General features: G+C 41.4%; 2 protein-coding genes across 3 annotated transcripts in view; both read right to left on the reverse strand.

Annotated features, from left to right (window-relative positions):
* Nucleotides 1–34992: 34992 nt before the first annotated feature.
* Nucleotides 34993–219915, reverse strand: Sh3gl2 (SH3 domain containing GRB2 like 2, endophilin A1). The gene is made up of 9 exons (XM_040757204.1): nucleotides 219751–219915; nucleotides 86619–86687; nucleotides 75868–75940; nucleotides 46721–46864; nucleotides 45733–45866; nucleotides 44073–44231; nucleotides 41966–42069; nucleotides 39730–39860; nucleotides 34993–36810 (listed from the first exon to the last, which is right to left on the reverse strand). Exons 1-9 carry the CDS (start codon nucleotides 219793–219795, stop codon nucleotides 36611–36613), a joined length of 1059 nt encoding a protein of 352 aa, XP_040613138.1. The 5' UTR covers nucleotides 219796–219915; the 3' UTR covers nucleotides 34993–36610.
* A 57611-nt stretch (nucleotides 219916–277526) lies between these two features.
* The window catches only part of Cntln (centlein), a 258420-nt gene continuing 247588 nt past the window's right edge, over nucleotides 277527–288358 (reverse strand). For both annotated transcript variants that reach the window (XM_040757206.1, XM_040757205.1), the window contains one exon: nucleotides 277527–278711. In XM_040757206.1, the coding sequence (XP_040613140.1) occupies nucleotides 278610–278711 (102 nt within the window). In that variant the 3' untranslated portion in view covers nucleotides 277527–278609. The remainder of the gene's footprint in view (nucleotides 278712–288358) is intronic.

Raw genomic sequence — 288358 nt, forward strand, 5'->3', positions numbered from 1 at the left:
TTTCTGGGGTTCTTTATCATCCCTTTCTGTTTACTTAGCATATCCTTTAGAGTTCAATTTAATCTTTCTATAACTGCCTGTCCTGTGGGATTGTATAGTATACCTGTAATATTTTTTATATTATAATAAGCAAAAAAAACCTTTCATTTTCTTAAAGACATGTGCTGGAGCATTGTCTATCTTTATTTGTAAAGGTATACCAATAATGGCCATAACTTCTAGCAAATGTGTAATCAGCCTTTTCTAAACTCAAAGAAGTTGCCCTCTGAAAACATGAATAGGTATCAGTGGTATGGTGTACATATTTTAATTTTTGAAATTCTACAAAATGGAACATATGCATCTGTCAGATTTCATTCCTTTGGGTTACTTCCTGTAGGTAGTGGAGCCTAGTTTTATAAAGAACAGGTAGGACATTTACTTATAATACCCTTGGCTTGTTGCCATGTGATGGAAACATCTCTTTTTAAACCTTTGCTATTGGCAGACTGAAAGAATATCTCTGCAATAAGGACAACTAAACCAGGATCTCATAAGCTGGTAGTAAATACTACCAATGTTGGTTTGAGACAGGGTCTTCTGTAGCCAAGACTGATCCTGAGCTCCTGATCTACCTTCTTCTAAATCCTGAATGCTGAGTTTCAGGTATGCTTCACCATAGTGGTAACAAACAATTTTAATGAACCTGGCACTTAAGATCTGTTTCAAAAGGAGACATGTAAATGTCTAATTCATTTATGAAACGTGATCACCAACATTAGTAATCAAAAAAGTTCAATTTTAAACTCCTGTAAAATATTTGGTAATTTGAAGGACTAAAATTTCAAAGAATGACAGCATCAAATACTGACAAGATATGAAGCAATTCAAACTTTGATGTTGGCTGCCTGGAAGTGAAAAATAGTGCAAACGCATTGAAAACTGACTTGCTAAACCTTAAGGAAAGCAAGCATACAAGTTCACACATTCCAAGCAGATCGTGTGAACAAAACAAAAAGGAATGGGGTGATGTCTTGGTCAATAACATGCTGATCTTGCAAGAAGGAAGGTCTAAGTCTGATACTCCCAAACCACATACAAAAGTCACCTGTGGTAGTGTACACCTATAATCCTGGCACTGAGGAGGTAGAGGTAGGTGGGTCCTTCACACTCACTGATCAAAGAGTCCACCCAGAGAACTCATAGTTAGTGAGAGAGATGACACCCAGTGTCCTCTGGCTTCCAAATACATATGCATATGTGTGAAGGCACACACGGGCCCACTCACAAATGTATGTATATACTCAAAACACAGAGAAGAGCACACTCTGTTTTATTACATTGATACAAAGCCTAGAGGAAATTGTAAAAGGTAAAGTAGTCAAATTTACTTTGAGTTTATAGGGCCAATTTTAAAAAAAGAAAAATACAGTAAAATATGAACCAGGAGATAGTATTCCTAAAAGTCGTTTTGTTGTTGTTGTTGTTTTTTTTTTTTCGCCTCCATATGTGTGCTTTGGAAAGCTCTCCTTCCAAATAAATAAATGTACTAAGATGTTTTAGTGTAAAGGAGAAAATCGTCTCCACATAAACTCACCACTTTCTTTCCCCTCAGAAGTCTAAGGAAGAGCAGACAATGTTTTGTGAATTCCCTGACACAGACACACCATCATTCCTCTCAGGACCCTGCTTGCAGGCAAGTGAACTGCCCTCCTGCGGTGGAAGGACTGAGTGACCCACCGAGAGATAACGATCATAAGTGTAGTTACATTATACCTCATGTGATTGTTCTATTAAGTATTAGTAAACGTCCTTTCATTCTTTAGAATGTAAGGAATACTAATTGCTTCCTGTTGTGCTCTAAGGGGGGGTCATCTTGTGCACACTCTAGATGTGAGTCCACCAGCTTGGAGAATACTCATTGTAGACCTTTACACCAGGGTTTTCTGCCACCCGTGGTGAAAAATATCTTCACAGATAAAGCCTGGCATTGAGGAAGGGGGCGGATCATGAAGATAACTCTAGTCCATGCTAAAACAATAAATAAGCTTTTATGCTGTCTTTTAGGCTCTTAAGCTGAGAGGTCCATAACACTTCTCAGGAAAGTAAGAGAACTAGCAACATCCTTGTGTGGAGACTAGAGATGTGAGATCATTGGGAAGTCTGGGAGAAACCATGGCCTGAATTAAGATAGGGGTACCAGAGTGAAGGGAAGATGGACTCCAGAGGCAAGCAAGAGGCAGAATCCAAATCTTCTCAGGCAAAAGACTCCAGCCTTGATGGTGAATGGGATCTGGGAAGTGATGTAATCACAACCATCCCAGGTTTCTTCTCAGGCCGCTGGATATGTGCTAGTACAAGGAGGAAGTCTGGAGGTGAATTCAACTTTGGGCCATTACAGGCTGGAGGTGCAGAAGGTGTCTTTCTGGTGGGCAGGTGGGAATACAGCATTGGTGCACAGCACTGAATCTCAGCTTGCCTGGTGCTTAGAATAAGCCCATGTTTAGAATGAGCTGGTTGCAAGGAGAAGGCCAGCCTCTTCTCCCAGATATCGCTGATGCCTTCCACCTGGTCACAAGGCTTGAGGAAGACTGAAAAGAGTGCCAGTCTTCTCCTCTTGGTGGTTCTCCATCAAGGTCTGAGGCTTCCCTCTTCTAGGAGGAGGACCCTATCTACCCTTCAGCCTAATATTCCTGGTGGTTTACACTACAGTTTCTTCATCACAAATATGGAACTGTGTTCATCTGACACTTATTAAGCCTTTATCTTACATCAGATTCTGAGCTAGAACCAGATATTCAACATGCATACACATGACCTGTGCCTTTGAGCTCATAGTGAAAATACATATGAACACAATTGTAACATGATGGAGTCACGAGAGTCCCAAAGGTATAGCTGAATTTCACTGGGATTTGGAGGGTCAGCCCAAACCACCCCAAAATGGGGCAAATATAAGAGAAGAGGTAACTTTACACCTGACAGTGAAGAAAGTGTAAGAATCAGCTAGTCAAACAAGACACAGAAGATGAGACACGTCTGAAGAGAAGACCATGTAAAGACTTGTGGTGTGAGAGAGCCTGCCTGTTAATAGTACGCGCTTGCAGACCACTTGCTATGGCTGGACTGTAGTGTACAAGGACAGGAGTGTGTGAGGTAAGTCTGGAGGGAGAATAAGTGGTTTGTTTACAGAGCAGGTGCTAAGCCTTGCATGGGGTTTAATGTTCCACAGGCAAGAACAGCCCTCCTCTCGTTTGTTCTTTTCCCACTAGAAGTGCATTAACCACTTGGAAATGGAGAGGCAGTGATCCCAGCAGCATGAGGAGTAGTCAGGAAGGGACTCTCGCTGGCTGGTGATGATGTTTGCAACTGGAGTAAACAAAGCTGTGTCGTCAAGGGCTGGAATTCCAGGGACAGCCCAGCCAACTGTCGCTGATATTACCCTCAAGTTCCAGTATCACTCGGGTGCAGCAGTGATGGGGTCTGACACAGAACATTTCCATGACTCAGGATGACATGAAAATTGATAGGGACCGGACCCTGGGCACTGGTCTAACTACAGTTCTTGCTTGAAAAAGATAATTCACTCTCATGGGTAAAACAAGTTAATTCTTTAGGACATTGACATAACTAGGTTCCTAGAGAAAAGAGCCAACACAGCAAGAGCCACAGGGACCACCAGGACTCAAAGGTACATAGAAACCTCAGACCCAGAGGGACACAGATGAAAGAGCAAGGGTGTGACATCAATTATGGACATAGCTGCCCTAACACACACACACACACACACACACACACACACACACGCACGCACACACACACAAGCACACACACACACACACTGGACATGACATGAATTCCTGCAGGGACATACTGGACTTCTAGGTTCATTTATAGACTCTGTCAGACCTATTTTAGGACAATCAATTTTTGACTTTCACCACTTTGTGAAGGAAGGAACCTTTACACTATTCTCAAACCTCCCATTAAAGCTACCAAATTTCATAGCATCTAAAAGGATACATAGGGTTATTATCACTTTACATACTATTATGATAACATACCCCTAATCCTAAGAGTTAGGCAACTATTAGACACTGAATTGGCATTAGTCATGTTGACAAGAGTTTTCCTATGCTCCCTTCATACTAGGCACTTGCTAAAGAGTACTTCCTAACCCCATTATGGTTTATTACAGTCGTGTGACTAATCGGATTAATGAAAATGACCAACTAATCACTTATAAGTTTGAGGAGGCACCCCCTTTCTAGTTCATGCAGCTACCATATGGGCTGGCAGCAACAGTGGAAACAGTATGCAAGACACGGGACTTGCTGGCCTGGCAGGACTGTCAAATCCTGTGGCAGCTCTGATAAGCCTTCTTTGCGCTCCTGCGAGTGGCTGAGACTAGAGAACAAGTCGTGACTACATGTGCAAACTTGTAAACAGTGGACTTTACTGACATTAGTCTCATTTCTCCCTTTCTGCACCCATATTTTAAAAAGGAGACAGTGTTTAGTTCTGGCTGGTATGTATATTTTTAAGAGATACCTTGATTTCATATACTTTAGTCTACACTACCTCCAAGTATATTCAAGGAAGTGCCATGCTTAATCTTCATTGTTGACTAGACTGGATTTGTAATCACCATGGAAATAAACCTCTGGGTAGGAGGCAGGATAGAGAGGCAGAGGGAAGTTGGGAGACCTAAGGATGGAGAGAAGACGCTAACCCGGGGATGCAGTTGAAACCCCTTATGAGCAGACAAGCAAGACTTCCAGGTAATTAGCAACTGCATTGGCCCTTTTCCTTTCTCAGCTGTAAGCCTATGATTTTCTAGGAAAAGCCCATACCCAGGCTCTCAGGTGTGTGTATATTCACTTTTTGAATACTTCACTCTCTCCACCCTTGTGCATAAGCCTATATTAAAATATCTTTAGTACAATCTCCAGCTATGCCTCATTATGATGGCTTCTTCTGAAACTCTATTCAGCAGTAAAGTTAAAAATCCCAGTCTGCCCCCGTTGAAGGTCGTAAAGGCTGAGGGGACTGCCTCACCTCATGAGGCCGACAGCTGTGTCTCTCCTCACTGCTGACATGTATGTCCATGTGCCCAGAAAGGATTCACTGAGGAAGGGAAGACAAGAATGTGGGTGACACAACCACATGGCATAGAGTCTGGGACTGGATAAAAACTAGGTGAACTGAGTACCAGAATCCATCTGTCTCTGCTTCCGGAAGGTGGACACAAAGTAATCAGTTGTCTCCCATTGCTGTCACCATGCCTCCTCAGCCATGACGGAATGTGCCCTTGAACTGTGAGCCAAAACAAACACTTCCTTCCTTAAGCTGCCTTTGTCAGCAACGACTGATTAATATCGGAGTTCACGGGTTATAATCTCCCTGTTTGGATTTTAATCCCTGGTTGCTATAGGCACTGCTACAAAGAAAGACTGTGGAAAGCTAGCACGTGTATTTGAAACCACTGGGAAGAGATGACACTACAGGGTGGGTAAACGGATGGAAAGACAGGAGGAAACACATGGGACTGATCAGAGGCTGGGAAGTTGATGCTGCAGCCTAGTTTACAGAAAGGCTCAGAAAGTTACCTTGAAATGAAATTTACAGGGCAGAGCTTCTAACCAGTACATGTGGGGATTTTTAATACAAACAAAACCCTAGCACCCACATTATGGATTTAAAGCATTATTCTCCCCTAAAGGAAATCGGGGTGCTTACAAGAGCTGTCTGATACTAGCAGTAGAGCTGGAAAAGTACAGGATGAGCCTGGAAAATTTTGCTGGGCCAGAAGGTAGACACTTGCTAACAGAATGTAGGGACCTGCTGAAGAGACATGTATCAGCTTTAAGCAGCTCAACCTGGGACAACTTGGGCCTCAAACAAAGTTTGCACCCTATGACTATAACTCTTCGAATTTAACTAGAATCTATTGGTCTACACCTAAATACTTACATAAACAAGTGACAAAGAAATCTAACTAACATATAGAAGTAAGCCAGGCAAGCATAGAGAAATATACTAAAGAAAAAAAATCACCTTTCACCAAGTACAGAAATAACCATTTTAGGCAAGAATCTCTAATCAATACAGAACTAAGATGGAAAGTCTGATGACAGACAGGGTTACTGGAAAGTCCGGAAGTGTCTTCCACAAGAAGAGATAAAATTAGTTGCATCCTGCTACGCTGGACTGGAGTCTATAACAGAAAATGATTTAGAGCTCATTCATGTGACATTTGGCAAGATCTGAACATAATAACAACTGTTTGAACACTAATGTCTTGGTTTTGATAATAGTGTAATCGTTATAGAAAGTCATGCCCTCATTTTATGAAATATGTGCTGAAGGACTTAGGTATAAAAAAGTCCTACTGCAGATGTAGTTGCCAGTGAGTGGGGGAGGCAAGGAATGTTAGCATCTTGGGAATCTCATTTAAAAGCATATAGGAATTGAGATTGGGTAGGGGACTGGGGGACCTGGTGGGAGGGAGGGGGAAGAGGGGAAGGAGAGGGAGCTGGGATTGACATGTGAAACAAGATTGTTTCTAACCTAAATAAAAAAGCATATAGGAATTTTTAAATATTTTTGAAACCTCCATATACATTTGAAAGTATTTCAAAATATGTTTTTAAAAATTAAAAATGGGAATTTCTCAGGGGATATCCACTTGAAAAAAGACAGGGTGGACTGGAGGAACACTATAGGTAGGAGGTTTTGATTTTTCTACTTATACTCACTATGGGTCCAGGGTATCCTTCCTAATGTATGCGTACTATAATTACTTTTCCTAGTATAATTTCATAAGGCCTGTAGCCAGAAAATGATGGTTCTGTGCATATGCCCACACGAGTACTCAGATATCGAATGGCTGTGACACGCCAGGATAATCTCAGAGCATCTCCTCAGGTCATATCGCCCAAAGGACAAAAAACTCGCCAGCTGCCCCCAGTAAGGACTCTGACTATGCTGCTGAGTGTGTCCCCTCTCTAGCTTTTCCTGACTGCTAATAAGTTACCTGGTTTCACAAGGTTTCAGCTAGGTCATTTTAAACTCTGGCTTTCAATCAGGTTTGTCTTCATGTTTGGCCAGTATCTATCTAATAGAAAAGAAACTTACAGTAATATAATACATGCATTCTAGTGGGAAAAGGCACTGACTAGCTGTGTGAGTTCAAGCAACTCACGTAATTCTCATTCATAAAATCAGGAATTCAAACACAATCTTCTTGAGGACAGTAATAATGGTTCCCACTACCTTCAAATATCATTATCATTAAAGGTAACACCCTTCTTACCCCAGGCAAGTTGGTTATTCATGAAAATGAACTTTTTCTGCTAAGTAAAATCATCAGATATTTCCCTTGATTCCCAAGGTTGACCTTTGTTTGAGCTCATAGCATTGACACTGGGGTAGCCAAGGGAAAAGGATTACAAGTAAGAGGCAGCATTCCCACACCCAAGTTCTATTTTATAGCTACGCCTGCCAGCTTTGCTATGTTTAGCTTAAACTATTTCTGGATGTGTAACAGTTAATCACCTCTTCCAGTGAAAAGTTAAAGGAGAAGAAATACCAGTAAATAAAATAAGACAATTTAAAAGGCCTTTAATCACTCCTTGATGCCCCCTGAAATCTCCTGGACCCCATCTCTCTCTGCTGTCACTGCAACATGAGGTTTACACACTGTTTCTCTGTCTGGAGGCTCAGGAGCCCGTTTCTCTCAATCCTGGCATGGCTTCAACAACTCCACGTTGTCAAGTTGTTGGGAGAGCTGTGTCCATTTTTGTATGAAAGGCAGGCTTTGGGCATATACATGTTAGAATCATTTTCCAGGCTCCTCCTTTCCCCTTGGGCTATTCATCTATGCTAGTCTTTGGCTCTTTCCCCCTATGCCCAAATGTCTAACACATCATCCTTTTCCTTCCTGACTATTAAGCAAAACTCTATTTACTCTTTACAGATTATTCTTTGATATCATTGTTATTTTTCTTCAAAGGAAAAAAATCTAAGCAAGAAATGTATGCTTGGTTTCCCTCATGAGGCCAGAGAAGGGCATACAATGGGAGTCTCATATCTCAGAGGAATGCAAGGAATCCCAAAGATGGCCACAGGTGCCTATGAATGCTGTCTATAACAGAAAACAAAAACAGTGAAAGTGGGCTATGTCCATTGATATAAGAGATAATGGACCCCGACTCCTAGCAGATTCCAAAAGTCTTGAAGTTTCTATGAAAGAAACCAAATATTCTCATCCCTCTGTTAGATGTTAGAAATGCACTCTAATGTGTTAGAGTACAACACATTATTTTTTAAAATCATAACCGTAACAATATGAAAATAACAAGCATACAAAATGAGAATGTAATGAAACCCACAGCATTCTGCCCTATTTGCTTTCTTATATTTTCCCATCTCTTGCCTATCTGCTGTGCATGCTGCTGTGCAAGTTTGCATTTGTGCACATGTGCGTGTATGTGTTTGTGTGTGCACCTATGAGTGAATGACTTCAACATTGACCTGTTTCCTGATGAAGCCATTTATCTCACTGTTTTCTTTACTCAGGAGATTGTATCACGAGGCTTGAGAACCATATTTAAGACTTGTGTAAGATTCTTCATATATAATTCTGTGTGTCCCAGGTTGAAACACATGGGGAGGCACATGATACCAGGTTTTACCATCAGGAAAGCAATTTTTGTTGAAAAACACTTTTTCATACAATGTATTCTTATCGTATTTTTCTACCCTCCTCCCATCTCCCTATCTCTCTCTCTCTCTCTCTCTCTCTCTCTCTCTCTCTCTCTCTCTCTCTCTCTCTCTCTCTCTCTCTCTCTCTCCCTCTCCCTCTGTGTGCATGTGTCTACAAGCAAACAGGAAAAGAGAAGGAATAAACACAAGAAACTCTCTTTGTATCATGCACACACACAAAAAAAATTGGAAAACAATCAATAAAACAAAACAAAATAAAATCCCAAACAAAAAATATGAGACAGAAAGGTTACAAAAACACCATCGAGTTTGTTTTGTCTTGGCCATCTACTGTTGGGCATGGGACCCATCCATAAGTGAGACTGCATTGGAAAAAATTTGATGTTTTTCCTTTGCAAGTCTATATCAATTGCAGATAACTTCTGGGCTAGGGATGAGAGCCCACGTTCACATCACCCTCGCAGGAGGGTGACCCTGTGCAGTGCTGTGCATGCTGCCACAGCCTCTGTAATCCACATGTGTCAGTCCTGCTGTATCTGGAAGACAGTCTTTCCTTGGAGTCATCCATTGCCTCTGAATCATACTAAATATTTTTGCTTCCTCTTCCACATGGACCCCTGAGCTCTGAAGGGAGAGATTTGATGGAAACATCCCATTTAAGAGTAAATGTTCCAAAGTCTCTCGCTCTCTGCACACTGACCAGTTGTGGGTCTCTGTATTTGTTCCCATGACTGCAAGAGGAAATTTCCCAGATGAGGCTGAGCCAGATACTGATCTATGGATACACCAGAATGTCATCAAAGGCAATTTTATAATAAAACAGAACCTGCTTCCTGCTAGTTGTCAGTGTAGGCCAACTGGGCATCCTAGATGTTATGCCCCACCTGAAAGCAACCAACGTTTCCTTCCCATCCCACTGGAGCAGTGTCAAGAAGCCTGCACAATAAGTTTCAGAATTTTATAAAATAATAGCCAAAATGTTCAGGTTTCGAATGAAAATTGTTTGTCACATCAACAGCCAGGAAAATCTTGACTTGAGTGTGAAAGACTAAGAGCAGCTGCCAACATCAAGATGGCATCGATGGTAGAATTAATGCTTCAGCAGTTTTAAAAATGCTTTTAGAAAAAAAGTTATCAACACAATGGAAAAAATGCAAAGAGCAAAGCAGAAAGCTTCAGCAAGTAAATATAATCTGTGCCAGAACTTTACAGCTGAAAATGCAACCACTGAAATTTAAAATGCAGTGAGTGGACACGCCAGGAGAATGGAAAGGAAAGGAAAAAAGGAATAATTTAGAGTTGGAAGACTCTTACCGACAGAGCAAACAGCCTGGGAGAGAAGAAAAGAGCCTTGGGGTTGGTGGCACTATAATAAAAGAGTTGCGTCCGTGTCATCAAAGTCTCAGAAAGAGAGGAGAAAGAAGTCAGGATAAGAAAGTGTTTAGACAACAGCAAATTCTGCCAGAGTGGGCGGAAGACCCACAACTGCAAATCCCAAAAACTGAGTCTCGAATACAGTATTCCCACAGAATCCCACGTCAGTGCACATCACTAGCCGGAGTCTATAAGCTATGGACAAAGAAAATGTCTTGAAAACGGGACAAGAAAAGCCCTGCCTGCCCCCTGCACAAAATTGTAGGACGAGAAATAAAAGATCCAGAGACAGATATTTGGGTTCAGCCTGAAGATCAGGGAAGCAAAGCAGCCAAGCTATCAGAGAATTCTTACCTCTAAAAGACCTGGGATGTTCCTATTCTCAACATAGCTGGAGAATGAATCCCTCCTGTCCTCAATGTGGCTGGAGAATGAATGCCTGATCCTGACCACTGAAGACCCTGCTCCTATTTTTACCCCTCTAGTGCTGGGATTAAAGGCCTGTGATCCCAGATGCTGAGATCATCTTTGTGGATCAATCTTGTGTAGATCTGGATGACCTTGAACTCACAGAGATCCATCTACCTCTTAATCCTGAGTCCTAAGACTACATTTGTGTACCACCACCTCCTAGCTTCTGGCTGCTGGAATTAAAGGTGTGTACCTGGTTCCTATGGCTTGTAGCTGACTTTGCTTTCTGAAACCTCAGTCAAGCTTTAATAAATAATAAACAATATATCATCACACAAGATTAGTTCAATGGTACATGTTTCCAGTCTAAACGGTGTAAGCCAGAGGGAAGAGATCCAAGGTTTCCTACTGTTGAAAGTCATTGTTAGTCAATATTGTATCCAGAAAGAAAATATCTTCCAGGAATGAAGAAAAAAGTACAGACACGGTAGGTTGAAGGGCAAAGTAAGACATAACCTAAAAGAATGGCTGGAAGAAATTCTTTAAATAGACAACAATAGTAAAAGAAGAATAACTGAGACAGAGTAAGGGACAGTTGAAAGAATGGGTATGAATAAAGGATGACTTGCTTTCTTCTTCAATTTTCCAAGTCATGTTTGATAATTGAAGGAAAATTATAATTTCTCTGACACAGTTCTCAGTGTATGTAGGTTGTTGGAATTCTACTATTTGTCTATGAAAACTCATTTTGGAGGATGATTGTGGCATGAGCAGTAGATGATGAACAGTTAATGGTTATTTTCTTTAGCAACAGATATGCTCCAAAGTAGGACCAAAGTTAATTATTTAACATAGAATAGCTTAGGTTTAGAATCTGACTTCTAGGGTGTTTTGTTTTAAAGAAGCAAATGTATAAGACACAAAGTTAAAGAACCATGTTCTGGTGGTTTGAATGTAAATCCTCCCCATAGGCTCTTAGGAAGTGGCACTATTATGAGATGTGATCCACACTTTGAAAATCAGTATGACAGTGTCTTAGAAAATTGGGAATCAGTCTAACTTAAGACCCAGCTATACCAATTTTAGGCACATACCCAAAGGATACACACTCACACACTTGCTCAATTATGTTCATAGCAGCATTACTCATAATAGTCAGAACCTGGAAACAATCTAGATGCCCCTCAGCTGAAGAATGGATAAGGAAAATGTGGTATATTACCACAATGGACTACTACTCAGCTGTAAAAGAAAATGATGACCTCATTAAATTTGCAGGCAAATAGATGGAACTAGAAAAAATCATTCTGAGTGAGGTAACCCAGACCCAGAAAGGCAAACTGGTATGTACTCATTCATAAGTGGTTATTAGGACTAAAGTATAGCATAACCAACCTACAATGCACAGCCCCAGACAGCCTAGATAACAAGGAGGGACCAAAGAGAGATGCATGGATTTCTCTGGGAAAGGGGAAGTAGAAAAGATCTCTTGGGTAAACTAGGGATGGGAGCTGGGGGGATAGAGGGATAGGAACTAGAGGGAGTGGGTTGGGTAGGCTGGGTGCTGGAGGTTAGAGGTAGGGTGGAGGCAGGAGAGTAACAAAAGATAGGAGGCATTTCGGGGTTAGGGAGAAACCTGGTACCAGGGAAATCTCCAGGAACCCACAAAGATGACCCCAACTAAGACTCCTAGCAATGGTGGAGAGGGTGCCTGAATTCACCATCTACTGTAAGCAGATTGGTGGCTTCCCTAATTGCCATCAGAGAAACTTTATCCAGTAACTAATGGAAGCAGATGCAGAGATCCACAGACAAGCACTATACTGAGCTCTAAGAGTCTTTCGGAAGAAAAGGAAGAGGAACTGTACCAGCAAGGGGGGGGGGTGTCACGATGGGGAAACCTGTCGAGACAGCTGACCTGAGCTCATGGGAGTTCATGGACCCTAGACCAACAATCAGGGAGCTTGCATGGGACCAGCCTAGGCTCTCTGCATGTGTGTGACAATCATATAGTTTGGTCTCTTAGTAAGGCTTCTAACAGTGAAAGCAGGACCTCTCCCTGGAGCTTAGTTGGCGTAACCTGTTCCCCATGCTTGATTACCTGGCCCCGCCTGACATATGGGTCCTGCCTCAATTTGATGCTCTATGCATGGAAGGCCTTCCCTTTTCTGAATGGAGATTGAGGAGGAGTGAATGGGGAAGAGGTTAGATAGGAAAGGGGAGGAGACAGGAGAAGAGGAGGGAAGGGAAACTGGTTGGTATGCAAAATAAATAAAAAAGGTGTTATTTAAATAAAAAAACGTTTCAGTCTTGTTGGAATAGGTGTGGCATTATTGGAGAAAGTGTGTCATTGGTAATGGGCTTTGAAGTTTCCGATGATCAAGCCCGGCCCAGTCTCTCTCAATTAAATGTTTCCCTTTATAAAAGTGGCCACAGTCTTGGTGTCTCTTCACAGCAACAGGAACCCTAAGGCAAATATATAGAGAGAAGGAGATCTAAAGGCAAGAATGAGAGAATAATAAGGGAGTGAGAGACAGACATTGCACATTTTCTTTCATAGGTGGGATATGACACACGCACGCATGCACACACATGCGTGCCCACCCACATGCACACCATGAAAGCAGAAGGAGAATTATGGGGAAGCAAAAGAACTGTGGGAACAGAGTAAGCAACAAAAGTGAGAATATGTTCGAAAATACCATAATAAAACTCATTATTTTTCTTGTATATTAACTAAAAGATTTAAAAACCATTTTTTAAAAGACACAACTAGAGACCAAGCAACTGTTTGTGAGGACATTGAGCCCTTGAAGACATAAGGAATGTATTCTCAAAAGATGCCTAGGAATGAGAGATCTGCCCCCTCTGTGAGAGAGCGCATGTACCTGTATTCATGTGGAGGTCAGCAATCCATGTTGAATGTCTTCCTCAAGCCTCTCTCATCCTTACTTCTTGAGTCAGAGTCCCTTATTGAACCCTGAGCTCACCAGCAAGCTTTGGCTATCTTCCAATCCCTGTTTCCCCAGCACAGAGGTTCTAAATGTGCTCCACCTTGCCTGGCTTTTGGGTGGGGACTGGCGATCAAGATTCAGGTCCTTTACTTTACTATAAGTCACCTTCCCAGCCAAAGAAATGGATGCTTTCAAGGCTTAGAGAGAGAGAACACTTTGTTTTAGCAGATGTTCAGGGGCTTCACCCGATGTGAAGACATGAAATGGGCCCAAAGCCTAGTTAGACCTAAGACAGCATGAGGAACATGAACACAGAGCCTCCTTGGTCAAGAAACCTGGCATAAGACAGTTCTAAACCAGCTGTGAATGGTCCTGGCATCTGAGGAGAGTGCTCCATAGGGATTTCCAGTGACTACCCAGGTTCAGGTAGCCACAGAACCCACCATGTTTAGCACAGAGTTACTGCATCAATAACTGTGCAAGATCATTTTGCAACCTCCATATTTTATGTCCTTAGCCTTAAGCTGAAAATGTCCTTGGACTCGATCTGGCTAGAAGCCAGAAATGCCACAAGTGTTTGTGCACTCTGATCCCTGTCCTGGATCCTGAGTGATTTTAAGGTTACTCATGGGGGCGGGGCATAGAGATTGGTACAGTAGCTATAGACCTATAAGGGAAAACTGTTGCCTCTGGGCCAGAAGAATGGGATCTACCTCTGGGTGGAGACATGCCTCCCTTAAGAGTTAATCTAGCCAGGCTAGTCAAACACCTAGCCAAGGAACTATGCCCTGCCCAGCCCAGGTGGGTTCACCATAAGCCAGCTAAAGAGATAGAAGTAATAATTAACCCTTTAAGGAGAGACAACCTACTTTTCCAACCCCTAGCACAGTCTTTGTGAACCACCACAGAGAGGTTTGGTTGATCAAGACTCAGAAGGGTTTATCTTTCTTGTCTTTTCCTTTCAATTGCTGGCTGGATCTGAGTTGGCTTTTTCTGTCACTTTGACCTTTCTTACTCTTGCCCTTACCATGTGACTGCTTGTCCATCAGTGGTTGACTCTGCTGGTTTAACTCAAAGGACTTGTTTTATCCTCTTCTCTGTCTCCCTCCTCCAGGCAGCTGCTGAGATTTACCAAGTATCTGCTTTGAAGTTTTTTCTTTAAACAGTAATAAAATTGTCCTTGAACATAATTAGTACTTTTATTAGTTTATTACTGTAAAAGTGTATTTACTCAAAAACTAAATTGTCTTATGAACATAGCACTTCCATGGAAATAATTGGTTAGGTGATATGGGTTATTTCCTCCAGTTATATAAATACCATGTTTAAGAAAAGTCTCGTACAAGGAACAGTGCATGCTGGTTTGGGTTACAGCCTTTCCTTCCTGTTTTGCCTCCATTAGGCTCTGCTGCTCTGACAGTCCTGGGGGTCTCCTGGGTTGCAGCCTGACTCACTAGGCTTCTTCACATGAACCAGGATCTTGGGCCTGAAAGCTTCCTCAGTTCATTTGGGGCCATCTTCTCAAAATACTTGTCTTAGAACCTCTACCACCTTTAAGGATAAGCTTCCAATGCCAAGATTGAGGGTGCCCCTAGGAAGAGACCCCAAGAAAGTCTCCATTTGTGTGGAGCAGGACCTGAGGCCCAGTCTAGAGCTGGCCAAGCTTGATAGCCAACACAACACATCACAGGCCCTGCTCTGGTTTTCTGGCCCTGTTCTGTTCTTCTAAGCCTGGGCCAGGATGGAGTCTATAGTGTGTAGCCATGTGAACACCTCGAAACTTCTCTCTGCTGGCTCAAGGTCTACAGCATCTTAAAGCAGCTTGGATCTTGAAGACTTGCAGACCTCCCAGAAACCTTAATGAGCACAATTAAAGCATTTAAATCCAGTTATTTTTAAAGCAGTTCAGCATACTGGGGCAATTGTGAAGTGCTGAGAAACAGCCATGCAGCAAAACAATTCCACCCTAACACATGCTAAAACAGCTGCAGCATGGTGATATGTTCTCATCATTCGGGAATCAGAAAAGGTTGTCAACTAGTTTCTAATTATCCTAGAAATGAGAGTGGGGTTTCTTTTCCTGTTGGTTTTTGCAATCAGTGGTCCTATGCAGAAGTTCTCCACAGCTTACCAGTAAGGACCAATAAATCTCCAAGATGCTCAGGAGCAGCAACACTTGCTGTTCATTATGAAGATGCCATTCAAACTCTCTCCTTCGTTTTCATCCACGGGAATGAACACTGAGGCTGACCATGTGACTTAATGCCAACATTCCAATTCTGAATGCACACTTTCTGCACTTGTGCCTGTCTCACGACTGTTTCATTGACGGTGATGTGGACTGAGGAACTTACAATAAAACAAAGCGAAGTAAGAACAACGACCAAAGCACAGGTGACTTAATCTATACCTAACATCATATGGACAAACATAGTTGCACTCAAGGCATGCCCAGCTCTTCATACTCCTTAAGGCATACCTATTTCCGGAGCCGGAGAACACATAAACTGTGAGGCTGGAAAGTTGAATTTGAGGTGTACAGAAGAACAAACATGAACTCCATATAGTTCACAGTCTGACCAGGAAGGCAAGTACATAAACAGCAAAGCTCACCATAGCCCGGTAAAGATGATAAGAGACATTTCTGCTACTTTTCCCCAATGCAGCACACACCAGCCAGGGCGGCACCCTGCAAGGATGCTTTTCCTGTTTTGTTTTTCTGTGTTTCCTATGCTTCCTTAACCCTCAAATAGGAAGTCAAGCTTCAACTTTCCTGGAACACTCAAATGAGTACCTCAACTGGCCCAGCTCTCTTCACCCCTACTGAGCCCACTTTTATTTCCACACAGTTGCCCCCAAGGCACCTTTGGTACCCTTGATGCTATGCTTTGCTTGCCCACTGGGAAGCCCCTTTGAGACCTGCTGCAGACTCACACTGTTCCCATGCTGAAGTGCAGGGAAAGGCTTCCTTTCCTATGAGTGTGTGATGCGCCTTACTAGGTTCCAAAGCAGGAGTATGTCCCTCCTTGTCTTTTAGTTTCCTCACTTGAAGAATTAAGGTCCATGTTCCATGGGGTTTGTTTGGAAGACACCGGAATGGTACCACCTAGTTTTAGGTTAAGAATTGCCTCGCCCTGATCCTGCCCCTCACCCTGGTTCCCAGCAGGATGTGTCTGCCCATTTGGAGTGTGCAGTCGAGAGATGAGCATTGTTCTGGGTCTCTTGACACCATTTGTGTGGCAATCCAGGAATCGGCGTGTAAATGCTTCCTCCTCTGAGATATGTAAAATCTATCTCCCTGCTCGCTTCTTTACTCTGCCATTCTGTTGTGACAAGAGTATTGATTGACCCTCAGCTCTCCCCAGTAGCACTTAGGGTTAGTCACTTTCTCCTGAAGATACAGGACCACGCAGGTGTCTGCAGACATGCCATCCTTCTGAGAGCCCACCAGGAGTGAGCAGAAAACCAGATCCACACAATTCCCTGCGGTTGTGATGTTCCTCACTGCAACAGTGGACAGAAACTCCAGGAACCCTCCAAACAGCTCAGAGCAAGAGCGAAACGTTCCTCATGCTCTGCTTTTATGCCGGAACTAGTAAACTATTTTAAATTGCACAAGGGAGACAAGGAAGGGAAGATAATAACTGAGCTATTTATTTAGCACATATGTAAGTAAAACTTTATAGCATGTTGGTAATTTAATTATGTTTCTTCTTGCTATCCAAAACATGTTAAACCAACAGTTAATGCCAGGAAGTCAAATCTTATGCCCTTGATGGGAGATGGGTGATTTGGTTTACCATCTGGGGAAAATTGCAGCAATAGTCCAGGGTTTGTAAAATGGAGCATTCCTTAAAACCTCATCCAGTTGTTTCTTCTTGGAATTCTTACAGAAACTCTCACAGAACCTTACAGTTTCCCTCTCGTTCTCCCTAGTGCCAGCACAGCCAAAATTATAGGATAGAAATAAAAATGAACCCTTAAGCAGTTATGCATAGTATTGTACGCATAATTTATGCATATTATATGCACAGTGTTTGAGATATGTGCATAACTTATTCTTATTGTTTTTCGTTTATACTTTCTGTATATTGTTAGATATGGAAAAGGCTTACAAGAGTCATCAACACACAGTCCCTTAACCAACAGCACCCTGGTTCCTGGTGTCTGTGCCATACAGAGACACAGGAGGCTTGAACTGAATGGTTCTGTGGTGTCATTGGGAGGGACTAGCATGGATATAAGCTTTAGAAACATGTGCTGAGCCCGGCGGGAAAGGAAAGAACACTCCAGGCCAAAGGGCAGCACAGAGAAAGGAAAAGCTGCATCCTTGCTAAAGCAACCCACACATATCCAGGCTGAAGCAACCCACACATATCCACACATTCGGAACACAGGCTGAAATGTGGGGCTGCGGGGCAGACGATACCGATGCAAAAGCAAGCCCGGCCAAGGTTCCCCACCACACTGAAGTGCAGGCTTTATTCTATGAACAAAGGGGCGAATACATTTGAAGGGGAGAATGATAAAAGCTATGACTTAGAAAGATCACTGAGGGACGGACGGTGGAAGAGAAGGACAGGGAAAGAGGGAAAAGGCGGGCCTGAGATAAGAATGATCTCGTACAAATGGAGTCAGGAGGAGGAGGGCCCAAAGCAGGAAATTACTGAGCAGCAGAGGCGACTCAGTAGAGAAACAGGCTTGTTCATGATGAATCCTTCTGCAAACATCCTTCCTCAGTTGTTAGGTATAACTACTAGAAGAGGTTCCTGTCTGGAAATGGCAAGAAGCCTTGGGCTCCTATTGAGCCTGCAAACGCCTCGCCTCAGATTCAGGTGTGTGGGCACCACTTGGTGGCCACTTTTGGAATTGCAAATGTGGGACAGAATTATTAAGGCCATGATCAGGAAGGGCAGGGGTGTTGTTAACTTGTCTTAAAGTGACAAATGCCACCCTGGGGGTTTGTTGCCTTTTTCAGAGGAGAGAGAGTGTTGTTGTTTTCTTAGGTTATACAAACAGCTATTTTAAAGAGGCCTGCCTCTGCTAACATAATAAAACTGCTATTCCTGTTGAAACAGTCAGGGGTGGAACCAGCATGTCCCTCCCCCTGGTGTTTGTACAGGGCCTTGTAGATCACCCAAACCTGACAGTGCTGTCAATCACAGGATGATGCAAGAAGCTCCCACTGTGTAGTTATTCACTGTTCTTGAAAATCAGAGACTCTGGTGTTGACAACAGTTGTTTTGAGCTCATAGGCATCGGGTACAATACAGGGTTAAGGTTGATGAGTAGTTCAACCTCTGCTTAGATTTTACTCTCCAAATAGGAAACAAACAACCCGCCCTGGAGGCACACCCCTGTGACTGCTGCACTAGAGAGATGCAGATATGGGGATGAGAAGTTAAAGGCCATCCACCCACGTTACACAGTGAGTTCCTGGCCGGCCTGCCTACATAAAATTATCTCAGAAGACAAAGGACAGAAAGGAGGAAGGGGAGAGGGAGGAGCAGAGAAAGAGAGGATGAAGAGGAAGGAAATAACAAAGAAACAGGACTCTGGATTTAGCAACTCCCTTTCTCTCTTAGGAGAGCCATCCATCATACATCATATCCATTGCTCTTTGAAACCTCCCAACTGTGGACTTGTGCCACCCCAACTGCCACTGTGGTCGCCCACTTGGTACCACTCATGGGAGTTCAGAAATGGCCCCCTAGACAGTGTGGGCTTACACTGCTTACCACACCCCTCTAGAGAGTCAGCTTTTGAAAGTAAACTAGATATGGTCACTTCCCTGATGAAAGGGTTCTGGAACTCTTAGGCAAAAATCTTATTGCTTGTCTGACCAGTTAGCCCTGCCTTACTGCCTGCTTTGGCTCCTGTTGCCTCATTATAGCCCTTTGAATATGCCGGCGCTCTTTGTATTTGCAAGTCTAGAATGTTCTACAATTTATGGGACATAGCATGAATCCAAAACAACAAATTTCACCATAATATTTTTCCCATAATATTTTTCCTGATTTTATGTGGTATACGTCTGTTGATTTGCATGTCAAGGATATATATCCCATGAAGGCAAGGATTGAATGTGGTCTATTTAACCACTACTCTCAGCTCCTAGAACAATGCCAGGCACATACTACGCTGGTGAATACTAATCAAAGAATGGATACACTATCTTCATTTCCTAACCGAGACCTATGGGCATACCACATCCCAGCACCCCTATTAACCTGGGCTATCCTATAACACCCCACAGAATGAACAAATGGAGCAGGCTCTGAAGCATGTAATAAGCTGGGACATTTTCAGTCTGCCACCTTTTCCTCCTTAGACCACTTGAGTTGCTCTCAGCAAAGGCTGTACCTTTCTGCCTATGGAAGGGAATTTGGTGTTGGTCATTTAGCAGTAAATCGTTAGTGCAAGCTGGGTCTGCATGACATCCATACAGCTCATGATGCACTAATCTGGAAAAATCTAGCTTCGAATAAACAATGCATGATTCCAAATGCCAGGTTAAGAAACTCAGGATCACTTCTTTCATGGAAAACAAACTATCTCTGCAGGACACTCCGCCAAAGACCACAGTGCCCTCTGCTGGCCAAGGTACATAACAAATTCAGGGAGGGGCAGTGATGGATCACAAAGAAAACCTTTTCTTTAAATGACTCATGAAATTGTTGTAAAGCATTTCTATTAGTATTAGTTGGAGCTCTCCAGAGGAACAAAGCTGATAGGATGAGTATATAAAAGAATTTACTAAATTAACTTACTTTAGAATAGCCACAGCTGAATCCTACCTGAGAGGCTGAGAACCATGAGCTCCTGCCTTGACTTCCTTTTTTTTTTTTTTTTAATCATTTTTTATTTTAATTTTAAATAGCTTGTTTTACATGTCAATCCCAGTTCCCTCTCCCTCCCCTCCTCCCGCACTCCCCTTCCCCCCCTCCCTCCCACCCTATTGCCAAATCCTTCCACAAAGGGGATATCTAGAGTCTGTCATTTTACTCTTGGTAGGGTCAAGGCACTCCCCTAAGAGTCCAGGCTGAGAGAGCATCTCTCTTTGTGCTATAGGCACACGAAGACTGTTTGTATATCAGGGATAGACACTGATCCACAGCTCAGGGCCCCATAGGTTGCCCAGGCCTTCTCACTGACACTCACATTTGGGGGTCCAGATCAGTCCCATGCTGGCCTCCCCACTGTCGGTCTGGGGTCCAAGAGCACTCCCCTGTTCAGATCAGCTGTCTCTGCTGGTTTTGCCAGCCCATTCTTTGCCAATTTGCTCATCACTCCTCTCTCTCTGTCACTGGGTTCCTTGGGTTCAGTTCAGTGCTTAGTTGTGTGTTTGCCTCTGCTTCCATCTGTCACAGGATGAAGGCTCCCGGATGGTTATAGACATCAAGTTCATTATCAGGAATGGGCATTCGAGGTGGTCCCTCCACTATTGCTTAGCTTGCCAATTGATGTTATACCTTTAGATCACTCGAGGTCACTCTGGTGCCTGATCTGTCTTCGATCCTATGATTCCCTCTTCCCCCTATTCTACCCCTACCCCTCAACTTCCTGTTCCCCCATGACCAACTCCCTTCCTCTTTACCCCCTCTATTCTTCCCAGGTCCCACTCCCCCCAACCCCTCGCCGTGTTCCCCATCCATTCAGAGGATCTTGTCTCCATCCTCTTCTCTTGGGTACTATGCATATATGCATATCTTTTAGGTTCTTTCCTGTTTCCCAGACTCTCTGTCTGTGGAAGTGCAGACTGGCACTATCCTGATCCATATCTAAAATCCATATATGAGTGAGTACATACCATGTTTGTCTTTTTGCGACTGGGTTACCTCACTCAGGATGGTTTCTTCCAGTGCTATCCATTTCCCTGCGAATTTCAAGATTCCATTGTTTTTTTCTGCTGAGTAATACTCCATTGTGTAAATGTACCACATTTTCTCTATCCACTCTTCAGTTGAGGGGCATCTAGGTTGCTTCCAGGTTCTGGCTATTACAAACAATGCTGCTATGAACATAGTGGAGCAGATGCCCTTGTTGTATGAACCTGCCTCATTTGGATAAATGCCTAAGAGTGGAATTGCTGGGTCTAGTGGTAGATTAATTCCCATTTTCCTGAGGAATCTCCATACTGATTTCCAAAGAGGCTGTATGAGTCGGCATTCCCACCAGCAGTGGAGGAGTGTTCCTCTCTCTCCACATCCTCTCCAGCATAAATTGTCTTCGGTGTTTTTGATTCTAGCCATTCTGACAGGAGTAAGATGGTATCTCAGAGTTGTTTTGATTTGCATTTCCCTGATGGCTAAGGATGTTGAGCACTTTCTTAAGTATCTCTTGGCCATTTTAGCCTCCTCTACTGAGAATTCTCTATTTAGCTCTGTACCCCACCTTTCAAGTGGATCCTTTGGTGTTTTGGAGACTTGTTTCTTGAGTTCTTTGTAAATTTTGGAGATTAGCCCTCTGTCAGATGTAGGGTTAGTGAATATCTTTTCCCATTCTGTGGCCTGCCTTTTTGTCTTTTTGACTGTGTCCTTTGCCTTACAGAAGCTTTTTAGTTTCAGAAGGTCCCATTTGTTAATTGTCGATCTCAGTGCCTGTGCCACTGGTGTTATGTTTAGGAAGTGGTCTCCTGTACCAACTCGTTGAAGAGTATCTCCCACTTTCTCTTCTAAAAGTTTCAGTGTGGCTGGATGTATGTTGAGATCTTTGATCCATTTGGACTTAAGTTTTGTACAAGGCGATAAACATGGATCTATCTGCAGTCTTCTGCATACCAGTACCCAGTTATGCCAGCACCATTTGTTGAAGATGCTTTCTTTTTTCCACTGTACAGTTTTAGCTTCTTTGTTAAAAATCAAGTGTTCATAGGTGTGTGGGTTAAAATTAGGGCTTTCGATTCGGTTCCATTGGTCTACCTGCCTATTTTTGTGCCAATACCAAGCTGTTTTCAGGACTATAGCTCTATAATAGAGCTTGAAGTCAGGTATGGTGATGCCTCCTGAAGTTCCTTTATTGTATAGGGATGTTTTGGCTATCCTGGGCCTTTTGTTTTTCCATATAAAGTTGATTAATGTTCTTTCCAGGTCCTTGAAGAATTGTGATGGAATTTTGATAGGGATTGCATTGAATCTATAGACTGCTTTTGGTAAGATTGCCATTTTTATTATGTTGATCCTACCAATCCAAGAGCATGGGAGATCTTTCCATTTTCTGGTATCTTCTTTGATTTCTTTCTTCAAAGACACAAAGTTCTTGATATACAGGTCTTTCACTTCCTTGGTTAACATTATCCCCAGATATTTGATGCTGTTTTTGGCTATTGTAAAAGGTGATGTTTCTCTGATTTCTTTCTCAGTCACTTCATCATCTGTATATAATAGGGCCACTAATTTTTTTGAGTTTACCTTGTATCCTGCCACATTGCTGAAGGTGTTTATCAGCTCTAGGAGTAACCTCGAGGAGTTTTTTGGGTCACTTATGTAAACTATCATATCATCTGCAAATAATGAAAGTTTGACTTCTTCTTTTCCTATTTGTATCCCCTTTATCTCCTTTTGTTGTCTTATTGCTGTAGCTAGAACTTCAAGTACAATATTGAAGAGATATGGAGAGAGTGGACAGCCTTGTCTTGTTCCTGATTTTAGAGGAATTGCTTTGAGTTTCTCTCCATTTAGTTTGATGTTAGCTGTTGGTTTACTGTATATTGCTTTTATTATATTCAGGTACGTTCCTGTTATCCCTGATCTCTCTAGGACCTTTATCATGAAGGGGTGCTGGATTTTGTCAAAGGCTTTTTCAGCATCTAGCGAGATGATCATGTGGTTTTTCTTTCGCAGATTGTTAATATGGTGGATTACATTGATAGATTTTCTAATGTTGAACCATCCCTGCATTCCTGGAATGAAGCCTACTTGATCATGGTGGATGATTTTTCTGATGTGTTCTTGAATCCGGTTTGCAAGTATTTTATTGAATATTTTTGCATCAATGTTCATGAGGGAAATTGGTCTATAGTTCTCTTTCTTAGTTGTGTCTTTGTGTGGCTTGGGTATCAAGGTAATTGTAGCCTCGTAGAAAGAGTTTGGCAGTGAGCCTCCTGCTTCTATAGTGTGGAATACTTTGACGAGTATTGGAATGAGCTCTTCTTTGAATTTCTGGTAGAATTCTGCACTGAAGCCATCTGGGCCTGGGCTTTTTTTGTTTGGGAGACTTTTGATGACTGCTTCTATTTCATTAGGGGTTATAGGTCTGTTTAGATTATTTATCTGTTCTTGATTTAGTTTTGGCAAGTGATATCTATCCAGGAAATTGTCCATTTCCTTTAAATTTTCAAATTTTGTGGAGTACAGATTTTCAAAGTATGCCCTGATGATTCTCTTGATTTCCTCAGAGTCCGTTGTTATGTCCCCTTTTTCATCCCTGATTTTGTTAATTAGCATGTTCTCTCTCTGTCTTTTGGTTAGTTTGGACAGAGGTTTGTCTATTTTGTTGATTTTCTCAAAGAACCAACTCTTTGTTTCATTGATTCTTCTCAGTGTTTTCCTGGTTTCTACTTGATTGATTTCAGCCCTCAATTTGATTATTTCCTGGCATCTGCTCCTCCTGGGGAGTTTGCTTCTTTTTGTTCTAGAACATTCAGCTGTGCTATTAATTCTCTAGTATGACTGTTCTCCAGTTTTTTCATGTGGGCACTTAGTGCTATAAACTTTCCTCTCAGCACTGCTTTCAAAGTGTCCCATAAGTTTGTGTATGTTGTGTCTTCATTCTCATTGAAATCGAGGAAGTCTTTAATTTCTTTTTTTATTTGTTCCTTTACCCAGGGATGGTGCAATTGTGCATTGTTCAATCTCCATGAGTTTGTAGGGTTTCTGCGATTTGTGTTATTGTTGAATTCTAATGTTAATGCATGGTGGTCTGATAAGATGCAGGGGGTTATTCCAATTTTTTTGTATCTGTGGAGATTTGCTATGTTTCCTATTATGTGGTCAATTTTAGAGAAGGTTCCATGTGGTGCCGAGAAGAAGGTATATCCCTTTGTATTTGGGTGGAATGTTCTATAGATGTCTGTTAAACCCAGTTGGGTCATAACTTCTATTAATTCTTTTGTTTCTTTGTTAAGTTTCTGTCTGGAGGTCCTGTCTAGCGGTGAGAGCGGAGTGTTGAAGTCTCCTACTATTAGTGTGTGAGATTTTATGTGCATTTTGAGCTTTAGTAATGTTTCTTTCACGAATGTAGGTGCCTTTGTATTTGGGGCGTAGATGTTTAAAATCGAGACTTCGTCTTGATGTATTTTTCCTTTGATGAATATGAAGTGCCCTTCTTCATCTCTTTTGATTGATTTTAATTTGAAGTCTAATTTGTTAGATATTAGGATTGCTACACCCGCTTGTTTCTTGGGGCTGTTTGATTGGAAGATCTTTTCCCAGCCCTTTACTCTGAGATAACATCTGTCTTTGGTGTTGAGATGTGTTTCTTGTATGCAGCAGAAGGAAGGGTTCTGTCTTCGTATCCATTCTGCTAGTCTGTGTCTTTTTATAGGCAAGTTGAGGCCGTTGACATTGAGGGATATTAATGACCATTGATTGGTGATCCTTGTTTGCGCTTGATTTATTGTTAGTGAAGTTATTTTGTGTAGTTTCTCCTCCCTTTTTCTTTTAGTGTTTTGTAAAGTATGATTATATATTGCCTGTGTCTTTGTGAATGTAGTTATCTTCCTTGGCTCTAGGTTTTCCTTCTAGCATTTTCTGTAGAGCTGGATTCATGGATACGTATTGTTTAAATCTGGCTTTGTCATGGAATATTTTGTTTTCTCCATCTATGGTAATTGAGAGCTTTGCTGGATATAGTAGTCTGGGCTGGCATCCTTGTTCCCTTAGCGTTTGTAGGACATCTGACCAGGATCTTCTGGCTTTCATCGTTTCCATTGAGAAGTCAGGTGTAATTCGGATAGGTCTGCCTTTGTATGTTACTTGGCCTTTTTCTTTAGCTGCTCTTAATATTTTCTCTTTGCTCTGTAGGTTTGATGTTTTGATTATTATATGGCGAGGTGACTTCTTTTTCTGGTCAAGCCTATTTGGTGTTCTGTAAGATTCTTGTACTTTCATAGGCATATCTTTCTTTAGGTTAGGGAAGTTTTCTTCTATGATTTTGTTGAATATGTTTTCTGTACCTTTAAGTTGAAGTTCTTCACCTTCTTCTATACCTATTATTCTCAGGTTTGGCTTCTTCACGGTGTCCCATATTTCCTGGATATTTTGTGTTAAGGATTTGTTGGTTTTGAGATTTTCTTTGGTTGACGACTCTATATCCTCTAATGAGTCTTCAACACCTGAGATTCTCTCTTCTATCTCTTGTATTCTATTGGTGATACTTGCATCTGTAGTTCCAGACCGTTTACCGAGCTTTTCTATTTCCAGCATCCCTTCATTCTGTGTTTTCTTTATCGTTTCTATTTCAGCTTTCAATCCTTCAACTGTTTGAGCTGTTTCCTTAATTTTCTTGGTTGTTTTTTCTTGGTGCTCTTTAGATTCTTTGAGAGATTTGTTTATTTCTTGAATTTTTCCCCCATTTCATGGATTTTTTGTTTGTTTTTTCTTCTATTTCTTTAAGGGATTTCCTCGTTTCTTCTTTGAGGCTCTCCATCATCTTCATGAAATAATTTTTAAGGTCTGTCTCCTCTTCTTCATCTATGTAGTGCTTTTCGGGTCTTGCTGGTGTTGGATCCCTGGATTCTGGTGGGGTCATGTTGGTGTTTCTATTGCTGAGTGATCTCTTATTCTGTCTTCTTCCCATCTCTTCTTCCAGTGGGTGCTGGTGGGGTCTTTCCGTCTCCACTGGTCTCCTTCCTTACTGCAGCTGAAGCTGGGGATGCTGAAGCTGGACTCGCTGGGGTTGGGGTCTTGGAGGGGCTGATCTCTTTCCTGAAGCTGGACTCCCTGGGGTTGGGGTTTTGGAGGGGCTGATGTCTTTCCTGTGTGGGCGGCTCTTCTGGAAGCCGGGAGTGGCCCCGAAGATGGAGGGGGATGGGTGATGGGCGGGCGGTCCCCCCTGGAGACCCAATCTCACCTGAAGCTGGGCTCCCTGGGGTTGGAGTCTTGGAGGGGCTGATCTCTTTCCTGTCCTGCCTTGACTTCCTTCAGTGATGACTTTTAGCTCAGAGATGAAAGACAACCTTTTCCTTCAAAATTGCTTTTGATCGGTGTTTTATCACAGCAACAGAGAAGCAAACTAGGACAGATGGCCTGGGGAGCCAGTGGACAGTTTTTAGCAAAACTATCAAACACACACACACACACACACACACACACACACACACACACACACACACTTAGCATTTCAGTAATGTTCAGTTTTCAAGTAAACAGAGAACAATTTGAAAGAGACCAAAACAATCAGGTTATTTGCAGGTGTAAGTAGATATAGTGGAAAAGGCAGAAATTTGAGTCTGTCCTCTTAACTACTAAGAATGAAATGGGTGGACATATTTACATATACACTCTTATAAAAATTAGAAAGCAAAATACATTGCTCATCCACAGAGGAAGTCTGTAAATGAAATGAAGTGAGACATCAGAAATGAATCTCTAATTGGGGTTTTGGTAACGAGGTAAGTTGATGCACCATTTCTTGATAAAGGTTTTAAGAGAACTAAATCAAAGGTGGAAAGGAAATTACAGTTCCGGTTGGGGCACACTGGGTATGTGGTTGCCAAGATGTGATGTCTATCTGGAGCTCAGATTGACCTAAGACAATTCAAATGTACTCACACGTACCAGGGAATCGAAGCCAAGAAGGACGTTTGTAGGAAGCACATGTGTAGAAAGAAGATAAGAAAAGAGGGTCAGAGAAGAGTCCCCTGATGGCCATCCCTCCCAGATAGATGAGAAGAAGAGCACAGAGATGAAACATCAAGGGAAGAGAATTGTCTGCAAAGGCAAAACGAAGCTTCCAGAAGGGAAACAAACAAACAAATGAAAAACTGGCTTCTTATATCAGAAGAGGTGGACAAACAATAAGAAAAGGACACCGTGGTGACCTTTGCCATTGTCATTCTATGGTTGCTGAATGCTCACACTGGGTACAGAAGTTGGAATTAAGCCAAAGGGAGGAAATGGATATGACTTAACTTTTCTGTCATGAAGATGCCTAGGAAAGGAAGGAGAAAGACTGATAGACAATTAGGGAAATCAGAGGTGGGTTTTTTTCAAACTTTGTGAAATATAATCTTATTTACATACCAAAGAAAAAGAATTAGCAGAAAGGATAATGGCAGACATAAGAGAGGATGTCCATTGAGGTCCCTGAGTGTTCTCTGGATTATCTGTGGAGTATAGACACTAACATTGCAAACAAATTCAAAACCACAGCTCCTTCTAAAGGAACAGAAATCAAAATATCTGATGGAAATTTAATTCCAGTCAGTATTGGAGCCCATGACTTCTAGTGGGTTATGTGAGGATTCTACCACAGTGTCAAAATATCTTCAGGACATGCCAGATGTCAACTACAGAGTTACCACAGAGCTCCTCTCAATGAAAAACTGGGAGCCTTTGGCCTGGGAAGTTGGCATCAGTGTCTGTATCACACACAGTATGGGGGGAATTTTCTTGCTCTGTTCACCATCACCCTCCCCTTAATACTCAGAAAATCATTCCTCTATACATATGGTGGCCAAATTGTATCAGTTTGATCCAAACAGCTCTCTTTTCTACATGACTAAAGGTGAAAGTTACATTTTCCTGTGTTTTTTCATACGTAAATGTTCATAAACCATCTCCAGTGAAAATGTAGGAGCATGCTTTCTCATGATTATGCTAGTAGCCGGAGAGATTTTAAAACATGACCTTGGCACTTGAGATCTGTATTGCTTTTACATTAGCTGGCTATAATTCCGTGCTATATAATCCCAGGACCCAATCATCATTTGGATTGCTTATTCCATATTCATGATCTCCTCTGATGATCATCCCAAAATGCATTTGTCCTTTGTCGTTCTCACCAAGCAGTCAAGTAGCTCTGCAAATCAGGTGTCCATTCTCAAGATTCACTGCACCCTTCAAGAAGAAAATACTCAGCCTTGGCAGTTAATGATATTTAGATGTGTGGGCAGTGGCCAGTACTGAAAGCAAGGCTTAGACATCTCCCAAATGAAGATTCCTGTGCTGTTTAGTTGATCTACACTCCAAAACAGAGTATGTTCAAGAAAAGGTGGCTAGGTTAAGCCATCTTGAAAAGGAAGAGTAGTCTCTCAGAATAACCAGGGAAGAACTTGAGAGTATAACAGAGCATGCCAGACCTGGAAGAGCTGAAAATAATTCCATCAGGGACTCTGAGCACAGTGGAGCTGAACATTGCGATTAACAACCAGCTGAAATCAGGTCAAACACGCTGAGACTAAAGTGGAGGCTTCTGCACAGCTCACCTATGAAGAAATCACAGCGATTGGACGACGGGGTCTTTTTGGCTTATGTGATATGCCTCCCAACCAACTGTCATCCCACATTGCTTGAGTGAATGCTTAACCATCGTTAAATAAATGAATCCTTGCCCTTCATCCTCCTGAGGCCCATTACAAGTATCTGTCCATGTGAGAAACAGCTTGTTCCCACATGTCCATGCCTGAAATCTCAGCTTTAGGTTTGAAAGCACAGCTTGATTTTGCTGTTCACTAGCATAGCTCATGAGTTCAATACACCCACAGGCCTTTCATCAGAACTCAGCCTCAGAGCCTCTGGAGCACAAGAGACTGGATCTGTGAGAAGTCCTCAGGGACCTCCAAAGATAATAGGGACATAGCACAAACAACTTAAGCATGAATGCATTATCAAATGTGGGGCCAGTCTGATGCTAAGAAGGGGTCAAAGAATTCCTAAAGACACTTGATTTTCTTCTCATCCTGAGAGTGGCAAGGTTTCGGCTGCCCCACCCCTCATCTTGCCCAGGCAGATGCCAACAGTTAGGCTTCCCCAGAACAACATACTTCTCCAAAGAGGAACTGGTTGTTGTTTATCTGACCACCAAAACATCCCAGGTTAGACCTTTTATGATCTTATAGGGTTCCTTCCTCTTGTCCCTACTGCTCCCCGGTATGCAAATGAAGCATCCTTGATGTTCTTGCCCCAATCAATGACATAACACCACATGAATCCAACTGGCCCAGCCATTCCTCCTAGGGTATAAATGTTCCTTGCCCCCTCTGAATAAATGAGCTGCTCACTAACACGGCCTCCTGGATGTATTTTTCCCATCATACTTGCTGCCATTCAGATCCATCTTTTGGCTCCACCCATGCTGCCATTCAGATCTGCCTTCTGGCTCCACCCATGCTGCAGTTCAGATCTGCCTTTTGGTTCCTCCCATGCTCAGCCCTGTTTTCCCTCCCCGGGTCAGGCTAGTCTAACATGCACCATCGAAGCAGGGCTCAAGCCTGGCAGACTTAAAAATTTCCAAAAATCTGTAATGTTTTTCTATAGAATTACTAATAGAGTTTGTAAGCTATATATAGACTAAATTGAATAATTTTAGCATTTTTAATTTATAAAATAGATCACACCCCTAGCATCTCGTCTAAGGCCTTAGGATTCTATGAAGAAATATTTAGAAACATTAGTTCATAATCATTTTAGAAGGCATTTTGATCACCATGTGTAAGGACTAATAAATAACTATTTTGAAGATGGGCAAATAGAAGCATGTCAGGATGGGAAAGTAAGACAAAGGGGGTGTTGGGAGAGGGATAGCTAGTAGCATTATGGGTATTTATTTTTTCTGCTGTAAAAATTTTTTGTAAATTTTAGAAACACTTTTATTTGCATATCCATCCCCCCATTCCCTTGCCCTCCCATCATGCCATGCTTCTCACCGAACCCCCAACCCAAACCCCCCTCTCCCCAGGGAGAGTGAGACCCTTCACAGGAGATCATCAAAGTCCATCACATCATTTGGGGAGGGCCCAGGCCCTCCTTTGTTTATCTGGGCTGCAACAGTATCCCTCCATAGGGAAAGGGCTCCCAAAGTCCATTTGTGACCTAGGAATAAACCCCGGCTCCACTGTTAGAGGTTCTATAGACTGCCTTGGCCTCCTAGCTGGAGCCCACATTCAGAGGGCTTGGTTTGGTCCAATGCTGGTTCCCCCCACTTTATGACTAGGGTCTGTGTGCTCTCATTAGGTCAGTTCGACTGTTTCTGCGGGTATCTCCAGTTCCATCTTGGTTCATTTGCTCATCTCTCCTCACTCTCTGCAATTGGATTCCGGGAGTTTGGCTTAGTATTAGCTGTGGGTGCCTGTTTCTGCTTCAATCAGCTGCTGGGTGAAGGATCTAGGAATGGTAACCATGGTAGTCATCAATCCCATAGAGGAAGGGCATCAAAGGCAGCCTCTCCACCGCTGCCTATATTCTTAGTTGGGGTTATCCCTGTGGATCCCTGACAATTTCCTCTGTGCCAGACCTCTTTCCAAGCCTGTACTGGCTCCCTTTATCAAGGCATCTCCTTTCTTGCCCTCCTCTATTCCTCCCCTGTCTCAGTTCTCTGTTCGCCTCCCCCCACTTCTCCCCTTCTTCCCTTTCCATATCCATCCCCCGTCCCAATTTGTTCAGGGGTTCTTGTCCCCCTCCATTATGGGGTATTTTTTAAAAAGTCACTACACAGGGGGAAAAAACCTACCACATAAGGGATAATACTCTTACAACACACATAGGTTTCCAAGTAAAAAGCCCAGTGCTAGGTGTGATTATCTCTCCTTGAGTTTTTGCTTAGGAGTGTCCCAGTTAGCAGGACATTTAGGGGGAAAGCATCATAATTATTAACTTATCCGGTGGGGTTAGGGTTAGGTGGGGTTAGGGTTAGGTGGGGTTAGGGTTAGGTGTAAAGAGAAGGGGTACAGTTAGGCACAGTTATAAGGATTGTGGCATTGACTACTTTAAGTAAAGATTTGAACCTCCTGAAAACAGAAAATTATACTCCAGGTCAGCATACCATGAACTGTGAAAACAGGGAGCCTCTAGGGAAGTCTTTAAGAGCCTCAGAATCTGCCAAAGAGACAAAGTTGTAAAATAAATCGAGTTCTCATATGTCAAAGCACAGGAAAGTATGAAGGAGCTGGCTAGACGGACAAGCCCCAGAAGTTTGCAGTCTTGGAATCTTCTGAATTAGTTCACCCAGTAAGGGCAAATTCTTCCCCAACTGCTCTGGAAGAAGCCAGCCTCTCCTTGGATGAAGACACTGGTCAGCAGATGGACCTCTTTCTGCCTCCAGGGCGATGACATGCTGCGTATTAGTACAGCCAGAGCAGAGAGAGAAAACGACTGCTCTGGGAGAATGTCTTCACATTGAAGGAAGAGTTTGGTAACACTGGCAGAAACTGGGGGAAAACGAATGTAAGTGGGCCTCAAAAGCATTGAACTGAAGCGGGGTGTGAGAATACCAGTGTGAACTGGAAATACTCATGAACATGTGGAGGGCTGTCTTGTGACTTACCTTTGAGAACCTGGAGAGTTTCCTATATTCAACCTGACTCCTCTGCAGTGGGCAAGGGAAGGATGCTGGAGCTATGCTATACAGAGTTCATAGGGAAGGCATGAGGATCGTGGAAGGGAGCGTGGGGTAGGGTATTTCTCCAGATGGAGGGCTGGTTGTGCCAGTATCGTTTATCCATTTAACTAAAAGGCCTCACATTTTGTACTTTAAAGTATTGCTCACTTCAAGTATCCTGAAGATGGAGGCAGCAGGAAGGGCTGACTGTGCATGCACACAAATTCATTGTACATAAATTACACCTCAGTGAAACGGCTTTTCAATGACTCCTTCTATGAACACTGCTTTTGCTGTGTTTGTTTGAATGAGAATGGCCCCGTAGGTTCAAATGTTTGAACACCTGGTTCCCAGTTGGTGAAACTGTTTGGAAAGGAACAGGTGTGACATTGGAGGAGATGATCACTGGGGATTTGGATTTCAAATGTCCATGCCATTTTCTAGTTAGTTCTCTTTGCCTCCTGTCTGCAGATCAGGATGTAAACTCTCAGCTACTGCTCCAGCACATGCCTACCTGCCTGCCACCATGGTCTCCACCATGATGGTCATAGACTCAGCCTCTGGAACTGTAAGTTACTATACATTCTTTCTTCTAGAAGTTACTTTGATCATGCTGTTTTGTCACAGAAGTAGAAAACTAACTAAAACATAAACGGAATGTAACTTTTATGATTGTCCATGAAGACAGAATATCTTGAAGGTTCAAGATTAAACACTTTTTATCTGAGATCCACAAAACAAAGAGCATAGATGATTAGCCAGTTTGGAGTATGGTAGTTCTAGCGTATTCAAATTGCAGTCACTATGAATGGCTCAACAATTATATAACGATGGTGATTCTTTATTACAAGAACAGACACAAGATTTTCTTCCTGAGGATTACATATTTCACTGGGTATCAGCTTGACACTAAGAACTACTAAAAAGAATCAATTAAAGGAGTGGCATCTTGAGCAGTACACCAAGGACGAGGGAGATTTTAAGGTCTGCTACTACAGCAAAACCATACAATTATTACAGGTAATTGTAAAGCCTTTTAATTGATTAATTAGTATGTGTACTTTGACCACCAGAGGGCAATGTAGGCCCCAGGAAAATGAACGAAAAAGGGTATGGGAAGGATGTAAAGGCTGAACAGTGGCCGGGCAACACTGCAGCTTTGGTGCCTGTGTATAGTCCATCCATCTACATAGGTTTTTATCAAATTCATAATCTGATAATTTTCTCCTCCTCTTGCTGGTTCTTATATAACTTCAGCTCTCTGATATTCCTACAAGAAACAAGGCTGTCACTTCTGGTGTCAAGAACTGACCTGTGCATTCTCCAATATTTCTTGTCTCTGTCATTCCATAGGAAACACTTGCATGACAGAGTGAGATGAAACAGGTTCCTTCTCCCTCCCCCTTGGTTGCCAGTGTTCCAACTTTTCTTCTATTACCAATCAATTTCCCAGAATGAACCAGATTTACTTAGACTATAGTCTTGTTGACCACTGGCATATGAGTACAGGATTGGACAGGATGTTTGTAATAACATGCAGCTCCTAGCCCACCTCTAGGTGAGAGTCAGAATCTCCGTCGTCAGGATGCAAGATGAGGAAGAGCTTAAGAGTTCTGATTGCATACCGGCAGCATGTTCTCTTGGGATATTAATATGAATTGTATGATGCATCAGTCCAAATGAGAAAACCAAGTGTTCTGACAGGAGCCCCATATGGGAATTGTGGCCCTGCTGTACATTGCTTTCTCTGGTTGCATCACAAGACAGAGTGACCAGGAAAGCACTGACAAATGATTGCAAGTTGGGAAATCCAGATAGGAGGATACTCAGCACACATCTGTCACAAGCGTGTCTTGGGTTTGTGGTATCCTTCTGTGTGAAGGTGGAAATACACCTGTAAAATCATATAGAATCAACCCATAGATATAACTGCTTTGAGAAGTCAAAGGAAAATGGTAAAAAAAAAAAGTCAGTATGTCAGTGAATAGCACCCTGCTAATTTAAAAATATTTACATATAGCCTAGTGCTTCCCAAACTTGCCAGAATCTGGGAGTCTCTGGGGAAAGGAGTACAATGTTTGTCTTAGTTGGGGTTTCTGCTGCTATGAGAACACAGCACAACCAAAATCGACTTCCTCTTACAGCCTGTTGTTCATCAGCCAGGGAAATCAGGGCAGGGACTCAAGGCAAGGCAAGGGCCTAGAACTGATGCCGAGGCCATGGGGGAGTGCTGTTTACTGGCTGCCTCAGCTCTCTCTGTTATGTACCCCAAGACCACCTGCTAGGGGAGACACCACCTACACTAGGCTGGGCCCTCCTGCACCTATCACTGATTAAGAAAATGCCCCACAGGCTGGCTTACAGGCCAATCTTATGGAAGCATTTTCTTAATTGATTTTTTTTCTTCCCAAATGACTGTAGCCTGTAGATAGTGGTAGATACTGCTGGGAAAGGAAGAATCCTTCTTTTTTGAAGTTTTGGTAACCAGTGGTTTCCTAAGCTTCATGCATGGTCCCATACCCACACACATGCCCAACACTAACTGGATTAAAAGACTTGAAGTTGGTCAAAAGGTGTATTGGGGGGGGGACACTTGAGGAGTTGAAGAAGGAAATAAGAGGTAGAAATTAGATAGATAGTTAGATAGATTAAAATAAAGGAGTATTAAAAACAAAAAAAGCCAAAAGTCTGGCCAACATATTTTATTTCTTCTTTTTAACACTGTGTTCTCCTGTTGACATCACCATTTGTTTATTAAACCGTGCAACATTCTTCTCTTACTTACCCTCTCCCCCAGGTTTTTCTCCTTCCTGGAATTACTGCTGCCAGTGCCTAAACTAGCTCACATTTTGTTTCTGGAACTTCTTCCTCCTGTACACAACAAGCTGGAGATGAGGTTGGGATCAGGTCTGGACTGGCTGCATTCAAAGGCAATGGAGATCAAAGGAGTCCCAGTCCACCCACTGTCAGACCAAGGAACTGACAAGTAAGGAAGAGGCAGAGCCCTCTGTTTCGTCTTCAGCAATATTTATTGGAAACAGCAACGCTTCCCATGGTGAGTTTATACATTAAGCAGGAAGATTTGCCTTTCACTCCACGTGATCCACTACTGCAAGTGGCATTCCGGAAGCAGCACATTAAACCTCTGAAATAGCCTGTACAGCTAGATAAATATAACTCTGGGTGCCTAACAGGACTTCCATGACTGAAAGGGAAAAGAGCCAGAGAAAACAAAACAAAAAAACAACACTGATCAGCTTGCACAGCACTGTACACACAAAATGAAGATGTGATAGAAGGGTTAAAGTAATGACTGTAAGTTAGAAAGGGTTTATGTGCAGCCACATACTTAAACTGCTAAGCACAAAAATCATCTTTATTTGGTCCTCATTGAGGGCAGAATATACACAAATGATGTTCAAGGAACACAAACAAGATAAAAGTGGGAGGGAGCAGGAGCGACGGTCACTATGTCTTGTTCTATGGAGATGTGGGGAATGCTTACTAGTGTTTCTCTCCTATGTCTTTGTGGCAAAGGGACTCAGGAAATGGACTGATTCCTGGGTAAATAAACAGAGAAGGGAAGACAGCTGTTCCCCCTTTCTGTATCCTTCAGAAATGGGCTACGTATATACACAGCTTCTATACAGCAAGGAATCTGAGCTTGGAGATTAGATTCTTCCCAATTCATCCTGGAGAATTTTCTCTTTTCAGACAATACACAGAATGCTCACCAACTCACTCAGAAATAAATGGGAACCCTGCCTCCCTAGTGCTTTAATAGCAGGGAGGGAAGAAAACTGGCATGTCTCAGAAGTAGAAGATATATGATAGATAGATAGATAGATAGATAGATAGATAGATAGATAGATAGACGGTAGACAGACAGAAGATAGATCCCTAGTGCTTTAACAGCAGGGAGGGAAGAAAACTAGCATGTCTCAGAGGTAGGAGATAAATGATAGATGGATAGATAGATGATAGAAGATAGATGGATGAAGAGATAGCTAGATGGATGAATGGATAGATAGATGATAGATAGATAGATAGATAGATAGATAGATAGATAGATAGATAGATAGATGAGAACAAAAGTAAGTGCTTTGGGCAATTAATACTTCTGCTGCCGGCATCAAATGCCCAGGTTGCTTAGGCCAGCAGACGATTTGCTGGTGGGGGATGCTTCACATCAATTCTGTGACTCACACATTTAGGAAGGGAAAGTGCAACAGAAAGGACTTTCTCCTCTGTACATGGAGAACTCGAGACCTTGAGATGGCCCCTGGGTGAGAGACAATATCTTCAATGAGGAGAGTTTTTCTGTGATGTGGCTCACAGATACATTTTCAGAAAACACACCCTCCTGAGAACTGTGTGAAGAGCAGTTCTGTGACCGCTGGCTAGTCTCAGATGAAGTTTTAAAGCATGTGCCAGGCCACTGGCCTTGGAAGATACCGTCTATCACCGGGTCAACTGTAGGAGCACACAGGTCAACCCAGGACATGTGTGGGCTTGATGACTCATCCACTGCGGCCTGCATTCATGATGTGTTGGAAGCAGCATTACCAAAGCAGTGGTTAAACTTAACTATCTGAGTCAGAAGGAGGTGAGCCAGCCAGCATAAGATCCTAATGGGGCAGAGCAACCAGAATTTCTACATAGTTGATGGGGAAAAAGCCAGACTGGCCATGAAGCATCCCCTCATACCAGTTCTCATCAATTTGATTAGTGAGTGTGATGATATCACCCTCTTTAAAACCCAGTTCCCCTTCATTTTCAGGTTCAAAGTCATACAGGGCACGGCAGCAGGGCTGGTCCATTTGGGCACCTGAGAATCAGAGGCAGAGAGAACACAAAAAAAATCACACGGTATTTAACCAGCAGCACTTACTGCCTGCCCCACCCACCAGCTTTCTGTTCCCCTCTCCCAGTCACTCATTTCCCCTCTGATCTTCATCTTTCTTCAGCATCCACTACAAGGCACCCACCAGTCTCCCTATGCTCCAGTATCCACTACAAGGCACCCACCAGTCTCCCTATGCTGCAGCATCCACTACAAGGCACCCACCAGTCTCCCTATGCTCCAGCATCCACTACAAGGCACCCACCAGTCTCCCTATGCTCCAGCATCCACTACAAGGCACCCACCAGTCTCCCTATGCTCCAGCATCCACTACAAGGCACCCACCAGTCTCCCTATGCTGCAGCATCCACTACAAGGCACCCACCAGTCTCCCTATGCTCCAGTATCCACTACAAGGCACCCACCAGTCTCCCTATGCTCCAGTATCCACTACAAGGCACCCACCAGTCTCCCTATGCTGCAGCATCCACTACAAGGCACCCACCAGTCTCCCTATGCTCCAGCATCCACTACAAGGCACCCACCAGTCTCCCTATGCTCCAGCATCCACTACAAGGCACCCACCAGTCTCCCTATGCTGCAGCATCCACTACAAGGCACCCACCAGTCTCCCTATGCTCCAGCATCCACTACAAGGCACCCACCAGTCTCCCTATGCTCCAGCATCCACTACAAGGCACCCACCAGTCTCCCTATGCTGCAGCATCCACTACAAGGCACCCACCAGTCTCCCTATGCTGCAGCATCCACTACAAGGCACCCACCAGTCTCCCTATGCTCCAGCATCCACTACAAGGCACCCACCAGTCTCCCTATGCTCCAGTATCCACTACAAGGCACCCACCAGTCTCCCTATGCTGCAGCATCCACTACAAGGCACCCACCAGTCTCCCTATGCTCCAGCATCCACTACAAGGCACCCACCAGTCTCTCTATGCTCCAGCATCCACTACAAGGCACCCACCAGTCTCCCTATGCTGCAGCATCCACTACAAGGCACCCACCAGTCTCCCTATGCTCCAGTATCCACTACAAGGCATCTTTGTCTATACCAGTCTCCCTACGTTCCATTAGAGCTTTAGGAGTCGTTGAACACTCTTGGTTAATACTTCCAGTATGAAAAATGGTTACTTGTATGTTTGTGGTAATTATAACAGAGTTCATTAAGTTCATCTTCCTGACAATGTGGAGAGATGTGGAAGCAAGGGCTTTGGAGTTAATAATTAAATTAAAGTTAATCACAGATATGGCCAAATCCATTCATCTTAGTGCTTTTAAGGCAGTCTAATTAGTTACACAGACAATATTCTAAAACCTCAGAATCATGGGTCAGCTCTCACTCTTTGACAACTGCAGATCCTTGAGAACTGCTATAGCAACATAAAGTACTAGGTCCAGGAATTTTCTCTGTGTGACCTGGCTCAGGCATTCTATTTACTTCTTCATCCAAAATTATAGTTAACAGAATTTGCTTTAAATTATTGTGCCATCAAATGATAAACATTCTAAAAATCACAGCCTGTATTTGGTGAACTGGTATGTAATATACACACGTGAGTACTGGGTAAAAAACACAGCCTACAGTAATAATATAATGCATATTGCATAAATTAATAAAAATGGACTCTATCATAAAAGAGATCCATTTTAAATGAGTAAACATATTAATACAGCATACACATAAATACAAATATCAAAGTGCCTATGGGCCCCACACTAGCTATCTTAAAAGGGATACAATATAATTTATTTTTTTATTTAGAGAAAATTAAATGTATGTCTTTTTCTGGGCAAGGAGAAGTGCAGTCATAGATAATTTACTCAATGAAGTTTAGGTCCACTGCTGTTTGGGCCCCACACTGGGTAACACTGGGCACTCCGAGCTTGGACAGAGGCTCAGACTTCACCCTCTTCCTCATGTCGTAACAGCGTGGTATGAAAAGTTCTCTAACACAGTGAATCAGGAGAATGGGATAAAGCTGTGGATCTTTAACATCTGCATCCCATGTAAGATGGACCCCCCCTTCTTTAACCGAGACAGTTTCGCAGCTGGAAATGCCTGAAGAGAAAACCTGGGTCTGATTTGTATGTAGGTAGCTGAGAATGATCATGGCAATGGAGAGACTGAATTAGTGGGTACAATCATTTTTCCTGGGGGGGAAAAATGTAGCTGTCATCATGCTGACCACAGTTCATGAAATGATGGACTGGTCTACAGTACAGAGTAAAAAGAAAACAGAGCAGGTGTTGAGGCTTGTAATCTCTCCATCTGCAGATATAAGCAAACACATGCTTCCTGGAGCTGCCGTCTGTGGGTGAGAGGGGATGTATGTGCGCGCACACCGTCCAGGGGCATATAGTCCCTCCTCAGCAGACTCACGGCAGAAGGAAAAGGCAGGAGAAGTTATGGTATGATATACAACTACAGAGGAGGGTGAAAAACAACTGAGTGTTTGCGAGGCGGCGGTGTCACAAGCCTTTAATCCCAGCACTCAGGAGGCAGAGGCAGATGGGTCTCTGTTGGCCAGCATGAACTCTAAGGTGAGTTCCAGGAGAGTCATGGCTACAGAGAGAAACCTTGTCTCTAAAAACCATATAAAAAATAGGAAGATCAATTAGGTGTGGTGGGAAGCCCTTGTGAACCAGAGCATGAGAGAAAACAGGAAGCAGAGAAAGTTCCAGAGAGAAGGAAAAGAAAGTGGGATGGTGTGGCAAGGGCAGAAACGTCCATGAACAGAGTTCCTGCCTGACAACCCTCTCGTGAGGAGCAGATTGCTGTGCAGTTCTTGAGCAGGGGAAACGGAATGCTCTCAATGTTTTCACCATGGTCTACGGGTGAACCCAAGTCCCAGGAAAAGGGATTTGTAGCCTTCAGCTGCTTACCTCCAGGCTTGGGTGTGCCTGTGTGGGAGAGACCCCCGTTGGGCTGAGTACTGTCTCCAGTGGCAAACTCTAGGCTCATTCGTGGTTTTGGCTGATATTCCCTTCTTGGCTGAGATGAAGCTTGTCTTATTCTGTATCACAAAGAAAAGGGGAGATGGAGAATTATATAGCCCATTAGAAAGTGACTAGAAAGGCAGTAAGATCCAGGAACTGTTTGGCTCACTTAGAAAACTGCTATGACATAGTGGAAAGGGTACTAAGAAGCCCTGGTCTGGTCTTCCACAGGCATGCAACGTGTTCTTGGGGAAGCTTCTCTTTCATCTTGTCCTCACTGTCTTCGCCCTTTCTCTCCGTCTCCCTCTCCTGCACTCAGAGTAATCTAAGCTCATAGGCACCATGACAGGGGCCAGGAGCACAAAAGTGCACAAGACACAGTTGTTGCTCCAAAGCAGCTTGCGCTGTAGAGGTGAGAGCAGGCACCCCTGACCACTATAGACAGTAGTGTCACACAGATTTCCACAAAGAGATCAAGTACATGGGGCAGAGGTTAGAGGCATGGAGAGTTCACTTATCCATAAAGAAGCTGGAGAATGGTTTAAGGAAGGAGATCACAGGTCTACAAGAGAACATGCGAAAGAAAGCTATTTTGTGCAGATCCTGAGAAGATTTGCAGGTAGGGTAAGAGGAGTGGTCATGAGCAAATGAGAATGAACAGATGGAGATCAGAGTGGGGAAGGAATGAAGAAAACAGGAAAAGGGAGGGCCTGTCAGTGGATTCTGCCCATATTTTCCAGTTTTAGGGATTCATTAAGGCAATTATATTTTATTTTAAGGAGAGAAAGATTAGGGGTATGGCAATTCTAGAATTATACTTATTTCAAACATGTTTGTGATATAAAAAAGAGCACATTTCCTTTGTTTTCAACAGATGTGAGATGCGTTGGTTTTAAGCCTTTCCATCATAGATACTTCAGTATTAGACACACTTCCACAAGAGTGCATCAAAGATTTATGCAAAAAATACCAACTGAAGAAGGTTCTGAGGCAAAGCGAAGACCAACTAGAGAAAAACAATGGAAAACAGGTGACATCTCCAGGATGCAGCATGTGACCAGAGCCTTCACTGGACATTCTGCCCCTGATCACCAAGGAGAGTTTACTGTGGACATAATCTTAACCACAATGGTTGCCATGAAACTCTTTGATATGGTTATTTATCAAAGCAACCCTCCTTTATCTAGCTAAATAAAGCAAGAATAGTAAAGTCCCTGGTTAATAATAAGGTCACCTGGCTTAATAAGTGTAGTCAATATGGCCCCTGCCTTACAATGATTCACTTCAATATTCCTTTGACATTATAGTGATGCAAAAAGGATTCCAAAGCAATAGAAACCACATTCCAAACTCTGATATTTTCTTAGGCTAGCTGTAGCATAATGTCCTCTCCCAGGGCTAGGCACCACAAGCATAATCAGCCATGTAATCACAGCACACACCACAATCTTCAGTACACTCAATGTTAAGCTATGCTGTTCTGGAGGTGAGGGCGATTATACCCCTTTCCTTTATGAGAATATACTTCAATCTGAGGTTGGTAAAGGCACACCTGTATTATAGCACAGGGTCACAGCATACACTCATTCAGGCTGTACTTCACAACGCAGAGCCTTGCTCACATAGAGAATCACTACAGCTTGCTGGGAGGCAGATTTAAGGAGACTTAACAGGCACATAGAAGCAGTCCTCTCTGGAAGCAGACTTCTGTATTATCATTCAAGAAAACACAAGACTGAAAAGACACAGGCTTCCAAACAGGTTAGGCTCGACTGTGTGCACCACCTGCACCACTGTGTGAGACCCTTGGTCATTGCGTCACCTCTCTGAGCCTCTCAGTGTTGCTCATCTGTTTGGTCCACAGAGCTCTTTCAAAGTGCTTATATGCATGGGAGCCATACAGAATACTTCTCAGCAAATCAGTTACCGTCACCAACAGAATTCAGGTGTACCAACCCATGGCAGCAAATATACAATATCAGCATCTCATAAACACAGGATTAGAGTCAAAAGAAAGTAAGACAAGGCACAGTGCAATTAAAATCAAGCAGTCAGTCCACAAGGTGCCTGTGCTGGATTAGCTGGGGCCTGGGCAGAAGCTCATCTCCAAATGGAGTCTTCTATTTCTGTTTCTTTGCACATCATTTTCTAGCAGGTAACAAACCCAGGGAGTATAACTTACCTTTCCTCCAGCCTGACAGTGACTTGCTGCAGGATCTGCACTGCCTGTTTGTGGTATTCCAGTTGGGCTTGCACAAGTGCAGAGAGCTGGCTCACCTGTTCAATCTGTAGAAGGATGGGGAGACTACCCTTCAGTTACAAGGTTACTGTCTTGAAGCAGTGTACAGCATACAGCCCAGATACTGGGGATGCCAATGACTGTGCAGCCTGCCATGAGCACACCCATGGTTCTACAGGTTCTAAGTTGACTTTGGATATGAGACCATTCATATGTCTAGGACCCTGTATGCAGTACATCAGGAGAAGCGACAAGTATGCTTGAGAAGGTCTCCTTGCTTTCATTAAACAGTTTTGTGCTTAACTATAAACTTTCTGGATAGGATGTAGCTTCTTTTACTGAAGCCCAATAAAAGAAAGATTTCAGCTTCTTGCCTCCAGCAGCCAATGTAAAATCCAAGCATCATTTTACATTGTAATAACTGCTGGTAATGAAAAACAGGAAAATTGATTTCTCACTCCAGATACTGTAGGATGGAATAAACCTTTTGACCTCTTAGCCTGATCCAAGTAGGATTTAAAGTTAATTGCCTACTTTTCTAAGCAGCCTTACTTTTGGGTGTCTTGTGCCTTGAATAAGCTAGTAGTAGCCTCCAACTTAAGAAGGGCAATGAATGCTGTCCCTATGAGTTGAAAGATGGAGGAGGAGGGCCCAGGGTACAAGGAGACACACTGATGGAGTTTCTTACAGTATTACACTTGAGTGGTCAGAAGGACAAAAGGCGTCTGTAGACAGACCCACACTGTCTCTGGATGATGAGGACTACACATGTCCCACATGCCTTCCCTGCCTCTTAGGAGGTAAGCCGACTAGGTAATGTGGTGAATAATTTTGGATGACAACCTGGCTAATTTAAAGGATTCTCAAAAAGCTAACAAAGCATGCTCCTTGGCCAAGTCTGCCATAGATGCTTCCCAGACGAGACTTGCATTTGAAGCAGAAGACTGACCAAGGATGAGCTGTGCATATCTAACATAGTAGACACTGCCCAGTCCATTGAGGGTTCAAATAAAGCAAATGGCAAAAGAAAGAGATTCAATCTCCTCTCTCCTGGGGCCAGAGATTCTGCTTCTCTTGCCTTTGAACAGCAGAACTTCCAGGTCTCCATCCGTGGGGCTTGCTCTCCTCTTCTGGTAAGCTCTCTAGCCTCTGGCTACAGAATGAATTAGCCCATCATCACCATCCATTCTTAGTCTTTTAGAATTGGCCTGAGGCATGTTTCCAGCTTCTCTGGTCCCCCAAATTTCAGGAGGTATATGTGGGACATCTGTGCCTCAATCATCTCCCTAATGGATAATTTCCCTTTCCTATTGATCTCCAGCTAAGCATACTGCACCTACACCACCTGTGTATATATATCCTTCCGGCTTTCTCTGAAGATTCCTTGCCAATGAAAGTGATGACTAAGTAAAATCCTGCAAACATTGCAGCTGCATTGATGGACTTGAAAGGTGGATATGAACCACGACAGGAAAGCTGGCTTTTCAGATCTCTACATGTGCGAAATAAGGATGAAAGGACTGTTCAGGTGGCTTTGCAGCTGAAAGAACTCAACGGAATTTAATGTCCAAAGCCAGGAGTGATAATTTAACACTCTGGAGATGCAGAAACAATTCTAAAACATCCCAACAATGCCCTGAACATAGTCCCTATGCTATAATAATTAATTTCATTTTGTATATTTTTTCAGTGAAAATATCAACTCCTCATATTGACCATCCTATAATTTTGAATACGAAATTCTGAATGTACTTTAGTTTAGATCAATATGCTCTATATTTAAACTGTAGTTTGTAAGATGATGGATCTATTCCTGGGTTATCACAGGCATTCTTTATCTCTGCACTATTGGTAACAGTTTAAAATTCATTAATATACAAAGTTCTATGTCTAGTTTATGACAAATTATTCAAAAGAAGCAGTCATCTATGTGTTCTCATCACTTAGAGTAACCAGACAGGAGCATGTTACACGATGTATCATCTTTCAACACATCGGTGCTGTGCCTTCATGGTAAAATTAAATGAAAACCCAGAGGAGAGTAGCTTACATCCATCTCCAAGAGATTGAACATGCTCGACTCTGCGATTTCTTTAGATTCATCGAATTTCTCCAGTGCTTGGCGAAGTTCTTCATCTGGAATCTTGCCTTGTCGTTTCTTCTTATAATCAAAGTCCAAGCGCCGGCCTTCCAGCTTTTTCAGGTGATGCTGAAAAAGTTAAGGGCAAGAGTATGCTTCAAAAGGGCATATTATGGAAAAGGCCTGCTTGTATCTCTTTCCCCTTACGTTCCCAGGAGCCTCCAAAATGAGACTGGCTGTGTCTGAAATGGTTTGTCACTGGAGAAATAGGCATTTGCATCAGCAAAGATAGTGTTTCAAAGGGCTAACTGTGTAGTGACACTTTTAAAAATAATTCAGAATGAGAAGCAAATCATGGAAAGATTTGATTTGGCATCTGAAGCCAAAGTCACATTAAAGTATGCCTATTCTATCAAATGACAAGAAGGAAATGTGAATATGCAACCTTCACACACCCCTCCTCAAGAGAGGGTACACACTGAGCCCACGAGTCCTTTTCCTCAAGAGAATCTCAAAGAAAGCAAAGGACAGCCCCTTTCTCTGAATTCAAGGTAGAAGTAATGAAATTCTTCTTTTTTGACTGATCTAGTTTACCAGAAGCACCTAATGCAGATCCCTGCCTACCTGAGTCACAATAACCAGGGCTGAGCCTAGTAATCTATGTCTCATCAAGTGCCCCATTTGACAGAGGAGGCTTTTAGGGGGCAGATGACTTATCTTAAAGCCTCTCCATGGACAGATGACACATCTCAGTCACAAAGCAAACTGCAAGGGATCTTGGAAGATATTTCATCAAATGCCCCTCAAACCCCTTTCGATCCCTTCTGGCATTATCTGCAACAAGGTTTCCAATCTCCCTAGGGACCAGGTTAAGGAGGGTTTGTTTTGTCTTGTCTTTCCTTAACAATCAATAGCATCCCCCCACTTCCCGGGCCCTAACAACTGTAGTATTCCATGACTAATAGGGAAGAGAAAAGAGTGATTTCCCCCTTGTTCTTCAGTGTGTATTAACGAGGGAGGAAGAAAACACAGTCAGGAGTAGTAAGGGCCTGGGAAGGGAGGGTACGCCAATGTTCTAGAGCCTCCTCCCCTGGCAACATTTCCTACCTTCAACTCATACTCTTATCCTAAGTGCGTGTGTTTCCTTTGGGCAGGAGGGTTCTTAAAAAGCATTTGAACTCAGTCAGAAAGAGGCAAAGCCAGTTGAATTTATCAGCAATAGCACAACTGTTCTCCGTGTTTTAGAAGGAGTGGTCATTTCTTCTCAATTCCAACAACAATCATGAAAATATAAGAATGTGCTTTAAGTGACACAGTAGCTACTTATTTTTAGCTAAAGAAAAGTACAACTAGTATGTAAGGGTCACATCAGCCTGACCCATCATTCATATTAACAAATGTACAGATTCCCAGATAAAGGACATCCTTTTGGAGAAAAAAGAAAATGGTGTCAAGACTATTCAACCGAGCTTGAGCTGTGGCAGTGGACTGAAGAGCCTTCGGTGTCTGGTTCCTTTTGCCTTGTGGGGCTGTTGAGAAGCCATGTGTGTGCGTACTGCTGGGTAACCCAGTAAGCGCTGTCTGAGGAAAGGAAACTCTGCACGTGTTTGGGAAGAGGAACTTCGCAGACCTGGATCTCCCTCAGATCCTTGTCATGAAGATTCTGGAGGGGGTCGATGAAGTTCTGCTTCACTTCCATGTCCAAGGAGTCCTTCACCTCTGAGAGCTCCCTCATGGCTTCTCCTACCTCACCAAGAGCTGGACCTGAGGGGGGAAATGAAGATGTCACTCCACGATGAACAAAGACCGGGTGGCTTTGCAATGACAACCTTCAAGATGGCAATGTAGGGATTGCCCCTGCCCTATGAAGACAGCAGAGACAAAGAGGGAGCCCGTGGTGCTCTCAAGACAACAACAGTAGCTTTCCTCTTTACCAAAGACCATTCTGAAAGCCAGGCTCCATAGTCCTTTATAGGGAGGAATAGTCCTCCTTATGAAGAATGTAACACTTTACTCTGAGAAGAAGTTTGGAAGGTTCTCGGTCCTCTGTGATAAATGCTAGTGTTCAGGTAAGTTGCAGCACAATGCTTTTAGCAGGAGCAGATACCAAGAATGGAGAACTAGGGTCCAGAAAGGTCAGGTATCAAAGAGGAGGGGTAAAGGCAGAAGGTGTTTAGGGTCCCGGGAGCCAGAGGATAAAAGAGATGGAATAAATGCTATTTTGTCTGGGGATGTAGAATCAGGGGGACCATATACAAATGAGCAGCAGATTAATCAGAGAAAGCCCAGGTGGCAGGGTGGCAAATCATGCTGATTGTGACTGCTCACTCTGTCTCTAAACCCAACTCCTGCCAGATACACCTGGTACAGTGCCAAGGCATCTGGGTATGTCTGCCAAAACTGTTGTCAAGGCTGGGGTCCCATTAGAGAAAAAGGACAAAAGCCCTTAGACAAATCACTTTATGCATTAGCAACCCTAAAATCACATTTTAGGCACCATGTCTAACATCTACGACTGAGAGCTGAAATATAAAATAGTTGACTAGTGATGTCTAGAGTTGCATTTTACCAGCATTGTGACCTCCATGGAGAGTCACAGTGTGACAAAGGCTATTTACCAAAGTTGCAATCATCGCCCAGCTCCCTGCCGAACTTGAGCATGGCCTCTGCCAACAGTGCTTCTGCCTGAGGGTAGCCTGGCCCCTTCTCCTGGCCACGGATTTTTGACATTGTGTTGATCATGCTGAGCTTCGCTCTGGACGCTGGAGACAAAGAAAGAACAGCCTTTAGAAGCAAACACTACATCACGAGAACAGAGAGGACTAGAGAACCCAGGATCAAACCAGCCTACACACACTCACTCAGCTCCTAAAGCTGTACCTTCATTGGGTTCACAGACTTCACATACAATATGTGGGCAACCAAATATACATCAGCTCTAATCTTTCCCTTAAGATCCAAGTAGAATTCCACAGCAAGGCAAAACTTAGGTCTTGATGAGGCAGCACCATGGGCTCGGGATGCTGTCCCCACATTTTTCCATTCTCCTTGCTATAGTGACTCTGGGGGCATGGTTGGCTATAAACAGCATTCTTGAAATAGCTGGACTATCTGCTCATCTCCAAGTTATATTCCTGTTTCATGTCTTAGCTCTAGGATTCTGTGGATTAAGATACGGGTTGATGGTGAACTCAAGAAGTGTGGGCCTAGGCTTCATTTTGATTATAACATGTATAAAATAAAGCCATTTTCAAAGTGATTTCTCAACTAAGAATAAAATACTACATTCATTAAAATATCTAATTACTTCTCTTAAACATGTCACCTCAAGATTGGTTTTGCTTCTCAACGATTACCTCCCTATCCCTTTTCTGTTTTTGTTTTCATAGGAAGGTGCCTAGAAAGTAGCCCCAGTGTTAGTGGAGGGAGTCATGTTAGTAACTTACTAATCAAGACTATGCTTTGACTGACTCTGGGTGTTGCACTCATTATCAGAGTTGATTACAAATTAAGTAGGATTGAGTCCACAATGATAGCTGCATGAAAACCCTTGAGGAAAACACAGCTGAAAGTGAAAGTGCTTTTAGCATTCAGGGACCATCATTTGACCCAAAACGTACAGTTCAAATAGGCTTATATTGACCTTTGGGCTTTCAAGGCATAGAGTGGAAATGAGAGAAGTTATCCATATTTGCAAAGTGTATAATGAATTGAAGTCAAAGTCAGTTATATGAACAATTAGAGTCAAATGAAATGCCGGAATGGGAGACTATAGTGAGACACAGAAACAAGGCCCACAAGGTTGGGCACTGCAAAGGCAAATGTCCATGGGAAAGCATCATTGAGCTTTGAACTACATAAGTTACGCAGTGGCAAGCAGCACTAATATCACATGCAAAGCTGGCAGTGACCACAAAAAAAATCCACAAATTTTTCCTTTTATTCACCTCAAGCTTTTATTAAAAAGTCTACAATACATGTTACATTTGAGGAAGTGGGAATGCTCTGTAATCATCTATTCATTGGAGTAGACCTGCACAGCCTTGTCTACAGGCAGCCAGGGCTGAGATGCTGGAGATAGCACCTGCTGCAAAGTTCTCACTGCAGAGCATGGAGTCAGTGAGACGGTTAGAACTGGAAAGTACGATGTCACTGCTAGGACCGGACCCTAGACCGCGGGACTTAGAGAAGGACCAGCAACAACATTCACAAAGGGAAACAGCAGACCCCAGAAAATAAGGACAGGGTGACAGAAAGAGAGAAGGGAAGTGGGCACCACAGAACCATGCTAATGATATCCTAAGAGGCAGCCACACCCCTTCAATCATGCTTCATCCACAATGAACATCTTTTATGAATACTGGTTATTGATTTATGACTGTTTTGATTTTACTAAGTTCTGCTTTTCAAAAGTAATGTTAAACAGTTTGATATAGTATTTCTGAGTTTCAAATTCTTTTTAAATGTTGTTAAATTATGCAGAAACCTATTGTTTTACTAATTACTTAAGAACATATTGATACAGTCTATGTCTTCAGGAAAAGAAAGTCATAAGATTTTATTTCTTCAAATACTCTTAAAAACTTCTACATCTACATGTTTGAAGAGACTGTCTTTCCTATTCATTTGTGCACTCACAGCTTTTTTAAGAACCTTGGATGGATAAAACGCCTGTGCCCTTGAAAAATATCATCATACTGCTAAACTACCATTAGCATAGTTTCAAAATGCTCTTCTAAAATAATGATTTAAAAAAACTGACAAAGAACCTAGGGAACAGGAATAGAAGACATTGAAAGTCCTATAATGTTATCTTTGCCTGGTTGCTGCACCAAATTATGTATGAGTCTGGAGCACTAAATCCTTTCTCTCCTAAGCAGACCTGACTCCTCTTCTTCACACTTTTCGCCCCCTCTTAACTCTGCCCTCATCCTCCTCCTAGTTCACTTGCTTAATGAGTAAACAGCCTCCTAACACCATTCTCTCTCATGATCTATGAAAGTGAGGCCTGCGACAGTGGGCATGTGTCTGACAGCAAAGGCCAACATAAAGCAGTGTGTGCAGGGTTAACATGTCTGCTGCAGGCATGACACGAGGGACAGTCATCTGGGAGAGGAAGCATGGCTCACGCGTTCTGGTTTCTATGAGGAAGAAGCTTTCTAAGATGTAACAGAAAATGGAAACTAGAGCCTTGTTTCTCTAGACGGAAGAGAAAAGGCATGGGGGTCCAGGAGGTTTCTTTTAAGAAAAGAATAGCTGACCATGCTGAAGGTAGGATTCCATAGCACTCACCATGTGTACTAAACAACTAGTAAGGTTTGAATATGGATTGTATCCCCCAAAAGTTAAGAGTTTGGCCCCCAAGATGGCACTATTGCTCTCATTCAATCTCTCTTCTTGTCTAGCTTGACATGGCCATTTGTTCCAATACTACACGATCCTAGCATGATGTGCTGCCATTATCTGCTGTCTTCACAGGCCAACTAATGGAACCCATGTGTTCATCGACTCTGAGCTAAACAAACCTCTATTTGCCTTACAGGTGCCCAGTATCCAGTACATCATTATAATCATGCAAAGCTGGCTAATACACCAGCCTGTGTCCTCTATTTTTCACCAAAGAACCTGACAGCCAGGATGTAACCTCTGAAGGGAGATGTGTGTGGATGTGTCTCCAGAATAAAAAGACCACTGGAAACCAGTACAATGACTGAGGCCCACACAAGTGTCACGAGAGGGAACTGTAGGATTCTGACTTTGGACAGGCAAAGATGGGCTACACACCATATGAGAAAAGAGACATTAGAAAAATATGGCGCAATTAATTGAGATTTATTTCATAAAATAACCTATAAGGGTACCTTCCGTTATCAATGAGATAAAAAGGTCCAATAGTGATGTTTTCAAATGACACTATTAAGGTTACAATTCTTTTGTTCTTCCCTAAGCTCACTAAAGAGCCATTCCACTAAAGGAAAGCATAAATCAGGGAGAGGGGTAGGAATGAAAACTAGGAAATAGGAATGCAATACAAGGAAACAAACAAAACATGATAGCAGCAAGGAGATCTCCAGGAGGCCCTGTGTCAAGAACCCAGGTGTGCAGCTCCAGCTCAGCACAGGTAAATGCTGAAGTGGACATGGCTCTCTGTGCTCCCCAGTGAGATCTAACAAACAGCATGACATAAACATACTGAGGTTATAGGCACAGACACGACAATGGGAGCGCAGGCGAGGAGCAGAGAGACCATCTTCATCTTCGGAAGTGAGGGAGAAGGGAGCAGTATCATTGCAGGAGTGTTGATCCTTCGTAGGGAGAGTTCTACATCCTGAAACCGGTATGGGACTACATCGCTCTACACAACTCCAGACTAATTAACTGATATGATGCACCTTCTACGACCTGGCCAGAGCTTCAGACAAGAGCTTCAATCAACATTAGAACTTTGGTCAAGAACTTTTATCAAGGACCTCCCATCAAACAGAGACTGTGTACAAATGTTGTGGCTGGTCCACTCGGGACTTCCACTACACTAACATTTTCTTCCTACAGGATCCCATGAGGTTTTCATTGTCCCATTTCAGCAGGAAGTAATTCTGAGAATACTACGCCCCCTTTCCCTACTGTTGACATTACACCTGTTAGTTAGTTTGTAATTATTTAGGGTTGGGATTGGAAGGAGATATTCAGACTTGGACATCTCTTTCAGGTAAGTTTAGGGTTTAGATGGGTAGATATGCTTAGGATAGGACACAGATAGATTATAATTTATCATCTTCTATGTATATATGCTTTATATATGTTTGAGACATTTTGTATATTGACAAAACTTTAAGTCTAAATTTTTTCTTTAGACTAAAAGGGGAATTGTAGGGAGAGATCTACATATCCGTAGCGCAGACCACGTCCGTTTGGGTGTGGTCACAGGTACGAAGAACGTACAGGGGATAAAAGAGCTAGGGAAAGAAGACTCTTTCTCTTTGGGTTCTGGATGCAGCCCGGAGAACAGTGTGGGACCTTTGGTTCTCGACTTTCTTGGCTTCTCACGTAAGTGATTTCTCCCTCGATAAAGTATTACAGGACATCCCTATTTTGTGTAGCTTAATATTTCTGCATTAATTCATGACTGGAGGTAAAAAACAAAACAAAAGAAAAAAATGAAAAAAGAAACAGTCAAGAGTCTTAAAATATTGCTTTTCAGGAGCACAAATGGAGGAAGGGATTTCAACCCTTGGGGAAGCTGGAGGTTTATTTGTATCGTTCTTTGTAAGTAAGGTAACTTTAAATAATATGTTCATGAACTATTTCCATTATGAAAGAAATTAATTAAAACTACTTTCCAGCCCCGACCTCACCCCAAAGGAAAAGAATTTAGCTATTATCTAGTGGCTATCTATGGTGGACAAATAGAGACCCGACAGGCTAGCCATGTGTATAGTCTTAAGGGCCTTCCGACCGAAAAGCATGACTATAGCATGTGTTCACTAGCTTAAAAGGCAATTGGCCAAGGAGAGAGAACTTAAAGAGGACTGACATGTAAAATGGGATCAGGAAAAGGCTTGGTGAATCTATGTGAGGCAATTATCTGGGAAGACATCTTTTGGGTAAACTGCAAGAGCAGAACATGAAGTTAGGATGACCACAAAAGGTTGACTCAACCCCCAAAGGGCTCTGCTGCTGTGTCCCAGCACAGAGAACAGCTTCTTTCCTAACTCAAGATCTCTCTACCTTTTAAAGAATACAAACCTGGGTGGAGTCTGGCTTGTTACCAGCTCCCAGGGTGAGCTCTATGCAGCCTCTAGCCTCCTGCTGAGCTTTTAATTCTGGCCACAGCTGAAGGGAAACCCAGGCTCAGCACTGAGCAAAGCAGCAGCAGGCTGGCTCTGGTCAAAAGCAATGTCCCTGTGAGTCACTGCTCAGCCATCCTAAGGCTGCCTGTCTTCTGAAGCAGAAACTATGGGGGAATGCTCAAGAGTCACACTTCTGTAGTCTTATATTTAAATTTTTATTTCTTACTCCAAACAAGCAAACAGGAAGTCAAGTCATTATCAGGTCTCGCCTTCTTTCATGGGAAGTAGCACATCAGCTTTGAGTTCCTGCAGACATAGGTAAAAGCCAGGCTGTACATCTTTCTAGCTGTGTATCCTGAAGAAGATGTTATTCAGGAGGTTGCTATCAACATTCAAGGATAAACAGCAAAAAGTCTAAGCACAGTCACAGCCTGTATTAGATGCCAGAGGCCTTCCTCCTTTGCTCCCCAGCCAGGCTCTGACGTGACAGTGCTTCGATGCTCTCAGGTCACACCATGGTCCTGCAGTCCTGCAGGGAACTATATTTCATAGAGTCCCCTTCCCTGAACATTTCCACATGCCAAGTGAGGCCTGGTCCAAAGCAAGGACTTACAAAGTTTGAAAGGTGAAGACAAGTGTCAACAGGACACAAGGAAAGCATCACTGGTTGGAGGAGTGAGAGGCAGGGACAAAGGCATCCTCTTCTGCTGTGGGTTAAACCTTTTCACTTAAAGGTTTTAAAAGTTCCCTTTAGAAAAGGCTTCATTTTCTAGTGCACTCTAGCTCCCCTCTGTGATCTGGAATGGAGCACCAGGATGGTAGACTCCACTCCCTGCAGTGCTTGGTCTGATGGGCAGCTGGCTGGAGATCAGGAGCACTGTGGGTGGCCTGGCTGGCATTTCCTTCAAGCACATTAGGGTCTACAATTGCCAGGCCTCACAGTCTTCGGACTTCCTTCCTAACCACAGTAGGATAGAATCCCACCTCCTTCCTGCTTAGTCCACAAGGCAGGCAGTAACTCCATACTTCCCCTAGGAAGTACCGTTTTTTGAGCCATGCTATAAAACCAGCTTAATGACAAAAATGGGGCAATATTTGTGAATCAGCAAACAAATTTCCATTTCCCCTAACAAAGAGCAGTCCCCAAGCTGAATTATGAGTCCTAGATCAATAGAACCAAAATCACAAATGAATTTAAAGTGGTAGCTCAGTATTTGGACATGCAATGGTAGTTGTTCTCAACCTGTGACCCCATGATAAACAAAGATATTTACATTATGACTCATAACAATAGCAAAATTACGGTTGTGAAATAGCAACCAAAATAATTTTATGGCTGGAAGCTACCACAAAATGAGAATTTTATTAGGATAGCAGCATTAGGAAGGTTGAGAACCACTGCCCTAGAGGGTGAACCATGTGGGCTGGGTGAATAGGAGATCAGCTGACTACACAGAGATGTAGGGCAGTCTGGGCACAGAGCAGCATCTTATTGCATACACACAAAATTAGTGTCAATCATTCATTGCAGAGGTCACACTGGAAAGATTTATGTATCTCTTACACAGTAAAGTTTGGAATGTCATTGCTGGATTCCCCTGTAATGATAAATGACACAGTATTTGTTGAGGACCTACTCTGTGAGGCAACTGTGCTAGTGAGGCCTGCTCTCAAGAAACTCATCTACACCACAGACAGCCCCTCACTGCCATGAGGCAGGAAGTGGTCCACTCTATAGGGTATTTATACCACAGAGAAGAGCACACACCCTAAATTAGCGAGGCTGGGAGGCTCACAAAGCACTGGTACCTGAACCGGGTTTCTGGAAATAGACGTAAAGGTAGAGCGTGAAAATCCATTCTGAGGATCTGCAGAAAACAGCTAAGCCCATGAAACAGATGTCCCAGGAACTCAGGGTGAGCAAGCAGAACTCTCAGGCGCTGATCTTGTGGAAGGGCAAATTTAGATACTAATATAGCAATATTTGCTATGTCTGAACACAGGTCTATGACTCCACCTCTTTGTACATTTTCCCTAGAAATGTGTCAGTGGACAACACAGATGTACACAGATGTGCCAGCCAGTTTTGCTGAAGAGCCACTGCAGAAATCAAAAACATTTAAAATGGAACGACTACTCAACCCAGCTGTTTCACTCCTGCACAAAGAACTCCCCATCCTACTACAGAGGTACTTGCATCCCATCATTTTTGCTGCCTTATGCACTATAGCTAGGAAATGGAAACAACCTAGATGTCCATCAACAAATGAATGGAAAATGAAAACTTAGCACAGATGTAAAGTAGAATATGATTTAGTTCTAAAGAAAAGTGAAGTCACAAAACTTTCAGAAAAATGGATGTATTTAGAATGTATAATACAAGTTGTGGTCACCAAACTTTTTGAGGGGGAAGCATGTTGTCCCTGCTATGTAGCTTCTAGTATATAATATATACATATACATAACTAAAGACTTATATGTGTGTATATAGTAGAATATTTAGAAAGGAGATCAAGAAAGAATTAAGAAGATAAAAATACCTACAAGTACAATCATATATGGAGTGTACTTTGTCTAGGTCTTTTGAACTCTCCCTCAAAGGACAATACGTTCTCAATGCAAAACTGGGCAGTGTCCACCTGTGATTCCATGGGGGCTGCTTCCTACCAGGAGATTCAATGTGAATTCTTATTGAATATTCATATAGGATTCAGTTTAAGTACTACTAAACAGATATTTATTCTTAAAACAGATATTAATTTATATAATATGAATATTGTTAGAAGTATGTTTAAAATACCTCTACTGTGAAAACTCTGAGAATGCTTTGCAATAAGGATATATTGTCCTCAAATCTAAAAGAGCAGCATGCTGGGAATAAACACACTTTTTAAAATGAAAACACAATAACAACATATTTAAAAGTTATAGCCAGGTTTACACTTGTTCTCAAGATCGACTTCCTTTTATCCACTGTGACACCAAGTAAAAACACATTGACAAGGGATCTGCCACAGCAAGGATGAAGAGCCCTTGCCCTGGTTCATGTTTATGAGCATCAGAGATACTCTAGGGCAGAACAGGTGACCACATCATTTCCCTAGACACATATTCATGTTCTCATTGCTAGGAGAATCACAATAGACTTAGCCATCCATCAGGGAAGAAGGAGGATGTAGAACATATTTTCTAGAAGTTTCTCTAGCTTGTGGGGACTCATTTCGTCTCCAGCTCTCCCTAAGAAAAGCCAGGCTGATAGACGGTAGGGCTATTCATCAATGCTACCACCTGGAAATACAGATGCAGAAAGATCTTGAAAGTCTCTTTTAAAAGCTGAATATCAGAAACACATTTCATTCTGTGACTGTCATTTGGAAGTACCTACTATACACAGTTCACACATGGAATCTTTTTAATCCTAGCAGTAGCCCATCAGACAGGTTTTCTCTCTCTTATAGAGAAGCAGAGAACATGATTGTCTCATGAAGACTTCACCTTTAAAGAACTGACAACAATTCATCAGAAATTGCTCTTAATTCATGTCATGAGAATACAGACAAACACATGAATGCTACAGATCACTATTCCTCATGAAATCTAATATAAAATTATCAACAAAACTCTTAAAGGCCTAGACCAGCAGCTATCCAAAGGAGAATACATAGGAACCAAATGAACTCTACCCCTAGAACAGAAACCTTTTCTATCTCCTGCGGAATATTATCCAACCTCAAAACGGCAGAGAATTTTATATATGTTATAACATGAATAAGCCTTGAAGATATCCTAAGCAAAATGAGCTAATAACAAACAATACAAAACTACATGAGTTCAGTCACATGAGATATTAAGAGTACATGAAGTTCCAGCACCAGAATGTAGAATTATGGTTGTCAGAGAATAGGGAATTATTATTCAATGGGAATATTTTAATTTTCACAAATGAAAGGGGCTATGGGGGTAGACCATGGTGATGACTGTACTGAAATGTGTACTTAAATGTAGTTAAGACGATGAATTTTAGGTCATCTGTATTTTACCACAACAAAATACTTAACTTGATATTATTTAGAGCTTTATTCACTTTTGTGATTATGTGTAAAGCATTTTACATGTACTGAGTCTATGCACCACATGTGTGCCTTTGGTTGCCAGAAGAGGGCATCTGGTACCCTGAACTGTAGTTACACATTCGTGAGCCACCACTTGGTTGCTGAGAACTGGACTTACGTCTTCCGTAGCGGCAGCATGCACTCTTTTACCCATTGGTCCATCTCTCCAGCCCCTTAATTGTGAATTATTTTAATTAAATTTGTAAAGCCTAGTACAAGGATCACAGTGGAAACACCAGTATAAATCTGCAAATTACACAATTACATCTGAGTTTCATACCATGAATGGCAGGTTTTGCACATGTTTCATGCTAGCAATATGCAATAGCTATATGGCAGGCAGAAATGCCCCCAGAACTGTGTACATGGTGCCCCCCCTCAGTTTGCACACTAATGATGACTGAATACCACCAAGATGCAGACAACAATGAAGGCTTAGGTAAAGCTCCTCTAGTTAAATACTGTAAAGTACTGAGGAGAGAGAAGAAGGTCTGCTTGCATCTTGTATAAGCAGGCAACTCAAGTACTGGAACATGCTACTTTCAACCCAATAACTCTATTTATGTAACACCACTCTCTGAGGTGACAGCTAGCCCTGAGTGGGAAACAGCAGAGCGGTATTTTAAGACACTGTCCTGTGGCACACTCAGCAGCTGTAAGAACTTGTGACATAGACACCAAATATTTCCCACCTCAGGATGGGATGCTGCAAGGAGCCAATAAAAATCTCACAGCATGGCCTGAGAAAGCAAGCAATTGCACCCCAGGAGCATAAAATAGATCATACAATTTGAAAAATATACAATTATCACTTTACTAACATTAGGAGTCTTTGCTTCTGTGGGTTTGTAGAGAGAAGAGTGGCATTTGGTGTTACGACATTAATGGGGTCTGCCTCAGGTCAAGTGGGGTTATGCACATGAGATGTTCTCTTGAAGAACTGCGGGGCCCTGGGGAAGCATGGTGAGCAACATGTCTTGAACACCTACGAAGTGATAGGCATGCTAATAAGTATCTTTCACAACTATCTTTCCAAACACAGAAAAACCCCCAGCACAGGATAGCAGTCTTTTATCTTGTAGTGTTAAGGACACATCATCATAAGCTAAAAGCAGTATGGGTACTTCCAATCTACCTTCGCTGTATTGTACTATAGGGTAACTGGGAGCTAAAATCAATAGTAGCGAATGGTCCCACAATCCACAAGAGTCTGGTTGGGTAACTTCATGCAGGACACACTTAACTACATCAAAGTTTCGGTAATAGAATCCCAAAACTTGTCTAAGTGATGTTTGGTATCTGGGTCAGTTAGAGTTAGCAAAAATGATGGCTAGACAATTTTCAATAATTTCCCCAAAGATTTGGTAAAATTAATAAAATCCTCTAGACTCTTCAATAAATATGATATACTGTCCATCTCCAGCCATGTTTTCTTCTTTACTGTATTTATTCTCAAAAGAACTATCCCTCTGAAATTAAACATTTCCTCTTAATTGTATAGGGGAATCTGATGGGGGATGTCCTTCTATATGCTATGAATATATGTTTCTCTTATTGGTTGATAAATAAAACTGTTTCAACCAATGGGCAGGCGGGATGTAGCCAGACAGGAAGTATAGGCAGGGCTACCAGACTATGAGAATTCTGGGAAGTGGGACACAGAGAGTGAGTTGCAAGGAAGATGCCATGTAGCTACCAAGGAAGGAAGAGACCTGGATATCACTGGTAAGCCAAGACCATGTGGAGATACACAAATTAGTAGAAATGAGTTAATAATTAAGAGAGAGCTAGTCAATAAGAAGCCTGAGCCATAGGCCAAACAGTTTATATGGGACTAAACAGCTGTGGGACCAGTCAGAACAGAAATTTCTATGTATAAATCAAAGTTTCTATAAGAGAATTCCCAAACTTTTAATGGTGTTTTTGGTATCTGGGTAGGTTGGGGTCAGTTAGAGTTAGCAGAAATGATAACTAGACAACTAGGGACCTATTAACTTTCAATAATTTTCCCAAAGATTTGGTAAAATTAAGAAAGCCCTCTAGACTTTTCAGTAAGTATGATACACTGTCTATCACCAGACATGTTTTCTTCTTTATTGTATTTATTATCAAAAGATCTATCCCTCTGAAATTCAACATTTCCTCATAATTGTATGGGGGAATCTATCCATTTTATGTTTTCGATCACTTCTCAGTGTCAAGATACGGAAAAGTAAAATCTCTGTCTATAAGTAAATGTGCATCCCTTACTCATTAAGTGACAGCTGGATATTGTATATTCCCTCATTCTCATATGTGACCAAACAGAGGGCAAAAATGTGCTGGGATCAATCCTAAGGGCCCGGAAAGACACGTGAAGACAAAGGATCAGGCCCTCCTGCCAAACAGGAAATAAACGTGTTGTCCAACCAAGCATTTGTTTAAATGGATACCAAATGACATATAATGAATGTTCAGCTCCACTACCAACAAATAGCTGATTACCATCCTACGATTCATCTTTGGAAGGAGATGACTAAAAGAACAGCCCATGGGAAGAAATACAATTTTAATATAAAATTATCCCAGGGACTAATGAGGCATTTAAAAATTAATGCAGCATGCTTTTACTTCTACAGGCAATATTCCATAAGTGAGAAATGAAATTATTAAAAAAAACTCTCAACAGAAATCCAATACCCCCAATTTAGTACCTCGGATTTCAAGCATAAGCAGCACACAGGCATCAGGGAAGGCTCTCTGCAGAAAGGCAAGTGCCTGCTATGCATAATAATTCCCATATGTGAACTGCGGCTTCCCCCAAGTCTCTTGGAATTTATTATTGTATTATAACATTCAGTCAGAGCAATTGCTCCGTGAAAACTGAAAAAGCCTCTGGCACAGAAAGCATGACAAGCCTAGAAAGACCCCACACTGTAATGTGGCCAGAGCTATCCACCTAACAGAGGGGAAACCTCCACTATATCAGTAAGAAATAGAATAAATAAATAAAATAATTAAAGCTGTCTTGATGGGAATCTAACCATTCATTTCTTTACTGAAAGTAAAGAAAACCCTGCGATAGACAAGCCAAAGAGCTACATATCAAATCCTTATCAAACTTTTGCTTTGCCCACACATGTTCTAGAACTGATGTTTACACAAAGGGGAAATGCGTATGATAACATCCTGCATGCATCTGAGGGCTGATAGTCCAAGGAAAATGAAGGCTTCTCCCACCTGCTCTTTGTGGAGCGCCTGTAATGCATCAGCCAGCCATGCTTCATAACTCACGCCACCATTGGCAAGAGCTGACTGGCTGGCTGTGCCTGAGAAGAGCCCAGGGGATGCAGCAGGAGTGAGATGGTGACAGGACCTGAAAGCTGTCAGCTGGGCATGATGGAGGGAATGGGCAGTTCAGCCAGGCAGGGAGGCCTTATAAGCCACGTTAAGCCTAAAAGCACGAAAACCAATTGAATGTTTTATATAGCATAATATGATCAGATTAGCCATTTTAAAATGCCCCTCTGGAGGAGATCAGGGATGAAGATGGACCTTCATAAGGCATGTTCTCGAAGTCCCGAAATCAAACAAACTCTCCTTCATAGCCTTTTAGATAAGAACTCAGTTTAAAGAATATAAGAGTCTGGAGGGTCTCAAACTCTAAGATGTGAAACCAGCACCTAGGCTGGTGTTCTGACAGGGGTACTCTTTAAATACCCTGGATGTGTCACTTCTCACGATTCCGTAAGAATCTGTTGATTGTCCCAGTCATGGTTCTCACCTAACTCAAGCCAGATCTTGTACATTCAGCACCCATGTTCAGCCTCCAAACGGGTTAATCCAGGTTTAGTTCCTGGGATGCAGAGGAGGGAGCAGATGTAGATAAGTCTGGGGATTCCTTCTGTTTGGCTACGCCAAAGCACTGAGGACTCTGGGTATTGGTTAAACCCCTGTGTCTCCTTCCAAGGACCACCAGCTGGTTTTGAATAAACAGCAAAATGACAATTTGCCACCTTCTAGGAACTCCATGTGATGCCTATTTCAAGGACAAGAAATTCAGAGTGAAAGTAAACCCTATATGTCATAAATTATCAATATGAAATGTTTACATTATCTAGAATTATTATATGGAATTTTGTTTGGTTCTAATTTCTTTGGTGTGACATTTATTTGCATTTTTATGTGACCTACCCATAAATAACTGCTTTTCTGGAGAAAATGTGAATTTGCCTGATGATAACTTTAAGGTTTTTTGTAGGTAGCAATGGTCCATTCAGTTCTCAGAGTCATAAAATAACTACAATGACAAGTAATCAACACAGTTAGTACTCTGTTATGATGCATCCCTTCTAAAATTTTCTATTTGCTCCAAATACCTCTTTTGATCTGCCATCTAAACAACAAGACCTCAGCCCACAATCTACTTCTTTTCTGAATTTCCATGGTACATACACTGAAAGCAAATGCCCCAAATGAAGTCAGCATCCTGCTCAGAGACAACAACAGCATGAACGCCCGTGGGCTTGGGAGGCAATCAGACCTGGGTTCCCTTTCTGGATTTATCCTTCCTAGGTATGTAACCTGGTATGGTGGTTTGAATAAGAATGGAACCTACAGGCTCACACATTTGGATGTTCTCCATTACTAGGAGGTAGCACTGCTTGAGAAAGACTAGAAGGATTAGGAGGTGTGACCTTATTGGAGGAAGTTATCAGAAATAGGCTCTGAGGTTTCAAAAGCTACAAGCCAGTCCCAGTCTCTCTGTCTCTCTGACTCTCTGACTCTCTCTCTGTCTCTGTCTCTCTCTCTCCCTCTTCTGTTCCAGTGCTTTGCCTGTTTGCTTCCTGCCATCATGATCACAGACTAACCCTCTAAAACTATAAGCAAGCTCCCAATTAAATGCTATCTTTTATAAGAGTCTCCTTGGTCCACTTCAGACTTGTCTTTTTGGAGCAACAGTATAGTAACTAAGATACCTGGTCATTTCTTAAACATGGTGGCCTAGTCTTTGTTTTGTTGTTCTGGAGGAAAACAAGCCTACCTAGCAATATCCTTTTATGGTGCTACTATTTCAATTTACCACAAAATTGACTGACTTCAAACAGTGTGATTTACTCTCTCACAACAGGATGCAGAGATCTGAACTCAAACTGTTGAGAGGTTGCTTCCCTGTGGGAGCTATATGGGAGACCCTTGCTCCGTCTGCATAGTATGGCTCCTGGCACTCTCTGGCTTATGACAGCACAATTCCGATGTCTGTTTATTCTTCACTTGGTCATGTCCCTGTGTTTTCCCAATGCCGTCTTCTTTTCTGTTAAGGTGACTGGTGTTGGGTTCAAGGCCCACTCCTAAATTTAGGGTGAATTCATCTGAAAACATCTCCAAAAACAGTATTTCCAAGTAAGTTCAACATTATAAAGTCTGGGTAGCTGTGAATTTGTGCAGAGATAAGGTTCAACTCAGCATACCTACTTGCAACATAGCATAATTTCATTAAAATTAGGAAAAATCATTAGTGATGGTCTTTACTAAGCATCTGCATTACTGTCTCTCTCTCTCTCTCTCTCTCTCTCTCTCTCTCTCTCTCTCTCTCTCTCTCTGTGTGTGTGTGTGTGTGTGTGTGTGTGTGTGTGTGTGTGTGTGTGTGTGTGTGTGTGTGTGTGTGTCCTAGTTAGGGTTTCTATTGTAAAGAGACACCATGATCATGGTAACTCTTACAAAGGAAAACGTTTCATCTTGGTGGCTTGTTTACAGTTCAGTGATTTAGTCCATTACTGTCATGGCAGAAAGCAAGGTAGTATGCAGGAAGATGGGGTGCTAAAGTTCAGAGTCCTTACTTCTTGATCTAAAGGCAACAGGAAGTGAACTGAGACACAGGGTAATTATCTTGAGCACATATGAGCATATCTCAAAGCCCACCTCCACAGTGACACATTTCCTCCAACAAGGCCATCGCTACTCCAACAAAGCCACACCTCCTAGTAGTGCTGCTCCCTGTGGAGGCCATTTTGTTTCAAACTACCACAATGTGTGATGTGTGTGTTCTTTGTGAGTATATGAGTACAGGCACAGGTGTTCTATAGCATATATGTGGAGGGCAGAGGACAACCTTAGGTATGTGTCTGTCCATGTTTTTAAGCTTATTTGAGATTTGAAACAGGGTTTCTCTTACTTGCTTCTTCATATACCAGACAATGTGACTCTCAAGTTTGTGAGAATTTCTCTGTCTCTGCTTCCCAGCCTGATAAGAGAATGCTGTAATTCTAGGTGTGCGATACTGCATCTGGACTTATATCTATTCAGGAGATTCTAAACCAGACTATCAGGCTTGCATGGCGATCACTTAAGCAAAGAGCCATCTTAGCAGCCCCACAATATGTTTTATAATTTTATACTATGAACTGATTTCATTTTATTTCTATATTAGAAAAATCTCTGTAAAATAAAAAAATACTACAGATACCAATGAAATTCATAAAGTTATTAGAACAGACCTTAAAACATGTATTTCATGAGCTTAGCAGCTGAAAGAAATGAATTTCTAGACACACATGACCTACCAAAGTTTAATCAAGATGAGATAAATAATTTCAACACATCTACTAGTATAACAAACAAGAAAGAAGTAGAATAAAAAAAATCCATCCCAAAAAGGTCTAAGCCTAGATGGATACAATGGTGAACTTAACCAGACCTTCAGAAGAAAACTACCGCAATACTTTTCAAATTATTCCATGAAATAGAAAAAGAAACAACACTATATGTCTTTCTTTCTTTCTTCCTTTCTTTCTTCCTTCCTTTCTTTCTTTTACAAAGCCAATATAAAGTCAACATTATCCTGATATTTCAACTAGATAAACACACACACACACACACACACACACACACACACACAGGTAGTGTGGGTAATAAATGTAATATTTGAAAATCAATAACTGAATTCAAGAATACACAAAAATATTCACTGTGATAAATTTGTCACATAAAAATTAACAAATGTAATAAATTATATAAACAGACTTAAGGATAGAAATCACATGATCAGAAGAGGCTTTTGACAAGATCCAATATTCCTTTATAATAAAGTTACAAAGAAACTGGGAACAGAGGGGACCTATCTGTATACAATAAAGGCAATATATGAAAAAAATTATATTACATAAAGAAAAACTCAAAACATTTCCACTAAAATAAGGAATAATACAAAGTGGTTCACTTTGTCTACATTCATTCAATACAGTACTGGAAGCCTTTTGCAAGTGCAATAAGACAAGAGAAGCAATTTAAAAGAAGACATCATATAGGCAGGAAGAAGAAAAGAGTCCTTATTTGTAAGTCAATACATCAAATCCTAAAGACTCTACTAGAAAACTCTTAGAATTGGGCAACACTTTCAGCTTACTGGCAGGGTATAAAATTAACATTTAAAAATCAGTAGCCTTTCCATATACCAATATCAAATATGCTGAGGAAGAAGTTGGGGAAACCATCTGATTGATAAACACAAAAATAGAATGACCTTAACCAAAGAAGAGAAAGACCTCTCAAACATTAAAACACTGGAAAGAAATTGAAGGAATAGAGACCCTTGAATGTGTAAATATATCCCAGGCTTATACTGGAAGAATCAACATTATAAAAATAGCTGTCTTTCCAAACACAACCTATTTATTCAACATAATCCCCATCAAAATTCTAATGCCATTCCTCACAGAAATAGGAAAAAATAATTAAAATTCATCTGGAAGCACAGACATCCAAAGTAATCTTGAAGGGGAAAAAAACCAGTAAGGCTAGAGGTTTCATTATAGCTCATATCAGTTTATATTACAGAGCCATGGATGAAAAACAGTGGGTTACTGTTGCAAACCACATCAATAGAATACAACAAAACATTCAACTATGAACCTGAGCAACTCTAGCTACTTGATTTTTTTTACAAAGGCACCAAAAATACTCATTGGTATCTTTAACAAATGGTGCTGGGAAATGTAGAAAAATTATCTAGATCTTATCTTTCACTTCTCTAAGAATCAACCCCAAACAGAAGGAAGACCTTAAGGTAATAAAGAAATGCCAGAAACTGCTAGAGGTCAAAATAGGGAAAACATGTCATCATCACGCTGGTATAAGTAAAGTCTTGGAGTAGGACCTAAATGTTCAGGAAATAAGGCCAACAGCTGATAAACAGTACCTCATGAAGTTAGGAAACAGTTATGAAGAGACAGCCTACTGGATGGAACACGGTCTTTGACAGCTATACATGTAAAAGAGGATTAATATTCAGATTGCAAAGAACTAAAAAAAAAACCCACAAGAAAACAAATATTCCAATTAAAAACACAGCTATGAAACTAAACAGAGAGCTCTCAGAAGTTACAAATGGCAAATAAATATTTTTAAAAAGTGTTAGTCAGCAGAGAAATGCAAAAATAAAACTCCTTTGAGATTCCATCTCACTCCAGTCAGAACAGCCATTATCATGATAAAATAAATAACAACGCATGCTGGACAGAATGTGGAGAATGGAATGGGAGCCCTATTCATTCACAGTAGGAGCATAAACTAGTGCAAACACTATGGAAATAAGAGAGAGTTCTCAAAATCGGGAAAATAGAACTTCCATATGATCCAGCAGTAACACTCCTGGGCATAAATGCAAAAATTCTACCATAAACTTACCTGCCATCATGTTTACTGATGTTCTATTCACAGGAGTAAGGAAAAAGAATAAACTTAGGCATGCCTCAAATGAAAATGTGATACCCTGTGAGGAGCCGCCCTCGCTATCGCTATTGCCGTTAGAAGATGGCGCTGACATCCACTGTCAGTTGGAGTTAACTGTCGCTGTCAGTTGGAGTTAACTGTCGCTGTCAGTTGGAGTTAACTGTCGCTGTCAGTTGGAGTTAACTGTCGCTGTCAGTTGGAGTTAACTGTCGCTGTCAGTTGGAGTTAACTGTCGCTGTCAGTTGGAGTTAACTGTCGCTGTCAGTTGGAGTTAACCGTTTAAACTGTGCCTCTCCCGTGACGTCATCTGGGGTGATGTGCAAACCACCAATCCCGGCTCTACACATCTCACTCGGAGCTCCTAGGCTTATATAAGGGGCTGGGTTTCTTAGCTTGGGGTCTCCCTCTAAGAAGCTGATCATCTATCTCTCAAGATGCATTAAAGCTTTACTGCAGAAGGATCCGAGTGTTCTGCGTCGTTCTTGCTGGCGAGACGGTAGCGCGGGACATCTGGTGCCGAAACCCGGGAACTCTTCAACATCGCCGGCGCCGCGGAGACCCCTCGGAAAACGGGGCGGATTCAGAACTGCAGGGACGTAGGTTCAGAGAGGTATGCTTTATCCTGAACAACCCTTTTCTCGACTTTGGCCTTAGTTTGTCATCACCGTGGGACGGGTCAGTGGAGGCTTTGGTGCTAGTCCTGTTTGTCCTTCTCCTTCATCGTGGCTGGTGCTGACAGAACGGCGCTGTCCGTCTGGCGCTGTCCGTCTGGCGCTGTCCATCTGGCGCTGTCCGTCTGGCGCTGTCCGTCTGGCGCTGTCCATCTGGCGCTGTCCATCTGGCGCTGTCAGTCTGGTGCTGTCAGTCTGGTGCTGTCAGTCTGGTGCTGTCAGTCTGGTAACGGAGTTGAGCGCGTTTTTAGATAAGCTGTCAGCGCGATGGGGTCGTCACAGTCAGTGGTTACAGCCTTACAGACTGTGCTAAAACAAAGAGATCTTAAAATTGCACCACGAACACTTCAAAATTTTGTGAAGGAGGTAGATAGAGTGGCACCATGGTATGCTTGTTCCGGGTCCCTCACTGTGGCCTCATGGAACAAGCTAGGTAAAGAACTAGACAGGAAGCATGCAGAAGGAGATCTCTGCTTAGGTACCAAAGCCATTTGGAAGCTAGTTAAAAACTGCTTGGAGGATGAGGCCTGTCACCCTGCTATAATAGAAAGTCAGGGAACCTTAGAGGAAGTTCAGGATAGCATGTCAGAAACTGAACGGAGTGAGAGAATGGGAGCTCGCAAAAGAAAAGACATGTCTAAGAAAAAAGGCCCTCCCCAGGAAGTTAAGAAAGGGGAGAGAAAGAAGGGAGTTATCATTCACCCCTTAACAAATCTAAGAAAAAGAAAAAGCCAGAATCTAGTCTATACCCTGCAGTAGAGCTAGAAGCCTTGGAGCTAGATAATTCTGATTCTGACACTCTGGATTCTAGCGAAGAAGGTGGTCTAGAGGAGGAGGTGGCACGGTATGAGGAAAAAAGATATCACCCTGATAGACACCGGCCACTGAAAACAAAAATGAATGTGAGGCCACCGCCTATAAATCCGGCGGGCTCACGCCCCTCAGCGCCTCCGCCATATGAGCTTCGGCTGAATACTGGTACTGACTCCTTTTTACCTTTAGAGGAACGGAGAAAAATACAAATGGCTTTTCCAGTATTCGAGAATGTGGAAGGCGGAAGAGTACATACCCCGTAGATTACAATCAAATTAAAGAATTGGCCGAATCCGTTCGTAATTATGGGGTCAATGCTAACTTTACCACATTACAGGTGGAAAGGCTTGCTAATTTTGCCATGACTCCCACTGACTGGCAAACGACAGTGAAAGCAGTGCTTCCCAACATGGGACAATACATGGAATGGAAGGCTCTCTGGTATGATGCAGCCCAGGCACAAGCTAGAGTTAATGCCACGGCTGAAGATGAGAATCAGAGGCAGTGGACATTTGAAATGCTGACAGGTCAGGGTCAACATGCCCTTAATCAAACCAACTACATCTGGGGCGTCTATGGTCAGGTGTCGGCCGCCGCTATTAAAGCATGGAAGGCCCTCACAAAAGGGGAGAGTCCAGTGGACACCTTACAAAGATTGTCCAAGGACCCCAAGAGCCATTTTCAGACTTTGTGGCCAGAATGACAGAGGCCGCCAGTCGCATCTTTGGTGATTCAGAACAAGCTATGCCCCTGATTGAGCAACTTGTCTATGAACAAGCAACCCAGGAATGTCGAGCGGCTATCGCCCTCGCAAAAGCAAAGGTTTACAAGATTGGCTCAGAGTGTGCAGGGAGCTGGGGGACCCCTAACCAATGCAGGACTAGCTGCCGCCATTTTACAAACGCACAGGTATAGAGATTTATCTAATCGAAAAGCTTGTTTTAATTGTGGGAGAATGGGGCACCTTAAGAAAGATTGTCAAGCCCCTGAAAGAACAAGAGAATCGAAGCTTTGCTATCGTTGTGGTAAAGGTTATCATAGGGCTAGCGAATGCAGGTCAGTCCGGGATGTAAAGGGAGGCTTCTGCCCCCTATTGAAGAATCCAAGGTACCCCAATCAAAAAACGGGTCACGGGGCCCATGGTCCCAGGGCCCTCAGAAATATGGGAACCAATTTCAGAAAAGCAATCAAGAGGAAGTAGAGGTTTCCGAGGAACCTCCGGAATGGACTTGCGTGCCGCCTCCGACTTCTTACTCATGCCCCAAATGAATGTTCAACCGGTCCCAGTCCATTCCCCTGGACCTTTGCCCCCTGCCACCATTGGGCTTATTCTGGGCCGTGGCTCCTTAACTTTACAGGGACTCATTATATATCCTGGGATTGTTGACCCATATCATAAAGAGGAGATTCAAGTTCTCTGTTCTAGCCCTCGGGGTGTATTTTCTATAAAGCAGGGAGATAGAATTGCACAACTGGTGTTGCTGCCCTCCCTCGGGGATGGAGAAACCTACACTTTACAAAAAGGGCTATGGGATCTTCTGGAAGTGATTCAGCCTATCTGGCTATACCCCTAAATGAGAGACCTACAATAAAATTGTTAATTAATGGAAAAGAATTTGAAGGGATAATGGATTCGGGAGCAGACAAAAGCATTATTTCACTCCATTGGTGGCGAAGTCTTGGCCCACTGTTGTTTCATCTCATTCTCTACAAGGTCTTGGATACCAGTCCTCTCCTGCCATCAGTGCCTCAGCCTTAACCTGGCGGGATGCTGAAGGCAAACAGGGATGTTTTACCCCCTATGTGTTGCCACTCCCTGTAAATTTATGGGGACGAGATGTGTTACAAGCCATGGGCATGACCCTAACTAATGAATACTCCCCCAGGCATCAGCCATTATGGCAAAGATGGGGTATACAAATGGTAGAGGCTTGGGTAGGCAAGAACAAGGCAGAATAAAACCCATTACACAACACGGAAATCGGGGTAGAAAAGGACTGGGTTTTATTTAGGGGCCGTTGAGGCTTCACGACCCATACCATGGAAAACAGAGGAGCCGTTATGGGTCTCTCAATGGCCTCTATCCTCTGAAAAATTAGAGGCTGTCACAAGATTAGTGCAAGAACAGGAACGGCTGGGGCATCTAGAGCCTTCTACCTCCCCATGGAATACACCAATTTTTGTTATTAAGAAGAAATCTGGGAAGTGGAGATTACTCCACGACCTGCGGGCCATTAACAATCAGATGCATCTTTTTGGCCCTGTTCAAAGAGGCCTTCCTTTGCTTTCTGCACTTCCTCAAGATTGGAAGCTTATTATTATAGATATTAAGGATTGTTTCTTCTCTATTCCACTTTACCCACGGGATAGACCAAGGTTTGCCTTCACTATCCCTTCTCTTAATCATATGGAACCAGACAAGAGATTTCAGTGGAAGGTACTGCCGCAAGGCATGGCCAATAGCCCAACAATATGTCAGCTATATGTGCAGGAGGCTTTGGAGCCAATTAGGAAGCAATTTACATCTTTAATCGTTATCCATTATATGGACGATATTCTTATTTGTCACAAAGAGTTAGATGTTTTACAAAAGGCTTTTCCCATGCTGGTGGCTGAATTAAAACAGTGGGGATTAGAGATTGCCTCAGAAAAGGTTCAAATTGCAGATACAGGGCTCTTTTTGGGCTCAAAGATTACTCCCAAAAATATAGTTCCTCAGAAAATAGAAATTCGCAAAGACCACTTACAAACATTAAATGATTTTCAGAAACTTCTGGGAGATATAAATTGGTTGAGGCCCTTTTTAAAAATTCCATCTGCTGATCTAAAACCCCTCTTCGATCTCCTGGAGGGTGAGCCTCATATCTCCTCACCCAGAAAATTTACCCCTGCCGCCCACCGAGCCTTACAGATGGTGGAAGAGGCCTTACAGGAAGCACAATTACAACGAATTGAGGAGTCACTACCTTTTAATCTGTGTGTTTTTAAGACAGCTCAATTGCCAACTGCAGTCCTGTGGCAACATGGACCATTACTTTGGATTCATCCAAATGCTTCCCCTGCTAAGATTATTGACTGGTACCCTGATGCTGTTGCACAGCTCGCGCTTCGCGGAATAAAAGCAGCTGTTACACATTTTGGCAGGGATCCTGATTCCTTGATTGTGCCTTATACTGCTGCACAAGTTCAGACCTTGGCAGCCACATCTAGTGATTGGGCAGTTTTAGTTACTTCCTTTTCAGGACAAATTGATAATCATTTTCCAAAGCATCCAATTTTACAGTTTGCCCTAAACCAGGCTATAGTGTTTCCACAAGTGACAGCTAAAGACCCACTCCCAGATGGGACTGTGGTGTACACTGATGGATCAAAAACTGGTATGGGAGCTTATGTGGTCAAGGATAGGGTTATATCTAAACAATATAATGAAACTTCACCTCAAGTTGTAGAATGTCTGATAGTACTGGAGGTTCTTGAGGCTTTTCCAGGACCCCTCAATATTGTATCAGATTCCTCTTATGTGGTTAATGCAGTTAATCTCCTTGAGATAGCTGGAATAATAAGATCCTCCAGCAGAGTTGCTAACATCTTTCAGAAGATACAAGCTGCCTTGTCTACCCATGCACAAGCAGCAAAAGAATTCCATAAGCGCTTTCATGTGACGGCTGAGACCTTGCGCCGTCGTTTTGCTCTATCCAGGAAAGAGGCTAGGGAAATTGTTACTCAATGCCAGAATTGCTGCGAATTCTTACCTACTCCCCACATGGGAATAAACCCACGTGGCATTAGACCATTGCAGATGTGGCAGATGGATGTTACTCATATTCCCTCTTTTGGAAGGCTTCAATATGTTCATGTTTCTGTTGACACCTGTTCTGGCGTAATGTTCGCCACACCCCTAACAGGGGAAAAGGCCTCATATGTGATTCAACATTGCCTTGAGGCCTGGAGTGCTTGGGGAAAACCCAGAATTTTAAAAACAGACAATGGACCAGCATATACCTCTCAAAAATTCCGACAGTTTTGTCGGCAAATGGATGTTACCCATCTAACTGGCCTACCTTATAACCCTCAAGGACAGGGCATTGTGGAACGTGCCCATCGTACACTCAAATCATATCTGATTAAACAAAAGGGGAGTATTGAGGATGTTCTACCCTCGGTACCAAGAGTTGCTGTATCCATGGCACTTTTTACCCTTAATTTCTTGAACTGTGATGCCCAAGGCCACACTGCGGCTGATCGCCACAGTTTAGAGCCTGATAGGCCAAAAGAAATGGTAAAATGGAAAGATGTCTTGACTGATCTCTGGAAAGGCCCGGATCCTATTCTTATAAGATCCAGGGGAGCTGTGTGTGTTTTTCCACAGGAGGAAGAAAACCCCCTGTGGATCCCTGAAAGACTCACTCGAAGAGCTCCTTCACAACTCCAGAATAAGAAGGATGGAGGCCAAGTGGGTGATGAAGACTCTCCTACTCGGGATGATGGTTCCTAGTATGATGGGAGAGTTACGGTGGGCCATCATGTCTACCTTCCCCCTACCGATGCCAGTGATGCAGAATGCCCAGGTGTTCCCTAGATTTTTCACAAATAATAGAGAGTTGGGGCTTGCCTTTTTGCCTTTAGATCCTCAGATACAGAGTTTTCAGGATGAGAGAACCTTGTCATTAGTAGGAAGCTTGTGCTTTACTGTGATTTCTTCATTAAAGGATAATTTTATTCATATGGATCCAGAAAGATCTAATGCTAATCCTTTTGAATTAATGGAAGCTGTACTGATCTTTCTCCTATGATAGTGAGAAGGGACAGATTACTTTTGATTGGAAAGGGGCATTAGGCAACAGTCTGAGTGAGGGACAGAGCTATGGATCATCTGATTGGTCCTCCTCCAATGTTAAGTATACCCCTTTTAAGAGAACTAATTATTCAGCTGCCCTTTATTTGGGTTGTGAGTAATGATACCTTAGGTAAGAATCAGAAAGAAATAAATTGTTCTGCTTAGAATTGTTTTTATGCATTATGCTGGGATGCTATTAAGCACCCTTTTGCTTTGGTAATGCGCATGCCTCGATTTATTCCAGCTCCTGTTGAGGCGCCAAGTAATTTGAGTTTGTTTAGGGAAAAGCGAGATTTTTGGGATCTCTGCTATTATTGTGGGCCTGATAGCCACCGCCGCGGTTACTGCTTCGGTTACCGCCTCGGCCCTTGCACTTTCTGCCACTGTGCAGACAACTCAAACCATTAATGAACTATAGGCCACTGTGACCATGGTCCTAGATAAACAGGCCACTGCCAATTCTCAGATACAAGGAGGCCTGATGTTGGTAAACCAACAGATTAATTTGGTTCAGGAACAATTGGATATATTGTGGCAGATGGCCAAATTGGGATGTGAACAAAGTTGCCTGGCCTTTGTGTCACTTAGTACAATATGAGAATTTTACAAGAGCAGCTAACCTGTCAAAAGCTCTGTCTCAACATTTATTACAGAATTGGACTTTTGAGTTTGAGCAGACACTCCGTGAGTTGAGAATGGCGATCCTGCAAGTGAATTCGACGCATCTGGATCTTTCTCTGATGGAAGACCTCTCCCCTGGATTTCATCTGCATTTTCTTATTTTAAGGAATGGGTGGGGGTAGGATCATTTAGCCTAGTTCTCTGCTGTGGAATAGTGTTGATGCTTTGGATGGTGTGTACGCTCAGAGCCCAAACAAAAGGAGAAAGTGGTGGTGGCACAAGCACTTGCTGCCTTAGAACACGGAGCATCCCCTGACATTTGGTTAACCATGTTAAAGCAATAGGTCGCTGGCCTCCCAGCTCTTGCACCCCACGAGGCTAGTCTCATTGCACGGGATAGAGTGGGTAGGCTTCAGCAGCCCAAGGAGTTGCAAGGCTAAGCACTGCACAGGAGAGGTCTGCGGTATAACGACTTTCTCCTGGGAGATAAGTCATCTTGCATGAAGGTTCTATGTCATGATCTCCTTCCCCCAGAAAAAAGACATCGGACTGGTCAGGACTTCCTCTGGGGATAAGACCCTGGAGAGGAGCTTTGTACATGTTCCGAATTTGCACATGGGGATTTGACCTCTATCTCCACTCCAAAGTTGTGGGTGTCCTATTGCTTCAAAAATAAATGAATAGGGGAGATGTGAGGAGCCGCCCTCGCTATCGCTATTGCCGTTAGAAGATGGCGCTGACATCCACTGTCAGTTGGAGTTAACTGTCGCTGTCAGTTGGAGTTAACTGTCGCTGTCAGTTGGAGTTAACTGTCGCTGTCAGTTGGAGTTAACTGTCGCTGTCAGTTGGAGTTAACTGTCGCTGTCAGTTGGAGTTAACTGTCGCTGTCAGTTGGAGTTAACCGTTTAAACTGTGCCTCTCCCGTGACGTCATCTGGGGTGATGTGCAAACCACCAATCCCGGCTCTACACATCTCACTCGGAGCTCCTAGGCTTATATAAGGGGCTGGGTTTCTTAGCTTGGGGTCTCCCTCTAAGAAGCTGATCATCTATCTCTCAAGATGCATTAAAGCTTTACTGCAGAAGGATCCGAGTGTTCTGCGTCGTTCTTGCTGGCGAGACGGTAGCGCGGGACAATACCCAATGAATTTTACCCAGGTGTGAAACAAGGGAATTGTCTAATTTATAGAATAACGGTTAGAACTAAAAACAAACATACAAAAAACAGATTAAGTGTGGAAACTCAGATTCAGAAAGATGAACTATGTGTGTTGTCCCTCATACTAGAGTCTTAGCTTTGAATTTTATATGTGTACTTATGAGGGAGTGAGTTTCCGTACAGGCCAGGAAGCAGGAAACGGGCTATAAGAGGGGTGAAAATGAGATTTTTGCAGATGTTAGTTAGTAGAATAAGGTAATATGAAAGTAAGGGAGGAAATAGTAAGGGTAAGAAACACTTAAGCAGAGATGGGGCAGGGAGATCTGAGAGGAGGGGGTGAGAGGGTAAAAAGTAAGGATGTATAAGAAAGCCGTAAGGCAACTTCCTACTGTGTAAGCTAATTAAAAATTTAATTCAAAAACAGAAAACAAGGAAGTGTGAAAGCACTGCCCTGTCCTGGTGGATACAGCTGTTCCCAGGCATCACAGGTGATTAAACAATAATCCTAGTATCAGAGGTCCGATATCTCCCTGAGTTGTTGGTCATGAAGGCTCCCAAAGCATCCCTCAATAATATAGACAATTGTCACTGCTGTTGGTTGCGCACTTGTAAAACCATTTTGTTGAGGATACTGCACTCTCAAACAGAAAGACACTGAGAAATGGAACTGAGCTAGAAGCTTCCTCCCTGCTAGCTAGCCCTTATATTATTAGCAGGTTCTTTTCAGGCTGCTAGAGGAAAACTGTTAACTGTCTTACTCAGCTGTGACCCTGCATGCTACATTAGCAACAGCCAAACCAGATATGTTTCTTGGTGCAACAGTAGCATGTCTCTTATTGGGGCAACCAACCCCTTCCAGACTAAATTTGAGGCTTACTTCATGGGAGAAAATGCATGCCTACTCCCAATTTAGTTTACAAAGCCCATTCTATGAAGGACACAGGCCTTAGGTGGTAACCTAAGTCAATAACATTGTTAAACGGACATGTTCTCCCTCAAAAAATTTTCTGAGTATTTCATTTCTGCCCACCGATTAATGATACCATCAGCTTTGATCAGAAATGTTTCTTTTGTAATAGATATTAGGTATTGCAGACATCTATAACTGGTGATATTGAGTGTTCAGCACAAAATGAGATGTCTACTCATAGCCTGCAACAGGTAGGGAACAGTGTGGTAGAGAAAGGAGAAAGAATATCAGGATCGGAGAAAGAGAGGAGCACTGTGGAATAGTGTTCAAAGTGTGATGTAGCGTTCACTCAACTCACAGGAGGTGTGACTGTCTAAACAAGATTATGCCTGTCCACACTCCATCACGGACGGAGGGAACTCATCAGACCCCACCTCTCCCTGAGGATTCAGAGGCAGCTTATGGCTTCTGAGACAGAAGGAGTCATAGTTCATGGTGTAGGCCACTCACCAATTGCCCATGATGCTACAAATAACCCCCTCCCATGTTTGTAAACAACTCTAATGACACTCACTGGATCACGCACATACAAAGACTTGGTAGTAGGAGAGGGACTGGCTGGAAAGTAGGAAAGCATCGGTGGGAGGAGGGAACAACGAGAGAGACTATGTTCAAAATACCATATATATATTTCTAAGATTGTCAAATAAAATTAGCTATGTTTTAAAGATGAGAATGTTACTAGTACTGTATTGAAGCTATGGTAGACCTCGACAAATACTATGTATTTCCTCTCATTCCTGACACTAGGCCCTTCAGCATTTAGTTACCAATATAATTCATGCATGACTATGAAGGAATCATGGGGCACTTTAAGAGTCTTTGCAAATATAATAGGAACATGTTTTGCTTCTATGAAACCATCACTGTGGTAAAGCATGGTGAGGTGAGCTGTTCTCTTTTCAAGCCTTGACCTAGTACAGTTGTTTGAAAAAATGTGCTCATCTATGAAATCTTTATAACTCCATGAAAAATAAACATTAGGAAGAAATTAGGCAATAGCACAAGACTTAGCTTCTTTCTGGTCATTACACAGCTTACAAATCAGCTTAAAAATGTACCTGGTCTATCTCCAGTTAAACTCGCTTCTGTACCCTATCATATATTCTTCCATATTTCCCCCATCACATCATCTCATCTCTTAATACGGCTTAAGACAAAACAGAGAGAATATCATTTCTATATCACTGACTCACTTTGAAATAGCAGCTGAGCTGCCACTCTAAATAAAGATGGAAAAAAAGCTGTAGTCAGCAGCCAAGAGTCAGGAGACAGCCTGCAGCCTCATCACCATGATGCTTGTCTGTTTCTCTCTTGTTACACTTTGTAACTTAGACCTTGCATCTGAACCCATTGAGACTGAAATCATTGCCTGTATCTCAAGAACTCCCAGAGACCTAGCATTCTAAGTGAAATTCCCAAAGAAACTGGACTCAAGGGCCACCAGATTTCCAAATGGTCATATTTCACCCAAGTAGCACATTCAGTCTTGCTTCAAGTTGTAGCTGTGGTCAGGAATGGAAGCCCATACAATGTCAGAAGGCCTATGATGGAGGCTGGTATGTTCTACTCAACCTAGAACAAACAGAGACAGCAGCAGCCATACCTGGTTCTCTTTTCTAGACATACTCCATGATCTCTACTACAGTTCTGTCTCAGATCTAGTGCAAGAGGTTATCAGGAACTAATGCTGGCCTATGATGTGCCTGGAGAAGAAGGGACAGCCTCCAGGCTGTATGAGCATAAAGCATTTGCTTGTCACAAAAAATCTGGGTTCCTCTTTTTCTTATCTTTTGGAAGTCATAAGAACCCGTCTCAAAATCATCATGTTCATTCATACCACTTCTTGAAAAATTAAACATCAGATGAAAAGATCTTGTAGCTACCCTGACATGATGTGTCATCAAAGCTGCACACACTGACTGGTAAAGACATTACAGTTGGATAAAATACCACATGCTTTGCAGGCATTTCAATGTGAGCTTTAAAATGACCCCTCCCTCACAGGAAGGAGAAACCTACCAATCTGTCAGTCAGTGAGAGGCTAACCTGAGGGAACTCCAACTGTACAAGACAAAACTTACCAGGATTGGGTTGAAGATATTCAATTGTTTTAGTCATTATTTCCATCACAGCCCTGCTGGTGACATCCACTTTCTGAAATGATAAAAAAAAATGTGATAGATGGCACAATCATTTGCTTTAGAGACTGAAGTTTCTTTCTGAAACCTATATGGGACACCAGTATGGCAATCAAGCAGTGACAAGCTCTGTAGGAACAGGTGAGACACTGTGAGGAGCAGCTACAGGGAAAGATGACTTCGTGTTGAGCACTGTCTGTTGAAAAGTCTATCCACCCAAGAAGGAAACTGGTAATTTCCCCAAATTTGCTTCAATGTAAACTTCATTGCCTTTCAGCAAAATTAATAGAGTTTGTCAGTAACATTTTGTCTTCACCCTGTTACTAGATGCCATGAATGGGCCAGGCTTGGCAACAGGTTTCTTTTCCAATAGGAGTAATGCTGGGCTACCCAGGTGACTCAACAGATAGAGCTTAGCAGCCAGCCTGGAGACCTGAGATTAAGTCCTGGAGTCTACATAAATGTAGACGGGGAGAAGTAACTCCTCACAAAGCTGGCTTCTGACCTCCATACTCATACGACGGCATACATGCTTCCACGTGTGTGCCATGCGCACGGTGGGGGATAAGAAGTAAGATAACAACAACAAGAATACTTTAAAAAGAGTGTATCTTCAATTCTGCGTCTACTGTCTATGTACATTCTGACATCTTCAGAATAGAAAAGCCCTCAGTAAATGCATCTAGTTGGTCCTGAACCTTTAAATAATTATAAATGCCAATTTCTGACACTAAAAATCCTGTCTCAGAACAGTGCAGATGGTCAGCATGTCCCCTAGCAGTCCATCCCACCCTCTCCACAAAGCCAGGGTAGAGCTGCTTTCTTTTCTCCATGAAAATCTTTTCTTGTTAGGCTGTAAAGGGTATTAATTCATACCACAGCTGACTAACGGGTATAAACCAGTTCCCCCTGCCATTGATAACATTTTGATTTATCACAAATGTTACTAACCAATATCCACAAATAACTGTGTTTGGTGAAATCTGCTTTGTATACAGTAAACCTCCTTCTCTTCTATATTATATCTTTTAAAATAACTTATCTTATTTGTCTTTTCAATATTTAATAACTTCTTATCCCACCGAAGTCATAATACAGCAGGAAGTTGTGATTACATGGATAAGCAAAAACACATTATTTTTCTTGTAACACTGTAATGACAGTGGTGTAAAACAACTTTTACAAGTATTCTCTTTAGGATGCACTAGCCTGCTGATGAACTCTATACAAACCACTGTCCTTTTGACTGACTCACAATTTTACGATACTTGAGGCTTGGATGAAAAGTGCTAAAGGAATGGCAACTCCCTGGAGCAGAGCCCTTTGAAAGGAGGTCATGGCAGATTCATAAAAGTGCCAGGAAACCTTATGCACTCAAGTCATAGAATGCTTGATGCCAGTAGAAAGAGCTCAAGGCTGTATACAGAATAAACATGCTGAAAGTGTAGAGAACATGAGAGGACAAACAAAGATCTATTGTTGACTATAAGACAGACTGGGATTGAGGAATGAGATGCCAAATGTATCCAGTGTCCTCTGGAGCCATGGCAGGAAGCAATGGAGTCCAAAGGTCAAGGTTTCTAAGAAAGAAAGCATCGGAAGCCTTGATATTTGAACCACCTGATGTCCATTTGATATTGTGGTGCCATCTTCTGCTAGGTGGATGACATGCTTATAACTTTTCCCATCTTTCTCTATAATAAAAGAATTTTAAAGCATCATTAAATGAAGAAGAAAACAGATATAGGGAGATTTAGAAGCTTGCTACATACTGCTCTGCTTTTCCTGAAAATGAAAGGTCCTGTAACACAAATAACAAAAAACCCAGAGACAGATACTGGTGTGGGTGCCACCACTTCCCTGCTTCTTTGGCTATGGCTAGATCTGCATTCTTATCCCAAGGAAAGCCTTATTAAATAATAAATACTATATCACCACAAGTTCCCCACAAGAAGAAATGAGGTTATGCTTCTCTCCAATCCCAGAAGGTACCACACCAGGTCTGGAAGGCACTTTGTACTATTCCTAATTGGGGTTAGGAACCTGAGAGGAGTAATCAAACAGGGTCAGGAACAAAGAACTGTCACCCTAACCTCTGGTTGGTTATGAAAGTTTATGGTGATATCCTGCTTGTACACATAAAGGCTGTTGAAGATCATAAAATGGAGCTTGCCACTAGTTAACTATATAGGTCTGGAGGTCTGTACAGACAGACAGGAAGTGAGATGTCTGGGCAGAAATAGGAAGTGAGATGGCTGGGCACAGAGAGGAAGTGGGATGACTGCGAAGAGAGAGGATATAAGAAACAGGAACACGTTCTCTTGTCTATTGAGACAGGGTAAGGTGTGGCTGTGGCTTGCTCCTTCTCTCTGATCTCTCATCATTTTCCTTTATATCTGACTCTGGTTCACATTATTTAGAGCAATTAAGAACTCCATTTTGCAAAAGTCCTCAATACTTATGGGACTTTCAACTGCAGTAAATATCTGGACCTGACCCCACAGAAGTGACACTGCCATACTGACTTGCTGGGCCATTTATCCCCAACTCTTCTGCCTTCTCAACAGAGGCTGCAGCAACAATGACTGAGGTACATTGTCCATAAGTAGGTTAGCAAGAAAGATATGGGTAGAAGTTCACAGGGATCAAGTCAGTTGTCCCAGATCTCCAGGGACCTTAGTGACAAACTGTTAATAATATTATGTTTGGTCCCCAGAGTAGAATTCAATATTAAAATGGAATGGAGACAAAAATATCTCAGAGTTCCCAATGGTCTTACCAAAGTCTTTGAAGAAGTTAACACATTTTTTTAACTCTACTTACTAATGCAGACACCTCCAGTACTTGTTATCAATATAAGACAAGTTCCATCAGAACTAATTGATAGCTGTATACTAAAATCTTCACTTGAAATTCACTTTCTTTAGTTTTATAAACTTTATTATAAAAATTGGCATAAAACATCACACACCAAAATTAACCAAACCCAATGTCTATACAACTCAACAAACTGCTATACAGTTAGAACAGGCATTTGGAACAGAAGCTGTGTAGGTTCACATTAAACTTTACACTTTCAGCACAGAATATATTTTAGGCACTTATCACTTTAGAAAAGATCTTCATCCAATGTGGTTATTTCTGTGGTTCCTTTTAAGGACAGAGGCATGACATGGAATAGCCATTAGCAAATTCTTCCATTGGCTCTTTACTTTTATTGGGTTCTGCTGGGCTATTGCCTGATAGAGATAATGGACAGGAGAACAAGAAATCAGTAGCCCAATCCCTGACCTTTAAAATGTACAACTCAAAGACTCAGAGAGGGGAAATGAACTTCCCAAGCTCACATAACTAGTGACAGGATTATGAAAGGAAAGTCCTCCCAAGGCCATAGATGGAAGTCAATGGTCTAATGACTATTCGCTATCCTAAAGACATCTTCCAGGACTAATCTCTGCCTTCCATTTCTTAACCTTAGGACTCTGGCTAAACAGACTGTATCAGACAATGACAAACCAAGAGCACCAGTGGTGACAATCCTTAATACATCTTGGTAGGTTCCTGCTAGGGAAGCCATTCATATACTTAAATGAGCAATATCCAGTCATATATTCTCTTAATGCTAAATCTGGTAACGTGAGCATAAAGATTTATCATTTATTAAAACAAACAAGAGCTTAATTACATGTAAGAACAGCACACTTTACTTTGAGCTTCTGATGTATACCTGCTTGTTTTTACATTGTCCAAATCTCCTAATCTGAAAATGACGTTTGATATATTCTTTTTTTTTTTCTTTTTGTTCTTTTTTTTTTTTTTTGGTTTTACCAGACAGGGTTTCTTTGTATTGTTTTGGAGGCTGTCGGTCCAGCCCGACCTCGAACTCACAGAGATCCACCTGCCTCTGCCTCCTGAGTGATGGGATTAAAGGCGTGCGCCACCACAGCCCAGCTGACTTTTGATATATTCTTAAATACAACATCTTCTAATTTGGAGAGTTCCCAAGCCTCAGTTTTTAGTTAACCTTACTTTGACTGGGGAAGTACAGAATATCGTTCTGGATATGAAGCATCTCCCCAGAATGTTCATGTACTGAAGACTTGGGGAGCCACTTAGTGCAAGGTGGCTGAGTCATGAAGGCTCTGCTATGACTGATGGGGTTAACTCACTAATGGGCTCACAACTATTGCAAACTGGTGAAAACTATGGAAGTTGGGGCCGGCTTTGAAAAGTGGAATTGCTAATGGTATGCTTTTGACGGTTGTACTCATCCCAGCCCCTCCTCTTCTCATCTCTGCATCCCAAGCATCCCGCATTGCACAGCCACCTTAAACCATGTGCTGCTGTTGCCATGACGCTTTGCAGCACATTAAGCCAAAAGCAATGAACCAATCAGCTAACCTTGGAATGAAACTTCAGAAAAACTGCGAATCAAAGGAATTAACTTGTTGCTCTCAAGTATTTGTTACAGCAATGGATTTTGTTTGTTTGTTTGTTTGTTTCAGTTTCTACCACGGAATGGGGGGGCCACTGGGGAAGATTGTTGAAAGAAAATGGACTGTGAATGTATACAACATAGGCTGGTATTTAAGGACTGTAAGCCCATGTGTAAAGTACGGCCTTCTTTATAAGGCAGACTCATAGGCACACATTCTTCACAGATTCTGGTCTGCTTGCTTCCATCTTCTTAATGCCAAGGTTTTAGTAACTCTCAGTACTTTAGACTCTTTTTCCATTGACCAGTCTTGAAATGTATAACTGTGAGTCCAGAGAACAAACAAACAAGCACATGGCTCTCTTGGGATGGGCCAATAGCTCAGTGGTAAAGTGTTTGGCACGTAAGTCCAAAGGCCTGAGATGGAACTACACAACACACCAGATGCACTAGCACAACCTCTTGATCCAATGTGTCCTACTGGGAGATGGAAGTTAAGACAGGAGCCTTAGGTTCACAGACCAGCTAGCCTGACACACAGCTGTAAATAGGAGACACTGTCTCAAACAACATAGAAGCTGAGGCCATACACTCGAGCTCATTCCTTGAGCTCCACATGTATGCTATGGCTTTGGAATGCTTGTTTCTGTGCTACACGCACGCGCACGCGCGCGCGCACACACACACACACACACACACACACACACACACACACACACAGGGAACAGCATTTTGAAGTTAAAGAAGGGGTTTCAGAATGGTGTCCAGTGGTCAAATCTAGGCTAATAAGCCACCAGGCAGGGTGAGCTTCAAAGACTTCTTTCTGTGTAGCCTGAGAGTTAACAGCCTGTCTCCAAACTGCCTTGCTTGAAAAGCAGTTATCATGTACTCAGAAAGTTAGACTGATAATTTGAAAAATGAGGAAGGAATTAGGCTCTGATTACTGATGAAATCTATTTTAATTTTCCTAATCTTAAGTATCCCTTTATTGTGTATAGGTTTGGATATAAGCCCTAAGCATACCTGCACACCTTAAAGGATTAAAAAGAACTTAATATTTCTAATTTATTGTACATCATAATCATAACAAATTCTAATTTCAGTGTCCTCTAAATTTTGTTTTGTTTCTTTTAATATAGCTGTGTACTCATTGACATAGGCAATGCCAATGGATCCTTTACATACCCTTTACATACGTAAACAGCCCTAGAGAGGAATTACAACACAGAGGGCAAAGACCATGCAGCCTGAAAGTTTCAAAGATTTACTAAAACAATGTGCTGATCCCTGAACTAAGGTGTGAGCTCTGAGCATGTTATGATTCATCTGTGCATGAGGTGGCTGTTTCCAGTATTGGGATATCAGGAACCAGAACACTAAAAGGCAGTGAGCTGGCATAATGGGATTATCATTTCATACACAGATGCATTAATGTAACAATGTTCTCCTCTGTAGAAAATAAACCAGCATTCTGTGAACTCAAAAAAACCCTTAAAACTATGGAATCATTCACAGAGCAATGGAAGGATGAAAGACATTATTTCTTATTGTCAAATGGCAGAAGCAGAACACCTTGTATGTGGCTCAGGGAGTCTGTGAGTTTGGCAATCAATAATAATGACATGGATTAAAAGCCCACTTAGATAAGGTGGTTTGGTCAAAGAATTTAAAACGACATATAGAACACCAACATATTTTCTTATTTTGGTTTTATGAGACAGGGTTTCTCTGTATTGTTTTGGAGGCTGTCGGTCCAGCCTAGCCTCAAATTCACAGAGATCCGCCTGCCTCTGCCTCCCTAGTGCTTGGGATTAAAGGCGTGTGCCACCACCGCCTGGCACACCAACATATTTTCAAGTTTTTAATTTTACTATTGCTGTAGTTGGGTATATACACCCACTCACTTGAAGCACTGAAAGAGAACAGCTAAATAGATAAGTCCCAGGAACAAGATGAAAGCAGCATCCTGGGAAAGCCTGTCTAGCAGAAAGACAGCTGATCCAAGAGTGGCATTTGTAATAGCTCCCTACTGACTCTGGGAGCAAGTGAATACTGTCTTAGGCCAGTGACCCATGTCTCCTTCACTTCTGTTCCGTGAAGGAAACCACTGGTAGTATGGTGGACCCCACATCTACTCAAAGAAGACATTCTGTGAATACTGGCCACAATGTTGTTCCTCTCTTCTCTCCCATTTGAAACATATCACTTTTAAAAGTGCATAATTAGTAGAAAATTACTTGCTACAAAACTCAAGCAATGACTAGCATGCCTCCCATGACAGCTGGGAACTGTAGGCTTAGCCTGTGTTTCACTGTGAGCAGGTAGGGAATTTGGTGATTTCTGTGGCTTCTTCAAAGCAAACTTTGGTGAACAGAAATGCTCCCTGAAAGTGAGGCAGGTGGTTTCTGTTCATGAATCCTGTTCTCTCACTAGGGATTGGATGAGACTAAGCCTCTCTCCCTGCAGTAACTAAGGTCTGAGGGCAATGACCACGGACACGCTCTACCAGCTCCCTTCACATTGCATACTTCCATCGGCATTCACCCTCTCACATTCAACTGGAATGGCAGCTTTTCATTTCTCTCTCAAGATCTGCCTTTCTTAAAACTTGAGCCTCTCCTTTAGGAGTTCTAGTTTTATTTAAAGGGTTTATTTCCATGTTTCTAGCCCAGAGCCTTTTGTAGTTTAAACAAAGAATTTCCCAAGATGGTTTCCAAGTTGCAGAAAGACTCTATACCCCTTGACTGGGAGTCTTTCATGATACTCATATGCAGTACAGAGAAGATTTGAAGATTCAGTTCAGCCATCTCTCTTCTAGAAGTTTCCACTGTTCCAAGACACCTGTGTTTGGCCTCTCTCTGGTGTCTTTAATAGAAATCCTTCCAGGGCACTAAGCACTATATTTACTTAGTATCTATTTATATTCCCTTTTTTACTACCCAAATTGAAAGCTCCTTCAGTGACTGGGCCTCATGTACCTCCATGTTTCTAGTTCTCAGCACAATGTCTGGGACATGAAGGCATTTACATATTTTCCAAGTTAAATAATGAATACAACAGCCCCCCACCCCCACACACAGACACATACACATTCAGTGTTACTGTAGCAACTGATAGAAATTTGAGAAGGAACCTTCTATTTTTTTAAATTTATCTATTTATTACGAATACAACACCCTGCCTCCATGTACACATCAGAAGAGGGCACCAGATCTCATTACAGATGGTTGTGAGCCACCATGTGGTTGCTGGGAATCGAACTCATGACCTCTGAAAGAGCAGTCAGTGCTCTTAACCTATAAGCCGTCTCTCCAGCCCCCAGAGTATTCTATTAACAACCATCAAGAACAAAAATCTGCAGCTTTATAAAGGAGAAATTTTCAAATGTCTGGATCACAGAAAGGAATTTGGCCTATATTTAATGAAAGCGATAAGCAATGAAAACATTTACAGTTAAAATGAAAGCAACTCCGTGCAAGGTACTTAAGAGAAAGAGAACAATGATTAAGGGCAAGGCTCCTGTGGAGACAACACAGCCAGAGACCTCAGGCACCAGGCTGCAGTGGCCCTGCATCTTAGCAGCAGAGCTGATTAGGTTGAGATTAGAGAGAACTTCTAGGAACAGCCACCTGTCTCCCTGGAGTACTGCTCGCTTCAGACCTCTAATTTATTTCATATTGTTGACTAATTGCGCCTCTGAGAGTACAACTAAATAAAGCTTTCTCCACCTCAAACATTTGCTGAGCAGAAACCCAACTGTGAAAGGTCAGACGGTGATGATGCTTTTGTAGGCTTGGAGACACTGAGTTAAAAGATTTTTGTGAGTACCTAACTTATTAAGATTCGAAGTCCACAGCAAGTGTTCTTCAATAATCTACCTCCCAATACATTCGGTACAAGTAGAGTATGAACTTTAGGAAAATTACAGATAAGACACAGGATGTGTGCAATAAAATCAAATTAAACTATCTCTACATGGTACTGAAATCCAAATATCTGAGTTTACTTAGAGAAAAACCCAACTGCAGGAACAGAGGTAGGTTCTTCAATCAGAAGTTTGCTTTATTATTACAGGAGTATCTAGATTTGAAACAAACACCCCAGAGACTTTTGATGAAATAGGGAACATAAATCTTACACTTCATCTTCAGACTCTGAGGGAAGTCTGTGGATATTTGCCTAAAGTAAAATGCCTGGCAAGATCCTCTCATTTTAATTAGTTTGTAAGACTGGCATGGATTTCAGAGCAAAATAAATCTCCAAAGGTCTAATTAGCTGCTCAGTGATTAAACTCCATCTTCCACATTCCCTTTGCTTTTTAATTTTATTTAAAACACAAAGAGCTGGCTTGTCTTAGCTTTGTAGTCAGACACCTAGTCTATCAGCTTTAGTCAGGGCAGATGTGCAGTGCAGGAGTAACTCTTGACACCTGCACACTTCCAATTCCTAACTATTTGCCTAAGCTTCCATAATGGCATGGTATTTAGCTATGCAGCGTGCTGTAAGTGCTCTCAAGAGGAGTGAAAGGCGAGATAGCTGAGCAAGTGCTCAGAGGCTGGTGCACGTCAACAATCTGTGGGTTCCTCGGGAAGAAGCGAAGCTGCCATCCCGAGGATGTGTGTCTATCTAGAGGCATGGAGTCGACACAGGATGGCTAAGCTACTATTTCTACCAGTCAAGTGTTTATCAGCCTTGGGTGAAGATCAAGAGGAGATGGGAAATAGGGACAGACTTTGACTTTAGTTGGACAAAGTAGCTGCCAGGTACTGGGTATGAGAGCTAAATTCTCAGGCTTTGGGGCAAGACTCAGAACACTGGTATGGGATATCAGCCATGGGCAGCCACTGGCAAAGCCAAGGTAAGGAACAGATGCAGGATGGCTGGCCAGGCTGGAACTGCCCAGTTGTACTTCATACGAGCTGGCATTTTGTCCTCATCTTTTCAGGAGCTCCACTGTTCTCTCCTGCTTGTTTCAGTGTTCCTTCCTTTACTTGAAACACACTTAGTTCTGACCTCCTGTTCAGGCTCCACCAGAAGGTCACCAAAGTCTCCAGCCAGAGCTTAGTTGGCTATATCACAGTGTCATTACATATCTCTTCCGTCCTCACTTCTAGACTGTGAATGCCACATATTCGGGAATATCTACGTTGTGTGCACAGACGCTAGAAGTAAGCAATTTTTAGTTTATCTATGAACCCATTAGGAGGAAAACTGAAAAGATGGGAAGCATCAAGGAACATTATGTTTTCCTCATCAGAAATGTAGCAAAGCAGCCCACTGGAAATGAGATAGACTAATAAAAAAATACAAAAAACTAAACAAAACAAAAAATTAGGCCCATAAAAATCTTCTGAGAAAGCCAAACTATAATATAAAGAAAAATATTTGTTACAATAGTGTGCAGAGGCAAAACATTAACAATGCTTAAATGTGCTCTCTGGGTACCACGGGCTCACAACACCCTCTTTCAGCACAGGGACTTGGCCTTCACTTCCCAGGCACAGTATTCGTTGAACATTTCAACACGTACTCATCCCCTTAAGTCTAAACATCTCTTGCTACGGACAACCTCAAAGTGGAAGAGAAAGGACATGGAATATCCCAAGAGAAAAAGAGATTTAATTCACAAACCCCAGCCTCACTTGTTGGGGACCTATGTTTCAGACAGAGTGCTAAATAATTTACTTGTCTTTAGTCAACCAGAAACATTCCTAAGTGGGCATCAGTATTCGCATGTACTGCCATATGAAAATAGAAACTCAGAGAAAAAACTGGACTTTTCCAATCGTGGTGAAAGCAGAGTCTAGGCCAGGTCCACTGGACTCCCAAACTGCTCTCTCCTCACTATTCTGACTTGCCTCTGGTGGGAACCATCCTCATAGGAAAGTGCACTGAAATCGGAGAGAGACTCAAAGTCCCTTACGAGATTTGAGACATCATTCTCCATTTTATTACCTTTTCTTTCACCAAAATGTAAGCACAGCTCTACATACATCACCATGACTAGGGCAAGTGATGACAAAATCTCTCAGGGAAAGCACACCGCGCCATTCATCTTCAGTGTTTCTGTTCTCTGGATGGACACAGGGAAGACAGGCTGCGTTCCAGTTTGTACTTCTAAGCATGCAGTGAAAGGAGCGTGTTTTTGCTTGTTTGTTTTTAAACAGAACACTTGGAGACTAGTTCTAGGCAGCTTCAGACTCCCCTCTTCCAGTGGACAAACCCCATGCCAAGGGAAGGCTAAGAAGTGAAGACTCACCCGTTCCATTTCCTTGAAGTCATCATCTAGCTTGGTGCCTTCAGCTCCTCCAACCTTCTCACTCACTTTCTGCAGAAGGTAACAACAAAAAGGAAACATTAGAAATTGTTTCTTTCCTTTACAAAACCCTGTTAAAAGTTTCGAGCACTTTCAGAAGCAGCACCTACGTAACCTTGGAACCACTCTCCGACTGTGGTAGGCCGCTCCGTTCTCGTGGCAGCATAGTGTTAGCTTATAGTGGCTAAGCAACAGCCTACAGGTTATGCATCTGGTGGGTACTGGAGCTGGACTTCAAAGCTGCATCTTCTGATTTCAACCCCGTGCTCTTTCTATTACACAAATTACTTTACAACTACCTAATTGCTAACATTTTCCTTTGTAACTCTTAAGGAACACCAGCATCACACGATAATCATTTTCCTCTGATAAAGGATCTAAACTGCTCCTAGGTAGAAAATTGCTACTTGTTCAACCTGCTCCTCAATGGGCTATTGAACAGATAATCACAGCCATCCATTTAACTATTAAGAAATGAGCCCTATGATTCCAGATAAAAGGACTTGCTTTCTACTCTCCCTGTTTATATCGACGCAAGCAGGTGCTGAGCTATATCAAACTATGTTCAGGCATTTCCTTGCTACTCAATCATATCCCATTACTAGACATCTCATATTTATCAGTTATCATAGTTCACATATAATATTCATGTTAATAAAAGTGGATATACTAGTCTTTTCTGAAATAATGATTCAAATTAAGGACAATAAAAATACGACAAGATCACAGAAAAAGATTTCATCAAAGACAGGATTATTGAATTTTTCCAAATACCCTAACTGTAAAGGCAGATACATGTTTTTGCCCAAAACATGACTGAATTACACAAAGTTCACACAAACAGATAGTGAAGTTCTAACATCCTTCAAGAGTTGCTTGGCTGAGAGTGTGCACTGTGGTCTGCCTGCAGCAAACTTCATAGTGATTCAGATTTTCTCAGTGAGCTTGGCTCATGGTTCTTGTAGGGGTTTCTGGAGACCTAGCTCCAACTCCTGGATCTAAAAGTACTGGCAAGCTCTTGGTGGTCCCTGAGATGACTTTCTTACCCTTTCTTTCTTTCTGCCTTTTTCTGTCTTCTGCCAAGAGGAAAATATTCAGAAGAGACTACCATTACTGCCCTAAGATGCCACTGTTTATTGCACCAGCATGGGATAGAATATTCACAGATGAGGTACATGGAGGTGTCATGAAAATTATGTGTATAAGAACCTAAATTTGAACCAGAGATTTATACAACAAACTCTACTCCCTAGGAAGGTGTATACCTGCTTCTCAGCAGTTTGTTTAATTTTCATTCTACACTTTGAGAAGCCAAAATTTTCTTTAATGTAATCATAGATAAAGGTTCAATGTTTCAAATGGAAAGATTAATGAAAATAATAGCAATAAATTTATATCTATGTCACTTTGCTTAGTTACAGTAATTTAGCTACTATTTCAGTCCTTCTTCTGCTTATGCTCAAAATATATAGTTGACCATTGTTTTGGGGCAAGCAAACTCTAATCTACTGTGACTATAAATTGACATCTCTGTTCAATACAACTGTTTCTAATGTTGGAAAAACTCACCATGTCCAAATTCTCTTATCAGGTGATCATTATAGTGAGACCCCTCATGTGACCTGTAATTGTGGTCACAGTTCTTCAATTACTTCCAAATAGATACCAAAAGCATGTGTTGTGTGAGGGTTATTTGTCCTGCATGTCCCCTGCTATTCTACCCCCAAATAAACACACATACACTATTATTAACCCATTTCTATTAACCTATGTATTTCCGCATGGTCTTGGGTTTACTGAAGAATGCCTGGACCTGTTTCTCCTTTTGGCAGCTACATGGCATCTGTCTCTGGTGGGCTCTTCTGCCTACTTTACCCAGAATTTTCCTCTTCTTATTGGCCAAACAGTGTTTTATTCATCAATCAATAAGAGAAACATATATACAGAAGGACATCCCCCATCGAGCATGTAGCTAAGAAATGCCTCTATGTGTATTAAAATGAGATAATTCTGATACTGAGGAGATAATCCAGTTTTTATCAACTCTTAAAAACTACATGACTTTCATGCAAATCACAAAAATTCATAACACATTTTCAATAATATGGTGCAACTAAGAACTGGTTTTATTTCCCTTTTTTCTATACCCCTCGATCAATAAGCACCACAGTAGCTGACTCTAGATATCAATGGGACACTAGGGTCATGCTAGTGATTTGTAACTCGTACTAATTACTCTACTGGCTTCAGCTATTTTGTTTACAGAGCATGACCAAAAATGGGTGGAGAAGAAAAGAGAACACAACTAGACTAGGGCAAGAACAATTATTTCTTTTTTTTCTGCCAAAGGTGACATTTAAACTTCTTTGAAATGGTAAACCACACAGAATGAATGAAGCCGGCATGTATGTTCATACTGATGATATATTAATTGACTGGTTGATATGCAACTTTCAAGTTATATTCCTGAAAGAGAACCAGTACTCAAAAATAACTTCCACCTATTACCTTTGATATTTTCCACATATATATACACATATATATACATATATATATTGGCACAGAGATAAATATTGGGCTACTTAAAATAAGTTGACTTATTCTGTAGGAGTATAGCAAATATCTCTTTTTGTTTGAATAATTGCCACTAAAACTTAACTTCTCATGAGTAATACTTAAAGTAAGGGAAATGGGTCTCTTGAGCCTGCATATCCAATGATGATGGCTTCTGGCATTATTATCAGGTATCTGTTTATTTTGTGCTATCATTTTCCACAGAAGTGGATCCTAAAACTAAGATATCATAATAGTTAATATATTGAGTATTTCTGATACCATTGAATATTCTAGTCCTTTGCAAATTTGCTCACTTACTTAAACTAAGTAAAAGCTATTGATTTAAACAGAAAAGTACAGAACAGGCACTCTTTCTATTCATAACAGAGACAAACCTAAAACAACACCTAAATACTGAAGGAATCAGCCCCCAGCTTTGACAGCCATGACAGACTGCAGAAAAGACTCAGTAACTTGTGCTGAGCTTCTGACCTTCCCTACTTACTGGGAATAAACCGCCAGATCCCCTTCACGTGGCAAAGAACCAATCAGAGGTTAGATGGCGTGTTCTGGATGTGCTTTATGGTAACAGTGGAGTGCTGGAGTGCAGAGCACAGCAACCACCCTGGGAGGGCCTCCAGGCATAGCAACATTCCTGCAGCTGTAGTTGACCAATCAACGCAGGACAGGCCGCCCAAGCCTGAAGATGCATCTTCCTGAGACTGTTGCTATGCAACTAGCAGACCCCCCCCCCCAGACACTCTGCTTGCTCTACTCCAATATAATCCCTGTCTCACTGCTGTTCCAAGTCCCCTGCCTGGATCAGCCTGCTTCATTCGCTGTGTTGGATGGACTGGGGAATGGAGTTAACTTGTAAAATTAAAAACTCTTTGCTTTTGTATTGAATCATGTTTCTTGGCGATTTGAGGGTTCAGAGTTTGGGTACAACAAATAAAACTCCCCAATGTCATCTAAAAATCTATAACATTAACGGTTCAAGATGGCCGATGGCACCTCTTTAGTATAAAAGGGAGGTTGTACTTCTATTTGTCTCTGTCACTATTCTTATGTACTGTGTTTTAATCTAACCAATAATCTTTCAAATTAAAAAATCTAAACCGATGACTGTACCCGCCTTTATCCTACTCTTGATTATATTCCCTAAGAAGAATTGGGTAAAGATTAGCCAAAGTGAACTGAGAGGGGCAAATAAGACTGATCACTCTAGGCAGTCTTTCAGAAACTACAGCTTTCCAATAACAACAGCAATCAGGTCTAGTTTACATCCAATGCTTAGTTCTGATTCTGCACACTCTCAGGCTGTTGTCTGTCTGCTAAATAAACATGATGCAAAGGAGAATCTGCAACAAGAGACATCTCCAACAAATAACTACTGTCCCTGGTCCAGAGAACGCTGACCTGCTTGGCAACAGTGACTAATCAGCCCTCCAGCCACCTGTCACCTCCGGCTCCATCTTCTCTATGCAGCTCTGATCCTGGGCAGCACTACATTTCATTTACCAAATATGTTAGAGCCAGGTCTCCTCACCATAAAAGGATTACGTTAGTCTATGGACTCTTTCACCTCTTATTTAGGTCCTAACTTCTCTGTTTACCTCTGTTTTTGATCCACTTTATCTCCTGGTGCTGCACGATATTTGATCACACTGTGACCCCTGAGATTGTGTTATTTCCTGGAAAAACCTGTTTCTAGTTGGGGTGTGGCTCAGGCCTAACAAATACCTTGACTCTAAGAGCAGTCTACTAGAGTATTGTAAACAAGATTAAATAAAGTCAATTGTAGGTTAAGAGGCAGAGCAAGCCACCAGTTGGCAGGAAATGGCCATAGAGAGTAAGATGGAGTCAGTAAGGTGGACAGAGAGAGGCACAGGACTTACAAGGGAGGGACATTCAGTTTGAAGAGTTTTGTTTGAGGCAGAGTAAGAGAAAGCTCGCTTTCTAGAATGTTGACAGAGAGGAGGGTAAGCTGGGTGCTTTCTCCACCTCTCTGAGCTAGCAGGTTTTCACACCAGCATCTGGCTCCTGGGTTTTATTGGTAAAATTGAACAATTGCGATTTAGTCAGAAACAACATTCCACTGTCTCTCATACAAAGCCAAGTTTCTTTGCTATACACCAAACATGCCGTTTTTATTTCTTATGCTTTACCTATCCCCTTTTCTGTTCTTCAAATCCTATATATTGTTTAAAATGTACACCGAAGTTCTCCATCATCAGTGATTGCTCAACCTAGCAGAACACTTTCAGACTTCTTCATGACTCTTTTTTTCTCAATATATTTTTATTTAAATTAGAAACATGCATGCTTTACATGTTGATCCCAGCTCCCTCTCCCACCCCTCCTCCCTTGCCCATCTACAAGCTCCCCCAACCCCTCACCCAATCCCCACACCATTCCCCATGGAGGGTAAGGCTCTTCATGGGGGAAGACTTCTTCACGAATCTTAACGAGACTCATCAACCATCAGAGTACTTGGAGCTATTTCACTAGCAAAATTACAAAGGACTTTTGCCCAGTTGAACTCTAATGTGGAAAATGGAGAACTCTTACTGTATGTGTTTGACTTAAAAATGTCTGACAGTAATGAACATAATGATCAGAGGCAAGAGAAAGAGTACCCTGATGAGAATAACTAATGGAAGACCTTGTGAATCAGCATTGGCTCTGAACCTCTATGAATTAGAGATACCAGCTAAATATATTTTGTCTCGGTAAGGAATAGGATTAAAAAAAAACCCAGAAAATTCAAACAACTAATATGTATGGTAGGTATTTTTGATGGACACAGGTTGTATTTATTTTATATTTTTAATTAATATAATTGCAGCGTCTTTCACTTCTCTTTCCTTCTCCAGACACTTGAGGCATACATTTCAGTACTTACAAGGTGATCTCTCACTTGTAAAGAGGAAAATGCATAATACTTCTGTCTTAATTTCTTTCTTCACCTGAGAAGTGGGACCAACATCACTCAGCACTAGATCACTTTACAATTTTAAACCAGATGATGTGTGGAAGAGAATGCTGCAAATTTTCAAAAGTAATTCTTAAAATAATAAGTCTTCTTTAGGCAGGATTTGCTAGAGAAGCTACCCTCCCTCAGACTTGCATCCATGTTTAAGAGTTATTATGACTTAACAAAAAACATGTCTCACACACACAGGGTAGAACTTTCAGCTTTTATTTACATTTTGATAAAATGAAGTTTCAAGCCCTTCACACAGAAGCTGTCTAAGCTATCCCTTAGCATGCTAGTCTGTTTTCTCTTTCTGTAGTCTGTCATCCCAGAGACTGGAAGCACACCAATTAGTCCTTATTAATGTCTTTAGTGACACTCATTTCAACAAGTAGAAACTCTGAATGCAACGGTTGACAGTATGGCAGAAAGGTTCATCTTAGCAGCACTTTCATAACTCCGGGTTTCTGTGTGCAGAGCTAGACTATTCCAGATGGTGCCACTCCCATGGGTGGAAGACAGGGTAGATTCCCTTTATGGAATATGAGTCTCACACCAGCTTTTTTCAGTGGTTAAACTGGAATGCTTAAATGGCACGATGTTTCAGAAAATGGATTTCAAAAAAATATACATTGATCTTTGCCATCCAGACATTTAAAATTTTCATATTTATAAGTAAAGGTATTTTTATGGATCGTCTAGTTTGAACAAATTCTGACTATTTCTGAGACTAAGTAGTAGAACACTGGAACTCTTTCATAGAAGGCAGAATTTTTGTTAGCTAAAAAGATTCAACAGAATAAAGACTGATTTCCTCTGACTATCTACAGCGAAAACCCTTGAAAGAAACTTGGGTGAGGCTAACTAGTTGGTCTTTCTTCAGGGCCTGCCCTATCCTCGTCAAATACTATGCAGAAAATGTAGGCATCAATCTTTATCAGTGGTTCTCAACCTTCCTAATGCTGTGATCCTTTAATACAGCTCCTTTTGGGGTGACACAACCATAAAATTATTTCCATTGCTATTTTGTAACTCTAATCTTGCTACTGTTATGAATAATAATGTAAATATATGTGTTTTCCAATGGTCTTAGGCGAATTCTGTCAAAAGGTCTTTTGACCCAAAGGGGTCTCCACCCGCAGGTTGAGAACTTCTGAGAGCACTTTCTGCTTGGTTCACTGGGGTGAAAAGTAATCACCATCTAATCTCCATTGCTTCAAAGCAAAAGCGTCCGTTAGATGACAGGCCTAATTACTTCCAGATACACTTCTAAGGAAGCTGGCAAGCTTACCTCTTGTGCTTTGTGGAGAGCAAGCCCCTCCCTAGGAAGGCACATTGTAAATATTACTTCTACAGTTTCATTAGCAAATAACCTTATTTTTGCCTCACAGAAAACTGTTAAGTGGGTACCATACCAGAATATTTTAAGAAGCTCTTTTCTAGTCCCTCCCATAACGTAGTTCTCCAGTGGATAAAGAACAAGTCATGAGGGCAGTTTACTAGAGGAAAGTGGCATTCCATAGAGCTTCCAACTCTGACGGCAGAAGAGTTTAGTTCCCTTTGTCTACCTCAGGAGCATCACAGTCTTACAAGACCTAAGACAACATTATGTAATTGGGCTTGTTTCTTCAACTCTGTTAAAAGGTGAGTCACAAATTTCCTTCAGTAAAGAAACAGACCTCACAAAGAGAAAAGGCACGATGTTAATAATGATGTTTTAGACTTGCATAACAAGTGACTGAGAGCACAATGCCTGATAACTCTGTCTGCAAGGCAAGGAGGGCGTCCACCTGGGCTTTCGTTAATCAGAGACACTAGACTTTTGCGAATTTTTTTATATGCAAATTTCCCAGAACCTCTTTCTTCATCTATAAAATGGGACCAGAGTTTGTGGACTTGGAAAAGAGAGAATTGTATGACAACTTACAAGCAACACTACTATGCCTGCCTCTGAGATAATCAGCTGGGTTATAGAATCTAACTATTCAACAATCACTAAGGAATGGGTGCTAGGAACCTACTATTACAGAGGTAGAGTAAAGGGAATTATCCTTAACAATGTGGGCAGGTTTCATCCAATCACATGAAAAGCTTTTGCAGCAAAATCAAAGTCACTGTGGCAGAGAAAAAAATCTTCTCAAGACTGTTGTCATGACTTCTGCCAGTGTCCCAGGCTGCCCCACATCTCAGACAGTACCCACGAGCCCATTTACTGAAACAGAACTCCCTCCCCCCACCTGGATCTGTTTCTCTTAAACAATGGTTCTCAACCTGTGGGTCACAACTCCTTTAGGGATTCAAGTGCCCTTTTCACAGGTGCTGCATATCGGGTGTCCTGTATGACAGATATTTGCAATAAGATTCGTGACAGTAGCAAAATCACAGCTATCAAGTAGCAACGTCATAATTTGATGGTTGGGGTCACCACAACCTGAGGAACCGCAGTAAAGGGCTGCAGTTAGGAAGGCTGAGAACACTGCTGTAAAGAAAGGCAAGGAACACGGTTCTCCCTACAACAATGCTTTTTACAATACAGCAAAGGTAGGCCCTGGGCGAGAGCAAAGGAGAACATGCCACATACAGGCTCTACAGGGAAAATGACAAGGTGCCATTCCTTTCCTTTCTTCAGAGGACATCACAGGTCCTCTGGCTTGGACCTATTAAACCAGGCTGGCCTTGAACTGTCCAAGTTTTCCAAATGCTGCAATTAAAGGCATGTTACATGTACCAGGTTCCATTGTACCTTTCAGGTTAAGGTCATTTTTGGTGCAAATAACATTTATTACATAAGTAAATAAATAATAAAAAATCACCTAAACTACCAAATGGAAAAACTACAACAGAGATCAAATCAATATCCTTAATGTGCCACAAATTTTGCTAGCTCTAAAGTCCAGGTTCCCTCACCTCATGCCCCAAGAGAAAAGAAACCTCTCTTTCTACTGTTGCACGAAAAATAAAAGACCCAGAGGATGATATTGAGGCTCAGGCTTCAAGCTGAAGATCAGAGAAACAAAGCAGCCGGCCGCTAGCTCTTACCTCTACCTCAGACTGTAAGATTCTGGCTTCACCACACCTCAGACTGTAACTCCAGACTGCTGTGCTCTCCTGAATATGGCTGGAGAATCCTGACTATTGAAGACCCTGCTCCTATCTTTTATACCTCTCTAGTGCTGGGATTAAAGGCCTGAGCTCTGTTACTCTTTTAGACTGATTCAATCTCATGTAGCCCTGGGTGGCCTTGAACTCAGAAAGACTTATCTGTCTTTATCTACTAAATCCCAGGATTAAAGGAGTGTACGAACCACTGCCTGATCACTATAGCTTGAGGCTGACTTTGCTTTCTGAATCCTCAGGCAATGTTTAATGCATCATAAATAATATATCACCACATTCTAGAAAAGATTCTATCTGGGTTGCTAAACCTATATGCAAATTTTATGTGAAATCATATAAAATTTTTAACTTATTTTCGGGATCCATTTGTATTGAAATTTTACTGATAAACAGTTTCTTAGTTACCAACAAGAGATGACTGATAATACTTTCATGGTACTGACTTTCAATATCAAATCTCTAGGTCCCTCTGTTTATGCTATCTGCATGGAATGGTTACTAGGTCATCTGTACCTGCCTAGAGACTGTCAGAGCCCTCTGTGCAGTTATAGTCTGGTTCAGTACTTGTTGGATGGATGGATGGATGGATGGATGGATGGATGGATGGATGGATGGATATACATATACATATACATAAATACATACATATATATAATGATTTTATTCAAATGCTCCTTTGGTGTTCCTGAAAGGCACTGATTTTTATCTTACTTACTACAGGAAGAGGCCTGAATGATAACAATGTAAAACTGCATGTGTATTTGAAATTCCATAACAAAATTTATTATTTTGTATCCCGATATAGTACATACAAAGTGTAACATACAGGATTCAGTGTTTCTAAGTGTACGATGGAATGAAATCCAAGAAATCAGGGTAAAAGCTAGAGTTGGCCTACTTAAAACAGTAATTACTCAGAGTGGTCAGTAGCCCTGCTCTTTTTAAAAGATTCATTTATTTATTATGTACATAGTGTTCTGTCTGCATGCTTGCATGTTTGCCTGCAGGCCAAAAGAGGTCTCCAGATCTCATTATGGATGGTTGTGAGCCACCATGCAGTTGCTGGGAATTGAACTCAGCACCTCTGGAAGAGGAGCCAGTGCTCTTAACTGCTGAACCATCTCTCTAGTCCCATTCCCTTGGCCTTTTATATGCTTCTCTAGACATCTTTTCTCCTCCTCAATCACCTGCATCACTGCAATAGAAATGGCTAGCCTCTAATCTCCCCTGTGAATTCATTTCAGAGTGTTCATTGGACCTTCATACGTGCCAAGTACTAAAGACCTTGCAAGCAGGGATGTGAAAAACAGATGGGGAGCACGTTTATTTAAGAAGCTGGCATGATGGAGGACTGGAGGAAGAGGGGAAGCCATGAAAGTGAACCTGGAGAAGCTGTTAAAGCCAGATCCTGGAAGCTCTGTGGCCAAAAGTCTTTTTGTGGGCAAGGAGAGAGTATATTAGTTGTGTTATTACTCAAAATGAAATACACTCTAAGTGAAGTAAGCAATGGAAATTTATCGCCCCAGCTGAGAAAGCTAGAAGACTAAGATCGAAGCCGTAGAATACTGGCGCTTTTTGAGGGCTGTCCTTCTGACTTGTAGGTAGTTGCCTTCCCACTGCATCCTCACGTGTCGTGGGCTCTACCCTCAAAATCTCATCTAACCCTAAATCCAAGCCAAAGATCTCATCTCCAAGGATGATCACGATGGGTTGGAACTCCCACATTTAATATTGGGGGGATATGAACACCCGGTCTACAGCAAGGAGAAACATGATTGAAATTATAAGCTGAAAGTATCACTCTAGATATTCTTAATGCAGAGCCACTGGGCCACAGGAGAGCCCTGTATCACAGAAGGATTCTGCATCAGGAAGAGAGTTCACTGCTTTGAGGCCTACACAAGGCATTTTGCTTTGCTTTGTGAGACCACAGTCGTGACTGTCACAATGCTGGCATGCAGAAAAGAACATAAGGCTTCTCCCTGGAAGCAGTCCTACATGCCTCAAGCCCCAAGATGGTTAATAAAAACATCCTGTTCTCCCAGTAAGCTTAGTAAGCTTTTAAAACACTCTGTTTTTTCTTCTTTTCTGTCATTTTCTTTGTCAGTTTTTGTCCCTCTCTTACAGCAAGCACATAAAGCCCTTAGTGGCATTAAATTTTCCAGAACCTAAAGAAAATTTCCTAATAAATTATCTTAAAGTTTCCTTCAAATTTTGTTACTTTTGAATAGATAACCAATCCACTCTTGATATGTTTTTAACTCGTCATGTTCAACCCGTCATCGAATTCAAGAAAACCTCTTTAGCACCGTGAAAGATTTAGATGTCCAGCCACTGTTGGGAGAGACAGCTCCACTCCAGGTAAAAGAAAGGCAGAGGATGGTCACCTTAGATGTGACTGCTGTGGGCACCTTCTCTTCCTAGTTAAGTCATAAAACATTACTTTATTCTTACAACAAATTGATTTTGGCTGCGATCTGATGAGCATTTTCATTTCATGTACAAGGCAGATTTTCTGCATCACCAGTATCAGGTTTCAAAAAAAGAATGAAGAGGCAAGAGCAGTGTCTCATAGAAATCCAGCACATCATTTAAGTTCAACAATGTACACCTAGCTATTAAAAACATTAGTCGTTAGCCACACCTGCTGCAGATGTTTCTAAGTAAAAGAATGAAATGTGACAAGTATTCCCTCCTCCTTGCTGTCCTGAGGGGTGGTAGTATGTGTGTGGGGGGAGGGGGAGTCTACTCCTTATCTTGTTCTGCAGTTCTCCAAAGCAGAGCCTAAGATACAGATGGAGTGCATCAGCTTACTGAGTGGTGATACCAGTAGGCTCAGGAGGAACAGATAGAGAGGAGCAGAGCTAGGGCAAAGCCAAGGAGGAGTGCTATTGGGCACTGAGACTCCACCCTACAAGGTTCCTGTGTGGAGCCAAAAATAAAGAATTGCTCAATACAGTTCCTTGGATGAACCAAAAACTATGCAATTATCTGTCTGATCTGTGTTCCCTTTGGTTGAAGGTCACCTTGAAGTTTTCTAACACCTGAGAATTCAGGATGAACCCAGGAAGCACATAAGATAAGGTGGCTCACAGAGGGAGCAGGTGGGATGCTGGAGCTTCCTGTGAGATGCAGGAACAGGGTGTGTGTACTGACATGCCAGCCATTTGTACGGACACAGGGTTTTTTGAGTAGAGGGGGAAATAGAAATATTTTAGGACTAAAAGTCAGTTATATCCTGTGTCACGCATTCTGTTTTTGTTTTCTTGACAAGAGTTTAACAATGCAATCCTTTTCTTGTAACTTTTCAAAACCAGCTATGAATTAGTCTTAGCCTACACCATATAGACTTCTGATCCCCATATTATCAACAGAAAATATTCAGTTACTGTTTGTTAACGAACCCAAATGGTACTATATATTCCGTATTGTCAGTACTCAATATACATCAAATTTATACATGTTAATTTACACAGAAGTCAAACATTCACTTTAACTGTTAAACAGGAAAATGTACTTCTCCATCTCCTCACCAGGGTATGTGGGATTTCTTTAATATTTTCCATGATTATAAAAATCTCAGCAATGAACATCCCTCTGTGTTCCTATTCCATGTGGACAAGTTTTCTCTAGGATATTTGACATGAAATAAAGCCCCAACCACAGGTATGCGCATTTATAATGGTTAATTTCAGTTGGCAATTTGGCAAGATATAGAATCATATGTAAGGGAATTTAGATGATGGTCTGCCTAAACTAGGTGGGCCTGTGGAATTGCCTGTAGGCTACTCTCTTCTCAAAATTAGTTAACCAGTTAATTAATTAATCTCTCTATTTACTGATTAGTTTAGGTGGGTATGTACAACAGTGGCTCATGTGTGGGATCAGTGGACAACTTGTATTTTCCTCAATCCACCACACAGTGTAGGATGAACTGCCTTTGACCTACTGGACCATCCTCCTAGCCCAGGGATTTTCTTTACTGGGTTAACTGAGGTGGGAAAACCCACCCTAAAATGTGTGTGCCCTGTTTATGGCTAAGTCTTGGACTAATGGAAAAGGAGAGAAAGAGATTAGCGTGAGTATTGCTGGCCTAGAGTATGTAGAGCTGTTTTCTTGTTGGCTATGGATGCATTGTGACAGTTGTCCCATGCTCTTGCAATTGTAAACTTCCTCCCAGTGATGGGGTATAACCTAGAACTGTGAGCCAGAGAAAGTTTCTTTGCTAGGTTGTCTTATCATAGAAGTTTATCACAGCAAAGAAGAAATATAAGACAACACATAATCTTCAACCTGCCTAATTATTGCTATACTACTGTCCAAGTTAGTTCTATCCTTTATAGTGACACATGAACTTTATCAAAATTTGATTCTCCATACTTTCTCCAATACTTGGTTTTATCAGAATTCTAAATATTTGGAAACACAATAACTGTGACTTTATTTTATATCGCCATGCTGAAGTTCTAGTAAATACAAGGGACTGGAAGACAATTTAAGAAGGTTGGCTATTACTGAGAGAACTGGATATAAGAGAGATAGTCTCTGGGTCGCAGTTCATCAGGCCACATAGAATTGTTTACATGGAGTTAAGAAAGATGTTGAACATGGTATTCAACAATTAGATACACCTTTAATCTCAGCCCTTAGGAGGTAATCAGTCACCGATTCATAGTCTATGGTGTGTGTTTCTCACCCATAAGGAAGTGGAGATTGCACCCAGCCACCAACCAGCAGCCAAGTGTGGCTACTGGATTGGTAAAGACTACAGGCTGGCCTGGAACATGTCAAAACAGATGTGCCTGCCAAGACAAGAAGTATGGCAAGCTAGAGTATCACTCCCAAGACTCAGCCAGTCAAACAACACAAGGCAGCAGAGCAGCCCCACATCAGCATGTTAGGACAGGGAGCCCAGAAAGCACATAGGTGGTGCCTGGGTATTATAAAGGGCTAGATGAGGAATATATGCCACTTTGCCTAATATATTTCTTTCCATGAAAACTTAATAAAAGTAACAAAATCTTTCCACACCTTGCTACCATTTCAGTTTTAGCTTCCTCCCAGTCACATAAAACCAACTGACACTTAGGTGGGGTAGATGGTGGTGGGCCTTCTGAGACACTGCTCGCACTCTGTAAGAATGTTTCTTAATGTAATGCTAACACTTCCGTGTCTTATAGATTTGGTTTTTTTTTAAATTTTGGATGAAAAGCCAGTAAAGAGAATAGCTAAAGTGTTTACAGGAAGACAGCTAGCAGAGGGGAGAAATGGGACTACTAGGAGTCACAGGTTGCTGGGTGAAAATCTCAGTGTCATGAATGTGTTGCCACTCTTTTGATTTGTTGGTCAGGGAGTTTCCCAACACCTCTAAAATCATAAGGGTTCATGCCACTGCTGTTGGCTTCATGTCAGAATAAAACAGTAAGATCATCTTGATGAATATACTGGGTGCTTTGACTGTAAGGCATGGAGAAATCAGGCTAGGGCAGAAAAAGAAGCTCCTTTACTGATGGCTGGCCTCAGAGAGTCAGAAGGTAAAATATAAACCACTAGGGAGAATTATTTCCAGCCAGGCAGTAGTGGTGCCCACCTTTAATCTCAGCACTTGGGAGGCAGAGTAAGGTGGCTTTTTGTGAGTTCAAGGCCAATCTGACCTACAGAGAATTATTTCCAATAACACTACTATGGAAATTATACACGATAATATCAACTCTAGGAAAAATGTGTCCACTGGCCTAATAATGACAACAAGGTACAACCAACAGCATTCTGATTAGATTTAAGCTCCATTACACAGGAGGGAACTCACATATGGTACTATAAGACAGTGCAAAAGGAAACAACTGGAAAGGTCATTGGCCCCAGTAGTAACACTGTCATTGTTTGGATCAGTGAATGTGCTGTTCCTATCAAACTTCCTTCTAAATGTTTATTGAAGCTCATGTACATAGACCACTGTTACTGGCAGCCTCATTTGGTCATGGAGGGAAACAATCTTTTTGCAATGCACACTATTATAGCGACTCATCACCTATTAAGTTCTTGAGAACAAGTAACTTCTGCTGTCACATAGTGGTCCAATACCTAGCCATTGATGACAAATAACTAAACAGACATCTACATTACACCCTCCAACTCTCATAGAACATCTTAAAGGCAGGGAGTATAAGAACCAGAGGGGTGAGAGAACTACATAGCCAATTCTTCTTGAAATTGAAGTTTCTTGTTGAAATTGAAGCATTCCATCTTTGAGGGAGGTTCATCAAGTCTCCGGAAAGCAAACAACCCACAAGTCTCAATAAGTCCCTGAAACTAACAGGATTTATAAGATCATTCCCAGTATCATATATCAGTAACAACTGCTGGGAAGAAGAGACTTTCCTTCTGGTCAAGATCCTGACAAGTTGTTCAGGAACTGACAGAGATACAACTCTTGTACTTTGTCACGCATGCTAGGGTGGCTTTCTTATGATGTAGCTACCTTTGAGTCATCTGTGGTCTTTTAAGTAACTCCTCTCTCCTACAAGTAACCCAAATAAATATAATTATAATCATTATTTTGTCTGTCATTAGTACTTTAACTGGGTTGAATGGACTTTGTTCACTCTTACCAAGAAATGCACAACAGTAGCAAATGAAGAAGATGAAGAAATCCAAGCCATAGAGACTCATCAACAAAATGAGAAGCATTGCTATCCCAGGGGTATAGCTGCAACTTCTTCTAACCAAATATTAGCTGACCATTAAGCTTCCTTAACCCAGCAGTCCCCTCTAGAAGGATTAAGTAAAATCACATTTCTTTCAGTCTGGAAGTCCCAGATGTGTCTGTATTGGATCTTGCCAAGAAAGGCTGGACAGGGAATCTCTGAACCAGTAGAGATTTGCTGAACTCAGGACAAACTGAAATGCCTGAACTATGAAACACACACAGACACACACAGACACACACACACACACACACACACACACACACAGAGAGAGAGAGAGAGAGACAGAGACACAGAGAGAGAGAGATTCAAATTCCTAGTTAATCAAACTACTTTAGGCAGACCTGAAGGTGACTCCAAGTAAATCATACTAAACAGATTAAAGACAGAACAAAATAATACCACAGGCTACATACCATAGGGAGAAAAGAGTTTATGATCTAACAAATAAATCAATAAACTTCCAGATGATGGAATCAATACTTAGAGACACAATATTATCAATACACAGAGGGTCTTAAAAGAGACTTCTTGCTTTTCTTCTTAATAATAGTTATTTTTCTTTTAAGAATCCCTAATAGAAGCACTTACGTACTACCTCACTCCTGTTCTGCCCTTCCCTTGCTCCAGTTCCTCCCATACACCCCTAGTCAGTGAGCTCTTCTTTGACAATTATTGTTACATGTATAAAGCAGCATACAGATGTGTGTAAAGGGGTTTTTAACTAAAACTTACATGACCCTTGCATTAAAAAAAGCCAACACATACAAATAAAAACACAATCAAACAATGAAAAATCACTAGACAACACTTCTATGTGTCCCAAACATTGGATAAAGACCTAAAGGACTGTCATTAAAAATAAATTCAAGGAAATAAGGCATAATGACAATGTTTCACTAATCAGAGGTCATGAATAAAAATTTACAAAACTTTGGGGGAGGATCTAGGCCCTGCCCTGGATGAAATGACAGACTATGGACACCCCCATGGAGGGCCTCACCCTCCCTGGGGAAATGAGGGGTTATTGGGGGAGTTGGTAGGAGGGTGCGGGAGGAGGGGAGAGAAAGGAAGAGGAACCTGGAATTGACATGTGAAGCAACCTTGTTTCTAATTTAAATTTAAATAAAAAAGAACAACATAATGTATCAACACATTTACATAAAAAAACAACTTATGGCTTCTTTACATCAAAGTTTGCTTCCAATATAGAAATGTGCTAAGACATGATTTCATGGTTAAAAATTATGTCTCATAATGCATTAACTAATACTTTCAATATAAAATCAAATGTGAAAAAAATTACAAACTTGTGGAAACCAAATGGAAATTCTTTTCTTTTTGTTTTTGTATGTTTGTTTGTTTCGAGACAGGATCCAAATGGAAATTCTTAAGTAAAAAAGTAAAATAACAAAAACAAAACAAAACAAACTTCAAAGAGTGCTATGTAATTATTTGCACTAGCAGAATCGAGAGCTGGCACAGCTGCTGATAAATGACTAAGCAGTCCAAAAGAAGAGAAGAAAAAGGAAAAACTAAGGAAAAATGCACAAAGCCTCAGAAACATGAAACTATCACATGTATAAAAACATTCATTCAGAAAACGCAATAGATGAGGAGAGAAGGAGCACAATGAATAGGCAAAGAACTAAAGGAGAAAACTTCCAAATCTGCAAAGAGCATTTCCAGACGTTTGAGGTGCACAAGTCTGGAAATGCCAAGAACCACAACAGACAGGTGAAAAGCTGAAAGCTTGAGATCAACAAGATACTACGTATTGACTCTTAAAATGAACTCGCAGAAAGATTGACAGTTGGCCTCTCATCAAAAACAACGGGGGCCAAAAGGCAGCAGCGTTAACAGGTTAGAGGTGTTAAGTCAGGAAGTTGTGCATTTCTATTTGGAGAGAGACAAAAATCCAGAAAAAAAAATCTGAGAAGAGCCTTGGTGGGCAAAAGGAAACTCAAAAATAATACAGGATGAGTGGAGAGGTACAGCTAGATTATGATGAGTGAGATGAAGGGTAAAATAATAGATAAGTTGTGATGATGTCACTAGTTCAGATATTGTACCAGAAGACTGGTATTTTATGAAGGGGATAATACAGAAAATCATCTGTCTATGTGCTTTGGAAATTTATGAGAAATTCAAGGCTCTTTCATCTCAGTAGGCTACTAAAAGACATTCCTTAGCCTGATCTGCCAGTAAGAACTTTGTATTTAAAGTTGATTTCTAGAAAATGTAGAAAATCATTTATTCATCAAAACATTCTGACTAAACTATTAATCACAATTTACAAACACATGCCATGTGGGTAATGTTGAAGGCAAAGGCAATGCCACCAGAGAATTCTTTCATTCAAATGTTTTACTGAATATGTAGGAGATAAAGTTTTGTTTTGTTGTTGTTTTAAGTAGTGGACATAGGAAATGCTAAAAGGATCTTGTTTGTAATTCCAGAAAAAATGCATTGTGTGGCACTGGTAAGTCACACTACGATATCCAAGATAGATGGCAAGATATTTCAGTAAAGCTGGGGTAATAAGCAGCAGCTAATTCCATTTCGAGCATCCCGGGTGCACATTTCTCATCTGTACTTGACACATCATCCTGGACCAATTAATCCTGCTTGTTATTGTCAGACAGAAACATAAAATACTGACAAAAGAAAATGGTTCACTACTAAAGAACAGCAGTGGTGGTAAATGGTGCCTATATCAGACAAGGAAGAAAAGAGACCTCGGGGTGGACGAATGCCAGTGAGTCATTTTAAGCAGAAAATCTATAAACCAGTCTTACTTCGTACCCAGAGTTAGATAACAAGTATGTAATAAACACTTCCAAGATAAACTGGGTGCTCCCAAGTACATGAAGAATCATCTTTTGGCTAATGGGGCAAAAGCGCTGGTTCTAGCCCAGAGATAATTGACAGGTAATGTTGAGAGTTAAAGTGACATTGCACATGAGAAAAACTAGTATTTTTTTAAATGAAGTGCAATAATGACTACTAAGTAGGAAACAGTCAGGCAGGCTAAAATTCACGATTTCTGGGTAACAATCCTGTGACTTCCTGCTTACATCAACTCGGGCAGTGCTTTCACCTTCTCAGTGTTCCATGATTCCTCACATATTGTGTTAGTTAACTGTATTATCATTGCAAAAAAATATCCAGCAGAAACAACTAAAGGAAGTGAGGGTTTATAATATTCCAGGGTAGATTCCATCATGGCAAGGGTCATGATGAAAGCACTGAGGCAGCCAGTCTTGTTTCACCGTAGAAGCGAAGGAAGATGAAGAGTACCGCTCAGCTAGCCTCTCCTTCTCATGCAGTCTAGAACCCAGTCCCAGGGAATGGTGGGAAAGACATTAGTATATCATAAATCACCACGAAAACTGCATGCGTCTAATTATGAAAGTACTTGTAAACAACATAGAATTGGGGTGAACAGTGAGACTTTGTCTTAAATAGCCTGCAAAGCTAAGGCCAAGAAAAACAGATGAGGAACTCAATGTATCAAAATGATCTCCAGTGAATTTCTTTGAGTTTGTGTTTTTCATAATGAATACATATGACTTTCATAATTCTAAAAGCAAAGCTGAAATGTCAAGCTCTATAAACACTCTAGATGTTTCCTTGTCAATGCTAGTTTTCCAAACCAAATACAGGAGATGCGTATGTGTCTAAAGGCCAAAAGCAAAATTATAAGTCCAGAAAACTCCCAGTGTAGAGGGCTGCAGAGAGACCACAAGCCCAAGCACATGATGAGGAAGGGCCAGAGAAGAGGAGGTGGAGTTTCCACAGCCCTATCTCACGATAGCTAGTGTGTCCCATGCTAGCCAGGAATGAACGCCTCACTTCCTCTCTCCATTGTGCTCCCAGGAAGAAGATCACCCAGTTAATTCACTGTCAGGAAAACCTCCGCAGCACTGTCTTAGTACCAAGTTAATCTTCTTGTATGCATGTGACAGAAGATGGTATAATAACTAAATCTTCAAATTGATTAAAACCAATTCCTTCTACTGATGAAAAACAGCATCTTCACTGATGGCTATGTGTATTTATTGTTACCAACTCTAGGAACAAGATACTCAACAATGGATGAGGGTCTCTGTAAAGACAAAAGAGAAAGGAAAAGAACTCTACTTACCAAAAGGAGATGTGTGTAGCCTATAATGGAGTGAAGGAGTGAACCATTACTCCATGCCTCAGAAAGATGCATAATCTTGCTTGTTAAAAGCAGAATAAATAATCAAGTGTAGGAAGGAATCTTCACCTTCACAAGGCACTGTATTTTAAATATGAATAACCAACCACCAGGACATTTGAAAGTTGCACTATACAGCTAACGTTATGAGACGCTGTTTTTCTTTATATTTATGAGCTAACTTGACCTTGGAAGCACACAAAAACATCGAGTAGAATTAGGTCTGGAAGGAGTTTCTAGGAACAATCTAGAAATAGATGAGTCGTGCATACAGGGATTTATGTTTTAGACATTACGGTTTCATTTATTTTTAACCAAGTTAGAAAGAAGTAATACTTGGCTGTGGAGAGATGATAACATTTGTTGACTTTGGAAGGAGGCATTTCATTTGCACAACTCTAATGACTGGATTGATTCTACTGCTCCTGGTATACTCAATGAACTTAAATGTAATCCTCAAGTATTATTTGTGTATCTGTGTATCTGCCTACTGAATTAGACAGCAAGAATGAAGTATTTAAGATAAGAACAGTATGTCCTAATCTTCTGACACCTCCATTTAAATTCTTGATATGAATTTGACCCATCAAAGGTAGTGGAGGAGAGGATGGGCAGATAGAACGAATTAACCTATAAGGCTCAGGCAGACAGGATGCTTCTCATTCGTCACACAGGGTTTCTCAAAGCAGAACCACCTGAGGCAATTCCAGAAACTAATTAAAAACACATTATCCTGGACCATTAGGTGAGAATACTTGGAAGTAGGGCTTAGGAATTCCCATGCAAGTGTAATAAAAACTGCCACACAGTACATCCTCCCAGGCCTGACCTTAGGAGCATGTTAGATCAATATACAGCATCTCCTCTTGGTTTCATTTCTTCTGCTGCTGGCAAATCAATGGCGATGCTTCTAAAGCCCAGTAAGACGCTCTAACATCCTGCGAGTGGGGAACAGCACAACCTTGTGCTGCAAGAGGATGGCTCTGGATTCTGCCTCTGCCTTCTGCTGAACGTGTTTACTGCTTGTTCCATATGGCAAATGCTGAAGTCTCACCACAGCCATCTGGAGTTGCAAAGTGTTCAGCAATGAAAATATCAGCAGAGATATGGAGGGCCCTGCTTAGGAGACTTGAGTTCACATAGAAACTCAGTTGTATTTAACTGTGGGTGTTTGCCTGTTCTGAACAGGGGAGAGCTCTTGGACCCCAGACCAACAGCTGGGTGGCCAGCATGGGACTGATCCAGACCCCCTGAGTGTGAGAGTCAGTGAGGAGGCCTGGGCAACCTATGGGGCCCTGAGCAGTGGATCAGTGTTTATCCCTGGCATACAAACAGACTTCCTGTGTCCATAACACAAAGAGGGATGCTCTCTCAGCCTGGACTCTTAGGAGAGTGCCTGGACCCTGCCCTGAGTGAAATGACAGACTCTAGATATCCCCTATGCAGAAGGAATTGGCAATAGGGTGGGAGGAGGGGGGGATGGTAGGGGGTGCAGGAGGAGGAGGGAGAGGGAACTGGGATTGACATGTGAAGCAAGCTATTTAAAATTAAAATAATAAAAAATAAATAAAAATAAAGTTAAAATAATGTCAAAAAAAAGAAAAAGAAATTCAGTTGTATTTCTCAAGAGCTGAGTCTACATAGTGGCAGAGAAAATACATGAACGTGAACTTAGTGCGAGATTCCACACTTGTGGCCACCACTGTGCACTGAAACCTATTAAATATGTAGGATCCAGAGGTTTGGAATAGAACTTTTAAATTGAGATGATCTAAGACATAGAAGCCTTCAGAAAAAAGGAAAGGATCAACTGTCAGTAATAATACCAGCACATCTATAGCTCATTATTGCATACTGAGTTTGCCTCACACGTCCCCATTAATTTCATCTGGTCAGAAACTGGTAGTTATCCAGAAATCGCTGCATGCGTCCCCAGTGTTGTTATCGCCATACTGCATCCTAGGAGTTTCCAGAAGAGACAGAGCATAAGTCTTCTGAATCCTTAGCCTGTGGAATACACCCGGCTCCTCAAAGAATGCAGGAAATTTTTTTTGCTAAGAGTCATAAGCCAGAGAGGAGACAACTGAGGCTCACAGAGATCTGGAGAGGAGGCATGGAAAGGAAGGGAACAATATGATCTTAAAACTTGTGGAGTAGGAATTAGACTCAGCTCAAAACTGCGCTAGAGAAATCTGGGTGGTGATTAGTAGGGGACTGACTTCAGCTATTCTAAGTACACTACGGTTGTAACTATACACAAAAATGTCTAAAATAGGAAATATATTCTTCAAAAGGGAGAGGTCTGTTGGGAGGGTTTTGTGTAGAGGTAAGACTCAGCCACATGACCTTATGGTTTCTTCTTTTGAACATCTGGTCTTCCTGCCACCACCTTTTAAGAGTTGGAAATTTGCTTCTTCCTCTGAGGTCTCAAAGTACTCTGCACACACAATACCCTCAGCAACACCTTCACTCTACTCTCAGAGCTATGTATTTCAGTCTCTCTCATGTGTCAGTCAGCTACTTGAAAACAAGACACATAATCTTATTCATTTCTGTATCCCCAGTACACCTTCCCAGAATCTAGAACATACTAGAAGCTAAATGCATACTTGTTAAATTAATGAATGCCAGTTCAAGTGTTCAAAAAAATATAAACATTACCATAATGTGTATCTCTCTCTGTCTCTCTGTCTCTGTTTCTGTCAGTCTATCTCTGTGTGTGTGTGTGTGTATGTGTGTTTACACTTTGTTAAAAGTTTATAAGTGTCCCGTCAAATGGCTGCATTGAAGGCATGCTCTCCAGTTCATGTTTTATTATGAGGACTCTGACTTAATCAGTTAATTAATCTGTTGTTAGATCTGTAATTTGATGACATTACTGGAAAATAATGGCAACTTCTAGAACTAGAGCCTATTGGAAAGAAGCAGGTCCCAAAGGGTTGTACTTTGAAAGGTACACCTTGCCCTTGGCTTTCCTGGTCCTCTCTATCTGTGTTGCAGATGCCATGAGGTGAGCAGTTCTGCCCCATCAAGCCCTCGGCTTTGAAAAGATACAAAGCAAATGAGCTAGTTGAGCATGGACTGAACCCAGGAGCCTCAACACATCCTTCCTCCACTGTACTGTTTTAACACCACCACCACCCTGTCTAACACCCAGGTGAGGCCACCACAACTATATTCACACTAAAACCCCTTTTACACTCTTTACATTCACATGTTAGTCTCCACCTACCCTCAAAAGCTCCTAATGATGCTGCCTGGTAGTCTTGAAGACAAATAATACAACAACGCCCATTACCTGACAGAATGCTGAACACAGCACTGGAAACAGGCTAACATCCATGGCCTTTCTCTCTGCTGAGGAGCACACATACTTGTTTTCTTGTCTATGTACAGATCACACATCTTTGGTTTCATGAACATGCCACATGAGAAACAGGTTCTCATGGCTGGGATTAGGAAGCTGGTAAAATATTTTCCCTGAAGGCTCTAACAGTGTCACACTGAAGGCTACAGAACTGAAGGGACAGGCAAGCCTGCTGCGAGGTCACAGGTCATGGCTTCCTGAAGCAGATGCTTAAAGGAAAATAAAGATTGGTTTCTAACTATGCATATGAGATAGATGACAACAGACTCTTTTCAACTTCATTGGTATCCCTGGTAAAGGAAAATGTCAAAATTTCTAAAGTGGTTCAGCCATTCAGAGAGTGCCTCTGCTCCCTAAGCACTGTGCACAGATGACAATATCAGCTTTCTATTCACCCGTCAGGTCATTTGGACTGTGGCAGATGACACTTAAGTTTCTCCTTGTGAAACTCAAGCAAATAAAACAGCTTCTTCCAGCCCCCCACACCCTTCTTGAGCCTCAAGTAAACAATCCCTAAGAAAAGTTTCAACACACAGCACAAGATTGTCTTTATTCTTTTGATTAGGAAGAGAAAAAACCCTGGGGAAAACCTTTTGTCTGCACTAGAAATAAATAATAAGCTTTTAGACAGGTAAGAATCACAGGTGTGGAATGTGGGTTAGTGGTAGAGAACATGACCAACATATGCAAGGCATTGGGTTTGCTTATCAGCACATATGCACAGGCATGTCATACACACACACGCACACGCACACGCATGAACCGCAAGAAATAAACTCATAAACAAAAGTGTTTGGTTATCAGCACATATGCACAGGCATGTCATACACACGCACACACACACACACACGCACGCACACACACATGAACCGCAAGAAATAAACTCATAAACAAAAGTGTTTGGTTATCAGCACATATGCACAGGCATGTCATACACACACACACACACACACGCACACACACACACACACATGAACCGCAAGAAATAAACTCATAAACAAAAGTGTGCAAAGGCAACAAAATCAACCTCTATACATAGAGAAAACTAACAGTCACAGCCCAAAGGAATCAAAATGAAAGAAAATATAACAGTCCTGAGAATGAAATTCTTCTTATATAAGCCACGAAACATCTAAAATTCAGGTTTTGTTCTTAGATCCTTAGTTCTTAGGATCTGTGCTAAGAAAGAACCTCAAATACACTTCAAATTTCTTTAAAACTAAATCTTGTAATCGGGTTGGATTTGCATAGCCTAATTTCTTAAACGGGGCCACACAGTCTTTAAATAGCACACTTTAAGCATCTCAGAAGTATCCCTCCTTCAACCAGCAACTTTAAAGCAAACTAAAGGTACTTTCTCAGCCACACTGGGGTCAGCAGGCTGCACAGCTGCCAGAGCCCTGACCACAATCTCATGGTGGAAACACATCGAGTTCAGGAGTCAAAAAGTGTGTGCAAACATGTGTATCCAGTTCCTATGTGTTTACTGGACTTAAAAACACAAGTCTCTGAATTCAGTCCTCAAACTCAGTATGCTCTAAAGGCCCAAGTTAGAATATATCTAAACTGGAATTGTTCTACTTACAGGGTTCTTGAATTATTTAAAGTATAGTTTCTGTAAGAAAGTATTAGTTGACATGAAAATAGGGCCGGGTATATTTTAACACCAGTAAAATCAAAGCATAGAACATAATTATCAGTTAGGATGTGGAAACACTCAGCAGCACTTAAGCCCAAAAGTCAAACTGTAATACAAGTGAAAGATGAATAGAGGAAAAGCATCAGAGAGAGTCAGAGCAGTGATAGGAGGCAGGCACCAGAGTCAGGGAGAGCACAGGAGCCATGAAAGAAAATTCAGGAGAATGAGGGTGGCTCCAATCTGGACAAATCGCTCCCTTCCATCCCAGCGCTCCAACATCAACAATGACCCTCTGACCAATCCTAATAGAGTTTCGGAGAGAGGAGGGCTGTCTCAACCAACTTTGCACACTATGCATAATGTGTGGGGAACATTATACACAGAGTCTGCATGCTTCCAAGAGGTTAAGTATGAAACGGTGTCTCTCTTCGCAGTTACATTTGAATGGAATACGACGAGTAAGTGCAAATGATGGGGGTATGTGAGGTGATGCACACTTAGGAGACCTTTAGGGTGAAGACAGAATTTTGATCAGCAAGTGAACAGGCTAATAGATTCTCAGAGATAAGTAAATGGCTGCTGTCACTGTTCAATGATGTTGATAAGAGTCATTCGGTTTTGCTGAAACCTAACTATATTTTCATAAGTTAGCTGGAGACCAAAATGAGACATAAGGAATTCACTTAGATTGTGTTTGTGAGTACACCAAGGAGTCAAAGGTCTTGGTCAACATGACAGAGCACCCTGGATTCGGGGGAGGGGTTCCATGGGGAGTTCTGCCAGATCCAAAGGCATATGTCTCATTGGATGTGTGAGGAGGCTGTTGATGTAAGTTTCTGGTCTTCAACATGTGTGAAGCATTAGTCGATCGCATACTTTTCTCCATTCTTTTATTTCTAAAACTCCTTTAAAGCTTTTGTCATTCTACGTGGAAATTCAATCCACTCCTGACAACCATTATGTAAAGAGAAGCCTTCCTGCCAGCCTGGTTCCAGAGCCGCATCAGTCCCAAATAAACACACAGGAGGCTATATTAATTATGAAGGTGTTGGCCTTGCTTGTTTCTTACTGGCTAGCTCTGACTTAAGTATTTACCCCATAATTGTTAATCTAAATATTTCTCTTACCGGAGCAAAGTTTCCGGGATTCTTATCCCTATGGCAGCTACATCTTGACTCCCTGTGTTTCTCCTACCCAGAGTCCTCCTGGACTCCTAGTCCCACCTATCTTACTTCCCTATTGGCCAACAGTGCTTTATTACCATATACACAGGACTTCCCCATCACTCAGGTCTGCACCTTAAAGGTAAAAAGCTAAACAAAGAGGTACACCTAAACCCCTCTCTTTACCATAGCATGTTACAATTCTCTTAGAATGACCTCTGCCTAAATGTTCTTTTGTCAATATTTTATTGAGGCAAAACCATACACCAAACTTAATGTAAGCTTCCCGAACTCCTATCAAGACTCTTTATGTGAAGAGGGATTCTTTAATGTCCTTATTCATTTTAATGTAAGATTAGACATAGACATCAAGGCAACAAGCACATATAAAGAAGATCTCAAGTACCTGGCATCAACAACTAAAGCTGGAAGGGGGAAAACAACCATACAAGTTTCCCTTCATTAACAGAAATATCTGCTGATGCACAAGAAATTACAATGAAGATAGTGCCTATCATATACTTACTAATACAAAAAAAGTGATTCAGTGTACTTCATCTAATTTATGGTGGGAAAAGTGATGATAAGAAATTTTTACCAGGGTGACGAAAATAAAGTGATTCATGAACTTTTTTTGGGAAATACAAATTATTCCTGCTGAGCCTAATAGGTCAAGAACTCATGGCAGGAGCTAGAATACCAGGCAATGTGGGAAAAGTGTAAATCAGACACAGACACACAAACACACAGACACACACACATACACATGTACACACACACACACACACAAACACACACACACACACACACACACACACACACACTGCTAATGCCTATCATGCTTTGTGAAAACATACATCCAAAGAGAATGAAGATATCCTTTCTAAGAAATGGGCCCACAGCAAGGACACAGGGATGGGGGTCCAAACCCCTAGAAACTATGACTTACTTAGTGGCCTAGGGACATTCTTCAATGCTGTCATGCCAGAATAAAGGGCACAAACTCTCATATGGTCCAATCCTAAGATTTAAAAAATATTATATGAAATTTTATTTATATTCAATGAAATTACTTTGCTATTGCTCCATGTGCTCTGATCAGCCTTTAGCTTTAGATCTCCAGTATATTTTTATTACAGTGTTTTTCAAAAGAATCTTAGTAAATTCACTATCACATGTTAATCTAAATGCATGGTTATAGTCATTGAAAAATCTAATTAAAGATTATAACATAAAAGTCTGGGCATTAGTCTCCCAATTACTTGATCTCAGAAGCATCTTGAGTTTTCTTATAAAAAGTGGTTTACTTAGGTGACTGTTAAAATGTGGTCTTTTTTTCATTTTTTTCTCTCTGAGCAGTAGAAATCCCTTAGCTCCTCTTTTTGTTTCATTCCACGAAGGCAAGAAATCCTGGATGCAGGAGCCAGTAACATCTACATCTCATTTGTGTTGTGCCTCCTTCAACTCTGTGGGGTACCGGCCAGTGGCTGACAGATAGGCATGCCTAGAAGGATTTAGTGGAGGATTCTGGGCTGTCCTCTGCCACAGTGCTACAGACAGGACAAAGCAATGGGCTTCTTTCAGGTCAGAGCACGATCCAGGATTAACAGAAGGATAATCAAGGACAAGCCCAGCTGACAGCGGCATTGACAGATCCAGAGCATGTAGAGCTCTGGAAGGGAAGCAATTCTAAATTTACTTGAACAGGCATTTCTACACCATAGCGCTCCAGTTTTAAAATTTTCTAAAGGTATAGAATGCACATATCTATGTTAATGTATGTACTATATACAAGGAGATTCTTTTTCTTATTCTTTAAAATGAGCATGGATATTAGGGTAGCACTGATTTTAGAACTGTGATAATGGGATCTTAAGGTTAAAGCAGATATAACCTTCTACACACACACGACATTGTCTTACAAATAAGATGGCATGGCAGCAAGGACAGCATTCACCACAAACCCAGCCCTAAGGTGGAAAGGAGAACACACACAAGGTTTCTCCACTTACTTTTCTGTCCTTCAAATTTTTTTCCAGATCCCAGTTCTTGTTGTTGGATTTGGGGTTTTGTTTGTTTTCTGCATTGCAGTGTGATTTCTTTTAAAAACATGTATATAAATTCTGTATTTCCTTTCTTCTTCTTCTTTTTTTTTTTTACTTCCTAGGTCTAGGGCCATAATTAGAAAAGCCCTCACTAAACCAATGTTATTAAACTTCTTCCACAGTTTCTTCTAGTGTTTTCTGATTTCAAATAAGTCTAACTTGAAGCCATATTGAAACTATAACTTACTCCATGTGGAGCTCACACACAGATATGTATAAACTGTGAGCCACTGATCCATTTCTTTCCAGTTGTCTCAATGTCATTTGTTGATTTATCGAATTTGTCTTGACCGAACTGAAACCCATATACATCTTAAATTCCCATATACATCTCAGTCTATAGAGTCCTTATTACCTTTCAATGATCTTTCTTCATAAAATACTAGTATTTTCAATATAAAAGATTTTTAAATGTGTTTGATGTGCATTACAGCTAGTTTCCCGTATTAGCCTTTCATAGATTTCCGTGGCTATATTTAACAATATTTCATATAATTTATGGTAAGTTTATCGTATTACAAAGAGTAACTTAGGATGTGACTTATAACTCAGGGATACAGTGCTTGCCTTACATGTGCCCAGTCTTGATCTTAAAAATAAAAAAGTATTACATTCCATCATCAGCCTGAAATACACCAGCCACTGTTCATAATGCTGCCTTTGCATCTACAAAATCATGATACTTCTGTATTTCTAATGCTGTTGAGCAGGACATTGATGCATAGTTATTTTTATATTAAAAAAGAAAGTCATTCTGAACCATTCCCAATTTTAAGTTTTAAAATGCTACTGCATCTGAGACCTGTCACCTTGATTTCCAGGTTGCTTTTATGTGTGTATAGTGACACATACATTCTTTTAGTTGTTTGAAAGCAAATTACTACTTTGAAACACCTTATGCCCAAACATTTAACTAAATATCTCCTAAGAATAATTACACTGCCTCAACCATCTGCTGTCAGCACTTGCTTCAAGAGCCCACCTAAAATCAATAACAACCTAATGTTTAACATTTGACCAATATGAAATTTGTCTAATCATCCCATCTTTTAACATTAATTTTCAACCAGAATCAACTAACAGTTTATACACAACATTGGGTGTTCCATCTTTAAATCCTTCAATCCGGAACACACCATTCTCATTTTAGTTTTTTTCTCACAAGGTTTGTTTCTTCCAGTTGCATGCTTTGCTTCTATAGCTCAGTTTAAGATGGAACCTGTGATCCTCCTGCTTCAGACTCACAAATGCTTGGAGTACACAGGACCGGTTGTCACTGACTTTTGAAAGGATCAGGCCAATAGTCTTGGATAATTCCTCAACTGGATTAGAGAATATTCTAAAGCCGCAGGCCATCTAAATATTTCCTGATGGTCTGCCACCAATCTTATATTTTGTCTCTGTAATTTCTGATATAACAGACTTACAGTTATTTTAGTTGTTTTTAGAAAATTGTTACATAAATTACCATATATATGTACACATACACACATATATATGAATATATACATATTCAACCAAAATCCAATAAAAGTTTATACATAACTGATTACATCACACTACGAGGCACAAAACATGATTCTGTCCCAGTATTCATGATTTGTAGTCTCAGTTTGATCATTTGATTGATTTGTATTTTACCTTTCATTTAGTAATAATTTTGTGGAGTGAGAGTTTGACACTATGGAAATATGTTACATGCATCAGCAATTTTTCATGTGCGTTCACTAGCATGGATTTATTGTTGCTGGTTTGAGAATTATGATTTTTCTAAACTTGTCATCCGTTGTATATATCATATCTAGCAACTCAATGGTAGTTTTGGAGGTTCTTTTTCTCACAATGCTTTGAGACAGTTTTTTAAAACTATATACATCTTTTGCTTATATATTATGATTTCTGACTTGTTTTGGGGGTTTCCTGTATGTATGGACATGTATGTCTCAGCACCTGTTTGTGTTTATTGTTCTTTTTCTTTACCTCTTATTCTCTGCTTGTTTGTTTTGTCCTATTCTGGCTTATTTATTTTATTGTTTCTTACTTTTGGTATTATTTTAAACGTCTGCTTGTGGTCTAAGGAGAGAGAGCAAGAAAGGGTGTGAGTTCAGAGCAAGAAAGGGTGTGAGTTCAGAGCAAGAAAGGGTGTGAGTTCAGGTGGGGAGGGAAGTGGGGAGGATCTGTGAGGAGCTGGGGAGAGGAAACCAAAATTAGACTAGATTGCATGAGAAAAAACTATTTTCAATGGATGAATAAAAATATAAATCATAATGCTATAGAAATAAAGAAAAGAAAGGAAGAAAGGGAGGAGGTGCAATGAAGGAGGAAGGAAGGAAGGAAGGAAGGAAGGAAGGAAGGAAAAGTAGAGAGAAACATGGGTAGGGGACAGCTCAGTGGGTAAAGCATTTGCTCTGCAAATGTGATGGCCTCCATTCAGACCCCTAGAAACCATGCAAATCTGGATATGTCTGCGCATATCTGGAGCCCCATTACTCTTTCAGCAAGATGGCTGGTGGAGACAAGAGAGCCCTCAAAAGCTCATGGGTCACCTAGCCTGGTGAACATAGCAACAAAGATGTGACTGTCTCAGACAAGATAAAGGTCAAGACTTACACACAAGGTTGTCTTCTGTCTTACATGCCAGAGCATGAACACACACACAGAGGGGAGTAGGAGGGAGAGGGAGAGGGGGAGGGGAGGGAGAGAAGAGGGAGAGGCAGAGGGGGAGGGGGAGAGAGAGGGAGATGGGGAGGGAGAGGGAGAGGCAGAGGATGAGGGGGAGAGAAAGGGAGAGGTGGAGGGAGAGGGAGAGGAGGAAGGGAGGGAGAGGAGAGGGAGAGGCAGAGGGGGAGGGGGAGGGAGAGGGAGAAATTATCAGACACAGAACACACACAGAGACAGACAGAACCCCCCCACACACACACATATACACACACACACCCTTGAGACAAGTCATTCCTTTGTTTTAAAAAGATGAGCAGGAAGATAAGCTTTCATTTAATTCTTTCCACCCTCAACTTAAGTTTGTGTAATAGTTAATTCAATTCCATTTACTTTTTTTTTTGCCCAGAACACAATTAACAAACCTTTATTTTCAAACCTTCTGAATCTCTCTATTGTTACATGTGTCACTTGCATACAGTATAGCATTCTTGCTTTCTGACCCAAAGCAAAAATCCTTCTTGTAAGCCAATTTAACCTGGTAATTTTCTTGGTTATGTAGTGTTATGAGTTTGTACTCTCCAAAAACCCAAGTTACAGTCATATTTTTTGATGCTGCGTATGTGACTTTATTTGAAGATACAGTCACATCTGGAACCCTGTACAGATGTAATCCAGATGATATAATATTCTACATGGGTGACTCCTTTAATAAGTATGACTGGTATACTGATAAAAAGAGGAAAACAGTAGCTAGACAGATGGCTCAGCAGTTATGAGCACTTGTTCTTACAATGGACCAAAGTTTAATTCCCAGCACCCACAAGTAGTTCTTAACTGCCTGCAATGCCAGTTCCAGGGAATCTTATGCCCTAGTCTTACCTTGACCTCTATGGGCACCAGGAACACAAGCGGTGCACAGATAGACATGCATGCAAAATGCTCAAACGTGTAACACAAATAAACCTAAGAAATATATTTTTTAAGAGGACAACAAATATAGGGACAAAAAAAAAAAAAGAATGGCCCGTGACAAAAATGGCAAAAGTTAGAATGATGCCTTTAGAGGCCAAGGGCACAAAATATCAGGAGGAAGTCATTGAACAGGGTCCCCTCTTGAGCTGCTGGCACTACAACTCCATACTTCTGGACTATAGGACTGTAAGAGAATGTAAAGTTTTACATCTCATACATAGACTGTGTTTGCATCCTTACCCCCTGTGCTCCCTAATTCAACCTGTTGGTTCCCTCTAATGTTGCACATTTGCAGGTGTTTGGAGATGACCACTTAGATTGGGTAACCAACTAGGGGGCTCACCCTGTGGAAGAATGATGTATCCTATTCTTGCAGTCATTAACTGCCAACAGCTCTTCATCTATGAATGGGTGCTGTGAGAGTTCTCCCATCCACATTGGCTTGTCAACTGGTATTATCATTATTCCTGTCTTTAAGGCTTTTTATAAAAGTTTGCTACAGTGGCAGCAGGAAAACAGTCCTTGTTCTTTCTGGTATTAATTATTTTATATTTTAGGTAATGGTTTCTTTTTAAGTTGAAAATGATTATTACTATTAATTTTAATTTACACAATCTAGACAAGAACAAATATAATTAAAAATTTTATTGTGCCTATAGAAAGGATTCAGTCAGTAAAGTGCTTTGGGAAAGCAAGTAGGTTTCATGGTACCAGAAGGCGTGATGCAATGTATGGCAGGGAAGCATTACACAAATTCTGTCCCAAGTAGCTGTGAGCACTGTGAGCTACCGAAATGCACAGCATGGCAAGAAATGCCCATGGGTGCAATAGTCACACAAATATTATGAAACTTTAGAAAAGAAACTTTCTAATTGGATTGAAGACTAACTCCACAGAAAGTAATGCAGGTCTGGCAATGTTAAATCTGGCCAAGAATCCATGGTTAGGGAGCTTATTGGCCCGAGAAGTGAACCTACTATTATTTTGCTAATTAGACATAGTCTCAGACTGCCCTCTATATTTGTTACCTCTCTACCTACAGCTTAATGCAGCTGTAAAATCTCATCAGAGAAATTTGTTTGTATAGTGGCTAGTGGTTTGTTATTACAGAAACTCACAACTGATAGAAGTGCAAAGACAAGTGTCTATGGAGTGCTTAGATGCATATGGGACATCTAGATATCACATCCCACTTTCCCAGGTCTCAGACACCATCAAGTAAAAACAACAGAAAGAACAAGAACCAGGGGTCAGGAAGGACTGGAGTGAAAAAGTGTCTTGTGGATGTGGCAGAACCGTTGCACTCATGAGTTCTCAGCAACTGTGATTGCCAGCACAAAACCTGCACATGATCAAGCCAGACAACATCACAGCACAGATCAAACGAGAGGCTCATGAGCTCCTACCCATAGCTGAGGAGCTGCTGAAAACTGATGGCTTCTTGGAGCAGGACAGTCAGTTTTCATTTAGGGTTTGGCCCCTGGTAAGCTAACCACATTCTGGAAGGTGCTTCATATGCAGGAACATATGAGCAACACAAATTTGATTCAGCAGCTTATAAAATAAATACATAACTAAATAACATGAAGTTGTGAGGGGTGGATCTGGGATGAGCTAGGAGGAGGAATATGGGTAAATAGAATTACAAAGCATTGTATGCATGTATGAAATTTAAAAAAATAATGACAATTTGAAATGAAACAGAAGAGGAGGAGGAGAGGAGGAGGAAGAGAAGGAGAAGGGGAAGGAAAAGAAGAAGGAGAAGGAGAAGGAGGAGGAGGAGGAGGAGGAGGAGGAGAAGGAGAAGGAGAAGGAGAAGGAGAAGGAGAAGGAGAAGGAGAAGGAGAAGGAGAAGGAGAAGGAGAAGGAGAAGGAGGAGAAGAAATAGCCAACCAAGTACAGAGGGTATGCCTGCAATTCCAGGGATGGGGAAGTAGAGCCAGGAAGATTACTCGAGCTTACTAGCAGTTAGTCTATCAGAATCAACAAGCTCCAGGTACAGTGAGAGGCTCTATCTCAGAAAATAACAAAGAGAGTGATTGAGGAAGATCAGATGTCAACCTCTGCCCTTAACACATATAAACATACCCACCTATATATACACACACATAAACATTAATTATTCAAATATACTAACTTCATGAGAGATCCGAAATCCTATATGGTAAATTCAACCCATCCTCTTACATCCCACCCTCATTTTCTCTCCCTCATCACTCACTGAAAAATAGGAATTCGCTTTCCTATCCACTTTAGTGTCTTGATAATGCTTTCTAGTTCTGCAACTCATGAAAACATGTACTTGTTAACTTTTGCCCTGAATTTTTAGGAGTAGTGTAGTAAGACTTTTCGAAGTCTCTGGTCTTAATCCCTGGAAAGTCTCAGAGTATACATCCACCCACCATGTGCTTGGTGAATATGTGACTGTATTTTCATTGTCCCCTCTCTTATCTGTGAGTCCACTTTGTCCCAAGAGTTTACAGAATACCGGAAGGTTATAATCTGAATCTGAATTTTTACCATTTGATGCTAAGGCGCAATATAAAATGACTTGCCCAAGGGCAGACACACAACATATAGCTTGATGAACGTCAGCCAAATATTCTATCCAACTTTTTAATATGAACCTTGACAATGCATTCACTTGCTTCATATGTTCTTTTTATACACAATGATACCATTCTTTATACCACATGCTGAAGCACTTAAGCTGTAACTGAAAATATCAGAAGTCAGATGGCCTTGCTGCCAACAGAACGTTAGCTCAGAAACTTGTTCATTCTGAGAGATTCTTCAAATCAATCACAAGCATGGAACACAGGGAGTTCTTCTAAAGAGTAAAGTTAAATACTGGAAAATCATGAAAAACGTGGGATGACAAAAGAATCCTACCAAAGAAGAAAAGAGAAGAGGCTGGGGAGATGGCTCTGCATTTGAGAATACACAGTGCTCTTCCACCAGGACCTGAGTCCAGTTCCCAGCACCTACTTTGGGTGCACTCAACTGCCTGTAATCCCAGCTCCAAAGGATCAGACAAGTCTAGTTATTACAAGTACCTGTGTCCCCATGCACATATCTTTACACAGACACGCAAATGCATAGACATAAATACACAATTCTAAATGAGTATTTAAAAATAGAACAAAAGATGGAGAATAATTGGTTCTCTTTAGAAAAAGAACACATATCAGAAATTGGAATTGACTAATCTATGGTCATAATGAACATGGTGAATAAAAGGGCCAAGGGAGAGATCTCCCACACTCAGACAACCAGACGATACCTCAGAAAAGTTGTTAGTTTTAATATGAAGAAATTCTGGTGTGTTTTCAGTTCACAAATAGGTTGAGAGAATTACTTTAGGAAATTTTATCTTGCTGAATTTGCACTTATGTTGCAAAGTGAATCAAATGTATATGGAAAACACAATTAAAAGATTAGAAATGCTTGGAAGGCTAAGAAAAATCCGACAATTCCTTCAAGTAACACTGGACAGTAAAAGCTAATTAGCTTTTCTCTGAATTCAAATGGGTCAACAGACTGACTGAATGCATAGGTTCAGGGGACAAAGCAAGAAAAATAATAAATGCTTAATACAGGGATCCTAAAAAATGAGGAGCTCAATTTCTCTAGAGATAACACTGTAAAGTGTGCAGTCATGTGCTCCTTTCTGAAGATCACGGTATCCAAAGCACTTACAGAGAGATCACCAGCAGAGGGGACATGAAGGGTACTCTGATGCTCACTCATCAATGTAAACTCGTCTTCTTTATTCTGGAATACAACTTACAGTTGAAATTTACCAGGCCTAGAATTTGTTATAGCAACATGACACCTGAGTTGAACACACATCCAGAGGATATGTACAAAGACATGAAGAATACTGGAAAGGATCTAAATGTTTACCATTTGATGGCTGGCTAAATAAATAAATGGCACAGGTCATCAGGGACATATTATGTGACACAGAAAATATATGAGGCATTGATCTAACTCAGATGCCCATAGTCAAACAGTCATATTGTTTATGCTGGGATATCAGGCTCATGAGAAATCACAGTCCCACAGACAGTCCTACACGGCAAGACAGTCAGTATTCAACATTGGAACTCCTCAGCACCTACTAAAAGGCAGAAAGCATCAGTAAACAGGTAGATATGAGGCTCTTCCATGCTTGAAAGCAGATCTGGATGAAATTTGTTTTTTTGCTATGTAGACTGGGTGGCAGTAGTTGGGGGGGGGGGGGAGAGGGGAAGAAGGGTACAGAAGAAGGTATCCCTGAAGGGGAATACTGAAATACCTGTCAATCTGGCAAGGATGTATTTCACTCGAGTTTAATTTAGTTGGAGGAAATATAAGATTGAACTGCTTATTTCCTCCACCTTGAATGTTATGAAACAGTTTATGCTGCTTATACAAAAATCTCATAGTATCTTTAGCAATGACTGACAGTGACTCAATCATAGCTTCATATGTATGGAAATAGTTCAGAAAAAGTTTTGACTTTTCCTTCCCACGTCTTTCTGCATTTGACCTTTTTTTTAAAAAAAGAATAATTTGCATATACTATGCCTTTGGGAAAAGAAAAAGGTCTAAAAAATGACTAAAGAATAATAATTTAAAAGGTGACTAAATGACCCTCAAGACCAGGAGCATCTATATTGTCTGTGACCTACACAGAACAGGAGATAAAATAAATATAGTCCAACATCCTTATTTATACCAAAACAAAGCAAGAAGTTAGACATATGGCTCTGTAGGAACATTCTATTTATATAGTTATCTTACTCTATAGAATACTCTTACACCTGCTTATAACTCATCAACTTCAGCAGATAAACTCTTATCTTTTGATATTTCCTGTCTTCCTAGCTTATCTAAAGACTATGAACCATTCTCTCCCCTTCACTAAAACATTCCAAATGTCTACCCAGTCATTCTTCTGTCTATTTTAATGGAGCCCAAATCTGATATTAAAAGAAGTAATCATTTATGATTCTAGCATTTGGGATGCTGAGGCAGAGGTAACAGGATGGGTTTGTACTATATAATAGAGCTTGTCTCAAAAAAATGAGGTAAGAAACATACGGGATAGCAGTAATCATTAACAACATGGCCTGGGTTACTTCTATGAGTCAGAAATTCAAATTGAGACAGCACCATTTAGACAAAATGACTGAAGCGTAAGTGGAGAGGAGAGAATTAAGATGTTGACAAAAGTCCCAAGTCAAAATCTATATTGCGCTTGCACTCCAAGTCTGTAGTGTGCCTGCCTACACATGAGTCTTTCTACCTAGTACATGACATTGATCTTGAAATTCTTCCAAGCACCTACCCAAGTATACTTATGGATGACAAAATCAAAGAAGGTCAACCATGCGACAAGACTGGGGTAAATAAGAACTCAGGATGATGGATAAAGAGGAGTGATATATTCTAAATACCCCATTTAGAAATTCAACGCAAACCCTATTATACTAACAGTGTAGTGGCAACAGAGCAAAGGAAAACATGCATATATCTGCATGGGTGCGCATAAGCACACACACACGTGTGTGTGTGTGTGTGTGTGTGTGTGTGTGTGTGTGTGTGTGTGTGTGTCTGTGTCTGTGTCTGTATCTGTGTCTGTGTGAAAAACACAGAGGAAATCCAGCCCTAGCTCCAGGATGCAGAACTGTAGGACAGGTGAAATGTTCATTGGCCTATCCTAAGTTCAGGATGTTTGATATGGTCTCCTTGACTAAGTCTTCAACAGAAACTGTGTACTTGGAGATTTATAACGATGCTTCTAAAAGAGTAGCCCTTACTTCAGATAGCAAATGTTACCTTACACTCCTTAGGTGATGTTTTGAACACAAAGGCATGACCAACTACTCCTCTGACATAGACAACATAAATTCAGTTGAAGAAAAGCCCAAAAGCCCAAGGTAAACACTGTAAAGTCATCTGTGAAGATGGAAGAGAGCAGATGTGTACACAGCTGGTAGCAGTGGCCCTGACCAACCTGAGAACCCAAATTCCACATCCCACATGGCCTGGTAGGAACTGTGATTTGAGAGACCTGATTCCTGAAGAGTAAATTGTGCCTGGGAACATCAAAGTCACAGCATTGGCCTTCAGTGCACCCTCGGGTCTGTAGGAGGTGTGGAAGCTTCTGGGTATCCAGTCTGCCCCAGATTCCTCTTTAGCAAGAACAAGCCTGAAGCAGCCAAGGAAGGAGAAAGGGCTGGCCATGCAGATGCTGTGTAAAGACTAGATGAGCATCCACATCAAAGGGGTAGGCTGAGAGAGGCTGCAAATGGGAGGGAAGGACTGCGCCCAAGAGTAAACTGATTTCCTTTTCTTACTCTAAAACATGCAAGTACGCTTGCTGCTTGTTTTTTATCCAACTGTTTTCATTGCAGTAAACTTCCTTCAGGGTACAAATTTGAAAACATAATTACACAATTCAAAAGTACTAATGTGTACCGAAAATATTCTTAGAATTATAATGCTATCTTTAAAGGTTTCTTACAAACAGCTCTGTAGTGTCATTAGTTAGGGCTTGCCCTGGGTTTTTAAATCACCCCTAATTTCCAAAACTGAAGGGACTTTGGAGTGATAGAAGACATTCCCTGAATTGAAAAGAAAGGAAGGACCCAAGGAAGCCACACAATTGGAATATGACTTCAGAAAATCTCAGACTACAGCCTGCCCTACAACTAACAGGCCTGTCTCTTCCTCTCTTCCGGTTTACCATGTGCCTCACATTGTGTCAAATATCTTTTTTATTTACCACATCATTACTGTTCTCTCTCTCCCTCTCTTCCTCCCACCCTCTCTCTCTCTCTCTACCCCACTCTCCCTCCAGCCATATTTCTCCATCTGTCTGCATGTGTGTGTGTGTGTAAGGAGAGGAGCATGGAGGGTAGCTCCGTGTGACAGGGGATTATGCATGCCTTACAGTGTCCATGTAGAGGTCAGACGCTAATTTTCAGGACTGAGTCCTGTCCTTCCACCATGGATTTCAGGGCTCCTACTCAGTTCCTAAGGCTTAGCCAGCAAGTACCATTACCTGCCCTGCTGAGCCCTCCCATCAGTCCATCAAATGTTTGTTGAAACGCAACATCTATTGGCTCAAAACAGTCTCTATCTTATGAAAGACAGGTCAAAGAAAGAACCCTGATGTCCACACCCAATTCCTTCTGATAAAACGCCGTTCTCCTATTTCAGGAAAAAATGTCAAGACTTTCTGTCCTGATGTTTTCAGTTAAAAAAAAATTGAAATGGATTTTACTTTGCTTATTCCTGCCAAGAAGAAATCCACCCCTAGCACTCTGCCTAAAGGCCACCCTGACAGAAAGAGACTGCGATTACGTAACTGCCATTCGCCCCAACACCACCAGTGAGCATCAACACAGAAAGAGCTTTTTATAGAGAGGCCCCGAGGCGAGCATGCAGGGAGTCCAATACCTCCCCTTCGCCTGCTGACGTTTGCCATCTGCAGGAGTGTCTTGAGATCTAAGCAATGGCACGAATCTCCTAGAGATTATATGACACCAAAAACCTTATTGACTCGGAGAAAAGAATCTAATCGCTCCCTGTGTGCACAGACAATGGCTAGGAAAAGTTTCGAGGCTTTTGGAAATAAAAATCTCCAACATCTGCTGATACCTCGGACAGCTAATCTTTTTTTTATCAAGCATAGGCCAGCTCACAGGGGTCCCCAGTTCCTCCCACATCATTTGTCATGTGCCTATCATCTGAAGGAAGCAGAAGGTAGCATTCAAGGCTAAGAAAATAAAAACTCTTTGGTAGGGATGTTGAACTAAGAAATGCTATCGAAAACTGAAATCTCATCAACTGGACTAAACCCAGCAGGGGACCAGAGTAGAGGATGGAGGACATCCCAGCAGTCCCTGTAGTCATCTTTCCAATTCTTCTTTTCCCTGTCACAATCTTTTGATACCTTCCACTCTTCCCTCATCACCCACCTCTTATAACAGTCACCCCCCCCCCTTCTTCAATATTCAAAGCTGTGGTTGCTGAAAAAGAAGAAAAAAAAACCAAGGGTTTAGCTGTGCTTTCCCACTCTCCTCCCAAACCACTAGGCGCAATGAATGTGAGTTTTTTATTTAACCCATTTTCCCTTTTTAATTTAAATTACAAACAATCGTATTTTATTTATTAATCCCAGCTTCCTCTCCCTCTCATTCTTCCATGCCCCCATCAACCCCCCCATCCCATCCCTCTTCTTCTCCATAGAAAGGGTGAGGCCTTCTATGGGGGAATCATCAAAGTATGTCATATCATTTGGGGAATGTCCCCTGTGTGTCTAGGCTGAGAGAGTATCTCTCTATGGGGAATGGGCCCCAATGTCCATTTGTACGCTAGGTATAAATGTCGTTCCCTTACCAGGGGCCCCATAGACTGCCCAGGCCTCCAAACTGACATCCACGTGTAGGGGGCTTGGTTCCATCCTACGATAGTTTCCAAGCTGTCAGTCTGGGGTCCATGAGCTCCCCCTTGTTCAGGTCAGCTGTTTCTGTGGGTTTTCCCAGCCTGGTCTTAACCCCTTTTCCCATCACTCCTTCTTTGCAACTGGATTCCAGGAATTCGGCTCAGTGTTTTGCTTCTGTTTCCATCAGCTACTGGATGAAGGCTCTATGATGGCATAAAATATAGCCATCAATCTCATTATCGGGGAAAGGCATTTAAGGTAGCCTCTCAGACCCTATTGCTTAGATTCTAGGTTGGGACCATCCTTGTAGATCTCTGGACATTTTCTTAGTGCCAGATTTCTCTTTAAACCTATAATGACTCCCTCTAAGGTAACTCTTTTCTTGCTCTCCTCTATTCTTCCCCTGACTCAATCTTTGTGGTCCCTCATGTCTTCCTCCCCCTCCTTTTCTCCCCTTTTCTTTCTCCTAACTTCCTCTCCCACCGCCAGTGCTCCCAATTTGCTCAGGAGATCTTGTCCCTTTCTCATTCACCAGCGGACCATGTATGTGTCTCTTAGGGTCCTCTTTGTTTCCTAGGTTCTCTGGAGGTGTGGATTGTAGGCTGGTACTCCTTTGCCCTATGTCTAATTTCCATATATGAGTGAGTACATATCATGTTTGTCTTTTTGTGACTGGGTTACCTCACTCAGAATGGTTTCTTCTAATTCCATCCATTTGCCTGCAAATTTCAAGATTCCATTGGGTTTTTTTTCCTGCTGAGTAGTACCCATTGTCTAAACGTACATTTTCTTTATCCAATCTTCAGTTGAGGGGCATCTAGGCTGCTTCCAGGTTCCAGCTATTACAAATAATGCTGCTATGAACATATTTGAACAGATGTCCTTGTTGTATGAATCTGCATCCTTTGTACACATTTTTAATGGAGAAATACCTCAAAATAATTCATTTCCCACTTCCCTGCCACACAGCAATCTAAAGCTATTGGAAGATAACTTCATTTCTAGCCGCCACACACTTGTGAGGTTCATACTCTCAAATGTGCTTCATTCTCCTTGCTGGGGTTATCCTATTTCGGTTGACGGAAAAGAGCCAAGATGACAGGCAATCTTTTCAGTTACTGCAGCCATGCTGTACACAGTGGACAGCGGATCTAGTGATATTGGCACTGAAAATAATACTTTCTTACTTGCATAAACAGCACATTGTGAACACCAGCCCGGAAATATTCCCAGCTCCGCTTCTATCTCCAGTTTCCTTACTAGGATTTTTCACCCTCAATGAATGAATGAATGAAGTTTTTCCAGTCAGCAAAGAAAATACTACTAATGAAAATCTTGACAATATTATTAGGTGCAAAAGAAAGAAAAGTAAAATCTAGCACTATTTCACATGAATTCAGGCGACTCACAATCTTCCCCAATTTCCAATATACACATAGTTATAGACTGTTCCACCTTCAGAAGTTAAACTACTACCATGTGATTAAGTCCAACACACAGCTCTCACTGCACATGTATTGCTACTCAGTGCCAATTCAGGAAGCAAATCCAGGCGTGCTCCCCCAGCACTGCCTTTATCAAGCATTCTACTAACTACCTGCCTCCTTAACCCAACAGAGAACTGAAGTTCTTAGTTATTCCAGCTGGGCTCTTACAAAATAAGAACATCTAGGAAGAAACTTACTAATTCCCAAGGGAAAATAGCACTGTCTTTTTATTTGCCTGTAGAGACTATTGCAGAAAGAAAGAAAGGAAGGAAGGAAGGAAGGAGGGAAGGAAGGAAGGAAGGAAGGAAGGAAGGAAGGAAGGAAGGAAGGAAGGAAGGAAGGAAGACACGGTAGAATAAACAGCACCTACCCCCGCCCCATTTCATTTGTCTGGGGATGTCTATGTTTGGGTATCCGTTACACAATTCACATTAGGAAAACAAAGTAAAAACAAAATCATTTTCTGGATCTCAGTTCACACAGGGGAACTGGTAACTTCCAGGAAGCAGGACCCTCCAAAATTCCTCGTTATTTCCTCTTTTATCCTGTGAACCCAGAAGAGCATTCATGAAGTTCCCCCATGTCAGATTTCCATGCCAGGACAAAGACAGATACTTGCTGAAGAAGAAAATATCACAACCTCAAAAGGAAGATCCCAGCCCATGTAACAAACGTTACCTTTATTTTTTTACTAAGAAAAAAATATCATGTAAATCCTTATACCCATTATTGGTATTGCCAGACAAGAAAATTTCCACCACATCCTCATTAAAAAAATTTTAATAGGTGATAAATTGTCATAGTTCAAAAAAGCAAAACAATGTTCACAAGCCTATAGGAAAAATATTTCTAATCTATCTTTGCCTTCCAGCACCTCTCCTCCTCTATATAATATTTATAAGCAATCTCACATATGTATTTCTTGGTTATATTTCCAAGGTTTCTTTAGGTATGTACCTACACATGCACACATGCACTTATGCTCACACACACAAAACACACACCCCAGTATACACTATCCCCTATTTTTAAACCAAAGTTCACTTAACTGTTTTTGACACCACTTAATCTAATCTCTATTCACACTCACACACACACACACACACACTTTATCTCTTTCCAAATGTTGCCACGTCAAAATGCTGTACTTAATGATAGAACATGGAGGTTAGGTCACACCAAAGTCTACTTTAAGTGCACTTCTTAGAAACAGACCTCATTTGTGATTTTAATAGTACTGTCAAATTGGGTTCTAATCTTCTAATTCTTCTGACTATCACAGCAATCTTTTCAGATGTACTCCTGAAGGACCTAAGGCTGGGGCTGCCTGCATAGTAAGACCACCTGAATTATAAACTTCAGAAACCCCCAGGAAAAGCCAGCATGCCGATGCACATGTGTAATCCTGAGCTGGGAAGGCAGAGACACATGGATAACTCCAGGCCACTGAGACATCCTATCTCAAAAACAAGGTAGAGGACACCTGTGTTGGCCTGGTTTTGTGCCCAACTGACACAAGCTAGTCATCAGAGAGGAAGAAGTTTCAGTTGAAGAAATGCCTTCTTGAGATCCAATTTCAAGTCATTTTCTCAATTAGAGGTCAATGGGGGAAGGCCCAGCCCATTGTGGGTGGTGCCATCCCTGGGCTGGTGGTCTGGGGTTCTGTAAGAAAGCAGGCTGAGCAATCCAAGGGAAGCAAGCCTTTATGCAGCACATGTATACAGAAGCAACCCTTAATGAAGGAAGCCTGTAGTGTGTGTGTGTGTGTCCCTCTGTGTCCCAATCTTGACACCTCAGCCATAAAAGTAGTCTTAAAACACAGGAATAGCTTTATCCAGAGATCTTCTTGCCCACATGGCCACTTGTACAAATTCTCTAAGGCTTCTAGGTCCTACAATTATCAAATACAAAAGATACAGCTTTTTTTTTGGTTTTTCGAGACAGGGTTTCTCTGTGGTTTTGGAGGCTGTCCTGGAACTCGCTTGGTAGTCCAGGCTGGTCTCGAACTCACAGAGATCCACCTGCCTCTGCCTCCCGAGTGCTGGGATTAAAGGCGTGCGCCACCAACGCCCGGCTCAAAAGATACAGCTTTAAGGCTACTGAAGTACTTGTGCTTATCTCATCATCTAAAAGTAGAAAATGAAGTACTAAAGAATCTAAACTATTAGTTACTTTTCTGTTAAAAACACAAAGTAACCCCTCCCCCCCAAAACATCTAAAATCAAGTAACCCCTTGGCATAATACAGTGAAAACAAGTACATAAATGTTAGTTGACAGAAATGCTGGTACAGGGTACGGTCAGGACACACACATCATTAAGTACACACACCAGGACTCTGGCTACAAAAGGCCTCCAGTAACTCCACTGTGCACAGCCTGCTTCCTTCTTCACAGCATGAGCTTATGTGGAACTGTATTTGCCAAGACTTTGGGAATAAGGCTTAGGAGGCCAGGGGCCAAGATGGAGACTTGTGTTACTTCTTGTGGATCGCCATGTTTACAATTCATTCAGGAAAGTTCTACTCAGTGACCTGGAGACCATGGGATCCGCTTGATGAGCAAAGGATCCCAGTATCTGAGGACCATTTGCTTGCATTATCAGGTCTTCAAAGTCTTTGTATCTTACACCTGGCATTTTGCCTGTTATTCCTGATAAGTGTGGGTGGTTGGAAAGGGAGTAGGAGGGTGTTGATTCCAACTAAGCAGACTTGTCATGCAAGCCACAGTGTATACATTGCTGATGCCAAGCTGTTGATGGGCGCTAGCACCTGCCTTAGGCTTCACTGCACGCAGGAACTTAGTGTCAGAGCAGTACAATTATCCGGCAGAGTTTCTAGGTTTGCAATCCAGAAGCTTGGTTAAAAAACAACAGCAGGGAAGTCATTCATTCTAAACAGGACATAGGACACGGGAAAAGGAGGCCAACGTCAAACAGGACAAATACAGAGGGAACTACAGCATGGGGGTGCTCAGATTGTAGCAGGGAGCCCGGGAGGAGTCCCCAAGCAAAGCCAGCCACATTTAATTCTTAAACAGTGTCTGCAGCCTCTAAACGTAAATTCTGGAAGCAGTTCAAGGACAGATGTAAGCAGATACAAGTATGTGACCCATAAATGCTACTAAGCAGTAACTTCTTACCAAGCCCTGAGCCGGGTACTGCAAGGAACAGAGATAAGTCGGCCGCACAGCTACTGCAGCATAAGGAAAGACAAACAGTCATCTGTAACAGAGCCAGAAAGCAACGTGCAGCCGGCATTTTGAAAAAGGACCGAGGCATTCTTATGATGATATTTCCCTAGCACTCACCTCCCATATGCCACACATCTGTCTAGGGGCTACAGACGTAACAGTAAACACAGCTGACAAAGTCCCTGATCTCACAGGAACTTGTGTACATGACAGTAGACATAAAAGTAAATTATTATTTCAAGACATACTGAGTATTACAAAGAAAAATTACACAAGGTAATGGTTATAAACCACAAGAGATTTCAGAATGAACAGAATCATCAGAATAGATCTTTCTAAAACAGCAGTGCTTGCACAACAAACACACATAAATTGAAATTAAAGGGTCTGCAAGACAGCAAAAGAAATGGGAAACCAAGGGAAGGCACCACGATGAACTCTTCAAGTGTAGCAGCAAGGCCAGTGTGAACAGGACAGGGATAAGGAGGAGGTGGCTGAGAAAGAAATGAAGACACAAGAGGCCACACGAGGCGGACCTTAAGGGCCACTGAGGACAATCTAAAGCAGGGCTCACATGCACTGGGCTTCAAACCCCTTTTATTAATATGACACATATCATATAACTCATGATGCCAGATTGGTGCAAGAAGTGCATAGACTGCTTACATCCCCTCCTCCTTTATTTAGCGATTTCCTGTGTGCTTCAGGATTCCATCCCAGGTACCATGGTACATTTAGTGTTACTGACACCCTTAGGTTCCTCTTAGATGTGACAGTTTCCCAGGCTTTATTTTGTAGTAGCCTTTATTTGAGGAAGAGTAGTAGGTTGTGTTGCAGGTTGTCTGTCTACCGGACTTTGGTATGACTTTATAATTTCATTAGGGATGTAGGCTTAGGGGAGAAAGACCACAGCAGTATGTAGAGAACCACTTTCACCAAACCCTATGCGTATGATTTCCCCTGCTGACACTGACCTTGGCTGTGGAGGGTCAGTCCTTTCCTTGACTGTAAAGTTACTCTACCCGCTCCCCTCATTCCCTTTCCACTTGGACTCTCAGCTGGAAGTGGGCATGAGCAGCTCACCTTTGGGAAGAGGCAACTGAAAATCCTCCAATTATAGGACACAGTGCAGGCATTACTTATCCTTCTGCAGAAGAAAGTTGCTTCTCCTTCCTTTCTGAATATATTTAAAAGCCTATACACATCAGTATGTGCTCAGGGCTTTAACTTGATGTTTTAACTTATGAAACCATTCTATCCTATTTTTCATTGCTCAAATTATTGTCTCTGTGAGAGATCTTGGAGATGACTCTTCTGTCCGTTTGACAAACTCCCATCACATGTTGTATTTTTTTAAATTATTTTCTCATTTACATCCCTACCAAATGCTTCAGAATCTTGCCTATGCGCTTCCCCTAGGATCAACTGTTTCACCAAGGTGCCCTGGCTCAAACCTGAGCACTGAGCAGACTTATGGCCACTGCTAGTTTCTTTTATAGGCCTTACCTTTCCCCTTCTGCTACTGCTTTGCAATTTATTTCATGTTCCTCCCACTGAAGAACATGTTACTTCTCATATTATATTCAGCAATCTCCTGTGACCCAGTTTCTATCCCAGTGTGCACTGTTCTTCAACGGCTGATTAAAGCAGCACGCATCAAATATTATTAAAAACAGAAAATGACTATATAGAAGGAAATTCTACTGGTTCATTTAAATTAGTCAAAATGTTTCTCTGTAATATTTCTGGAGAGCCTGTAAAACCCAACTTGAGCTAAAAATGGTTAACCTTGGTCCTGAAATTTGTTTGGGTGGCGACTGCTCCCCAGGGACCTATGTTAAAGGCTTGCTCCCCAGAGTGGGGGTAGAGAGAGGTGGTGAAACCTTTCCAGGTTTCCAGGTGGGGGTCCAGGAGAATGTTCTTAAGGGATCTTTACACATATCTTCAAGGGAGGGGAGTGTGTGGGTGTTTATGTGAGAGTGTGTGAGTGTGTTTGAGGTGTGTGTGTGTGTGTTTATGTGAGTGTGTGGATGTGTTTGAGGTGTGTGTGTGTGTGTGTGTGTCCTGCTAGCTCATGAAATGAGCAAGTCTTCTTTACCAAGTGCCACCCATCACTAATTACCTCTCTTACCAGAGTCCCAAGGCCACCAAAATATAGAACTGTACCCTCCAGAACTACCAATCAAACTAACCCTTTTCTCCTTGTAAGTCAAATATCTTAGGCAGTTCACTGTAGTAATGTAAGTTAATACATGTGGCTTTACAGTACGTGAATAGAAATAATGCAATAATAGAAATAACCCGTGTCTCTACATTAAGCACACATCTCTAAATATGCACAAGTTCAAAACAGGTTCAGAGGAATCTGAAATTTCAAGTAGACCCAGAAAAGGAACTCTAATATTCTGAGAGAGCTACAATCCTGTGTGTATCTTCATACTGTAGAATTATACACGAATACTATCAGTCATATTTCAAATGAGTTTTGCTATAGAACATACTTGTCTTTAGACATAGATTTTTACCATAGTCCCAAATAAGAAGCCATGTTTTAAATCATGTGGCCTTTAAGATCCTTTTTACATAAATCCTTAAAATTCACATCATTATTTTGCTCTCAATAAGCATAAGTATAACAGATAATCAATATAATAGTAGTTATCAGAGGACAGATAAATATGTATCTTAGTCTTAATGTATCACCAGGATAGAAAAATATCACAATTATCCATAGGGAACATTGCTTCCTTTTTAATTACATACATGTTACAGAGTGCTTTTAACACTATTATTGTAATATCTGACTTTTTATGAAGAACATACTCTTATAATTACTTTCTATGACTACAATTCTGCTTACAACTTAAATACATTCCTTAAAAGCCTATTATCTAAAACAAATATGCTATTACAGTGCACATTCAAATAAAGTTCCAACCCACTATTGACTTCAGTTTCCCTCCATCACTACAAAAGGACTGTAGTGCAATGACTTCCAGAACTGTCATGAAATCCCACAGTAAAACTTCTTCCCTTGCAGATGAAGTCAGAGTAAATTCTGAGTTTTCGATGCCTTGTGCTGACTAAGCTAATGAGACCATACAAACTGAAAGGACACCTTTGGACTGAAGGAACACAGCGCATATATAAGTGTTGATATTCAGTGATTATAATAAAATCACAGCATATATCTGATATAGGAATGGGGACACATAAATAATGCTAGTTTCCATCTCCAATTATATTATCAGTTTATTTACTGTGCATCTTCATTATAGGGTCCTTCTTACTGCTACTTCCAAATAGAAGTGATCATGATGCCTTGCATCATTTGTAACGATCCCATTATCAGTCTTTCCACATATCCATTAATAGACCCTATGATGACTAATGTGTCAACTTGGCCAGTACTCAGTTATTCAGCTAGACACTGATGGATGCATTGTTATCATGAGACCATGTATACACATCTGAAATGTACATGCAGTTGATTTAAGTCAAGGAGATCATTTCAGTAACATGAATGTGTTTCATACAATCAGTTGAAAAGTTTCAAAAACCAACACTTATGTTTCCCTAAAGAAGAAATTAGGCCACAAGACTGCAGCACCACCTCCTGTTTGATAGTTTTGCCCCTATGAATTTGCCCTATGAATTTGGAGTTTACCAGACCTTAGAATAACATAAGCCAATTCCAGAAGTTAACCTACTAAAATACATACGCACAGGTACACACACACACACACACACACACACACACACACACACATGCACGCACGCACATGCACACACGCACAAACACACACACCACAGCAAACTCATGCAGTAAAAGACTCATGGTTCATTCATCCCGGTTGCCAGTTCAGTTCAATATGACCCTCATCCTCCTTTGCACACCCAGGTAAATGTGAGAAGGGCAATGGAAAGCGATGAGGTGTTGCACACATTTGCTTTATTTCCTTCATTCTGGCACACCTCCCCAATCCTCTTTAGGATTCTTGGCCTATGTCTTTTGTTTCTGTACTGCCTCATTTTGATAAGAATTGTTTCCTTATCTTCAGTTGTATATAATTCCTTACTGCCTTTGGAGCTGTTTTTGTTTCCTTATAGTTTGAGTATGGTGTGTGCTAGGTATACACACACATACACAAAGACACACAATATATATATGTGTATATATAACATAATTTTTGTTATTGAGTATCATGATCCTGTTATTTGGTGCCTGTCATCTCTAAGTATTTTTCTTTGTACTGTTTTCATTCTCAAATTTGAACTGTCTATGCACTGAAACACCCGATGGTGTCTAATTTTTGACCTATTGTTAAGCCACTGATTCTTTCATTTCTGTTACAATGTTTTCCTTTCCAGCATTTTCATTTTATTCTTTATAATTACATTTCTCCACTAAAATCCCCTTTCTCTTCATACATATAATCTACCTTTCTTCCCTTTAGAACCTTTAGCCCAGCGGTTCTCAACCTTCCTAATGCGGCAGCTATTTAATACAACTCTTCATGTCATGATGACCTCCAACCATAAAATTAATTTGTTGCTACTTCATAACTGTAATTTTGCCACTGTTATTAGTTGTAAATAATATGTAGGATATCTTCTATGCAACGCAAAGTGGTCATGGCCTGAATGCTGAGAAAACAGCTATTCTATTTCCTTCTATTTCCTTCTTTTTTCCTTTTTTGTTTTGCTTTGTTTTTCCATGACCATTTTTTATATAGCCATGTCTGTCCCAGGACTAGCTCCATAGACCAGAGCTGGCTTGGAATTCACTGGAATCCACCAACCTCTGCCTCCAACGTGCTGGGCTTAAAGGTGTGTGCCACCACCACTCAGAAAAATATAAATAAATGAAAGGAAAAAAAGAGTTATTATAAAACCTCTTACATTTATAGTAACTGGGTACTATCTAAGAATGGTTCTCCTGGTTTCTTTTGTGTGTGCATATTTTCCCCCAACTTCTCAGGACCTCTTTGCAATCTAAAATTGAAAGACATCTTGTGTAGAATTGTAGAGAAAGAAGTAAGCAGGTTTTTCTGCCTGGAAATGAGTGTGATTCTCTTCTGTTAATCTTCAGAGCAGAGCTGGTTCAATTTAGTCAGGAGGTAACAGATAAATTTTGGTTTTACTGTTGCCATGGTTACCCTCCTCTCAGACATGTTCCATGTGACTCAGGGCAGAATGGTTTCTGGACAGTTTTCCTCGGTGTCGGCTCCATCCTCTGCACCAGGTCTTGCCTCTGTGTGAGCACCTCTAGGTGTCTCTCCATGCTCCTTCCACTTCTGCAGCACTAGGAGACCCTTAGTGTCACTCCCTGCACAGCGCCTGGTGTGCCCACAAAGGAGGAGGTGTTCTCTCAGTCACCAGCTGGCTTAGCTGGGAGTTGGGGTGGGGCCTTCCCACTGGTTTCGCTCCTCCCCCAGTGGTAGGATCTCTGACAGTCACAGTGGAAACTCTCTCTTCCTCTGTCTGGATCATTGCCTCTTACACTGTGGGATACAGCCGCATATAGTTTCACATACTGGGGAGGGCTCTGCCCTGCTAAAAGGGTTCTAGATATGCAACATTAAAAGAGTATTTTCTGAACATAACGTGTAAACATTTCAAGTATTTCTAGCAGCACTCGCCGATGTCATATCTTGCCTTGGTTCTGAACATACAACGCGTGTACCTGTACCAGTAGCGCTTGCATCCATGCAATTCCCGTGGACACCTCATGAGCTATGTGGATTCAAATTCAAGCCTATTCCATACTCTGAGCTTCAATATGTTTACTGTACATACCAAGTCTTCACGTGTTGTAGAAACATTGCAGTTTAACTAGGGAAAACAAGAAGTTTTATTTTCTACCATCATTGCTTAGCATTTACTTGCCGAATTAGTACATTTTTTAACTGTATTGTATTGGAGTGATTGACTTTTTTAAAGCTGCCGCTTCTAACTTGAGGTTTACAATGAAACTATTAAATGGCTTTTGGCCTGAGATTAGAACAGATTTTCCAATAATTCTAGAGTGACCACAAACACGCTTCTGCGATTTTTGTGGTATGTAATTATGTGAAGCTATGTTCTCAGCCCATTGAGTATGGAGTGAAACTATCAATCAACTCTGAAAAACAAAGACGATGCCATATCATGCAGCATCAAACATTCAGCCAACTCTTAGTTCTTTATGTGAAAGTAACCCAGAAATTCATCTAATAACTATGAAATCTGATTTCTCCTCAGTCAATGGTTAAAAAATAATTTTGTGTTTATCATTAGCTATATATACATATATATACAAATATATATGTGTATATATATATTATATAACTATATGCCCAGAATTGTGTAAAAGTTTCTCAGGCCAAAAGCTACCACAAGTGGACAACTCTTAAAAAAAACCTGCTCTAGATAGATGATGACTTTTGATTCCTCCAGATTCCCTGAGATGAAGGTGGCCAGCCCTGCCAATCACTCAAGAAAAAAAATGTGTTCCAAGCAACAGAATAGGGGGGGAAGGAAGTGCCACTATTCTGACACCTGACAAAGCAGACTTCAAACCAGCACTAGTCATACCCCTGTGACATGAAGAGAGTCGTGTCTTTGAGATGGGGGGCATCTCACGGACCTAGACTAGGTTGGCTGGCAAGCCCCAGGGATCTGCTTGTCTCTGTGTCCCTAGAGCTAGCATTGCAAGAGTGTGTCACCGTGTCCGCTATTGATACATGGATTCTAGAGAGCAAACTCCTGTCCTCATGACTGTGCAGCAGGTGCTTTACCATCCCTAAAATGCTACTATTTCGAAGGAATTCACACTGACATCCTCTGTGTCCCACGGTGGTGTGTAGATTTGGCACTCTTTTTTTCCCCCAGAGTCTCACTATGTAGCATAAGCTGACCCTGAACTCATAACCTTCCTGCCTTTCTCCTGACTGATTACAGGTATGTGTCACTGTTCCTAGACCTTCCATTCAGTTTGATTCCATGTTTTCTTTACTTAGGCAGCAGAGTTACTGGTGATACAGTGCTTCTCCACAGAAGTCCTAAATCAGATTTAGTAATTGGTTTTTATTTTTATATGTTGATCAAGGAGAGAGGAAAATATTATGAGGACAAAGGAAATAAAACCACTATTTGGCATTATAATACTACCACGCACTATAGTCCAAGTTCCCAAACTCATGCTGATTATACAAGTGCATTTTTTTGCCACATACCTCGTTCTTCTGTAGGCATAAGGCCAATTGATAATATTGTCTCTGCTAAGTGTCTTTCTGCTCTGTCATATGTTTTCAAACTTAAGAGTCTTTGGAAGCTTGGAGACACATAAATGGACAAAAAGTTGATGTGAATTGTGTGAAATAATAACATATTCCCTTATCACATTAAGGGAAACAGTGTGGAATCCAAATTAAGTACTTGGCAGAAGTTTTAAAATGCTAAAAGCAGCTGGGTATGGGAGTAAACACCTTTAATCTCAGTACTCAGGAGGCAGTGAGTTTGAGGCCAGCCTGGTCTACAAGGTGAGTGCCAGGATAGCCAGGGATACCTAGGATATCCCCGTGTCAAACAAGCAAAAAGAAACAAAAAATATGCTAAAAAGCCTATAATTTATATTAGTTTAAAGTATTCACTTTAAAACGAATATTGAACTGTAGCCCTCAAAAAGTCAAGGACTACAAAGACCATACAATCCACATGTGATTATAAAATCAAAGGTACCTACAAACAAGATGGTACAGTGAACATGGACATAGAAAAGAGCAAAGGAACAAAAACAATGGAGCAGGCTGCAGTGAGCACTCAAAAGGGGTCATGAATGTCACAGACACATTATTTTTGTTTTAAGAAGACAAAACTAATCTGTGGAAGCTGCAGTGAAGCTATATAGGAACATGACATTCATAAAGACACATAATAATCATATAGCAAGACATAATACACAGCAGCCTTTATAAATACTTGTAAAGTTAGAGAAGTAAGGAAATAAATGAAAAAGAATTACTAAGATTGGTAATGAAGGTTAACGACAGCTCTGCAGCATATGGTGAAAACAGAGGCATGGTGCCCAGTTATTAAACTTGGATGCATTTCTCTCCATCCTGACCTTTTGCCTTTTCTCACTTCCCAGGCCCCTGATGTAGACACAAACTACTAAACACTGAGGGAAAAGCCCTCCATGAAACAAATCTAATATACAATTAAAACCATTAGAATTTTCCTAAAAGCATTCCTGAGAACAGATAACTGTACTAGACACAGGATGCCTGCATTCTTAAAGCACTGTTATTGTTTTTTTTCTTCTTTAATAGGCAAAGAATTTTGTAGTTAGGGGAGACAGGAGCTTCTAGGGAACTTAAATACCTTGCAATAAATACAGGCTCTTTTGTTCTGTCTTTGTTTTGTTTTGCTTTGTTTCTGATGGATACTGACATTAACCAGACACTTCTAATATTCACAAGTAAGGAAACTTCCTCAAGCGTTCTGAGGCAGTTCCCAAATTTATCCTCCACTAATGGCAAAGCAAGCTGCCTGAGATGCAGAGTTCATTCTCCCATTGAAACAAGGTCATAAACACTCAAGTCGGGCAACAATAGCTCACTAATAAAAAGTAACTGAATATAAACATTACATCAGCTATCAGCTCACACTATTTGTACTTCAGGGAAGATGCTCATAATGGTAGTTAAATGACATCATTTTCTCCTCTCTGTGTGCTGGACGTGCTTCCTCATAATTTAACAAAGGATGATTCACTGATCAATGTCCCACTGAAAAGATGACAAAATCTGTGGTATACCATGGGGGCTCCAAAAGTTTACTGTGGTGCACCTTAATTCTTCTACATAAGGTGTGTGACCTCTTAGAGCAGGGAGACATCCATTCTGCACAATTTATTATTCAATGAAATCTCCATCTTCCCAGACAGTTTAAAAGTACTCATAATTGCATATGAAAATAATTTTAAGAGATAGCAAAGAATCCTGAACAAATTTTTAAAAGAATGCTTGAGATATGGTCATTATGAATTTCAAGTTATACTACAGAGTTATAGTAAATAAAAACAAACAAAAACATGGTACTAGCAAAAATACCAACACACTGATCAACAGAAGAAAACTAGGGACCTGGATATAAACCCTACACCTACAGCCACCTGGTCTTTTACAAAGAGCCAAAAATACACACTGGAGAAAAGATAGCATCTTCAACAAATGAGGCAAATAATATAGATTCAGGGAGAAAAATGAAACTCAATCCTTACCTTTCATCCTAATAAAAACTTCAATTCCAAACGGACCAAAGTCGTTTTTTTAAGTCCTAAACGCCAAATCTAATAGAGATATCAGGAAGCATTCTTAAACCTACAGGCACAGGAAATGACTCTCTGAACAGGACACTGGTGGCACAGGTATAAACACCAGCAGCTGACAAATGGGACCACAGGAAACTAAAAAATTCCCTTACCACAAAAGATACCATCATTCAGTTAAAGAGGCAACCAATGGAATGGGAAAAATTCTTTACCAGTTACATAGCTAACAGATGATTAGCATCTAGAATATACAAAAAAGAAAAAAAACTAAACATCAAGAAAACAAACATCCAATTAAAAATTTGGGTATAGAACTAAACAGATATTCCCAAAAGATGAAATACAAATGACTTAGAAATTTTTTAAGTCTCAGTGGCCTTGGCCATCAGGGAATATCATGCAGAAACTATAGGGAAGGAAAAACACTTAGTCACTGATGGTGAGGGTACTGATGCGACTGATGCCACCCACATGGACTCAGTGTGGAGGGTGACTCCTCAAAAGGCTGGAAAGAGAGCCACTGCGGAATTCTAGTGATACCAGTCCTAGGCATATATGTGCATGGGATATAAATGCACACAAAGGACTCTGCATCTTACTACAGAGATATTTATTCACCTTGCTTCACTGTGCTCTGTATTCAGAAGAGCCGGGAAATGCGAACAGCCCAGACATCCATCAACTGATAGATGGACATTCAAAATGAATTAACCCAGACCCAAAAAGACAGACATCATAGATTTTCTTTCCTGTGAGGATGTTAGCTTTGATATGTATGTTTCATTTCAAATACCTCCGGAGGTTAGATAACTAGTAAGGGGCAATGAGGAGAATTCTTCAGGAGAGAAAGCTACACTAAAGTGATATAAAGGAGGAAAGTGGAAAGATTAAACGCAATGAAAATGGGAGGGCAGAAGGGGAATATGGAGAGGGATAACTAACAATAAGGGCCTTTTTAAAGGACTGTGTAACTTCCTAAAACACCCGCGCGCGCGCACGCACACACACACACACATTATAGAGGAGCATAAATGGATTCACTCTATAAATACCCCAACTAGACACCCCACACTAGCAAATAAAAATGTCAGGGTCAGGAATGGGTTACCTCCTATTGAATGCTATGCATGCTACTAGAGGAGAAAATTAACTGTCGATCTCACCAGCTGTGAAGTCTGTGACCTGTTCAGGACTACATACCCACTGACACAATACTGGTAGAAATGTTATGGGAGTAACCAACTACTTTATGATTGTCTTTATGGACTGCCCTGTAAGATGCAACCCATACATGGCACCATAAAAGAGGCCAAGAACTTGTAGTTAGACAGGTGATAGATGCAAGGGGAGAAGCTACTACTGAAGTTCTGCTAGAAGGACAGAATGTTAAAACGGCTCCTAATGACATGCTGTTCTACTCATACATCAGAGCATTTCTCAACCCTCAACAGAGAAGCTTCTTCTTATGGGAGACAGCAATTAACAGAGACCCTCAAATAGTCAAGCTTCAGAGTCTAAGAGACTGTAGAGTGATCAGCCCTCAAGTGGATGTCTATATGACAACCCTCCCTCAAGGCTCAGGCATCTTTGTGGCTAACTCCACACCCAAGAAACTGGACTTGACAGGTTATTTTAAAAGGAAAAAAAGGAAGATATGAAGTTGCAAGGTGGGAAGATGAGGGTGGATCTGGGAGGAGTTCAGTGGAAAAATGGGGAAGACGATCAAAATACGTTGTATAAAATTCTCAAAGAATCAATAGAGGTTCTTTGAATGGAGGCATATAAAACTTACAATGTGTGCAAAGCCTACCACAGAAATATAATAATGCACAAAAGGTGCCCAGGGTTTCCAGAGTTCTAACAAAGAGCACTGTGCTGGTGACAAGGAAAAGAGTCACAGGTGCCTCCATCCATGAGTGTTTGCTCTCTTGCATATGACTTAGCTGCTCTTCCCTTTAAATAGAATCTGTACTAGTGACTTGCACTGATCAATCAGTGCAACAGAGTTGCCACCTCCTGGGCATGGGTCTGGAGACCTAGCATTTCTACCCATACCTCCTTGCTGCTCCCAGACTATCACATAAAAGAAACAGAGTAAAGCCCTGTGGGAGAGAAGCAGGTCTGGACCAGCAATAAACTTCCAGACATGTGTATGAGGTCACATAAATCATAGGATGCCCGGAAACCCACGAGTGACTCAAGACAAGACTAAAAGAATATATATTCTGCAGAAACCAACCTCATTATTTTCCAGTAAAATCAACAACAAAGTAAAATGTTTATTTTTTAAGCCACTGTGTTTTGAGATGACAGATACCCAAAATAAATACAAAGAAGATGTCACGAATTCTCACGGATATCATGTAGTGGAAGTCAAAGACATTCCTTGCTCCCATTACACAGTTGACACTGCATAAGCAAATGTGAGGTTGACTCATAATGACTTAAGCTGCCGCACTAATGAAGAACAATACAAAAGGAAACACAGACATTTTCCACTCTAAGAATGTACAGATCACAATGAGATGTTAGGCCAATCAAAGGAGTGTAGACTACCTTGGTAACCATGTATCATACATACAAAGGTGAAATATGGTCAGAATTGTGTTCCCTAAAAGTTCCTTGTGCTTGTAGTTTAGAAGAATAACTCAGAGGGCTGACAACAGGGGCAGGAGAATGGGTCAAGGTCAAGGTGAGAGAAGAAGCAAAACAGAGACTTGTTGGAGAGAACTGTTGAGGCAGAACTGACGACAAAGTAAATGGCTATATGTGAGGACAGCAAGGCAGGAAGTGTAAGGGCTCCATGATGGTCTCTTGGCCACCCAAGCAAGTGCAGAGCAGAAGAGGCGCATTATCTTTTCAGACATACAGACAAGAAAGTAATTCCTTCAAGACTTTTTTTTAATTTAACCTATTAATAAAATATCCAGTATATGTTGGACTATGTAAGTCTAACTCTTTGAAAATAAGAATGGGGCTGGATTTACACTTAGAAGTCATTTGTATCAGAGTTAAATCCATAAGCTAAGTTGATCCATGGAAAGCTAATATCTACCTCAAAGAGAGCTGGGAGAGCATGACGCTGAACCACCTACTGTAGGTGCACAATGCATGTGCTATTTAAAAACCAGGCAGGACTTGGATCTCCCAGACTGGGAAGGAGGAGACAGGTACTGTTCAGAGAAATAATTCAACTTGTTTTGAAGTATACAACCTGGAGAGTTAAGGTCAAGACACTACCTTCACTAAACTAAATGTCTACTTAAGACCAAGTCAATCTCAAGGTCTACGTGCCATACTGTACTTTTCTGGGATTCTTTTCTGGGTAACTCTATTACTTAATTCACTAACCTTGCCAAATGAGTTCCAGGTTAAAGAGATTAGAAGTCAGATGACTATAATGACTGTTTGGGTCTCTGCACTTGGGTCTCTAAGCAATCAATTATTTATACTTTTGGTATCTTAGAAAAAAGTAAGTTGTACACACATCTGGCAATGTGTGTTTGGTTGCTTGGAAACCAATTCCTTTTACAATGTCATTCTCTGCACTCAATTTTAACTGCTGCCAAACCAGAAACTTTAATATCTGTATCAATCCAGTTAACCACAAAACATGGAAATTTACAGCCTACATTTTCAAGACCTACAAATAAATGCATGTATCTCCTACACTAGAGAAGATTTAGGTCAAAATAAAACATCAAATTGCAGAGGTAAATTTCCAGTTAAGCTCCAGGGGACAGTAGTCACTAGGCAGTTCCTGTCGACTGAAGTGGGATTAATTAGCTATGGCATTACATTTCAGTCAAGGGATGCTCCCAATCTCTGATGAGGAAACAGAGCTACTAAATACCTACAGAAATGCTGGTTCAACTGAAGGCCTAATAAAGTCAAGGTCACCAAGATGGCATTACCAAGCACTTCTAATACCATTATTAAGTCTGTAAAATTTGCGGTATTGGCTTTCCATTTTCACTCAGTTATTTATATGTAGAACAAAGGAACAGAACTGAAGAAGTTATTCAAACAATCTTAAGTTGAGTGCTTTTTTTTTTAAATACAAGATCCTAAAATTTCCCAATATACATGCTGAATATTGGTCTGGGAGTGGAGCCTAGAGATCTGTTTTAACATACATTCTGTGTGGTTCTGCCATCAGCTGGAACTTGAGATCTACTGCACACCTAGGTGTCACTGTTCCAAATAGGGAAAAGAAGAGGAAGAGGAAGAACAAACCTGATTCCGCAACCTCACTTTTTCACAGCTTATGACCATAAACTCCAGGAAAGTTACAAAAAAAACTGCACCAAGCCAAGACAATTTTCTTGTGCTGTTTGTTGAAACAACAAAGGAAATACTGCTTAATGGTATGCCTGTAATACCACAGCAGGATAAATCACACACAGACATGTAAGTGATGGAATATGAAATTTCTATTTATCTGAGTCTGGAAAACACAATAAAAAGGAAAGCTGCCAAGTGATATTAACCTCTACCAAGTATGGAAGCATACTCAAAAACTTCTATAATTGAAAAGTTTAGTAGTTTTTAATGAAAACAACCATGTAATTATCACATGACCCAGAAATTGTCTTAATGGGCATGTATCCCAAAATTCTGAACATACATGGCATGTATCACAAAACTCTGAACATACATGGCAGTTTTACTAATAAATACAGTGCCTGGGAATACTTCTGCTGTACTTCACTAGGGAATGGTTGAGCAAGCTATGATATATCCATATCTCTGCTATTACTCAATAATAAGCAGGTACTGTACCACAATCTGGATGAATTTCCAAGAAAGTATACTGAGAAAAGCAAGGAAAACTCAATTCCCCAAAATTACATATTGGAATGATACTGGATTCAAAGACACTAAAGGAACAGAGCAATTAAATACAACTCATATATATGAATTCTGAACTCAGCAGAAGGGAAACTCCACACAAAACTCACTATTGAGAAAACTGATGAAATTAAATTAAAATCTAGATTGTAAACTTGTTGGAATTTTTATCACTATATTTATATTACGTAAGAAAATGTTGGGAATTAGCTCAGTGGTAGAGCACTTGTCTAGCAAAGAAGCCCTAGGTTCTGTACTCAAATAAAAGGGGGAGGTGTTGTAGTTTTTAGATGTAGTCACTGAAATATTTGTGGGTCAGTCTACACAAACTTTCAAGTGCGTAGGAGAAGGAAAGCATGAATGCAAAGGGAAAGTAGATTATAATGAAGCCACTAAAGGAACAGTATGAGAATGATGAATCTGGATACAGCATCCCTGGAGATGCCTTTTCTAGCCCTTGGAACTTCCCTATCTCACTGCATTAAAAATTAAAAGTTACTCTAAAACCAGACATTTTTAAGCAGATAGATAGATCGATCGATCGATCGATCGATCGATCGATCGATCGATAGATAGATAGATAGATAGATAGATAGAAAGTTTCCCAAATATTTTGAAAAATTCACTCCCTGAAATATCACTGTTCTCTATGAAAGTTGAGGGAATCAAGGGAGAAAAGAAGCACTGGATTTCTGAGCCTGGTTCCATAAATTATTAGATGAGCTCCGGGAAGAGAGGGAGGAGGGAGCATATGAGCGAGGGAGGTCAAGATCATGATGGAGAAATCTATAGAGACAGGTGAACCAAGTTTGTGGAAACTCATGAATTCTGAACCTACAACTGGAGACTCCAGAGGACCGAGCTAGTTACTCCACATGTGGGAGACAGTTGTGAAGCTTGGACTATGAGAGGGGCCCCTGGCAATAGGACCTTGACACAAACCTGGTACATAAGCTGGCTTGTTGGAGCCCATTCCTTACGGTGGGTGGGATGCCATGCTCAGTGGCAGTAGGATCACAATATTATCCCAGTACATGAGCTAGCTTGTTGAATCCCATTCCCTATGTTGGGATGCCATGATCGGTCTTAATGCATGGGAGAGGAGCTGGCCCTGCCCCAACCTATTTTGCCAGACTATGTTTACTCCTCATGTGAACCCTTACCTGTGAGGAGGAGAGAACTGGGGGTGGGCTAGGGGGGAGGTAAAGGATGAGAGGAGGTTAGGGGGACTGGAGGAGGGATGGGAGGGAGAACAATGCTTGGAATGTAAAGTAAAATCAAAAACTTAAAAAAAAATAGAAAAAAAAAGCACTGGAAAGAAATGTTATTTGTATTCATGGTTGGACAATATTTTAATTCCTTCCAAGACAGTATTCCTAAATTTTCTACAATCAAAGTCAATGTTATTTTCTTTTTCAAGTATTAATCCATTTTAATATAATGTTTATAAATAAATGGAAAGTTTCTCCTTTCCAGAATTCTTGACTGTGTTATGATGCTGTGAACCCAGGATTGATTCACTTTCATTTTTAACAGCGATGATCCATAGAAGCAAAGAAATAAAGGCTGTAAGTGCACTTCAGGTGAATGATGCAAATGGGAAGCCAAGGACTGTAAACGCCTGAAGCTTGATCCAGGTCCCGTGCTGCAATCACCTTCCTTAGTTTCATTTTGGATCACACACTGATAGATGAATGCACCGTCAGAGAAATAGCAACAGCAAGCTCACTTTTCTAGCATGTTCCTGGTAATCCATTTTACCCAAAGGACATTAAGAAAACACTTACTGTAGTTTAATTAGAACTTTTTGGCTTAATATGTCTGACATGCACCTTAGCAACTAGTAACTTTGTTTGGTGACATTCAGTGAAAGCTTGGCATGCAAGCATGGTAAGGCTAGAAATAATGACCATTTAAAAGGACAAGATTTATTTTTCTGTTTCAGTGTTTTCTCCCTTAGTATTCTTTTATTTGAAATTGTCACTGATCATGACAGCAACCAAGAACTGGAGACTGGAGAAACATCTCTCTCCACACCCAAGTAGCAATAAAAACAACAATTTCACTAATGAAGTGCCAAGATCTTAGTTCATGGTATTCTAATAGTCTTGACTTAACTTTAAGAGAGCTTGTTTTAGGTTTTTTTTAAAGCTGTGGTTTATTTTAGCTTCTATTTCATGTTGAGCTGGGGGCAGAAGCTTCACTTTAATCACAGATCCATAATAGTCAGTCTGCAAGCCCTGGGTTATGTTAAACAGTGTGTTTCTACCAGCCTTGACATCTCTATGACGGATCCTTCCCCAGGACCATTAATAACAGTGTAATTAGCAAACAGCTATGAAATGTCAGACCTGAATTACAGAAGAACAACATCAAATTCATATTTCAGAAACCTGAATGGTCATGTCTTTCAATCCCAGAATAAATTCCTTGTACTTATATTTGCCTTTTATAAAATTAATCAGAGTATATGTATTAAAATTTTGAGCCAACAAAGAAATAGAATGCAAAATATCTAAATCAGTAAGAGGAAAACAATTATAAAATAGCAAATAGAGGAAAGCAGGGGAGTAAAGGTGCAAGGGAACAAATCCAGGTGTTTGCGCACACCTAAGGCTCCTACTACCTAGCTGCAGCCCTAGACCTATCTTGCTATGTTTTTAACGCATGCATTTTGTTATTTAGCAGATTTCTAAAGCAGAGACACTGAGACACACTGGGGGGGCCCACCTCCCTAGAAACTGGGCATACATAAACCATCGTTAATGCATATTAAATTTGTGTTAAAACCGTTAACATTGATGATTCGTTTTGTGTTTTCAAATGTTTCTTCCAATGTTCTTTTTCCTAGAAATGTCAGGATACTAGAAATGGAGAAAACTGACTCCACATTAAGCAGATATTGGCCTGGCTGTTGCTATATACACTGTTCTGAGCCAAAGAGGTCTCAGTCATAGAGATGGCCAGCACCACTGTCAGGCCTATACAGCCAACTTTAATAATTCATGGACTTCTTGAAACAACCCTTTTTATTGTTATAATATTTATTTAGTTTTTTTATATTTTCTTAATTCATTTTCCACACCAACCACAGTCCTCCCTCCCCAACCCTTCCCATCAATCCACCCCTATCCACTCCCCAGAAAGTGTAAGGCCTCCCATGTGGAGTCAACAAAGCCTGGCACATTCAGTTGAGGTAGAACCAAGACCTCACCACCACCACCACCCCAAAATAACTCTTAAAAAGAGAACTGTCAACTGTCCTAACTCTTGAAGACAGTCCCAGTCAAGGATGTTTAGCTTTTTGCAATGACAAGTCTTGCCAAACCCTATTTCCAGCTCAGGAAGAGGGAGACTCCTTTTTTCTGGTAAGGAGATTCCTGTGACCAGGTTGGTCGAAGCACAAGCCCCGATGGCCATGGTAGGTACTAGAGGGAAGGCTGAGACTGGCCAAACAAATGGCTGTGGTTGGTCCAAACAGTTCTCTGGCTATGTAAGCAGGATGCGCAGGCTCACTCAGTGCTCTCTGAACTACTCTTCCCTAATGCTGCGGCACCAGGTCCAATACAGACTTCTGTGGAGTGGCCTTTCCTGGTCATGCAGGCTGAAGCAGAAGCACAAGGAAGCAGCAGAGACAGCAGCAATAGGGAGAACAGCCTCTGCTGGGTGCCATCTCCAAACTCTGCCCATGTGCACCCTCCAGTGACTAGACAGTTGAATATCCTACTGGCAGCACAGAAATCCAGTCTTTGGAATCTTTTCTGCTTGCTGGGCTTCCAAACAGGTCAGTGTACCCCTTTGGGCCCATTCTTCTGAGCACAAGAGCATCCATAACTCCTTGACAAATAAGATGGTCAGGTAATCTTGGAGGAAATTCCAGGAGTTGGCACCCAGTTTCCAATTCCCACTGCTGGGTTCCTAATTAGTCATGTTTGTTATTGGTATCTGGAATGAAGGGCTGTAATATTAGAGGATGATACTTAATGCTGTTTCTGACACCTGATGTGGCTGCTCCACCAGGGAAAAAGTCAAAAGGACTTGATGAGTTGCTCGAAAATGAGAGCCAGAGAAAGAAAACGTTACTTAAGACTGACTGCTCTGTTCTCACTAAGACCAGGAACAAGATGAGGTCCTCCACTTTCACCGCTCCTAGTCACATAGTGCTTTGAGTCCCAGCTAAACCAGTAAGACAAGTGGAAAAAAATAAAAGGGATAAAACAGGAAGAGAATTCAAAGTATCCCTATTTCCAATGGCATAATTCTATACATTAGAGACTCCAAAAAACAACACCAACTGATAAACACTCTCAGCAAAGAGGCAGGTTACAAAATTAACATGTCAAAATCCCCTTCCTATATGCCAAGACAAATAGGCTGAGAAACAAGCAGGAAACAATCACATTCACTATAGCCTAAAATAAAATATCCTAGGATAAACATAACCAAGGAAGTGAAAGAACTAGACAATGAAAACCTTAAACACTAAAGAAAGAAATTGAGGAAGATGCCAGAAGATGAAGAGATGCTCAGTGTCCACAGACTGGTAGTGTTAATATTATGAAAATAGCTATCATACCAAAAGCAATGTACAAATTCATCGTAATCCTTATGTACATTTCAAGTAAATCTTAACAGAAATTGTGGGGGAGAGTCTTAAAATTCCTATGTTTCAATTCATATAGAAGCACAAAAAAGACTCTGAATATCTAATGGGATTCTAAACTATGAATGATGGAGGTACCTTCATTTCTGATTTCAAGTTATACAACAGAGCCATAGTTGCAAAAGCAGCATGATACTAGCATAAAACCAGGCACAGTGATCAATGGAATAGAACTGAGATGCTGGTGTAAGTTCGCACATCTACAGCTATCTATTTTTTGACAAAACTGCCAAATATACATATTGGGGAGAGGACAGCAACTTTAACAAATGGCACTAGAAAAACATTATCTCCATGTATAAGAATGTAGATAAAGCCAGGCAGTGGTGGCGCATGCCTTTAATCCCAGTACTCGGGAGGCAGAGGCAGGAGGATCTCTGTGAGTTCGAGGCCAGCCTGGTCTACAGAGTGAGTTCCAGGACAGCCTCCAAAACAATACAGAGAAACCCTGTCTTGAAAAAGCAAAAACAAAAACAATAAAAGAATGTAGATTAAACCTTCACCCACACCCTCAAAACAAATCAATTCCAAATGGATCAAAAATATTTGTCCTGAAACTTCTGGAAGAAAGAGTAGGAAATACACTTCAGGATATGTGCTCAGGTAAGAACTTTATGTCTGGGACTCCAGTCTCCCAGGAAACAGAACTAACAATTTACAACTAGGACATGACAAAGTCAGAAGGCCTCTGTACTGCAAAGGCAACAGTTGTCTGAGACAGCGTACAGATTGGGAAAAGGATCTTTGCCAGTTAAACATCTGACAGAGGATCAGAGTCTAGAATACATGAAAAACTCAAAAGTCTAAACACCAAGAAAAAAGCAAACCAATTGAAAAACAGGCTATAGAGCTGAAATGAGAGTTCTCAAAAGAATAAAAACATATGAACAAGAAATATTTTATAAAGGTGTACACTGTCCTTAGCCACCAAGAAAATGAAAATTAAAACAAATTTAAGACTTCATTTTACCCCTGTAAGAATGGCTAAGATTAAGAAAACAAATGACACATAGGCTGTCAAGGATGTGGGAAAGTGGGAACATTAGTGCTCTGCTTGGGAGTATAATGTGGTGCAGCTACTATGGAAATCAGTGTGACGGGTCCCAAAAACACAGAGTATAATGTGGTGCAGCTACTATGGAAATCAGTGTGACGGGTCCCAAAAAAACCTAGAACTAGATCTACCATATGACCTAACTTTATCATTTCTGGGCATGTACGCATAGGATTCCAAATTATATTAATGAGACACATACACATCCATGTTCATCACTGCTCTATCACAACAGCCAGAACATGAAAATAGCCTAAATGTACATCAACTGATGAACAGATACTGGAGATATGGTACCTATATTCAATGGAGTTTTATTCAACTGTAAAGAAAAACAGAATTATGAAATGTAGTGAAAAACAGATGAAACCGGGAAACGTTATACTTAGTGAGGTAACCCAGACACAGAAAGACAAACATGGCACGTTCTCACAACTATGTGGTTCTAGCTTCAAATCTTTAGATCTGTGTGCTTAATTTGGAGTATCTGTAGAATCCAGGAAACTAGGAAAGAGCTACTGGTAGGAAAGAAAGAATTTATAGGAGAACACATGGAAGGACATAGCTTATATGAAGATAAGGAAGGAAATAATAGGGAGGGACACACACACACACAGAGTTATTTGGATTGCCCAACACAAGGAATAATGTTCTCCCCAGAAGCCATGACTGCCAAATAAAAGTCCAATCCAGTGCTGGGTGTAGGAATCTCCCTTCAAATTGTTGATTGGGTCTTGGTGACTCAAACAAAAATTGCAAATTATTTGTGGCAAAACTCTATTTGCTGAAAACACCACATACTTTGGTCACATGACATGGAGAAATCCAGTCAGTACTGACCAGGAAGTTTCTTTACTGATAACTAGCTTTCACAGTTACTGGAAGATGCTATGCCACATTCTTGAGGGAGAAAATTCATCTACCCATTGAACACAATAATAAACCCACTCGGTAATAATGTATCCATATCACATTAAGGGTAGGAATCAATGAAGCACTACCCCCAAGGTGTCATTTGTCTACTGCTGAGCCCCAATTTGAACTCTCCCTGTGTCTTCTCTCTCTTATATGAGTCTGAATTTATGCCTGCCTAATGCTGTTTTGTGATTGTGTGTGTGTATGTGTGTGTGTCTGTATGTATGTCCCTAATAAACTTATTTGCTCTGTATTTATTCAACACAACAAAAAGCATCACATGGTAAAGGAATGAGGGATACTTTACTGGAAGCTTTAGCAGAGTTTTACAAGGGATTAAGTCATTGACTCCAACTGACCCAGATAACAAACAGTACATCAAACATCATTACTGATCAAGAAACATCAACATTTATGGTAGATATTAATTTTATATGATAGTTTTCTACCTATATTTGCTGTTTTTAGCAAATGATTATCATAATTCACATATAAACATATGAATTGCTCTTGGGTGAAGAGCATGGAAGAGTACATATGATTACAGGTATTCAATAGCTTAGGTTGTAAAATTATTATATGGGATATTCGAGGTCAGCAAATTTGAGTGTTCTTTTTACAATTGGTTAAACAAACTATGAACCCCCCAAATCACCAAGAGAACCATTCCAATGCAAAAGCAAAGAGTCCCATCAATTCTGGCCCTTTGTCTATTCATCGTAGCAGGTGACTGGAGAAATATCTGAACTCTAGTGATTAAGGCAGGAGGGACAAGATCAGGTAAGCACATGTTGAGTCTTTTCTGTAGCCTGTCATGGCTGCTAAAGAAGGGGGCTGGTATCTTCAACACAACTGCTGAATCATTCAATCAATAAAGCCACTTCCTGGATAGGACTCCATTTGCCCAAAAATGAAGGCCAACACTGAACAAGTGGGACCTCATAAAACTAAAAACTTCTGCACAGGTAAGAAACAACCACCCAAGAGAAGAAGAAGCCCACAAGGGGGAGACAATCTTTGCCAGATATACATCTAACAGAGGATCAACATGGGGAAAATATAAATACCTCACAATCTAAACAAAACAAACAAAAAAGACCCATTCAAAAAAATGTGCTGGAGACATGGAGAGTTCTCACAAAAGAAGAAGAAATGGCTTAGAAATATCTCAAAAACATTCATCTTCCCTAGCAATTAGAGAAATACAAATCAAAACCACTTTGATATTTCCTCTTAAACCAGCCAGAAGGTCAAAGATCAACAAGGCAACCAACAACACATGCTGGAGGGAATGCAGGGGGAAAAAACCCCTCATTGACTGTTGGTGAGACGGTAAACTAGTGCATCCACATGGAAATCATTGTGGAGAATTTTCAAAAAACTAACAGTAAGTCTACCCTATGATCCAGCTATTTCACTTCTCCCCACGTGCACAAAGGGCTCGACATCCTCCTCCATGGATACTTGCTCATCCCTGTTTACTTATGCCCTATTCACAATAGCTACAAAATGGAAATGACTTAAATATCCTTTAGCAGACAAGTGGATAGCAAAAATGGGCACATATAATTTATGGATTAGTATTCAGCTGTAAAGAAGAATAAATCAGGAACTCTTTATCTAAATAGAAGGAACTGAAAAAAGAACATACTAAGTAGGTGACCCAGATACAGAGAGACAAGTGTTGCAGGTTCTTTCTTATCAGAGAGTCTTAGGTCCAAATCTTCAGGTGTCAGTACGTATCTTGTAGTAACTGCAGAAACCAGGAAAGTAAAAAGAAATAATTGCCAGGCAGTAGGTGGGAAAAGCAATAGAGAGGGAAATAGCAAGGCACAGATAGATGATCAGCAAAAGAAGAGGGGAATAAATACAAAAGGGGGAGGAGGGTAAACAAACAGAAAGGATGTCTGGAGAAAGTCAACAGGAATTATACTACTAGCTATCTACTTAAGGGAAAATACTGTCATACACACATATATATATATACATGTATATGTGCATGACAATATATATGTAATATAGTTTGTTTAATTGAAATTTTCTCGTCTATACTGACAAGACTCCCTCCAAGTGCCAAAGGTCATCTCACAAAAAGCCCAATACTAGGCATGAGAAATGTTAAATTGTTAATCGGGGTTGTCTAAGACACTACCAAAACATTACAGGCTACTGCTATTGTCCTTGGTTGCTCACCAGACATGAAAGGTAAACCCCTATGGTGGAAGGTACTATGCAATTCAGAATCAGGGCCCAGAGTCCCCTGATCTAGAACTGCCTGAATGTCTCCTCCCTGAAGTCTGCCATGCCAACAGAAAACACTAGGCAAGCTTCAAAAGGAAAACAACAACCGATTATTCTGCCCAATTATGATGCCCATGAACCACAATGACTAGCACAGCACAATAATCCTCAGGCTGTAGTAGTGTCACACATACCTTGGTGGTAGCCAACTACTCTTTAGTTGGACTTAAGATCAACTCAACAAGAAGTAAACTATGCCTGGTACTGGAAACTAGTCTACTACCCAGTATTAGCAAAGCCATGGATCTTAAACAACCTATAACTACCACTGTAATAAACCAGTATAATCCCTACCTACATACTAAAGTTCTGTCTTTATATCCAAAAGTATGAGAAGTCCTCACCCCTCACCAAGGAAACTTGTCTTTGCAACAGTGATCATTATGGAAAACTGCAACCAATCAAAATACAGAACTGTGGACACCAGCCTCCACACCCAAGTCTCAAGGAACATTGAAGACAAGGTGGAAAAAATTGTAAGTAAGAGTCAGAGGATCAGGAGCTTGCTGTGAGACTTTGACTCCCAGGAATGTCAGAAACTCACAGATACATAAAGGCTCACCAACACAACTGCCAAACATGTGCTCAACAAATATGCCAAAGTGGGCTGGGGAAAGTCCACAAGGCCTCACCACTACACAAAGAACTACGAGCAACTAAGGAATGCTTAAAATGGGAAAAAGTCTTATGATGGTGGTTGTACTTCTGTATATATGTATCTCTTACTGGTTGATGAATAAAACACTGTGGCCAATAGAGGCGGGAAAGTAGGCAGGACGATGAGAAAAGGAGAATTCTGGGAAATGTAGGCCAGAAACAGTTGTCATGTAGCCCACCAAAGGAGTAACAGGTCCAGACATTTCTCCAGTAAGATAAGACCATGCGGAAATACTTAGATCAAAAGAAATGGTTAAAAATTTAACATAGAGCTGGCCAATAAGAAACCATCAGGCAACAGTTTCATAACTAATAGTGTCTGTGTGTTTATTTGGGGGTGAGGTGGCTGTGGAACCAGATTGGTGGGAAAGAAACCCCACAACAGTCTTCTCCAGGGAAGAGCACATCAATTGTTTACCCACTACCAAACAGTCATCCCCCAAAACATAATTCAAGTAATACGATACAGACTGAGATGGTTATATTTAGGAATGCATGTATACATACACACACACATATAGGCACATAACAATTAAAACAGAGGCCAAGGATTTGAAAGAGCACAGGAAGAAGTATATGGGAGTCTGTGAAAAGAGGAAAGGGGGAAATGATATAATTAAATTATAATCTCAAAGTTAAAAGAAATAATTTTTTAAGATTTATTTATTTTCTATGTATACAGAGTTCTGCCTGCATAAATGCCTTCATGAATGCCTGCACGCCAGAAGAGGGTACCAGATCTCATTATACAGATGGTTGTGAGCCACCATGTGGTTTCTGAGAATTGAACTCAGGACCTCTGGAAGAGCAGCTCTTAACCTCTAAGCCATCTCTCTAGCCCTAAAAGAAATAATTTAAAAAAAAAAAAAACAAAGGGCTGAGTATATCTTAGTTTAATCCTCACAATCACTCGAGGTAAAGGCAACAATTACCATTCATTGTAAACAGATGATGAATCCTAAGTACTGCAAGATTAAGAACCAAAAGTTACATAATGAGTGCCAATTATATTAGACAACTAGACTATGTATATTGTTTCTCTGTTGACAAAGCTCAGTCAAGCACATTATCCCAACTGGTTCTCATAACTGCCTTGGGAGGCTGGTGTTTTAACTACTGTACCTAACTCATAGATAAGAAAACAGCATGCAGATGTGACTGACATGCAAAGCACACTTAATTACATGGGCTGCCATTAGAATCCAAATCACTCCCAGTGCACTGCAAATGCTACTGTACAGCCGTGATGTTGAGATTCTTCTCCATCTAGTCTCATTCCCTCTGGACTGGAGTCTCTCCACCCAATCAGGACCCCACCGCCGATATGAAATAACCATTCTGAGACTTAATATCTGTTTATAATTTTTTGGCCACTGGCTTAAGCATTTTTGGGGAGCACTCACACAGTAATGGCAAATTAATTACCATTGCAGTCTTCTGCTCCTGGAGGCACAGGATCTGCCCTGACGGATGCTCCAACCATAAGCCAAGAGAGACCTCAAAGGAGCCCTCCTCTTCCTTATAAGGGGACATGTCTGCACAATGAAGCCTCACCCTAATGTGTGGCCATTACCTCCAGTCTATTGTCGGAAAAGATGTGCTCCTTGCAAGACCATTTGTCTCTCCATAGTTGTTAAAGAAGATACCCTACTCCAAATCCCCATGGGTTCTCCTCTCGCACCCTCAGTGTTATATGAGCTAAGTGTGCACACCTCTAGGTAGTGTTTATATTAGTGCACTGGAGCATTCCTTTCTACAGTCTTGGTAGAAGAACAATTCCTGGTATTCAGGAATATGTGTTAGTCATCATTAGATATATAGTGGATAACAGGCCCTGAAAAAACTGGAACTGAAACACTAAGTCGATGGGACTGTTTATCAGGTCACATTCCACCATGAGGGTAGGTCGATAGAGGACCAGTATGTCATGAGCATTCCTTAGGAAAAGTCACATTTTATTTACACTTTAAGAATCTTTATATCTGACAATTGCAGGATGTGTCTTAAATTATACTGCCGCCCGATACAATATTATCTGGAAGCCATGAATGAGGCCATTGTTTCAATCTTCATCATTAGAAAGTTAGAGAAAAAAAAGACATTTTCCATAAAAATTATATTCCCAAACTAAATTATGCACTGTTTAACTTGTGAAGTAATGATATGCATCCTTTGAGAGAATAATAGACTATTCAGTTAAAAAGTCTTTTAAGATGTGAATAAATGTTCAGATACATTCAAGAGATCTGAGTGTAATGTAAACAGCTACCACCAACAGTTACTACTCTAAGACGTGAAAAGATATAGAAACTAATTACTTATATATACTTCAGCCTTTTCTTATTGTTACTGATTGCTTATGAAAATGACATTGCAAATATAATAGGTATTTTTGACTAATATACACAGGCAGTATCATTCAGATCTCTCAAAATCTAAACAGCAATAGCACAGTATTTTAATGTAATTCTCATTATCTGTGCTCAGTGAAGACTCTTAGCTTTCAATAAACTGGCTTTTACCAAAGATCAGATACTCTCCAGGTTTTACGCTATATTGGTATGATAGTTCACCTTAACAACTTGACTGGATTTTCAGTGTGTCTCTGTGCATGTATGTGAGAACACTGCTCTAAATGAACAGGAGAGACACACCATGAATATGGGTACCATCATCCCATGGACTGGGCTCACAAACTGAATGCAGAGGAAAAGTGAGCTCAGGGATGACATTTCTCTGTGTGTTCTGTGCAGACTCATTGTGACCTGTTGACTCATGCTCCTGCTGCCATGGGCTTCCCCACCCTGACAGGCTGTATCCACTCGTCAGTGAGCCAAACAAAACAGAACCTTCTTTTCCTAGGTTACTTTTGTTAGCATTCTGTCACAGGGACAGGAAAAGCAAGCAGTACAATCAGTCTGTTGGCTCATTTTCTGAGGAATATCACCCATCAAAAACATGGAAAGACCTTCTAATCTAGCTATCCATGGATAATCACCAGAGCAAACCCTTCATCAAATAATTATGACAAAACATTTTCTAATAAAAATGACTTAATGAGATGATGTTATGTACACATTTCATGTAGAAATCGAAGAATTCAAATACTAATTAACAGCTAATTTTTAGAAAGCCAACATAAGACAGCTAGTTCCAACCTCTTCTAGTTCTTTTCCCCAAAAATGTGATGCCATAGGCCAGGTGGCACATGCCTTTAATCAGAGCACTCAGGTGGATCTCTGAGAGTTCGAGACTAGTCTGGTATAGGTAGCATGCTCTAGGCCAGACAAAGCTACAGAGTGAGACCCTGTGTTATAAAAAAATAGATAGATAGATATAGATAGATAGATAGATGATAGATAGATAATAGATAGATATAGATAGATGATAGATATAGATAGATAGATGATAGATAGATATAGATAGATAGGTGATAGATAGATAGATAATAGATAGATGATAGATAGATAGATAGATAGATAGGTGATATATAGATGATAGATAGATAGATAATAGATAGATGATAGATAGATAGATAGATAGATAGATAGATAGATAGATGATAGGTAGAAAGATCGATAGATAGATGATAGATATAGATAGATAGATAGATAGATAGATAGATAGATAGATAGATAGATAGGTAGATAGAGCCTTGTTTCCCAGTACAGCAGCTCTTCACCATTCTGTTCAAGAGCAGAAGGAAATGGACAGAGATAGCTCTGTCCTGTAATCACCATCCAAGTGAGCCTTTTCATCAAACTATTTTTGATCAAAGAGGAGCCCCAGTGACTCTGGGATCAATCTCCTTTTATCACTCCAGGCACTAACATTTCTCATGAGAAAATAAGATTAATGACCATGAAAGTTAGGTTATCTTGGTAAGGCTTTGGAGTAGAATGCAACTTTTATCCAAAGACCAGGAACTTAATTTTATTAAGACTAAGCAAATCCCAAGCGAGATTTGGTTACACACTTTCTCTAACACATTTCTCCCATGAAGCTAAGGTGTGTCAGCAAGAGAACAAAATGAAAAAAAACAAAGAATTGACCTTATTAGAATTGAATTCCTTTATACTGACCAGTTCATTTGCCTCTGAAATCAAGGTCAATCTACCTTAAAGGAGCCGTTTGTGCTGGACAATATTGCTATAATTTTCTGTTGCTTCAGTAATTAAGCTGAGCTCTGAACCAAAGCAGTGTCTTTAAAACCCCTGTGATGCAAAACCACAGCTCTCACTTCAGATGGAGTGAGAGATAGTTCATTCTAAAGCCAAACGCAAGTGGCCATAGCCAAGGGACACAGATTTGAGGTTCCCTAAGCACTATGCTTCAAAATGATAAGAGTTATATGAAGTTTTTATAGTAACAAAAACCCCAGGGATTTTAAAATACATGTGTTAGAACACCCATCCACTAAGTGATTAAACAGCTAGGCAAGGGTGTCTCTGCTATAAGCCTTGGGTGCTCCAATGATACCCTTGGCCTTCTGTTTGTGGAAGTGCCCTCTCTGCATATCCTAAAAAGAATTTTACCTAAGAAGCACAAGGGGACTAGGTCAAATACAGAAGTGGGAATAAATGGCTACTCAAAAGGCAAAAGAAAGCCCAAGACAAAGTGTAAACTGTCTGTGTTCTTCTAACATCCAAGCCCTCCACAGCCACAGTTCTGTCAATCAGCAGTGTAGAACCTTCAACATGCATCTGGTTCATAGGTGGGAGGGGGTGTTCAGTTCATAGTCCCAAACAAGTTTAAAGTTTTGTAGGTTGAATACACTTTCAGCTCTGGTCAGTGCATATAAGGCTTTTGTTTTGTTTTGTTTTGTCTTTTGGTTTTTCTGGCTTTTGTTTTTTGTTTTTTGTTTGTTTGTTTGTTTTTGTTTTTTTGGTTTTTCGAGACAGGGTTTCTCTGTATTGTCTTGGAGGCTGTCCTGGAACTCCCTTGGTAGACCAGGCTGGCCTTGAACTCACAGAGATCCGCCTGCCTCTGCCTCCCAAGTGCTGGGATTAAAGACGTGCGCCACCAACGCCCGGCTTTTGTTTTTGTTAATGTGACACCAAAATCAAAATTACATTAGATCATAAATAAATAAATAAAGCACATCACTAGAAACCAGCACCAAGAGAAGGGGTGGGGAACTTATTTACATAAACAATTCTTTTGATTCACCAGGGAATTGAAAAGAAGAACCAGTCATTGAAGCTCTAATCTTTATGGAAAATATTCCAGGCTGTGATTAAAAGACCCTTGCCCTATAGGGTCAAGAATATGAATTCCTCACAAAGTAGCCTGAGCCCACCTCCAGTCTCCCACTGGGACACAGCAGGCTGGGCTGGGCCTACAAGGTTGGATATGGCAACTCACAGAGAACAACCAGGGTCACCACGTGGCTCAGCTATGTGCAGTGTGCCTGAAAGCTTGGAACGGGCTTAATAAGCAAGGGAAGAGCCACAGAAAGAGAGCAAAGGCACCAGACAATGCATAAAGTAAACATTCTGCAAGCAACATTTGAAATCTTTACTCTTTGTGGTATGTTAAAATAAATCTGATGCTTGGCTACCCGAGATGAGGCTTCTGTGACCTGTCATACCCAACAACAAAATACTATATACTACTATGGCTTTCCTTCATCATTTCAGATTATTAAGCTGCAATATAAAAAATACCCTTAATCCACTGAGTGTGTGTGCACACACGTGTGCACACATATGGATGTGTGTTCCCTTCTTATGTGACTGTGTGGGTCTTGCTCCTCAGGAGCCTTCTGCCTTGTTTGCTGAGATAGGCATCTCTGTGGGGCTTGTCAAGTGGGTTAGGCTGGCTGGCTAGGAGGACCAGTGACCGCTCTGTGCCTGCTTCCCCAGCACTGGGATTGCAAATGTGCCGCCATATCCTGCCTCTTGCATGGGTGCTAGAGAGTGAACATGAGTCTTCATGCTTGTGTGACAAGCGCTTTACGAACTCAATTATCTCTCCACCCTTTTAACTTACTTTTGATAATTCTGACAACTTAGAGTCAATTTACAAGGTACCTAAGGTATAAAATAAAATGTAAGACTTCTTACTCTCTTATTAGAATGGGCACTCTTCATTCATAACACCACTTCCCAAGCTGTATCTGAAGGAGGGAAAGCCAAAGCATGCAGTAAACATACCGCACCAAGCAAACCCAACTTCCTCACCAGGGGCTCGGGTATAGGGAAAGCAATGGGGCAGCTCACAGGGTCACTCCTGTTGCTGCTCTAGCTTCAGAAGTGCTGTATTCATTGATTATGATGGTTGCTATTATTACTATTATCTGACTTGATATACTTCATTTTTTCCCTCACTGCTTTCTCTTCAGAGACCATGACTTAGAACCCCTTAGACGTCCATAGAGTTTCCAGGGGGAATGAAAGTGCATGCTTTGCCGGCACCACTTTATCACCTCCTTCCACGGAAGACTGTTCACATGTCCACACAATACGGAGAACCACTGGCTCTGTGAACATCTGCAGAACGGAACCACATACTTTGATACCCAGTGAATGTCACTGCAAAGCTCCTGTTGACCTCCACAAAGAGCCTGACAAGCACCGGTAACGGAAGATGCCCATGCGCTACCTGAGGCCGGTTCTTTCTGCTGTCACGGTTTCCTCCACCTCTGCGTCTGTAGTCCAGCTTTGGCTGTAGGACGTTACACTCGCTCACTAGGTAACGCGGTCGAACTTCCTTTGGCTCTCTTTCATAGCAACTGTTAGCTAACACAGTCGGATTAACTTTCGCCTACAACTTCATTTTCGTGATTTCTTTCTCAAATCCCCTCTTATGAGGTTCTCGGGCACTCTGACCATGCTGGGTTCTAACCTGTGTTTTTGCCTGAGTCGTTCCCCACGGGCATGCTGCTGTCAGGAACAAGATCCTACCAAGAAAGCAGAACCTCGGCTGCATAGCCAGGAAACCAGAGACGTTCCAGGGTTGCCTTTCACAATGCTTATCCATTCATTTTGGAAACAAAGTTTTGCCGGACACAGGAGAAAAGCACGGCTGCCCCTTCCCTCCAAGAGTGCGGTGATGCAGGGTGACAACACAGACAGCCCTCCGAGCACTGTGCAGTCACCACCACAGCAGAAGCTGCATAAAAAGATCCGTGATCAGACAGAGGAGGGAAGGGCAACCGTGGTTGGCAAGCAGAAGGGGCATCCACGGCAGAAGCAGTAACCTTCCATCCTGGTCCTCTCCCCTCCTGGCAGGGAAGGTTCTCCTTCGACTTTGCACCCCTTGCCTGTCCACATCACGCTGCCCTCTCTGTGGAATGCCACCTGGAAGCTGCTAAGCGAAGCAGGGGCAAAATTCTGAAAGGCAGAATAAGCAGGAGGCTGCCGTGTGAAGAGCAGCGTCCGGCTACTGTTCTCTGGGTTAAAAACGTGTTTCAGTCATTTTCTTTTGTTGTACACTGGGTATTTTCCACCTAACCAAAGCCAGGTTATTACAAACCCCCACATCAGCTTCCTGTCACTTTCTTCGTAAATATTCACCAAGGAAGCTATCGTCTTGTATAAGAATGGCATAGTTCGACCACTCACATTTAGCTGCTTTCGTCTCCAGGTTGTGTCTTAAAATTAAGTTCCTCTGAGCAATGTGTCATATCAGCCCTGGCTTTTCCTGTCCCATTTCATACATCCTTGCAGGGTGAGTGACAGCCTCAGTCAGTGTGGCCCTGTGGCCTTCTGGGGCTGGAGAAGCTGCTGCTCATTTGCCCTCAACACATTCACTTGGTGGCTCTCTAGAGGCTCTCGTGGGCAATGGCAGAATAAGCTACCCAGAGCTCAGCCAGGATTCAGGAAGGAAACCGGCACCGTGCCTAGCAGAGAGGGAAAGGCAGACTGAATCACAAGGCTTCCTTACTTCCTTCAGTTCCTGCTGGCAATACTGAACTTCAAACAAATTCCCCTGTAGTCACTTGGGTCTTGTTTCAGAGGAGAAGCTGATTTCTCAGGGAGAGGACTGGTTCTCAGTATGACAATGAAAAAAACTTAACATGAGAACTCGCTTAGCCAGTGTCAGGTTCAAAGGAATCTGATTCCCTGCACTCCAAAGAACATCAAGAAATGAGCTCAACCTGGACGACAGGAGGATTTCTGGTGGTTAGATAAAGCCAGCTTTCCTCGGGGACTTGTGAAACCGGTTCTCATCTACCAAGAGCAGTCATTTCCCTTAGCTTTGGCAGAGGGTTACCTATGGTTACCCTGGTGCCTATTAGCATATCAAGGCACATGCTGGCCCCTAAGTTCCCTCCATATCACAATTCCCTGTTACACATCTCAATGTCCACGCTAGCAGCCTAGCCTTCTCACCTCCTCCCCTAGCCAGTGTCCCTCCTGCTCATGAGCTTCCCTCCCTCCCCATAGCTACTCATCCTTAGAGCCCTGCTATTTCCACTACATGCTGCTGCTCCTACTATTCTCACTGTGCTCTACCCCCTGCTATTCTCCCTTCTCTTGCACATAGCCCTGGCTATGTCAAGGCTACTGGACATATTCAGTGTTCTTCTTTCTCTCTCTGCTCTGAACTCTTGCAGATGCCTCTGACCATTCTCTCTCTCATATCTACAACCAAACCTGTCTATACTATGGAGCTGCCCTGTGGCCAGTTCATGTAACCAGCACACCTAGCAATCCACCCGACCAAGAGCTACTATTTTTACTACTTACAACACAGCTGGATTCTGCTGGATAATATCTGTGTAGACTTTGTGTATATCTGTTCATTGGCATTCTCAATCAGATTTTCTTAGAAAACCTTTTTGCACATCCTAGTTTTCTCATGCTGGGTAGGTATCAAAATGTATTTGTGATGCTACACAGAGTATCAGAGACTGCATCCATTTGTAAAGGACAGAAATGTGTTTTTCACAGTTCCAGCTGAGGCAGCCCCATCACAGCAGGTAATAAACCACCACACGGTGTTCTGAAAAGGCAAAACATTTAGAATAGCCTCAGGCAAGATAACCATGGAACAATAAGCAATTGGGCAGGACTGTGAAGGGCAGATACCCAGACTTGGCTGAGATCTTTGCAGCACACCTGCAAGACAGCCAAGTCTAACTGCTCTAAATTTCACTCAGAAAAAGACAATTGGACTAACACAACTACTGAATTAAGAGATGGAGAAAGAGTCTGGTCTACAGACTGAGTTCCAAAACAGCCAGACAAAGCTACACAGAGAAACCCTGTCTCAAAAGAAACAAAAACAAAAACAAACAAACAAAAAACCCCGAGAATCAGCAAAATAATACAACAACAAAATGAAATGGAATGTTCCCATCCTAGAATCCACCACTTAGAAATAAACATCTCTCCAAACGATAGCAAAATCGGGAGTTCTTTAGATAGGGAACACCGGAAAGAACCCATCACCAAGAGGCAGTGAAAACAATGCAGAGATGTAGCTGGGGACCAATAAGAATTTGGCAAGAGACCACAGAGATCAGTCAGGAAAAAGGAAACTGTAGCACTTAATCATAATAGCAATGAAAACAAGTTATCCAGTGAACCTGACAAAAATTACTGGAGTGAAAATGTTGAAATATTAAAAAGGATGCTCTAAAGTCGCTGAGTAAGTGGAAAGGAAAGATGGTTATCAGGCAGGATGAGTTAGCAGTTTAGTGTTGTCAAGGTTACCTATAATTAATTCATAACTTCAGAGCATTTCCTTTACAATCTATCAGAAATTTGCCAGAATTCAAGGATTATGTGTAAAAATATGCAAGATGGTATGAAGGTAAATAAAGAGCTTAGAGACTTAGGCATTATTTGGAGAAAATAAAGCAGAAACCAGAAGTTTCTCCTTCCACATAATATAATTAGTCAAGTAATTAAGTAACATAAAAAACTAATAAAAAAGAATCAAGAAGAAAAAGTGTTTTAAAGAATGGCTCTTCTACTATTTTCTCTCATACACACACCTGTGTGTGCACAGACAAAAGGAGGGAAAGGGAAGATTCCAAAGTTAAGACAAAAGGAGGGAAAGGGAAGATTCCAAAGTTAAGGCAGTGACAGGTGCCTGCTCCATCTTTCATGTTACTACATACCTGTGGCTTAATAAAAAATTTCTTCAGTTTACTGGCCATGGAAACATAACGTGGACGTCTTCTCCTATACTCCAAAACCAAATTCTAAGAATGATATGATTATTAAGTTTGAGGAATGCAAAACATCATGTTTTGTGTCCTTCAAATAATTGTTATACGAATGTAATTTATTTTCAATTTACGTAAAATACTAACAGTAATCAATTTTCCTTATTTTATGTCTATGTACAATTTGGCAATATTTTATTCCATAACTAAGTTGAGGATATGAATGAAAGTAACATCTTCTCAACTGTTTATTATATTTATTAACTTATATATATGTACACATGCATTCATGTGTCATAGCTACATGTGTGACTCAGGATGATTCTCAGAATCAGTTCTCCCCTCCATCATGTGGGTGATGGGAAGAATCAAACCCAGGTCATCAGGTTCAAAGACAAATGCCATTAACCACTACAGATCCATCTCACCCACCTCTCAACTGTTGTTTTTAAAGTACTGAAATAGCAACCGCTCCACCATCAGACACACACACACACACACACACACACACACACACACACACACACACACTACTGGACTCTAAGGGTTTTCTCTTAAAATAACTTGGCGTGAGTGATCCCATTTTTTTTCTAGACAGAACATCTGGACATACTAAATACCATCCATGTATAAAACCTGTGAAAACTACTAACCATGGGTTTTCTTCCTCATTTCTCTGTTATACCAGATGTATACCAAATCAGTCTAAAGTGTTCATATTTGTCAAGAATTCAAGCATAGCAAGTTTTAGATTTCTCTGACTATAAGAATATTGCAATTTTTTACTAAAATATTGAACATGTTGTTTTTCTTGTTCCAGGAATATGTTTTTTTAAAAATTATGTTGCTTTGTTTCAGGCTAACAAACTCACTTGGGTGAGTTAAACATTACATCACAAACTAACTTAATTCTTCATTCCAAGTAGAAAAGATGAGTTTTGGGCACATTCCACTGCCCTTTCAAATGTCAGACATTAGGAGACTTGCAGGTTTATCCTTATCATACAGCTGGTTTTTCATCTGAGTCATACTGAAATTGGAGATATTTTGACCAAATCAGAATATAATATTTTTATGAGAACACAGGTGCAGACATGAACAGATCTGACTAATACAGATTGTCCCTTACCTACTACTGTAAGCAAGGACACACCCCTTTTTTGTCTTGCTAACGTCCTCCGAAGCCTTCTCAAACCATGCAATCTTACTCTTTAATCATTAGCACTGCTAGGAAGCAAGTGAATGAGACGCACGATACACTTGTGTGCTGTGAGGGGATGCTCTTTCCCCTCTTTCCTTGTCCCTGAATGCTTGTCTATAAATTTATTCATTCGGAGATGTCGCAGTAGGTTCAGGATTGAGAGGCTCTTTATTGAGTGAAAACAGACACATCCACCAAGAGTAAACAGAGCAAGAATCCCAAGAGAGCTGTAAGTGGAGGTTTATGGGTACCCAGAAGAGGCCTCTGGATTCCCAAAGCAACTGACAGCCAAGACTGCTATCCTGGGCAGGGAAGAGGATCTCCAACTGAGAAAACACTTCCACCAGGTTGGCCTGCAGGCAAATCTGTGGTGCACTTTCTCGATTAATGATTGATCTGGGAAGGAGCAGCCTACTGGGCACAGTACTATCTCTGATCAGGTGGTCCTCCACTGTGTAAGAAAGCAGGCTGAAGAAAACATATGGAGAAAGGCAATAAGCAGCATTCCTCTGTGGCCTCTGCCTCTAGGTTTTTGCCCTCACTTCTTTTCATCATAGGCTCGGAAACCTTTTTTTTTCCAAGTTGCTTCTGTTCATGCATTTATCATGCAAAAGAAACCAAACTAAAAACCTGGAAACTTGAAGTTAATCTTCTTGGGCCTGCATCTTGGACCGCAACCCGGCCGGTGTCCAGCCACCAGCATGGGGCTACCACCCAGCCAGCCAGTGTCCACATACCAGCTACACTTGCCCAGGTAGTAATCTTAATTCATGAAGTCTGAATATGATGTGATCACATTTGCAGGTCTGAGCTATGTCATGAGCTGACTTGGCACTGGCCTTGGAGTGCTTATTTTCAAACGGGAAAGTTCTCAAACTAAAGCATACAGTTTACTCCAAACTCCACCCACCTTGAGTTCTCAGACAGGAGTCTACTACAGAGGGTAGCATTACTGTAACACAGGCTCCATTCACTGAGGCCACACCGATAACTCTGTTCCCTTCCAGGTGATATAAGCAGAGTGGGAAGATATTAAACAACACACATGAAGAAATTAAAACTTTCCATTCTGTCTGATAGGCCAGAGTGCGTATTATGAAATTAAATTATGAAATTAAAACCATAAATAAAATCACCCAAGAAAAGCAGTATAGGGAACAAGTGGCTGGCCCTCATGCTGATTTCGGCTCCAAGGACTATGTTAAGAACAAGGGAAGGAGTGCCAATTCAGTAGACTTTGGAGAAGCAATTTGAAGTAAACATCAATTCCCTCCCAGTATAAACTAAATATTTGGCTTGATCTATTGATAGAAGTTATAAATTCTATAGCTAGTAAACATTCAAAATGGGGGAATAATCTTCCTGAACCAAAAGACAACCATACCTAATTTTCTTTACTATTACCCAAACAGCTCAACTATGGGCAGTTATATTGTGTCATTAGTATGAAGAGGGTCATTGTCCAGAGTTAAAATTAGCACAGTGAATAGAGTGAAAATTCAGGTTACATCACACTGCTACGGCTGAAAGTTGTGCCAAAAGATTTCTTTATGCAAAGAGCTTAGCTGAAAAGCAGCTAAACTCATATGGTAGGGATCTGACCTGCAATAATATGCTGGGGATTTCAGAGAGATCAGGCAAACTGTTCATCATGCAGAGCGCCCATCTGGTCTTGACCACCCCCATGCTGCCCACAGTGACAAGTGCTCCATGCAGATCTAGAGATAGAGCCTAGGCCTCCCAATCCAAGGGCTGCTCATGCTAAAAACTTCTTTTTAGGATATTATTTTTTAAATCATACATAAAATTTGCACATGCATGTACATACACAAACCCCACACCACATCTAATTGATCGCCTATTAAAAGCACAGCAAGGAGATGAGAGAGGATAATCAAACCTTTTGCAAAAGAAGCAAAGCATCCGTTTCCTTTGCCTACTCTGGCATTTATTGGCCATGCAGAGTCTTGACACTACATTCACAATCTCTTCCTGGGACTTACCTGGCTGGCGTAGAAAATAGCAATTGTTACTATTGGGCTTTCATGCTTCCAAACCATTCAGTAGTAGTCCCTTCCTTGAGATGTTAAGACAAGCACAGAAGTAGCTCAGTAACCTAAAACTCCACTTTGCATGGGCTATGCACACACCCCTCCCTTAAAAATGTAGGTAGGTACCTGGACCCCCTTCTAAATTGAGATGAATATACACCCCTCTTCAAACAATGGAACAAATCTCTCCTCCTTCAGTAGCACTTTGGTGAGTTCACTTGTAGTCAGTTTCCATTCAAACATGTCTCAGAACACATCCAGGAACTGGAGGAAAGACTCATACAATCTAAACTAGTTCTGAGTGCATACACAGTAAGGCAAACTGTCCTCTTGGTGAACATTTAGAGAAATATATCCATTTACCACCTTCTGCCCACCTTGGCAGGTCTATAATTGAAATCAGACATGTTATAGTAAAGGACATGCACAATAAAGAAAGACCTATATAACTCAATCTGCCAACCAAATCAGAACTATCCATCTACCCCATTCCACAACTGGGTAAGCAATTCATACTTAATTAGAATAGAGGTTGCATTATCCTCAACTACAGTAACTATAATTCCTTTGTTAACTTTAATGATCCGCAGTATCTCTATATTAATGATTCCCTACTATAACATCCTCACTGATGAGTTAAGGAATTTCAAGAGACAGACTGGAATTTCCCTCCCACCTACCTGGTCACACCATTACCCACAATAAAACCTGTGATGAACTACAGTTTCAGTCCCAGAGGCCATGTGAGTCATGGACTCTAGCTCCTCTCCATTCTCCTGAAAATGCACAGATTCTTATTATGAACATTACTCCCTTTTTTCTCTCTGTGTGACAAAATATCTATGTAAATAAACTTTAAAAAAGAAACGTCTATTTCCCGGCATCGGGGAAAAGAGGAATTATGGGGAGGGAGATTTAAGCGGCTAGAAGGATAGGCGGATAGAGCAGAGGGGAGGAGTCTCAGGGAGAGATAACTGACACGGAGGATGTTTGATAAAGCCATGTGGAAATGATCTACTTCCTCCAGCTATTCCCAAGTCTTAATAGTCCATTGATCAATAAGTTTCAATATAGCACTAGCCACCACACTAAGTGGGACACAAGTCTTCAACCAAAGAATGTTCTTATCAGACACTTCACAGCCTAACCATAGCACTGTGGTTATCACTACTGCACTGAAACCCAAGAGGAGCAAAGTTCAGAGACTAGTCCAACACAGAAAACACCATATGTCATTGTCACAGAGGTTATGAAAATATAGTTATCCCAACCTTCAAATACAAATAACTTACCTAGGAACCAAGCTGTCTACTCATGTGCAGAACCTTTCTGTAGCATTTCAAATGGCAAAATACATTTCCAGTACATATATGGAAGGAGAGGAGATAAGGATAGGAAAATAAATTTCAAAATAAGAAATTAGGAGTCTTTTGTAGAATGAAACCTAAACAGTAAGAATAAAGTGTGGTTTTAATTGAATAGGTCATCTACACAGAAAACAAAGCCTGTTACCCGACTCTATTGGAGCTGGAAGAAGTTCCAAGATCAACTTAAGGTATGAAAGTCCATCAGAGACAAAAGACTAGACAAGTCTGGCTAGGAACCAGATAAATCTTGACTGTATACAAGGGGAGTGTAGGCAATTCTAGGGATGGCAGAGCTGGGGTGAATCCATCTCTGAATTACCAAATATCCTTCTTTCTGATTCTTTTCTTTCATTTTTTGAAACAAAATGACAAAAACCGATGTACTTAGAAGAAACACAGAACGGTGAGGAATCAGTGATATGCATATCACACAGCTAGCCACGTATGTGGCTCACATTCTGGGGCTCGCTTTATTATTTGTTCAGTTTCTAAAGGTGAAGATCAGAGATGGCTCCCCGCCACACCTACCATACAATCACCATTTCTAAGTCAGAGCTCCAACTAAACAAAAACATCAAAGGGCAGGCATAGATTCTGATCACCTTCTTTCACTCTCAAAGGTCACGTATGAAGTCATTTTGCTCCTTACCTTTCCTCTTCATCATTCTGACTGGGTCTGCATGCTGAATGATAGTCAAGTCCCTAAACAATTAGAGTGCCCTAATCCTTTAGTCCTTATAGAAAAAACAGTCATTAATAGAGAAATCCTCCCTGGCCCAGCACCACCATGCAGAGACTGGGTCTCAAACTCTGATGGGGGAAGTCCTGTACATTTGTTAATAAAGCATTGTTGAGCCAATAGAAATCTAGGTAGGTGGGACTAGGAGTCCAGGAGGATTCTGGGAAGGAGAAACACAAGAGAGTCGAAATGTAACCGCCTTGGGGTTGGAAGCTTGGAAACGTCTCCGGTAAGAGAAATACATAGATTAACAATTATGGGGTAATTACTTAAGTCAGAGCTAGCCAGTAAGAAACAAGCAAGGCCAACAGCTTCATAATGAATATAGCCTCGTGTGTGTTTATTTGGGACTGATGCGGCTCTAGAACCAGGCTGGCGGGAAGGTTTCTCTCAAAGAAAAAGCTTCTCTTTTACAGAAAACTCCCCACATGACTAATGAGATTCAGAATCTCTTGGCCTCCAGCATTATCCCACAGGGGATTGCTGGTCTTGTGTGTGCACAACTGTAATGGTCTTAAATGACAAGGAAAAGGAGTGGAGAAGTGTCTTTTGCTTTCAGCCTCCTTACCACATTCCGCCTTCTCTAACCAGACCACGTGATGGCCCTCTGGACACTGACGAGATCTATGCTCTGTTGAGCTTCTCACAGAGGAGGAGTGCCTTGGGCACAAAACACCCATGAACAATGAGTGAGCGTTCAGAAATGCTCCGTACAAAGCCAGTAACAGTCTAGCACAGGGTGAGGTCAACTTGGTAGGGAGTGTGGCCTAGCGGGCTCAAATCCCACTCCTACTAAACATCTAACAAAGACACGTTGTCTTCAGAGTGTCTGAAAGGGAAAGGAAGAGATCCAGCACTGCTTCAAGAACTACTCATCCACTAAAAAAATATTCAGGGCCTTGACTGTAATTAGCCTGGAAAGGTTATTTCATGACTTTCCAGTTACTACCACAAATTCATGCACTTACCAGTGAATTAATTTGCTCGAAAATACTCATTAAATCTCAGTTACATGTTAGATCTTTGGAATAGGAACAAAGTTATATCCCCAACTCCCAAAGACATTGGTTCTGACACCTTAATAGATGGCTTAAAATCACATTTTAAACAGTACTGTAAGAGAAGGCGGGATATTTGCAGAAAGAAATATTTGAGAAAGCACCTGAAAGTCAGATTTTTACCTAAACAGCGTCTGCTAGCCTGAGACACCTTAAACACAGTGGATGAAGGGAGTATGAAAAACTACCACCAATAAAAGGATGATCACAAAAGACGCAGGCTTAAGGCAAGCCAAACACTCTGAATATAAAACAAGAGGCCCAGGGAAGCTGGCGAGGATGCAGGGTGAGGCCGCCAGAGCCAGTGCATTGGTCCACTAGACCTCGTTTTCCCCAAGCGCCCTGCAGAGCTGCCCACACTCACATGGAAAAGCTTCAGGAGAGAGACCCGCAGACAGGACACTTCATTTCCATCATGGAGCTGTGACACTACTGAAATTAAACTCAATGTGCCGTCAAGATCATGCACCACCATTGCTTAATAGTTCACAAATGAGGGCCGGAAACACTTTACGTTCAGATATGGCATGCCAATCCAGGTCTCCTGGCTCCCAGCTACCCAAATGCCATATAACTCCAAAGGCCAACATCCCAGCTTTTCTCTGGATCCTCCACAAAGGTCCCATCCTGAACTCTGATGCAGCTTCATGAAGCTTGATGGACAGGGGAAAAAGGCAATCTAATTTTCTCAAAGTTAATTAAAATGTGGATTTTTATACACAGTATTACATATCGCCATATGCTGTGTTAGGGTGAGTGTTACTTCTAAAAATACTGAAACTTCTCTGATGGAATTGGATCTGAGATCAATTCCTCACTGGCAACCTACACACAGTCTCATTTCCCTCCAGAGATATGTAAAAGGGCAGCTGGCAGGGCTGTGCCCACTAATGGGTAGTGTGCCCAATATGCAGTTTGAACAGAGCAAATCTATCCAGAATTTTTCACTTCCAACTAAAGCTAGCCATTAAAAACAAAAGGAGAAAAATAAGTAAAGCAGCAACCCAGAGTGAATAAAACCCAGACGCCTGCTGCTAAGGGCTATCAGAACCAGGCTATGCTAAAACGTCATTCGTCTTAAGATCATTATAGCAGCCAAAATGTATGATGTCACCATGTTGTGCCCAAATTCTGAACCCAAAATCACCAAGAGGCCCATTTCTATGCAAAAGCAAAGAGTCTTTTATTGTAGATGTTTAACGAGCTAACCCCATTAGCTCGGGCCCTTCACCCCACCACCATGGTGAATGGCTGGAGAAAGACCCCAAGCAACCTCGAGGCTGGGATCTTAAAGGGCAGCATAAGGGGAGTGTCTAGGGGTATAAAACAGTCTCAGGATTGCTGCGCTTCCAGGTTTGGGTGACCTGCCCTGTGTTGATTGGTCAACTGGTTGTTATGGCCCATGGGCCCTCCCAGGGTGGTTGCTATGTTCTGCTCGTCACTGACTGTTGTGTACTGTCAGTAAAGCACACCCAGAGCGGTAAAGCACAGCCCCGCCAGCTAACTTCTGATTGGTTCCTTGTCACGAGGATGGCATCTGATCTTAGTGACCAGGACAGGTGTGGCAAGGTCGTGCAAGCACATGTTAGCCTGTAATGGCTGCTACAATGGAGGACTGGTCACTACAACCATAACTAGCTGCAGCACATACCAGGGGACCCAGAGTTATACAGAGACGCAGGCAGGTGAGTGTGGGCCTAGCCCAGACTAACGTGATCCGGCTAGCTTTACAAGGGCAAACACTTGTAAGTGGCACTACATTTGAGGCACTCGCTAATGGTCCATTCCTAACCACTCATAAGGATCTATTTAGACTGGGGTATTTAAGGAACAAAAGTCAGAGCACAATTATACATAATTTTAAAATGCCCATGTGCTGGTAACGATGCCAAGCACTGGTCCACTTGGTATCACTTTCAATACAGCCTATTATGGATCAGGTTTAATACAAGGACCTGAGTTTCTGAGGAGGGAATGTCGCCATGGTCAACTGGTTATGTATGTCTCAGATATTCAGCGACTCGGGCAAATGCTACCTGGCAGAAACAGTACCCTCTGGCAGAGTTCTTGACGCTCTTCTGTTCTCGTACTTTCATCTTCATAACCAGCTTGAGCAGCAGCAAGAGAGATGTGTGAAACTCAAGATGTAGAGAGGCTTTCTTACCCAGAGAGACAGAGAGAGACAGAGAGAGAGAGGGGCGCCTGGCAACTCTTCCCAGACTCCGGATATGTTGCTAAGTCCCTAGAGCACTGAGTCCTTCGTGCACAATTCCCATCCTCACACAAGCCACAGAGCCACTGTGGATAGCAGGAGTCTAGTGGAACCTCTATCTCAGGAGGGCTACCTGGGTTCCTTTGTTTACATACTTAGCACAGGCGGTGGAAGGGACACAGAGGGCAATAAATACCTTTTCAAAGTGCCATTACAGCATAGCACACCGATTTACTTTTTAATTGATGGCATTCATATTATGACATACAAATTATACTCTCAAAATTAAAAATAAAATGTTTCGTGCCAATGTGTCTCCATCTAAAACACCCTGTAATTACGATGACTCTAATTATTTCTCATCTGCAAAGCAGACAACTACGCCGCTGGTAACACTTTACCCTGCTACTCTCCATTCTCCCGCTGAGTCACAATTGCAGGCCTTCAGTCAAAAAGAGCTCTGAGCTGAACCAGGAGAGAAAAAAGAACTCCGAGATGTGGCTGCCTCCGCCAGTGTGCCATGAAGCTCAAACTAGTTCTCTTCCCCCAGTCTCCTATGCTGGAGAGGGTTAAGAAAATTGAGGACCAGGGAGATGGCTCAGAGAGTAAAAGGGTTTGCTGCATAAGTGTTTTTTGGTTCAAATCTCAGAATCCAGGTAAAGCATAATGTGGGATGGTATGAAACACCAGTCTTCCTACAAGGAAGTGGGTGGCAGAGACGGGAATGCTGGGAAGGTGGCAAGACAGGCATCCCGGTATGAGAAGCAATACCGACAGCAAAGGAACCCTACACCAAACAAGATAGATGGCTATTCCTAAACACACACACACACTCACGAATGCACACACACACTCACGAATGCACACACACACACACTCACGCATGTACACATGCACATGCACACACACAGGAAGGCATCCTAGAAGAGAAGAGAAAGGAACAGAAAGAAAAGAAAAAGGACTGAGGGCTGATGTTTTGTTATTTGAGGGCATGGAAAGAATGCTTGCTATGGGATCTAGCAGACATTACTGGGTCCCTGCTTTTCTGTTTTATAGCCAAAACATGTTATTTAATCATTAGTTCCTAAACTGCAGGATTGTCTGGGTCATCAGCTATGGTAAAGTGCATACAACACATGAACCAGGGCCTGACCCAAGTGAAAGCTAGAGCAGACGTCCTGCATTCTGCAGGTGCAGAGGAAAGGGGGAATCCCAAAATTTTACAATGAAAAGAGGCCGTTCTTAAGGCCTTTCTCCTCCATTCCCTCTTTCACAGATTAAAGGGCTCAGACATCTACGGAGGACCCAGGAGACAAAGGCAACCCTCCAAAGGAAGGTGAGGGAGAGAGTGGAGGCTGACCTAGCAAAAACATTGCTAGGGAAGACTATGCAGATGTCCTCACAGAATGCAAACCTGCAGAGTCTAACACTGTACTGTGTTCCAAGGTATCCATGAGCTTCTAAAGCAATCCTGAATCAGGAGTCTTGAGCCATGCTAGGGTTACTGGCAGAGGCAAGCTGGGTTGTGCCATGCCTTAGCTACACAAGATTGCCTCTGCTTTACTACAATTTCTTCCTCCTCCTAACCTCCTCCTCGGTAATGAGGCTCAATCTAGGACAGTGGTTCTCAACCTTCCTAATGCTGTGACCCTTTACTTACAGTTCCTCATGTGGTGCTGACCCCAAGCATAATATTATTTCATGGCTACTTCATAACTGTAGTTTTCCTGCTGTTATGAATTGTAATGTAAATATCTGATAGGCAGGATAGCTAATGTGTGATCACACACACACACACACACACACACACACACACACACACCACTGACCTAGGGCTGGGCAAGTACTGCATTGCTGAGGGACACCCTCTGCCTGGGAGCGGGAGTAAGAAGAAGAAAGAGAAGAGGACAGGAAACTAGAGAAGGGAAGGAATGAAAGAAAATGGGGAGATCAATCATAACTGACATGAGAAAAGTCTATGGGCATAAAGCCTTTAATAATATAACAAAGAACAAACAAGAGGCAGGTAATATACAAAAGGAGAGTGTACCAGCTAGGACTTGCCTGAAGCCAGACCTCAGGGTTGGTGAGGCTCCTACAGGTGTTAAGTGTGGCTCTCTAATTTTAGGTCATCTTCACTGCTCACACAGCCCCACCCTCCTCCACATCACTCTAGCCATTCCTAAACATGACCTGAGGCCATGGTACTGGACTGAGAGTCCCTTGACATATGGAGGCAGAAAGGAGCAGGTGTCAGGTAGGGGGTCAGAACCCAGTACAGGCCTGCACCCGCTGAGCACACAAACAGAGCCATCTGCTACATTGCATGGCCAGAGCCCCCTGTGGGAAGCACAACCCACAAGAGGACATGTCCCCATCCGCAGCAGACAACCCACCTACTCAACAGAGGAGCTCAAGAGAAGAAGCCTGGAACAAAGGACAGGAGGCAGCAGTTTCTCTGCGGTGCATCTGTGACCACAGGCAACCACTGCCATCCACAGGGCGCCCTCATTGCCTGGGGGTGATCCTAGGGTTTAAGACAGACTTCCTGTGAGGAGCCCCCTAGAGGGACCTCAACCTCTCTTTCACTTTGAAAGAACTATCCCTTGATATGTTCTGTGAAAGCACAATAGGATGCTGAGTCAGAAGTCTCCCTCCCTTCCCATCCCCACCATTTCTCAAAATTAAGATAAGATGATTTCCAGAGCCCCACTTACATTCCCCAGTCTTCCAGGGTCCTGGACCACAGTGAGGGAGCACCAAGCTCGAATGAATGGCTGATACGCCCCCACCCACTGCCTATTACTGCAATGCTATTCTCTTTGCCTTACTTTACCTCCTGTGAAACCGAATTACTCTCTCCCCAATTCTCACTCAAGGTTGCTGCTGGTAGCAACTCATGGGAAATGTAGAAACTCATTTAACGTAGAGCAACACCAGTAAGGAAAGGTCAGAATCTAGCAGGTAAAATTAAGATGGGGGGTCCTGCTGGGAGGTGGGTTACTTAGAAAGGAACATGGTGGGGGCTTCATAGATGATTTAGTGGGTAAGAGCACTGGCTGCTCTTCCAGAGAACCAGGGTTCAGTTCCCAGCACCCACATGGCAGTTTACAAGTGTCCGTAACTCCAATTCCAGGGTATCTGACAACCTCACAGACATACATGCAGGCAAAACACCAACGTGTAGAAAATAAAAATAAGTAAATTACTTAAAAAATACAATGGTTTGTCAGACCCCTCCACCATGATTCTGCTCAGCCACAAACAGTACAAGCGGGGCCTAGACCAGAACCACTGAACCTCAGTCACAGACTGAGTGACCCTTCAGGCATCTCCTTCCATGAAAACCAGATTTTTCTTGTTTTACCAGAAAGTAGCAAAAAAAAAGTCTCTAAGACAGAAGAGAAACTGGAGATATGCCACACTGACATGGGTGAACCAGTCAGTGATATATAAAGCAGCAGACGTTGTGCCCAAATTCTGAACACCAAAATCACCAACAGGCCCATTTCAATGCAAAAGCAAAGAGTCTCTTATTGAAGTTGCTTAACGATCTAAACCCATTAGCTTGGGCCCTTCATCCCTCCACCATGGCGGATGGCTAGAGAAAGACCCCGAGCAACCTCGAGGCAGGGATCTTAAAAGGTAGCGTAAGGGGAGTGTCTAGGGTTATGAAACAGTCTCAGGATTGGTGTGTTTTCAAGTTTGGACGACCTGCCCTGTGTTGATTGGTCAACTGGTTGTTATGGCCCATAGGCCCTCCCAGGGCTGTTGCTATGCTCTGTACGTCACTGTTGTGCACTTGTCCGTAAAGCACACCCAGACCATAAATCACAGTCCCACCAGCTAGCTTCTGACTGATTTCTTGCCACAAGGAGGGCATCTGACCTCCTAGTGACCAGGACAGGAGCAGCAAAGTCATGCAAGCACTTGGTAGCCTGTCATGGCTGCTAAAATGGGGGACTGGTCACTACAAGGAGTCCATATTAGCAATAAACTAAAATCAGGAATGGAGCAAGGCTGTTCATAGAAAGCAAAGAAGGCTGACGGGTGAACACAGAGGGTGCTGAGGTGAAAATTGGGTTCCACAAGAATCACCAGTGGATGCTAACTCTTGCTCTGATTTTGATACAACACAGAGTATCTACATTATTTCAAAGTGTCTCCATAGATTTTTTTTCCAAGAGAAGAACAAATGATTACTCCAAGTCTGCGCTGCCAAGATGACATTATCAAATGGATACAAACCTCCCACAAAATATACCAACAGAATTGCACAGCCCACATCTAATTAGTAGGAATTAGTGAACCATTCCAAAACCAAAGAGCTGATTTTAAAGGAAAAACACAACCTTAAAATTTTTTAAAATATCATAGAAGATAAAGCAAATCTGAGAATTGATTTGTTAAAAAAAAACCAAAAAACTAATCAATGAAATACCTGACCACAGACAATGTATTAATCATTCATAGGGTTAACTGCTCAATTTGAAAGATGAATGTTAGACTTGAGACTTGAGTTTTCAAGTTTTATCAATGCAGTTACTTGGGCTCCTATCAAAGCTGAGGTTGGTTAGATGGGAGAATGTAGCAATTCTCAGGAGATGTTTAGGTATTTAGAGGGTCATTCTTTTCCTTTTTTTGTTGGTTTTTCGAGACAGGGTTTCTCTGTGTTGTTTTGGAGGATGTCCTGGAACTTGCTCTGTAGACCAGGCTGGCCTCGAACTCACAGAGATCCACTTGCCTCTGCCTTCCAAGTGCTGGGATTAAAGGTGTGAGAGTCATTATTTTCAAACACCACAATTATGTCTTTGTCTCGTTCCTCCTAAACACCCCCAGCTAACTAAGAGACCAGCAGGCCAGGCTAGGATTCATCAACCCCACCCCCCTCCTCCCTATACCCCCCTCCCGCCCTCACCCCTGCCATCAAAAATGCCCCTCACCTTCCTATTTCAAAATCCAGGACGCTCGGAGTACCTGTCAACTTGGTCTACCCCAGGCTACACCAGAAAACACAAGTATACTAAATCCCCAGTAGGATTTGTCTAAACTTCCTACTTGGTATCACTATTTTTGTTTGTTTGTTTAGTTTTTAAGTTGTGGAGCAATATAAAGAATCAAGTGAGGCACCCGGAATGGAACATGGGAAGGGTGACTGTGTTAAGGGATCTGTGACTCACCAGTGGCCAGGGATCCAACTAAAGTGTCCCTTTGCCATGGGGATATTGTTAATCATGTGTTCCCGAGGAGTCCCTCCCCTTCCAGGAAGGCTGCTGAAATTACCACCAGCCCCAGACAGATTTCTGCCTAACACTGGAAGCTATCCCCCCATTTGGAAACTGCAGATGGCTTATTTGCATATTACAATTCTCTGGCTTGATGACTGTTTTGGGGGGATTAGAGGAAGAAGCAGATGGATGGACAAACTCTGTGTTAATGTGTCACTCTGGCAAGTAACCAGGCTAATACTGAATCTCTTAAACAATGCACTCTCCACACAATTCATAAAATAAATTCATTAAAAGGTTACCAGGAATTGAACACACGTGCAGATAATGCCTAAATGACAAATTTGTCCAACTTTGCATTTGAGATCAAAAGGTGGAGGAAATTATCAATTTCGAGAGTTTACATCACAGAGGCCATGGCTATGGAAAAGCAAAGTGGAGTAACTATAGAAGTTAAGGTTCGGGGAGAAAAGGTTTTACTTTTCAATGTAGAAAACAAAGGAAAACTCTGAGGCAGTTACTGGCATATCTCCAGGCTAAAGTCATCCCAATTTTACTCCAAGTGACCAGAAAAAATTTTAAATGTAATTATTTTATTCCCTACTTCTCTTTCCTTACTCCAAGCCCTCCCTTGTTCCCTCTCAAATTCATTGCCTCCTTTTTTAGTTGTTATTGTGTTTTCATTTAGTGGTGTGTGTGTGTGTGTGTGTGTGTGTGTGTGTGTGTGTGTGTGTGTATGTATGGGGGTGTGAATTCAGGGCTGACTACTGGGTACTGGAGATTAGTGGGGGCTCATCCCTGGGAAGGATTATCTTCCCCATTTTCAGCATGCCTTAGTTGACTGTAGTTCCTTATCTTTGGATGGGACTCTGAGATTTTCCCCTTCAGGTTAGTGAAAAGTTCAGGCATTATGCTGGCCTGCCCATTACCTGGCAGAATGCAGTCAGGCAGTACTCTGGTCAGCCCAGGGTTCCATGACTACTAGTCTGCAAGCAGCACCATGCTGACCCCACTCCCTGACAATGGGACACAGTGGTGTGGCCACATGGTAGCTAAGTCACTCGTTACAGGGCTGCATAGGGACTCAGTGTGCATGTGCGAGCTTCCCTTTTTAAACTCACACCCCTCACCTGCCCCCTGCTCCTGATTAGCCAACACCCTTTACTCTCCTCCCTTCTCTCTTCTCTTACCCTTTGTCTCTTCTCATCTCTCCCCTTCTGGCTCTCCCCCTCCCCTACTTTAATAAACTCTATGGTTAATGTAGTCTCTATGGTTGGTGTTCCATCTCACTGTAGTAATCTTAAACAAAAGAACAACAGTTGGGCTGGGCGTTGGTGGTGCACCCCTTGAATCCCAGCACTCAGGAGGCAGAGGCAGGTGGATCTCTGTGAGTTGGAAGCCAGCCTGGCCTACAGAGCAAATTCCGGGACAGCCTCCAAAACAATATAGAGAAAACCTGTCTCAAAAACAAAACAAAACAAAACAAAACAAAAAAGAACAACAACAGTTGGTATATCTATTGGTGTTGTTCTTCAGATCTTGTGAAGGCAACCATACTGTTGAGGTATCTTGGGTGAAGCTTCCTTGTCATTTCTAGGAGACACAATTTCACAAGTGCTTTCCTGGTTCTCTGGCTCTTAAAATCTTTCTGTCACCTCTTCATCAATGAAAGAGTTGTTTTGTAGGTGTATTGATAGAGTCTGGATACCCCATGATCACTTGTTCTCTGTGTTTTGATGGGTTGTGGGTTTCTTTAATGGTCTCCTGTTACAAAGAGAAGTTTCTTGATGAAGTGTGAAAGTCTCACTTATCTATGGCAATAAGGAGAGATCTTTAGAATACAGTTAGAATCACATACCAGACCTGCTCTAGGACAGTGGTGAGGTTTAAATGAGCAACACATGATTAGAATAGTGCCCAACACCAAAGAGACAATATGCGGAATCTCAACACAAACTCAAGTGTGGCACAGAACGCACACCCATAAATATTGCTGAGTCGTTGTTTTATGCAATCACTGATCAACAAGACTCTCTTTACCTAGGTTTTTAAACTTTAGTTTCCTGACCAAAAAGAAAAACGTATTAATTTCAAACCTTCTGTCATATCTTTTCAGAAAACCATAAGATACTGCATTCACAGAACCAGAAACCAGGGGAAGAACTCTTAACACTTACAAGCTATGTTCATGTTGGTGAATTACTTACAGCAGAATGAATGAGCCAGGATGTTGTACAGTTCATGCGAAAAATGATTTTAAAAAAAAGCTCAGTAACCCCAGTGAGCATTTAATTGGGTTAATCCATTAACATCATACCTTGCCTTTTTCATTGTGCTATTATACATTTGGGAATAAAATTAAGGTTAAAATGTGTATATAAACTAATTTTAATCAATCACAAAAACTGAAGACATTATGAAGCAATGATGTACTGAAATAGCAAGCTAGGTACAGAGTCAAAAAGGAATTTACTATAATCATGGATGTAGTTGTCAAAACTGACAGTTTTGTGTTGTTGGTTTTTTAAATAAAGAAGTACTTTTTGATAAAAAAACAGTAGCAATATTTGATTCCCTCATGATTTCTTGAAGATTTATAACCTATCTAGCCTTTGTGTTCAATCATGTGTAGCATCCTCCAATGCTAGGCTCATAGCCTTGTCTCCCCCTCTTCTACAAAACGTAAAAATACTATCTACTAGACACACACACACACACACACACACACACACTATTTCTTTTATTAGGTCAGTGCATATGAAATTTGACAGATTTCTCCCTGTTGATTCTAATTTCTAAAATAATTTCCACATAACCAACTTGCCATAGTTAGTACTGTACATATATACTGTGCTATCCTTGCAATGGGACTAAATTGAGTTGTTAACTATTTGAAAACAATGGGTCAAAGACTCTCTGTGGGTATCCTATGTCACCCTGCTTTTCTCTGTGGGTCTTCCTCTGCTGGTACTGGTGTTGCTGCTGCTATGAAACTCAGAATGAAACCCAGAGCCTTGGCACATGAAGCACATAAGTGACACAGCATGGATTAGTAAGCATGCTTTCTGCAAAATGTTGCAGCTATTATGAGACAAATACAATGATGGCTAACTACCACTGATCAGGAGCCCACATCAGAAGTCCTGGAGAAAGCAGAAGGTCATGACCCCAACTACACTCTCTGAGATCCAGCCACTAAGCCTTTCTTATTTTTACCATTCTTATTTACAGAACTAAATCTTCCAAGTAATAAGAAAATTAATGGGTACAAAACATTGTTAACTTACTAGTGAAAGTTATCTACATATCTATGTTACTGTCTGAGTTCCACAGGATGAATATTAAATTTTCCAGAAAGAGGACATGTAGAATTATGTTAATGAATATCTCTTTGTTATGGCAAAGTCTTTGTTTGTTTTTCCATTTAATTGTTAAATGTTCCACAATGAATGTATTTTAATTAGGGACAATTTTTTTTAAATGTGGGGAAAACTGACAAATGGATACTACATTTTAAAAACTCACTTTATTCATAAAACTACAGATCAATTAGATAGTTACTCATAGTTACTCTTCCTGCTGGAATATGTCAATAAGCTCTTCCTGCAAACAGATTTAGAGCAGGTCCATAGACTCATCCTACAGAGGGGCCTTACCTGGTAAACACTAAGCAATGGCAGGCTTGATCTACTCACTTGGCATCTGAGCAGGCAACACATGACCAAAGTGTTCACCGTAACTGGAAAGGCAAGGGCAGAGAATGCTAAGACCAGGGAGGGTAGCACATTCAAGAGACCTGGGGAGTAGGGTGGGGATACTCCTCCTTTCCAGGATTGCTGGCAGTTCAGCACGTCTATGTCCCTGGAGGTCAGAGCATTTGCTGTAAGAGAATCTTCTGAGTGTGGTCAAAGGTGCGTCTCTTAGAAACCTTGTATTGTCATCCCTATCTATCTGTGTTTCCATCCACTACATCACCATTGTTAACAATGGCCTCCTTTAGAGAATGGGCAAAGACAAACTGACATAGGCTCCACTGCTGGAAAAGACCACCACACTGTCACTGAGCACCGCTGCCTCCACAGTCCCCTTCAAGATGAAGAAAATGCACCTTGGTTTCTCCATCTCCAAAGCAGTGGTGGTAATAGCAAAAGTGACGGTAAAGCATAGCTCACAAGAGTACAACACGCTCACTCGAGGGCATCTTGCTGGACGATGGTTGCCTGCCCTTTTCCCCAGAGTTTGCCCTACTAAAGAAAATAACCACCCTGTCCCAATTCCAGTGCCATCAAAGACTCTGACACAGATCTTTAGTGGGCCAGCCCCTCCTACTCCCTGAAGCCCAGCCAAGTCAATTTCCTTGACATTAGGGCTCAGTCAAGATTTCTCATTTCCTCCAACAGAGGGGTTTGGCTAGACCCCAGTAGAATCTCCAATTCTAAAAGAGCAAGGGGTTTTATCTCTTTTTCTTGTAAAAAAATATGCATTTTTCCTTTTTTAATTTATTATTTGTACTGGTATTTTGCCTGACAGTTGTGAGCTGCCTTGTGGGTGCTGGGAATTGAAACCAGGTCTTCTGGAAAAACAACCTGTGCTCTTAAGCCATCTCTCCAGCCCCGAAATATGCATTTTCAGCAACACACACACCAGAAATTTTGTCTAGAGTTTGAAAAATAAAAACAAAATAATTAAGAATTTGCTAAGAATGACCAATACTTTGCATCGTCTTAAAAAATGGTAATTAGTTTAAAGGACCTTACTTCACAAAGAAATCTATTAAGAAAGCATGTCCCCTAAAGTTGAAAAGTTAAATAAATGGCATTTTTCCCAGAGCCGTCACAAAAGGAGCCAAATAACTGTGTCTAAGCAGCAAGTAGGGAAAGAGAGAGATGGGCATAAAGCAAATACAAACTCCTTTAGAAAGTGGCCACACAGGATCCCTAGTATTGTCACAATTCATCTGATTTACCAGGCAGCTCGCCAAATAAGGCACAGGCAATTAAGATGAGCTTGGGCTTGCTGGGGAGGTGGGCAGGGTCCTTTCACGTTGCTAAAAGAAAAGTTAGTACTTCAAAATGGCCACATGATTTTCCTGGTTACTATGTGCATTGTGAACCGACTATTGTAAAACACAACACACAGACCAGGAGGTATTCTGTGGGATGAACTTCTTAAAACATCTTTAAATACCAAGGAGAACTAAAGCGTGACCTTTATTGGACTAATGAGCATCTTAGAGGCAAGTACAGACAGCCTGGGAACGATGGCCGCTTCCCTCTGGAGCTCTTGCAATAACTAAATACTGGGAGCTACAGTGAATAGACTGCTTGGGACAGAGACAATTGTGGGCTTCCTTGTCAAAATTCTAGCATTGCTGTTATTTTTCTGAACTCAATTTTTTCTCTTTTAATTTCCAGCAACATTGGCTGGATATTTTTGAAATAACAAGCACAGTTTTCAGCAGGAAATCAGGTCCTTTCCCTCACCTGACTTCCTGCCACTAGTTTTGTGGGGAGAGTAAATGAAAAGTGAGTAAACTAAACTTCACAAAGAATAAAAATAATGAAAACTACTATTTCATTTCTGCCACTGAACACATTTAATATTGTCCTTACTAGTGTGTGCAGTTCTCAGAGCCTGAGGGTGTCCTTGAGGAGCACATTCAGTATTTAAACGACTCCTGTTGGTTATGATTACAATGAGGAAGCACTCTCAATTACATAAGGGCTCGGACCATACTCAACACAGGTGGACCTTGAAGAGATAGGACAAGTGGAGAGCTCTACCCACAAAAGACCATGTATTATACAGATGTCTTTGCATGCATAACGTCCAGAATAGAAACGGGGAAGTGGGCTCAGTGGTGAAAGCAAATAATGTTCTCCCAGAGGATCTGAGTTCAATTCCCAACCCCCAAGGCAGGCGGCTTTCAACCACCTGTGACTCTAACTCAGGGCATCAGATGATATTTTCTGGCCTCCACCAGTACCCGCACTCACGCCCATATCCACACACAGGTGTCAGTGGCTGATTGTCTGGGGCCTCTAGAATCCAGTGGACATCAAGGCTGAATGCTGTGACTACTAACTGATACATTGTTTCTGTTCCAGCAATGGAACTGTATGATGGCAGTGACTGCAAAAGTCTGCTAATATACTGAAAGCTCTCTTGAATTGTTCATTTTAGACAATGTGTTTTAAGTGGGTAGATTGTACTATATATTAGCTGTGTCTTAAAGCTGAGGTTATGTAAGGAAAATGAGAAAGTACTCATTTTATGTGACATAATTAACACACCCACAAATGAAAACCATTTTCTTCATTATTCTACATACACCCAGTTCCCTTTCCTCTCCCCACATAATTCAACCTCAAGATCTCTTGTCCTCTACATTCCAAGATGCATTTTGCAAACTTAACATACACAAGAATCCCCATGGAACTTATTAAAGCATCAACTATGATTCCTGACATCTGAAGGAGAACCTGGAAATGTACATTTCTGTAAGCCCTAGGTACGGCAAGGTAAGATGGTCGAGCAGCAAAATGCTGAACAAGACCTAGATTCATAGCCTAACCTAGGCACCAAGCATTTAACAGAGCCACCACCACCAATCCGGCCACAGTCCACAGCCAGGGGCACACACTCCTGGAAAGAGCTCATCCTTCTTGCTGTGAGGGAAAAGACCAGACAGAGTCAATGATCCCACTGAGCAACCAGAGTTCCTACACTGATGGGTAACAAGCTGGTCTTCTATACAGGCTCTGCCGCTGAGGGACCCTACCACAGAAACCCTGAGATAGAGCCACAGAGCTAAAGCAAATATGATTAAACACTGATCTCTTCACATGGCTGCTTCTAGTATAGAAAGAACAGTTTGTGGGGAGAGCTTAAAGAAACACAAACAATTATTGGGGGAAGGGTGAGAGAGTCAAGGTGTCATTATAATTCCCCACAGGACACAGAGGAGCAACCAGGCAATGACTCTGAAGGCCAAAAATCCCTAATGCCTCCCTGTATGGTGTTGAATACCCAGACCAAGGCAATAATCACCTCACCCTCTTCCTGATGGCAGTGAGAGACAGCAAGTCCAGTCCCCCAAGAAGGAAGACTTTAGGGACCAAAGTTAACCAAACTCATTTTGTGAGGCAGTGAAAGACGTTTTTATTCCCTTTCTTGTGGATCAACCAGCCTGTGTGTCGCTGTCGCTGTGAGATTTCGAGTTTAATAATGAGGACCTTTGCCAACCGCTCTGACTTCCCCAAAGCAACTCGATTTCACGCACATCTCAAGCACGCCACCCCAATTACAGGAGAATCCAAAGTGTCTGAGCACAGTGAAGCCAGAAGGAAGAGATGCCAGAAAGGTTCTAGATGGCTTTCCTGTCCCATTAACTTGTAGTGCCCAGAGAATGGGAACAAACATGGCTCAATACAAAATACATTCCACTTCCCAGGAACAATTTCAACCAGGGTCAAAGAATCAAAGTCTTGCTTTGTTTATACATTGTCACATGTTTATCCATGAAAGGAAGATACTCCTATAATTATGAATTTCTTCAAGAAATACAGAATTTAGGATATATTACTCTTTTTAAAAAAGACCTGGAAACAAGTTTAAAGGGTTTTAGAATGCTAGTGGTCCACTTAGCATCACAAAGTAGTCTTAGAATCAGATATTCCATGGGTTTATTTCCCTATACCAAAATGATAGTTGAAGTTTATGAAATAAAAGACTGATAACATATTTTTCAGTACGTGGAGACGGCTCAGTAGGTGGAGTCCTTCGAGCACAAGCATGGGTTCAGATCCCCGCATCCGTGTAAAAGCTGGATGTTGTGGCATCTGTTTATAACCACAACACTGAGTAGGAAAATCCCAGATATGCACTGGCCTGTCAGTCTAGCCAATGCAGAAGGCTTCAGGTTCAGTGAGAGAACCTGTCTCAAAAACTAAGGTGGACAGCAACAGACCTCTGACTCCAAATTCTAGTCCTAACACACACACACACACACACACACACACACACACACACACACTATATGCACATTTGTGAGCACACAGAAAAAGAGATGTTTCTAATTAGAAAGTTTACTATGTAATACCTATTCTAAAAAACAGTGTAGATGAATTTAATGATGGAAGAGGGAAACCATTATTTGTTATATGACAGACTTTTGTGTTCATTTTGGTATTTAATATGTAAAATTTCCAAAGACGATGACTTGGGAAAAGATGGCACTTGCCCACATTTGCACATGTTGGATCTCAATTTAAATCATGCACAGAGTAAAGACTGTACAAGTGATAGTATGGCACATTGATCAAATTAGGGAAATGACATAGTAGGACTAGGACTCCACCCTCAATATAGCAGTTCAGCAACACACCTACCATCAGAAATACCTTCTTCAGTGGCCAACTGTGCTGGATAGTTTCATGTCAATTTGATACAAAAGTCATCTGAAATGAGGGAACCTCAATTAAGAAAATGTCTCCATAAGATCAGGCTGTAGGCAAGTTTGTAGAACATTTTCCTAGTTGGTGATCAATGGGGTAAAACTCAGCCCATTGTGGTTGGTGCCATCCCTGGGCTGATGATCCTGAGTTGTATAAGAAAGGCTGAGCAAACCATGGTGAGCAAGCCAGTAAGTAGCATCTCTCTATGGCCTCTGCATCAGCTCCTGCCTCCAGGTTTCTGCCCCGCTTGAGTTTCTATTCTGACTTCCTTTGATGATGAACAGCGATATGGAAGTGTAAGCTGAATACACCCTTTCCTCCCCAAAGTTTTGATCATGATGTTTTAGCACAGGATTGGTAACCCGAACCACGACACCAATATTGTATCTGGGGCTTTCTGGGGCTAAAAGGTGATTATCTGAGAGCACAGTCATGATCTATCATGCTGAGGCTTCCAAGAGGATTCACTCACCTCCCTTACGAAGCCCACTCCTCTCCAAGGCCACCCACTCTCTTTAACAGGACCTTCAACTTTCAGAGCCCACATTCGCAATTATTCTCCTTGTATCATGTACTATCTGGAGGTGCATATTAGGGATTCACACACTTGATATGGCCCTTCCTAAAGATCAGCTACCCTAGGCTCCCCTTCCAAGTCAAGATGACAAAGACCTTATAGATTAATGTGACCCTTCTGACAAACTCTAGGCATTTGGATTTCTTGTACATGTAGGAAGTTGTCTGTGGACAAAGATCATAACCAAAAAACAAAGATTATAACATAAAAAGTCCTTGATGGATCTGTTTAAACAAACTGGACTTTTCAGTCCTAAATGCCCTCTGCAAACTGTCCAAGAGAACTTTTCCTTTACTCACTTATGGTGCTCAGGGTATGTGATCTTGAAATCTGGGTTCAAAATAATTCTTCCTTATGAACTATGATCTCAAGAATGCTATTACATCTTTCCATTTTCACCCATAAATGGGGATGCTTTAAACAACCACTTCATTCCACCATACAAATTATTGTTCACTAAATGCCCAAGACTGAGCGTGCTGCTGAGATAGCTCAGCACGTTAAGGTGCTTGTCACCCAAGTCTGGCCAAGAGTCTGATCCTCCATGTGAAAGTGGAAGGGCAGAAGCAATTCATTAAGCTTATCCTATGACCGCTACACACACACATACATACACACACACACACACACACACTCTCTCTCTTCATGCATGTACACTCACAATACTACTAATAATGATGATGATATTAATAAAACCATTGACCCACACACCCTGGAAGCCAGGACTGCATCTCCCCAAACTGTGACACTGCACTAGCAGGCTATAATTAGTTTACCCACCATGCATAAGGATAAGGAAGTAAAGGATCTGTTAACTACATAAGAAGGTCTCAGATCTCCACCCACTAAAACAACTGTGCATTACTAAATATATATATATGTATATATGTGTGTGTGTTTTACTTAATATAATATGTAAATATTATGTTATAATATACTATATTATAACTAAATAAATCATACATGATAAATTATATAATGTATTTCATATATTATATAGTTAATATGTTATGTATATAACGGTAGCCTCTATTAAATATGCTACCATCTCCATAGATTATTAGGTGCACACTCAATAAAACTAGGAACACTAAGGGCCAAAGATGGCTCAGCAAGTAAAGGAACTTGCCCCACAAGCCTGGTAGCCTGAATTTTACACCCCAAACCCACATAAAGAAGAAGCAGAGCCATAAAGTTGGGCCTACATGTACACATGCGTGTGCACACACACACACAAATACGCACACATACTCACTCACACACTTATACATACACACATACCACACATAAACACAAACACACCAAACACACACCACTCACACAAACGACTATATACACACCCAGAGGCTTCCTGGTGATACTGAAACAATCCATCTCTTTAAGGGACCTTCATCAAGCTCACATTTCATTGTAGAAATCTAAGTTTAACTCTGACTCCAGCTAACAGTCCCTCTGCTTTGTGCCTTGAGGAATGATCTTATTTGCTTTTGAAACATCTGTGCAAGGGAGAATTGAAGACTCCCAAAAGCATCTGCAGGGCTCTTAGATTTCAAGTCTCTGTTTCTCACGATCCTCTGCCTAGAGAATGTCAAAGCAGCTTAAAATAACACATCACATCCCTCTCAAGTTGTCACTTCATGTGAGAAACATGAGCCAAAAGCAAAACACTTGTTACTTCCAAGCTAGGTGAGGAAGAACCCAGTCGGTTAATTCTGTTCATTAAGTTTCCGTGGATAGACTTGTACAATAAAATGTGAGCATGATGAGGGTCCCTTAAACAATCATCTCTAAACATCTTCCTCACTGTTTAGATATTAGTAGTCTTCCAAACACAATTCCATTTTAATTTTAGCAGAAGAGCTACAGAAAAAGAAACATCTTAATGTTCTTCAAGATAATAAGCACTGTCCATCATTATATGCCCACATATTTGGGAAAGAAAAGATTCAATTAAACCATGGCATGAACTGCATTTAATCCATAAATTTGAATGCGCCATTTTGTGATGGCTTCAATAGGTTATTTACACTTAATTTCACATGCAGCAGTTCTGTATTCATGAAACAAACACAAGTTTAAAAGACAAACTATGGGAGCCTTGCTGAAGTTTTAGTTATTCAAAACTGCAGTAAGTGAAAAATGTAGTAAAATTCAATAGTATGTCACAAATACGTACATGTGCAATATGAACAGGGAGCCTATATAGGAAAACAAAGTTCTGTTCCTTCTCAGGAGCCTATGGAATCTGTGTCTGAAATGCATGGTGTCTTCAGCAACAGGGACTCAACTTCCACCTTTTAGGGGCAATCAATGCAATAGCAATAGGTTGTATGTTTAATTATCTCTTAGACAAAATTACCAATAACTCAAAAGGGTACTTCTCATTGCTACCATTGGGGTTTTATGAGATAATCTTTGGCTCTTGGCGGGAGCATTTTCATCCCAGATGGGAAAAGTTCATTTAAACTACATATGTATATTTACCTACAGACTCAACATCTATTATAGGGTTTCTTAGGCAGGCAGTTAACAGTATGGTTTTTTATGACATTTTTACAAAACCTTAGTTTTAAAGCCTCCTTCCTGAGTACTAGATTTCATGGTACTGGAAGGCATCATGCAAGTCTCCAAAGGAGGAAAACAACCACGAGTCTTACCTGACTGTGACAACTATGAACCACAACAATGACCATCATGACACCATAAACCAAGGGGTGCAGGAATGCCAATCATATATAGGCTGACCGATAGTTCTTTAATTGGACTTAAGCATAGAATTTTAGAGATAAAAATATACTGACTCCCTTGCAATAAAGTCCAGTTCCTGCCTATGCTTGACTGGGAAAGGGATGTATGCCAGATAGGAAGACATTTTGAACCTTCTGTGGAGTCATTGGTTTGATGAGTGTTACATTTGTCCATCCGCATTGCTGTACCAGAATGCTCGAGGCTGGGTAACATACAGAAAAGAGGTTAACTCACCATTTTGGAGGCTGAAAGCTAGTATACCATGTATTGTTCATGTGAAGTTCCCCTGGCAGCATCACGCTGTTGCTTTCCTGCAAGGACAGACTCTGGAGCCATGAACATCAAACCCGGAGCATGTTCAAGAGGGATCACATGCCCAAACACAAAGCCAGATAAATGGGGTCATCTATCGACTCTCTAAAGAAAGCCAGCCAGGAGAATTTTTATCAGTTCCTTCCCATCTCCAGCAGCCCTCTACTGGGCTCCACCTCTCAAAGACCTCCCACTCTCACAGTGTCTCCATCCTGGTGAACAAGCTTCCAACACACAAACCCTCGGATACACTTACATCATCACCAAACCACAGCAGGTATCTGCAATGCCTTAACTAGAAATGGCATAGATGATGTCAAATTTCACACAATGAGTTTCATGATGTGCCATCTATATTTTATTACATACGAACATTTATACGAACATGAAACATACCCATGCATTTAAGTAATTGGTAGTATGATCGCAATGCTGACACCAGTCCTCCTTCATGGAGGTGCTGTGTACAAAATGCCATTTCCTGGTTCTTTCCAGTTCCCAAGTACTGACACACTGTACAGTGCACAGTCTCTGCAGGACACAGTCATTTCTTGGACTCCCACATGATCATTTCACCCCTCTTTGTATCACTAGCTGACTGGCACACTGTCCTTGATGCATGCTTTGTAGACTGACACAGATGACCTCCTTGGTGATATCACTATAGGATAGAGTTTCTTCCAGAAGCTGATGAGGTTGAGAAAGTATTACAGGGACAGCAAGAAAATGAGTCAGCAGAGAGGGGGTTGTTTACCAGCTGGAGTCAGAAGCAAATGTCCTTGTGAAATAACACTAATGCCCCATCTCTGACTCAAATAAAGCCAATCTCTACCTATGCCCACCTCTGCCAAGCTTCTACAAGTGACCCAAAGGAGGTAGGTAACCCCGCCCTCAGGAAACCCTGGGAAGGTGACCCATAAGAACACATGTCCATCTACACCCAGAGGCTAGAGCTCAGACTGTCCTAGACACTGCTCATCCAAGCTACATCCCTATAGATTTCAAGCCTCCTCCCCCTGCAGGAACCTCACGTTATCCCCTGACAACTAAGTCAGTGCATTAGGCAACCCTCCCTTCCTTCATAGCCACTATATCAAAACAAGCCCTGGTCCATTCTGTTGTTCACACACAGGCTAGCAAGGACCAACAGAACATGGGGCTCGGGGTAGAGGAAAAGGGATCGCTACAATCTGCAATTCTCAAGTTGCTGCCCCTGGTCCCCGTATCACAAGCCAGTAACAGCAATAACAACAGTTGCGGTAATAATGGACAGCTAACATTTGCTCCTTATTATATTAGAAAACGTCACACTAAGTGGAAGAGCTTATGGATCAGCTCAGCTCACCATCAGAACAAGCTCTTGGAATGCTGATATCAGCATCATGTCACAGGTGCAAAAAGTCTGAGGATGATGTCTGTGCATGCAAATTTGGTAAACAGGCGGAGGGGCTAGCACACCAAGGCCGGTAGTACCTTGCTGCAGTCTTTACTGCCTCTTTGAAAAGGTTGGGGAACCAAAAGTCTGAAGATTGTTTGCAACAGCAAGGGATAAACCCCTCACTTCTGAGATGTTTTTTAACCTATCAATTAAACTGTTGCAGCAAACGATCCTTCCAACCAATAGTTGTGTGTCAAACATAGGACAAGGAGATCCACACCTTATTGTGGCGAGAAGCTTAAAAACAGAAAGGCTCATTCTTTTTGGTTTAATCTTTTCATTGTTACTTTTAATGAGCTATACATAATAAAATTCACCATCTTGCCCATTGTAAATGTATACAGTCAGTAGCAAAACTGTACGTTCATATTTTGTGCCACCATCCTCCTGTAGATCCCAATTCAAACCCTGTACCCGTTAAGTGATCCCCAATTCCCTCTCTGTTTGCAACCATCACATTCTGATTTCTGTCCTTAGCAATGTGATGACTCAGTATCTCAAAAGTGGAATCGTAGGGTGTTTTCCATCTTCACACTAGTTTATTAAACTTAGCACAGTCTCCCTGTAGCTCATCCACACTGCAGCATGTGACAAGATCCCAGTCCTTTGATACGTATAACCAGACTTTTACACAGTCCCCTTTCTACACACATGGACTGCTTCTCCTTTTAACTATAGCATCTAATGACAAATACCTCTGGCAAAGATGCAGCAAAATCAATCCCACTCGTGCTAAAAATGGATGTTAGAAAATAAGAGACTGCTCATGAACAAATTAAAATTCATTGTCCTTTCTGAGTGAAGCTGAGCTGCATATACCCAGGCCTGGGTACTGCAGCATGTCCTTGGAGTGAGTCACACACAGCATGTACACTCCATGTGCTCTGATGACAGGTCACAGCTCCGGGCACAAGTGCATTTCTTTCTCTGCCCGTGGCTGGAGAATAAAATAACACACTACCTAAAAGAGATAGTCTCTTGGAAAAGATCCACATGGAAGGAAGATATGGATACACTTTTTAGAGGATTAAAGGTGTTTTTTTTCTTGACAGCACATCAATTTCTACAATAATTGTAGGATTCTTTTTAATCGCCAAGTATTTAGTTCAAGCTTTAAAAATTCTTTGATAATAGAAGTCCACTGTTATCTCATGAATCCTACCCTCCTTCTAGAAAAAATAGCAGCCAACTGTTTCAATAATATCTGCTCGAAATCCTTTCCCAAATCAAGAGTACTGAAACAATTTGTATATTGATAGCAAAGGGAGCTCAGCTATTCCTCCACCTGGAGGTCAAATCTGACCTGGAAGGTGTAAATCCTTACAATCTCCTTGATAGGTATACAGTGGTTAGCAGCCTGTAATATGTTCTAAACACGGAGAGATAAAAAGGTCTTATAAAAATGTTCTGGCCAAAATGTACCAAATAAGAAATAGTTCTGAACGTTTCATGATAACACAAAAATACAAGGTACTGATTTCAGCTATGCGCTGTGTGATATTTATACATTGTGTGAACATGTATTTGCTGTTACTGGTGTCACAAAATGCTGAATGGCCAATAGCTAGGCGGGAGGTAGATGTGGGACTTCCAGGGAGAGAAAGGAAGAGTAGGAGGAATCCAGGTACACAGGAGATTGCAGGAGAAAACAGAGAGGAAACAGGACATGCAAGATGGAAGAGGTAACCCCACATGATGGAACACAGATCAGTAAAAACACAGGTCAATTTAAAATATAAGAGTTAGTTAGAAACAAGCCTGGGCTCTAGGCCACGCTTTCATAATTAATAAGAAATCTCCATGTCATAATTTGGGAACTGGCTGACAAGACAGCTATGACCTAACAGTGATTTCCCAGGTAAAATATACAGCATTTAAGTTAACTCTCAATTTATTTATTTTTTTCAGTAATGAACAAAAACAACAACAAAACCCCACCCATACATGGATACACAGGATGCAGGATTCTTAGAAGACAAAGTAAAAAGCCAGAGGCAATACTGCTTCTGGAGTGGACCAAGGCAACCCGTGCAAAAAACACAAGCTGGGAGGGCAGGCGGGGCCAGGTAGGCCCTACCTGATTAGATGCTGCACTGAGCCAAAACCAAAGACCATTGCAAGATACAGAGATGGTCCCACTGTAAGTCATGGTCCCATGACTATAGTCATCTGTCAGGTACTTGGATACCAGGAACATCCCACCTGGAGCCCAAAGAGATCATCAAGGACAAGTGTGTGCCTTTTTCCTGTTACGCCACAATATCCAATGTAGATAGCTGCTCATCTTAGAGTTTTCATAAAGACTGACCATGTGCTTTTCAAGTTGTGGGAGTGGCAGTCAAGGAAGAAAAACTGGAAGGCTTTTCCAACACTGAAACAGTAAGGCCTTGGGTCAGCAATGTGAATGGTCATGATCCATTGATTTCAGGCTGAAGATGAGATTCCTGGCTCTCAAGTGTGACTAATTCTCTCCGATAATAGGACTGTGATAGTTGATGGCTCTTACTGACTCTGGCCAGAAGTCAGGTGAAGAGGTCTGCCACTCAGATTTTCTTAAGGACCACCTCCCAGGCTAGAGAGGAAGACTTTCTCAACAAGGCCTCTCACCAACTACACGAACTCAAAAGGACTAGACGTTGCTTCTGACTCCACTTAAGCACGCCACAGGACTTGAACTCTGCCATCTATCTAGTCAATGACTTCCCCCTCCATTTCCCAAAATTAGAAAAAAACAAGTTACTGATGTGCTTTGTTTTAGTAAATAACTTCACCATGTTGTGAAGCTTACTGGGGAGAATATTTGATTTCTATCATAACTAAAGAAGACACTTTACATGACATAAATGGAAACACTGTCTAAGCAGCCTCTTAAACTGTGAGACATATGAGTGCATGCAGATTCACATACACACACATACACAGAGACATAGACACACACACACTTGCACACATACACAGGCACACATATACACAAACACACACACACACACACAGGACTAAAACCAGTGTTAAAACTTAAAAGAAAAACCACAAGAAAGAGAAATGTGAGTCATTAATTACACTCAGTGATTTCATGGAAAGCAGCAGGCTGCTTCTAAGTCTAAAAATATCCCCTGAACATCAAGCCCTGTGCTTATTTTTCCAACTTCCCCCATTTTGTTGAGGATCCATTTGCAACTGAATAATACCAATTAATGAATAGGATCTTTCAAGATAATATGAGCTTCAACAAGCAAAAGAAATGAGCCTGTCCATGGCAGGCTCCCCCACCAACAGGGCCAGAGCGTTGGTCGAAGATGCTGAGCACCTTGAGGGAATAAAAGCACAAAGCTTATCACAGAACTAAAAGGGGGAAAAATCCCAGATTTTCTAAAACGATGTACTACATATTATAACATCAAGGTTCTTATAATTATCATATCCTAAACCTTAGTTCTAAATTTATGTAATATTTTTATCTATACAATGTGTCCCTCTGCCTTTTGCTCCGCTTTCAAGTATATCAGAGGACATGGAGGTTTCCCTTTAATCCCAAAAGTATCCTCACACTCTGAATTACCATAAAACCAGTATTTAAAATCAATCTACAGCAGTAGTAGCCACACACAGACCACAGAGGCTGCTGCATATTCTATACTGTATGCAGTTCTGAGATCTGCATGCCCCTAGCCATAAGAAGGAGATACCTTTTAACAGAACCGAAATAGTATTCCACAGACATATCATTAGCAAAATGATGCATTAGATCATCCCTATACGCGGGGAGGGTGGGGGAGTGCTCCATGATGAATCTTTATTAGGCTGTTCTCTGAAGGCCTGTCTAAGGAAGGATCAGAATCGGAAGCAGCTGTGCTTGTTAGCACTCTGAGGGAGGTGCGTGTGGAGATGGCTTGTCTGAATATCTTCAACACACTATTCCGGATGGCTTCAGGATTGTTGCTCTCTGCTCCTCTGCCTTGTTAACCGCCCCCCCCCCTGAGGTTGAAGAACATGAGGTGTTTAACAAAAACATAATTTAGAAACAGGGATGCTTAAGAGGCCTCATTTCTATTAAACATTGACCCAGTTCATCGAGGAAGACTGCACTGTGGAAGAATTTCCAGAAGGAGAGTAAGAATGGGGAAAGACATTTTTTTTCTTCTAATGAAGGCCTGGCATGGTAGCACACGCCTGTAAGCCCAGCGCTTCAGAGGCAGAGGCAGGAGGATCTCCACAAGCTCTAGGCCAGCCTGGGTAACACGTGAGTTCCAGATTAGTCACAGATGCATCCCGAGATCTTGTCTCATAGAGCAACAAAAATTAAGTAAAAGAAAGCTTTCAAAAACCAAAGACACTTATTATTGTTATAAACTTTACCCCAAACTGCCACCTACTCATGGGGACAGTCAAGGGCAGTGCCTAAGCACACATTTTATTCACGAAGACTGTCTTCCACCAAAAGTACATACAGAAAAGGCTTCCTTGTGTGTATGGATTATTTCGTTTTACTACTCAGAGAATTCCACTAGGTGACTGAACCAGTATTTACACACAAAAGCTAACATCGCGGTGGATTCTGAACATGTTTCTTTTTCACTGTCTTCAGTTACTCCTCCAAGTCCAAAATGTGTCATTGTCAAAGGGAATCTGTACATTGTACACGGTGCCTGACTGGCCCCAGGCACCTACAATCATGGAACATCCTGAAACCCCAAATTCCCTTTTTTTAAGTTGGGTTTAGGCCAAACCTAAATCCCCTTATTCATTTTAATTTTTCTAAGTGGTAGTTCTTTACTTCTATGCAGAAAATGAATTACCTACCTCATTCTACAACATCTGCTCATTAGCTAATGTCCAGAAAGCCTCTCTCACCAGCTCAAAAGGACTCGTGGTTTCCTTTTGCTACTTTACAATCTTTTACTTTCATATCTTCAGCAACTTGAAACACTAAGATTTGCATTAATATAAGGGACTGAGAGAAGGGTCCAGTTTTTATGAATGAACGGATAGCTGACTGTCTACACATCATTTACAAACAAGCCATTCCTCTGGGCAATGACTTGAACTGCTGCTTTTCCATTTACCAACTCACAATGTCCCTGGATTACTCAATACTACATTTACAGTTGTGTTTCATTGGCTGGGAAGTGACTTACTAAACAACTCATTTAAAGTGTCCTCTGCCAGTGGAAAATTCTGCCTCCACCATCAATGGATAACTATGTTGCTTTATAGGAAATCTTAATTTCTCTATGCCTTTATTTCCTTATCAGTACAATGGGTACAGGGGTGCCTCTCCATGGATTATTGTGAGGGTCCACTTACATGGTGAACACTAAATGGTGTTACTCATGCTTATCACCATCATCAAGTTCACATAAACTCATCAGCTTGACCCCTGCCATCAGGAGTTAGAAAGTAAAGGAGAGAGACAATTACTCAATGGCTACAAATTTCAAATACATTCACAGCCTGGTAAGTGTGTCAAGAAAACTAAAGGAATCCTGTGGGATGAAGAAGAGGTCTCCAAGAAGTAATGTCTGGACCCAACCAAACAGTGAATGGGCATAAACCAATCCTAAAGGATGAGTGGGAGTGAACCAGCCCTAAAGGATGAATGGTGTGAACCAGCCCTAAAGGATGAGTGGGAGTGAACCAGCCCTAAATAATGAGTGGGTATGAACCAGCCCTAAAGGATAAATGGGCACAAACCAGCCCTAAAGGATGAATGGTGTGAACCAGCCCTAAAGGATGGATGGTGTGAACCAGCCCTAAGGATGGATGGTGTGAACCAGTCCCCAAGCTGACGGGACATAGGCAGGCAGCAGGCAAGGCTCAGGCCTACCTCTTGGCCTGACAGCACTGAGAGGCCTGCTCTGAGTTGCTTGTCCACATATGTTTCCTTGGCCACAATTCACCAAGGGCTGGGCTTTGCACAGACTTGTCTTCTCAGTTTAAAGTCACACCCTCAGGGAAACAAATACTCCACAATCACCCCCCTGCTGAGTGCCTCTAATAAGAAATCACATAAATTCTACCCATTCAGCAAATCCTCTCAAAGCTGGAGATGTTCCCAGACCCTTGCATCCTAGGAGACAGAGTCATTTTTTTCCCACAAGACCACCCTCTCCAATCAAAACTACGCAACTGCCTGTCAAACTGCCTTTTGCTCTTAGATAAACATAAACAGAAGTGCCATGCCAATATCTGTGATGCTGTTAGCTGCAAGAATCTCCCAGACCTACCTAATAAGTAACCTTTAACCTTTAGCTTTTCTGCTAACTAAAAAATGAGACTTTGTCCCCATCAGTGTTAGAGATGGCATCCGTGGAGAGTCCTCAGCATTGCCCTGTGTTGCACTTGTGGCCAATTCCCCTTCCACACCTGCATGACTGCTAGACTTTGCCGAGTCACTGCATTGCCAGGCCCATAGCGGCAGGGGGTAAACATTTTACTCACATCTCCACATCCAGAACACAGCACACAGCCCTGCAAATAACGAATTTCCTACCAACTACCTGCAAGATGGGTGTCATGGAGAACCTTGCCCTAGGTTGGGGGAGAATAACAGAAGGATGGGGATGTGTCAAGAAGACCCCAGTAGATCCTCTTAAGGGATTTCGGTCTTTGAAGTCAGAATGGTCTTTCATCACAGAGGTGGCAGGGGCAGGTGTGGGTGTGACTCACATGTTAACCATGGAGCACAGCGGGGCTGAGGCTGGCCACCTGAGAGCTGGCCACAGGACGCACTAGGCAGGGCTGGAGTTTCAGAAACTGACATTGTGAAAGTACCAATGTCTCACAAGGACAGACTTGGAAAAGGAAATTCTGCAGGACTAGTAGCCTGGAATAAATGGTGACGCTGAACAACATGGAAGCAAGACATCAAAACTACAGTCAAAAAGGAAGTATGCGCCCACTCCCCAGAGGGGGTTCTGGGTCTCGGATACATTACTCATCCAAGGGTTATCAACCAAACCTATCTTTAAAAACAGTTGCTGTGTGTGCCAGGTATACGGAATGTACAATGCTATTCTGTAAGAACCACAAACATAGAGGCTAAAGATCTTTGCACTGACAGATTGGTAAATCAATTTCTCCTCAATGTATTGCTCCCTGGAAATTATCAAGTAGAAATATATTATAAAACTTCTCTCCCACGATGATATGATGGGAAAGTTCTCTGAATTCTTAGTCCTCAAAACTCATAACATTCCTGGAAAACAAATCCACTGTTGTCTGTAAAAATCCTTCCTAATGTTGCAGGTAAGACTTTCCATCATATGCCTATGAATGACTTTTTAGGCAAGAAGAGGTATCCTCAAGCCATTGCCACTTTGGGCACTATTTAGAGAGTAGCATCTACATCCACTGTGATCTTTGCTGCTCCTCTCCCTTCCGACCCCTCTCAGCCATGTCAGCAGCGAGTCAAGGGAAACTTGTGCATCTCTACTAGGAATGTACAAAATGTCTCCAACAGCTCACTGCTACATCGCTCTTTGTAGAAACTGAACTAGTCACTCAGCCTGTTTCCTCAGTGAAATGGTTTGGTGCCAATACCTGTTCTGTGTGAACAGGAGCTCCAATAGTACAAATTAGCAATACATATGCCATAAAATGCTACTCAATAGAGTGTTCCTCAATAAAGTTAATATAACTCTCCATTTGTGATAAATAATGGAGAAATCAGGAAGGACATAATATAGTCCTTTCTACATGAAGAGTAAAATCATGATGGTCTAATCATCTGACATACTAAATTAGGAACTTTTATTTAGCAAGAAGGGTTCTTCAAAAGCCTCAGTACTGAACCCACTATTTTATGTCAGAGGTACAATGTGTGCTCAGCATGCACAAGGACCTGCATTCAATCCCCAGGACCCCCACCCTCTGAATTCCCACACACACACCAAGAAGGAAGAGGAGGAAAAGAAAGCAGTAATGTTTGTGAAATTCCCAAACCTATTTTCAAAATATAGCTAATGTTCCCACTTAAAGAAACACACACATGACTGGGGATGTAGCTAAAGAGTGGAGCATTTGCCTACCATGTACAGGGGGGTTGACCCCAATACCACACAAATGAGAGAGAGAGAGAGACAGAGAGACAGAGAGAGAGACAGAGAGAGACAGAGAGAGACAGAGAGACAGAATGAGAGAGACAGAGAGAGAGAGAGACAGAGAGAGACAGAGAGAGAGAGAGAGAGCTCTGAGCTTTAAGGACTAGAACTTTTGGAAGAGAAACACCATTATCTGATACACAGGCAATCAGTAACAAATTCTTAAAATGAGTTTTGAAGGAAGGATAAAGGACAGAAAATGAAGATAGAGGAATAGGAGGAAACAGATGGGCACTGACGATTTAATAATGAAGTATGAGAAACTATGCCTTGCATCAAGACTGTGAATTTTTTTCATATTTATACTCTAGAAGTCCTGCCATATAGAAAGTTGCCTACCCCAATATTTCCAATCATCTGTTCTCTGCACATATATGACCCCATATTCCATTTATTCACAGAAGACTACAAACCCAGCAGCACTGCTGGGGATGGGAGGGAACTGTCTAATGGCAATGCTCTCTCCCCAGCCTTATGCGGGGTAGCAATCAACTGTGGTCACAGCCAGGCTGGGGAGTCACTCTGCAGCTCCCAGGAAAGGGGCTGGGCTGGGGTGTGAGCACCCATCAAGTCATCAGGAAGCAAAGACAAAACACGGTTGAAATCATAGTGGAGAGCAAGTGAAAAAGTGACGCCCACAGTTGGAGCGGATCCTTTTTTTTTCCAGTTGATATGTACACCACAGACCTCTGAACCCAGCAATCCCCTCAGAACAAAGAAGACTGAAATAGTAAAGCAATCAGAAATCCATCTTTCTGGAGTTTTCAAATCAAATTCACTTATACAGCCGCTTATTGACACACACCTCAATAGCTTTGCAAAAACACCCGGATGCCAGACTGCAGCTTCTCCTATATCAGCAGTGTCACCTGTGAGTAGAGAAGGCTGCGCAGCATCTGCTTTTCAGGAGCTAGCTAAGGAGCACGTCATGCCGAAGTGACAGATGGCAGTACTCTACTCTGCTGCTTCTGCCTTCCTTCAAAACCCACTTCCGTGCTCTGCTAAGATTGCTCAGTGGCCCACTGTAAAGGTGCCAGCTTCCAAATCACAAAGACCTGGGTTCAATCCCCAGAACCCATATAAAGGCAGAGGGACAGAAAAGACCTTTGTGTGTGTGCAATGGCACAAGCACATCCACATAGATGTGTCATACATGTGTACATACACACACATCATATGGCCAACCTACTGGAAACTACGCTCTCTTTTGGGAGGAGGAGTTTGAGACAGGGTTTCTCTATGTAGCTTTGGAACCTCTCCTGGAACTTGCTCTGTAGGCCAGGATGACCTTGAACTCACAAAGACCTGCCTGCCTCTGCCTCCCAAGTGCTGAGATTGAAGGTGTGTGCCACCAATGCCTGGCTAGAAACTACACTCTTTAAGCAAACTGGCTCTTCCTCTCTAGCTACTAAAAGTTCCTGAGCTAGGAATGGGAGATTGTAAGGCCCTCCTCCATGCTGAATTATTATTTAAAGGTGTCAAAGAAACCAAAATAAGGAGTATGCATCAGATAAAAGAGAGCATCAGGTCAGCAGAGGCACAAATTATTGGTTACAAACCTCATTATTTAATGAGATTCTGCAGAAGTTGGAAAAGTAAGCTAAACCACAGAAATGATCTTACAAATTATGTGTCTCAGAGATGAATGACATGAGCAATACCTGGAGTCACACATATTCTGGCATGTGGCACCTTTGTTGTTGCAGGTGACCTTGTTAGACTTGTCCCCTCTAGACAGAACCCTCATTGAGGGGACATCATGACAGTGGCTTTTCTGTCCTGCTCTACTCACTGTGTTTGAGATGCAGAGATGCAGCAATGGGGTATTACGTTTCCATCATGGCTTCCTATGCTTTGCACCTTTCTGTCCATAAAACTGAACCCTACCCATATCCCCCAACACTGTTCTCTTATTTCAAAGGGCAGCACAAGGAAGCCTCCCCTATCTGCTTGTGGCGTGTCCCCACTCTGCTTCATTCTTCTTTGCTAGAGTGTCATTGCTTTCAAGTCAGTCTTCTTCCTGGTCAAAGGGCAGGAAGCTGCTCCCATTAGCGCCAGGCACACCCTCTGTGCCACAGGCCCCAGCTGCCCCCTTCCCAGCGTACAAAACTGTCAGTGCTTGACACAGAGACAAGAAGAGGGTCTGGACACAAAAGCCTTCATTTAGAGAAACACCACAAAGCCCACTAACAGCTGCTTGTTTATGGTAGGAAACCACATCTTGGAGAAACAGGAAAAGTGCCCATGCACTCAGAAGAAAATCCAGCAGCATAATCCAATCCTGGGCTCCACAGAGGACAAGGCAAGTAAGTGCTCTTAAGCTAAATGCCAAGGGAGAAGCGGTTTTTAGAAACCGTGTTTGCTCTGAGTTCGTATCCTGGCTCCTAATATTCTTCAAGACCTTGTCTTGAACTCAGTATGGGAAAGCAGGGTCAGGAATGAATAAATGAAGATTGAGTGAAAAGAAAATTCAGTGACAGATCTAATATCAAATTACCAAAGTTAGGAAAGAAAGAAAAAATACAAACTGCTCATCCAAAATCCCACTGCCTAGGAATAATCAATGCTCTATGTCCATATGAAAAAAAATCATTCAAGCAATCTAGCCTTGCGTATAAATTATCCATGTATTTTAGCTATTCTCATTATAACACTAGACTTATTTATTTGTGGGGGTTAGTTAATAATAATTTTGAATACTTTCTTATACCAATAAATATTTCTCTGTGGATAAAAAAGCTACAGGAATTTTTTAAAATAGACACTGGGATTTAGTTCCTCTGTGTCTGGTATTTGTGCTGTTTCAATTCCCACGGTAACTTCTACAGTGAATAATCTTGTTCCCAGTCTTACATGTTTACACACTGGTTTTCAGTTGATAGGCTTGATGTCACAAGGATGAGAAGAGAGTCACTGGTGTGCAGGCACATTACCGGGTCTGTACTCTCCACCAACAGGAACCTACAGCTTCCAGGGGAATGCTGGAACTCCAGAGGCAGAGGCAGGCTGACCACAAGTTTGAGGACAGCCTGAGCTACATAAGCATAACTCTGCTTCAATTCCCCATGGCAAACTATACAGCCACATTAAGATAGTCTCCCTAGGAAGGGTCTAGGCCCTGCCCTATATGAAATGACAGACTATGGACACCCCCCATGGAGGGCCTCACCCTCCCTGGGGGAATGAGGGGATAACGGGGGGGGGAGGTTGGGGGGAGGGCACAGGAGGAGGGGAGGGAATGGGAGAGGGACCTGGAACTGACTTGTGAAGCAGCCTCGTTTCTTATCTAAATTTAAACTGGAAAATAAAAAAAAATAAAGATAAAAAAAAGATAGTCTCCCTAACTTACAGTGGTGTCATCCTTTTCATCTCTGTCCACCTAAACAATGAAAACTGACATGGGATTCCCATGACTTTTGCATTTTAACCCCAGGCCTTGTAGTATTCTGGTTTACTGCCTTTGCAAGCTGTATACTTTTTATAGCAAAGGTTCTCATTTTCTTACTGATTACTAACAGCTTTCAGATGTTTTCTGGTTTGACATCAAGCTCCAACAGGACTCATGACAGATGTAGCAGGTGTAGCTTCAACACCTAACTCCACCATTGAAGAAGCCGTGTAATCTTGGACACTAACATCTCCCAACTTCATTTTCCTCAACTATAAAAAGGGAGTTAATAATGCTGTAGCCTCATGAGGTTTCATGGGTAGTGGAGGACCTTAAACATTGCCTAACTAACTATTTGTACAATTACAAAAGCTTATTTTAAACTTACAACTTTATGAAGGTATGTTGTAACATCTAAGTAAAAAGTTATTGTCACATAATATATAAGTAATAATAAATACATCCTTAGATACAACTTTAATTTATAACCATTAAAGAAAAGAAACCGGAAATACAGATTCATTCAGCAAACATCAGTTGGAAGTCTACTATAGGGCAGGCACTTGGTATATAATGAAGAACAAATAGATGAGCTCCCTGGAGGATACCAACAAGGGAAGTGATGATTTCAGAATAGTGTGTCAAGTGATCTACTTGAAGAGCTACTATGAGCAATTTCCATTGAATATCGACGGGCTTTTGACCCACACTAAATGTGGGATGGGTAAGTATCCCGAGATGATATCAAGCTAAGACTTTTAAGGAGAAGTATAATATAGAGCACAGGAAGAAAATGTCTAGAAGAAAGGTTGCAATGCAAGAACACCCACTCTGCAGAACGAGCATCTTTTGACAAAGTTGTGAAAAGCTCAGTAACATTAGTATAGCGAGACACAGGGCTAAGAGAGATGAGGCAATCAGTCAATAGTGGCTCCAAATCCCCCAGTGGGGTCTATAGAGGCTCAATGCTGGGAGCCACAAAGAGTCACTGAAGAGCTTTAATCAGAAGCACAATTTTAGATTTGCTCTTTAGATCACTACAGGGCTGGAGGTGTGGCCCATTACAGCTACCTCTCATGCCCCTGACAAAGATGCTTGAGGGGAGCCCCACAGGAGGAATGAGCATACAAACAACAATAGCAACAAAATGTCATCTAGATCTCAAATAACAAAGACTTAACACTGGAAGGAAGCCTAAGGTACAAACGTAAAAAAAAATCTCTATTACCCCAGCTATGGAGCTGAGGAAGCGGGGAAGGGGGTATGGGAGGCATGCACTCACAATCAGTGTCTAATGACTGCTCTAGGGCTGTAAACACACTCAGAATGGGAACCCACGCCCCCAGCTTCCACACTGGGCTCCTCCTGACCACACTCTATACCTCCTAGTGACTGGTGGCCTCACACACATTCTAAATTAGCCTAAGAGTTTGTCTTGATGCTCACCTTCCAACTCTCTTCTGAACTAGTGACACATGCTACTCTAAACAATTAACCTTTTCTTTAGTGATAATCAACTGATATAAATAGAAAACTCCCTGATGGTCAGAGGACAGTGAACCATTTATAACCTCAAGCAGTGGGAGGAACATGTCATGAGTGCTACAGAAAAGGCAGACTGGTACCCTTTTAAGGACAGAGAAAAAGCAAGGACTTTTCTCTTCCTGAACTCTTACTACACTCAATACGGACTTCATGTGACCTCATCTTGGGATATCTGTAGATTTCTTACCACAAGCAAGAGATGTTTCTAAAGAAAATACCATTGGATCTTCTCACTCAACTCACTCTGACCTTATCTGGAGAGACTATCAGATCCCACCAGGCTGTCCCTGCCTATCTGATACCAATCACCTGAACATGTTAGACACTGTGCTTCTCACCATCCAGGTGTAAACCACAGTTGTCTCAAATGGAGAGACTCACAGGAACATGACAAGAATGTCCACTCTCTCTATACCTATTCAATATAGTATTTACACTCTTAGTGAGACAGCTGAAGGAAATCAAAGTGATATAAATTGGAAAAGAAGTCAAAAATCTTCTTTGCAGATGTTATGATAGCATACATAAGGCTCCATAAAACTCTACCAGGGAACTCCTACAGCTGATAAAAAACTTTTAACAAAATAGCTGCATACAAAAATCAGTAGCCCTACTATATACAAATTACAAATGGACTGAGGAAAAAATCAGGGAAACAACACCTTTCACAATGACATCAAATAATACATAAAATGTCTTATGATAAATCTAACAAAGCAAATGAAAGACTTGTATGATAAAAAATACTTAAAGATATTGAAGAAAGAAACTGAAGAAAATACCAAAAGACAGAAAGATAAAACAAAAATGTCACTCCTACCAAAACCAATCTACAGACTGAATGCAATACCCGTCAAATTTACAACACAATTCTTCACACATCTTGAAAAGATAATATTCAGCTTTACATGGAAACACACACAAAGAACAGCTAAAATAATAAAACAATCCTTAACAATATAAGAACTGCTAGAAGTATGACCATCCCTGATTTCAAGTTGTACTACAGAGCTATGGTAAAAAAAAAAAAAAAAAAAAAACAGCATGGTATTGGCATAAAAACAGATATGTCAATCAATGGAATCAAATTGATAAAAAAAAGACACAAATCAACACAACTGTGGACACCTGTATTTGTTCTGTTTCATTTTGCTTTTTTTTAACAAAGAAGCCAGAAATATACACTGGAAAAAAAATGATCTTCAACAAATGGTTCTGGTCAGAATGGACAGCATCATGCAGAAGGCTGCAAATTGACCCATACTTATTACCATGCACAAAACTCAACTACAGATAATCAAGGCATCACTATAAAACCACATACATTGAACATGATAGAAAAGAAAGGAAGTGAAAAATACGCTCAGCCTCACTGGCACAGAAAACGATTTCTGATCAACAATTAATAAATGGGACTTAATGAAACTGATAAGCCTTTGTTTAGTAAAGGGCATCATCATTTGGACGAAGTGGCAGCATACAGAATGGGAAGATTTTTACCAACTACACAGAAAGAGGACTAATATTCAAAATATATAAAGAATTCAAAAATGAATATCAAGGAAACAAATAACCCAATTATAAAATTATATACAGATCTAAATAGAGTATTCTCAAAAGAGAAAACTCAAATGGCTGAGAAACATTTAAAGAAATATTCAACCCCTTAGTTTTCAGAGAAATACAAATCAAAACTACCTTGAGATTTCATCTTACATCTCTCAGAATGGCTAAGATCAAAACCACAAATGACACCTGTTGTTGGCGAGGATGTGGAGCAAGAACAGTTACCCATTGTTGGCAGAACTGCAAACTTGCCCAGCCATCTCAGAAATCAGCATGGTGATAACTCTGGAAGATGGGAATTGATCCAGTTATAGCACTCTTGGGCATATACCCAAAGGGCATGTCATCCTACCACACAGACACTTGCTCAACCACATTAGCTGCTGCTCTATTCACAATAGCTAGAAACTGGAAACAACCTTGATGTCCCTCAACAGAAGAATGGATAAAGAGAATGTGGTACATTCACGCAATGGAGTATTACTCAGTCAAATACCAAAAAATGAAATCCACAGGTAAATGAGTGGAACTAGAAGAAAACCATCCTGAGTGAGGTAACCCAGACCCAGAAAGACAAATACAATATATATTCACTTATATGTGGATATTAGCTGCTAAGTCAGTGATAACCAAGTTACAATCCATGGAACCCCCAAACGTTAGGCATACTGTAAGGGACTAGGAAGGACAGACAGAGCTCCCTAAGAAAGGTAAATAGGATAGTTACTGCAGGGGGCAGGGGGATGATTGGAACTAGAGGATCAAGCAGAGAAATGGAATCAAGAGTGTGTCAAGGGAGGGGATAAAGGGAGAGACAGCTAAATTTAAGGGCCTTTTGAAAGTAGTATGGAAAACTAATATGATAGAAGCTTCCTAATGTTTAAATATAGATATATATGCATATGTATGCAATATAAATGAAATCACCAAATAATGAAGAAGACAGATCCCCAATTGGCCATCTCCTGTCACCAAATAAACCTTCAAATACCAGGATTATGTTACATCTAATTGAGTTGTTGGCCAAAGGGGCCCATGGGAATCCCCAAATGAGAGAAGTGGGCACATGCCCCCACCCCTAACCCAGAAGCAATCTCCAATAGATAACCACTTGCAAATTAAACCACTTAGTTTCCTCCAAGGGAATCTCACTGGGGAAACAAACTACTCTTAAGAGTAGACTGCATGCCCAGCAGTAGACGGCCAGCAGAAAATGAACCCAATGGCATCTTTGGAGGGTCCTTGGCTCATAATGTCATGTTAAGGTTTTGTCTTTTTTTAATCTTGCTATGTTTTACTTTATTTTTTATTTTATATGTTTTCTTCTCTCTCTTTACCTTATAGGTCCTTTGCATACGCATTACGGCTTCCAATTTACTGTTTTTATGGGATTCCTGGGTGTACAGATGAGTGGGTTTCTGTGTCTTGTGCCTTCCCTTGGGCTCTTTTCTTTCTATTTGTTTTGCCCACTTCTGATGTGTTAATTTTTATTGTCTTATTATTATTTTTAGAAGCCTGTTTCCTAATGAGAACCGAAAAGGGAGTGGATCTGTACGGGAGAGGTGGGGAGGGTCAGGGAGGAGTAGAAGGAGGAGAAACTATAATCTGGATGTGTTCTGTGAAAGCTTTAAAAAATCTATTTTCAATGACAAACAAATAAGTAAAACAATTAATTAAAATAGGCAAGCCACAGTTGCCAGTGTTCTGTGCCTGGGTTTCAATAGTTTGGTAGACGACTATCTCTCAGAAACCTGAAAATGCTTACTTAACAATTGTTCACTTCAAAGAATAACACACAGACTACAGATGACCAGGCCTACAAAAGAGGTGCCCAGCACGAGTTGAGGGAGCAGGTCAGCGCGGTGGGGTCTCTCCACACAGCACCCTCCAGCAAACTCCGCAGGGCCAGCATCGGGAGTCCTTCCAAACACTGGGGTGCTTCATTTTCTGAAGGCTTCTGTAAGTAGACTGTGGCTGACTAAATCCTTTGCCACTGATTATCAACTTAACCTTCAGTCCCTTCCCCCTCCCTAGAGGTTAGGACCTCCGTTCTCCAGCCTTAAATTACCCCTACATCTGGAACCTGTAAAGGGCCCCCAGTCACCAGTCATTTCATTGAGGGGGGGGCTTTAACTCTGCAGAAAATCCAAGAGTTTTTAAGAGTCTTTGGCCAGGAAGATGGGACCAAAGCCAAATACTGCATAATACCATGACCGCAATAGCACTCTATCTTTCGGTAATTGTGCTATCCCTTCAGCGCTCTCTTCTGCTTTTTTACTTCTTGAAAGTCTCAGGATGTTGCTAGTGTCTCCTTTTGCTAATATAGTTTAACAAAGGCAGAATAAAATTCAAAGCACATATTTACTCAAGTAAGACTATATTAGTATATGGTATTATTTTTAATAAATGGCTTCTTTGTGAAAATGACACGGTGGCTGGGTTCAGTGATATGCTGCAGTATCATTTCATGTCATATCCAAGTAGTTCCAGCTACTGTAGGTGGAGACAAAAGAATTCTGAGTTCCAGGGCAGCTTGGTTAACATTCGGAAATCTCACACTCCCACAAAACAAATAAATAAATGCCAAAACGATCTGTTTTTAAATTAAGTCAGCATAATGGTTACTTTTACATATCAAATCAGCAGAAACTCAGCTGATAAAACATTACATACTTCTAGGTATGTCTCAGAGGGAGTTTCCTTGAATACATTATCATTTTACACAGACTAAAGTAAAGTCATCCAATCCCTTATGAATCTGGATAGAAGAAAAGGGCAGAATAAAGGGACTTTATCCTTTTCTAGAGCCTGAACTCTTCTAGAACATCATATTCTGCCTCCATACACCAGAACTGCAGGCTCGGGAGTCCTTTGGTTCCAAAGCTTTAAAACCAGCTAAGGTTTGGTCCTCTGCTTTAGATGGTTAGGTTACACCCTTGGCTATCAGGGTTCCTGGGTCTCTATTTAGACTAAACTAAAAACTCAGCTTCCCTAGTCTCCAGTTCACCACCCAGCGCATAATTTAGGATTTCTGGGCCATTGTAGTCTCCTGAGCCATTGTCCATGATCAAGTCCTCCTTACATCTAAGAGAATCCAGCTGAAGAATCCTAATGAAGTCAACATTGTAAATAAAACTAAGTGCCAGTTTAAAACAATATCCACGTATTAGCTCACACCAGCAACTATATTGATCAAAGCAACTGTCAAATTTGGGAAACAGACAAATTATTTCACTATACAGAAAGAGGCTAGAGTGTCCAAGAGACCAACTCTGAGTGGACTTGAATCATTCATAGCCACAAGCAGCAGACATGGTGTCACTGTACAAGAAGAAGCGAGATGTACAAAGGAATAACTTTCATCACATGACAGCCACATAACTTGGTGTGCCTCTGAATAGTAGAAGTAAATGACAATCATCATGTGTTGGCAAACAGTTGGCACAGATTTCATGTTTCCTGTTCAGCCCATATACTTTCATGTAAGGTAGTTTATGGTAAAAAAAAAAAAAAGATTCAACAGATTCATGGAAGATACTGGTTCGACTTCAGTGGGTCAAGGGATAGCACGCAAGCACAAGGTTGGGTATGCTAGGAATATGATGGGGGTCACCAAGAAAGAGCCACCCACTCCAACTGAAGTGTCTGCACAAAGCGAAACTTGACCCTTCGTCAGGAGGGTGTGTTCAAAAGAGCACACAGGGGCCAGGAGGTACACTCACTTTTTATTCTAACACTGGTGGTGGTTGTCTTTTCCAATTTGGCTAGGATTGGCTAGTTTTACAAGAGTCAGCACAAAGGAAGGAAGATAAGGGAGAAGAGGATCCACTCAATTCACAGCACTTTCGGGTAGACAAAGGAGTTACCAGTTGGTGGTGAGTGAGTCAAATATTTGATTCTGCAAATTGCACTTTAATTTCATATATGTGTATATGAACATACACACATCAGCAAACTGTACTTAAATTTCATATAGATATGCTGCATGTATACCGATACACATAATTACATATGTAAATTGTCATATATACAATGAGAGGAAAAAAGTATAACTCTTATTTTTGTAGAAACTCAAACAACTTTTTATATACTCAGACTTTCTATTTGGGGTATGTGTGTGTGCGTGTGCGCCTGTCTGTCTGTCTGTCTTGAAGCAGGGTCTCACAATGTTGCCCATTCTAACCTGGAACTGGAGCTGCTCCTGCTTCAGCCTCAAGAGTGCTGGAATTAATCTGTGTGACTCTATATGTAGCAAACACCTGGCTTTTTAACCAAAACCCTGCTCAATTCTGGGTATGCCAGATTGGCTTTTTTTCTCTGCATTTAAAATCATTCCGTGGCCATGTTGTAAGCTCCAGCTAATGGAAGTTACTTTCATCAGCTTTCTGATGTTATACAACAAACTTCCGCAGATGTATCAGAGTAAAAGAATATTCATTTGTTACGTTACAGTTCCTTGAGTCTGAACTCTAGGCCAGCTCAACCAGGTTCTGTGTTCAGGAGTCAAGATGTGGCCAAGTCTGAGCCCCTGCCTGGAAGCTCTGGTGGAAGTCTTCTTTTCCATGTAGGCTCTTGGTAGAACCCACTTTTTGTTTGTTTGGTTGGTTTTGCTTTTTGTTATGTTTTGTTTTTTAAAGCTGTGCACAGTCCCGGATTTCTTTGCTGTTTTCTGCTCACTGGGCTGTCTGCATGCTATCTCGCATGCCCCCTTCCCTCTTATGCAAGGGCAGTCCTAACCATACTTCCAATTTTCCTCACTTGCTCTTCTTCTATCAACAAAAGACAATGTCATTTTTTCTTTATTCTTTGACAATTTCATACATGTATACAATGAGACACAATTATACGTCCCTTGCATCCCTCATTTATCACCTCTATTTTTTCCCAGTATCCTCCCAACACTTCCACCTCCTGGCTCCATGTTTGGTTCCTTTCTCCTTTTGATAATCCACCAAATCCAATTAGTGTTGCCCATGTGTGATTGTGTTTGTGCCCATCCATTGGATAACAGGGAAACCTACCATGCCATACCTTCAAAGAAGAGTGAGCTCCCAGCAACTACCCAAAGCTCCTGGGGAAAGTGTGTCACTTGGAGATCATCTCCCCAGTCTTTGATGGGATCTTTGCCCAGCTTTATTTAGATTTTGTGCAAGTAACCATACCTGCTGAAAGTCTGTGAGCACCATAGCCAGGCCATGTCCTGAAGGCAGCATGCGTCCCCCTCCAAATCTTATAGTCTTTCTGCTTTCTTATCTATGGTGTTCCCTAAGCCTTGGTAGCTGGGGGTGGGAGGGTCTCTGATATGTCCCACTTAAAGCTGAGCACTCAGTCTCCTCCCAGCACTTTGACTACTTAAAAGTCTTGGCATTGACTGCTGCCCACTACAGAAGAAAGTTTATCTGACCAAGGTGGAAAGAAACCCCAGACTACAGGTAAAACATAAACATTTACAAGACAATGTGATAGCATGACCACAGAGTAAAACAATAACAGGCTGTACTCTAGGACCTGCGGCATCTGCAGCTATGGGCTTTTAACCAGGATTATTGTGATGGCCATGAAATTGGCTCCTCTCAGAGCAGTCCTTCAATCTAATCAGAAAGTAGTTACATCAGAACAATTGTGTCACAATTGCAGCAGTGGCATTGCTTGCCTGGTAGATAGACATTATAGTTCAGCACTGGGTAAGATCATTAATGCCTTTTATTAATTGATGCATTTTCTCCCTCTGGAGACTGCATAGTATCTTCCAACACTATGAAAGCTAGCTGGAAATGCTCTGTGTTGTTGTTTTTTAAGCTCATATAATCATGGAACCTTTTTCATGCATAAAGTAACCATATTTGGAGTGACGTCTTCTCTTATTGAAGGCTGTACCCACATAAAATGAGAAGAGGGCTCATATAAATCCCTGGCATACAAAGAGTTTCCATACTTTCCCAATACAGTCCTCCATTTGACAACCTTGTAAACCATGTGATAATGACAGAAGACCCCATCCAGAATCACCTGGGTCCCTGAAACAAATGATAAAAAATTAGGAAAGGGGATTGGACCAGCTCTTACCCACTGGCTTAATCAAGTCATCTAGATTAATACAGTCAAACTGGGTAAAGTTTGGAATACAAAAACCAATATACTGATTGAAAGTCAGGCCTAGAAGAGAGTTTACTACAGTGATAAACAACTCACAGAACTGAGAAGAAAAGTGATCAGAGACCTGTGTGTGCTGGGGGAGGGGGTGAACCAGGGGACCCCTTAAATGACATTCCTCTGGAGCCAACCACCTTGCTATCTGAGACAGGGCCTCTCGCTAGGACCAGGTGCTCTTGCTAACTATACAATAACCAGCAAGTCCCAGGGACCTGCTTGTATGTGCATTCCCAGCACTGGCATTACAATCCTTTGCTTTTCCCCCTGTGCATGCTGGGGACCAAACTCAGCTTCTCATGTTTGTACCACATAAACGCTTTATTGACTGGATGAGTTCCCAGGACCCCTAACAAAGTTTTGAAAGAAATTTTATTGCCTGTGGTGGTATGAAGGTGGATGCTCCCCTTAGGCCCTGGTGCTTGAACACTTGGTTTAGGTGATACAGCCTTGCTGGAGGAGTTGTGTCATTGAGGGCGGACTCTGTTATTAAAAGCCTCACATCACTTTTAATTCACACTCTGCTTTGCACTTGGGTTTGAAGATGTGAGCTCGAAGCTTTCACTCCTGCTGCCACACCTGCCACTTGCTGCTAGGCCTCCCCTCCACAATGGACTCTTGTCCTTCTAGAATCACTAGCCAAAATTTCCTTCTTATAGAGCTTGCCTTGGTCAAGGTATTTTATTAACCTATAACTACTATAGGACCAATGAGTCTAGAGCCACGAATAGTTAAAAGAATCCCTACATTTACATAAGTAGGGGGGTTAAGTGTAATATATCTCCCACAGATGCCAGACTTCTTGCTACTCTCACTAGAACAGACCAAATATGAGAAATAAGAAAGAAATTCTTCCCAAATCACAGGTTGAGGGAGAACAATTACCGTTGATGGAGAATGAGTCTTCACAGCACTGGCTAGCAGGACAATTACCGTAGGGGCTGGGCCTTCACAATGTTGCCTTGGCAGGACAACAGCAGTAACTCAACAGGAATGGGCTTCTGTGACTCCCATTTTGTTCTTTTTCAATAGACATGTTCACTGGACACAGGGCATCTTGTATATAAATGTATGTGTAGCCAATGAGTTTTGTATGTACAAAAGTATTGTACCTGATGTTCAGTTATTTCTTGGCACTATAAAATTGCCTTTACTATAATTCTTAGGGAAGTTTTTTATTATGAGAAATGCATCTCTATCTATTTTGAATAATGAAATTTAAAAGAAACCTAAGAATATTGTAAGAGGTCATTTAAAAGCCTAACCATTAAAGCAAACATTCTAGGAGCAAAGATGTTCTTCTAAAGTGTTGCAATCTTCTCCACGCTCCAGTGCTCTTATGACCACACCCGGCTGAACATCTAAAACAATTCAGAGCAAGGCTGCATAGTTAAAAGAACAAAAAGTCAAAGGATGAGGGAGAGGTCAAGGCAATCCACTCATTTCTTATCCACATGATCTGGTCTTAAATTCAGAGTTAAGCAAGCCAGGTACCCATCTTGAACATTAGAATGGTTCTGAACCTCTATCTCCCTACCCAGTTATAACTGCTCATATCTCTCTCCGTTTCCTCAACTACATTCGAAACAAAACCCTGAGTTCCTGAGAGCCCTGGACTCTACAAGCGGCACTGAAGGATGAGCAGAATAAAATCTGCTCTACAAGACCTAGTTTCCCTTCCCCTAATTACTATGCCCCTTGCTTCACGAAAATACTGTCTCCAAAACAGAACAATTTTAGATCAAGTCTTGCTGTCTGCAATAATATTGTAATTAATTTGAAAGGCACTCAAAACTTTCCTAACTAGATTAAGACCGAAACACAAAAACAACATTAATGAATCATCATGGAGGAAAAGGTTTCCAAAAGAACGACTGAATCAAACTTCAGTCAGGGAGAGCCACAGCCTCAAGGGAAATTATTTAGTTACTAGCTCCATGTCCAATGTTAAGTGTATGGGTGAGTGTGACCTCATTAACAATCTTTCAAAAAAGGAAAGAAAAAATATGGTTAAAGTCACGCTCACCAAGCAAGCACAGCACTCTCGCCAGCATTACTTCATCCAATCCTAGCATCTCTTGGAATGTCTTTTATATTTGGCTGTCCCTAAAATTAGTTCAGAGGAGGCTACATTTGGGTCAGGTACTGTCAAGTCCAGTTACAGAAGATGGATGAATTCTCTCCTAAAAAATATGATCAGTTTTTCACCCAGTATTTTTACTTTGTGGAGGAAAGCAGAGATTAAGAATACCTCTGTGGAGCTGGTGACCAGCTAAGAACCCTCTCCTTCGGGAAAATTCACTCATAATGTGTGACATATAATTTTACAAATAAAAATACAGGGCCACAAGAGCCTATTGACATTCTCACCAAAATGACAGAGGCTTAGGAGCCCTGGGCCAAGCAGTAAGCCAAATTCACGATTTCAAAGCAGCGGTGAATTTACTGAGTAAAGCAAGCAATTCAGCAAGTAAAATTTTAATACATAAAGTCAATAGGCTTACTGTTTCTTAAATAGGTTTAATGTTTCCTAAATCAACAAATGCATAAGCAGACTTATAGAAAATGCTGCATGGTAAATAACGTGAAAGCACAAATACATGAATTAAAACAGAATGGCCCAGAGCACCAATGGAATCAAGTTTTCTCAAGTGAAAAGTTCTAGTGTGACAATATGCTCTCACTAGACTGTTTCACACCATATTCAAATGAAAAATCAGAAGATACAGGTGAATTCAGGTACTGCAGTTTGAGCATATGCCCAAAGGGCTCACATGCAAGCACCTCAATACAGCAGCATTGAAAGGTGGGACTTGGGGGAAGGGACGGGACACAGTCCTCATGAGTAGTTAAAAATTTTTCTCTCGTGAATTCATTCTCCCTCTTGAGAAACTGGAGGTTTCTGGGGAGAGATGGCTGTTAAAAAGAGAGACTGTCCTTTTATCTTTCTTTTTAATACACTCCCCTGCCCTCCTGATTTGCACCAGGAGTTAAGCATCACAAGCTCTCAGCAGATGCAGCCACATAATCCTGGATTTCCCAGCCTGCAGAATCAGGAGCCAAAATAACCCTCTTTCTAAATCACTCAGTATCTGGTATTGTTACAGCAACAGAAAACAAGAGTAAGGTAACAGACACGTGTTTGTCTTGGTGCAGATGACTGTAACAGAGCACCAAAGGCTAGTAACTTCATCGTAGGAATTTATTTCTCATAGTTTGTGAGTCTAAACAAATCCAAGATCAGGGCACCAGCGGATGTTTTTGAGGAGACTTGTTTTGAGGGTGGCAGATTGGAATGGGTGCTTTCTCCAACCTAGAGGAGCAGTAATTCCATGCATGAGGGCAGAGCCCTCAGACTTAATACCTTCTAATCCCACCTCCTCATACTATCTTACTAGCAATTAATTTCAACACACGAATTTGAAGTGGGGACAAATCAGACTCTAGCGATAGCCTACCAAACTGATTGAAAAACAAGAAAGTATATCTGGGTTCATGCAAAAGAAAATGACATAGTACCTAGAAATAGGACCTTGCATGAAAATAAGGGCACTGCTAACGGGGTCATTCTGGAGTACATGGGCTCCTAATCCAACATGGCCGTTACCCTTGTAAAACAGAAGCTTGAGCACGAATACAGACACTAATACCATGTGAACAGGAAGACAAGATCAAGGCAATGTGTCTACAAGTTAAGAGCAGCCAGACTTTCAGGAGAGCCCCACAGTTGGAAACGAGGCATGGGTCAGCCCTTGCCTGGTGCTGTCAGAGGGAGCATGGCTTTCCTGCTGCAGAGACCTCAACCGTCAAGCATCTCCACCCCAGGCTAAGTGATTCAGGACATCCCTGATGTCTAAGTCGCTGCGTTGGTGGTACCCTGTTACACAAAACCTATCAGATTCATGATGAAAGGGTCTCAAACAGTTTACCCTATAAAAGACTTCCTTGCGACGGCATACAGAATGAATTAGGCACAGACACCATGTATGTACCACATCAAACACATAAACATGAAGTAATGGGTTTTCGGCATTTTAACCAGAACCAAAGCTATTTTTACATAGACAGCTGCGAGTTCAAACAAGGTTGTATTTGAACACTGACACTACTGCTGATAAAATGAAACCTCAATATACATAAAACTCACTGAAGGCAGGATAATAATTGCTCATCTGTCCCATTTCACAATAAAAATTGTTCATCTGAATTACATGGTAACTATTGACAACAGGGAGAAATAATCAATTCTAATAGGAAAGCCACTGGGACACACCCTAATCAGGATTCCCAAACCAGCGGTACTGACCCTAAAGGTATATTCTTTTATTAACAAAATCCCACCCACCCCTGGATAACACAAGCAAGAGGCTCAGTTGCACAGAAACGTGAAACGTCCCCTCCACGGACCAGCATGGAGGTCCTCAACAGGGGCAGCTCCGGGCCTGACACTTGCTCTGTAGCTAAGGTCAGATTCAGGAACCAGTGTGGGGAAATGGCTGCAAAAGCAGGCCCTGACCACTTCCCTCCCAGCTCTGAGCACAGAGACACCAGCCCTGGCTCTACACACCCTCTAGAATACACAGGCATGCACAGGAGTGACCTTTGACCCCACGTGTTTAAAGACCGGGTTCCTTTAAGTATGAACAAGACAACACAACTTGCCTCTTCACCTTCAGAATAAAGGGCTTTTTCAGCAAAGGAAGGAAGTTCACCCTGGTAGAGCTCCTCCAAACCTGGAGAAAGGCTCCTGTACTGCACCCCAGTCTCTCCCCGCTTACAGGGGTCACTGAAATGGGTCTGACAGCCATTATGCCTGTTACCAGATCTACAGCGTCTCCTCCAGATGCTTCCAGGTACCTCATTATTACCAGTGGAAGAGACGGGATCTGACACCAACCAAGTCATTCTTAACGTTAATAGCTATCACTTATTAATCGATATCGCGATATCTATGCATGCTCTACAAATTCATTTATCTATACTTTACCCCTGAGAAATGAATATTGGTCTCATTTTTAGTGAGGGAAAATTCAAAAATTAGCTTTCTTAAATTCAGAAGGGGGATTCAAATCTTAGCTCTTTCTTCCCCAAAGCCAAAGTTCCTAAATACCTTGCATTAAAAATTTTGATTTTGGTACAATCGGTGCTTCAGTCTAGTTTAGAAATATGACAAGTATAGAACTTTAAAAAAAAAGATTGGTAACATCAAGAAAGTTCTGTAAAACTGAAAAGTTGTCAGATTCCAGACAATTCTAATGATAAAACCAAAAGCAGAAAGCTAGAAGCATTTTCCTAAAAAAGGCTTTTCCCTGCACTTCTAAACGGACAGAGCTAATTTGATGAAGGTAAGGTCCCTCGTGACAGTTGCGATGATGCTCACGGGTGAAGTTCACCTTGTGTCTGTCTCAACACCTTACGCTTTGCTGTTTCTCACGAGTGAGAAAAACCAAAACCGCACTGTTATAGCTAGTTTATGTTAAGGACCTTTAAGGCTAGATTATGCAAAAGTATTTAACCGTTTATCAATAAAGTCTTTGGTTGCTAAATATATCTTAAAATTGAACCTGTTCCAAATGAACAAACGGATTGTAATTCCACACATTATGTAAGAAATGGGTCACATCATCAAGTTTTTATGTATATAAAAATCCTTCGGATTGTCCCAATGGGATTTAAATTATGAGAGTCTGTATTAAATGTATTTAATCACAGCTTATTCACCTCACACAGAAAACCTGGTACATCTAGCAAACAACTCGCCAACCATAAACGGTGATTTTCAAGTTTTTTACAACGGAGTTATGGCCTGGCAGTAAAAATCCGTAGGGAAACTTGAAAAACGCACAGACCACTGATCAAGCCCGGCCTCAAAAGAGCTTCACCAAGGAGTTCTCCAGGGAAAAGTTAATGCATGCAAGCTCCTGGAAGGAACCACAGCCTTGCATGCTGGGAGCCTGGGGAGGCCTGGGAAGGAGGGGTTAGGAGAAGGCGGGGGAGCCAGCGCAGTGCCCAGAGCGCAAAGCGCGGGCACCTCCGCAGCCTGGACCGCGAACACCGGTCCAGCCATCACACCCCAGGACAGTGGGGCACACCGCACCGCAAGGTCACCGCAACCAGGCGACTTTACATAATCTCCAGCCGCTCCGCCAGGCACCTGCCCGGCACCCTCCCTGCGGCGCCCGAGAGCTGCCACGCGGGGAACGACCGACCGCCTGGGAACCCGGGTGGGGAGACGAGACGAGACGGCGGGGCAGAGAGCAGTGATGCCAGGGACAGGGAGCTGGCAACTGAGAGCCAGGATGGCAGGGATGAGGGAAGCAGAGATGCGGCGGCGGCTAGGGAGCCGGGTCGGGGAACGGGGTCAGGGAGCCGGACCGTGGCATAGCGCCCCGCGGGGACCGCACCGAGCCAGGGAGGGTGCAGGGGAAGGAGCTGTCCGTCCGCGGGGCCACCCTCGGCACACCTGCACGCGCCCTACCTGAGTGGCTTTGTGGAACTGCTTCTTCAGCCCTGCCACCGACATGATGGGATGCGGGAGGCGGCGCGCGCGGCAGGCGGCTCTAGACGCGAAGATGTGGCGAGGGTCGCCGGCCCGCCGCTGGTCCTGCGGCCACCGGAGCTGCTGGCGCGGGGGCGCGGCGCGGGACGCGGGCTGCTGCGGAGAGACACCCTGACGTCAGGGCGGGTGATGCGGCCTCTTAAAGGGGACGCGGGAAGCCCCGCCCCGGGCGCAGGCAGGAGGCAGGTGAGCTCTGGGAACCCCCACGCAACTGGGTAGGAGCGAGTGTCCCTACAGGTAGAAGCCTGGGGCGATCTTCAGCCCTAGGGATCCTTTGTGACCCTGGCAGACTGGTCACCGCAGATGGGCAGTCCTGACTCAGGTGACCCAACCTCCAGGTAGCTGCACTGGCGGTGCCTGCAGGCTGCATTTGCCCTTTGAGCCTGGCCTCCCTGCAGCTCAAAAGTAGGGTGTAGGCCTATCTAGATCATGAATAAGTCATTGCTCATTTTATGCCCTGCCTCCTGGCTTGGTTAGCCACAGAAAACATTTCTCTGCCTTGGTTTCAATATCCCTTAGGCTTGTATCACCTTAGGGAAATCCATCAAACCATTAACTTCCACCCCCAGCAATCCCACCCCACCCCCAACCCCTGTTAACTACTTATGATGAAGAGAAGCTCCTATAGCTTGACTGGAACAGAGGGGATATGAGTTATTACTACTGGAGTAGCATTTAATCTTCTATTTACAAAAGCGAAACGGCTGAACGTGAACTTGGCATTCTTACAATTACCATAATGATTTGGGTTTTCATTCTAGTGTCTCCGTATAATGTGGAAAGGCATGGGAGTAAGTTGTACGAACACCACATGTGGACACAGGGTGGGATTGGGCGAAGAGCGCGGGGCAGCACCGGGGGTCTTCCATGCTCATCGTACAAGCAGCCACACTGTCAAGTTTCTCTTGAGAGCTTGCGGGAGAGAACTCAAATGCTGGTCCGTGCACACATACATCACGATGATGAGCAAGAGAGGCCAGAGTGACAGACTCCAAGAGGAAAGTAATTGCCTCCTGTAAGAGTCAGCATGTGAGAAGAAGACATAGAGGAGCAGGAAGGCTCAGTCGGGGTAAGAATAGAGGAGACCAGGATGAGAGATACCATAATAGTTGGAGTCATTATAGCTTTGAGGAGAGGGCTGACACTAGTGAGATTCCCAGCGATGTACAAGGATAACACCAACTGGAAAACTAAGCAATAGCGGAGAGACTACATTAATAGCCTCTCCCTGATGATAAGGTTGATGACTACCTTATATGCCGTCCTAGAAAGTTCATCCTGTGACTGATGGAAGCAGAGACAGATACTCATAACTAAATACTGAACTGACCCCCTGGAACCCAGTAACAGAGATGGAGGAGTGATGAGCAAGGCTGTCAAGACCATGCTGGTAAAACCCACAAAGACAGCTGACTGGACAAGGGGGATCTCTTGAACCCCAGACTAATGGCTGAGAGGCCAACAGAGGACTGGTCAGTGAGGAGGCCTCAGAAATCTCTGGGGCTTTGGGTAATAGACTAGTGTTCACCATGGCATACAAATGAACTTTGGGAGCCCATTCCACATGGAGGGATGCTCTCTCAGCCTGGACACATGGGGGAGGGCCTAGGTCCTGCCCTGGATGAAATGACAGACTCTGGATATCCCCCCAAGGAGGACCTTACCCTCCCTGGGGAATGATGTGGTGATTGGGCTAGGGGTGGGAGGTGGGGGGCTGGTGGAAGGAGAAGAGGGGAGCCGGGATTGACATTTGAAGCACGCATGTTTCTAATTTAATAAAAAACATACATAAAATTAAAAAAAGAGTCCCCATGTGTAAAGAATCAACATACCAGAGATCGGGTTCCTAGAAGTACAGTTCCTCTATTTCCAGACCCCTACTGTCTGGTGTAAGGGAAGCACACACACTTCTAGCCTCTGCAGCTTGAGTGAGGATGAATTGAAGGGTTAGTGCAAGGAGATCCTAGACATGGGCTGGGTACCAGTCATCCTTGCTAATGTGAACCGCAGTACCACAGAATGCTGGAGCAGTGAGCAGCCTGCCTGAGTCTGCACAGCCAAGCCAAGGGAAGGAACAGATCTGTAGTCCTGGCTGCTTTTCACATACCTTCCAATCGGTGACCCTTCTAAACTCCTTGCCTTAAGTGGAGGCATGGAACAAATACTGCCTAGTGGATTAAGGCAGAAGGGACACGCTACTTCTTGGCAAACATTCCGGCTCTCAGTATAAGAGCAACAAGGCTCTCTTCCCTCAGTCACAATTCTATGACACGGTCTGTCCACCACAATCTAGAGTGAGGATAAAGTGGGCCAAAAACTAATGTTTGGTTGGTATTAGGATGGTGAGAAATAAATCTAACTAAATTTAATCCACAGAGGCTGAGGTCATTAAGTGTGAACCTGTTCTCTGTTTTTCTTAGTTTTAAAAAAAGGTTTTTCATCATGTCTATGATGGAAAAAGAATTTCACAGTCATTTTTACCAAAGCTGCCGAGAGACATAGCAATTGATCTGCAAAGTGAGGTGGCTGAGACTGGTGGCTTTGGTCCCAAACACAAAAGAAGTGAAATGGGACCTGAAGAGGCTCCTCAGAACTTTTGAGTCCTTAACCTCAAACCAAGCCAATTTCCACCTTTCCCCAGTGCTCTATCTACTCTCTCTGAAAGCTTATGCTGCTAAGCTACAGAGGAAATACTGTGGGTTCTGCTTAGGAATGCCAAGGCTCTGAATCTACGGGTCTCACTTAAACCTCATCAAAATCAGTGGTTCCATGTAGCTCTCAGTTGATGCTTATGAAAAACTGGAAGGGAAGTGTTGAGCACCTCCATCTGGAAGACATCTTAGAGAGAACTGTTAGGAGATGATATAGGAAGATGCCAAGACACATAAACTGGACCTTGAACCCAAAGATCAATGGTACTCAATCTTCCTAATGATGCAGCCCTTTAATACAATTCTTCATGTGATGGTGACATCCAATCATAAAATTATTTCCATTGCTACCTCATAACTGTAATTTTGCTACTGTTCTGGGATGTAATATAAATATCTGTGTTTTCTTATGATCCAGCTGACTCCTATGAAAGGGTCATTTGACGCCCAAAGGGGTCACAACTCACAGGTTGAGAGCCCCTGCCCACAGTGTTTCCAGGCCAACATCTTCTTAGGGGCATTCATTCTGACTTGAATGCAGAGGGAAATTGCTCTTGGTGCTTAAAGTCCCTAGCATAGGAATTCTTTCCTGGCAAAGGCCCAAAGCACAGTGTGTTGAATCAAAGGTCAGTGAGGAAGAACTTTGATGAACTCACCATATTACCCTCTAGTCTCCTGGGATAAAATCACTGTAAGATGGTAAATAAACCCAGGTCAGCTCAAGAAAGTTCCAATTAGACGAACCCCCTACATAGCACCACCTCACTAATTGAGCAGTAAATTCATGCTCAGCAATAATTTCATCACATCATTTATGCACTACTTCTCTTTGCATTATGGCAAAGCTTACAGAAAATACCAGGATGCTAGGTTGCACAGAGCTGACCCATTCGTAGTACCTTTCGTGGGCTTTAGATCCCAGGAGGCAGATGGAAAGTAGCCCCTTCCATCTTTCTCCCCATTGACCCTATTGTCCGCCTCTGGCCAGCACAACAGTGAACAGCTCCAGAATTCCTGTGCAGCTCAGTGAGCATGTGAATTACCACAGAGCAAAGACATACCGTCCTAGCTTCAGACTTTAAAGACGAGAAATCTGAGGTGACCCAAGGCAGTGACTCACTCATCTTTTTCTACTGCAGTCGCTAGCTGCAAACCCAGGACAGTTGCATCGATGCTAAGCGTAGATGAGAATGACTGAGTGAATGTACCACAGGGTCACTGATACTGCAATCTTACCACATAAAATCACACACTCAACAGCCGTTGCCCCATAGCCCTGTATTAATGCTGTCCTTGGTGAGTGGCATGAAACGTTTTGTGCTTGTGGAAGCTACCCAAGAGTACTGGCGCTTGCCCAGAGTGGGCAGGGCTAGCAACACCTTCCTCCAAATGAGAAATCAAGTGGAACACCACCTTCATATCTCTGCCTCCAGTGTTTTCCCCAACAGCTACACAGGGGGATACATATGGAAGGTATCTCTGGGGTAGAATGTGAAAGGAAGTCCTATTCCTGCAACACAGCCCTCCTCCCTCCAAGGCACAGTGGCTGTCTCCTTACAGAAGCTTCACCCGCCTAAGTCATATTAACCTAATCTCTGAAGGAAGAAGAGCCAAGTCAGAGGCTCGCAACAGTCATCTGCATCTGTGTGGTATTCATCGTTACACGTCAGTTTGAAATGCCCCGACACTCCTGGCAGACTGCCACCTCCAGTCCCTTGTCTTTGAAGCCTTCCCTGTCCTCCACCTTTCTTGTCCTTGCCTCATTTTTTTGTGAGGGGTGTAGGGGTGAGCCCCACAAAGCTATCCCCGCCCAGGAGCCTGTGAAGCTCTGCTCTGAACTTGGTCTAAGGTGTATTTGTACACATTCATACTGATTTCAGATTTATCTTTACTTACATATCTCTTAGCAGACCACACGAACACCCACTAGTTATAGCCTAAGTGAATTTTAAAAACCTAATGAGATTTTTTAATGACTATTTTAAATGAAACTAGACCTGTCTGCGTATGAGCAGATGATCAGTATTTCTGGCTGCTGCTCCCATGTCAGCCATCTCTGTCCTCTCCAGGCCCTGGTCAACTCTGAGAGTTCCTGAGTCTTTCCTTTAGCATCCAGCTACTTTAAGCAGATAAAGCCCTTTTCTCTTTGTAGTCACTAACTCTTCCATGCAATAGCATTGAGACCTCTGGTACATTTCTGTGCTGGCTCCAACTCAAACACAGAGATTCAAGAAGCTCCAGTTCTGCTCACAGGCTTCCTTTTCAGAGGAGAGTGGTCAGATTAACAAGAAAGGCTGTTAGCAAGTGTCCCTTTTCCCTGTGAGACATCCACATTTTAATGGACCAGAAAACCTTTTGCTTATTTGATTAGTATGTGTCAGACTACCAAGGCCAGAACCTCCCTCAACCCCTGGGAATTGGCAGCTGAATGCCTGTAAATAATTGTCAAACAACTAGGCTATGAGAGGCTAGTGCCCAGTTCTAGAATCAGAATACCTTCAATTAGAACAAACCATTAGAACATCCTTACCATGGGGTTATCTATTCTTTTCCTGGGTAGATATTATCATAGAAGCTGCTAAAGACATCTAACATAGCCCTGAGCACAGGATCTGACTAGTGGGGCTGCTGAAGCACTGTGTTAAAGAGGCTATGTTCTGTTGCTATTTTAGTAGCTAGCCAGCTATGCAGAGAAAAGCTATTCCTCAGTCGCAGAACACATTTTACCCATTTGCTGGAGGTTGCATTCTCCTGATTATGGGAATCCAGAAGGAGAAGAGAGATCACAAAGGAGAGCCAGTTTGGCTTAGCACAAACCAGCCAACAATGCTAAGAGCTGAGGGTGCTGCTTCTGTTTATCTGTTAGCATCAGCATTACACGTATAAAAATGTATTGGATATCCCTCACTATGCTTTTAAAAGAGCAAGAATTCTCTAGAGGGGGGATGAAATAATTCACAATTTACAACTATCTTAATAGATCATTTATTTATGATTGGTTAGAACCCCCTTTAACTTTTTAGAATATTTTATAGATTGTCTGTTACTATATATAACCATTTATAATTTCTTCTCTGAATCACAAATATAAAGTTGACTCCATTGACAATAAGGTTAAGTACAAATCATCATTTAAAAACTACATTTCAAATATTTTAGTTAATATTAAAATTCTTCCATCTCCATAATAGAGATTTTCTCCCAGGATCCTGTAAGAAGTATGGTAACTACAGAATTCCTTAGAACGAAGATCCTGAAAACACTCTAGTTCCCTGCGGAGACAGTTCCCTTGATTTGGGGAACTATGGGCATCAGTTCCTGAGGTGTCTGAGCACGTCTCCAATTGTCAACCTCAGGATTCTGTGCGCCTGTGAACTCAGATAGCCACACTCTTGGGTCAGCCTCTGATAAATCCCTTTGTCTGACCATGTCTTGGAAAATCCTCTTCTCTCTACCTGTTTTCTGCTTTGTAGCTGGCAACTCTGCATGTCCTCACATCACTCCAGTCCAAAGGCTTCTGTGGGCTCAGATGTCACCATACAGTCTGCTAGAGCTGAGTACTCCCTTTGACTTTCTTGTCACAGCTGTGTTTTGCACTTATGATTGCATCCCCTTGCATGTCAATCTTGCCTTTTTCTCTGCAAACTGCACAGAGGGGTGTACCCCTTGCATGTCAATCTTGCCTTTTTCTCTGCAAACTGCACAGAGGGGTGTACCCCTGGCTTACGCCCACTCCTGCATGTCCAGTATATACTGCCAGTCACCTAGAAACTGCCAACGGACATTATGTGAATGCCAAAGAACGCATGAACTAACAGGTGAGTTTATCGGTAGAGAAGATTGAGGAAATTAATAAATGTTTGAAAGAAGTCCAAGGTTCTCCTAAGCTTACCTCAACATGAACTGAGGCCCCTCAAAAAATGTAACTTAGAGCCGGGTGTTGGTGGAGCACATCTTTAATCCCAGCACTCAGGAGGCAGAGGCGGGCAGATTTCTGTGAGTTCAAGGCCAGCCTGGTCTACAGAGTGAGTTCCAGGACAGCCTCCAAAACAATACAGAGTAACCCTGTTTCGAAAAACCAAAAAAAAAAAAAATTAGTGGCCACCATATGGAAACTCTACCTCCACCGATGAGTGTATGATTGAGCCTTTATAATTAGTGTATACACACATACTTACATACTTACATACATACATACATACATACATACATACATACATACATACATACATACATAATGACCCCAGTGAAAAGACTTTGGGAAAACTGAGACAAGATTCTGAGTCTCAGATCACTCACTCGAAGAAGCCCAAGATACACAAGTAGACATTCAAATCTGAGCCCAGGATATTCAGGAAAATAATGCCAAATCCAGACAAATAATGGGAAAGAAACCTGCAGCCAGTAATATAGCAGGAAATCCTTTGGAGTGGAGTCACCAACACATCAAAATGTGACTAAAGGTTTGGCGTCACATGAGGCAAGGTCTCCCTCCCCTTCCTCCTAGAGTCTCTTCTGTTATCTGGACACCCTAAAATAGCCCCAAATGTCTAATTCTGCTTTGCTCAAAATGTGGCCACTGGCCAGCAGCCGCATCACTTGATACCTTCTATTGACTAGTTGAGGCCCCGCCCAGCTTACAGGATGCTGGGCTTGGTGCAGGCCATGCCCTCCAGGTGATTTGGATGCACAGCTCCAGTCAGAGCCCTGTTCTCTACACTGCAGGGACAGCCGTGCTGAGAGGGAGGAACAGAAGCCACAAGGCTAGGTGCCTCAGACAGCCAAACACTGACACATCCCCTACAGCTGGCTGTTTCCTCAAATGCACTGCTTCTATTGTTTTTATTCCACAAGCAGAGAGATTGACTTGAGCTTATTAGAAAGTTTCCTAGAGGTTTTGGTCTGTATTTGGTTTACAGGAGCTATTTAATGAACTACCACTATGCACTTAAAAATACTTAAAAATGTTCATCTTTAAGACATACTTTTAATTTTTAAATTGTGTGTCCAGATGTGTATGGGTGCTCATGGATGCTAGAAGCCTAGAACTAGAGTTAGAGGCAATTGTGAGCCACTAAACTCGAGTGCTAGGAACCAAACCTGGGTCCTCCACAAGAGCAGTGCATGATCCTTACTGCCGAGGTATCTCTCTAGCCTCTCATCTCATACTCTTGGAGACTGGAAGTCTGTGGTTTCTGGGTGTGGCTAACAATCTATGGTATTCCTTGATGTGTAGATGCAACACATAGAAGACAGGCTTGTCTTCCTTCTTACATGACCTTCTATTCTCTTTTATCTTCGTCAAATTTCTGTTGGAAGGACGCTAGTGGAGCTAGAGAGATGGCTCAGTGGTTAAAAGTGCTTGTTGCTCTTCCAGAGGACTAGGGTTCCCTTCCTAGCACCCATGTCTAAGAGCTCACAACCATTTACAGCTCCAGCTCCAGGGGATCCAACACCCTATTCTGTCCTCTGTGGGTATCTACCCATACAGACACATGTAAATAAAAACTAAAAAAATATTTTAAAAGAGGATTATTGATGTTGGTTTAAGAGCCAACCTATCCTAACATGCCCTTTCTTGATTTAGCTAATTATAACTAAAATGTCCTTTGAGGGTACTAGGGAGATTGCGACTTCTACATGCCTTTCTGATGGACACAATTCAACCACCAAGATGGACTAAATTCCTAACTGTTTTGGAGAGTACTGCCAGTTCTTCACTTATGATGGTTACACTTAAATATTTTGACTTTGTGATGATTTAAAAATTATATGTGTTCATTAGGAACTCTATCTGAATCCAGATTTTTCTGGTTAAATGTTACACAGTGGGATAATCTCTAGCATATGTGATCACAAGGGGCTTTGCCTTTTTGCAACCCAAAATCTCTATAAAATATCCAAATGTATCCTATATGCATACAGTTATTCTGTCTTCTAGTACAGTATTCAACAAGTCACCGGAGATACTCAATACTTCATTATAAGATAGTCTTTATGGACCTGGCATTGGTGGCACATGCATTTAATCCCAGCACTCAGGAGGCAGAGGCAGGTGGATCGCTGTGTGTTCGACACCAGCCTGGTCTACAGAGCGAGTCCCAGGACAGCCTCCGAAACAATACAGAGAAACCCTGTCTCTGAAAACCAAAAAAAGGTTTTATTTTAGATTATTTTAGCCGCCTAAAAGGTAATTGTACCGGTTAGTTTCCTGTCAACTTGAGGCAAGGTAGGGTCATCTGGGAAGAGGCAACTTTGATTTAGAAAAATACCTTCATCAAATTGGCTTGGAGGCAGATCTGTAGGGGCATCTTCTTGATTGATGATTGACTTGGGAGGCTCATCCCACTGAGGGCAGACGTCCTGGGTTGTATAAGAAAGCAGGCTGAGCCAGCAAATAAGCAGCTCTTCTGTGTGGCTCCTTCCGCATCTCCCACTTAAGTCTCCATCCTGCCTTCACTCGGTGATAGGCTGCAATCAGTATGTGTGAGACAAATAAACCTTTCCCTCCGCTAAGTTACTCCGGTCATGATGTTTGTAACACCAATAGAAAGCAAGCTAGGACAGAACATGCAATTAAGGTAGGCTGCACTAAACTAAGAAGTTCAAGATAGGTGTATTAAATAAACTGTCTACATAAGGTATTTCAACTTACAGAGAGGTCTGGTCGGGTGGAACTCTATATGTGAAGGATTTTCTTCTCGTTCTTCAGCGGCCTTGTCGCTTTTGCAAAGACAGCAACACAAGGATACTTGCCCAGTCCCCCCATTTTAGATCACTGCTGAGAAAACGTCACAAGAAGGGACACATTTCTTCCACCTCGCCATGTTTCCACAACAGTGATGACTGAAGGCACTGCTGTAGCATGTTCTTCCCTAGGTCTACACAGTTAAACATAAGAGATTCCCCCCCAGGATCCTAATCAATACTCAGCCTATAAATGCACAGTTTAAAGAACATAGTATCGGTCACCCATCACCTATTACTCTGTGTGCCTTCTGGTTTTAGACACATAAAAACCCATCTTAGATAGAAGGGAAGACTCATTAAAGCAGACCACAAACCCCCAGGGGATCCATAAATTCAGAACTATTTTGGACAAGCCCTCTGGATTCACAGAACTTCCTAAAGAAAGGCTAGAAATATATGCTATTAAATTAATAAGCAATTGTGACCTTTAAGTATCAAATTAGAGAAAAGTCTGAGCCGGCAGCTGTTTCCAGTTCCCTGTCTCTCCCACTCAGCCTTCTGGAAGCTCTACCAGCTGAGAAAGCATGGTTCATTACAGCAACTGTCTACATGGGAATTCTGCAAACCAGAAGGTGATGGAGAGCTCAGCCCCAGACTTCACCATGGAAATACTTTAAACACAATCACTGAGAAAGTGTCAAGGAACAACTGAGAGGACTCTGGATATTTCAATAAATGTAATTAAAGTGCCTAAGAAAGTAAATGAAATTGATCAACCCCAGGATAATGACTACTTCTAATTTCCTGCTTATGTAACCCAAGTATTCTTTCTAAATTATCTTCCATTTGATAGTTGTTTTCACTATTTAAAACACTACATACTTTCAAAAACACTTTTTAAATATTTGTGTATATGTGTGTGCCTGTGTGAATTCACGTGCACTTTGAGTGTGCACTAGGTGGCTTCTGAGGCCAGAAGGCCGCACTGGACTCCCTAGAACTAGAGTTATAGGTGGATGTAAGTTCCCCAGCATAGGTGCTGGGAATCAAACCCAGGTCCTCTACAAGATCAACAAGTGATCTTACAGATCCTGTAGATCTGAACAATCCCTTCATCCCACTTTTAAGTAAAAAAGCCCCCTTTTTAATACTTTGAAAACTCTACTTCAGTGGGTCTCAACCTCCCTAATGTTATGACCCTTTAATAAAGTTCCTCATGCTGAGCCGGGTGGTGGTGGCGCACGCCTTTAATCCCAGCACTCGGGAGGCAGAGGCAGGCGGATCTCTGTGAGTTCGAGGCTGGGCTGGACCGACAGCTTCCAAAGCAATACAGAGAAACCCTGTCTCATAAAAACAAAACAAAAAAACAAACAACAAACAAAAAAAAGTTCCTCATGCTGTGGTGACCTCCAACCATAAATTATTTTTGTTACTACTTAACTGCAATTTTGCTACTGGTATGAAATGTAATATAAGAATATCTATTTTCTGATAGTCTTCAGCAACCCCTAGGAAAGAGTCAATTGACCTCCTCAAAGGGGTCACAACCTACTCACTGAGGACTGCTGTTCTAGATGATGATAAAAAGAACACTGAAAATTATTTTTTTACAAAAATATTTCTTAGTGATAATACAATCAAATACTTTTTGTTTCCTGTTTTGTTGAGATGGGTTGTTATACATATAGGCTGCCCTAGAACTCACTAAATAATTCAAGGACAAACCTAAACTTCTGATCCTTCTGCCTCTGCCCCCTGGATGTCAGGATTACAAACCTGTACCATCACGTCCAACTACTAATTATTTCCAAAGCCAATGTACCTTAAAAGCAACTTAAAGAAAATATGACTAATATAAACAGTTTAAATAAGTCAGTAAAAAGTAAAAAACAAAACTCTCACCAAATAGGAAACCAAGCAAAAGCATGGGTTGCTCATGGAAATGATAATAACTATTAGTGTTTCTGTTCCTGTGATAAACACGTAAACATCATGAACAAAAGCAACTTGAGGAGAAAAGGGTGTATTTCCTCTTGCACATCTACATTGTAGTTCATCGCCAAGAGAAGTCAAGGCAGTAACTCAAGCAGAAATCTAGAGGCAGGGATTGAATAGAGACCTCAGAGGAGTGCTGCTTCCTGCCTTGCTCCTTAGGCTCATGCTACCCCACTTTCTTATACCTTCCAGGAATACCTGCCCAGGCATGGCACCAACAATGGGCTCAGACCTCCCAGACTCATCATTTAAGTGACTACAGGCAAATCTGATAGAGGCGCTTTCTCATTTGTGGTACCCTCTTGCCCAAATGACCTATTGACAAAAACTAACCAGTACACTTTTTCTTGGAACGGGAATAAAGAATTGGGGCTAATGACTAAAGGGAATATGATTTTCAGATTTTCACTGGGAACAATGGAATTGTTTTAAAATGGATTATGGTGAAGTGTACATGCTGTTTGATGCTATGAAATAAATGGGTGAATTACATGCTATGTGGACTAGATCTCCATAGAAATCAAACAAAGATGATTATAGTATCAAGACAATCATCAATGCATTATATAACAGGGAGGTAGTGAAACAATCCAAAACTCTAATATCATGAAACAGAGGGCCTGGAGAGATGGATCAGTTAACAGCACGCGCCACATTAACACCATTAGAGAGTTTCCCAGGCCCCATATAACAGACTTGTTTCCCTGCGTACATCTGTAACCATAGCTGAGAGTTCCAGTGCCTTCTTGTGGTCCACCAGTGCACAAGCGCATTACTAAACTCACGTGCACATACACACACGTAAGTAAATAAATCTTATAAAAAGGAAATGGAATGCAAAAATCTGGAAAAGCTCAGAAAGGTTAAAAAAAAGGTGTGTGGAAGAATGAGCAAGCAAGAGAGCACAGAGGTTTGTTTTGTTTTAATTGAAAATATTTTTATACAATGTATTTTTAGGTGGTTGCCCCTCGACAACTCCTTCCAAGGTCCTCCCAACCCACACAAATCTAGACCCTTTTTCCCTCATTAGATAAAAAACTGTCATTTGATAAATAATAATAAAATAAGATGAAGTAAAACAAAGAAACTAGAATAGGATAAAACAAACGGAAAATAAATGCAAAGAAAAGGAACAAGAAACATACAGAATCAGAGACACATACATTCATACACACAGAAATCTCATAAGATCACAAAACTTGGAAACCATTATATATAAGCAAAATACCTATAAGGTAAAAAAAACAACCAAAACAACTCCAAAAATACCATTGAGATTGTTTGTGTGCTTTGTTTTGTGTTAGTCATCTACTGCTGGGCATGGGGCCTGCCCTTCAGTGTGGTTTGGCTACCCAGTAAGACTCAGTTGGAGAGTTTTCTGTAGCAAACTGGTACAGGACTACAACACTTCTCAATGATCTGGGCAAAGGGCTGAGGATTTAAATGAAGACAAAAGATAATGTCTCACTCTTGCAAGGAGAATGGCATTTTTTTGTAACAAGAGTGGAGCATTAAATACCAGTAAGCAGACACAGTGGAAAACTACCAAGGTCAGGAGCTCATGTTCCCAAGGGCCCTCTGGCAAAGGATGGTCTGACAACAGGAACTTAAATTTAGACGATGGGCAGAAAACAGGAACTTGCACACAGGTCTAATTGGAAGGAGGGGACAAGAGTTATTTGCTAGAAGCTCCTAGTCACAAGCTGGTCAGCAGACCCCCATGGGGCAAGGGTGCAACAGTTTTCCTTTGCAAGCAGTTAACAATTGGAGACTGCTTCTGGGTTAGGGATGGAAGCATGTGTGTCCTCTCAGTACTAGGATCCCATTTGCCCATCTGACATCAACAGGCTACCAGTGTCTGTAAGTTCATATGTGCATCAGCCCTGATGTGTCTAGAAGATCTTGTTATCTTGGCATCTTTCATGCCCACTGGCTCTTAGAGTCTTTCCACTTCCTCTTCTGCAGAATTCCCTGAGCGCTGAGTAGAAGGATTTGAAGAAGACATCCCATTTGGGATTGAGTGTTCAAAGATCTCTTGCTTTCTGTACATTGTCCACAATGGGTCTCTGTATTTCTTTCCATCTGCGGCAGGAGGAATCTTCTCTAATGATGGCTGAGCTAGGCACTGATTTGTAAATGTGGCAGAATGTGTTGGGAGCCATTCTGTTGCTGAGCTTGCTTTTATAACAAGTCCACTCTCTTGGTTACTAACTAGATAGTGGCATTCGTCAATGCATCAGTGCAGAACCCTCATGACTATCAGCTCTCAGCGGTCCAAGTACTAATAGTACTACTTCTGGGATTAAGTTCCAACATGCGAGCTTTGGGGGATACATTATCACCATGAGAAATTTCCAGACGTAATGATTTATGCTCCATTGTACAAACTTTTCACTGTATAACCAATCATAAAGCAATATAACAGTCTGGCTGTATTTTAAGATAGATGTGATAGTTTAATTCTCCTATTCAAACTCTTTCTAATTTCTAGTAAATTTCTTTTTAGATCACTGGGATATACAAATTAACTGCTTAATTTTCAGGACTATCATTTTATAGAAATCTCTTTAGTTTTCTAGATTAAGCCCTCTTAATTACTCTATGCATCTAGAATACACTTTTTAAGTTAGAAATCCTTCGACACTTAATTGAAACTAGCTTTAGGAACCAGCATATGGTAGATTTTATAAATGTTCTGTTCAATTAGTGTCTTTTTGGCTAAACTTTGCATTTCAAATATTTATGTCTTTATGTTTTAGGCCTGTTTCTTATAAACCTCATAAAAGTCTATATGTAGACGTTAAATGGAGCATTTAATTTTCTCATTTCTAATAGCATATGTGTCTATGTTTAAAACCACAACCCTACTTTTTGTTTTCTCCTAGCTCTACCTGTTCTCTTTCCCATATTTTCTTGATTGACTATTCCATGTCTATTAATCTTTTTTATTACTATTAATTTCGAAGCCCCTCTTCTATTCTTCAAAACACTCAGCTGTGAGAGATGGACCAATAGTTAAAGGGTTTGTAGTACTGGTGTGAGTGTCAGAGTTTGGATCTCCAGACCCATGTAAAATGCCAGGTGAGACTGGAGGCTGCGTATAATTCCAGTGCCCAGAAGGCAGAGTCGGGAGGTTCTCGGAGCAAGCTGGCTAGCCAGACTCTCCACATCACTGAGCTCTGAGTTTAATGGACTCTTCTTTGGTGGGAAAGGTCGAGAGTGATTGAGGAAGACTCCTAGTGCCCTTCCGCTTGTCTGTGCACACATGCTAGTGCACAGATGCACTATCACTAACCCATATATGAAGCACCATATGCACAAACATATGCACACGCATACATACATGTGCACGCATGCATGTGTACACACACACACACACACCACTTATGAGGGGGAAAAGTTACCTTTGGGGTTACAATATTACAAGTTAGAACCCTTAATTTGTCAGGGTGCAATGTTTATTGAGATTCTTACCCCACTCTTAAACAATGCAAGGATTCAATAATACTGTAATCTCCTTTATGTGATTTCCTGGTTCATGATTATGAGACCCCGTTATCATTATTTTATACCACCAATATTCATTTAGACATATCCATAAATTTCTTGTTATTGCTATTTCTCTCTTCCTGCTTCTCCCACCTTCCATCTGGGAACATTCTTTCTCTGCCTAAAAAAAATAAACTTTGGGATTTCTGTAAGAATAGGTATGCTGGTGATAAATCCTGCCTCTCCTTCTCTGAAAGTGTCTCCTTCTCCACTGCATTCAATGAAGAGAAAAATAGAATTTCAGTTGCCAGGTACTTTTTCAAAACTTAATATTTTCCTTTAGCACCAATTATTTTTCACATAAAGTCAGTTCATAGTCCAATTTTCATGATTTAGGGTACTAAGTATTCACTCTCCTTCACGGCAATCCTACCTACTTTATGGTTTTTGTTTATAAGAGGCTGTCTCATATATCCCAGTCTGGCCTCCAAACTAGTCAGACAGCAAGGGATGACCTTGAACTTCTGATCCTCCTGCCCCAATCTGCAGGGGTCAGGTTACTAGCAGGATCCATTCTTCCTCCTGTTTTAGGAGATTTTTCAATGCTTTGTTGGCTCTATTTTATTTTTTAAATTAAGTATGGCATTTGACTCTTGTCTTATAGGTATTTTTTTATTTAAGAGATTCCTGTCTGTTACTAGTTTACGATTTTTATCACAAAGCTTCTGAATTTCATAATATATTTTTGTTCTATTTAATTTAAATAATCATGTTTTCCTCTTTATTCTGTGGTTAATTTTAAAATATCTACAATTTTGTAATATTACATACATGTTTTACATAAATCTACAGGATAGATTTACTAATAACTTGTTCATAATTTTGCATATATGTTCATAGGACTCATTGGCCTATCATATTCCTTTATTGTAATGTTGGAGGATTTGTACAGGATTCGTACAGATATCTAAGGGTATTCTGGAACCACTTCAAGTCAATGTTATGACTAGAAATGGGTCTAACCTGCTCTGCCATCGCTGGGGACACCAGTATAAGTACAGGAAAATATTAGGTTAATATTTACATAGGCAAAATATACAATGACAGCTACTGAAAAGTAATCCCCGATCATAAAAGATGTATTATTTTTACCATTTCAGCATTCGTGCAGTCACAACCCACAAATGTCCAGACTGGCTAGTGGACGTTGTCATGGACCTATCATTTTGTAGGACAGGTAGCCAATAGTTCAGACTTACGGTAATGTGGCACATGCCCTCATTCTACAGCAGAAAGAAAATCTAGACAACAGGTGAGGCAAATGCTCCCTTCAAGGTGTTCTTTTGTTTGAATCCAGTTGTGTTTTACACCGTCAAGCAGGTGTTTCTTTCTCCTAAAGCATTATCTAAGAGGAGAGAAGAGAGTGCACACACTGAGGTGTGTGGAGGAGACTGTCTGGAGATCTACGATTCAGGCTGATTCTCCTTTGCTCCCATGGAGAAGCAGAGACATGGTTCTGCTGAATGATAAATATATTCGCAGCAAACTAAGTCCTTGAAAATCCCGAGAATGAAAGATGAGGCTATAAAATGCATGAAGAATAACACAGGCAATGGCAAAATAGAGGCGAGTTTCTTGGAACAAGGGAAACACAGTGACTGAATTCCCTCTTACAGCATGTTGTTACAACAAAAATATTTATATTTCCACTGAGCACTAATGCTCTGGAATAAAAGGATCTGTTCCAAGCAAAGACCAACACAGAAAACACATATCCTGAAGGTAACTGGAGAACATATGCTCTAGATGTCATATCACCCGTGTCAAGAGATATTTATTAACTAGACAGTATATAGTCATGCCTGCAAACACTTGCAGTAAAAAGCATGTATAAAAACAGACCCAATCTTTTCCCCTTGGACATTCCATTCCAAAGAGCAAGATGTAAATGGCTTGCTCTTTCTCTATGGACACATACTATAAGTCTTTCTTCAGCAGGGGGATGTTTAGCAGCTGTATTCCACAAAATAAGAATCAAATTGATGGGGTTTAAATGTGTCTTTGAAGAAATAGGGAAGAAAACAAGCATAGTGGCTATGAACAGAAATGTTGCTCCAGCTACAGGGAATTGAAGAAATCGTGGATTATGGAAAGAGAAGTTGATGCAGACAGGGATTATGAAATGAACTCCAATGGCATGAGCTGCATTCCCCCCCTCATCTACCCCCCCCCCCGCCCTTCTCTGATAGATTTTCAAACCTATTACATAGAGTCCAAATAAATAGTTCTCTACTTTAAATCTACTGGAAAATTATATAATAAGGAATAACAAGTGCTCAATCTTAATGCCGGAGTTGTACACAGCAGAGTAGCAGTGGTAAGTCTAAACATATAGGATTTGGGGGCCCTTTTGGAAAACCCCACATAATTACAAATACAAAATTAGGAAGCCACCAGAAATCTGATTATTTGTGGACTCACTGTCACATTCTTAAATGTTGGCAAGAAATTGAGAATCTTACGCAGCCCTTGGCACTGTATACTACAGTACATACCTTCTAGGCAAGATGTGTTCACTGGTGCAACAGTTGCATGACTGATATGGGGTAATCAGCTGTTCTCTGGTTGGTTTTGAGGCCTGTTCCACTGGCAGGGAATTTCCCATCTAGTACTATAATTGTGGTCAAAGGCCCATGGCTGGGATGTCATAGCCCATGGCTGGGAATTCAGAGTTCATGGCTAGAAGTTATAGCCTGTCTGCTGTGGACATGGGTCATAGAGTGGATCCTGTTACTGTTATTTTGTAAATGGCCATGCTGTGAAGTTGACTTGTAAATATTTATTTTTATATACATAGACCTGCTTTTTTGCACAGGTTTGGTCAGAGAAGCTTCTTTTTGACAGTTGGAGCAATATTTGTAGAGACTCATAAATAATTGAAGTTCTGAGACGTGACCAAGGGAGGGCTGAGCCTTAAATAAGATATGTTTATCAACTGCCCCCACCCTAACCCATACCAAGGCCTGGGGAACATTGCAGAAGAGGAGGTAAACCATTGTCAAAGCCAGATTGGGGTGGGGTGCTGTGCAATGCTGTCCTCTGGATACAATGTGACTGCCTCAATCACAAATCTGCAGCATCTTCAGTTACCTTCTCAAGATCTACATGAGATCAAGCCAGCCAAAATCTCAACACCGAGGAGGGGTTCTCAAGGTCCCACTCTCTACGGAGGAGCTGTTGGCAGTTGACAGCTGCCAGGGAAAGGAGAACCATTCCTCTCTGTGGGTGTAGATGTTGGCAATTTGCCCATGTGCCAGTGGATGGCCCCACACATGCAGCTATAGGAAGAACTAAACAGACCTAGTGGGTTATTAAAAATAGGAGGAAAAGGAGGAGGAGGAAGAGGAAGAGATGACATTAAGAGGGGTATGTGTTACGGGATCCATGGGAAGTTGAAGGGAGAAGTAGGGGAATGGATATAACCATATGACATTTTATTGTATACAAGTATGGAATTCTCAAAGAATAATTTTTAAAAACAGAAAAAAATCAAAGAGAAAATTACAAATTTAAAAATCAAAAGATGTGTTAAACTCATCTTTTGTCACGCTTGTCCTATGACACATTGAGTGACGTCAGAGAGTGAGGCTGAAGGAAGGCCCACAGGCCAGCGCCGTCTCTGCTGTAGCCTTCATGGAGGTTGACTGGGCTTCAGGGTGGTACCCACAGAAGCCCTGTGTGAAATGCCTCCCACGTGGAGGACGCTGTGGGTGTGCTTGAGGAGGGCATAGACATCAAGAAAATGTTGCGGCAGTGTGGCAGAGGGAGACAACAGACTGAATGTGGGAGGAAACAGTGACTCCCAGACCCTTTTCTTTGGAAATAGATTAAACCCTAGCCCCGCCCGTGGAGTAGACAGCTGGATACATGGGAGGCACTGACAACCCATCTGAAAGCACAGTCTATAGACTGTCTTTGTCGGGAATGGCTGCTGTGCTTTGTAAAGAAAGGTGAAACATCCGGAACCACTCACCTTGTATAATGTGGATCTGTGTAATATGGAGTCTAATAAGTGCCGGGTGACCCTCAGTGAAAGTGACATTTCAGAAACACCAAAGAAGGCTTTTTGCTGCTATCCTTACCAGGAACTTCTCGTGTGAATGGATGCACATGGAGGTTTACATACTTATACCTGTGTGAACCTAGGCTTCTAGAGGAGATGGTCAGTATGTTCTGCTTCCACCGTCTGATGCTGACTTACACATGTTTAAATAGAAATAGACTCGGATGGCTCTCAAAGCTACCCAGCAGAATGAATCAGAGAGACTTTAAGAAAGCCACATGAAATTCATACTGAATTTTTACCTTTCTCTCTCCTCCTTCTGCATTCATGCCCCCTCTTCTGTCCCTAACTACATTCTAAATATTTGTCTTTATACCCGCAGATAAAAGTAGCCATCACTGTTCATCGAGGGAATTTCTCATTTCCATACATTGAGACTATTACAAAGAACCATGGCCAAAGTACAGAATTATGGGACCCAGTCCCAGTGTATACATTCACAGAACAACTCCAACACCTAAAGCTCAGGAAGCATTGTAGAAGAGGTGGCAGAAAGAGTATAAGAGTCAGAGGATCAGGGAGTTTGCGGTGTCCCCTAGCAATGTCAGAAGTTACACCCATAAAGTCTCACCAACATGACTGCCCAAGCATGAACTGAACAAGGACAACAGCAGACAAGCGTTAACACAGGCAGAGGAAAGCCCACAGGGCCTCAACCCTGAACAAAGAAGTGTAGGCAACTAAGGAATGCTGGCAGTAGAAGAAATAGTCTTCCCCAGGGAAGAACATGTTGTTGGAGTTTCTTTCCAACCTGGTCCCACAGCCACTTCAGTCCCAAATAAACACATGAATGCTATATTAATTATTAAAATATTGGCCAATCGCTAGGGCTTCTAACTGGCTAGCTCTGTCTTAATTATGAACCCATAACTATTAATCTATGCATTTTCATATGGTCTTGGCTTACCGGAGACTGCCCAGACCTATTAATCCTTTGGTGGTTACATGGTGTCTCTTTCTGAGGCCTCCCTCAGACTTCCTTTCCCCAGCCTTCCATGTTCTGGTCGCCTACTTATGCTTCCTGCCTGACTACTGACCAAACAGCATTTTATTCATCAACCAATAAGAGAAACATCCCGCATCAAGGGCACATCAATTTATCAAATGGTCATACATACAATTAACATAATATATACATACATACAATTAACATAATATATACTGAGGAGGATATATTTAGAAATATATATGTATATACCTACACAAATATGTATGTAAGAAACATTAATGATAAAAGGCCATACATTTTGAAAGACAGCAAGAAGGAGCAGATGAGAGGCTTTGAAGGGAAGAAAAGGAAGTGGGAACGTTGTAATATGTTATAATCTCAAAACTAAAAGCTATAATACTTTTTTAAAAAATTATGCGTTGTGGTTTGAATGGGAGTTATCCCAAAGGCGCACATGTTTGAATGCTTGATTTCTAGTTAATAAGGGGACTGTTTGGGAAAGATTAGGAGGTGTGGCCTTGTTGGAGTAGGCGTGTCACTGCGGACAGGCGTTGAGGTTTCCAAAGCCCAAGTCAGGCCAAATGTCTTTTTCTCTGCCTACACGTTGTGTATCTGTTGTGAGCTCTCAGCTGTTTCTCCAGCCGCAAGCCTGCTTACTGGCTGCCATGCTCCCCACCATGATGGTCATGGCCTAACTGTCTGGAATTGTAAGTGAGCCTTCAATTAAATGCTTTATTACATAAGCCTCCTTGTGTCTCCCACAGCAATAGCACCGTAACTAAGAAACCACGTGAGGCAAATGAGCCGAGCTCCAACAGCTCTGACTCTCTGACTTCCTTCTTGGCATCCTTGCTGACACTCATTTTACATGTTGACACTTGGCAGATGAAGTGTCCTAAAAGTCGAAGGTCTGTATGGGATAAATAAGAAAATGCTCACCAAGGACAATGCCAATACTAGGATCTTCCTATTAACATAATCTTAATTAGACCAATTTTGCATCTAACTTGTGCATGAAAAAAAATCTTTAGGTATTTTGTCAACCTCATTGCCATAGTGTGTGCCCTGGATTGAGCCTTTGGTCTAGGTTTCCCCTAAATAATAACAGTGATTGTGACATTTGCATGTATTATTGCTTTCTCCTCAGAATTTTAATTCCATAGGAGCATAGACCACACTCTATGTGGTAAGAAGTCATCTCAATCAATTATGAAAAAAGTAAATGTGATTAAAGCTGAAGAAGACTAGAAAATAATGAGTTATTGAGGAACCAAACAGTCAGTTACAACCTGGCAGAACCAAACTCTAGAGAAGAGACTATCTTTGCACTCATTGGGGTTCTTTCAACAGTAAACTTCTCTCACACAAAGCCAACCATGGATGATAGAGTACATCTGGCCACCCTGCCCTGGGTTGACAAACAATAGATTTCCTCACCCCAGATTTCACTGCGTTCTCTTTATATCTTCTTACCCCACAAACTTACCCTATCTCATTATCACAGAACTCAGTAACTCTCTCATCTCATCTCCACATCCACAGAACTCAGTAACTCTCTCATCTCATCTTCATATCCACAGAGCTCAGTACACTCTCTTGCCCCATCTCCACATCCACAGAGCTCACTACCTCATGCTATCTTTTCCTAGACTCTTCTGTCTGTTCTTTCTGAGCAATGGTTGTCTATGTTCTTAGTTCTAATTTTTTGCTTCCTGGTGTTCTCTCTGGACCCTTTCCTTTGACAATCATTAGCACCACACTCTTTTGGATCCCATCAAGCCAGAAGCAAGGTGTTGTGCTGCAGTTTCTCCTAAAATAAAAATTACATCCAGGAGGGAAACTCCTTGACACTAAGAAACTGAAGACAACTTGTATAAGTTTCAGGACTATTCAGGATACACAAGGCCCCTACCTAGAGTTATGCAAGTAATGCAGCTGCTGAGGTTATGAAACTCTGGCCAACAGAACTACCTGGAAGTCCTGCAAGAGCTCAAGGGATTCAGATTTCATGAGTTGTAACTCATGCTGGGATGTGGCCTTGATGATGTGGCTGCCTTGAAGTTGTCTATACTCCTGTGTCTCCTCATCTATGCTTTGTTAGTAACCCCAATAAACTCATTGGTTCACTAATATGACTTGGGTGAAATTGTACCTTTGTCTCTTGTTGGTACTTATCTGGGGAGAATAAATGTTTGTTCACATCCTCCCAGACATGCAAGTTTCATGTCATTTTTCTTTGGCTATGGGATCTCAGGTACTGAGTGACAGTGATATTTGCTGGCACAAAGGCCCATGCACTAGACTGAGTGAGCTTATCACTTTCAACATCTAAGAATTGCCTGGGCCAATGTGTATGTTCAATGTGTATACAAAGTGGGTACAATGTGTATGCAGTGTGTGTGTAAAATGTGTGTGAACAATGTGTGCAATGCATGCATGTAACATGTATGATTCATACTTGCAATGTATGTGCAATACATGTGTAATGTGTGAAATACATGTGTCCAACATATATTGCAATGGGTGTGTAATGTGTGTGCAATATGTGTACAGTGTGTATTTGTGAAATGTGTATGTGCAATGTATGTGGAACTGTTTATCCCCACATTCTTGTTGTCTTTCCTGCCGGGTTCCTTTCTGTTCCACGAAACACTTCCATTGAGCTGTCTCGTGCTCTCTTTCCTCATGAGACTTTTATTTTAATTGTCGTGTCCTGGCTTTGCTTTTGTGGAGAGCAACCTCTTTGAAGAGTAACAGAATGATCTTGGCTTGGGCATATGTGCCAGTGGGTTGAAGTGATTCCTCTGTACCATTCTCATGCGTGGTGCAGGATGCCACCCATTTTGATCAATGGAGAGTTTGATTGTCATGTAAAACCATGTCTACACCAGGAATAACCTCAAAGTAGAAGTTCTTAAGTGAACCTCAAATTCCCACCCCACTGCTCTGAACTGAATGGCTGCCACCAAGCCCCACATGTGTGGGCACACTAGCTGGTAAGCAAGCAGCTTACCTGCTGCCTCCCTTACATGGTTGCACTGTGGCTTACTAGTGCAAACCAGGCCACATGGATAGGTGTAGAGCCCTAGGCAGCGTCTAGACTCTGGAGGATGGTGAACGCCACTCACAAGAGCCTTTCACATGTGGTGCTCTGTATCCAATACTCTTCGTGTTTTAAACTTCTTATTTCCCTAAAATGGTGTCCACTGAATCCTAGCTCTTCCTAAGAAGAAACAGATAGGGAGTGACTACTAATACTATTTTAGCTTTCAAATCTGTTAGAAAAGCACTTCCTATCCTCTTTGCTAAAATAAGGACTCTATTGCAGTATCCTCAGAGGTGAGACATATAGTCTAAAAAAAGATTAAGCTTAAAGTGACATCTTTTTCATTCTATTTTTTTAAAGTATGAGGACAAGCCAACATAATTAAATCCCATCTATAGCCTTTATAGTTTATGCATTCAGGGTTACAAAAACTTACATCATGAAAATGGACTTTTCTTTTCCTTCTTGCCCCCTTAACTGGTCTGAGAGACATGCCCAGTTCCTGGTGTGCTCTCGTTCCTGCTCCCATGTGTGTCCCCTCCCTCCACTCCTTCCCTCTCACCCTCCCTGTTACGCTGGGACATGTTTCTCTCCAGCATGGATAAAAGGTTCCTTTAGCCTAGAATTGTGATAACCAGTAATTCCGCGGGAATAAACAATCACACCAGTAACTCTGAGGGTATAAGCAATCACACCAATAACTCCATGGACACACACAATCACACCAATAACTCCATGGACACACACAATCACACCAATAACTCCATGGACACACACAATCACACCAATAACTCCATGGACACACACAATCACACTCACACCCATAACTCCATGGACACACACAATCACACCAATAACTCCATGGACACACACAATCACACCAATAACTCCATGGACACACACACTCACACCAATAACTCCATGGACACACACACCCACACCAATAACTCCATGGACACACACAATCACACCAATAACTCCATGGACACACACACCCACACCAATAACTCCATGGATACACACAATCACACCAATAACTCCATGGACACACACACCCACACCAATAACTCCATGGACACACACAATCACACTCACACCAATAACTCCATGGACACACACAATCACACCAATAACTCCATGGACACACACAATCACACCCGTAACTGAGCTGAGTTAGGCCATCGCAATTCTTGAAGCTTGTGAAAAGCTGCTGTGATGGACATATGAAATCTACCACTGCTGTGATGGACATATGAAATCTACCACTGCTGTGATGGACATATAAAAACTACCACTGCTGTGATTATGGATATGTGAAACCCTGCAAGACCTGCTGAGTGTGACTCTGACATGTTACATAAGGGATGGAGTGTTGGTGCTGCATTTGCCTGTCCAAAGTCCTGGGTTCAACCTCCAGCCCCACAACATGTTATAATGTACCATACTTCAAATCATGATAAAACTGTCTTCTCTTGACATGTCCAAATCCTACTTCTATCACCTTTGCCTTAAATGCTATCTGTGTTGTGACACCCCCTCCAAAAAAGTTCACAACCTACAAAAAATTTCAGCTGGTCTTATCTGCTTTGGAAAATAGTTTGGAAGTTCATCAAACAATTAAACATATAATTCCCACACAAGCCTGCTAATCCATAGGATTACTGAACATCATGGGCATCTATCTAAGAGAAATGAAAACATGTCCATGTGAAACTTATACATCAATGTTCATAGTAGTAGAGTTGACGGCAGTGAAAAAAATCCCAAATGTCTGCCACCAGTAGTCTATTCATAGAAATAGAATGTAACTCATCAACAGAAAAGGACTAATTAGTAATACATGCTACAACATGAATAAAACTCTAAGATATTGTGCCAAAGAGAAGAAACCAGCCACAATCAACCATATATCATTCCATTTATACTTTGTCCAGAGTAGGCAAATCTGTGGAACAGAAAGGTTAGTCATATCCTAGAACTGAGGACAGAAGACAATGAGAACAGCTGGAGAGATGGCAAGTGACCCTGAATGTATAAGCCTTTATGGACAAGAGGAAAGGTTCATTAAAGTCCATAAATTACCATGTGAAAAGTGTGAATTATCTGTATTAGATGAATGACTCAAATGGTATATGGTATTTCTTTATAAAGATGAGGATTCTCAAATGGTGCAAGTTGCGCTGACCATATGCCTCAGAAGGTGAAGGCACTTGCCACTAATGCTGACAACTGGGATTTGAGCCCTGGGACCTACAGAGTGAAAGGAGAGAACTGACTGCAGCTGTTGTCTTCTGAGCTCCACGTGCAAGCTACTGTGTTAGGATGCATGCTCACACATAAATAAATGGAAAAATGGTTGCGGTGAGAAAGAATCTTTAACCCAGTGTATAAGTTTTGATGGTTCATTTGAGGATGTGCTATCACTGTGTAACCCATGGAAGAAGGTGTCACCCCTTTGACATTGTGACAGGGTGTTGTTGCATACAAAGTTCATATTGTACAACTACCCAGGAAGATATTTTAAAAATTGCAAAGAAGGTCTCATCCCATTTTAAGTTTAGAGATTTGTCCTGAAACTCATTCATCACTAGCCTCTGTCACGTCTGACTACATGCAGCCCAGGGTCACGGGCTGGACACACCTGAAAGCTCTTGGGAGTGTGAGTTCACAAATCTGCTATTGGCAGTGGTAGCAGTATATCAAGGCCATACAGGCAGGGAATATGAGACAGCATCCGGCCCCACCTCGGGAGTGAGATCCTGATTAAAGCGACACGGTGCGAGAATCAAGGAGTGGTGCGCCATCACCATTACTGAGGGGAGAGGGGTGAATCCATGACCGGCAGCTCCTGGCAATCTTGCAGAGTGTCCTGGCTAATTTTACACCAGAGCAGCTGAGTGTCCTGGCTAGTTTTATGTCAACTTGACACAAGTTAAAGGGAACCTCCACTGAACAATGCCTTCATAAAATCAGGCTATAGGCAACCTTGAAGGGCATTTTTAAAATTAGTAATTGATGTAGGAGGGCCCAGCACATTTTGAGTGGTACCACACCAGTGATGGTGGTCCTGGGTTCTATAAGCAGGCTAAGCCAGCTAGCCATAAGGACCAAGACAGTAAGTAGCATTCGTCTATGGTTTTTGTATCAGCTCCTTCTTCAAAGTTTTCTCCTGGTTCCTGCCTTGGCTTCCCTCCGATGGATTGTAATTCAGGATATGTCAGCCAAATAAACCCTTTTCTCTCCAAGTTGCTTTTGGTCATGGTGTTTCATGCAGTAATAGTAACTTTGCCTCGTGCCTTAGTAGTTCAGTAGAATATAGAGATTTTCCAAATGATTCTACTCAGCTTCCTTGCCTGTAAAATGGGAATAATAAGAGTTACTGGAAAGTGGAAATAAGATAACTTTTGGGAAAACAGAATTTGTTGTTCATAATACTTTTAGATATATGGATTGCTGGGAAAACATCAATGATTCTTTACAATGTGTTCATAATGAAAATAAACCTTATCTTACAAATTTTCTCATCCTTTAAAAATTCATGCAATTAGCTTTCCTGTTATGATCCACTGCACAATAAGTACTTCTGGTAGATGTGACTTTCACCCATAATAAATAGTTACTAAGGAAAAAATATTTATTGAGGCTGTTTGAATAGCTGGCAAATATTTGTTGAACACATTCTTTGTTTAGATTCCATGCCAGATATCTCCAATGCTAAAAAGATCAGAAAGATGAGATCTCCAGCCAGTGATGTTTGATTTCTACTAAAGAATGTATAAAAGTTAAAATAAAACAGTGTCTGTAGTCAGGAAGTAGAGTTGAGATATAGGCAAAATCCTGAAATGAATGTCAAATTTGTTGAGTGATTGTAAATCAGCATCTTGCTTTCAGCAAATACATAACACAGGTATTCAACTGACTTACCAGAAAACCCAGACACTAAAAGTCAAAACAATTTCCTTTCATTCTAGAAACTTCATGTTTCTTATTCTGTGAAGGGCAGATGCCTGGCCTGAATCTCAGCGTGGTACTTACAGCCAGCGTGTCCTTAGCAGAGACATTCAGCATCCTTTTGCCCAAGCACCCGTCTCTGAAATGGGAACTGTTGTGGTACATATACATAGGATCACCATAAAGAATGAATTATTTTTTCCTCTAAGACAGGGTTTCCCTGTGTAATAGCTCTGTCTATCTTGGAACTTGCTTTGTAGGCCAATGGAGAGCCACCTACCTCTGCCTCCCAAGTGCTGGGGTTAAAGGTGTAAACCACCACTGCCCGGGGAATGATTTTTAACACTGCCTGAGTCCAGCAGGAACTCTATACAGTTAGTGATTATTATGTAACTATTTTTCAGGATAAAATTGTATCTTATACTACCTTCCGAACACTATCAGATCCTTGCCAGTTTCTGTCTCTTCTGTGATCTGTATAAGCTTGTAGCTTTCCAAAGTTTGAGTGCTGTGATACCCTCCTATTCCGGATTGGTCTGTAGTACCCCTAGCTGACGTAGGTTCCCAGAGTGATGAAGGTGGCTGTGGTTCTGGAGAATAACTGGAGCATCCAAGCTTGGGCCAAGGTTGGAAAGTCAGGGTCTGGATGTCGTTGTGTCCTAACAGAACTGGCTATGTACAGGGACTCAAGTTGCCTTCCATCTGGAGAATGGCCAGTTCCGGCCTCTCTCTCATGCTCCATCTGTTCCTGCACCACAGGGATCTGGGTCTCCTCACTTCTCCCTGCATCTTCTCATTACCTCTTCCCCACAAGGGGTTGCTTCATCGCAACTGTTTCAAGGTGAGCACAACCCAAATAGAGCTGCCATTTGGAAGCCATATCCCCTCAAGCCCCATCTATGCAGCAACACATCCCAATAGCCGGGAAAATAGCCTGTACAGCCCCTGCCCCAGCTCAGCTGTATTACAGCTGTCAAAGAAGATGCTCTGTCTTGAGGACACAAATATAAAGAAGCACAGATTTTGGTCATTTTAGCAAGAAATGAGACAAAATGGAGCTCATCTCTCAGATGGAAAAGTGGAAAACTACTGGAGAAATAACCTTCTATGTGGGGAAGTGGGATAAACCATGATTAGTTAATTTCATTAAGTGTCTAAGGGGGAAAGAGGCGACGTGTTCTGTGTGTTACTGCCCTCCAGTGTTCACCGTTATCAGTGATGCTTGTGTTTCACTGGGAACAGCATTTTTTGTCTTCTTGCACTCATTTTGATGAAGATGGCTTGCTTTGTTCAATGTCCAGTGAACTTTCATGTCTTCCTGGGTTACAAGTTTGCTATTCAGGAAAGCAAGCCTACAAATCAAAGTAGCAATGACAAAACCAGCAGCAGAAAGAACATACATGGAGAGGAGGACTGGGCAATTGAAGGGTTTGTTTTGAATGCAAAACCCTGTAGAGACATTTATAAAACAGATATTACTCAGAAAAGAGAAGGCACTCCCAATTGCCAGCTGAGCCCACTCAGTCTGCTCTCTACAACAAAAGTCAACTGTCTTTCTCTGACTATTTACCTTTTAGATATTGGGTTTTGTGCTTTGGAGTTTGACAAAAAACAATGAGCCAATTGATCTCTCTTCAACATCTCTGCAGAAACGGGGCAGCTGCATTCAGCTGCTTCTAAATAAACATCGCATGAGGTCTAAATGATAATAGGCTGTTTCCTCAGACTCCCTCTGAATCCTGTGTCCCTTTTGATGCCAGTAACACAGAGCAGCCTGGGAAGCACCTACCTTTCTTCATGCTGTCTCTTCCCACAGCAGCAGCCCACAAGGCTGTAAGAAAGCCAGAATTTGTATGCATGTTCTGTTGTAGCTACACCGTGTGTGTGTGTGTGTGTGTGTGTGTGTGTAGCCTATTTATCTTAAATTAAATGTAATCTCTTCTCAGCTGCAACTCTGAGAAATATCATAATCCCTATTCTACCCAAGTGGTTCAGAATTTGCTGCTAACCTGAAATGCCTGGCTCTGATGTCCTTTCAACTATCAGCCTATGCCACTTTCTCTATCAAAAGCAGTCAAAAAAGCAATGTCATTTCAGACATTTAAAAAAATGAAGTTGAATAAAGCATTGTTTTACTCATTTGGGGAACTTTTTAGATACTGGTGACTCCATGCCACCAGCTAGAGCTCTGTGTGATTTGCTTTTTCGGTGATGGCGACGGCACCAGAGGTGAAAGCATTCACCACCACGTCATTCTGACGCAGTTCAGTCAGCTACAAATTTGCTGTGAGGCCTTTTGCAGTCGAGGTGCTCCTAAAGTTCCTAAGAACAAGAATGGAGCTCAGCGTTGCTGGGGGGCAGCATTGCAAGCATCCCCATGGCCCCGCCTTCCCACAGCTCGACTTTCTCCCAAGCTCCTCCGTTTCAAGACGCCTTTTGATCTTCCCAACTGGCTTCCACATCCTAGGAGGAAATCTGAGTAAGCTTTGTCCTTGTCGTAAGCCATCAAGGAAGAAAATGCACAAGAAGTTTGGATATGTTGTTTTAAAACCCGGAAAGAACTAGTGAAAGTGGTTTCTAATTCCAGCTTCAGAGAGAGCTTCTGAGAAGCTAAGGGCTTTAGAACGGAAATATCTTTTATTCAAGTCTGCCATCTTGAGGTCAATTAGAGAAATACTTAGTCTTTTTTGGAGAATTTATGCCATATAAAAACAAAGTGGAATTTTTCCCCCAGGGCAGAAGGGAGGCACAGAATGAGAATTTTAAAACAAACACCAAGGTGCAAAGTAAAAATCAAGAATTACACCGAGGAAACTCACATCTGAAGCTCCTCAATATCAGCACGTGAATGGGCAATGGCCATTTGATAGGGTGGAGGTCTCCAGACAGAGACTGCCAGGAACACATGCACAGCTGAACACTTGCTGCAATGAGGAAGAACTCTCTCCATGGGGAAGTTCAAAGAGCTCAGCGAGGGTGCCAAAGGTGCTTAGTATTCAACTTTCAAGGAAACAGGGCTTTGGATTGGAGGTGTGAAACATCTGTTAGAAAAAATGCATCAGTATTGATACTTTATTATTAACTAATTTATGCAGTTTCTCAACTTTCCTTACTTACTATGTGATAACCCATGCCCCCTTTCCAGTGGTGAGGACTGAACCCCAGAGCCTGCATATGCTAGGTAAGCACACAGCAGCTGCAGTACACTCTGAGCACCCCCGATGTCCTCTTGCTTTCCCAGAATTCCACCTAGAAAATATGTTCGGTTACTATGCCACTGTCATCTGTTCTTGGGTATGACAGCCTCTAGCTTGTTTCTGGTCACCACGGAAGTTTTGATGTTGGATGTTTTGCCACTGGGCTCTGCCTAATGTTTTCCTAGTGTTTCAGCTGGGGCTTTGGAGTTCTGGGGAGGAAAAGCACAGGGTAAAGTTTCACTCTTACCCTACCTCCAGGCAAATTCCATCAACACAAGTATGGAGCTGTTTGCAATCCATTCAGAGATGTCTATTCACCCACATTCACTCGCTTTCTTAATCACTTGTTTGTGTCAATTTGGGCTATTTACTTTATGCATTGGGTTATAATCAAATGCAGATAGACAGACAGACAGACAGATAGATAGCTATATAGATGGGCCATCCGTGTACCCCAAGGTAGCTATATAGTTAGCCTGGCATCAAACTCCCGGTCTCCCCGCCTCAGCCTCCTGAGTGCTGAGATTATAAACATGCACTTCATGGCCAGTTTTATTATTTGGTTGATTATGCTGCTCCTAAAATGCCCGGGTTGGTTCCTTTGACACACTCCCATGGGCACATTGTCTTTTCTTAAGTTCCTCTTCTCTTTCTGGTATTACACGGTGTTTTGAGGCACTTCTCATGTATGTCTTTGCTCCAGTTCTTGGATCAGCAGTGTTCCAAGAAGCACTGTCACTAGAAGCCAAGATTTGAGTTGCAGGTAGCTGTGTACATTGCTACTGGAGTGTCATTGCTTCCTGGCTCTCTCAGCTGAGCTAACCAGATACTTCAACTCTGCTTCATTACCCTTAGATCATTTTAATCTTCCCTTACCACATGGATTTTAACCCCACATAGTGGTAAATATGACTACTCCAATTGTACACACACACACACACACACACACACACACGCGCACGCGCGCGCGCACGCTTGGACAGCAGTAAGAATTTATTTCCTCATCAGTAACCATTCCTAAAATACACTACATGAAAGAAAGGGCATATTTGCAAATGTTAAAATTCTAGAAAATCTTTGGATTCATGGTGATTGTTCTGATCTTTGTGCTTATTCATAAAACACTCCTTTTATTTTGAAAGTGATCAATGGATGAGAGATAATCATGTCAGTGTATTTCACTTATGTTATATACCGAAAGTACATTTTAAATACTAATCTAGTAGGCAAAGTCTCATAGCAACTTACCTAAAGTTTGGAAAACTTTGGAAATCTTTGATTGCTTTGCCAGCCTTGTACCATACAATTGTGTGTTAAGCACTTTGTTATACCATCCAAAGATATTTCTATTTTACTTTACTGTTGTTTTAAATGGTAGCGTGGAGAAAGGTTCTTGCAGTTCAAGACTGGTGTCATGAGTTTGATCCCTGGAACCCGTGTAAAGGTGAAATGAGAGAACCAACTCCACAAATTGTTCCTTGGACTCCATGTATCCTTATCAAACAGACAATACATAATAATACAATACATTAGAGTCAAATTACTTTTAATAGTTTTGTTTGTCTTGTATCTCATCTAAATCTACTCAGTGACCTATGAGGTATTTAAAGATACTTTCTAAATAGACTTAACCATCCTCATATAATCTAAATTAAATAATGGGTCTGGAAAGTGCAATTTTGCTATCACTGCTGTTTTTACTTAAAACTTTGTAAATTTTAATTAATAAACACTTAAAATGGCCATTGGTTGTCATTGTATTTAATTCAATAAATACACATATAAATATCTCTTAATTATTGAGAAGCCATGGAAGAAGCAGTAATTCGTTTAATTCATAAAACAGTGTAGGATAATTTGAATTAGGATAAGTTTAACTCCACTTCTGAACAAATCAGAATATTATACTAATAGTATTTCCATGTAGTAATTTTTAAATCTCTAAGTCATGCCATATTTCTTTTATTTTGAAATTCAGAATTTTCCTTACTATCTATCATTAAAACAAAGGCTGTTGTGTAAAAGACAACTTCCAGAACTCATAAAAACAAACACAACCTAATAACTTTTTCTTTAGATGAGGGAATATTTGCTATTTGTCTGTATTAGATATTTTTAGCATGCATGAAAATGAATGGTTTCAAGTAATTCTTTAAAGTTTACAGAAAAGAAAAAAATTAAGTAGAATAAAAACATTTTATGAAAGCACACAATTAAAAAGACACCAGTTACTAATTCTTGAGGAATAGAGACAAAGAAGAGGACAGTCCCCGGTCAGATAAAATGGCCATGTCTTTTAGATAAGAAGGAAAAATTTCCCGCAAAGATTTCTTTACCTTTTCCATGTTAAATAGACAAATGCTTATAAAATGACGCCTGCAGGTCCACACACAGTCCCTTGTGAATCTCTCTTATAAGAGACTAGTACACGGGTAGCTTTGTGCTCAGGAAACATGGTGGCGGGGTATGGGGGGCAGAAGTTGGCCTGGAAGAAGGGCACTTTAGGTTGAAGTAACCTCATAAGAACTAAATGGTTCTACCTAGAAGGATGGTATGTCTGCAACTTTGTTTCTAAAATTTGTCAGAGACTAGACAACAGTGTGTAACAATACCCAGACCAAAGGAAAGCTAGGCATACTTAAGAACACAAAGATGAGATCCAGAAGGCCCTTAGGAGAAGGGGGCCCACTTTCATTTGTGTGCTAGACAGGGCTGCAGCCTAAGAGTCATTCCCTAGCTTTAGGGATTGGCATGTACTGCAGTTACAAGGCCAAACGGCTAAGGCCATAACCTCAGGACTTCCAAATCCTTTACTGTGTGCCATCCTGACCTTGATTCTTCAACCCAAATGTGAAATTCCATACACCTCACAGACCCTTTGAACCACGCAGTTACCTCAATCCTATGGGAAGAAGATTCTGGCTACCCAGGGAAAGGTTTCCCCAAGAATACTCATCTTAGGGTGGCGGGGGCTCTTGAACTTTATCACTCACAAGCCTGACTCCAGGAATCACTGTCAGAACTTTGCCCATCCTGTACTGTGTAGACAAGCAGCATCCCAGACACTCATGGCAGGTGGTCAGGCCAAAGGAGCATGCGGTACAAAGTTGGAAAACAATTTTATCAATGAAAAATTTAAAATTATAACAGTAACAGCACCCAGTGTACTCTCTTTCTAGGAAAACCAAATGAACCCAATTCAAGAAACTTCACAGACATCAGAGTTCCTGTAGAGTGTGAATTTCTCACTCTGATAAGGGCAGATACAGAACACAGGAGAGAGAGTTCAGGTGTGTTCACGTATGCTGATTTGAGGGTCTTGGGGCAGGCAGAGAAGGCCTCAGCTGAATCTCAGCAAAGGTCCGTTTTTGTGGAGGGTTACTGGAAACACACTACAATTAATGAATCGAGTCATGACTCATTGCACTGAGGAAAAAAATGCATACAATGGAGAGCAACAGGACACTTGAATCAGACTTTAGAACTTGCTATGGAATCTGGTAGATGCTTCAGGAAGCAAGGTTGTGCTCTGGAGTTAATGCTGAGAGAAACAGGTCACTCGTGTCTCGGTAACTGTTATGCATGAAGACAGAAGGCTGGAGTGAGTCAGGTACCTAGTGGAGAATGCAGCAGTCTTACATGGTAATGAGGATGGAGATATGCTGGGACCATTTTTATTGTTTGGGTCAGTTTTTCTTGGCTGTGGGGCAAAGTGAAGATTTACATTTCTGCCTAATAGCTGTTTTAGGTATGAAATAAGTTGGTACATTACCTCTATTACCATCTATGTTCTAAGATTAGAGAGGGGCCCTGCTTTATCTTACAGTAGTCACAGACTAGTCTTCTTTGATCCTGGTATTGTGTGAAGTTGTTTGTTTGAAAGGAAGGTAGCAAGGGCAGCTTCTAGCACCTTCAAGGTCTGTGACAGTACCAAGCAGCTCTCAGATGGCAGGGGCTACTTTATCTCTCTCTGTCAACAGCCAAACCCTAAATCCAGGGAGAAAGGTAGGTAGGCAGGCAGAGAGATGATCAACAGACAGGCAGATGATAAATAGATATTCCCAGCCAAGGTTTTATTCTTAAAACCACGAAAAAAGCACACGCAAAAGGAGTTTTAAGACTTTTAATGTATATGAATGACTGTTTTGCCTGCATGCATATGTGTGTGTAGTACCTGGAGAGGCCAGAAGATAGCATCAGATCCCCTAGACCATGGAGGTGCTGGGGCTTGAACTTGGGTCCTCTGAGAGAACAGCTACTGATCTTAACCATTCAACTATCTTTCTCCTACCATAAAGGGTGCTTTGATAGAGTTACTGAATTGACAGTGAGGAAGATTTAAAATTTCTAAAAAAAATACCCATGCTCTTATGGCGCTTACCCCAAAACAGACTGAACTTGAAGCTGGATTGAGTATTGCTAGTATCAGAACATCTGACTGGTTAATTTTTGCATTCATTTGAGTGGGCCAAGGAGTAGTGACCCTGGGCTGTCCGTGTGGTTCCCGTCTAGATAAGACTTGCATTTGAATCCGTAGACTGGGGGAAATAGATTGCCCTCCTAATGACCATGTCCAATCAATAAAACATGCGAGTAGAGCAAAAATGGTGATTTCAGAGCGGACTCCCCAACCCAAGGCTCTTGTGCTGGCACATCTCACGGCCGCCTTTAACACAAGTAAAACATCCCCAGCTCTTAGACTAGAACTCTGCCATCATCTCCTGTGGCTCTATAGTCTACTGACTGAAGATGTTGGTATGAAGGGTTCTGTGTCTGTCTGTCTGTCTGTCTCTCTCTCCTAATTAAATAGCAAGTTACATATTGATAGTACTGGTGTGAGTCCTATGTGGGGAGTCCATCAAACCCTTTCTTGAATCTTTCTCATTTTAGGAAATGTGTTAGAAACCTAAAGTAAGAGTTAAGGGCACTTTCCAAGAGGAAAAAGCAACGATTTTTTTTGGTGGGAACTGTTTTTAATGTTCCTAAACCAAAGAAGTTTCCGCAGCACCACAGGGGTTATCCCTTTAATGGAGGGATGGGCTCATCTGACAAGTGCTCCCTAATGCACAGACTGATCGATTTCATCAACTGCTGCAGGCCTATGCTTCCTGATGGCGACTCTTTCGTGAGATTACAAATGCAGGAAAGTTCAACTTTATGAGATATATGCATAAAACTTTCAGAAATCTCAGCAATAGTTTTTAGCAAATGCCAAAGATGCACTTATGAGGCAAAAGCTCACACGGCATATCATACTGTTAGAGAAAGGAGGTAGGGGCAAATAATTTGTAAGAAAATATTCAAACTTAGTTTCCACTGAAAAATCAAGGCTGAGTTACATCTGACTTGATTTTCACTGACTAATGCATTTTAGCATAAATCAGTATGCTATCTGTAGCCCTCTTCAAGCTCTAGGATCAATCAGAGTGGTTTGGATACTGAAGTTTCCAAACATTGAGGTTTCTAGAAGAACCATAAAGCTACTCTTGAAGTGATGTTTGGATCACTAAACAGAGTCCAAACACCTTCATTTACAAGCTTTCCAGCTTACCCACACATCTAGAGATATGACAAGTCCTTTGACTCAATGATTTTATAGCCTGGGATACTAAAACATTAGCATCAAATTAAAAGAAAGCATCTATTTGGAAGTCACAGAACCCTAGGAAGTGGGACCAGACTTACTAATACTTGAAGCAATAAATAGGAAACAAGAGGGTCTTGTCAGAAGGAAAACAATTAAAGTTACAATGGACATGACAAGTTGGTTATTAATTTGTGCACCAGTCTTGGCATAATTCTTTACAATATTTTTATTTACTTGTTTATTCTCAAGGGAAACAAAATCTAGACAGTTTGGATATTCTTATGAGAAATGTAGGCTCTCTTTGTGCTGTATGCTAGTGAGGGATGCCTCTGAGTATTATTCACAAGTGTTAGGGCTTGAGGCTTGATGGTCCAGCACTATGACCTCAAAGATAAATGCAAATGCAAGAATTTCTCATTGGACCTCATCCCCTGGGATATTCAAAGGCTGTATGAGGTCTGGGGAATTTCATATTTGGTCTGAAGTATCGAAGTCAGGATTGCTAACAAAGGGTTTCAGAGTCCTGAGGTTGGCTTGCCCATATTTTTGCTGTAGGGCTGTGGGCAAGCTAACATCTGAGAATAATTTTTCTTACAGAGCTGTTTGAGGAATTTAGCTGATTAATGTACTGCCTAGTTCATAGTTCATTTGGAAGCCATACTTCCTACTCCCATATAAACTGTATGCATGGAAGGAAAAGAGTGGACACTTATACATGGCAGACTAACAATTTTCAAGTGTTATCTCCAGAATTCTTGGGAAATGCCTGGGAGACAACCGGTATCCTGTTGTCACTGGAGACAGGAACTAAGACAACACAGTAAGGAGTAGTAGGAAATAATCTGAATTGGGTAGGAGTTACCAATGTGGACTTCAGTTAAGTGGTTCGTGAATCTATAGTATGATAAAGATCATATGGAGAAAGTTATAATCATCTCTCCTAATAGTCACCCAAAAAATGTAAGGGGAAATAAAATCTTTGAAACACTGCTCTTACAAACAAATCAATGCTTTACAGTATTTTAGAGCCACTCTGTAGACAATGCCAGGAGTTAAATTGTCAGGTCTTGTCAAAGCAACCAAAGCTCTGAGCACATCTGGTCCTGAAACTTGGGGGTTATAGTGTGTCAAAGTGCAGGGTCCTGCTGTCAGTGCTGGGAAGGGTCAGTTACGCCCTACTCCTCTTACCTGCAGAAGTGAGTGTCTAGCTGGTGATAGCAGAGCTCCACAACAGCCAGGAGAAGGGGAACTCCTGGGATAGAGAAGGGCACACAAGAGCTCATCAGCTTGGTCCAAAGAAGAACTGGTTATGACGAAGGAGTACCCATGTTTTCACCCCTAAGAAGGAATTACACGGAGAGCATCTCTTCTACAACCATCTGGGTGGCATTCCCACTGGGATTCTGCAGTGCCTGGTCTCAGGCTGCTCCTCTTAGCTTATGTCTTCCAGCTTCTCCAGGCAGACTGCAACAGATCTCTCTGCCATGACTATGCACACATTTCCAACCTTTATCCTCTCCAGGGATTTTCTAAACCAAAAGACTCCCTTTAGTCCCTTCTGGAAATCCTGTAGACTTAGGATTCAGATGCTAAATAACTTAACCAAATCCTGTGGGGTCTTTTTTTCTTTTAATTGACTTTAACAACTGCCATATGCTTTTATGAGTTAGATTATTTCACATAGTTTAGAGACTCAAATATTGTTTTCAAATTTGCATTGTAATCTACTTTTCATGTCTAGAACAAATAACACCCCGCAGAACTTTTTTTCATGATTCATACATCAACTGCATTTTAAAAACAAAAGCAGCAACTTTAATTAATTTCCTCCAGAAGACACAATATGTAACTCAGAAACTTACCTTTGCCTGGTCTCCATCACCTAGGAATTAAGTTGGTGTGTGTGGGTGCTTAAGGGACAGTTTTGGTCACAAACACACATGTCTAAAATCTGATTAGACGTAGGGAAATAGCTGTCAGGAAAGTATTCAAAAATGAGGCTCCGAGTTCAGCTCCCAAACCTGTGTAAAATGCCAGCTGTGCAAGTGTGCACCTGCAATCCTAGCTCAGAGAGGTGGAGCACAGGCAATCACGCGTGTTTTCTCCAAGATGTTATGTTGCTGCTTATTTTAACTGAGAACTGTACAGCACACCGGAAGTCACGAGGAATGTTTCATGTGTTGCTCTTCTTTCCTGAGATATTTCCATATTTAATTTTAATGTGTGCATGTATGCATATGTGTGTATAGTAGGGTTTGAGGTCAACCTCAGGCATCACCCTTGTGAATCCTGTCTATCTTCTTCAAGGCAGGGTCCCGCATTGGTCTGCTGCTCCTCAGTTAAGCTGGCTTAGCTGGCCAGAAAGCTCTGGAGAGCCTCCTGCCTCCACCTCGTCTCTCACCTCTAAGGCAGGAATCGTGTTCCCCAGACTGTTTGCCGTCAGAGTTCGAGTGAACCAATGGAGGAAGCCGCTTGCCGGTGACTTGGAGAGCTGAGCCACGATGAACACCACGGTCTGAACAGCCCCTTCCCTGGCCCAGCGGTGCCGCTCAGCGCCTGTGCCCAGGCTGGGAACACTTCAGCATCACCCACCTCACCTCTGTGCCTCTCTTAGGATGTGTGCTACATTCTATACTTTAGAATACTCACGGTGGCCCTATTTTAAGGCATAACTTCAAAAGCTGCACGTGTGGCTTAAATGTTCAAAAAAGGAAATATTTTTATAAAATCCTGCATATTTGATTAGTGAAAAAAGGCAAACAATAGCAACAGAATTAAGTGGCAAAAGAATTTTCTGTTCTTACAAATGCCTGAATTCACACAAAGTATGTAGGCAGTATTTTCTGTCCTGCCAGCCAGTTCTCAAATAACCACACAAGAGATTTACTATTAATTATAAATACTAGGCTGATAGCTTAGGCTTCTTACTAAGTAGCTCTTACAACTTAAATTAACCCATATATTTTACCTAAGTTCTACCAAGTGGCTCAGTACCTTTCCTCATCATCACATGTTCATCTTGCTTCTCCCTGAGTCTCCTGGTTCTTCATTCCAGTGCTCTGCCTCTGTCTGCAAGTCCTGTCTAACCACTGCCTGCCTACCTATTGGCCTTTTAGCTCTTTACTAAACCAATGAGAGCAACACATCTTCACAGTGTAACAAAAAGATTATTCCACAACCAAAGTAAATTTCTGAATGCAGGCTGAGCTCTTGTTAAAGTTATCTGTATGAACAAAAATCTAGAATTTCAGCTCAGAAAAAATATTGCCTTATACTGCTTTCTCTCCCATACTTCAAGAAAGCTGGTTGTAATACCCAAGTCTCCTGGGTCATTGGCCTATTTCCCAGCATACTCTTGCCTGACGGTAGCCATACTGAAGTGTAATGTTGTGCTTGTTAGTACTGAACAGAAGCTCTACTGACACCTAACATTTGCAGTTGCCATTGGCTGGCACACTTCTTGTAAAGTGTTTGACCTTCTCATCCTCTCTGCATGGTGAAATTGCTTGAGGAATGAATGTGTTAAAAGTTCAGTGCCCTGAAATTGCTGGAAGAAAAGGTCACACAAATTCAATATATGCATATCTTATAATTCACAGTTGAGGAGGTCTATGGTTCAATACTATATACCTTGAAAGTGTAAGGGGTGCGGGGCCCTCAGACAGTTGGGACAGGGCCTCCTTTCCACCTATGTAACATCGTATTCCATCTGCATCATCAGACTTGAAGTCCTCAGTGTTCCAGGACAGGGAACCTTCATCTTACATGTGTCTTACATTTAATATTAGTGAGACTAGTGAAAAGGTTACATTTTAAACAGTAAAATGATGAAATTATATTTAATTATATTTAAAACATTGCTTTTTCCTTAATAAAGACTATGTTAAATACACATTTAAAAGGGGAGAAAAAGACTTAATTACACACGCGTGAGTGTCTCACTCTCTAACACTATACTTATTGAAGTAGTGTAGGCTTTTCATTGGTAACAAATACTAAATCTCAGTGGCAATTCCCAACAAAAGAAGAGATGCACTGTGATCTGTAATACTCTGATTTGGTAGCTCTGTAGATGCGCATTTTTCTCAATCATTGTGTGTTACCAGGTTCTGTGCTCAAGACACAGGTTTCTTTACTTAATGTGTATTCAGTTAGTCCCTACTGTGTGCCAGGTAGTAGGATTATAGCCAGGATACACAACAGAACCTGAGACCAAGTGCTTGCTCTTGTGGTGCTACCTCCTAGCATGGCACTCTGAAGTGTGACTTTTTCTAAGCTGCCTTCTCCTTCCTTGCTGTGTGAGGTCTGGGTTTAAAGGTATCATCCAGCTTTTCTACTCTGCAAGCAAGTCACAAGACCCTCATATGACAAATGTCCTGCCCTACACCTAGAGGAAAGGACTGATGACACGGGTATCTGAATAAACAGGTTTTGTGAGGTCATGTCATTTCATGACTATTATACAAACCCCTTGCCCAATCATATCTGTACATGACTAGTCAGTGCTGAATTTAAACAGGAAAGTATTCAATTTCCAATGGGCCTTAAAGTCTCCATTTCTAAAGATTCATGTGTTACACAGTGTCTTAGTTAGAGCTTCTATTCCTGTGTAGAGACACCATGGCCACAGCAGCTCTTATATAGAAAACACTTCTTTGGGGTGGCAGCTTACAGTTTCAGAGATTCAGATCATTATCATCATGGCGGAGCAGACTGTGACACGCAGGCAGACATGCTAGAATTGAGAGTCTTATATCTTGCAGGCAACAGAAGTCGACCTGAGACACTGGTGGGTATTCTGAGCATAAGAAACTTCAAATCTGGCCCCCTCAATGACACACTTCTTCCAACACGATTGTATCTATTCCAACAAAGCCACACCTCCTAATAGTGCCACTCCTTATGAGATTATGGGGACCAATTACATTCAAACAATACACATAATACTTTAGTTATAATATTATACTTATAATATTTAGTTATGATATAGCTATAATATTTTATGTTATGTTTTTCTCTTGTAATCAGTCAGTGATACACAGGAGAAAAGCATTATCCTGTGATGAATGAAAAAGGCATAACTTTTGAAATCCCCAGCTGTTAAATGTTCTACATCTACATGCTAACACCAAGAAGCAAAATAAGGTAGGCTATAATGTTTGTCAACTTGACATAAACCTGGAAATAAGGAACCTATGCTGAGGAATTACCTTCTTCAGATTGGCCTGTGAGGAATGTTTCTGACTGATGACCAATGTGAAAGAGTCCAGCCCACTGTGGATGATGGCATCCCTAGGTAGATGGGATTGCACTTGAAAAGGAGCTGAGCAAGCCAGGGGTAGTTAGCAGCATTGCCTTATCGTCTCTGCTTCAGTTTTTGCCTCCAGGTTCCTGCTATGTTCTCCTATCCTGGCTGGGATGTGGAAGTGTAAGTCAAAGAAGCCTTTTCTTCTCCACGTTGCTTTTGAGACATCTTTTGTCACAGCCACAAAAACCTTCCAACATCATCTTATTAGATAAGATGACTGTGATACCAGAAATAGATAAAAACAACTACACAAAAAGAAATCCACAAATCAGTATTTCTCATTAACTTATACACGAAAATACTTAACAGGAGGTGTTTGGGGAAGGAAACTAATACTAAAGATGACTGAAGCAATATGGAAACTCACTGTTTTACAAGATGTATATACATTACATATATTCATGTGAAAGAGTTTAATTGAGTTTCCCTACCTAGGGGTTTATTATCATTTCAGAACCGTAGGCTGCCAAATACAAAACCCAGTTCCAGGTGTGCGTGCTTCTTGAGTTGTTGGCCAGGAAATGTCTCAGAGACTGAGCAATATAGGCTATTGCCATTGCTCTTGGTTGTCTATCACAACTGGATGAAAAACCAATAACTGCTGAAGAAATCACACAAATTGGTCATGGGACATGAAAAAAATCAAGTTGATACTGACCAGTACTAATCCTCCCTTTTAGCTACCTTTCATATTATTGCAAGATGCTATGCAGACTGTTTGGGGAAGGGACAGTCACCTACATACAGTCTTACTTAGCTGTGAACTACAATTGTGATTGGTATGGCAATTTATGCTCATGCGTGCAAGGATTGTACAAACGTAATGGGAATAAACAACTACTTTCTTATATTTTTGGTTGTGAGCCTACCCTCCAACCCCAAACAACTAGTTTCTGATGAGTACCACTGCACTGGAGAAAAAGCATACCTGCTGGTGGGGAGTAGAGGAAGTCTTGAGTAACTCTGTAAGGAATGGATGAATCCTGCCTGAGTGAATGAGTATTGTTTGGCATGAGCATGATCATGTCAAGAATCCCAATGCCTCAGACCCAATTGTAGCAGCATCTTTCTGGTGAACTTGTAAAGGTGCCCACACCCCTTTGGGCATGGTTTCAGACAGATGTTGTTTATTATTATCTGTGTAAGTGTTCCCCAATAAACACCCATTTACCGTTTACCTTGAGTCTAGTGAAATCATTACACCCTCGGCTTCACCCAATGGCAAAGTCTTCTGGTCCCTGTGTGAATATTGACAGAATATATAGAAAGTATTGACCACAAATGCCTCCAAATGTTTACAGCCTAAGACTGCTCTCTTACAAGACTCCCTACCAAGATGAGTTAAACCTGCCTCCTTGTTCAGCTATGCATATTTAATAGTACTGACTTACCAATTCACATGTATAAAATAAACACACCGAGTTTCTGGGATGCTGCTGGTACATCTCCATCAGAATAAAAAGTTCACCCAATCCCAGGTTTTCTGTACACATGTCTGTCCTTTCTTTCCTTGTCACTCCTACCAGCGTCAAGTTTAACACTGTGTAGATTACAGCACATAGTTCCGTAAATATGGCCAAGAACTCATGGTTAGGGAGCTCACAGGCATAGCAGTAAACCAATTACGATCAGTCTATTAAATATATATATAGTATCAAACCATCCTCTAAATCCCTATCTTTCTATCCGTAGATTAGTGACGCTCTCAGGCTCCATTGGAGAAATTTCTTTGTGAAGTGGGTGGTGGTTAACACAAGTCATCTAAGTGCAGAGTGTGTGTCAGTGGAGTGCTTAGCTACAATGGGGGTATCTATAACACACACACACACACACACACACACACACACACACACCTGTAGAACCATTGAAAAAGCGGGTGTGGAAATATTCTAATAAGAAGTCAGGGAGGAGCAGAGCAAAACTCTGTCTTCTGGATATGAGAGGACCATTGCACTCACAAATGCATAGCAACAGTGGTTGCTTGCATAAGAACTGTATGAGATTAAGCTAGTCAACATTCTAGCATAAAGTAGCATGAACTGTGAATTGCTGATGACTTCTTGGGAGAGAGAGGCAGTTTTCTTTAAAAGTGTTATTCCTGGTGGGTTGACCATGCTCTAGCGGATAATCGTCACCTCCCCATTCCACAAATTGTAGTTAATGGCTATTTTTTAAAAATGGAATTTCAGGAGACTGCCTTAATACAATACTGGCCAGCAAATCCAACCCTGGCCATCAACCACGGTAAAGGGTCTATTTTGCCTCAAGGTTTGGGGCTACAGTTTATCGTGGTATCTAAAGCATGTCAGCAGGAGCCTGAAGCTGCTGGCCACACTGCACCTGTGATTTGGAAAGAGAGAGAGGTGAATGCTAGTCCTCAGCTTTAAGACAGGGAAGCTACACCCATGGTACCACAAAAACATGGCTGTCTAATCGAGACCTGAACAAAGAAAACCAACAGACATGCTAGCATGGAAGCGGGATATCTCACAGGGTGCCACCCCCACACAGAGAGCAACAGGCGACTGATGAATGACTGATGAGAAGGGGAGAGCCAGTCTTCCCTAGGCATGGGCCCTAATTAGTTATCCAAAACCACATGCGGAGAACCGAAATAATATGCATATGAGCCATATTAAATGAACTTAGCAGGTTGTATTTATATAGGCGTGTGTGTGCGTGTGTGTGGGTGTGGGTGTGTGTGTGTGTAAAAACAGTAAACAGAAAAAGAAGCTACAATATGAGGGAGACTATAGGGAGGGGGTTAGAAAAACCTGAAGGGAGAGAACAAGGGAAGGGTTACAGGCAGGAATGTAAAGGGGGTAAATGATATAATTATATTTTAACTGAAATAAAATAATCATTCCTCTATCACAATTCAGATTTGAGGTGTTTCTAGACCATGAGATTCCTTGCTTGTCTGTAAAAACCTACTTAAAGTAAGCAAGAAAGCCCCTTGCAGTTCTCTCTTCTATCTATATTCCTGTCTTTGATTATCTATCAACTTAACACTCACCACTCGTCTTTATTTTGTGTGGGATTTTTCTTTAATGTTCTTTCTATATATATAGTAACTAATATATTAGAATATATACTCCTACTAGGATCCCTTTATTCCTAAAATGATTGCCACTAAGGGGTGATTGCTTAGTAGTTAATTACTACTCTGTTTTCATAGTGGGTCTCTTTGAAAGAATTAAGAGATACGACTTTGTTGGAGGAAATATGGCACTGGGAATGGACTTTAAGGTTTCAAAAGCCCATGTCTTAGGTTCTCTCTCTCTCTGCCTGTGCGTCGGGATGAAGCTCTCAGCTACTGCTCCAACACCTGTCTGCATGCTGTCATGCTCCCAGCCATGACAATAATGGAGTAAACCTCTGAAACTGTAAGCAACCCACAATTAAATGCCTTTTCTTATAATAGTAGCCTTTGGTCATAGTGTCTTTTCACAGTGATAGAACAGTTACTAAGACATTAGGGATAGACTCTGATGTCCTTTAAACAAGTTTAACATAGGAAACATGACACCCTAGCCATATTACAACCTACTCCTTCTTGAGCACTGCAACTACTCTCACTGAAGGAGAAAAGTAATTTACATTTTTAAATGATCTCACTCCAGATGCACAACAGCTAAAACAAAAACACAAGTCATATGAGAACTGAAGATAACATGTCTTCTCCAAAAACAGTATCAGCTCCACAGTAATGGCTCCCAAAAAGAGAAACTTAGATAAAATTCCAGACTAAGAACCCAAAATAATGATTATAAATATATTCAAAAGACAAAGACAACACAACTGAACACATGAACAACTTCCAAAAGAATATGCACAGATGAGTGAGATGAGAAAGTCAATCCAAGATATAAATATGGAATTCAATGAAGAAATAAAAATACTGGACTAAAACAGATAAATGCTGGAAATAACAATTTCAGCAAGCCAAATAAAAAGCCCCATGGAAATCTTCACCAACAGAATAGACTGTAGAGAATATCAGGCCTTAGAGACAAGGTAGAACTGAAATGTTCAGTGAAGGATAATGATGAATTAATAAAAACATATAAACAGGACATGGGAGATCTTTAAACCACTCTATAAAGATCAAATCTTTGAACAGTGGGAAACAGAAAAGAATTCTATGCTGAAGACACAAAGATTATCTTTTGGTGAAATCATAACAGAAAACTTGACAAATCCAAGTGTAGAAATGCTCATGCTGTATAAGATGATACAGAACACCTAGTAGAAAAACCAGAGAAAGAACTCCCTACCACACAAAACAGTAGCTAAAACAGTGAATATACACAATGAAGAAAATGTACTGAAACCCACAAGTCGGCTGTAAAGGCAGGCCCATCCAAATAACAGCTAATATCCCAATAGAAAGGCTTGGAATAGTGCATTTGAAAATTTAAAAGGCCACAGCTTAATTCAGACTACTATATCTAGCAAAACTATCAATCGTTCTTAAGGAGAAAGAAAAACTTCCCATGATAAAGCAGGTTAAAGTAATTTCTGACCATTGAACAAGCTTATAAAGGATAATATAGTGAATTGTTTGAACTGAAGAAAATAATAAACATATTCAAGAGTCTAAGAAGCTGCAGAGAAAAAAGTCAATGGTAAAACATTAGTTAAGCAAACAAGGATTAGAAAATGTACAACACTACTAAATCACAAAATGACAAAAATTAATAAATACCTACGTCACAGTTAGCTACAGCTGTCCACTTGCAAACCTAGAGTCATGTGGGAAGAAAAAAACCTTAGCTAAGAATTGCCTCTATCAGATGATCTTTGGCCATGACTGTGGGGGCATTTTCTTAATTGTTAATTGATGTAGGATGTAGGCAGATGGAACTGGGCTACATAAGAAATCTAGTGGAGCAAGTCAGTGGAAGCAGCCACCTAACAGCATCCCTCTATTGTTTCTGCCTCAAGGTTCCTGTTTTGGCTTTCCTCGATGATGGACTGTAAGTAACTTATAAAACAGATAAACCCTTTCCTCCACCAAGTTACTTTTAGTTAGTATTTACCATAGCAACAGAGAAGCAAACTAGGGCTGCTTTCAATAATAATCCTGAATACTTGTGGTCTTAATTTCCCAACCAAAAGATACAGACTGACAGAGTGGGTTAAAAAGTAGGATCCATCTATTTGTTGCCTACAAAAAACACACCTCACTATAGATAGACACTATCCTAGGAGAAAAGAATAGATAAAAAGTATCCTATGTAAATAGTGAGGGTCACTATTTTAATATCTGAGAAATGGATTTTTGAGGGATTGCAAATAAATCATTTGATGAGCACCTTAAAGCCTTGAGGAGACAGGAATAAACACAATCCAAAGGCAGTATACAGAGAAAAATAATTACAATTATATAAGAAATAAATAAAATAAAAATACAACAATATAAAGAATCAATGAACGGAATAGTTCTTTCTTTTGAAAATATAAGCCCAACAAACCTTCATTCAAACTAAGAAAAAGAAAAAAAGCACCTAATTAAATAAGGGATGAACAGAAAAGTAGAAAATTCTAAATATGTAACTTTACAAAATAATATTTCTGGTTGAGTATAGTCGTGCAGGTCTTTAACCACAGCACTCAGGAAGCAGGCAGATCTCTGTGAGTTTGAGGCCAGCCTGGTCAATATATTGAGTTACAGGATACCCAGGGCTACACAGTGAGACCCTGTCTCAAAAATCCCAAAACCAAACAATGGAAAACCCTATATTTCAATAAATCGGAAAATATAAATGAAATGGATACATTTCTAGATGCATATGACATACTAAAGTTAAAGCAAGATGACATGCATAATTTAAACACATATACAATAATAAGATTGAAACAGAAAATGATTCCCAACTAAAAAACTTCCATATATATTCATACTGCCATTTCTCTAAAGAAGAACTAAAGGCAGTCCTGCTCAGGATATTTCATAATGTAGAGGGGAAAAAACGTGCCCAAATTCATTTTTACAAAGTCATCATTACACTGATGGTCAAACAAGATAAATGCTCAAGTAAAAAGGAAATTAGAGATCAAACTACCTGATAAATACAGATGCACAAATTCTAGATAAAGTACTTACAAACTAAATTTAAGAGCATATCAAAAATATCATTTACTATGCTCAAGTTGGTTTCATTCCAAAGATGCAGGGCAGTTGGAAGTGTGCAAATTAAAAAACGTAATACAGCACAGAAGTGAATGCAGGACAAAATCACATGAGCATCTTAATAGACATAGAGTAGACCTTTGACAAAGTCCAACGTCCCTTTCAGGATGAAAGCTACTGAGGAGAGTAGGAATGGAGGAAGCAAACATATCTCAAGCTTTTCAATGCTATATATGACTAATTTATGGCTGACATCACACTAAAGTGAGAAATAACGCAAAGAATTTCCACTCAGATCAGGAGCAAAAAGGCTGTCCTGTCTCTCTACTCCTGTTCAATGCTGTGCTTAAAGTCTTAGCTAGAACAAGAGAAGGAAATTAAACCTAACGAAGGGAGTGAAAGTCCTCTGTAATGAAAACACCAAAGAAAACACTGAGGCAGACCCTAGAAGACACACAGAATTCTTTATTTTGGGGGGAGGTTAGACGCAGGGTTTCTTTGTGGCTTTGGAGGCTGTCCTGGAACTTTCAGTAGACCAGGCTGGTCTAGAGCTCAGAGATCCTCTGCCTCCCAAGTGCTGGGATTAAAGGTGTGTGCCACCACCGCCCAGCCAACACATGGAATTCTTATGCTCATGGACCAGAGCTAATATTATGAAAATAGCCTTCTAACCAAAAGCTGTTCACATACCCAATACAATCCCAATCAAAGTTCCAATGCCATTTTTCATAGAAACGAGAAACAATCTTAAGTCATATGAAAGCCCAAAAGACTGGAGATAGTCAAAGCAGTACTGAGGAAAATAGTAATGCACAAAGTATCACCATAAATAGACACATAGATCCATGAAACAGAATAGAGGGCACTAATGTAAGTCCATGCAGCTACAGACACCCGCTTTTCAGCAAAGATGGCCCAAACCTGCTGCTGTAGCTTCTTTTCCTGTCACTGATAAAATGCCAGGAGAAAAGCACCTTCAGGGAGAAATAGTTGGTATTTGTGTTTTTGTTTTTTGTTTTTGTTTTTGTTCTTTTCCTGGCTTACAATCAGAAGTATAGATCCTTATGATGGAGTATGAAGCAACTGGTTACAATGCATCCATAATTGGGAAGCAGAAAGCAAGGAGTACACGCTAGTTAGTCCTCAGCTTTCCCCATTTTGTACAGTTCAGAATCCCTGTCCAGAAAATAGTCCTACCCAAAGTTCAGATAGGTCTTTACACAGTGATTAGCTTAATCAAAACAACCCCGCATAGGCATGCCAAAAAGCTAAGTAACCCTTTATAGGTATGCCTGGAGGCATAACTTATAAGTGAGTTTAGATCCTGTCCAGTAGACAATGCTAACCATCCCATCTTTGATAGAGAAACACATCCTCTTCAACATGTTGATGGGAAACTGGGTATCCACCCATGGAAGAATAAGGATAGGTCCTTATCTCTCACATTGCACAAAAATCAGATCTAAATATGTCAAAGTCAGAAATGTGAGAACTGGAACTCTGAAGTTGCTGGAGGAAAAATACTTCAAATCATAGGCACAGGCAAGGATTTTCTAAGTACAACTGTACTCATTAAGGAAGTAAGTCCAACAGTCAACAAATGGGACCTTATGAATTAAATGTTTTCTAAACAGCAAAAAAGAAAAAAAAACTGCTAATCAAGTGAAAGACATCCTTCAGAATGGGAGATAAATCTTTCCTAGAAATATGTCTAACAAAGGATTAAGTAAGAATATAAAAAGAACTAAAAAAGTTAATAACAAGAGAACAAATAGCCTGATCAAAAAATAGACCAAGGAACTGAAGAGTTCTCACAAGAAATGGAAGGGACTGTAAATATTTATATAATGTTTAGCAAAATTAGACATAAGATAAATGCGAATTCAATCTACTTTGAGATTCCATCTTACCTCAGTTCCAATAGCTATCTTCAAGAAAACAAATGACAACAACAGTTGGTGAGAATATGGAGAAAGGGAAATCCGTATTGCCAGGAAGGTAAACTGGTATACCAGTATGGAAAGTTCTCAAAAAAGTAAAAATGGAAGTGATAAGGATGTCTCTGTAGTTAAGAGCATTGGCTGCTCCTTCAGAGGATCCAGGCTTGATTGCCAGCACCCACATGGTGGCTCACAACTGCTTATAATTCTAGTTCCAGGGGATCCAACACACTTTTCTGGTCTTTGTGGCCACGAGATACACACACGCATACATAGACAGATATACATGCAGACAAAACACCCAAACACATACATTAGAATAATAAATTTTAAACCTTTTTGAAACCTAAAAATAGAACTACTATCCTGACCTAGATATAGCACTCCTAGGCATATGCCCAAAGGATTATATCCTACTATGTAAATATTTACACAGCCATGTTCACTGCTACTCTATTCACAACAGAAAGGAAATAGAATTAACCTAAATGCCCACCAACTGATGAATGGGGAAAATGTGTTAACTATACAAATGTTATTCACCTGCAAATAAAAAATGAATCATGAAATTTGCAGAGAAATGGATGTTTGGTGATTCCATCGCTCTCATATGCAGATCTTACCCTTGAATTTTTAGCTGTGTGAGTTGATGTGATGTAAGAGCATGTATGAAAGCCAGGAAATGACAAAGAGGCTGATGAAAGGAGGAAAGAACGGCTTTAAGTGGGAGGGGAGGCAAGTAAGGGCTTTGGGTGAGTGGAAAGTGTTTGGGGAGGGGCTACTCAAATGAAGGCTACAGGAAAACACTTATAGAATGATGCACAGTGAACTAATTTACATTTTTCCTGAAGGAGTTTGGACTGGAGAGATGGTCTGGTGGGTAAGGCGCTGGCTGCATGAGCATGCGGAGCTGCTTTCTGAGCTTCGTGTAAAGCTGGGCTTTAAAATGCACATGAAAGCGTGTGTCTTTGATCCTCAGACTCTGACGATGAGATGGGAAGGGAACAGGGCGGTACCAGCGAGAAATCCCTGGGCATTCATGGCCCAGCTAGCCTGGTGTGCATGGCAGTGATTCTGCTTCAAAGACACATGAGTATATCTGACTTTTCTTGGTAGAGCTGATAATACCTAGCTTGTGGCAGACAGCTTTCTTCTGGACATAGTCCCCTGATGGTCCATGGTCACGCAGTCAGTGGTTCACTTTGAGGAGTGGTTCTCAACCTCCCTCAAGCTGTGACCCCCCAAAGCTTCCTCATGTTGTGGTGACCCCCAAACACAAAATTATTTTCATTGGTACTTCATGTGTGTAATTTTGCTACTGTTATGAATCCTAACATAAATATCTGATATGAGACCCTCAAAGGGGTCATGACCTACAGGTTTCGAACCACTAAGTTAGAGCATCTCTTTGCAGGAGACCTTATAAACTGGATATCTGTACTGTGGGTCTCCTACTGGGTTTTCCAGAGAGCCTCTGGACATTTTTCTGTGGCTATCAACAGCACCAGGGCATATGCTGGGACCTTCGGATGGAGGGGTTGGGGGAGAGTAGAATGTGGATCTGAATCCTTGGCAGAGTTCTTGTGTGTGTGTGTGTGTGTGTGTGTGTGTGTGTGTGTGTGTGTGTGTGTGTGTTCACATGTGAGGATATGGGTGCTGGGTTATCTTCTACCATGTATGAGACAAGGACCCCTGTGTTTACCACTGTGTAAATCAAGTTTGCTGCCCTGAGAGTCTCTCATCTCCACTTCCTCATGGTAGGAGCACTGAGATGGTAGGGGCTGGCTTTACATAGATGCTGGGGATGCAGACTGAGGTCCTCACACCTTGAAGACAAATGCTTTACCTGTTAAGCCATCCTCCCCACAAATCCCTGGCCATCTTGCTCCAGGCTTTCTTAGCCAACCAGTAAGCCAGAGGAGTTTATCCCAGCTGAAAGCATACTCTCTCTGCAATCTGAAGCAGCTGACCGAGGACTGTGCTCTTACCACTGAGCACAAAGCATGTGGGTCTAGTCTACCTTTTGAAGAGATTTTCTAAAGGGCCCTCAAAACGGAATTCCTCTAAAGTTTCACAGGGGATGGGGTGGATCCTGAATTCACTGTGCTGGTTGAACCCTTAAAGAATTGATCACCCTTTGGCATGTAGCAGGCATGCAGATTTCTTCCACTATGGTGTTCATGATGTCACTAATACAGTAGGATGACGTACTGCAGAAGCAAGGCCCCTCAGGTCTGACAGCAGGAGTATTAGTGTGATCTGGGGGGAACTGTGACTGTGACTGTGTCTGTTACTGCCTTTGCACTTGCATACAGCTTTTGATCTTCCTTCTTTCAAAATCACCCGTGGGGCAACCTTATGTGACTTCCCCCTCTGGTGAGGAGGGTTCTTTTACTTTCTATCATCCAGTGGTGCTAAGAGGTCAATTCTGGAGGCCTTAAGCTCCAAATGTCTCTTGATACAAATAAATACCCATTCTAGGAAAAATCCACACGTTCCTTGCAAAGACAGCTTCAAGGCAAACTCTTCAGTCTTCTCTGATCATGAAGCATCTCAAGTCTGAGAGCCTGCTGAGGTAGGCAACTCCTGGCAGGAGTCTTAATACTGCCTCAGACAATGATTAGCAAGGAATTAAAGTCCTCAGTTCAATAGCCTTGGTGGAACTGAATTCTACTGACATCTATGGTGTTGGCCTGTGAGCTAAGCCTTGCAATACCTGTAGCTCTGGGAGTCTGTGTCAGAGGATTCAGCTGCCCTCTGGTCAGATTCCACTGCTGCTGGTTAACACCAGTATGTGTTAAGGTGGTTTGTTAAGCAGCAGTAGATAACATCTGCACTTGCTTTTTAGATTTTTTTAACACTGACTTCTTTCAGATCTACAAAAGACATGGCCTGTCCAACCCATGGTCACCCTCTCTTCATCAGCCAGAGCTGTCTGAAAACGTAGAGGAAGGTTTCAGAGATAGAAATAATGCCTAATATATAGGCAGGGTAAGAATGGCAGAGGCTGGAAGAATTTAAATGGGAACTTATTAAAAAATCCAAAGTCAAACAATGATGTATAGGCACTCCTGAAAATGAATCTTCACAAATTTAAAATATGTTATATGAGCTACTAATTTATTATTTGCCTTTGAAAAACAAACAATTTGTCCTGTTTTCAAACTGCCTTCTAAATAGTCATGTTTACACCCACAGCATAGGGCTGCCCTCACCCTTAAGCAGACATCCCTCTCTACCCTAGAGAAAGGCTAATGAAGAGCTTACCTGTTGACTGCTGAGTACTCAGCATTAAATTGAATGCTTTTATCATAGCTCCAGAGTCCAAGGGACATCATGGAAGATGGGGGAAAGAATGTAAGAGTTGCAGGATGCAAAGAGATGCTGTGAAATGAATCTTGGGGAGCACACATAAGTATACATAAGTACACAAAACTACATAACTATACACAACTACACAAAACCTGCACAAGATTGGCTTATTCAACATTCCATCATTGATCAGGGTGGCACTCATGAGGCACCACTCATTCCTGAGGAACTATTAGAATTTAGTGGCTATTGAGGGACGGAGGTGATATTTTCATCAGTAGAAAACAGCACTTGGTTCATACTTATACAAGTAATTCTTACTAAAGTCAGTGGATCCAAAAGATCACAAATGTAGGAGGGGTACTAATAGGGGAAGAAGAAAGGGTTCAGAAGTAGAGGGAAGGGGACAAGACAGGGTAATGGGAGTGAATATAATGACAATACATTTTTCTGGTAGAACAGATAGGAAGTGGATCTTGGATAGAGAGTCTCATAGACCCTGTCCAGATGATCTATTTTTCCAGAAAGTTTCCCCTGTTAAAAGTTCTGCAACCTCCCGAAAGAGCAGTTCCAGCTATACAACCATGAACCACAAGTATTCATCAGCTAAGCCGATGGGGCAGCATTTCCCACTCAAACTACAACTGTGGAAGAGTAGTTCAATTTCCTCTTGCTGGTTAGCCTCAACAACCCTAGCCAAAACCATAGTATCCCTCTTTGCCTTGATTTGGAGTCATGTGTAGTGACTAGGTAACAGATTCAACAGTTCATCAAATCATTGCTGTGTTTCTTGATGGAAGAACCCATCGCTTTGAAGCTAAAATAATGTAAGCCAACATTGTGTAAAGTTAAGGGAATAGGATCTTCTCAGTGACTCACTGTGGGTAATAAAGAGCAATGTCCCAGCCGCATATGTTGTGCTAACTACCTGGTACTACAACTGAGCCTTCAAAGTCTATTCTATCAAGCCAGACAGTCTGAAGTAATGGGGAGCAGGAACTCCATGAGTCCACTGTAAGACAGAAGTTTTGCCTTGCCTGGCCCTGCAGCTGCTTAGTCCCAAATAAACACACTGAGGATTATATTAATTATAAACTGTTTGGCCTATTGCTCAGGCTTCTTATTACTAAATAGATCTCATGACTCAGTTCTTGGATTTTGACAATATCCTATATAAGATTGTATCATGTGGAGAAACTAGTAAAAGATATTTTAGAATTGTGTAAGTTTCTTTTGTAACATCCCCCCCCTTTTTTGAGACACATACTCTCTATATCATAGCTGAACTTTAATCTCCCACCTAACATTACTCCTCTTTGTTTCCCTAGATGGCTTTACTTCTGTTTTCGTGTCATATACACACATACAATTTTATCTATATAGGTCTCAGAACCATAAATAAGAGAAATGTATATGTCATCTATATTTCTGAGGCTGGCTTAATTTGTTTAATAGGAATATCATTAAGTTACACACATTTTCCTCTATATAAATTAACTTTATTCTTTTTATGACTAATACAATTCATATATATATGTATGTATGTGTGTGTGTACATATTACGTATATCACTTATAAGCATATCACATATATAGCATTATATATGCTTTTGTGTATATCTATATAAATGTCACTTTTTCTTTAACCATTCCACTCTTGTTGGAGACCTAGGTTAGTTCTGTAGTTTTACCTGTTGAGAACAGTGCTGCAGTAGACACTGATGTCCAAGGAGCTTCATGATCTGACCCAGCTATACTACTTCAGGGTATTTACCCGAATGTCTCCAAGTCAACATACACCACGGAGATACTTGCACGCCAATGTTTATTGCAAGAAGGTTTAGAAAAATCATGTCTTTGACAAAAAATTTATTGTAAAAGAAATCATTTTTATTATATTAAACCACTCCTAAATTTTGTGTTACTACTACAGGCAGTCATGTGTACCGGGATGTAGAATTGAAAATAGCAGTTCTTCTGCTGGTGAATTTCACGGCTCTTCTGAACACAGACATTAAGGCCAGTAAAGGGCTCTCTCTAAGGGGTTCCAGCTACTCATCCTTCCTGTTTGGATTTTATAGTTACTTGAGGGCACTGAGAAAGACTTTCTCAGTGTGGTTATAAATTTCTCACAGTAATTTTCATTTTGGGACCTGCAGACCCAAGGACCACTTGTGCTATTGGACAGAATCCTACATAATTTTAGGACGTAATGAAAGCAAGCAGAACTTTCAGTAAGGGTATAGGGCCCAGTGCTGATGGCATGGTTTCCCTCCTCCCTCGTCATCCTGCATTCTAAACGCATGACCACCTCTGTGTACAGCAAACGGTTTCCATCCACAGATACACATAGGGTTGTTCCATTGTTGAATTATTTTTATGTCTTGAGAATTCTTTATTTTCAGAATGAGTCCTTTGTCAGCTATGTGGTTGACAGGTATGATTTGAACAAGGAAAGAATGTATGTGTAGCTTGTTATTCCCCAAGCAAACATTTTAAATTTTGATGACATTGGCCAGGTTTTCCATCCTGCAGCATGTTTTTGGTGTGTGTGTTGCAGTTCCTCACTAATCCTTAAGTCCTGAAAGATTTTCTTTCATGTTGTATTTTACATCTTATGTTTAAATGTATGGCTCATCTTGAGACAGTGTCTTTTAAACTGAATAACAAAGCATTAATACTCGGGTTAGAGAGAGGGTTCAGTGGGTATATTGCTTGTCATGTAAGTGTGAGGACCTGAGATCAAATTTCAACCATTCACATAAAAGTCAGGCAGATCTGTAACCTCAGACAGGACAGGGAAATTCTGGTGGCTTGCTGGCCAGACAACCTAGCAGAAATATCGAGTTCCAGGTTCATTGAGAGATAGTCTCACAACATAAGAAGGGACTGAAGAGGACACCTAAGTAATGGTGATACAGTTACAGACACTTACGTAGCACATGAGAATGTCTTACTGCATATACAGATATATGCACATATATAAAGTATTCATCTGTATTTGATCATATTCTATTCTTCCCAGACCCATCCTTTCACTACCCATCCAGTTTTGCAGTTGTTTTAAATTAAGCCCATAAATATCAAATTGTACTGTCCACTTAAAATATTCTTGGATGTGTGGCTTTCCACTGGAGTGTGGTTGACTTGCCAGGGGCTACACTCTTAGGGAACATGAATGCCTGTTCCTCCAGCAGCTAACACTTGTCAATACTTCCTTTACTCCCTCTTTATCTGTGTCCCAATGTGTGGGGTTAAGGTCAAATTTTATTGTTTCTTAACATAAAGATGTTCAATTGCTTCCTATCATTTTTGAAGTGGATATTTGCCTCTATAGGATTTTTGAGCCTTTGCCTATGATGTCTGGCATATTCCTGGCTTTCTTTTTTATTCCACTGGCCTATGCCTCTATTCTTTTGCCAATACTACACACTTGTAAGTGTGGCTAAATGATGCAATTTGAAATGTAGCATGATATTTACAAAGTTCATATTTACTTTGTCTTGTCATATAAATCACAGAATAATCATATTAAACCTATCAAATTGGAGATATTTTTGTCATACTTTACTATATTGAATATCTTTATTCACTTTTTTAGTATGACTCATTTATTTAATCCTTTGGTTTGTCACATACGTGCTTTACAGCTTTGATACTTAAGTACTGAAATTGTTTTGTCAAATCCTTATCTAAGTATGTCATTCATGGAAGAATAAATTACAATCATAATCTTGGTTTCCATATATTTATCACTAATATATTGATATATACCTGAGATTTGTTACATTCTCTTGTACATTGGCAACTTGATGAACAGTTTTTAGTGCTGTTTGCTTGTTTTGGATACAGATTTCTTTCCTTCCAATCTGTATGCATTATATTTCCTTTCATTGCCTTGTTGTGCAGGCTAAATGTTTCCATATTAGGTTTAAAAAGAGTATTGAGAGGTAAACAAAGTCTTTGCCTTATTGTTGAATTCAGGAGAAAGTGCTGTCTTCATTGTTTTGCACAATGTTGGTAAGTTTATTTGAAGATGCTCTTAATAAAAATGAGGAACCACTTCAATTTGTTTTTCTGAAGTTCCCTTTTGCTTTTGTAGCTTTTTAACCATTTATTTTGCATGGGGTGTGAGTACAAATGTCACAGTGCATGTGTGGTTAGATGACAACTTGTGGAAGTTAGTTCTCTACTATGTGGGTTCTGGGGATCACAAGGGTTTAGAGTTGGTGGTCAGTGACTTTACACACTGACTCATCTTGCTGGTGCTTGTGCTGACTTTTGCCAATGCTTTTCCTACTTCGTCTTCTAGTTATAAGGTATTTCCATTTTAGCTTGTTAATAAAGCGGCAGTCTTCTGCATATCTTCTGGACAAAGCCCAATATCAACACATGAATATGAAGTTATGGGAGATATTTTAACAAGTTGTATTAGCTTTCTATTGTTGCATTCACAAATAACCATAAACTTCCAAGCTTAAAAGGAGAAATGAGAAAAGCTATTCCCTATTTTATCTGGATATTCAAACTTAAACTCACTAGGCCAATCAGTTTGTACCAGGGTCCTTCTGAAAGAAGCATATTTTCTTACTGTTTTAGTCTCCAAGGGTCACTTAAATTTCTTTGCTTACAGGACTTTTACTCCATATTTAAAACCAGTAGTGCAGCATGTTCAAATTTCTCTGTCCTTTTGCTTGTAACTGGAGTGAGTGTTCTCTTTTTCACTATCCCCCCTTTCTCTCTCTCTGACTCTGCCTTTTACAAGAATCCATGTAGATAGTCCAAGTAATCCTCCAAAGTCCTTCTAGCCCTGATTCAGAAGTTATCAGGGTTAGCAGGTAAACATTGTAAAGGGTCATTTTCTGGACAATTCCACTTTCTTCCTTGCTGTATCTGGCTTCTCTTTCTTCTGGGGTAGCCTTATTTTTATTTTTATAACAAAGCCCTGTGATAGGCTGCAATATTTGGAACTGTGTAATTTTCTGACTGGCACTCTCCCATGAGTGGTAACACTATGAGGATTGCTGATCTGATCCTCATTGTCTATGTGTGCTATGTTCTTTAGTGGCTATCCATTGCGGGACAAAATGAAACACAATGCCCTGTGTCTTAGGAGTGTGAGCTCTGGCGACTTGGATATGTACTAATATTTGTTAACTTCTAGCAATTCAGTATTTTTGACTTGACAGTATTGTTTTGCTGTAGCATGTTGAGCAGTAGTGCCAAGTCAGGACAGTACTACATTCAGCCTCAGCCAGACACCAACTCCACTACCATTGTGTAAAAGCTATACCAAGTGGTGTGCAAAGAATGAGCATCACAGCATTTCAATAAATCTTTATTGATAAGACATTAAAATTGAATATCATATGATTTTACATGTTACAAAATATTGCTTTTAAGACAGTTTAACAAAGTAAAAAAATTTTTTTAGTCTGTGGACCATATAAAAGTAGGTACAGGCTGGATTTGGCTATGGGCCTTAATTTGCCAATCCCTGCTTTAATCTCATCGAATCTACATTCTAAGGAGAAAATGAGAATAAGTCATAAAACAAAGATGTGACCATATTAAAAACTGATGATTTCATGTAAACAGTAAGATATTCAGAGAATATGTCTATGATAAACTGATAAAGTGAACCTGAGTAATGAGAAGACAGGGACAAGTAAAATCACAGAGTGTTCTGCAAAGACAGGACACCTACATCAAATGTGGAGGCCCAAATTCAATGACTGAGAGGCACCAAGAGTGTGTGGTACGAACACTGTGAAGAAGCGCAGGGAGGGAGGCCCATCAAGGTGAGAAGACATTGCTAATTAGATGACCACGGTAGGAGCTCTGCTAGGTCTACACCAATATTAGACACCAGTGTTCTGACCCTTGCTGAATTATATGACGGCACAAGGCGAGAAAGGAGAAAATAATTTTTATTTTACCAGATAGTTCTAGAAAAACACAGCATCTCCTATATAATCCAGAATGTCAATGAGAGTAGGTACAATGAACCACACAATAGCTCCATTCAATGCTCCTCCTTCGTGTTAGGATAATTGACTTTATATTTTCTCACCATACAAACATGTTATTCATGGACTACAAAGGAACATTTATAGCAGTTTTATATAAAAGTCTAGTTTTCATATAAAATTTAGAATATCAAGTCTTTAATTTACAACTTTTTCTTTTTATACTTAGACCAACCTGTATGTGACAAACTTGTTCTATCAGACGTGTCATATTTTGGTCCTGAAGTCACCCATTGATAGCTGGAGCAGATACTGTTCTGGAGTGTTTACAACCAGAGCACATGAAATTCTCATGTTTGATATATATATATATATATATACATATATATATATAGTATCTATAACACTAGCTACCTCTATCTATAACTGTATAACATTATCTAATGTCTTTCATAACTGTGAAATATCCTTCAGTTAGTTTCTTGTTTTCATTTATTTTCTCCAGTATTGCTTCTAGTAAATATGAGGCAAAAGGAAGCTGTAAGAGAAAAACAAAAAATTATCAAAACTCTGTATTTTCTTCAGTTCAAAAACATATACAAGGGCTGATAAGATGACTCAAAAGGTAAACGCTCTTGCCATGAAGCCTGAGTTCCATTCCCAGAATGCAACATGGTGGGAGGAGAGAACTAATCACTGAGGTTGTCTTCTGACCTACACAGACACACACAGACACACACACACACACACACACGTACCATATGATTGCATGCGTATACACAAATACACAAATATAATAAAGTAATACAAATTGGAAAAAAACTGATAAAACCACTCATTAAATACCATTAAGGCATTAGAATTTAGTAGTCTGTAACTTTGAAGTCATAATGGTACCCTACTGGATCTCTTTTCAAGAAATCTTCCTGGTTAGTGTGGGTAATTTTGGCTTTTCTAATAAAAATGATAAAAGAGCAGAAGTAAAATGAAAAAAGATAAACGCCTTATTGAACAATTCATGGTTTACTGACCATGTTAATGATGTAATCTGCAATACAAGCAGCTAAGTCATTCATCTTCAATCAGTTGATCAATAGCAGGTTACAGTCATCTCTGGGGCACAGAGGCCCACAGTAGTGGTACTATATGTTCATCACTCATAAAAGAATGAGAGAGAACTATCAATACACTTGTCTGTATGGGAGCCCAATATCTCAAGAGTTGCAGGATAAAATTTCAGAGAGAAAAAATTGCAAAAGTATGCCCATTGATTAAGTTGTTAAAGTTTGTTTGGTATATCAAAGTGTAATACACATGTTTCAGAAACTGCTGAGTTTATGAAATGTGAGTACATTTTAAAATTTCATAATTGATAAAACTTTGCTGGTAGTTTTATTGTTCCCGCTGCTTCCTAGGCTCGCTGGTGGAATGTGGATACCGCATATATGGGGTGTAAGTAAGAGACAGTCTGGACTACTGCATTGAACACCTTCTGCAGTTTGACTTACTTCTTTTTATCTTGTTTCCTCTCTCTGGTCTCACATAAAAGATCTGTCATAATTAGGAACTCCATTAAATATTTCTTGGGTTTGTTCCTTCAATTGATCAGGAAAATACTATTGTTTTTTGCTTCCCCAAATATGTTAGAATGCTCACAGAGTATTTATATCCCTTTCCTGCAGGGAAGTTGTGTTGGGGTTTTTGCTCTGTTAGGACAAGCACTGGCGATGTCCCTAGACAGGACTGAGTCAAGACAGCCAGCTGCTGTCCTCTGTATGGCTCAGCCAAAGGATTTGATCAAGTCAGTCAAAATGGTTCTTTCCTGGGTGTGAACTGGTAAGAAGAGAAAATATTGGCTAAAATCTTTAGGTAGAGTCCTGCTTTTTAGCTAGCCTTTTCTTAAGACAGTCTGGGTGTATGCCTCCTTCCTATAAACTCAAGAACTTCGCACATCTGTCTCACCTGAAATTACCAGAGAAGAAAGTATCAAAACCGGACATTTCTTTGATTCTACAACTCAACATAAGATACATATGCTGACACGAAATAGCCTTTCTAGGGAGAAACACCATCATAATAAGCATATACACACAACACACACATTTCAATTTTAGAAATATGGGAAAAGAATGTTAGATACAAGAAAAAGGATGGATTTGCTCTCTTTTCTTGAAGATAATAACAACAAATTCTTGCTCTGACAAATAGCATGCCTGGGATGCAGAAAGGAGTTACACTTGATAAAACTGCTAGTTTTACTAATTTGATAATTAAGTCATCAGGGCATTAATATTAGCTTTTAAAGAATGCATAATAAAAAGACATGCTTTTGTCTAGCAAGCACTAGGCCCCAAATGACAAGACCCTTGGGTAACTATTATTTAACTATGTACATGAATACACATTTCTATTTAAAAGCAAGATAGATAAGATGCAACAACCTCCCATCTTTTATTGACAGAAACAAAGGCAGAAATGCTTAAAAGTTTATTTCTTAATTTTTTTCTAGAAAAAATGATTCTCAGATCAAGCAAGTCTGAGTAGCACCAAACTTTAATAGTTCCATTATCTCAGGTCCCCTAACCAGTCTTGTGGTGCTTCAGGGGTACTAAGCTTCTCCAAGATTAAAACTACCTGTTTTCTTTCCTTTTTTAATTTAAATTAGAAACAAGCTTGTTTTACATGTCAATCCCAGTTCCCTCTCCCTCTCCTCCTCCCTTGCATTCATCCCATCTCCTTTCTGCTCCTCAGGGAGGGTGAGACCTTCCATGGGGGATCTCAAAGTCTGTCATATCATTTGGAGCAAGGTCTAGGCCCTAAACTGTGTGTATGGGCAGAGAGAGTATCCCTCAATGTGGAGTAAGCTCCCAAAGTCCATTCGTGTACTAGGGATAAATTCTGATCACTACCAGAGGCCCCATAAACTGTCCAGGCCTCCTAACTGACACCCACATTCAGGGGGTCTGGATCAGTCCTATGCTGGTTTCCCAGCCATCAGTCTTGAGTCCATGAGCCCCCCCCCCCTTGTTCAGGTCAGCTGTTTCTGTGAATTTCTCCAGCCTGGTCTTGACCCCTTTGCTCATCACTCCTCCTCTCTGCAACTGGATTCCAGGAGTTCCGCTCAGCGTTCAGCTGTGGACGACTGTTTTTAAATTCAGGCTTTGGTCTTTCTCACTATCTATTTCATGGTCTCATGTTCAGTTTCTGCTCTATGGAGCACGCATTGGCAGCATGCTGGCTTTGTGATTACCTAGCTAACAAATTCAAAATGGTCGTACAAAAGTACACTTTTTGTTGTTCAAGAATTTCATGTGTGTGTGTGTTTGTGTGTATGCTTTGGTCAATGACAGCCTCTATTTCCTCTCTTCTAATTCTTCCCTTATTCCCCAAACTTGTTTTTAAGCCACTGACTTCACTTAGTGCTACCTGTATGTGCACAGGTTGTAGGACCATTTGCTAAATCATGAGGAGTCTCTAGAGAACCAGATCCCTGAAGAAAACTGACTATTCTACAGCAGTCATCAGCTGCTAATAGCTCCTTTGGTAAGGATGAGATGCTGGGAGACACTCCTCCATCCATGCTGGGATTTGGTAGGTTTTATTTTATAGGCCTTGTGCATACAGCTATAGTTGCTGTGAATTCATAGTTACAAAGGCCTTTTATTGACAAATAAAAGAATACTATTTAAGGGAGCCCTCTGCTCAGTGGACAAGAGTACTTTTTGTACAAGTGTGAGGTCCTGATTCAGATCCATGGTATCTAGGTAAAGTTGGATGTGATGCATGTACCTATAACCCGACAACTGTAGGGTGGAGACAACAGGCTCACTGATGACTAACCATATAGAAAGGTCCAGGTTCAGTGAGAACCTGTGTCAAGGATACAAGCTGGGGAGTGAGAGAACGGGACACCCAGTGTCCTGACCTCTAAAAGTTTGTGTATTGGTGTATGCTTAACACAAAGATAAGTAGAAATATATAATGCTCATTCTTAAGGAATTTTATAAAGAAAATTTATGTAATTTTTACAAAAATAGTATGTATTCCTAGCTGCTGAGCCATCCAAAAAAAAACCCTCCTCAAAAAATATTATGAGAATTACATGAATATCAGATCTTAGCACAGAGCTCTAGATTTGTTAGTTAGGACTGAAATGGTAGTTAAAATATATCATGGAAAATTATTTTTAAAAATATCCCATGGCTTTCCTAATTGTTTTAGATACATATAGAGTTCTTAGATTACAGGTTTATACGGTCATTAATAGTTGAAGTATTCTAAGTGCAAAATATTTTTTGTTTGGTTTTTGTTTTGTTTTGTTTTTTACGAGACAGAGTTTCTCTGTATTGTCCAAGGAACCTTCCTCTTCTGCTACTTGAGAGGCCATATCAAGAACAAGATTGTTTCCTCTGGACAGTTTACAGTCAATGATGCTGTTTCTGCATGCAATCTGAAGACTGCAAAGCTTCTCCAAAAAGTAACTCAGATGCAGGTAGCACTACAGTCCTTTTCATGACAGGATTTTAGGGCTGGATTTAAATGGCAACTAGACCAGCCAACATACACATTCCATCAAATACACACAAACCAGCAAACCTAATGATTACACTGCCTTGATTTTCACCGTTAATGGCATGTGCTACATCACAGTGTTCAGGGAGCCTGTCTGAATTCTTTCTCCTACATAAAAAAGGCAAAATGAAGCTCCTAGTTCTATAAGGGCAGACTGACAGTTTTACATCTCTGGCATCGGGGAAATGTGGAGCAGGAAGATTTGATGCTGAGTGAGATTTCTTGGCATGAAAGTTTATCAGGGATATCTGAACAACTAGACGTTTGCTTGGTCCATCTTAAAGAAGGTCTTCAGCGGCTTGGTTGTCCCTGTGGTAGAATGTGATTTGTTACTAGAGGGATTCCCTGAAATCACATGAACTTCTACCTCCTGTTTGCTTTCTGGAGCTGGTTTGCCACTATCAGAATCCTAAAATCATTCACACTCAGCAGATGTGGTAGTGTTGCTGTATAAGGTGAGATAAAAATGCAGATATTTGAGAACTACCTTAAGAAAACACTGAAGCCTAGCATCCATTACTCCAAAACATCATCACTGCCTGGAATATCATATAGTAACTTAAAATTGAAAGCTGGTATAATAAAATAAGAGGAACCTTTAACTCTAAGGGATAAAGTTGTTGGGTCTAAGAAAGGCTCGGGTGTGAGGCCTACTGTAACCTCTTGAACCTGGCTAGAGTTTGGCGACCTGTCTCTGACCTGTAACCTCCACATGGGGGTGACTCAGCCAGAACTGATGTAAGATTGCTCCCTGCCTAGCTACCTGCCTGCTTGGTGGAATATTATTGGTCCTTACTCCTCACATCACCTTACCCTATCCGTTGATTCCCATTCCCTAACTCTGCCCTGTATAAGTTCCTACCTGTTAAAATAAATTGAGATCCTGCTTCGACAGACTCCTGTATTTTTTCTCTTTGTTAACTAATGGGGTGGGGGGGGTGCGGGAGTCTGAGTTGTTGACACTCACCATCCCTCTCAGCCCTGGGAAGAGACCTGCTGGACCAGCCCTTCCCCTGCTCTACCTGCCAGGAGGACCCCGCATAAAGTAAACAGTATAACCATTTTCAGTCTTGTTTTTTGCTTGAAAATGATTCTTCAAAGGATATTACCTGGATTAGTATCTAACAAGAGTGTACAAAATAAAAATATAAAATTTTTATATTATAGCTGCTAGTCAAAGGACTAGGTACAATGAGATTCAAGACATTCTAAGGAAGGTCATTGATGGGGAAGTTCTTCTGTATATGTTTGATTGGTACAAATAAAACACTGTTGGCCAACAGGAAAACAAGAGAGGTGGGACTAGGAGTCTAGGAGGATTCTGGGAAATGTAGTCAAGTGAGAGTTGCCATGTGCTCCTCCCGGGAAGAGGATGCAAGTCTGCGTTCTTGGTAAGATAAGACCTTATGAAACTATATATTGGTAATTATGGGTAAATAATTAAGTCAGAGCTAGTCGATTAGAAACCACAGCAAACGGCCAACAGCTTCATAATTAATATAGGTTTTTTGTGTGTTATTTGGTACCAGGCTGGCAGGAAGAATGACCATTACTGGTCATTGCAGTTTGCAGTCATATTAAGGGTGCACAATTTGGTATAATGCCATGTATCTGCTTATTCACACATCAATAGAGACACAGACATGCACAGACTTACATATCTAATGGAAAGATCCAACTGATTACCTCAAAATTAGAAGAGTAAACTTGTTAAAGTAATTAGGAATGCTATGAGGAGGAAGACGTCACCTACAATTAAATTTGCTACTTGATTTTGAAATACATTTGCTAAAGGTCACTCAGATTTCTCCTGCTTGTCCTGACAAATACATTTCTTGGAGCACTCTTGAAAACTGACAGAGAAGGCTGCATCCAATGCCCTCCAACTCTGGTAGAGTCTATAATTTATCATCACTTACAATTTGAAAATGACTCTAGAAGCTATAGACAAGAACTGAACATAGTTAACACATTTAAATTATTTTAATTTTTTCTTTTGCCTCAGTAATACTTAGGTAACATTTAAAGCAAATTGGCAAACTCTCATATTTATGAAGTCCATAGGAGAAGGTGACCTTTAGTAAGATACTTCAAGATTTAGGAAAGGAACTGTTAGCAAATTCTGTATGTCATATAAAATGGAGCAGAGATTGTAAATATTTAAATTAGCCCAGCCTTCCTTGTAAATCCAGCATCATCCTAGGCCTGTTATAAGGCTTTACATTGGACTCCTTGTAGAGTATGTTTTGATAATTTATGCACCAGGCTAATAGTTATAATTGGAATCTCTATGGGAGGCAATGGTGTTTCCCAACACATGCCAAGCAAACCATTTTTACCAAACTACTAATGACATGTATGATTATAGGCCAAAGACATCCCTTTACTTTCAAGATAATTTGTTGGACAATGATACTATCCCACACAGTAGACCCTCTTGACTTCAATTTGGACCTGTATTACCTTTAGTGAACACTGAGGCTTCCCACATTCCTTCTTTATCCCACCCCCAACACACACAGCAAGTACTTCAACTATGGGAACTAGTTTCATTGGCAAAGACAACACACAGTAGAACAAACAATATATTTACTATCTGTAGTAAGTATTTTTTATGATTCCTTCCTCCAAATGCAAGAACTATGTAGTAGAGTATATAAAATATGTGTCCATTCCTACCTTTACAGTTATGAGTTATCTAATTGGTACAGGCAACTGTAACACAGTAGTCTTAAACAAGCATTTAAACCTCATAGTTCAGGAGGTTGGCAAAACTGAAACCAACCCATGGCTGCATCCAGTGTCTGCAGAGGGCACTGCTGACTGGTAGGCTATGATCTCTGTTGATGGGAGATGTCATTCTGAAATCTGTCTCTTATTGGTTGTTGAATAAAGCAACTGTTGGCCAATAGGGAAGCAAGATAGGTGGGACTAGGAGTCAAGGAAGACTCTGGAAAGGAGAAACACAGGGAGTCATGATGTAGCTGCCATAGGGGTAAGAAGTCCGGACTTTTTCTCCGGGAAGAGAAATAATTAGATTAACAATTATGAGGTAAATACTTAAGTCAGAGATAGTTAGTAAGAAACCAAGCAAACAGCCAACAGCTTCATAATTAATACAGCGTCCTGTGAGTTATTTGGGGGTTCAGACAACACGGCAGGGCCCAGGCAGATGGCAGTGAAGATTTCACCCTACAACTGTGTTCATGCATGATGTGGAGAAGAAATAGCACACTACTTTATTTCATAGGCTCTAATTCCATTCATGAGTGACCTTCCCTCATGACCTGGTTCACCCAAATGCCCACCTCTAAGCAACAGCACAGAGGTTTAGGATTCATACATACCCCGTTGAATACTTTTTTTTTTCTAAAAGTTAAGCTGCTTCTTTACCTGAATTAATTTTCAAATTCACAATCTAAACACTGTTATTCATACCTAGTCCATTTGAGCCCCCAAATAATGTTTAATATCTATATAAGGAGAAGACTCCTATTTCTAACAATATAACATAAGTTTCTGAAGGTTTAAATATTGTCTGAAATAATTGGTGTGTGTGTGTCTATGTGTGATAGACAGACATAGATAGATAGATAAATAGATAGATAGACAGACAGACAGACTCATCTATATATCTATCAACAACCATGGTATATATATCCATCAACAACCATGGTGTAGTTTTCACTTTTGTCTATGTGACTGTTATGAATATGGGTATACAAGCATCTGCTCAGGAGCATGCTTAGCAGTGCACTGAGAAGCAGAACTTCAGGGCACTGTAAGACTTCTGAGGAGTGGACAAAGTGCTTTAGCTTCTCATCAGTGATGCATATGGGGTCTTGTTTTCTTCCCACTTTCACAGAGACCCTGCAAACGTTTTTGAATGAACACCCTGCTGACTTCGAGTAGAACAGGAAGGAGACTCTACTGGTATTTGCATAAGACCTAATTTTAGAATACCATCTATAAACTATTTTATTATAACGAAAGAACATGTTTTTGAGTAGATAAAGCCACACAACGGCAGCTACCAAAACAAGAAAAATAGTTATCACAAAGCCCATAATGTAGTTTAGAATTTAATAGTTTTAAAGAATTCTTTAACCTTAACAAAAATGTCTTTTTTCCCTCAAATAAAAGCAGGTTTCAAGCTGTTTCACGAGAAACACTGAAGCAGGCTGAGTGGAGAATTTAAATCTTGCTACTTCAGCTAGTAGTGAGGACTGACTATGGGTGACCACCAGGCTTTGTATGTGAGAGAGCATGTCAGGGCGCAGCGTGTGAGCACATGTTATGGACACATGTTACAGACACCACGCAGGAAGCAGGCATGCAGAAGTGATAGTTTCAGAGTTCCATGGGGGACTTAACTTTTGTTCTGACAGTTCCCGCCAATTACAAAGGGTTGATTATACTATATTCCTAGGCATTTTATAGAAGTAAAGTATATTTTTAGAGGACACTAGAGAAAATGACCACTTGATACTTCCGCATTTGTAAGATCTGAAGCAGCTAACAGGAACAGAAACATCTAAGACCAAAGGAAAACTAATGATGAGAATATAGCATCATTCTCAGCCACTGAAGGAGGAAGGCTAATCAGTGCCAATACAAGTATCTGGGTTTTCAATGTTCACATAAGAATGTGAAACGTTTGCTTAAACTAAGGCCAGACCAACAAAAGGCTGAGAAGAATTAAAGAGAAACAGAGCACTTCAAATATTATTAGCTTACTAAAACTTCTGTGTCTTCAGTAACCAACATTTCCTCCCTAACACACTGATTCTCTTGATCACTAACGTTCTTCAACACACCTTCAACTTGCTCATTGTGTGGGGTATTGAAAGCATCCATCCTGGATTGGGGATTGCTCCTGTACTCTCATGCCTGCGGTGTGTTAACTCTGGGCAATGTGGGCACCTCTCTCTCCTGTTTCCATAGCTGGGCACATCCAGACCCCCGCCTTCATCTCTCCATCCCCACAGCCTGATGCCCTGCGTCTTCCTGAGGTGCACTCTTACTCAAATGCAGCTCTACTTTCATCCACCCCTTAAACAACATAAAAACAAGTGTTAGGGGTTCCCCTCATCTTTACTTCTTTGTCTCCCTCAAAAATCTTAAATTTAAAATTATATCAATATGAAAGGAAAGAACAAGTAAAAATTTTAAGTTAAACGACAGAAATCCAAATGACAGAAAAATGAAAGTAGATCTTAAAGTGTTTTTCAGTGTGATCTTAATAAGAATTTTCAAACTGCACAAAAATATCAAATATGTAGAATAACTAATTTACATTATAACTACTTGAAATAGTGAGGTTATGTCCTTCAACTGTGTAATTAAATATATCCACCTATAAAAGGGTCTAGCTTTCCATTCTAGTGTTCACTGACTAACAACAGTGATAGATACTGTATCATACAGATTCACTATGCCACATGGCAGAATTTGTGGTAAACATATCGTCAGTATACCATGTCATCATGAAAGCAGTCAACAATCATGGGGGTGATTAGTTTCAATATTCAAGATCCTACCACACACCACCAAATGGTACAGAAGGAGGACAGATACGCCTTATACTTTTATCTTTTAAATATTTTAATACTA

This window comes from Mesocricetus auratus, unplaced genomic scaffold (genome assembly GCF_017639785.1).
Source record: "Mesocricetus auratus isolate SY011 unplaced genomic scaffold, BCM_Maur_2.0 Super-Scaffold_100014, whole genome shotgun sequence".
NCBI classification, from domain to species: domain Eukaryota; kingdom Metazoa; phylum Chordata; class Mammalia; order Rodentia; family Cricetidae; genus Mesocricetus; species Mesocricetus auratus.

What these genes read in the sequence shown, in the direction of transcription:
- Sh3gl2 (XM_040757204.1), bottom strand. Translation starts at nt 219,795, where the DNA reads ATGTCGGTGGCAGGGCTGAAGAAGCAGTTCCACAAAGCCACTCAG. An exon ending in ATATCTTCAACCCAATCCTG is followed by an intron (nt 46,865 to 75,867) that starts GTAAGTTTTGTC and finishes CTTTGTCTCCAG; the next exon opens with CGTCCAGAGCGAAGCTCAGC. An exon ending in ACTGTCAGGCTGGAGGAAAG is followed by an intron (nt 39,861 to 41,965) that starts GTAAGTTATACT and finishes TTTGTGATACAG; the next exon opens with AATAAGACAAGCTTCATCTC.